A 269,318-nucleotide genomic window follows, 5' to 3' on the forward strand; every position below is an offset into this window, starting at 1 on the left:
GGCCTTTTGTTGTCCGCTGTTGTCGCCCACCTGGGATTATATGTTTTGTCTGTATTGTCTGTCCTCTCCTTGGTGTTTTCCTTTAGTGTTAGTGGTGCGGACTAGTGTCCCCACCACCCTATTCACTACTTAGGGTTCATCTTAGGGAAAGCCAGGGTTTAGGCATGTGATCGGCGTAAGGGTGACGTCAGGGCAGTCAGGTGCCAGCCTTAAGGTGAGTTAGGGGTCACCACCTTTCCCTCTCCCGTGGACAGGGCCTTCCCTTTTCCCTTCATTTGCGTCACGTATGTGATCGGCACGCCGGTCGTGATACTAGACTAATTATTCCATCACATTATACACTAATTGTTTCCATGGTTACGACCACCCTTAAATCCAGAATTGGTGGCCGTGCTTGTACATTGTAGGAAAAAGTGCCAGCCTATATTTGTTCCTATGGTACTAACCACCAGAGGAGGCCAGTACTTTTTTCTATAGTGTGCAAGCACGGCCAACGATGCTGGAATGCAGGGTAGTCTTAACCATGGAAACAAGCAGTGTATAATGCGATGGAAAAAATGAGTCTAGCCACCAAAGGAGGCAACATGGACAATCACAAGACATTAGTAAGTGCCTTGTATTAACGTTCTCTACATGATAAATGCCACTTGCTGAAGTGAGACAACTTCTTTAAGTTGTTACAATTTGTTACATACAGTATGTCTACCATTCATTGCCCGGACTACTGGATCTACTTTATACGCATGAATAAAATATTGGATGAAAATTCTGAATAATTTTGTGTGCCGTGGAATTTTGCCTAGGAGTCACTTGTAGGTGAGTCATGACACATGATAAGTTTCACTTTCATTTCTCCACTCTTGAGATCTTCGCTCTCTCCCTGCCACACCTCCTTTGTGGATATATAAATAGCTTTTTCAGTGATACCTGACCTACCACCAAAGGATACTTGTCACTTATACTTCATACGATCTTAACTCACAGGAGAACATGGCTCCTAGAATGAGAGAAGTGATAGAGGCTGGAGAGAAATTTCTACAACATCTAAATGACACAGGCAGAATGAATGTCACCAGTAAAGAAGAACTGAGAAGTATCTATGGTGAATTCAAAATACAGTAAGAACTTTTCTTATTACTGTAGCAATAAGTTATGTGCTGTGTGTGGAAGAAGCAGAAAGAACCAACTAACAGAATATTATTATTATTATTCTCATGTCGGTCAATTATTGAAAGTAGCAAGTTAATTCATTGACGAGTTCAAATCAGGTGCCCAACAAGTACACATACAAATATCTCCCTTTAATTTTTTTATTGTTAATTTTACACTCGATGCCGCAATCATATATGAACGCGGCATATAAGGGGTACAATGACGGGGGCGGCGCGATCGCAGCTCCCTGTCATTGCACCCACTACTTACAAAAAAATTGCGCTTCGTGATGAAATAATTTTTTTGTTAAATTCGGAGAATCAACCGAATCGAACTTTTAAGAAATTTGCTCATCTCTACCTATATTTTATTTTAGTCTCCCTCAAGTTGATACATTTTTCAGAGACTATCTAGTAATCTAGAATAATTAATAGTCCCACTTTTTTAAGATTCTTGCCAGATTAAAGGAATTTTACTGACCCCCCCCTCCTCTGGGTTTGTCAGGCTTCCATTATGCAGTGTCTGCCGTTTTGATGGGAAGAATGTGAACCTAAACTTAGTTTTCTTTACTGTTGGTTTTAGTATTTTTCTTTTTTTTGTAATCTGATCTGGTATTTGCCACTGACATTTTCGTTATAGAATAATTTTTTTGCGCTTAATAATTGGGATGCACGCTTGTATCCACACCCCTAAACTGACAAAATGTCAAACATGGGAACATGCAAAACACTATGTCTTTTTTTTTTTAAAAAAAGGGTTTTCGGGGGAGCACAAGAAAAGCCACAGCTAGTTGTTACATGTTGGAAATCAAGCACTGTTTTTTTTTTGTTGTTTTTTTTATAATGGCGTTTTAGGACTTTCATATAGTTTTTTGCTCTCTTGCTTTTTTTAAATTGCAGCATGACCTGAGTTTTAGATTTTTCCCATAGGCTTCTCTGCAGCCCGACAAAAGCGCTGTGTGACTAGAACACGTCAACCCAACAATGCTTGTAAAAACATGAATTTCGTGGGTTTTTTAAAGCAAAAAAAAAGGCAAGAAAAAGCCACCTATCAGTAATATTACAGTGCCATGTTTAAACGTAATCCGTCACATGAGCAGGGACCTATTATTGTATTTTATGCTTACTATTAGTATTTACTGACAACGTACTAAAGATTAAAAACCAGGAGTGGCTCATAGGAGATAATATAAAGGACAGACTTCTCCTTTTCATAATCCTCTCCTGGTTGTGGCTTTCAAGACTGCATCAGAAAACCTATACATGTGGTTGTATACCCAACCTGAAGAACAGGTTCTTACAGGTCATTTATTCCAAGGGAGTGACTATTAATGTTACCTATACATTTTTGACAGTTATAGCGTGTTACACTGCAGGTCATCTGACCTGCAAAAAATGCGGATTGGATGCGGACAGAAACCAAGGTCGTGCGCATGAGCCCTTATTGTGAGCCAAAACCATAGTGAGGCCTACTCAGAGATAAGGTACTGTATTATTGAAAGACTTGTGCCCGTTCTGTGCTTTTGACCCGCACCTGGTTTTGGCTCACAGTAAGGGCCCATGCACATAAACGTATTTTCTTTTTCGCGTCTGTTCCGTTTTGCAGAACCATGGGTCCGCAAAAAAAAAACTGAAGTTACTCCATGTGCATTCCGTTTCCATATGTCCATTCCGCAAAGGAATAGAACATGTCCTATTATTGTCTTCATTACGGACAAGGATAGGACTGTTCTATTAGGGACCAGCTGTTCTGTTCCGCAAAATACGGAATGCACACGGACGTCATCCATATTTTTTGCTGACCACTAAATACATACGGTCGTGTGCATGAGCCCTAACTTTTGGAAATAACTGACCAAATAACTGAAGTGCAAACATGGCCGTATGCACATTTAGCATCTCCATCTGAGATCCATTATTTTAGACAGATCAAAAAACTTTGTGTATTTTTTTCCCCCTCTAAAATAATGAATCTCAGAAAGAAATTACTAAGGTTTCATTCACATCCATTGTGTGCCGAATCCGTCCTTTTTGTTCTCCTGTTCCTATAACGGAGCAGGGGAACTGAAAGGCTGAACGATGATGTGAACGAAGCCTAAAACAAAAATGTGCATAACTGAGCATAACAGATGCATAAAATACAGGATCCATTTTTTTGTTGTTGTTGTTTTCTGTTCTTCTGACCGATCAGAAGAACGGGAAACGAAACAGTGATGTAAATCCAGCCTTATGCAAACACTTGCCCGCCCACGGTGCATGAAAAACATATTGCCTTCAAAATTGTCTGGCAACCATGGCATGTAAACACAGTCTAAGGCCTCACGCACATGGCCGTTGCCCGGCCTTGGCCGTATTGCGGCCTGCATACAGCGGGTCTGCAATACAAGGGCACCGGCCGTGTGCATCCCGCATCACGGATCGGAAGCACTACGGAGTGCTTCCCTGCCGTTTCTGTCCGTGCCTCCGCAACGCAAAAAAAAAAGAAACATATTCTATTTTTTTACGGTGCAAACGGTTCATGGACCGATTCAAGTAGATTGGGTCTCGATCCATCCCGGCGGCCGCACGGATGTTGCCTATGCCACATAACGGCCATGTGCATGAGGCCTTAGGGTTGGTTCACACATAGGTTTTTGAAGGCGTTTTTTGTGCATTTGGCCATTTAGTGACTTTTTTTTCTTTCTACCTGGTACCTTTTTTGTTAGCTGAAAGTCGATGGGAAATATGCCAGGCCACACAAGCATTTTTTGGCTGCTAAAGTTTTCACTACTTAGATAACTATTTTTGGCTTTTTTTTTTTTTTTAAACATATTGTATTGAAGCTTTTGGAATTTTTCTGCCATTTTGACAGCTCCTTCTCTATAGAGGAAGAAAATGCTGAAAAAAAGTACTTCAAATAGTTATTTAGAAAAAAAAATGCTGTGTGAAAACTACATGTGGCATGGAAAAAAACGCAAGCTGTCTGTATTGCATTTTTTAGTGAGCAAAAAATAGACCAACAGACCAAGTTTGTGTGTAAGAAGGGTCCCTGCACACTGTTGTGTGTTTTGCGGTCCGCAAATTGTGGATCTGTAAAACACGGATGGCGTCCGTGTGCATTCCGCAATTTGCGGAACGGCACGGACAGCCATTAATATAACTGCCTATTCTTGTCTGCAAAATGGACAAGAATAGGACAAGTTATTTTTTTTTGCGGACCACAGAACGGAGCAACGGATGCGAACAGCACACGGAGTGCTGTTCGCATCTTTTGCAACCCCATTGAAGTGAATGGGTCCGCATCCAAGCCGCAAAAACTGCGGCTCGGATGCGGACCAAAACAATGGTCGTGTGCATGAGGCCTAAGGACGTGTTCACATGACTGTGTGACTGCTGTGTCTATGCTGTTGACGCCCAACCGTGGATCTGCAAACCATGGTTGTGTGCACCCTGCATCACGGTGCAGACCTATTGACTTGGATATGTGATCCGCAAGATGTGGCCAATCTTTTGCGATGCAGAGGCACGGACCTGGAAGCATGATCCTGAATCCGTGTAGGAGATATCACAAAACATGTGCACTTTGCATTTTCATTCTGTGCGGAAAACCGCCGTGCAAATTTTGAAATCCGCAGCATGTCAGTTCTATGCGGTTCTTTTGTGCGAATTTCACCCTTTTCAAGGCAAAACCGCATCAAATCTGCACCAAGAACCACAAGTAACACTTTTATGATGCGGATTTGGTGCAGAAACACACAGATATCCACACAGAAATTCGCATGGAATTTCTGCAAAACAGCCCACACCTGTATGTAGGTAGCCAAAGGCCACCTGCCAACTTGCGGAATATGCATATTTCTTTTTTGCATTGATTCCCGTGTGGAAAAACACAGCGTAGTACACTTTGCGTATTGTTTTTGTGCAGAAATAGACCTGCAGTGCGGATTTCCAAAATCCGCAACATGTCAATTATGTTTGCGGTTTTAGCTGTGGATTTCACCCTTTTCCAATTAAGGACTCATGCACATGACAGTATGTATTTGCGGTCCGCAAAAAACGGATCCGCAAAAAATACAGATGACGTCTGTGTGCGTTCTGTGTTTTGCAGAACGAACAGGTGGCCTCTATTAGAACAGTCCTATCCTTGTAATGCGGACAATAATAGGAAACGGAATGCATATGTAGTAACTTCATTTTTTTTTGCGGACCCGTTGAAATTAATGGTTCCTCATACGGTCCACAAAAAAAAAACAGAACAGACACAGAAAGAAAATACATTTGTGTGCATGAGCTCTAAGGGTGATATCAGTGGCAAAACTGTTTCTAGTCCGCACTAAAATCTACAATTAGAAATTGTGGATTTTGGTGTGGATATGTTGCAGAAACGCACAGAAATCCACACATAAATTGGTGCGGATCTTATGTGTGATCACCTGCATCATGTGCAGGCAGCCTTAGGCCAGTGAAGTACATAAATTTGTGTTGTGCATGGCCAAAAAACACCCCCAGAACCGCCTAATTTGTGCTGTATTTTTGTAGCATTTTTTATGTGTTATTGCCCATGTAGTGAGTTTCAGCACCTGGCATTTTTTTCATGGCATTGTTTTTTTGCATGCCTTGCATTAATTTTTTTATGTGAAAGTATGTACCTCTTTGTAATAGCACTTTATCTGTAGAAAAACATGAGGAAAATGCATTGTTACAAAAAAAATGCCACGCAAAATGCTATTAAGGAACACAACACACACTGGTACTTGTTTTTTTTAAACAGGTGTAGGAAGGAACAAGGGGTCGTCATTGATGGTAGGTACATGTCACCAAGGTTTATGGCCTCAGTGAAGTAAGAGCCGGTTTATCTCAGTGTCAGTTTGCAGATTGCAGTCAGACTCTTCAGCTGTTTCAGTATTGGCTGCAAAGCTAACCCGGGACGGCTCTTATTGGGAGTAGTCAAAGTGATGGGTGGGTGCCTTCTCCCCACGTTCCAGGCTGGGTCTTGGTCTGGGATATAAAACACAGGCAGCACTGTCAGGTGGTGTGGATGACTCCTCTCTGACAGTGGAGCGCTGCCAGTCTCTGTGTTGGGGCCTGGGAGTTTTGGCTGGGATTAAGGCCTGCTACCGTGTTTGCGTGAAAGCATGTGGAATCTGCTTTATACAAGGATTTCTGCGCTACTGGCTGGTGTGAACGAACAACAGAATCATGGTGACTTTTTTCTGGAAACTGATTTTTTTTTTTACACTTAATGTGTGAATAAACACTGAATTGTTTAAGTTAAAGACTTTGTTATTGCCTCTATACTGCGTCCGCTAACCTGCCTACCAGAGCAAATCCCCACAATTGGTGGCTTGGAGCGTGCACACACAGTTAGGCTGGCCTGAAGGCCGAAAAGTTTTAGTTTTTCCGGGCACGGGTGTATGTCTTATATTAAGACAGCAAGGTTACGACCTGTGTCCCCTGACAAAACGGAGGCGGTCATGGAGGCTAGCAAGCAGCAACAGGAAACCATGCAGCTGCTATTACAGCATGTGATGGCGTTACAAGCGGCAGGAGCGTCCCAGAATGTCCACGATGCCCGGAAAGCTGTCCGCGCAGTGATCCCTAAGATGACCTACTCTGACGACGTCGAGACCTATCTGCCGGTATTTGAAAAGGTGGCCGTGAGGGAGAAGTTACCCCGAGACCAATGGGCTGAGGTCGTCACTCCGTTCCTGGCATCTGGACCCCAGCAGGTGTTTTTTGACCTACCAGATGATCAAGCGACCGACTACCCGACCGTAAAAGGCAAGATTCTGGCAAGACTGGGGGTGAATGTATTGGTCCGGGTCCAGCGGGTGCATCAGTGGGTTTTTAACCCGGGTGAACCCGCCAGACCGCAGTATTATGATCTGGTACACTGGTTGCCTAAAATGGCTGCAGCCTGATGTACTGAGTACCACTGTTATGCTGGACCGTCTGTTAGCGGATGTGTTCTGGAGGGCTTTGTCGTACCCTCTCCAGCACTGGATCGGCCAGGCGTCTCCTGGTAATGCCCTAGAGATGGTCGACCGCTATGAGGCCACCAGAAATCTACAGGGGGGTTCTGTTGGGGGAAGGGGGCAGTTGAACCCCGGAAGTCTCCACCCTTGACGAATATAAAATTGTTTGGACGGCACTCCTTTATTACTTGTTCCGGTGCTCAGCGGTAATTGTAATAACTATATAATATGAATAACCACGGCACTCGTGTTTCTATTAAATTAGTGGTGTTTCTTTATTATCCATCCAGGAAGTTAATAAATAAATACTGGCCAACGTTTCAGTCTCATCACAAGACCTTGTTCACGGCCTAAGGCAGAAATAGGAAATATGGTACATATAAGCACAAATATAAATATATAGACAAACGAAATTCCTGGATATTAGAAGTATATATCAAAGTGCATAAAGTCAATCAAAAATAAGTATATTGTACAAAACATAGAAAATCATATGCGGAGGAGAGCTATTGAGTCTCAAGGAGATTATTGGTCAGTATTTATGGCAAAAGTCATACATCTAGACGAGGTAGCAATATAACACAGGTTGCAGTATAACACAAGTGTCTGGAGATTCCTTATTGCTACATATAGTCAAACCTGTCGGATATAGGAAATGTAATTACGTCTCTGGGTTGGTAAATAGTAGTCCTAATTGCAGTAGATATTTATGTGTGTGTATATATATATATATATATATATATATATTCACATTCCATATGAAAAGGATATCCACAATACCATGATAAAAGGTTCTGTTGGCATAAGGGCATATATTCTATGCAGTACCCCAGAAAAGATTGAAACAAACATAAGGGAGAAATACATTAAGGGGAGGTCCATGTAAGACATACCTTAGTATTTGGAACATCTTGTATGCCGTCACGGACATTTGGAAAGAGCAACTAAGGGCACTGGCAGCAAGCGCTATACTGAAATAAATGGTAGCAAATGACGATTCCACAAGATAGTAGTATAAAGGGCTCTGGTAGGACATGGATCACTATATCCAGATAAGGTATAATCGGCAATATGGCACTATAACAGATAATATGGCACTATAACAGATATATGGGGGTCATGGTTAGGTGAATATATATATATATATATATATATATATACACACAGGACTAATAATCATATATATAGGATAACATAAGATCAAACTATACTATATAAAGTCACGTACTACCTGTCGTTGTTGGACTTTAGGAGTCATTTTGTCTGTGGGGAGTGAAGGGGAGAAAGGAGATATTATTAATAGTGAATACAACATGATATCATTAATAGTAAATACAAGACGTAATTTTGGCATACGGCAAATATACAAACTATCTTAAGTCAACAATAGTCAAGGTAGTATGCTAATGACCTATATGTAGCAAAGTGAGGTATAAAAAGTATAGTCTATATGATTTTATAGACACAATTTTTTATAAACCGGATTTTATGAACCGCAAAAATCCCTATTCATCCCATATGGTGACAAAGTATTTAATTCAAAAATCCAAAAAGATTCACGTTAATCCGGTTACCTCCTCTTCTTGCCATCGGCACGTGTTCCAAAACTTGATGCTTTGCGGAAATAAAATGACGTGGAATGGGAAGTTCAGTTTTTTGGCAGCGAATGTCAGACTTATGTTTCGAGATACAGTCTCGAACGTTCTGAATAGTCTCACACACATAGGCTAATCCGCACGGTTATTTAATCAAATAGACAACATAAGAAGAATTGTATGTGAAAAGGTCTCTAGAGTGGTACACTTTGCCTGAATGTGGATGTATGATTCTATTACCTTAGATCACATTAGTGCATTGGGCACAATGAAGGCAGGGGTACATGCCTTTTTTTTGGGCGCTAGAGTAGTTTGTCTAAGTCTAGGTTTAAGTGGACCTATATCAGCGCACACTAATTTGTCTTTCAAATTGGCCGGTCTCTTGTAGCACATGCGGACAGGGTGTTGGAATTCAGTAACGGTTGGATAGGATTGTTGAAGAATGGGCCAATGTTTTTTAACTATAGATTACATTTTAGCCGCAATGGGATGATAGGTAATTACCAAGGGAACATGTTGTGGAGATGCCAATTTTGATGTGGTAGATGGAATAGAATGGACAGAAGAGAGTTCCTGTTGGAGAAGTGTGGTAGGATAACCCCTCTCTTGAATTTTTTTTGCCATTTCGGTCAGACGCTGATTCTTGAGCACAGGATTTTCTACAATTCTAGCCACTTGTTTGAATTGAGAGCAGGGTAGGGAATGTTTGGTATTTTTGGGATGACAGCTGGAGTAATGTATTGCGGTCCGTAGGTTTTCTATGTAGGTCCGTGGTAAGTTTACCCGTTTGTGTTTTAATAACTACAGTGTCCAAAAAACGAATGGAGTGTAAATCGACATGAGAAGTGAAGGTTAGGTCCGGGTCTTGTCTATTAATATAATCAATGAAATCAGAAAATGAGCTTAAGTCCCCCTTCCAAATGCAAAAGACATCATCTATGTATCGATACCAGGTGTTTGCATATGTTTGAAAAAGTGGATGTGGATAGATTAGATCTTCTTCAAATTTGTCAATGTAGGATTGGCACACTCAAAACATGCGGAGCCCCACGGAGTTGAAACAATTTATTATAACTACGTTTAATAAAATATGATAAAATACAATAAAATACATAAAATAAATGAAACAATGGTAGTAGTTTTGTAATATTCAAATCAACTTATTGCAGACAAAGTATCCTGGATGTTCTCAATAGTGGATGGGTCTGCAATGACACACAATAGATGCTTAACTGCAGATCCTAACAACAGGGTGTTGTCTTGCAAATAAAACGCACTCTAGGTCACTACAGTCCATATGTATACAAGTCACAAAATATTCAGAAGGACTGTTTGAATTCCAGGAGGTTGCATCAAACTCCGGTTATATTCATATGCAAGAAAAATGCACTGAGAGACTCTACATGCAGAAAAGCGCATACAGTGATTTCCTATGCAGGCACTATATTCCTATCTCTGTATATCTACAGTTTCTGCAATCAATGCATTCCACAGAGAGTCGCATGTTTGGCTGAGTCGCATGTGAGTCCACAGAGAGTCGCATGTTTGGCTGTTTATCAGCACTGTGACTCTCTCTGGGCCACGGGCGTGCGCCCCCTAACTCTTCCCTGAACGTGTCGGATGTATCGCCATCCGACCCAATTTGAGGTCATTTTTAAGCTGCTAAAATTGCCCTACAATTTTAAATATCAATGTTATTTTAATGCAACATGGGTTATAGTACATTTCGAAGTAAAAACACAACAAATTTTCAAAAAACGCAACAAATGGTTCAAAAATGCAACAAATGGTGAAAAAACGCAATCTTAAAAAAACGCACAATAACCGCAACCAAAAACCGCATGTATGAAAAGCAACAATATCGTATGACTTAGAACTTTGAACTATCTATGAATGTTATTCTGAGAAAATATGGTTTACAGCAGATTCAGGAGTAAAGAATGTAAACAAATATAAAAAAAACAAACAAAAAAAAACGCATGCAAAAAACGCATGCATAAAAACGCATGCAAAAAAACCGCATGCAAAAAACCGCATGCATAAAAATATTTTGAAAATTAAGAAAATCATATCATTTATCAATCCTTGAATGATCATGGATGAATAAGATTGAAAAAGATTGAAAAAGAAATATGGTAGGGGAAGACTTATATTGGGAGAATCCATACTCCTTCTTTTCCAGAATACCATTTTCCCATGATCCCTTTCTTTTCCCATGATCCTTTTCCATACAAGACCGTGAGGGATATAAAAGCCCACCATTCACTCATAGGGGTGATGCCACTGAGGAAGGGGAGAGTGTCCCCGAAACGCGTCTGGTGAGAGTTTCACCCCTGAAGGATTTGAACCCCGAAATAACAGTGCACTGTTAAAAAACAGAGGATATCGAGGATTCAAACAAGACGCTCTATATTAACCTGCCTGCAACCAGCTGAAAGTCATCACTGGGGAATACTAAGCCGCTGACACAGCAAAGACCGGGACGCCGGCCTAAAGTCGGAAGCGACAATCACCCAGAAAAAAACTGCTGAATAAAAAGGCCAGGTAAGCCCACAAGTGTGGGTTATCGTTACAAACTTACATTTATAACGAAACAACAATATAGCGTTCATATGTGAATATTGCAATCGGGACTTTGTGTGGAATAACTTCTTTGAGGATCCTCTTGAATAGAATTCTTGAGAAAAATACAAATATAAATGCATGCAGAAAATTCTTATGAAAAACTCCTATAACAACCTTGGAATGCATGGATTGCAGAAACTGTAGATATACAGAGATAGGAATATAGTGCCTGCATAGGAAATCACTGTATGCGCTTATCTGCATGTAGAGTCTCTCAGTGCATTTTTCTTGCATATGAATATAACCGGAGTTTGATGCAACCTCCTGGAATTCAAACAGTCCTTCTGAATATTTTGTGACTTGTATACATATGGACTGTAGTGACCTAGAGTGCGTTTTATTTGCAAGACAACACCCTGTTGTTAGGATCTGCAGTTAAGCATCTATTGTGTGTCATTGCAGACCCATCCACTATTGAGAACATCCAGGATACTTTGTCTGCAATAAGTTGATTCGAATATTACAAAACTACTACCATTGTTTCATTTATTTTATGTATTTTATTGTATTTTATCATATTTTATCAAACGTAGTTATAATAAATTGTTTCAACTCCATGGGGCTCCGCATGTTTTGAGTGTGCCAATCCTACATTGACAGTTATACAATTTGAAGGGTGAATTCATTAGATTGTGCACCTCTTATGGTTGTGGGACTAGTGAGCTATTTCCAATATATTTACTAAGTTTTATTCCCTTCTTCTTCAAATTTGGCCATGAAAGTATTTGCATATGGCGGCGCTACATTCGCCCCCATAGCGGTACCCCGTTTCTGGATGTAATAATCATCTCCAAACATAAAATAGTTATTTTGTAGTACGTATTGTAACAGTGTCACGCAGAAAGATTGTGCATTTGGAGAATAGTTCGAGGTGGCCAGGAGTTATGAAACAGCCTGGACACCCTTGTCATGAGAGATTGAGGTATACAAGCTGTTAACATCAAGTGTGACTAGTAGATAGTCGGAGGTAATATCGTCCAAGTTAGAAATGATGGATAAAAAATGAGAGGCATTTAGTAAAAGAGTGTGTTTGTTTGACAAGTGGAGTAAGGATTTTTTCCAGAAAAATTGAGATTGGGGACAGTATGCAGTCTGTTGAGACCACAATTGGTCTACCTGGAGGATTGGTAAGATTTTTATATATTTTGGGCAGTGTGTAGAAAACTGGAGTAACTGGATTTTCGTTTATGAGAAAAGTATATGTACATAGCCTTATCAATGGTACAATCACAGAAAAATAGTGGCAAATCTGGGGGAGCTGCTCAGCCCCTAGCACTGTAGCTTGTTTTTCATTGGGGGAGCAGCCCCACCGCATGTGAACCGCAGCAAACGACTATCCCCAGCAAAAAAATGCATACAATGGAGGATGTCGGCGCGGTCCACATGCACCACAAAGGCATCCTACACAAAACGGAGCATTGTGCGGATGAAAATATAATCATATAAATCACAGAAAAAATGCACCAAACGGATATGCCACTGACTATACTGTCTAGTCATAAATGCAGATATTAAAAGCTGAGACTTTTGCCAATAGATTCCTGTCAGGAAAATATCGGAGCCCATCATGCACCATGTCACGGTCACTCAGCATGGCGAGGGGTCCTACCACTACGCTAACTATGGTGTGAACAAGGTCTAAAGGTGATGAAATCCAGCTCACAGCCAAGCTTCCACACAACCGCATAGCAGGACAACTAATGCCATGTGAACAAAGCAAGCCTGTAAGCCACACCCATATCAGACCGTGTGATGGAGGTTACAGGTGCAAAAGAGTGTTTGGATGCCAAGTAAAGGCACATACACTACATATGCCAAGTAAAGGCACAAGACACAATCACAGAAAAACAGTGGCAAATCTGGGGGAGCCTTATCAATGGTACCTAAAAGTAAATGATGATCAAGCAGGGTGCTTATTTCTTTTTTAATGTGAAAGACTTACATCTGGCTAGATTTATATGTGGCTAGGCCAGCAAAACCCACTCGGAATATACTCCCTACAGACCCAGCTCCGATAGTCTGTTGGCGGTGTCAAGAGCCTGGTCACATAAGGGCCGACTGTCCCCATCGGGGAGAACCCATGGACACTAACTATGGCTACCGGCCCTCAATGTATGTCAGGAGGTTGTGTTCAACCGGTACCCCCCGAGACAATAGTCACCTGTGCCAGGTGCAAGTGGGAGATACCCTGGCGGTGGTGCTGCTGGACTCAGGGAGCCTGGTGTCCCTGGTAAGAGCTGCCCTGGTGCAGCCCGCTGAGTATACTGGCCGAAAAGTCGGCATTGTGTGCATCCATGGAGACTTAAAGGACTCTCTCACCACCCTGGTGTCTCTATCCACAGTGGCCGGCAGGTGGACTCATGCGGTGGCCGTCGCCACAAAGTTACATTATAAACTAATAATTGGGAGAGACTTCCCCGGTTTCCCGTCACTGTGGCCTGAGGCGAGAGTCACCAATACCCATGAGACTGGGATAACCCTAGCAGAGTGGCCCGGCTCGGGGATGGGCAGAGAGAGGGGTGGGGGGAAGAGAGTGGAGGCAGCACCAGATGTGTAGTACAGTATAAAGTAATTAACGTAATACAGAAGTAATGCGCTTACCAGAGTGTGTTGTGAGGAGTCACAAACCCTTGAAGAGCCCTGCTGGTAAATAAACCCGACCAGCATCCGGGGAGTGCCTTGCTGCAGCCTTAGTTCCAGAACGCATTTAAGGGTTAAATGTGGGAGAAATGTGAAATAGATAAAAAGAGAAAAAACTGGAACTGCTTATTCCTTTTTTGGCGCTGCTAGGCTGGATATATCACTCAGGTGGTAGAGTAAAAAGTAGTATTTTATTTGTCTACGCGTTTCGAGGGAGTTGGACCCTCTTCTTCAGGAAAATACACTCGGGGATGGGAGAGAGACCAGAGCCCTTGGAACCTGAGACCGAAGGGCCAGCGGTAGGGTTGACCACCGGTAGAAGAGGGGGAGACAACCCCGCTAAGTGTGATGGTGGGAGATGTGGAGGACTTGCCGCCGGGTCTGGAGTTGGCAGACCTCAACGTCTCCGGAGCCAATTTTGGTACAGCACAGCACCAGACTATCTCGAACCTGGGAAAATGTGATAGTAGTTGAGGGTGAGCCGCAACAACCGGGGGCCGAGTCTATGTTTCCCCATTTTGAGGTTCAACAGAAGATGCTGTACTGTGTAAATCAACTATGGGGTGAGCATATTGAACAGTTGGTGGTGCCCAAGGTGTATCGCAATCTAGTGTTGGAATTAGCCCACCAACATGTTCTTGGGGGACACGTGGGCCAGCAGAAAATGCAGGACCGGATTCTACAGCGGTTTTACCGGCCCAGTGTGTTCAGAGAGGTGGAAGAGTATTGCAAGTCTTGCCCAACCTGCCAGATAACCAGCCCCCAGCCACATTTCCGTAGTCCCCTGGTCCCTCTCCTAATTATTGAGGTTTCATTCGAGCGGATCGCTATGGATCTCCTAGACCCAGTACTGAAGTCCGCTAGAGGGCACCAACACATCTTGGTAGTCCTGGACTATGCCACTCGGTACCCGGAGGCGGTGCCGCTGCGACATACCTCCACCAAACTCATAGCCAAAGAGATAATGGAGGTGTTTTCCCTAAAGAGATCTTGAATGACCAGGGGACCTCTTTTATGTCAAAAGTCATGAGGTAACTCAGTAAACTACTACAGATCAAACAGTTGCGGACGTCCGTCTATCACCCGCAAACGAACGGCCTGGTAGAAATATTTAATCAAACCTTGAAAAGTATGGTTACAGTGGGTGGTGTCTAAAGATGGAAGGGGTTGGAATCTTCTACTGCCCTATCTTATGTTCGCAGTGCGAGAGGTGCCCCAGGCCTCTACTGGGTTCTCCCCCTTCGAACTGCTGTATGGCCGACATCTGCGTGGTTTGTTGGACATAGCCAAAGAGGCATGGGAACAACAAACCTCACCGCATAAAAGTGTGATTGAGTATGTCACTCAGATGCAAGAACGTATGGAGACTGTGTTGCCGCTGGTTAAGGAACATATGGAGGCAGCCCAGCGAGCCCAGAGTAGGGTCTATAATCGCCAGGCTCGGGTTCGGAATTTTAACCCGGGGGAATTTGGATCTGGTGCCGACAGTGGACAGCAAGTTCCTGGCTAGGGGGCATTGTCCCTATGAAGTGTTTGAAAAAGTTGGCAAGATAACCTACAGGGTACACCAGCCAGGGCGGAGAAAGCCGGAGCAGGTGTACCATGTAAATTTACTGAAACCATGGAAAGACAGGGAGACCAGTGCGGACAACAGCCCCCGGCCGAGTTTTCTGGGGGTAGAGTTTCCAGTCCCACAGTCTGATACGAGTGAAGCAGTTGCCACAGTAAAGATTGCTGACAACCTTTCCTCTAAACAGACTCAGAAGGCCAGGGAGTTCGTCAGCAGAAACACGGATGCATTTTCGGACCTCCCTGGACGCACTTCTATTATCCGACATGACATTGTCACTGAGCCTCAGGCCAGAATCCGGTTGAAACCATACCGGGTGCCTAAGTCGTGGCGACAAGCCATCTCGGAAGAAGTGCAGTTGATATTACAGCTAGGTGTCATCGAGGAGTCAAAAAGTGAATGTCCGATAGTCTTGATACCCAAGCCGGACTGGACATTACGATTCTGTAATGACTTCCGCAAACTTAATGAGGTTTCCAAGTTTTGATGCATATCCCATGCCCCGAGTGGATGAGCTTATTGAGAAGTTAGGCCAAGCCCGGTATTTTTCTGTGTTGGACCTCACCAAAGGGTACTGGCAGGTACCCTTGACGGAGGCTGCCAAGGAAAAAAACGGCTTTCATTACACCAGATGGGCTGTATCAGTACAAGATATTACCCTTTGTTCTACATGGCGCTCCCACCACGTTTCAAAGGCTAATGGACATTGTACTCCGTCCACATCGTCAGTACGCTTTGGCGTATCTGGACGATATAGTTATCCACAGTACCGACTGGGAAAGTCATCTACCTAAAGTACAGGCTGTGGTGGACTCCCTTAATAAGGCTGGCTTAACCGCTAACCCAAAAAAGTGCACGATGGGGTTAGAAGAGACTAAGTACCTGGGGTATGTAATTGGGCGTGGAATTATCAAACCTCAGGTGAACAAAATTGAGGCAAGTACAGTCGTTCCTTGGAATGGTGGGATACTATATGAGATATGTCCCCTACTTTGCTACAATGGCCACACCATTGACAGGCCTTTTGAAGGGACACAAGTCAGTGATAGTCCACTGGAATGAGCAGGAGGAAAAAGCTTTCTCCGCTTTCAAGTCGGCTGGGGAGGAGCATCCCGTTGTCTTCCTCAGCCGGAAGCTTATCCCAGCCGAGACCAGGTATAGTATAGTGGAGAGAGAGTGCCTGGCTATCAAGTGGGCATTAGAGTCTCTCTGCTATTATTTGTTGGGGAGAAAGTTTCGTCTGGCGACCGACCACTCCCCTCTCAAATGGATGAGCCAGGCAAAGGACAGAAATGCTCGGGTCACCCGATGGTTTCTGTCTTTGCAAAATTTCAAGTTTTCGGTGGAACACAGGGCAGGCCGGTTACTAGGAAACGCGGATGCCCTGTCCCGAGTACACTGTTTAATGGGTGTCCACCCCCTCAGGGTTGGACTAAGGGGAAGAGGTATGTAGGAAGGAACAAGGGGTCGTCATTGATGGTCGGTACGTGTCGCCGAGGTTCCTGGCCTCAGTGAGGTAAGAGCCGGTTTTTCTCAAAGTGTCAGTTTGCAGATTGCAGTCAGACACTTCAGCTGTTTTAGTATTGGCTGCAAAGCTAACCCGGGACGGCTCTTATTGGGAGTAGTCAAAGTGATGGGTAGCTACTCCCCAAATTCCAGGCCGGGTCTTGGTTTGGGATATAAAACACAGGCAGCACTGTCAGGTGGTGTGGATGACTCCTCTCTGACAGTGGAGCGCTGCCAGTCTCTGTGTTGGGGCCTGGGAGTTTGGGCTGGGATTAAGTCCTGTGTTTGTGTGAAAGCACATGGAATCTGCTTTATACAAGAACTTCTGCATTACAGCCTGGTGTGAACGAAGAAAAGAATCATGGTGACTGTTTTTTCTGGAAACAGATTTATTTATTTTTTGTCACTTACTTAGGCCTCATGCACACTACCGTTGTTGTGGTCCGCATCCGAGCCGCATTTTTGCGGCTCGGGTGCGGACCCATTCACTTCAATGGGGCCGCAAAAGATGCGGACAGCACTCCGTGTGCTTTCCGCATCCGTTGCTCCGTTCCGTGGCCCCGCAAAAAAATATAGCATGTCCTATTCTTGTCCGTTTTGTGGACAAGAATAGGCATTTAATGGAACAAAATGGAAACCAGCGACTCTACCTCTAGACCGAATGGATCAGGGTGCACGCCTCTCGGTCCACCCAGACCGTATAAAGAGAATAAATACAGCAATAGATAATGAGGGGCACTCCACGTTTTGGGAAAAGAAAGCAGCAAGAGCTAGATATGTCAATAATCATACATATTTATTACATATTCATTACAAGGAGCCCATACCTAAAACAATAAAACCATCCATAAAATGGTGTGAAAGGGAGGAGAGCCTCCCTGTCCGTCTCTCCTCCCTTTCACACTCTGAATAGGCCCTAGATGTTATTTTGAAAATGTCCTATTGAAAAAAGTCCCATTTAGAATTTTGTGGATGTCCCGTATAGAATTGTGATGAGACAGTACACCTCTGTTTGATGCCAGGCCTTTCCAGATGTAGTATATACCATTGCCAAGGGAATCGCATGAAAAACGCAGTGAAAACGCACTCAACTGCATGTGCGTTTTTTATGCGTTTTTGGTAATTTCTATATTTGGTTATGTTTTTATACAATAAAATGTGTTTGCTATATAATTTATGCAGATTTTATGGAGTTTTTATAATAAGTCTTTTTATATTAGTTATACAATATTTATATGATGGAATCTGTCAGTGTATGACCATCTGACCCAAGGACGGGAGGTGGATCAAAATGTGGTTCTTATAGAGATATAAATGCCTTGAAAGATGTCCTGTACAGAAATGTGATGAGTCAGTACCCCTTGGTTTGATAGCAGGACCTTTGAGATGGAGTATATGGCATCGCTGTGAAAAACACATCAAAAACGCAATGAAAACGCACCAGACCGCATGTGCGATTTGATGCGTTTTTTGGGATATTTTTTATTTTTTATTTTTGGTTATGTCCCTATATGTTTTTATACATAAGGATGTGTTTGCCATGTATTGTATGCATATGCTATTAGTTTTTATATTAAGTATATAATATTGAGATGGAAGTCGTCATTATAATATCATTTGACTGGAGGTGGATCAATGTGGTTCTCATAGAGACAAAAATAGTAATAGGATTCCAGACCGGATTTCTCTAAGGTCCCCAGGCTCGGACTGGACCACAGGGGTACAGGGGAATCCCCCGGTGGGCCCCTAACCAAGGTGGGCCCCTAGTCTCCCACCCCCTGCACAAGTGGCACATAACACATTAGATTTACTGAACTACATACATATATTCAATGTACAGCACCTCAACCAGCCTATGTTTATATAAAAAACTTACATTATTTATTATATTCAAATGTATCCGTATAGTGGGCCCCCAAAATACATTTTACTGGTGGGCCCTAGGTACCCCAGTCCGACACTGAAGGTCCCAATTAGATTAGTTCCACCCACAGCTTGCCTCTGGGGAGGTATAAAAGGTTGTGAAGTGCTCACTGTCACCACCACTGAGGAAGGGGTGTATACCCTGAAACGCGTCTGCATCTGCTGGGACAGTGAGCCGTTCCCCAATAACCAGGATCTATCGATAGAAGAAGGTTACAGTCGGATGGATTTTCTCGTATGAACTATTGCCATTGTCTCGAACTAGAGGCAGGATCGTGAGGAGGGTTTGATACTTTACAGCTGCCAAGCCGAGGAGTCACGTGAGACGTCACGTTCTGAGACTCCATACCACGTGGGACGCCGCGTAGGGTAAGATCGGCTGAAGTTTCGATTGAAGTATCGATTTGGTGACGACACATGGTAAGAGATATCCCTCACGACTGTTATTATATTGAATATCCGAATAAGTCAGTGGGATCGAATCCGGACAGCGTGTGGTTTTATTGCCTTGTACACTAAGGTCCCCTATGCGATCTATTTGGAGCCTTTCATTAGGCTGGAGATAAGAATTGACATTCTAAGTTTATAACATTTCTCCTGCAAATATTCTCATAGAATCGCTCAAACGAGCACTGTGTGGACTGCCATATATTCGCCATCGCGATTTTTATGGACTGTATTTTATGAGTAACCACGATTTTTCTACTACTGATTAAGGTCCTGATTTTTTATTAGTTCATTTTATGGATGCTTTTATTGTTTTAGGTATGGGCTCCTTGTAATGAATATGTAATAAATATGTATGATTATTGACATTTCTAGCTCTTGCTGCTTTCTTTTCCCAAAACGTGGAGTGCCCCTCATTATCTATTGCTGTAAGAATAGGCATTTATACAATGGGCCGCAAAAAATGGAACGGTCGTGTGCATGAGGCCTTAATGTGTGAATAAACAGTGAACTGTTTAAGTTAAAGACTTTGTTATTGCCTCTATACTGTGTCCGCTAACCTGCCTACCAGAGCGAATCCCCACACAGGACATTATTTTTTTTTATAGTAGGCAATGATGGAAAAAAACGACAGACGAAGTGCATGCTGCTATTTAAAAAAAAAAAAAAAGCTATTGAACCTAAACACACACAAGAGTGAAAAAAATCTACTACACAAAAATGCCTGTTTTTCCTGCTTTTAATATTTCCCATAAATCTCAATGCAATTGATGCAGGTATTTTTGCCTAAAATAAGGCCTTAAAAATTCACACCAAAAATCACAAAACCCTTAAAAAATGCTAAAAAAAATCCAGGCCTAATGCAAACGACTGTTGTGTGTCTTGTGGTCCACAAACCGCAGATCTGCAAAATACGGATGGCGTCAGTGTGCCTTCCGCAATTTGCGGAACAGCACGGACAGCCATTAATATAACTGCCTATTCTTGTGCGCAAAACACGGACAAGAATAGGACAGGGAATTTATTTATTTTTTTGCGGACCACGGAACAGAGCAACGGATGCCGCATCTTTTGTGGCCCCATTGAAGTGAATGGGTCCGCATCCGAGCCGCAGTTTTGGCGGAATTTCCCTTGCAACGACCTGACTCGATCACGCTCTCATAACCGTAATCAGGTCTGACCTTACACAGGGAGGCATATACAAAATAAACCTACATAACATTTCTAAGCTAAGTCCACTATAGTCATCCTATGCTAATAAAAATGTCCACGACAGTTCCCTCCTCTTTGTAATATGTCCCCTGTGTTCTTTGAATCTCTTGCTGAATCTTCGGTTTCCTCAGCTTCCCCTCGTCGATTGTGGTGGTCCTTGGGTGTCATTGCCTCCTCGATGATGCTCCATCCGTCGGCTCCATTCTTCGGGGAGTTGACTCTGAGGGAGGTCCTGATGTGAGGAGGTGTGGCGTGGCGATGAGCGTTTAGTTGGACATCCTTTCCATCAAAGACAAAGGTTGATCCGTGGTATATTCGGGAGCTGCGATGAGGATGTGATCATCTGCACGTGCCTGGGCGATCCGATCGATCAAACAGCAGGAACATCTCACCAGGATATATAGGATAAAGAGAAAAACAACAACATGAGGATATATGCTCCTATTTCCTTCAACCAGTTACCTATGGAAAAAGGGAAATCTCCAAAACCACCCAAAGCCTTGAAAGGATTCCATCCCTCACTAGCAATAGCCCTAGTTCTGCCCTGAATTACAGTGACCTTATCCATATGGGTATCTGCGATCCAAGTACAGCAGTCCTCTCCTATAAACTCACAGAAACCCCCCCTTAGAAGCTAAAGATAATCCAGCGCCATCTTTTCCTGTAAGACGAGGGTTGGGTTGATGCACCTGTTGGCAAAGGAAACAAGAGCGAAATATCATCATAATCAATATTTAATTTCTCAATCAGTTTTGCCACATATTCCTCTGGTATCTGCCACATATTCCTCTTGTATCTGCTGCAAGTCTCCAGGCATCAGAATTAATGGATTAATTTGTCCATGGGGTTGGGAAGGGTCTCCCCATCAAAATCTCAAAGGGAGAGCTTGGTTCTTGGGTCTGGAGTCATTCTGACTTCAGCAAGAATAGCTGGCAAGTACTGGTCCCACTTATGGTAGGTACCTTCAGTTGCCTTTCTTAGTTTGTCCTTCAGTGTGCGGTTCATTCGTTCCACGGCTCCTAAACTCTGGGGATGGTATGGGTATATGGAACTTCCAATCCATAGCCAACTGGTCAGCTATGGACTGAGTGTAAAATCAATTTGCAGTTCCTGAAATGGTCCCTGTGGGGGCAGTAAATGTTCATGACGGCCTACTCTCTTCCCTTGAACATTGTTTCTAGCACAGGTTAGACATCTTGAAATCATACTTTCTGTAACTTGCTTTAAATTCTCTGCACAAAACCTTTTATTTACCTCCTCAATTGTTTGCTTGAGTCCCTTGTGGCCTAAACCATGTATTTGGAGTATAAGAATGGGGGCTGCTATTTGGGAAATCCCTACTACTCCTCCTTTTGACCATAGCGTCTTTGGTCAACCCTTGAAAAGTTATTTTCAGGTGTGAGCGGTACTAGCGGGGAATTTACAAAAACCTTGGTCGCGCAATTTTGTGTGACACGGGAGGCTGCTTTTTTGTGCTTGTCTGCTAACCTGTTCCCCTGGGCAACTAGTGTCATTGAAGTTGTGTGTGCCTGACACTTAATGACTGCAATTGCCTCTGGGAGTTGAATTGCTGCAAGGAGATTTGAAATGAGTTGTACATGGGCTTTTCTTCTGCAGTGCAGTTTAGATCATACATGGCGACGGAGTTTGGGCACCTTTATTGTGGGTTTGCTGTATTCATTCCCCACTGAATGGGATATTTAATCTGTGTTTGTCGAGTCTGTATGGGTATTTGCTGAGCCTGGTCTGGGGGAGGGTAAGGGCAATCTCTAACAAAATGCCCTGGTTGTTCACACCTAAAACATACATGTGGGGTTTGTCTAGGTCCTGTGTGCTGCTGGAAACCGTGCTTATCTGTATATCTACCCCTATTGTCATGGTGATGGCGGGGCTGGGAGAAATGTATATCACGCGCTGATGATTTGATGGTCCTCCTTTGGACCTCAAAACATCCTGCTGAGTCTTTGGCTATGGCTTGCCTCATGGTTTGTGTAGGGGTTAATGTTGGCCAATTATCAACAATCATTTTATAAGTTTTAGCGACTTCTGGCAGCAAATTGGCAACAAATGTCTGTGTATTCACTAAACCCATATCATCTGCAGTTGCCAAACCTGCCTCCTCTATCCAAATTTGTCTAAATCTCTTTGAAAAATCTGACACATTTTCTCCAGGTTTCTGTTTACACGCTGTGGCTATTCCAATATCTTTCCTATCGCCATGCATCTTTTTTAATTGTGAAAATACTTGAGTCCACATTGACTCTATCTGGACAGAAGTCCTTAAAGGATAATTGGCAGGCGTGATATCTGCACCGGGTATTGAAAGTGTGTCACATGTTTCAAAATTAAAACCACCTTCTGCTGGATCATGTTATCCTGTGACCCCTCTAAAATCAATCTATAATCCTCTACAGTATACTGTTGACCCTTACACATTCTTTTCAAGTAAGATACAGTGGCTGCAGGGTTTTTTCTGGGGTCTGGTGAATTCTTAATTATATCCTTTAAGACAGTGGATGGTAATGGCTTCATCAGCTGTGCAGACTGTACAATAGGCTGATTAGCATGCTCAGAGAAATCCTGTACTTCAGGTTCTGTAAAGCCAGAAGCTTGTGGTAGAGTCAAGTGTGCGCAGATCTCATTATCTGATTCTGTTGTTAATTTAGTTAATACAGGGTACAAAGGGCACATATGGGGGTGGGGCAGGAGTTGGAGTCACGATGGGGGTTTTACTTTGCTGCAAAAATCAGTCCAAAACGTTTGCACGGATATCCATGCTTGTCCACAAGTTTTCATATACATTTTATCCCTGTGAGGGTCTCCTTTGTACCATGGAAAAGTATCTATGTCATTCAGACATAGGCCCTTGATCATGGCCATATGAAAATCTGAAAAAGACCCTTCTTTTGGGAACGGGTCAGTACATTTCATTCCTTCTGTCCATTTACACATATTATCAACCCAAGGATCAGTATAAAATGGACCTAAACACCTCTGGACAAACATTTTTGGACTTTCCCCCAATTCATTTTTAGGAGACAGTTTTACCATAGAGTGATTCGCAGCAGACTTAGGAACATGATTTTCAGTTCTAAATTTTAAATTCAGTTTCTTTTTGGATCCTTCTTACCATAAGAATTGCCCATTTTTACTTAGCTAAAAATATACAGTGAGATCAGCTGAATTTGAAGGTTTATCTAAGGATGATTATGTTTGTGTTTAGTGCAAAAATACTTACTGACAAACCTTATGCTTATCAGTTTATGTGTTTTTCATCCTATTTTTTCTAATCCAGGCTCATACTACTCCAGAATTTATGTTTGATTTAAAACTATTCTGGATGGCCAATTTTATACCTTCAATTTCAGCATGAACTCGCATACAATCTATACATAATCTATACACAGTCTATACAGTAAAATTCAACCTTATATATATATATATATAACGACTAAAAATGCTTAAGCAACTATACAGCAATATACAGTTTTAGCAAAGGATATTCGTTGCCCACAGTACTGTTTTTCAGATTAGGGGACTCCAGACCCCTTTTTTTTTCTTTAGGAATATCAGATTCCTCGGGGACTCCAGATCCCTTTTTTTCTTTAGGAATATCAGATTCCTGGGAGACGCTTACAGAAGCGCTTACCGGGTTCAAATAATCCACTCTTATATAGTATAGGGTAGTAATAATATATAAAAAATATAGAATCACTTACCCGATACTGTTTTTTGGCGGATCCCACTTCTGACACCAAACTGTTAGCGGTTTTCCTTCAGGCAGGTTTATGATGGTTATACGATGAGGCATCAGACCTCCAACCCGTAAATATTTCCCTGTACAATGAATATCCAGTTTGCTTCTGGTCAGGAGGTAAATATTAGCCCAGACTTAACTCAGGTTGTCAAATATCTGAAATCTTTATTTCACAGCACATACTTAGGGTCCATTCACACGTCCGTTTTTTCTTTCCTGATCTGTTCCTTTTTTTGCGGAACAGATCTGGACCAGATCTGGACCCATTCATTTTCAATGGGTCCTGGAAAAAATCGGACAGCACAATGTGTGCTGTCCGTTTCCGTTGTTCCGTTCCGCATGTCCGTTTAAATATAAAACATGTCCTATTCTTTTCCGCAAAATTCGGATCCTGGTACAATACAAAGTCAATGGATCCGCAAAAAACGGCAGACATTCGGATGTCATTACGTATGTCATCCGTTTTATGCGGATTCCGTTCCTGGAAATTACATTTTTATTTTATTTATTTTTTTTCAAAGAAATCCAAACAACTTTATTTGCTTACTGAAATTTATACATGTTTCCGTTTTTTGCGGATCCGCAAAAAACGGATGACATACGGATGACATACGGAAACATTTTCAGGAACAACGGATCCGCAAAAACGGACCGAAAATCGGGATATAGAAAAATACTGACGTGTGAATGTAGCCTTATAGGGCTTTTTGGGGGGTGGGAGCATATTGTCTGGCAAGATACAACTGAAACTTTGTTAAACAATACTGGTATCTGCTATATACAATACATGAAAGGGTTATTTTACATATTGAACAGGTTTACTCTACATGCTAATAAGTTGAATGACTTGTCATAGGTTGCTTTCATTGTATGTGAGGTGTGATGTTAAATAGCCTTTTGTTAAGGGAGGAAGGTGCTATTGTGTCTAGCAACTGGCAAAGGGTGTGAGATGTGCTAATTCGGGGTACTGTATTCCACAAGAGATGAGGCCTTGTATATCTTGTATAATCTATGATGTCTAAATAGTAAAATTATGAAAAATCCCTTTCAGACATCCAGTGTATTTTTCTGTAGACGGTGTCCGCTGCGGACAGTTACATTACCTGCGTTACATCTCCTGTATAACGTTTGCGCAGCCTAAAAATATCTGTGACATCCAGTGTACTTTTTCCGTAGACACTGCAGACAGCGACATTACCTGCGCTACATCTCCTGTATAACGTTTCCGCATCCCAAATATCCGTGACATTGACTGTAATTTATTTGCTCATACACTTTTAGAAAACTGCTCTACTGTACGTGTGACATACTTGCAAGCATATATACCATTTAATATGATGAAGGCGAGCAGTAAGGGACGGGGAAGTGGCCGTGCTGCTGATGGTGCACGCAGAGGCCGTGGCCCTGGGCGCATTGAAACTTTGCCTGCTGGTAGAGCACAAGAAACACACTCATCCACGATACCTAGCTTCATGTCCCAGTTTGCAGGGCGAACTCTCAAAGTCAGACCAGTGCGAGCAGGTGGTCAGTTGGATTGTAGCAGATAATGCTTCCAGTCTGTTAAGCACCACCCTGTCTTCCACAAAGTCCAGTCTCGGTAGCCAAGAGTCTGGTCAACAGAATCCTCACCCTGATCCTCCTTCCTCCCACCATGGAGAGTCTTTGCAAACAAGTGATCCCACTCGGCTATTCCGAGCAGGCTTGGACTGGCCCACCAGGGAAATCCTCGGTGGGCTCCTGCCTAGTTACAGTATCAGATGCTGCCAGGTCCGGCACACATGAAGCCCCACCCCTCTCCTGAGAAGCCCCGCCCCTCAGGGACATCTCTCTCACCAGGAGCAGCTCCAGACTACATTGTGGTGATATCACAGTCATGTGATCAGCCATGTGTGTGGGAGGAGTTAGGGGAACACAGGCTCAGTGTAGGACTGTGCTGGTGGAGAATACAGAGGTACTTTATGTAGGGAAGGTGTATATAAAGCAGGGCTATGTCAGTGTAACCAGTCTATTGTACAGTTTTCTGTGTGTAATGTGCACACAGTAGTTCTATCTGTGTAATCGACATGTAGCAAAGCTGTGTGTGCAATGTGTATATCGTAAACTATCTGTGTAATGAACACGTGGTAGAGCGGTGTATGTAATATGTATATAGTAGTGTCAGGCTGGCCCTGTGTATGGCAGTGTTAGGCGGGCCCTGTGCATGGCAGCGTCAGGCGGGCCCTTTGTATGGCAGCGTCAGGTGTCTACATATTAATCAGCTTCAATAGGAAGAGCAGAGCTACAGACATACAGAAGGTGGCGAGATGATATTGATCATCTCGCCACTTAACTTGCCCTGCAGTGATGCTGGCGGCTGGCTCCGCCATCTTTCAGTGGGCGGCAGGACCCACCTCTTGATACATGTGGTGTGGTGCCTGCGCTTCCTTCTCACTCCATGCGCTGCACGCACGCTGCGTCTTCACAGAGCTCTGCCGCCCGCCCATATTCTAGAGTCTGCAGAGCGCGGCGGTGGGCTTTTACCGTGCTCCTGAGTGTGCAGAGGTGCTGGTGGTGCTGCTGTGTCCCCCATGAAACAGAAGCTGCCTGTGACTCAGTTGTGGACATCACAGGCTGCCGCTAGTCCCCCAAGACAATATAAATATGGGTAAATCTATAGTTTAATAAAAATATAATTTCTCATTTTACTGCATTCCCCTCTGGAAATTACAACTCCCTAGCATGCCCTGTGAGATGCAAACCTTCAGGACCTGCTGGGAGTTGTAGTTTTCCTGCCACATGCTGTCATTTAATATCACAATTATGATTGCATGCTACAAAAATGTGAGTAAACATTGCTAAAAAAAAGTCATACTCCAACATACGGTATCAATATAGTGCAGATCGGCCCAGGGGCGTAACTAAAAGTGCCTGGGCCCCACAGCAAATTTTTGTATGGGTTCCCCCAGCCCCCTGCCCAATTTTTGATATACTATTTTTACTCCCACCTGTCCTTTTTATTTTTGATAAAAATCTTTTTTATTTATATGCAAATTACCTTTCTAACGTGCCCAAAGTGCTGTCCCTCCGGCCGTTTGTGCCCACCTGCGTCCATTATCGCCAAGCCCAGCGCCGTCCCGCTAATAATTATTCACTGCTGTCCTCGTCTTTTTTTTTTTTCTAAGTGTGCCGTAGTCTCGCGCATTCGCGGATGTTACTCACGTGCGGGCCCGCGCGGTGTCCTGGGAGCAGCCTCAAGTAATGTAATCGTGCATGCGCCAGAAAGCGGAGAAAGCTGGTGCATGCGTGATTACACTACTTAAGGGCTGCTGCCAGGACACCGCATGGGCCCGGACGTGAGTAACATCAACGCATGCGCGAGACTACGGCGCATTTAGAAAAAAAAAAAGACAACAGAATTAACAGCGGGGCGGTGGTGGGCTTGGCGATAATGGGCACGGCTGGGCACAAACGGCCGGAGGGACAACCTCTTGGGCATGTTAGGAAGGTAATTTGCATATAAATAAAAAAGTTGACTGACACGCTGTCGGGCGCCGGGCCCCTTGTCAGCCCGGGCCCCGAAGCAGCCGCTTCCCCTGCTTCCCCGGTAGTTACGCCACTGGATCGGCCCCTCAAAATGAGTGCTCACACAGCTCCATAGACAAAAATGTAAAATACTGTATTTTTTAGTTTCATTTTGTGCTTTAGTTTTTTTTTTTTTTTTATCAAGTAAAAAAAACAACAACAAAAAACACAGCTTTCCCATAATAAAGTCATATAAAATTATAAAAAACAGACATATATTAGGTATCGCTGCATCTGTAACGACCTGCTCTATAAAAATGACACGATCTATCCCCTCAGGTGAATGCCATAAAAAAAAACTAAATAAAAACAGTGCCAAAACAAAGTATAAAGTAATTACATAGATAAAATTGGGCTGGGCATAACATTTTCAATAGATGGTTCCGCAAAAAACGGAACGGAAACGGAAGACATACGGATGCATTTCCGTATGTGTTCCGTTTTTTTGCGGACCCGATGACTTGAATGGAGCTACGGAACGTGATTTGCGGGCAATAATAGGACATGTTCTATCTTTAAACGGAACGGAAAAATGAAAATACGGAATGCATACGGAGTACATTCAGTTTTTTTTGCGGAACCATTGAAATAAATGGTTCCGTATATGGACCGTATACAGAACGCAAAAAACAGCCAGTAAACGGGGAAAAAAACGGTCGTGTGCAGGAGGCCTAAGGCTAGATCCCAACCGCGGATCCGCAAAAAACGGAAGCCGCTCGTGTGCTTTCTGCAATTTGCGGAATGGAACGGGCGGCCCATTGTAGAAATGCCTATTCTTGTCCGCAAAACGGACAAGAATAGGACATGTTATATTTTTTTTGCGGGGCCACGGAACGGAGCAACGGATGCGGACAGCACACGGAGTGCTGTCCGCATCTTTTGCGGCCCTATTGAAGTGAATGGGTCCGCATCCGAGCCGCCAAAACTGCAAACGTCGTTAACCCTTTAGGTGTTCCACAAGAGTTATTGGCAAATGGAGATGAAATTTCTGAATTTCAATTTTTGGGCAAATTTTCCATTTTAATCCATTTTTCCCAGTAACAAAGCAAGGGTTAACAGCCAAACAAAACTCAATATTTATGGCCCTGATTCTGTAGTTTACAGAAACACCCCATATGTGGTCGTAAACAGCTGTACGGGCACACGGCGGGGCGCAGAAGGAAAGGAATGCCATACGGTTTTTGGAAGGCAGATTTTGCTGGACTGGTTTTTTTGACACCATGTCCCATTTAAAGCCCCCCTGATGCACCCCTAGAGTAGAAACTCCAAAAAAGTGGCCCCATTTTAGAAACTACGGGATAGGGTGGCAGTATTGTTGGTACTATTTTAGGGTACATATGATTTTTGGTTGCTCTATATTACACTTTTTGTGAGGCAAGATAACAAGAAATACGGTAGCTGTTTTGGCACCCTTTTTATTTTTTGTTATTTACAACATTCATATGACAGGTTAGATCATGTGATATTTTTATAGACCAGGTTGTCACGGACGCGGCGATACCTAATATGTATATTTTTTTTTTATTTCTGTAAGTTTTACACAATGATTTCTCTCTCTCTCTCTCTCTCTCTCTCTCTCTCTCTCTCTCTCTCTCTCTCTCTCTCTCTCTCTCTCTCTCTCTCTCTCTCTCTCTCTCTCTCTCTCTCTCTCTCTCTCTCTCTCTCTCTCTCTCTCTCTCTCTCTCTCTCTCTCTCTCTCTCTCTCTCTCTCTCTCTCTCTCTCTCTCTCTCTCTCTCTCTCTCTCTCTCTCTCTCTCTCTCTCTCTCTCTCTCTCTCTCTCTCTCTCTCTCACTCTCACTCTCTCTCTCTCTCTCTCTCTCTCTCTCTCTCTCTCTCTCTCTCTCTCTCATTAGCCACAGTTACACTGAATACCTGGAGTGGCTAATTGGAGCAGGGACCCACCCAACTCTCCCTGCTCCAAGCAGCCAGGCCCTTCTAACCAGGTTTTTAACAAAACCCTTGCAAAGAGAAAACCTAGTTTTCCTTGCTGTCAATTCCCTGGCTGCTTTTTAGAACATATAGGACAGGAACCTAGGTGAAATGTAGACTCCTTCCACCACTTTCCCCCTGGTCCTGTCACAATATATATATATATATATATATGTATCTATCGGCAGACATATAAAATAAATGTATATATCATTTGGGTAGAACATGCAATGTTGATCCCGCTCCATTCCCAGTGGCTGACCGGCTATCAATGGCAAGAAAATACAGAAGGTTTCCTTTCAGCCTGGAAGGGGTTAAATAAATAAAAAATATTTAATAAAAATATAAACCTCCTTCTGGTTTTGCATATAGAACTATAGATATATTGTACATTTATAAATTAAAAATACACAGTAAGATAGGAATGGATTTAAAAATAAAAATAAGAAATAAAAAATATATCGCTAAATCCATGTGTGAGATTCTGCATTTAATAATTCATACTTCATAGAGATGTAATATATAGTCCAAGTGTCTAGCAGCCTTATCTAGCTTATTATAATAGACTTGTATGTATAGTTCCAATATAGTGTCCAATATCCAAATCTGCCAAGTCTGTATGTACAGTAGTTAATTGAGTCCCATATAGAAATACATTCCATGGATGTACTGTACGTGAAGATATAATTGCGCTTGGTCTCTAGTTAGGCTACTTTCACACTAGCGTTCGGGTGTCTATATGTATATATGTATAAATAGATATCACAGCCACAACTCCATATCTTTAAACAGCAAGTTAGATAATGCTGTAGTAGGTAATAAACACTTACTTGGAGTGAGCCTGCGGTGGAGGTGTATGGGGTTTGTGCACTTCCCCCTCTTACTGCTGCGCTGAACAAACCGCTCCTAGTAGAGGCTTTGAGTGTAGCTGATATGTATGCTGCGATAACGCTGCTTCTTTCTTTCTAGGTAGTGCGTCTTTCTCTTAGTTTTTCTTCCACACTCAGAAGCCGCGCTGGATCTATGTATAAATGGGTCATATATAAGACCCTTATATGGATCTGTCTCCATACATATTGGAGATTTTATTCCAAGTACTTCTTCACTTACTGTAGTATGATCTCAGATCTTAGATGGCACCATCTTCTTGTCTTAATTAATATTCTATATATTCTGTATTTTGCACTAAGCATTTAATGACATATCTGCAATTGAATATCAACTATATATTCTGTATATTTTTAATTTCAAATTTTTATTTTTATATTTGTTAGGAGTTAAACATATATATACTGCCACCTGTAGGCTATATAGATATGACAGTTGTTAACCTTTGTCATATTGTTTGTGTCTGAATAAAGTTTGTTGAATTACCTCACATCGCCTCAGGAAACAATATTCACTCCTATTTTACTTGTACAGTATGTGTATTTTTATCTGTATTTTTTTTATATTATATAGTAGATGTCCAATAAATCTATCGCTCTACATGCAAAACCAGAAGAACTAGAACATGGCTACAAACTGGTCTTCTCTGCATCCTATTCGTATATAGTAGAAGAGGATGAAAGGGTTAATGGGCAGTATGACAGGAGGTCAGGGGGCTCCAGAACACCCAGGGTCAATAAAAAAAAAAATATATATATACTGAAATATGAACTGTTTTTGATACCTGACATTTTTAATTTATAAATGTACAATATATCTATAGTTCTATATGCAAAACCAGAAGGAGGAGTGCATACCTATTTTTATTAAAAATTTTTTATTTAACCCCTTCTAGGCTGAAAGGAAACCTTCTGTATTTTCTTGCCATTGATAGCCGGTCAGTCACTGGGAATGGAGCTGGATCAACATTGCATGTTCTACCCAAATGATATATACATACATGATATCTATATATTAGCACCAAGGCCAGCGAGGGGAGGCTGAGTAGTATCCACATATTCCTCATGACTTCCCTTTGTAAAGCTGCACGGTGACAGCACAGGAACTTCTGCTGCTCTCCCACTTGTTGCTGTAGAAATCACCTGCACATATTGTACCACAGTGTCCGGCTCCAGACCTCACTCTGCTGCTTTGGCTGTGTGCAGAGCAGTAGTTATGATTACAATATTATGTGGCAGCTCTCTCTCCCCCCCACCCTGGTGTTTACGGCTGCTGAGAGTATCCACATAAACATATGTATATTCAGATTGTCATCGCTGCTATGCAGCTTAGTTACCGCCTCCTTGCTACTCCTGGTGAAACAACCGTGCGGTAATTAGGCTGCATAGCAGCGATAACAATCTGAATATACATATGTTTATGTGGATACTAAGCTCAGTATGAATATTGTACTATAAGCGAACAAAGGAACAACATAGAAACAAATAATCAAAGGGAGATAAAGTAAAGAAAACTAAAGATAATAAAGACACTATCACTCTTTTTATTTTATTTTTTATCATTTTTTATTATTTTGCACTAAGCATTTAATGACATATCTGCAATTGAATATCAACTATATATTCTGTATAACGCATTACTATTTCCACATGAATTACAATTTTTTCATTTTTAAATATATTTTTTTTTCATCTTTTTCCATACTTGCTTTTTTCCCTGTTTTCACTAAAATGTTTCACAAATCACTGGAATGATGAATATACCCCTATGATCATGGAAAAAAAATGTATTATTTGCAATAATCGTGATAATATCAATTTAGGCAAAACTACAGTAAATAAGGACATTATAAAAACTGATACCTTTGGACTATTTTTTTTATATTTTTTTAATATTTTTTCTTATATATTTTTAATATGTATTCATTATTGATTCATATATGTAAGGAGCCTTTAATTAGCAATTATTATTGTCCTCCTGTTATTTAAAAAATAAATAATATTTACAGAAGGAAGCTGGACCATGGCCAGCCATGCTGCAAGTTCTTGGTCATCAGTGTCTACAAGCCCTGAGCCGGACCCAGATAAATAGTGGTTATACAAGTCTTTGTCTACTGTACAGTAGTGGCCACCATCGTCTCCTCCGACACCAGGGCCAGGGAGGGGAGGCTGAGTAGTATCCACATATTCCTTATGACTTCCCACTGTAAGGCTGCACGGTGACACCACAGGAACTTCTGCCGCTCTCCCACTTGTTGCTATAGGAATTACTGGGACATACTGTACCGCATTGTCCGGCTCCACCCCTGGCTGCGTGCAGAGCAGTAGTTATGATAGCGATATTATGTCCAAGCTCCCCCCCCCCCTCCACCCTGGTGTAACAATCTGAATATAAAGCTAGGACATAATATCGCAATCATAACTACTGCTCTGCACACAGCCAAATCGGCAGAGTGAGACGTGGAGCAGGACACTGCGGTGCAGTATGTGCCAGTAGTATATAAGTCTTTGTCTGATGTTAAGAATCACTATAAGAATCGCTATAGCACTCAGTATAGCAATGGGATGAAGTGGCTCCATCACCAATACTGACTGCTGTTCCATGCGCCATCTGGTGTTCATAAATCAAAACTGCATCCTGATTTTTCTCAATAGTCTATTTACGTACTTCGGGTTTGAAAAAGGAATTGGATATCGCTCTGCGCTCACGCGATTCTAATGGGAGCGCTAGCGATGCTACATTTGTATTACTGGGGGGCAGGAGGCGGTAATAACCAGTGAGCGGAGTCCTTTGCAGTGAAGGAAAGCGTTCATTTATGAATAGGAGGCAGGATGGAAGGAAATGTTACCACCCAAAGGGGTTTTCCGCTGGACCCAGTCATTGGCTGGAGCGGTGATTTGTGACTATGCCCACAGCCAGCCAGATGTAAGCAGCATGGGGACTGGAATATGGAGACAGCGGGGCCAGCGTGGAGGACCGGAGCATTGGGGAGCAGGTAATTATAAATCTTCTATTTCAGGACTGTGCTGCGTCCACTTGTTAAAAAATCATTTTGAGGGTTCATGCACAGGGCCTTAAGTGTTTTGCGGTCCACAAATCGATGATCCCCAAAACTCAGATGCGCATGTTTTTTTAGTTTTTTTTTGTGGGGATGCGTAATGGATTTAGGAATTCGGACAGCACACGGGTGTGCTGTCCGCATCTTTTGGGGCCTCATTGAGGTGAATGGATACGCATCCGAGCCACAAAAAACGTGGATCACACAAGCGAGTTTTCCGGCCAGGTGCAATGCGTGAAGTGAACGTATAGCACCCGTACTGAATCCTGACCCATTCATTTCAAAGGGTCTGTGTACATGAGCATTTTTTTTCACACATCAGTTCTGTGTTGAGTGAGACTCACAGCATGTTCTATATTCTGTGTTTTTCACGCAGCCCCGACCCTGTAGAAGTGAAAGGCGCTTCAGTGAAAAACGCATTGCATTTGGATGCATTTGGAGCGCTCCGTACAGTATTAGAATGTATTGGCTCCGATGACCCGAAGTTATCACTAACTTCATAAATTGAGTTCTACTGTAAAAAAACATTTCCTGAACTTGGTTTCGGTTCCAAGTGTCAAATGAAAGTCAATGAAGTCTGCACATAATGATTGATGTGGGTTTTAAATCCGCAATATCCCAATTTATTCTGCGGATTACTGTCATGTATTTGACACAAAAGATTAAAAAAATATGCCAAATCCACAGCAAAATCCTCACAATCTGGTGCAGATTTGGCTGTGCCATTAGGGTTTTTTGTAGCGTTTTTAGTGTCTTTTTCATTTTGTGACATATTTTTTAAAGCATGTTTTATCTATAGAACTTGTAAAACATATTGAAATTCTAGCTAAAAATGCCAAACCTGGAGAATGCTGTGGTTTGAAAACAACTTTGTCAGAATAAAACACGTTTTAAATGTTATTAAAATGCTTGAAACGTGTGAAGTCTTATTAGTTAAGTGTGGGTAGGAGACCTAAGAACATCATATAAGCTGCAACATGAGTGTTTGCTGTTTTCTGTTGCTGTTATTGTTACAACGCTTTCAAAGTCAGTGTTTCGTAAGTGATTGTGAGACAAAATCAGATATAATGGAAAGATTTGCACCTGTTCTGTGTTATTGACTTACTCCTGGTTTGGGCTCGCAATCACTGATCAAACACTGACCAAACATAGACTTGGAGTACAGCTGCATGTAGTTGGGTGGATTTTCCTTAGCTGGAAATTTGCAGTGTATCTCACTAAAATCTGTAGTGGAGAAAATCCACACCAAGTTGTGTGGATTTTGCTGCGGCTTTCATTGTGGAAATGCTGCATATTTGCTGCGGATTGCACCCTCTGCATTTCATAAGGTGAGCACATATGCATCGACCTGGTCCGCATGGGCAACACGTGATGCCTCCCTGGGCCGGCGTGCCGTGATGGGGAAGACAGCACTAAATCCTCCGGGGCACTCTCTATTGCAAGGAACACCAGCCAGATGGAAGTTGAGGTGCCCTTGATGGTATAGGTGTTTAAGCTGCTTTGGTGGCTGGGCCACTGTGTTCGTGACACCAGTGCAATGCACCCACAGGGCCGCGTCTGGGGTATCCCTTGCCCCTTAGGAGGTTTCTACGAAATATGTCCCTCTTATAGAGCAAGTAAACGTGATGCCAGCTGCGGTTAAGCAGTGGAAGCTCAAGGCTCTCTTTGTAGATGGTAATGTTGGTACCCAGAGGTAGGAAGTTCCTCCTTGTCACTGGTGCTTGTGAAGTCCCTTGGCTTTATATTCATACATAGACTCACTTGTCTGTACTGGGCTGCTGTGACTACTTGGTCTGTCCTCTCCAGGCTTGATCAGGGCCCACAGGAAAGAAAGGAAGCTACATCTTGGACTGTGCCTGCTCTCCTCCTTCATACACTTCCTTCTCCTTTCAGTTTCCTTTCTTCCTTTCTACATTCTGAACTCGAACAAACTTTATTAACAAACCAGAGACTATATATAATATGTGGCGCCAGCACCACCTAGGGGCGACTAGATGTAATGACAATGCCAGACTGAACTTAGTAAATACAGTACACTAAATACATTAAATAAGACAGTTAGCAGCAAAAGTTTAAAGTGCCCACATGTAGCACACATTCAGATGCAAGCACTTTCTGCAGCATGTGGATGTAATTTGTGAAAATCTCATCCACTTCACTGCTGCTGTAAAAGCTATGGCTCTTCCAGACACAGTTCTGCTGTGGAAAATCAGCAGCATTTATGTGACTTGTGGTCGTACTTTTAAAAACGAGGTCTACAAACGGTCAATGTGCTGTCCCAGCATTTATTTCTTCCATTTAGATAAATCGCTGTTTGTGTTATTATATCATTACCATGTTATGTAATGCTGTCACCCTGTGGTTATTCTCGTTATAGGTTTTCTGAAATGTATTATGTAAATTCCATTGCCTTTGCTCTCTGTCTACTCCTCCCTTTCTGTGACATCACATCCTGTGCTCTGTTCCTGTGGCTTCCTTTCCTGCAGCAGACTCAGAGCTGGTGAGAGCATTTCGTTTTGACCTCTAATGTCCTCTAGTATACTCTAATTTCCTCTATGTCTTTGCTCAAGGTAAACTCAATTACCAAAGCATCTCCATTGTATTCCCCTCACTGGATTTTCACATACAAATGGTACCACGACCTAGGGATATTAGTGAGTTCAGCTATATGCCATTGCTTGTACAGAGATTACCACTCACAACCAGTCAGAGACTTCTCTAACGTATATCTGTGGCAGAATAGTCAAAACGAAGCCTAAATCTACAGTCTTTGCATGTCTACAGGCAGTCTGCAAGCAAGCTTTGAGCTGTCCGCCATCTTACATGCACGTGGCTTAATAAGCACAGTGAGTAAGCTGAAATCCTTTCTTAAAGAGAAACTATCACTTAAACAGAAATAACATGTCCACAAGAGGCTCCGTGGATTTCTCGGTCACTGAACATACGGAAACTCACCCTGCTCCCAAAAAGTCAGATATACAGGAAGCAGAGTCCATGTTCACTGAAGAACAAACTGTACGATCTAAAGTATTATCAAGCCAACACAAAAGATTAGAGAGAACTTTGAGGCAACCAATGAAGAGTTCAGTGACAATTTAAATGATTTGTGGCAAAGAATTGAACACTATATAGCAGCTCTTTCACGCTATAACAATGATGCACCAAAGTTAATTACAGTGTTGAATCGTTTAACTAACGCCTATGGTCGCTATCAGCGACTGTCTGCAAAGTACATCACCTTTCTGAACTATTCCTATTTTAACGATGCTTCAGAAGAGTTAAGAGAGAGAAAGAATTTACTCTAAGAGAAGGATGCCTTAGCACAAGGCAAAACTCTGCATCACACACTTGCTGGAGGTGGGATCTTATCGATCAACTTCAACCAAATATACACTTTCATCTTCCAAAACCTCTTGTTCCAGAAGGTCGGCGTTATATGACAAGCTTATAGAGATCTGTGCAGAAGCAGAGGAAGCTAGTGTAAGAACTTTCTTTGCTAAGAAGGAGGCTGAGATCTCAAAGAAGAGAGCAGAAATGAAGGCTGAGATTGCTAAGAAGGAGGTAGAGATGGCAAAGAAGAAAGCAGAAATGGCACAGATGGAGGCAGAGGCAGAAGCTCAACTAAAAATTCTCCAAACTGAAAGGGAAGAAGCACTGATATGTGTTAAGGCAATCATCGCCTGCTCCTCCTGCTAAATCGCATGTACCAACGCCACTTCTAAATCACCAACTGCGTGAACCCACAGAGCACCAGATGTCGTCATCCACCAATAACAAGGTAATTTCTAGGGTCAAGCCAGCTGATCCTCCAGAGACTAAACCCCAGCTTAATCTTTATGCCACATCATTTTGTCCTGATCAATCTCAGTCTTATGTGCCAGAGCCCCTACATGCCCCAGAGACACCACAATGCAATCCAGCAACAAGGAATGGGAGATCAGACTTGTCGGACTATGTCAAATACATAATGGGCAGGGAGCTGATTAACATTATCCTCTCGAAGTATGATGACCATGCTAAAAACTACAGAGCCTGGAAATCGACCTTTAAAGCTTTAATCAGCAAACTTAACCTCACTACCAAGGAAGAACTTGACTTGCTTGTCAACTGGTTAGGCCCAGAATCCTCTCAACGCGTAAAAACATTAAGAGCAGTTCATACAGGCCACTTAAAGGAAGGTCTCGGTGCAACATGGGAGAGACTTGAACAGACCTATGGCAGTTCTGAAGCTATAGAAAGCGCCTTATTCAAGAGACTTCAAGCCTTCCCTCGAAAAAACTGGCAAGGACAATCCCAAGCTCCAGAATCTGAGCGACCTACAAAAGGAATTAGAATTGGCTAAAATGGACCCACATCTGCCAAAACTGAGTTACCTTGATACTGCCCATGGTGTCAATCCAATTATGTTGAAACTACCAGATATAAAAGAGAACACAATGTGTCTTTGTAACGGACCGTTTCAGCAGACAAGGGGTTAAAATCTGTTTAGGCGATATGCCCCTTTCTGAGAGACAGGCACAGCTACTGCAGAACACCAACCTCCCGAACTGGATACAAAGTAGCACTCCAAACTGGAACCTCACGAATAGCGGCTAGCAGACGAACAGGAATCAGCTTACACTCCTGGCAATCAGTCTCTAACAGCATACAGTGGATCCCCCCAATAACGAGACAAGGCTCCGTGTTAAGGGTCAAGCAGTGGTCTGAGGTGCTGGCACACCCAGCCTGGTTTTTTATTACAGTTGTTGCAAATTACAGGTCCGCCCATAGGGAGGTATAAAACAACCAAGCCCATCTGGTGTACACGCCCCTAGGGGACCAGAATGAAGACTGTGACACAGAGACAATACATCCCCACAATGCATCATGGTTTCCTCCTCTCTGCCCTGGAGACACCCGAGGAGTAATCCAATTATCTCTCAAGACAAAGGGAAATCACCAATACACATGTGGGGACAACAGAACAGAGATCACCATTTAAACATACAATTACACAACCAGGGGCGTAGCTAGAAATGCATGGGCCCCATAGCAAAAAAAAATTATGGGCTCCCCCTGTGCCATCCACAGATCCCCCTCCCCTAAATAGTGCCATCCACAGATCCCTCTCCCCTAAACAGTGCCATCCACAGATCCCCCTCCCCTAAATAGTGCCATCAACAGATCCCCCTCCCCTAAATAGTGCCATCAACAGATCCCCTCTCCCCTAAACAGTGCCATCCACAGATCTCCTCCCCTAAACAGTGCCATCCACAGATCCCCTCCCCTAAACAGTGCCATCCACAGATCCCCCTCCCCTAAATAGTGCCATCCACAGATCCCCCTCCCCTAAATAGTGCCATCCACAGATCCCCCTCCCCTAAATAGTGCCATCCACAGATCCCCCTCCCCTAAATAGTGCCGTCCACAGATCCCCCTCCCCTAAACAGTGCCATCAACAGATCCCCCCTCCCCTAATCAGTGCCATCAACAGATCCCCTCTCCCCTAATCAGTGCCATCAACAGATCCCCTCTCCCCTAAACAGTGCCATCCACAGATCCCCCTCCCCTAAATAGTGCCATCAACAGATCCCCTCTCCCCTAAACAGTGCCATCCACAGATCCCCCTCCCCTAATCAGTGCCATCAACAGATCCCCTCTCCCCTAAACAGTGCTATCCACAGATCCCCTCCCCTAATCAGTGTCATGAACAGATCCCCTCTCCCCTAAACAGTGCCATCCACAGATCACCCTCCCCTAAATAGTGCCATCCACAGATCCCCCTCCCCTAATCAGTGAAGTAAAAAAAGGGGGTCAGTCAGCACATCCCATAGCACCGCATTATTGCAAATGCTATACCAGCAAGTTAGAGATATTTGGCAAATCATTTTGTACAAAACTATCTGAGCCCGTCTGCCGAACGTCAAGGCAATCTCTAGTTAGACGGGTTCCTAACACTATACAGGGAGTGCAGAATTATTAGGCAAGTTGTATTTTTGAGGATTAATTTTATTATTGAACAACAACCATGTTCTCAATGAACCCAAAAAACTCATTAATATCAAAGCTGAATATTTTTGGAAGTAGTTTTTAGTTTGTTTTTAGTTTTAGCTATTTTAGGGGGATATCTGTGTGTGCAGGTGACTATTACTGTGCATAATTATTAGGCAACATAACAAAAAACTAATATATACCCATTTCAATTATTTATTTTTACCAGTGAAACCAATATAACATCTCAACATTCACAAATATACATTTCTGACATTCAAAAACAAAACAAAAACAAATCATTGACCAATATTGCCACCTTTCTTTGCAAGGACACTCAAAAGCCTGCCATCCATGGATTCTGTCAGTGTTTTGATCTGTTCACCATCAACATTGCGTGCAGCAGCAACCACAGCCTCCCAGACACTGTTCAGAGAGGTGTACTGTTTTCCCTCCTTGTAAATCTCACATTTGATGATGGACCACAGGTTCTCAATGGGTTCAGATCAGGTGAACAAGGAGGCCATGTCATTAGATTTTCTTCTTTTATACCCTTTCTTGCCAGCCACGCTGTGGAGTACTTGGACGCGTGTGATGGAGCATTGTCCTGCATGAAAATCATGTTTTTCTTGAAGGATGCAGACTTCTTCCTGTACCACTGCTTGAAGAAGGTGTCTTCCAGAAACTGGCAGTAGGACTGGGAGTTGAGCTTTACTCCATCCTCAACCCGAAAAGGCCCCACAAGCTCATCTTTGATGATACCAGCCCAAACCAGTACTCCACCTCCACCTTGCTGGCGTCTGAGTCGGACTGGAGCTCTCTGCCCTTTACCAATCCAGCCACGGGCCCATCCATCTGGCCCATCAAGACTCACTCTCATTTCATCAGTCCATAAAACCTTAGAAAAATCAGTCTTGAGATATTTCTTGGCCCAGTCTTGACGTTTCAGCTTGTGTGTCTTGTTCAGTGGTGGTCGTCTTTCAGCCTTTCTTACCTTGGCCATGTCTCTGAGTATTGCACACCTTGTGCTTTTGGGCACTCCAGTGATGTTGCAGCTCTGAAATATGGCCAAACTGGTGGCAAGTGGCATCTTGGCAGCTGCACGCTTGACTTTTCTCAGTTCATGGGCAGTTATTTTGCGCCTTGGTTTTTCCACACGCTTCTTGCGACCCTGTTGACCATTTTGAATGAAACGCTTGATTGTTCGATGATCACGCTTCAGAAGCTTTGCAATTTTAAGAGTGCTGCATCCCTCTGCAAGATATCTCACTATTTTTGACTTTTCTGAGCCTGTCAAGTCCTTCTTTTGACCCATTTTGCCAAAGGAAAGGAAGTTGCCTAATAATTATGCACACCTAATATAGGGTGTTGATGTCATTAGACCACACCCCTTCTCATTACAGAGATGCACATCACCTAAAATGCTTAATTGGTAGTAGGCTTTCGAGCCTATACAGCTTGGAGTAAGACAACATGCATAAAGAGGATGATGTGGTCAAAATACTCATTTGCCTAATAATTCTGCACGCAGTGTATACCTGTCATGTGCCATGGCGGCTAACATACAATTCAGAAGGTGTAGGTTCCACTCACATGCTGGGCCCACCTGAATTTCTGTCATTTTCGGTGCCAAAATGGCCTCCATTGAATCCAGGGAAGACATGAACCAGCATGCACGCTGGGCCCACTCCACACCACCCCCGGCGCCACATGGTCACCAAGGACTGCAATGAGAGTCCACACACTATCTCTCTCCTGGTGCCATATGGTTTCAGTGAGTGAGGGGGAGTGGGCCAAGCTATATACTAACACTAATTAAAATCAACCTGTGAGACAAACGAGCTGGTCAGGAGTGCACGACTGGAGAGGCAGCCACGCCTCCAGCAAACTGTGAAGTAAAAAAAGGGGGTCAGTCAGCACATCCCATAGCACCGCATTATTGCAAATGCTATACCAGCAAGTTAGAGATATTTGGCAAATCATTTTGTACAAAACTATCTGAGCCCGTCTGCCGAACGTCAAGGCAATCTCTAGTTAGACGGGTTCCTAACACTATATACCTGTCATGTGCCATGGCGGCTAACATACAATTCAGAAGGTGTAGGTTCCACTCACATGCTGGGCCCACCTGAATTTCTGTCATTTTCGGTGCCAAAATGGCCTCCATTGAATCCAGGGAAGACATGAACCAGCATGCACGCTGGGCCCACTCCACACCACCCCCGGCGCCACATGGTCACCAAGGACTGCAATGAGAGTCCACACACTATCTCTCTCCTGGTGCCATATGGTTTCAGTGAGTGAGGGGGAGTGGGCCAAGCTATATACTAACACTAATTAAAATCAACCTGTGAGACAAACGAGCTGGTCAGGAGTGCACGACTGGAGAGGCAGCCACGCCTCCAGCAAACTGTGAAGTAAAAAAAGGGGGTCAGTCAGCACATCCCATAGCACCGCATTATTGCAAATGCTATACCAGCAAGTTAGAGATATTTGGCAAATCATTTTGTACAAAACTATCTGAGCCCGTCTGGCGAACGTCAAGGCAATCTCTCCCCTAATCAGTGCCATCAACAGATCCCCTCTCCCCTAAACAGTGCCATCCACAGATCCCCCTCACCTAAATAGTGCCATCCACAGATCCCCCTCCCCTAAATAGTGCCATCCACAGATCCCCCTCCCCTAATCAGTGCCATCAACAGATCCCCTCTCCCCTAAACAGTGCCATCCACAGATCCCCTCCCCTAATCAGTGCCATCAACAGATCCCCTCTCCCCTAAACAGTGCCATCCACAGATCCCCCTCCCCTAAACAGTGCCATCCACAGATCCCCCTCCCCTAATCAGTGCCATCAACAGATCCCCTCTCCCCTAAACAGTGCCATCCACAGATCCCCTCCCCTAAACAGTGCCATCCACAGATCCCCTCCCCTAATCAGTGCCATCAACAGATCCCCTCTCCCCTAAACAGTGCCATCCACAGACCCCCCCCCCACCTAAACAGTGCCATCCACAGATCCCCCTCCCCTAATCAGTGCCATCAACAGATCCCCTCTCCCCTAAACAGTGCCATCCACAGATCCCCTCCCCTAAACAGTGCCATCCACAGATCCTCTCCCCTAATCAGTGCCATCAACAGATCCCCTCTCCCCTAAACAGTGCCACCCACAGAGCCCCTCCCCTAAACAGTGCCATCCACAGATCCCCCTCCCCTAAATAGTGCCATCCACAGATCCCCCTCCCCTAAATAGTGCCATCCACAGATCCCCCTCCCCTAATCAGTGCCATCAACAGATCCCCTCTCCCCTAAACAGTGCCATCCACAGATCCCCTCCCCTAATCAGTGCCATCAACAGATCCCCTCTCCCTTAAATAGTGCCATCCACAGATCCCCCTCCATCCACAGATCCCCCTCCCCTAATCAGTGCCATCAACAGATCCCCTCTCTCCTAAACAGTGCTATCCACAGATCCCCCTCCCATAAACAGTGCCATCCACAGATCCCCTCCCTTAATCAGTGCCATCAACAGATCCCCTCTCCCCTAAACAGTGCCATCCACAGATCCCCTCCCCTAAACAGTGCCATCCACAGATCCCCCTCCCCTAAATAGTGCCATCAACAGATCCCCTCTCCCCTAAACAGTGCCATCCACAGATCCCCTCCCCTAATCAGTGCCATCAACAGATCTCCTCTCCCCTAAACTGTGACATCCACAGATCCCCCCCTAAACAGTGCCATCCACAGATCCCCCTCCCCTAATCAGTGCCATCAACAGATCCCCTCTCCCCTAAACAGTGCTATCCACAGATCCCCTCCCCTAAACAGTGCCATCCACAGATCCCCTCCCCTAATCAGTGCCATCAACAGATCCCCTCTCCCCTAAACAGTGCCATCCACAGATCCCCCTCCCCTAATCAGTGCCATCAACAGATCCCCTCTCCCCTAAACAGTGCCATCCACAGATCCCCTTCCCTAAACAGTGCCATCCACAGATCCCCTCCCCTAATCAGTGCCATCAACAGATCCCCTCTCCCCTAAACAGTGCCATCCACAGATCCCCCTCCCCTAAATAGTGCCATCCACAGATCCCCCTCCCCTAAATAGTGCCATCCACAGATCCCCCTCCCTAATCAGTGCCATCAACAGATCCCCTCTCCCCTAAACAGTGCCATCCACAGATCCCCCTCCCCTAAACAGTGCCATCCACAGATCCCCCTCCCCTAATCAGTGCCCTCAACAGATCCCCTCTCCCCTAAACAGTGCCATCCACAGATCCCCTCCCCTAAACAGTGCAATCCACAGATCCCCCTCCCCTAAATAGTGCCATCAACAGATCCCCTCTCCCCTAAACAGTGCCATCCACAGATCCCCTCCCCTAATCAGTGCCATCAACAGATCCCCTCTCCCCTAAACAGTGCCATCCACAGATCCCCCCCCCTAAACAGTGCCATCCACAGATCCCCCTCCCCTAATCAGTGCCATCAACAGATCCCCTCTCCCCTAAACAGTGCCATCCACAGATCCCCTCCCCTAAACAGTGCCATCCACAGATCGCCCTCCCCTAAATAGTGCCATCCACAGATCCCCCTCCCCTAAATAGTGCCATCCACAGATCCCCCTCCCTTAATCAGTGCCATCAACAGATCCCCTCTCCCCTAAACAGTGCCATCCACAGATCCCCCTCCCCTAAACAGTGCCATCCACAGTATCAGGTGCCTCTCTCCCCCCCCCCATTTGTCAGTATTAGGTGCCACCCCCCCCCCCCCCCCCAAGGTGCCAGTATCAAGTGCCCCCCCCGCTCCCCCCATGGCAGTAACAGTCGGGTATTAAAAAAAAATAAACACCTCTACTTACCTCCATGTCAGCGATGCGATGCAGCCTCTTCCTGTGTCCCGCCCTATATGTCCATATATGGAGTCAGTGCTTGTATTTCAGAAAAGGTTTCTGCTGGGATTCAAACCCACTACCTCCTGTATCAGAGGCAAAGCATCTAACCACAAGACCATAACAGCTGGCTTGCTGCTGACTGAAAAATTATGAGACTTCTACTGTTATAGCTGGCTAAGTGTACATCTATACACATGACAGCTGCTTATATATAGAGATATAGCAGAGCTGAGTGTGCTGGGATAGCTGTCATATAGAGATATAGCAGTGCTGGCTGTGTTGGGGCAGCTGTCATGTGTATAGATGTACACTTAGCCAGCTATAACAGTAGAAGTGTCATAATTTTTCAGTCAGTAGCAAGGCTTCCTTTATGGTTGTGAGGGTAAATGCTTTGCCTCTGATACACTGATACATTGGAGGTTGTGGGTTCGAATCCCAGACACATCAGGAAACTTTAGAATACAGTAAGATTAGATCACATTAGCGAGGGGGCCTGAACATTAAGACTGCAGCTGTGAAGGGGGCCCTGAACATTAAGACAAGAATCGATATTTAACTAACTTGAAAATAAACTGTCGGGCCCTGAAGCAGCTGCTTCCCCGGTAGTTACGCCACCTCCTGGCTGCCTGTGTGTAGTGTCTGTGTGTGTTAATAAAAATAAATAAATAAAAAACTGAATGCGGTCGGACGGGCCCCCCAGTGGCGTAGGGCTCCATAGCCATTGCTATGGCGATCCCTACGCCACTGGACACAACCCTTTTCAATACACAGACATTTAACATCCCAAAATGGCAGGAATTAGACCAGGAGTTCAAGTCAGTTCAAGTCCTTTGTGAACAAATGAGGCCTGGCTGATGAGAGGGCCCATAATCCTGGGGCAAGAGGCCAGCAGCCAGGCCCCTCCAAAACCCAGTGGCGAGGTTGGTTTCGCCACACATCTCCCCCTCCCCCCAGGGAAGACTAACCAGATACCTGACCTCACGGTCAGTACCTGAGTTAGTCTGGCAGTCCACCTACAACCCAATACTGGACCTGTTGAATTTGGTAGCCTGTCTCTGTCCAGTGAGTCCACCAAGGTTATGTTGGAAGCTGGTACTCCCGGTTTCTGTGTTGCTCCCTGGCTTGGAGTGGAGGTTGCTTTGTGGGCAGGTATCAGCGGTACTCTGCCCTGGTGCCAGCGTTACCATAGCCCGAAACGCGTCACAATCATTTTGTGTCTCTCCATGTGACATTTGTTGGATCTTAATACTGCAAGCCGAATAAAGAATACCTTTTTTACGTTAAAAGCTGGAATCAACCTCTTTGTTTTTTGGACTTATCAAGTGTGGCTAGGTTCAAGTCACTTTCCTTCCGTGCTTCACGCAGGTGGCTAGAGGTTTTTTCTTTGCACATTACCATGTTATGTAATGCTGCCACCCTGTGGTCATTCTCGTTATAGGTTTCCTGAAATGTATTATGTAAATTCTATTGCCTTTGCTCTCTGTTCTACTCCTCCCTTTCTGTGACATCACATCCTGTGCTCTGTTCCTGTGGCTTCCTAGCCTGCAGCAGACTCAGGGCTGGTGAGAGCATTTTGTTTTGGACCTCTAATGTCCTCTAGTATCCTCTAATTTCCTCTATGTCTTTGCTCAAGGTAAACTCAATAAATTACCAAAGCATCTCCATTTTATTCTCCTCACTGGATTTTCACATACAAATGGTACCACGACCTAGGGATATTAGTGAGTTCAGCTATATACCATTGCTTGTACAGAGATTACCACTCACAACCAGTCAGAGACTTCTCTAACATACATCTGTGGCAGAATAGACAAGCCTACAAAATGACTAAACCTGGAATCAGCTACGTTTGTGGAAAAAATACTATATGGTCACGTGCAAAAACAGACATCTGACCGCAATGAGGGAGAGTTATCAAAATTTGTGTAAAGGAAAACTGTCTCAGTTGCTCATAGCAACCAATCAGGTTCGCTCTTGCCCCCTCTGGTGTTGGTCCGGCGTCTCTCCTAAGTCAGCCAGTCCGGTTCTCCTCCGGTTATCTGATAAGCACTGCTTGGCATATTTAAAGGAGTAATGAGCGGCGCTGGAAATTAGACTGAGAGTGAGTTAGACGGAGGCAGTGTGGAAAAAGAGATGGGGCTGTGTGCTTTTATTGTCGTTGGAAGAAAGTAACGAAGAGAAAGAGGGGGGGGGGGGAAACCCAGAAGGTAGAAGAAGAGGGGGGGAAAAAAAAAAAGGAGGAGAAAAGGGGGAAAAGGGAAAAAAAAAAGAAAAAGAAAAGAAGACAAAGGGGATAAAAAAAAAAAAAAGGGGGCTGCGTGGGGAACACTCAGTTGGTTGTTTGGTTGTTTATCAAAGTGTATGATAGTTGCTTCAGCCACACTTACATTGACACTCCCAGTTTGTTTAACTGTTTGAAGCATCCCCTCTACGGTATTAACCCTTAATCCCTCTAACATCTTTACCCCCAAACCCTCTTGGACTACATAAGGACTAACGACTAACAACTTCAGCCTTTGCTTCACTCAACTGTATTCAATTGTAATTTTGATAGAGAAATGGATATTTGTTCGCTACGTATTTGGGATAATTCAGTGCTATTGGAGGAAAAAGTGGACAACGTCTTTTTTGATTAAATTGGTGTCCTTGCTGGATAGCAAGAGAATACTGACAGAATACTGACAAGCTAGTTGTGGGACTTTCTGTCTACCCATTCTAGCCCCCCCCCCCCCCCCCTCTTGCGATATCTATTTGTTTCGTGGTTACTAACAAATTGTTTTCATTTTGTGGTTTGTTTTTTAGTTTTTTCTTTGTTTTTCATATTCTGTGATTCGGCAGCGGTGGTGGTCTGAGCAAAAGAGGAGAAAGAAGGTGAAAGAAAGGGAGCCTAAAATGCCACCCAAGAAAAAGGAGGTACAGCGTGGCCCTATGGGTGGTAGTGGTAGGAGATCAGCAACAGGTTTAGAGAGTGGGCCCAAACAACAAGGTTTAAATAAATTCTTAGCTCCGAACTCGCCAGGTTTCAGGTCGCCACAAAAAGAAAAAACTATAGAGCCAGGAACCCAGGGTTTGATGCACGAGAATGGCTTTAAGGGGGGGGAGAGGGGAGCTTCAGTGACATTCACAGAAATAGATGCAAGGATGATGAAGGACATATTGTGCACCGTTTCGAGGATGGAGAATGCAATGGGGAATATAGCGACCCAGATCGGGTCAGTGCAGACGGATGTCAGTATAATACGGGATGAGATCGAGAAAATCAGGCAGCGCTTACATGAGATGGAGAAAAGGGTCCCTGGCTTGGAACACTCGGTACAGAACTTAGAGAAGGAGGTAGTTTTCCTAAAGGAAATAAGCTCTAAGATGGAACAAAAATTAATAAGCCAAGAAGACAGATCAAGAAGATCCAATATAAGATGTATAGGGATCCCAGAGCGGGCAGAGGGAGATAACTGTACTGAATATATGGAGGGATGGATAAGGGAGAATTGTAAGGCGGATACCCTCTCCCCTTTTTTTGCCATCGAAAGAGCACACAGGGTCCCAACAAAAAAGAGGGCTCCTGGGGTATATCCCAGACAGATATTGGTTAAATGTTTACTTGCTAAGAACCGTGACACAATAATATCTGACGCTAGGAACTCTGAAAAATACCATATACAGGGAGAAAAAATAAGACTATTTCCAGATTATTCTGCTTACACTAATGCTGTCACGGCTGTATGTGAGCAACAAGAGCCTACACAGTGAATTTAGCTACTGAACGGACCCAAACTAGGGAGGATAAAGGGTGACCCCTGTCAGACCCTAAACGCTCTCCCTATGCTGCTAAGCACATGTCCGGATCCAAATGGTGGATCGAGACATGCCCGCGTACCTAAGGCTGAGGACCACTGTAACCCCTACAATAGTGGAAGGGGCACGGCCACCGGTGCCCTGCTCAGTATATGGACGGAACCGGGGTTGCCTCGGATCCAGTCAGCAAACAACAGAAACACACAATGTCTGCACACTTAACTGAAGGAGCTGCAGCAGCAGTGAAAAACAGATCCAAAGTCAGCTGACAATATCCGAAGTACTTGCTTCAGCAGAACACAGGTCCAGTGAAAAGATATCACACAAGTGAAGATACTCAAGCGAGAGATACAACTCAAATGAAAAATATAATCCGCACCCTACAAAGGAGGAGGGGTGATTCAAAGGCAGAGAAATCAAACACAGGAGGGACAGCTGGGAGGAAGGAAACAGAAAGTAAAGACCTCATCACAGGGGCGGAGAAACAGAGCAGAGAGGACTCCTCCAAGCTCTAGTAGTGACATCATCACAGGGGTGGAGAAACAGAGCTGTGAGAACGTCTCAAAGCTCTGGTAGTGACAGTACCCCCCTCTACGGGTGGACTCCGGACACCCAGGACCCACCTTCTCAGGATGAGCCCTATGAAATGCCCTGATGAGGCGAGTGGCTTTAATGTCCGACACCGGAACCCACATCCTCTCCTCAGGACCATAACCCTTCCAATGAACGAGGTACTGAAGAGAACCGCGGACAATGCGAGAGTCCACAATTCTGGAAACCTCAAACTCCAGATTGCCATCAACCAAAATCGGAGGAGGAGGCAAAGAGGAGGGTACCGTGGGCTGGACATATGGTTTTAAGAGAGATCTGTGAAATACATTATGTATCTTCCAAACCCGTGGAAGATCAAGACGGAAGGCAACAGGATTGACGACTGACAAGATTTTATAAGGCCCAATAAACTTGGGACCCAATTTCCAGGAGGGAACCTTCAGTTTAATATTTCTTGTAGACAACCACACCAGATCACCCACATTCAGGTCCGGACCAGGCACACGCTTATATTTCTCACTCATCTTTCTAAGATTACTCTGAATCTTTTGCCAAATGGTAGACAAAGACGAGGAAAATCTCTCCTCCTCAGGCAAATCAGAAGGAGCCCCTCCCGAGAATGTCCCAAACTGCGGATGGAACCTGTAACGGAACGCCTAGCACCCTGACCGGTTACCTCCGTCAATAGATGCTCCTTGTAGTTCCAGAGGACTCCAAGCACTCCACTCGACACCGTCAGCACTGCAGACCCCACGAACCGCCGAAGCTTGGTGGAGGTCTCGCCGTCTCCTACCCACCCTGGACCTACGACAAGGCTCCAGCTTCCAGTGGGTGAACCTCTCCTAAATCCAGAGACAGGAACCAGGAGCAAGCTCTTACAAGAGCTTATACTCAGGGGAGTATTGTGATATAGCAATCCCCAAGAGTGTAGTTATTCCATCCCCCAAACATGAGCCAAGACTTCATGAAGGTATAAAACAGGAACTCTCTTTATTTTAACACACAAGCATTTTATACACATCTCCCAACAATGTTACCACCCACAGGGTTTTGTAAAAACAGCCAATCACATGTACCTACAGTATTCAACCTTCTCAGCAATTGTACACAAAATCCCCTGCCCTCTATCTGTAACGCAATAAACAAAATACAATAAGCATTTGTCTGAGACGCAATTAACTAACACACACATTGTCTGAGACGCAATTAACTAACACAATGAACATTGTCTGAGACGCAATCCACAAAATACCATTACCAAACATAATGGACTAACTTGACCCCTGGTCTAATTCGTGGGGGTGAGAGTTCAAGTTAGTCCAAGTCCTTTGTGAACAAATGAGGCCTGGCTGATGAGAGGGCCCATAATCCTGGGGCAAGAGGCGGGCACGCAGCACCCTCCAAAACCCAGTGGCGAGGTTGGTTTCGTCACACATCTCCCCCTCCCAGGGAAGACTAACCAGATACCTGACCTCACGGTCAGTACCTGAGTTAGTCTGGCAGTCCACCCACAACCCAATACTGGATCTGTTGAATTTTCGGGCCTGGCTCTGTTCTGTATGTCCCCAGCTGTTGAGTGGGCATCTGCGACTCCTTGCTTCCTTGTGGTTCTCTACCTTGGAGCTGTAGGTACTTGGTGGGCAGAGGCCGACTGCGCTCTGCCCAGATGCCAGCTCTTCCGCTGGGGTAGCCAGTGGGGAGTCAGTCTCTGGACACGAGGATAGGGGAGGGCAGAGGCCGACTGCGCTCTGCCCAGATGCCAGCTCTTCCGCTGGGGTAGCCTGTGGGAAGTCCGGCTCTGGAGAAGAGGATAGGGGAGGGCAGAGGCCAGCGGCGCTCTGCCCTGATGCCAGCGCTTCAGCTGGGGTGCATGGTGCCAACTCCTGCTGGGTAGTAACTGAATGGTTAGGGCAGAGGCCAGCGGCGCTCTGCTCTGATGCCAGCTCTTCTGCTGGAGAGGGGTCAGTGGGGTTTAAAGCCTTACCCACTACCCTCAGTATTGGGCTGGGAGAGAGCTGTGGAGGGGGGCTATCACTTACCCCCTCCTCTGGATACCCCATCTGGCACTGGGGAGAGAGACCAGCTGTCTCCCCTACCAGTGATTCTGGTTGTTGCAGAGATGAGGGACCGACAATCTCCTCTCCCTGTACTCCCAGTGGCAGTTGGGGATCTGGGCCGCCTGCCCAGCCACCCTGTTGGGACGGTGGAGTGACTACGGTTCCATCTCCACCTGCCGACTGAGGTTCCTCCCAGTACCAGTCTATGAAGTCCCCTACCTCCACAGTTTGTGAGGAAGTAGGGGATACCTCAGCTGTGACTTGCCAGGGGTAGGGCTGCAGGTCTGGGCCTGGTATCCAACTGTCTTGTATTTTGCACTGGGCTTGAATGGAGCGAAACAACAGTTGATAATCTTGCTCCAGCTCCCACTCCCTTTGGACCAGAAAGGTCAGATCTGCCCTCACCCCACTATTTGTAGGCCAATTGTGCAAGTCCCACCTGTAGTCAGTAATGTCCCAAAATCTAGACTCTTCTGTGCTCCCAAAGTCAATGTCTTCAAAAGACTCCCACAATAACCCAGGGCAATTATATTCCTCACCTTCGGGCTTGGTGTACTCCTCCATCCATGGAGACTGTCGTACTGTGTCCCACCATTGTAAAAACAGCCAATCACATGTACCTACAGTATTCAACCTTCTCAGCAATTGTACACAAAATCCCCTGCCCTCTATCTGTAACACAATAAACAAAATACAATGAGCATTTGTCTGAGACGCAATTAACTAACACACACATTGTCTGAGACGCAATTAACTAACACAATGAACATTGTCTGAGACGCAATCCACAAAATACCATTACCAAACATAATGGACTAACTTGACCCCTGGTCTAATTCGTGGGGGTGAGAGTTCAAGTTAGTCCAAGTCCTTTGTGAACAAATGAGGCCTGGCTGATGAGAGGGCCCATAATCCTGGGGCAAGAGGCGGGCACGCAGCCCCCTCCAAAACCCAGTGGCGAGGTTGGTTTCGTCACAGAACCCATATGCACCAAAGAATGGTGACTGATCAGAAGATTCCTGATGACGGTTGTTCAGAGCAAACTCAGTAAGAGGGAGAAATGAACACCAATCCTCCTGGTTCTCTGCCACAAAACAGCGCAAATATGTCTCCAGATTCTGATTGACGCGTTCAGTCTGACCATTCGACTGCGGGTGAAAAGCAGAAGAGAAGGACAGCCGAACCCCCAGGCGAGAACAGAAAGCCTTCCAGAATCTGGACACAAACTGCGTGCCTCTATCGGAAACAATATCAGAGGGAATGCCATGCAATTTAACAATATGGTCGACAAAAGCTTGCGCCAACGTTTTAGCATTGGGTAAACCAGGGAAAGGTACGAAATGAGCCATCTTGCTAAAACGGTCCACCACCACCAGGATCACCGACTTCCCTGAGGAACAAGGAAGACCCGTGATAAAGTCCATGGACAGGTGCGTCCAAGGACGGGAAGGTATGGGTAACGGGAGAAGGGGACCTGAAGGCCGTGAACGAGGGACCTTAGCGCACGTCTCACAAGCAGCCACAAAACCCTCCACCGACTTACGAAGAGCCGGCCACCAAAATCTCTGAGCAATGAGATCTACCGTGGCTCGACTCCCGGGGTGACCAGCAAGAACAGTATCATGATGCTCCTTGAAGAGTTTGTGACGTAACTCAGGAGGCACAAACAACTTCCCAGAAGGGCAACGGGCAGGTGCCTCAGTCTGGGCAGCCTGGACCTCGGCCTCCAAATCAGAATACAGAGCAGAAACAACTACCCCCTCCGCCAAAATGGGACCCGGGTCCTCGGAGTTTCCTACTCCCGGAAAACAGCGAGAGAGAGCATCAGCCTTCACATTTTTGATCCCAGGGCGGAATGTAACGACAAAATTGAATCTGGAGAAGAACAGAGACCATCTGGACTGTCTCGGATTCATACGCCTGGCCGACTCCAAGTACACCAGATTCTTATGGTCGGTAAAAACGGTGATAGGGTGCCTTGCCCCCTCCAACCAATGGCGCCATTCCTCGAAAGCCAACTTGATGGCCAACAACTCCCTATCTCCCACATCATAGTTTTTCTCTGCCGGGGAGAGTTTTTTAGAGAAAAAGGCACAGGGTCGCCATTTGGCAGGAGAAGGGCCCTGGGACAAAACCGCACCCACACCCACCTCGGAAGCATCCACCTCAACAATAAAAGGTAAGAAAACATCGGGATGCACCAAGACGGGAGCAGACGCAAAACTCTCTTTAATCTTAGAAAAAGCTGCAAGCGCCTCCTCCGACCAAGAGGAAAAATCCGCCCCCTTTTTTGTCATGTCAGTGAGGGGTTTGACAACAGAGGAATAATTCAAAATGAACTTTCTGTAATAGTTCGCAAAACCCAGAAAGCGCATCAATGCCTTCTGATTCTCAGGAAGCTCCCACTTAAGTACAGCACGGACCTTCTCCGGATCCATGCGAAAACCAGAAGCAGAGAGGAGAAAACCCAGAAATTGAATCTCCGATACCATAAAAACACATTTCTCCAGCTTGGCGTACAATTTATTTTCCTGCAGAATCCGCAGAACCTGAAAAAGATGATCCTGATGGGTCTGAACATCAGGGGAAAAAATCTAAATATCATCAAGATACACCAATACAAATTTCCCCATTAAATGGTATAAAATACTGTTAACAAAATGCTGAAATACGGCCGGAGCATTCATCAGGCCGAAAGGCATAACGAGATTCTCGAAATGCCCGTTAGGGGTATTAAAGGCCGTTTTCCATTCATCCCCCTCTCTGACCCTGACCAGGTTGTACGCGCCTCTCAAATCCAATTTGGAAAAAACCTTGGCCCCAACAATTTGGTTGAAGAGGTCCGGGATCAGAGGAAGGGGATATGGATCGCGAATCGTGATACGGTTCAGCTCCCTAAAATCTAGGCAAGGTCTCAGAGAGCCATCTTTTTTTTTAACAAAAAAAAACCCAGCGGCAACAGGTGATTTTGAGGGACGAATATGCCCCTTATCGAGACTCTCGGAGATATAGGTTCGCATTGCGATTCTTTCCGGTTGTGAGAGATTGTAGAGGTGTGCTTTTGGCAGCTTGGCGCCGGGAATGAGGTTAATGGGACAGTCAAACTCCCGGTGAGGAGGTAGCTCCTGAACACCGCTCTCAGAAAACACGTCCGAGAAATCAGAGAGAAATGATGGCACAGTTTTAGTAGACACCTCTGCAAAAGTCGCTGTGAGACAATTCTCTCTACAAAAGTCACTCCACTCATTTATTTACCTTCCTTGCCAATCAATAGTGGGGTTATGTTTAGTGAGCCAGGGTAACCCCAAAACTAGAGGAGAAGGCAATCCGTTAAGGACAAAACAAGATATATCCTCCACATGAGTGTCACCTACAGCTAACCGGATATTGTGAACAATGCCCTTCAGGGATCTCTGTGAGAGTGGAGCAGAGTCAATAGCAAAAACAGGTATATCCTTTTGTAATGTGCAAACCTGAAAACCATGCATGGCTACAAATTGAGTGTCAATAAGATTGACGGCCGCTCCACTATCAACAAAAATTTCACAAGATATGACTTTGCTCTCTAGCGCCACCCTGGCAGAAAGGAGAAAACGGGAACTGCAGGTCAGAGGAAAAGCATCAATTCCTACATCAACTTTGCCCAAAGTAGCAGATGAAGCAAAGTTTGATGATTTACCTTTTGAGGTTTTTTTCTTATTATCACTCTTAGTACAGTTCATGAATCTCCTAGACGGACAAACATTTGCCAAATGACCTATGCCCCCACAACAAAAACACACCATACTCCGAGGACTAAATTCTCTTTTATCAGGGGCAAGTCGACCTAGCTGCATGGGCTCCTCCTCAGAGGGGACCGAGACAGGATGAGGCCCCTGCACACTGAATGAGTCCGCACCACTGCCCCTAGACTGACAATGGCTGGACAGAGAGGTCTCATTTCTTTCTCTTAGACGCCTGTCAAGGCGTACCGCCAATGACATGGCAGACTCTAAGGACGTTGGTCTCTCATGGAAAGCAAACGCATCTTTCAATCTCTCTGAGAGACCATGATAGAACTGACTCCGGAGTGCAGCATCATTCCAACCTGAATCAGCTGCCCATCTTCGAAATTCAGAACAATAAAGCTCCGCAGACAGTTTGTTCTGGCATAAAAAACGTAAGTTAGATTCGGCCAGAGCAACACGATCCGGGTCATCATATATCTGCCCCAGGGCCACAAAAAATCTTTCCACGGATCGAAGGGAGGGATCCCCCGATGGCAGCGAAAAATCCCAAGTCTGAGCATTACCCCTGAGCAGGGAGATGACAATCCTCACCCTCTGCTCCTCACTACCAGAGGAATGGGGACACAAGCAAAAATGGAGTTTGCATGCCTCTCTGAAGCGAACAAAATTCTCACTGCCCCCGAAGCACATTTCCAGAAGTGAGACCTTTGGCTCGCAACAGACTCCATGGGCCGGAGCAGAGCCCAATGCTTGAAGCTGAGTCATAGATTGACGGAGATCCGCTACCTCCAAAGAAAGACCCTGCATGCGGTCAACCAGGCCAGAAAGCGGATCCATGTCAAAAAGGACGGTTTTGGCGGATTATAATGTCACGGCTGTATGTGAGCAACAAGAGCATACACAGTGAATTTAGCTACTGACCGGACCCAAACTAGGGAGGATAAAGGGTGACCCCTGTCAGACCCTTTACGCTCTCCCTATGCTGCTAAGCACATGTCCGGATCCAAATGGTGGATCGAGACATGCCCGCGTACCTAAGGCTGATGACCACTGTAACCCCTACAATAGTGGAAGGGGCACGGCCACCGGTGCCCTGCTCAGTATATGGACGGAACCGGGGTCGCCTCGGATCCAGTCAGCAAACAACAGAAACACACAATGTCTGCACACTTAACTGAAGGAGCTGCAGCAGCAGTGAAAAACAGATCCAAAGTCAGCTGACAATATCCGAAGTACTTGCTTCAGCAGAACACAGGTCCAGTGAAAAGATATCACACAAGTGAAGATACTCAAGCGAGAGATACAACTCAAATGAAAAATATAATCTGCACCCTACAAAGGAGGAGGGGTGATTTAAAGGCAGAGAAATCAAACACAGGAGGGACAGCTGGGAGGAAGGAAACAGAAAGTAAAGACCTCATCACAGGGGCGGAGAAACAGAGCAGAGAGGACTCCTCCAAGCTCTAGTAGTGACATCATCACAGGGGTGGAGAAACAGAGCTGTGAGAACGTCTCAAAGCTCTGGTAGTGACAAATGCTCATAGGAAAGAATATATTGCTGTTAAAAAGAGATTGAGGGAGGCAGGTCTAAAATATAGTTTTTTCGGCCAAACTAAGGGTAGAATACAAAAGTAGGACTGTCTTTTTTCAGACTCTGGAGGAGGCTAGCGAGTGGGCGGATGGGGAGGGCCTTTGAGGTTGGGGGAGGCGGAGAGGAAAGGAGTCACTATGCTAAGATATGGAGTCGCCCTGACTGCTGTTCAGCAGAGGGGGGGGGGCTATTTAGGGTGGGGGGGGGGGTATTTATGGGAGGAGGGAGAGGGGGACGTGTTTATTATTGTTTTTTTTGTTTTTGTTTTTTTTTGCTCCTCCACCTCTGCTAGATGGTTAGGATTCTCTCATTGAATGTGAGGGGTCTACGGGAGAGAGTAAAGAGATATGCTATCCTTGAGTGGATGAAGAGGTTCTTGCCAGCCATCATCTGCCTCCAAGAGACACATCTGGATAAGGAATCTTTAAGGTGGTTGGAGAAGAGATGGATAGGGGAAGGGTACCACTCAGTATACACTACCTATTCTAGAGGGGTCTCAATTTTGATACACAATAAGATTAAATTTGAGTGTCTGGCATATGAGGCGGATGACTATAGTAGGTACCTCTTTTTATATTGTAATATATAAGGTGTTAAAATGGTTATTGCAAATATATATTCCACCACCATATAAGCCAGATGTTTTGTATCAATTGTACAGATTTATGTTGAATAGACAGGAATCTAAAATGATTGCGATAGGAGACTATAATGCGTTAAATAGGTTTTTCAGAAACAGCACACCGATGTAGTTTGTTATTTAACCTTTATTTACCAGTGGTACATTCTCAAATTATTTTATGACATTTATTGCTATCTGCAACGTTTCGGGCCCATTCGGTGCCCTTTGTCAAGCTATAAATGCAAAAATAGACACAGAACAATACAATTAAAAACAGAAGGAAAAAATTCATATACACATCAATAGGAGTTCATATATATACATATATCTCAATACACATGAAACATATCATATTATTGCTCCTTGATAGATGGGAATTTCATCCGTGATTCAATAAATCATTCATAATTCATATCCTTCAAAGGATTGTAGCTCATATGTTAGTGCATATCAATTACATGCATGATTCATGCTTTGATGGTAGACACCGCTGTAAATGGTGGCTCCTCTATGCAGCAACAGATGCATGAGGCCCCGGTGTGGTTTCACATTAAATAAAGAGAAGAGCGGTGGGATCCTAGCATCAAAAGGGGACGTCAATAGGGACGCGTGTTTGACAAATATTGATCAAACATATGATTCTACATTGATTTGAATGGTCTGTTTCAAGGTGGGCATCATTGTGGACAACTGTCCTTCATGGTTAGACATATACATGAGGTGCCCGCATACATCAATTCATTAAAAACGGGGGGGGGGGGGGGGGTTATTTTGCATCAGTATCAAAACTAACATGATTAGAGTCAAATTCATGAGAAATCACAATTCACAATTCATGAGAAATAAGGCATGATTAGAAGGCGACATGATTGAAGCATAGTTTAAATAGAACATGATTAGAGCAGGGGATACACAAGGCCTAATTTGGGTGAAGGGATTCATGGAAAGCAGCAATAGTGGCAGGTTAAATTCATGATAATTGTACAGTGTAAGCTAGCCAGGGTGACCGGGGGGTCCATAGTTATGGAGAGCGCCCAGGTTGTGTGATCACACACTAAACCCTTGTAAACACCCTGGGGAGGCAGATAGCGTACACAATCCAATGCAATGTAAGAGGGCAAAAACCTGTGGCACGAGCGAGGACCGTAGAAACCTCTCAGTAGTGCCTGTCATCTATTGGTAGCGCATGGTAAGCGAACATAAGTAGTATGTAGTATGTTCCTGTAAACTTGACCTACTCTGGAACGAAGTAACGTACCTGGATAGCCGGTCTGCGTGTTTCCACGGCGTGCGGTGACTGCGGTGCACGCCGTGGTGTATTTATTCAGAAGCCAGGTAGGATATCCGGCCTGGCTTCTGAATAAATACACCACGGCGTGCACCGCAGTCACCGCACGCCGTGGAAACACGCAGACCGGCTATCCAGGTACGTTACTTCATTCCAGAGTAGGTCAAGTTTACAGGAACATACTACATACTACTTATGTTCGCTTACCATGCGCTACCAATAGATGACAGGCACTACTGAGAGGTTTCTTTGGTCCTCGCTCGTGCCACAGGTTCTTGCCCTCTTACATTGCATTGGATTGTGTACGCTATCTGCCTCCCCAGGGTGTTTACAAGGGTTTAGTGTGTGATCACACAACCTGGGCGCTCTCCATAACTATGGACCCCCCGGTCACCCTGGCTAGCTTACACTGTACAATTATCATGAATTTAACCTGCCACTATTGCTGCTTTCCATGAATCCCTTCACCCAAATTAGGCCTTGTGTATCCCCTGCTCTAATCATGTTCTATTTAAACTATGCTTCAATCATGTCGTCTTCTAATCATGCCTTATTTCTCATGAATTGTGAATTGTGATTTCTCATGAATTTGACTCTAATCATGTTAGTTTTGATACTGATGCAAAATAACCCCCCCCCGTTTTTAATGAATTGATGTATGCGGGCACCTCATGTATATGTCTAACCATGAAGGACAGTTGTCCACAATGATGCCCACCTTGAAACAGACCATTCAAATCAATGTAGAATCATATGTTTGATCAATATTTGTCAAACACGCGTCCCTATTGACGTCCCCTTTTGATGCTAGGATTCCACCGCTCTTCTCTTTATTTAATGTGAAACCACACCGGGGCCTCATGCATCTGTTGCTGCATAGAGGAGCCACCATTTACAGCGGTGTCTACCATCAAAGCATGAATCATGCATGTAATTGATATGCACTAACATATGAGCTACAATCCTTTGAAGGATATGAATTATGAATGATTTATTGAATCACGGATGAAATTCCCATCTATCAAGGAGCAATAATATGATATGTTTCATGTGTATTGAGATATATGTATATATATGAACTCCTATTGATGTGTATATGAATTTTTTCCTTCTGTTTTTAATTGTATTGTTCTGTGTCTATTTTTGCATTTATAGCTTGACAAAGGGCACCGAATGGGCCCGAAACGTTGCAGATAGCAATAAATGTCATAAAATAATTTGAGAATGTACCACTGGTAAATAAAGGTTGAATAACAAACTACATAGGTGTGCTGTTTCTGAAAAACCTATTTAAAGCTATAATCTCACTCCGCGGGTGGAAGGAGGTTAACAGGAGACGAGCACCCACAAAAGCCGTTCAATTTAGACGTGTGCTGAGGTGTCACTACAACTAAGGAGACTATAATGCGGTCATGGACCCACTCAGGGATAGAACGTGTGGCAGAGGGGGAGGAGCATTAAAAGTAGACTTTTCTAAACTAGCCCATGAATTTAATTGGGTTGATGTTTGGCGTTTCCAGAACCCGGATGAAACCATGTATTCCTGTTATTCCAAAACACACCAAACTTTGTCAAGAATAGATATGGTCCTGGGAAATAAAAATCTAATGTCCCAAAATAGGATTAGGATAAAGTATGTGCCTATGGCACTATCAGACCATAGTGCAGTGGTAATGGAACTAGATCTGACTAAAAAGAATGTTTTCCTACCATTTAAGTTTAATTCCCATTGGTTAACGATGATCCCAGATAAAGAGAATATAATAGAAGAACTAAAAAACTTTTTTCTGGAAAATAACAATATTGCTAGCAGGTTAATTGTCTGGGATACCGCTAAGGCATACCTGAGAGGATTGCTTTTTAAAAAGGTGAATTATTGGAAAAAAAAGCACTAGAGAAATAGGTAATGCACTGGAAAAAAAAGTACAAGAAGCAAGAATAACTTGTATAACAAACCCTACGGAGTATAATAGGAAAATATGGGAGGAAGAACAAGAAAAGTTAAAGGCACATCAAATGGATAGAAGTAGGAAAGAACTACTTTTCCAAGGGATCCATTTAGCTTCAGAGGGAGAAAAGGTTGGCAGAATTTTGGCAAGTATAGTAAGAAATCAAAGAGGGAAATCCTGGATAGGGGCGATTAAAGATAAAAGGGGTGAAATAGTTAGCACACCGGAAGGGATTAAAGAAGTGTTTCTGGAATATTTCCAGGAACTATATAAATCTAGGGTACAATACTCAAAGCAAGATTTGGACCTATACCTAGACAGGATATCTCTTGGAGAATTATCTCAGGCCCAAAAAGAATATCTAGAAAAAGAAATATCGACGGCGGAAATAAATGAGGTTCTGGGGAAGGTAAAATCTGATAAAGCACCAGGATGTGATGGGCTCCCTTTTGAAATATACAAAACGTTCTCTCAGGTCTTAGTACCCGAATTAAAAACAACACTGAATGAGGCCAAAAAAATAGGCGATCTACCAGACTCCATGAAAGAGGCAATTATTACCCTAATCCCAAAAAAGGGTAAAGAACAATTAGACCCTGGATCATACAGGCCAATATCTCTTCTAAATACGGACGTTAAAATTTTGGCAAAGGTCTTGGCCGATAGGTTATCGAAGGTCATTAGGGGAGTTATAAATGAAGATCAGACAGGCTTCATACCCGGTAGAACGATATATTCAAATATAAGAAGGTTGTTCCTAAATATTGAAGCTAATAGATTAGCACCGGGGGAGAAAGCGGTACTTTCACTGGACGCCCAAAAGGCATTTGACTGTATTGAATGGGAATACTTGTGGGAAGTACTAAAAAGGGTTGGTATAGGGGAGGGATTTATAAGATGGATTCAGCTAATATATTATAATCCTAGGGCTAGAGTGATGGTGGAGGGGAGCTTGTCCCTGCCCCTTGCCCTTTATTGGGGCACTAGGCAGGGATACCCTCTCTCCCCACTATTATTCGCTATCGCGATCGAGCCCCTGGCATGTATAATAAGAAATGATAGGGAGATTAAAGGCTTTCAATATGAGGGAGGAGAAGAAAAATTGCTAATGTATGCGGACGATATTTTAATATTTATGCACAATACTGGGGATCAGTTTAATAGAGTTATTGATATAATAGATAAGTTTGGTTCCTTTTCCGGATTGAATATTAATTGGGGGAAATCACATATGTTGATGTTAGGTGATGTACAACCACAGGGAGAGTTAGGGGTGCATGCGCTAGAGAAACACGAGAATTTCAAATATTTAGGCATACAAATCTCCGGAAATATAGAAGATTATGAAAAATTTAATGTACTCCCCTTACTAAAAGAACTTAGGACCAAAATACACATTTGGCGAAGACTACCAATGTCAATACAGGGTCGGGTAAATTTAATAAAAATGATTTTTCTCCCTAAAATACTTTACGTCCTCCAAAACGCCCCAATGAGGCTACCGCAGAATATTTTCAAGTTACTCGATAGTTTAATGGGAGATTTTCTCTGGAAAGGTGCCATCCCTAGGATAAAGCAAGAAGTGCTCCAGCTCCCAGTGAGAGAGGGTGGATTAGCTGTTCCGAATTGGTTTTTTTATTATTTAATATCACAATATGGTCACATAAAAGGTAGTTTAAATGGTTTAGTGGGTAAACAGGTTATAAATAGATTGGGGTGGAAGGAGGAATGGAATTACTTAGAGGTGTTGGAATCGGGTACATTGGGGAAAAAGAATACAGGAAATAGAATATTAAATTTACTGGAATATACATGGGTGGAGATTAAAAAAATACTAGATATTAAAGGGTTTTTTCACTATACACCCATTTGGAAAAACATAAATCTTAAGGAATTGCAAACGATTAAGATCTACATAGATTGGGAAAAAAAAGGGATGAAATACCTTGGCCAGATATTCGAACAGGGTAAACTGAAAGATTTTAACACAATGGTTAGAGAGTTTGGGATCCCCCAAAAAGATATGTATAAATATTTTCAGCTTAGGAACGTGTTGCGGACAGCTGTCCAGGACGATAGATATAGAATAGAAAAATCAGATATAATGTATAAATTTACTAATGAGGGCGAAAGTGGAGGAATAACCGCAAAAAGATTCAGGATATTGATGGAGGGCAAAAAGAAACGGATTATAATACTTGCAAAAAAAAAATGGGAAAATGAACTTCAATCTTTTACTGAAGAGAAATGGAAAGATGCCCTCAGAAGTTATTCTGGGGTCTCTGATAGGGGCTCACATAAGATTTCACAGTTTTTTGTAGTCCATAGGTTGCATCGATCCCCATGGATACTAAAAAAAAATGGGTGTGAGAGCTTCGGATAAATGTTCAAAATGTGGGAGAGAGAGTGCCGATTTAATACATTGTTTTTGGAGATGCCCAAGACTGTTCAGATATTGGACAGAAATAGTAGAGACTGTAAATTTAATTCTGAAGGTCCAAATATCTGAAGATCCTGTGATTTGCATACTAGGGGCAACCGAACATCTGAATTTAAATAGAGATATATACGAACGGTTCTCTGTAGGGTGTTGTTTCAAGCTAGACTTCTTGTACTTAAAAAATGGATAGGGATAGATCCCCCGACAGTGGGACAGTGGAGAAAAGCAGTGGATAATCTGATTAAGGAAGAACGGGCGATGGAGGGCCATAGTAAAAAAGCAAAAAGCATTGATGAAGTTTGGAAAAACTGGTTACTTTAGGGCTTGATTGCTGTAAAATTTTAATTTTTATACGTCCCGCCTCTCCCCCCCCCCTCATAAGGGTGGTGGGTGGGTAAAAGGGAATTAAAAATAAATTTGTATGTATAGAAAAACCAGTTGGTTTTGGATCAAATGAAAATGTAATTATTCTCTGTGGATACTGAAATATATGATTGTTGAGTTCCATTGCCTTTGCTCTCTGTTCTACTCCTCCCTTTCTGTGACATCACATCCTGTGTTCTGTTCCTGTGGCTTCCTTGCCTGCAGCAGACTCAGAGCTGGTGAGAGCATTTTGTTTTGGACCTCTAATGTCCTCTAGTATCCTCTAATTTCTTTGCTCAAGGTAAACTCAATAAATTACCAAAGCATCTCCATTGTATTCTCCTCGCTGGATTTTCACATACAAATGGTACCACGACCTAGGGATATTAGTGAGTTCAGCTATATACCATTGCTTGTACAGAGATTACCACTCACAACCAGTCAGAGACTTCTCTAACGTACATCTGTGGCAGAATAGACAAGCCTACAAAATGACTAAACCTGGAATCAGCTACGTTTGTGGAAAAAATACTATATGGTCACGTGCAAAAACAGACATCTGACCGCAATGAGGGAGAGTTATCAAAATTTGCGTAAAGGAAAACTGTCTCAGTTGCTCATAGCAACCAATCAGATTCCACTTTTCATTTTTCAGAGCTCCTTTAGAAAATGAAAGGTTGAATCTGATTGGTTGCTATGGGCACCTGAGCCAGTTTTCCTTTACACCATCTTGCTATATCTCCCCCAGTTTTTTTTAGAATAAACCCACAGAAGTAAATGCTGTATCTAGTTCCAGTTCAGTTCTTTTTCATCTTCTCCTACTGTTTATGGTAGCAGGTTGTGTGTCAGGTCCTCTGGTATTCTCTTTCTGTGCCTGACAGATTTTTGCAAAACTGACATTACTGGCTATGTGCATTTTGCACAAGAGATCGGGGCAGAGGAAGCAGCAGGTGGAAATCCTCTGTGAGCTTCCGGTAAATGTGCCTCTCACCGGACCTGGGTGAGCGTGGGCTGGGGAGTGTGTGTGGGCGGCAGCAGCACATAAAAGGATGTGAAGCAGTACAGCAGATCCACAGCAGCATCTCTGCTGACCGGCTGCCATGTCAAACGCCGAGGTAGGGGAGACCCCCCCCTGCAGGCCTGCGGATCCCTCCAAGGCCCTGAGCCCGGTAAAAGACCTCCTCCTGGAGGGGAATGGGAGAGATATTCCTTCTCACATCTGGTTCACAACACCTGAGTGTTGGTGAAGGCCCTTTTTGTTGTTACATGGGGTCCTAAAATTGTCATACTCCTCCTTTAGGTTAGAGAGACCAGCTCCTTAAAGGTCGGGGGTGCAAAGTCTTCAAAAAAGAAATGTGCAGTCTGTAAAAAAGGGTTGTCCTCTGGAGGAGTCCCCATCCTTTATGGAGAATCTGAGAACCCTAATCAGGAATGAAGTAAACTCTTCGATAGTGACGTATGACCCCAGCCTCTCCTCATCCTTCCACATCTAAGTCGTTGGACCATTCTATTGATGCATTTGAATTAGATGAAGGGGAGATTTTTTCAGAAGGAGACTCCGATTCTTCTGATGATCGATCGGATCATCCCTTATGTTTTACCAGAACAGACAGAATCTTGAAAACAGTCAGCCACTATTAAATTGGAAAACATTAAATAGCCTCAGTCGATACAAGACCAGATGTTCCAAGGTCTAGGAGGAAAAAGGAAGAGAGTTTTTCCCTATAAATGAGAATATAAAAAAACTCATTGCCAGGGAATGGCGAGCTCCAAAATGAGACCAGCAACATCTAGGGCCTTTAAGTGAAATTATTTGTTTGCTGAGTCAGATGGAATTTTGGGAAAAGACTCTGTAAATAGAGGCACTGGTAGCCAGAATTTCTAAAAAGTCCTCTCTCCCCTTTGAAGACATGGGTCTGCTAAAAGACCCTATGGACAAAAAGTGTGAAGATTTATTAAAACGTTCTTGGGAGACAGGCACGGCAATGTTTAGGCCTGCAATTACTGCAACCTGTCCTGCAAGATCCTTCTCGGTCTGGATTTCTCAGTTAGAGAATCGACTTTCCGCTGGTACCACTAGGGAAGAGATCATTTCTTCTCTCCCAGTATTAAAACAGGCATCAAACTTTCTTGCTGATGCCTCAGCAGACATGGTTAGATTGTCGGCCAGATCTACTGCCCTTTCTGTTACATGTAGGGCCATTTGGTTGAGGTCTTGGTCTGAGGATTCGGGGTCAAAGAGTTGTCTCTGTTCTATTCCTTGTGAGGGGGAAAGACTCTTTGGCTCTGCTTTAGTTGACATTCTGGACAAGGCCTCAGACAAAAAGAGTCCCGTTTATTTCACCAAAGAAGGAATTTTTGTGCCCAGAACCGGTTCAGGCAGGACCAGAGGAAAAGAGATCCCTTAGGGCTTCCTCTTCAATTCTGACGGGTCGTCATAAAAATCCCATTGACGCCAGAAGCATGGTTGGAGGCAGACTAAAGAGTTTTCAGGGGGCCTGGGATAGATATAAATGCCTGCCTTTGGATGTTAGATATAATGAGGTCCGGCTACAGAATAGAGTTTGAATCTTCCCCCAGTAAGATTCATGGATAATAGACGTCTTCTGCATCAACTCAGCGAAAGGGCCCTACAGGCAGAGATTTCTGTTCTCCTACAAAAAACAACAGGTTATTGTAAATGTCCTGGTAGCAGAGGAAGGACAAGGGTTTTATTCCCCACTATTTCTAATTAAAAAACCAAACTGGTCCTTCAGGGTAATAATAAACTTAAGAAGCTTAAACAGTTTTATTACTCACAAAAAAATTAAAAATGGAAACCATCAGATCTATGGTAAATCTTCTAGGGAGAGATTGGTTCATGGCTACCCTAGACCTAGAGGACGATTACTATCATGTTCCCATTCAATCTCGGAAGTATCTAAGATTTGCAGTTTTCATAGGAGTTTTACAAAAATAATGGCAGATGTTGTAGGGTTCTTATATCTAGGGGGTATACAGATAGTGCCCTACCTAGATGACGTACTAATCGCAGCAGATACAAGTCAAAATCTCCTTGCTTAGTTACAAGTGGTAAAAGACACCCTGTATACGCTAGATTGGTTAATAAATATAAAAAAATCAAGTTTGGTACCATGCCGGCAGAAGGTGTTTTTAGGAGTACTGCTAGACACCGTTCAGCTCTCCTCTTTTCTTCCTGCTGAAAAGCAAGAGACATTGATTACTGCAGTAAGGTCCTTCTGCTCCAGAAAAATCGTTTAGGGAGATTATGCAGTTGCTAGGTCTTCTGACTTCAACAATATCATCAGTAAGGTGGGCTCAGGCACACACAAGGATTATTTCAGCTGTCAACATGGGGCAGGCAGCAATCCTCTTTGGAAAATAAGGTAGTTAGTTCTGCCTGTCTCGGTAACAAAAACCCTTAAGTTGGTGGATGATCAAAAAACATCTCCAACTAGGAGTCCAGGGGCGGCCAGAGAATCAAAATCGCGGTCACCACCGACGTGAGCAGCAGGGGCTGGGAAGCGCACACAAGGAACAACTTAGTACAGGGGACATGGAGCATTCAGATGTCCAGAGCCTCTTCGAATCTCAGGGAACTGTCAGCAGTGTTTCAAGCCCTCCTGAGTCTAGACCAGTATCGTACCTACCATATAGGCAGACCACGCAGCTGCTATGGGGCCAGTGAGGAAGGGGGGCCCGCAGTGGAGGAGAGTCCCTGCCCCCGTCTATCTTCCTAACTGTCTCCCGTCTGCTAGGCCCGCCTCCTAGCTCCACCTCCCGCCTGCTTGCTCCACCACACCTGATTCCTCTAGCTTGCCACAACCCCACCAGTAATGAAGTAAGTGACGACTTGTAGGTGAGGACAGTGCAGAGGTGTATGTGTGGAGGGGGGGAGGGTCACTCAGCTTTCCCAGGCTATTCCTCTGCACATATGCCATTCAGAACAGGAGGAAAGCTGGTTGTCACTACATTATGTAATGTGACTCCGCTTTCCTGTTGTCCTGCATGGCACAAGTGCAGAGGCATGAGAAGATATGAGGGTAGGTGGGAGTTGTGTTACTCAGCTTTCTCAGACTATTCTCATGTCTCTCCACATGTGCCATGCAGGACAGCAGAAAAGCTGGGTGCTGTTACATCATGTAATGCCACTCAGATTTCCTGCTATCCTGCAAGGCATAAATGCAGATAATGAGAACATGGAAAGGCAGGGGGGACGGGTTCACTCAGCTTTCCCAAAGACTCATGTCTCTGCACATGTGTCATGCAGGATAGCGAGTAATGTCAGTGTTTCCCAGCTGTCCTGCATGACACAGAGGATGGGGGAAGTGGGGCACTCACTTCCTCAAACTTTTCTCATGTCTCTGTGCATGTGCCATACTGGACATCAGGAAAGTTGGGTGGTTAAACATCATGTAATGCCCCAGATTCTTGTCAAAATATGCTGAACACCGTCGGAACCTACCAGATCCCATTCACTATAATGGGTCTGTTGGGTTCCGGTGTGAGTACTGCCATTTTGTAGAACAAAATACTGCTGCATGAGGTGGGGTAGAGGAGAAGTTAGGGTCCATTCACACATCCGTGTGTGTTTTGCGGATCCACGGATCTACAAAACACGGACAGCGGCAATGTGCGTTCCGCATTTTGCGGACCGCACATTGCCGGCACTAATAGAATATGCCTATTCTTGTCCGCAATTGCGGACAAGAATAGGACATGTTCTATTTTTTGGGGAATGGAATTGCGGACCCGGAAGTGCGGACGTGTGAATGGACCCTTAGAGACGGTAGTGAGAGGAGCCAGGGTGCATAGTGGAAGGGATTAGGAACGGGCATGGGGGCCCAACCGCATTAGCTTATTTGAACCATCAGGGAGGAACAAAGAGTGGAACACTAGCATCAATGTCTGCAAAGATTTTTGCCTGGGGAGAGAGGCACTTAAACGGGTTGTCTCACTTCGGTAAGTGGCATTTATCACATAGAGAAAATTATTGCAAGGCATTTACTAATATATTGTTATTATCCACATTGCTTCCTTTGCTGACTGGATTCATTTTCACATAACATTATACACTGGTCTTTTCCATGGTTACAGACCACCCTACAATCCATCAGTGGTGGTCGTGCTTGCACAATATAGGAAAAAGCACCAGCCTATGTACGCTCCCATGGGGCCGGCCACCAGAGAGGCTGACACTTTTTACTATAGTGTGCAAGCACGACGACCGCTGATGGATTGCAGGGTGGTCTGTAACCATGGAAACGAGCAGTGTATAATGTGATGGAAAAATGAATCCAGCCAGCAAAGCAAGCAATATGGATAATAACAATACATTAGTAAGTGGCTTGTATTACCTTTCTCTTCTTGATAAATGACACTTACTGAAGTGAGACAACCCCTTTAAAATCAATTTTGGCAGTCCACCTCAGAGGAGAAGAGAACTATTTTGCGGACTTCCTCAGTAGATGAACCCTCAAAGAGGGGGAATGGGCCTTAAAATCGGAGGTGTTCCATCAGATAGCAAAAATGTGGGGTTACTGATCTGTTCGCTACCAGGGAGAACAGGAAGGTAGAACGTTTCTTTTCAGTTTGTCCACAGGAAGACCTAGGGCAGGAAGATGCTCTATCTCTAACATGGCCCCAGGGTCTTCTCTACACGTTTTCGCTAATCCCAAGAACTCTAATGAAAATTTTGGAGGAAAAAGCTCAGGTCATTCTTATCGCACCATATTGGCTCAGAAGATCCTGGTTCCCGCTACTCCAAAGATTATTAGCAGGAAGATTCTGGACCCTCCCGATTGTTCCAAATCTTCTAAATCAGGTTCCAGTTTTTCATCCAAACACCCCTTAACTGCATTTGACAGCCTGGAGGTTGAGCGCTGTCTGTTAAGACAAAGAGGCCTGTCTGAAGTTGTAGTGTCTACTCTCCTACACAGTCGGAAGAAGATCACTTAAAAAATTTACGTAAGAACATGAAATACCTTTTTGTCCTATGCTGGCAGCAGATGGGATCCACAGATTCAGCTAGATGTAGGTCTAGTTTTAGATAGTGATGGACGACCATTGTCCGGGAAGATTCGCGATAGCGCAAACGCGATCAAATGTTCGCGAACCGCAAGTTCGCGGCAGGCCCTATTCACTTTAATGGCAGGCGAACCTGAAAAACCTTCAGGTCATTATTGCAGCCACCAAATACTTACAAGAAGTGCAAAAATCATCCCACAACATGGACAGTGACATACCAGAGGGGGATCAATGGCAAAAATTCCCACAAAAAATATGTATTTTAATCAGGGGCCATTTTTATGCATCTTAAAGGGAAACTGTCAAAAATGTGGCCGGCTGGAGCCTAGAAATATTTTATTTTAGGCCACGGGAGTACAGGCCCCAATAATTAGGCATTCACCTGACAGAAAACATCAAGTGATTATGTGGCTGGAGATATATTAGACGGTCATTGGATATAAATTTTACTGCAGGCCAGTACAAATAGATGTCAAATACATATGTTTAAAAGAACAAAAAATATAAAATTGGATTAAAAACATGGCTAACGAAACCCCTCCTTTTGAAAAAAAACCAAATGATAATAGTTGAAATTCGATAACACGTGGTCGTCGTCAACAAGTGTTGAATTCCTCCGAGGTCTCAAACATTAGGCATTCACCCGACAGAAAAGAACAAGTAATTATGTGGCTGGAGGTATATTAGAAGGTCATTCAATATCAATTTTGCTGCAGGCCAGTGTAGTACAGGCCCCAAACATTGGGCATTCACCAGACAGAAAAGAACAATTGATAATGTGGCTGGAGGTACAATAGGTGGTCACCGTATACCAATTTTACTGTTGGCCCGTTAGATTACAGGCCCCAAAAATTATGCATTCAACGTACATAAATGATCAAGTGATTATGTGGCTGGAGGTATATTAGACGGCTATTCAATATCAATTTTACTGCAGGCCAATGTAGTACAGGCCCCAAACATTAGGCATTCACCGGACAGAAAAGAACAAGTAATTATGTGGCTGGATGTATATTAGACGGTCATTAGATATCAATTTTACTGCAGGCCAGTACAAATGATGTTAAATACATATGTTTAAAAGAACAAAAAATATAAAATTGGATTAAAAATATGGCTAACTAAATCCCCCCGCTTGAAAAAACCCCAAATGATAATAGTTGAAATTCGATAACATGTGGTCGTCACAGGTGTTGAATTCCTCCGAAGTCCCAAACATTAGGCATTCACCGGACAGAAAAGGCCTTTTATGCCGCTGTATTTACCTAAGAAAGGGACCATTATTTGTTCTGGGTGGTGGCGGATATTTGTGGGCTGTCATGAGGAAATTCAATTAAATGTGGTCGTAACAGGTGTTGAATTCCTCCGAGATCCATGCCTCATTAATTTTTAGAAATGTGAGGTAGTCCGCACTGTCGTGAACTAGGCGAGTGCACTTATCGGTCACGATCCCCCCCTGCTGCCCTGTACGTCCTTTCGGACAGGACAATTGATGAGAGGCAAGACAAGAGTTCCATGGCAGATTGTGCCAGGTCTGGCCACAGGTCAAGCGTGCACACCCAGTAGTCCAGGGGTTCCTCGCTTCTCAGAGCGTCCACGTCGGCCATTAACCCGATGTAGTCGGATACCTGTCGGTCTAGGCGTTCCCTGAGGCTGGATCCGGAGGGTGGCTGTCGATGGGTTGGCTGCAAGAATGATCTCATATACGAAGTGATCTTCAAACTGCCCTCTTCTTGCATGCGCTGTTGGATTGGTACTCGCAACTGTTTCTCTGTGGGTGGAAATTTCTCTGCCAGCGCCCGCAACAGCAGAATGCAGCATCTCTCACAGCAAGGCCTGGAAATGCTGCATTTTGACAGCCCTCTGTGATGCTGGTAACATGTCCGCCATTTTGTGTTTGTACCGGGGCTCTAAGTACTGTAGGAAGGCGCAAGGGTCTGTCATTGACGGAAGGTATGTGTCACCGAGGTTCCTGGCCTCAGTGAGGTAAGAGCCGGTAGTTTGAAGTGTCAGTGGAAGCTAGTGCTGATTGACACTGTTTGCTGTTTAGTATGGCTGCAAAGCCGATCCGGAACAGCTCTTACTGGGAGTATCCAAATTGCTGGGTGGGTGGCTTCTCCCCACGCTCCAGGCCGGATATAAAAGCACAGGCAGTACTGTCAGGTGGTGTGGATTATCCTCCATCTGACAGGAAAGCTGTGGAGTCTCTGTGTTTTGAGATCTAAGGATGTGTGCTGTGCTAATGGGCTGAGAGCCGCATTGCTGGGAAGCAGACCCATAAAGCCTGTTGTGGACTGCTTCTGACACAACCGCTGACAAGGTGAATGTTTTTTGTTCTGTGGACTTGCCATGGTGTGAATGAACACCAAGACGGGGAACTGTCACTTTGTTTATGGGTGAATAAACACTGAATTGTTTAAGTTAAAGACTTTGTTTTTGCCTCTGTACTGCGTCCGCTAATCTGCCTACCAGAGCAAATCCCCACAGTACGTTGCCACCCAGTACTGGTCCTTGCCCTTTATGCTTTTTAAACGGGGGTCCCTCTTCAAACACTGGAGCATGAAGGCCCCCATTTGCACTAAATTGGAAGCGGTGGAGCAGCCTGGCTCCTGCTCATCGCCCAGGAGAATGTCATCATCGGTCTCCTCCCCCCATCCACGGACAACACAAGGGATCCCAGAAAAGTTTAAAGCCTGCTCTTCTTTCTCCTCCTCCTCCTCCCCCCCAGGCACCATCCTCCTCTGACTCCTCTTCAGACTCCTGCTGACTTGTCTCAGATGGAGTAGCCCCCCCTGGGAATTCATTCACCATTGCGACTTCCTCATCTTCCTGCTCCTGCTCCTCGACGGCTTGATCAATGACACGATGCAATGCATGCTCCAGAAAGAAGGCGTAAGGTACGATGTCACTGATGGCGCCCTGGCTGTGACTGACCAGTTTGGTGATCTCATCAAATGGCCGCAGAAGTCTGCATGCGTCGCGCATGAGCAGCCACTGGCGCGGTGAAAAAAAAACAAGCTCCCCAGTGTAGTGTACGGGAACTGTAATACCCGTCACTACCAAAGTGTCACTTGGTGTGCTGTCGTCCCTCCTTAATTATGGGGAAGTTGTTATATGTCAGTTTTATAAAATGTCATGTAATGTATGTATTTTCCGGTTACTGAAACTTGCATGTACAGGCCTGCAGGGGTGTCATTCCAGCTTCTAGTCGCTAGAGGGAGCTAGGGAGCCCTAGTTTATATAAGGCCCAGTCAGGGAAGTGCAAGGCAGACGAAGTCTAGTGTCTGTAATCTACAGTTGGAGATTAGACAATGTCTGAGACAAGTCCAGGCCTGAAGCCTGCTGTCCAGGAGAAGATTCCCTCCTGAATTCCCATATGCAGAAACAGGAATATGTTAGCTCAAGAGCCTGAGGAAGTTTCCAGAAGCTGAGAGAGACAGAGGCAAAGATCAGGAAAGCCAGAGGTACTCAGAAAGACAGAGGAGGTACTTATAGAAGCCATAGCCAAGGATATAAAGCCAGAATTAGGTTAATGGGCCTTGGTGAAGAATTGCTGTATTCCAGGATCAGACAGAATTAGAGTGCAAGCTCCTGTGCTGCAAGTCCTGTGTTCAACACTCTGTAATTACCCTGCTATAACTGAATTGCCTGCATCGACCGAATTGCAAAATCGACTGTATGCTTAGGAACTGCATTTCCAATATTGTCTCTGCTTGCAAAACTACTAAAGTTGGAGTTCTGTTTTAAGACCACGTTTTCTCAATTTATTCCTGCATCCGCAAACGGCGTGCCACCGTTTACTTGGCACTGGCGTCACGAACTATTTCTACCTATACCTGCCCTTGCAGAGAGTCAGCTGTACCAGGTTAGTGTATATTGCACTACATCACCCAGAAACACCTATTGCACACAACTTGAGTACGCTGCACCCAGAACCTGTCCTGCCGCAGAGTTCGTACCGGTAGTCGTTAATGGCACGTTTCTGCTGGAGAAGCCTATCAAGCATATACAAGGTGGAGTTCCAGTGCGTAGGGCAGTCACAAATCAGATGTCTGACGGGCAAGTGGTGTCGCCGCTGAACCTCAGCAAGGCGAGCCATGGCCGTGTAAGATCTTCTAAAATGGGCAAAGATTTTCCTGGCCTGCCGCAAGACGTCCTGGACCCCGGGGTATTTGGCAAGGATTCGCTGCACGACTAAGTTCAGAACGTGTGCTATGCACGGCACGTGTGTCATTTTGCCCTGTCATTGGCACCGCTGTCGCACACCACTTTACCAACTGTCTAATTGAGCGGGGTTAGCCATTGATCGGCCTGTGACCGCAGAGCTGAAAGCAGTGCAGGACCGGTGTGGCTCTTGGCTTCCAGGCACAGCATAGCAACGTCTCACCTGGAAAGTGGAATAAGTTCTGGGGAGCTGGGGGGGTGCAGCGGAAGAGGTGGTAGCAGTGGAAAAGGAGGAGTCAGCCAAAGAGGAGACGGAGGATGGAGTAGGAGGAGAAGAAGAAGCATGCCTGCATGCAATCCGTAGAAAAAGAGATTTCTGATCAGGCGCAAAATCACAGGCTCCAATACGTCTCTTAATGGTGAATCTTCTTTAATTGCATAAAGGATGAAGATGTGTAGAACAACGCGTTTTGGGGCTCAAAATGTCCCCCTCATCAGGTTAACAGTAGTCACAGTAAAGAATAGTGGATACAGGTATGCAATCCGTGGCAGTAACACCAAATCCACACGGGTGCCATGGGTTACATGCTTGAAGGCCTTCAGAAGGTTCACCCAGTGGGCAGTAAAAGTTAAGTTATGTACCTTCCCTGCCCGTGTTTGCTAGACCACGTGTCTGTGGTTAGATGTATCTTGGCACCAACACTGTGTGCCAGAGATACATTCACTTGCCGCTGAACGTGGCCATATAGCTCTGGGATGCCATCCTGGGAGAAATATTTCCTTCCGGGGACCTTCCATTGCGGTGTGCCAATGGCCACAAATTTTCTAAAGGCCTCCGACTCCACTAATTTATATGGCATTAGTTGGCGGGCTAGCAGTTCCGACAAGCCAGCGGTCAGTCGTTGGGCAAGAGGATTATCCGGCGTCATCATTGTTTTACGCTCTAACATTTGGCCCACGGAAGCCTGCCTTGTGCCAGATGAACGTGACAACGGCACGGTGGAAGGTGGAGTGGAGGACAAATGGGAGGAGAGAGGAGAAGAGGCAGGACATGGAGCACCAGGAGTGTGGCTTCGTGGGTTCTGACGGCATTGCTTCCACTGGGCTCATGATGGGAGGCTAGGTGCCTTCTTAAGGCGGTCATCCCTAGGTGAGTGTTGGGCTTACCGCAACTTATCCGTTGACAGTGCAGGCTGCAGATGGCAACACTATTATCAGCAGCTGACAAGTTAACAAAAGTCCACACTGCAGAGCCATGTGCCGGCGTCCTGGGAGCGCAAGATGTGGCCGTGTATGATGGATGGCTTGCTCTAGAAATGTAATCGCACACACATTCTCCAACTTCCCATTTAGGCTCCAGCCTTATGCACCTTCCCAACCTCTACCACCTCTGCGGAATGGCCTGCCTCTACCTCTGCCTGTTATTTTCAAAATTACCCTGTGACAAAATCCCTATAGAAGAGCAGTATTTGTGGAAGCAGATATATAGAACCCCTTAATCAGATTTTTTTGGGGGCAACCGCACACAAATGCTATACAATACAAATGCACTATATAGAAATTATATTCTAGGTATATCACACCCCTGCCTCAATCAGTTTTTTTGGGGGGCAACTGGTATATCACACCAGTTCCATTTAGTTGTTCCAATGTCGTTTGTCCCTCTGTATAGCTACGTTATCTCAGCAGAACTGCACACAAATGCTGCACAATACAAATGCACTATATAGAATTTATATTCTAGGTATATCGCACCCCTGTGTCACCGCCGGCCCTGGGAGAGATCTTAGAAGTTCAGATAGACGGAAGACTCAGGAGTCTATCTGACAGATCTCTCTTGTTTTCATTGTTGCTGACAGGTTTCCACCCCTTCGCAGATGCTGCTCATTATTAGTCAGGTGGCTCTTTATATGTTCCACCTCTCACTTGTTTCCCTGCGGCTGATATTTCTTCTGTGGAGTGCTCTGCTTGCGTGGTGGTTCTCCTGTTCCAGTTGCTTCTCAAGCTAAGTCCTTTTCCCTTTTCTTGGTGTGTCTGACTAGGCCTCAGGGAAACACTAGCTCCTTCAGTTTGGAAGGAACCGGTTGCCTCTTTCCATGTTATTAGCAGCTTAGGGAGAGAATGACTGATTGCTAGGAGGTGACCTCATTGTTCCCTAGGTTTGGGGCCTAGTCTGTTGTTGTTTTGTTGTGGTTCCCTTTGGTTGTCTTTCTTTCTCCGTACTACCCGTGACATTATCAGCCGCTGAATACCGTTACTGTTTCCCCTGCTCTGTGTTGTCATGGATCCTTTCTCTGCACTGGTGGATCGCATGCAGGGGTTGTCGCTAGAGGTAGCAGACCTCCGTGAATCTGTTGCAAGGTGTCAGGCGTCTGTCTCTGCCAGTGGGGTCCAGACCTGCTCTGAACCTAAGATCACCCTCCCGGAACGATTTTCCAGAGGAAGTGACAACTTTGTTCGGTTCAGGGAGTCTTGTAAACTTTATTTTCGCTTACTCCCTCACTCCTCTGGTGACGAGAGTCAAAAGGTGGGGATCGTTTTTCTTTGTTGAAAGGTGACGCTCAATCCTGGGCCTTTTATTTGTCGACCGGATCCCAACCCCTCCGGTCGGTGGATGATTTTTTCAGAGCCCTGGGACTTATTTATGATGACCCAGACCAAGTTTCTCTGGCTGAATCTATGTTGCAACAGGGAAATCAGTCTACTAAGTCCTATTGCTTTGAATTCAGGAGGTGGGCAACTGATTCTGAGTGGAATGACCCTGCTCTCCGGAGTCAGTTCTGTCAGGGGCTATCTGAGAGACTAAAAGATGCCCTAGCCCTAACACTCCATGAAAATCCTGTTTTATTAGAAGCTGCCATGTCTCTTGCAGTACAAATTGATAGACGTCTGAGGGAAAGGTGCAAGACTCCGTTCTCTCGGGACATATTACCTGAAGGGAGGTCGGTCCCCTCTGACACTCGGGGTACTGAGACACCTGAGCCCATGTTTGAAGATGAACCTATGCAATTGGGACGGGTCTCTCCAGACCTGGTGATAAGAACTTCAGGGCTAGAATGAGACTCTGGGGTTTTTTTTGTGGTAAAGGGGGTCATTTTGTTAATGTTTGTCCCTATGTAAAAAGTTACCAAAAAGTTTTGTTATCTAACTCTTGGCAGAGTAGTTGGGGAATCTGAGAACATGCTCTTGTATTTTACTGGTAGTACCCATTTTCTCCTGCCTGCCAGGGTGGCGCTAGATTCCAAAAATATTGATGTAGAGGTATTTTTGGACAGCGGGGCAGGGGTTAACCTTGTGGATTACCAGTTTGTCCTGATGCATGGTTTTAAATCTAATGCACTGGACAAAGAGATCTCAATGTTCGCTATTGATTCTGCTCCCCTTTCTCAAAATCTTTAACTCACATGGTGCAGGATATCCATTTAAGGGTGGGGGATTCTCATGTTGAGGGTATTTCTTGTTTTATAATGAAGGGTCTGTGGGCTCTTCTGGTGCTAGGGTTGCCATGGTTGACCAAACATAATCCTATCATTGATTGGCAAGCGAGACAGATCAAGGGCTGGAGTGATTACTGTATGGACAACTATCTCGTCACATCTCTTGCTGGGATATCCACCAAGATGTTACCCCCTTTTCTCTCTGATTTTTCTGATGTGTTTACTGAGAGTGTGGATCAGGAGTTGCCCCCTCATAGAGAATATGATTGCCCTGTCAATCTGATTCCCAGAGCTAAGTTGCCAAAGTCTCGGTTGTATAACCTTTCTGAACCCGAAAGAGTTGCTATGCGAAAGAATATTACTGAGAGTTTGGCAAAGGCACACATCAGACCATCTAAGTCACCTATGGCGGCTCGGTTCTTTTTTGTGAAGAAAAAAGATGGGACATTTTCGAGAGTTGAATCGCATCACTATCCGTGATACTTATCCACTTCCTCTGATCCCAGATTTGTTCAACCAGATTGTTGGAGCTAAGGTGTTTTCTAAATTAGACCTAAGAGGGGCATATAATCTGGTAAGAATCAGAGAGGGGGATGAATGGAAGACATCTTTCCTCTGGGTAATTTTGAGAACTTGGTCGTGCCTTTTGGTTTGACCAATGCCCCGGCAGTATTTCAACAATTACATTTTTCATCATTTAGTGGGAAGGTTTGTTGTCGTATACCTGGATGACATATTGATTTACATGCCCGAGATGGAGAGTCATCAGGATCATTTGAGACAAGTTTTACTGATCCTCCAGGAGAATAAGTTATATGCCAAGATAGAAAAATATGTGTTTGCTGTTCAAGAGATTCCTTTTCTGGGTTACCTGCTTTCCGCTTTGGGCTTTCGCATGGGTCCCGAAAAAGTCAGTGCGGTCTTGGAATGGGATCTGCCTGAGAATCAGAAAGTGCTTTAAGGTTTTTGGGGTTTACCAATTACTACAGAAAATGTATCTTGAATTATTCCACTGTTGTCAAACCTCTGACTGACATGAATAAGAAAGGGGTGGATTTCTCTGTCTGGTCGGAAGAGGCGTTACATGCTTTTTCCACTATAAAGAAATGTTTTTCTTCTGCCCCCATTTTGGTGCAGCCTAATGTGTCTCAGCCATTTATTATTGAGGTGGACGAATTAGAAGTGGGAGTTGGTGCAGTTCTGTCGCAGGGTCCTTCTCCTGGCAAATGGTGCCCTTGTGCTTTTTTTCGAAAAAAACTTTCTTCTGCCGAGATAAATTATGATGTTGGCAATAGAGAGTTGCTGGCCATTAAGTTGGCCTTTGCGGAATGGTGTCATTGGTTAGAAGGAGCAATTCATCCCATTACTGTATTTACCAATCATAAAAATCTGGCCTACCTGGAGTCTGCTAAATGTTTGAACCCAAGGCTGGCCAGATGATCTTTTTTTACCAGATTTAATTTCATTGTCCCTTTTTGTCCTGGGGTCAAGAATGTCAAGGTGGATGCCTTGTCACGTAACTTCCCTGGGGGGAAGTTGATACTGAGGATCCTGGTCCGATTTTGGCTCATGGGGTGGTTGTACCCGCCCTCTATCCTGAACTGGAGGCGGAGGTGTTGGAAGTTCAGGGAGAGGCACCTGATTCCTGGCCCCAGGGAGGTTGTTTGTTCCTTCTGAGCTTCGTCACAAGGTGTTTAAGGAACATCATGATACTGTCCTTGCTGGACAGTCTGGGAGCAGATCCACTGTTGATCTTATTTCTCAGAGATTCTGGTGGCCGAGTTTACGTGTTGAGGGCTATGTGGCAGACCTGTGTATGTGCCAAGATGACTCATACTCGGACCTCAGGATCTCTTCTTCCTTTGTCCATCCCATCCCGTCCCTGGACGCACTTGTCCATGGACTTTATCACCGATTTGCCCAGTTCTTCGGGGATGATTGTGATTTTGGTGGTGGTCGACCGCTTCAGTAAGATGGCACACTTTATTCCATTTTCTGGTTTACCCAATGCCAAAACTCTGGCTTGGACATTTGTTGATAACATTGTGAAATTACACGGCATTCCCTCTGATGTGGTGTCTGATAGAGGGACTCAATTTATGTCCAGATTCTGGAAGGCTTTCTGTACTCGCCTGGGGATCCTTTGTCCTTCTGTTCGGCTTTTCACCCTCAGTCGAATGGACAAACTGAACGCACTAACCAGAAGAACGCACTAACCAGAATCTGGAGACATGTGTAGGAAAGCGCAAAGGGCCGTCATTGACGGAAAATATGTGTCACCGAGGTTCCTGGCCTAGGTGAGGTAAGAGTTGGTCATTTTAAGTGTCAGCGGCAGCTAGTGCTGACTGACACTATTGATTATTTAGTGTAGCTGTAAAGCCAATCCGGGCCGACTCTTACTGGGAGCAGCCAAAGTGCAGGGTGGGTGGCTGATCCCACGTTCCAGGCCGGGTTTTGGTTTGCGTTAAAAACCCAGCCAGCAGTCTCAGCTGGGTGGATTATCCTCCATCTGATACTGGAGCTTTGTCAGTCTGGGTGTTGGAGCCTGAGAGTTTGGGCCGGGACTAAGGCCTGCTATATTGTTTGGGAAAAAGCACGTGGACTTCTGCTTCACCCAAGGACTTATGTGCTGCAGCCTGGTGTGAACAAACACCAGACTCAAGGTGAATGTTTTTCCCTGAAACTACCTTTTTTGTTGTCACTTTACGTATGTGTGAATAAAACACTGCACTGTTTAAGTTAAAGATGTTGTCATTGCCTCTGTACTGCATCCGCAAGCCTGTCTACCAGAGCAAATCCCCACACATGTTTGAGGTGTTTTGTCGCTGAGAATCAGGAGGAGTAGTCCTCATCTTTGCCTTTGGCTCAATTTGCTTTGAATAACCGTTGTCAGGAGTCCACTGATAAGTCACCATTTTCCGTGCATATGGGTTTCACTCTAAGTTCGGTACGTTCTCTGGGAATAGTTCCTCTGGTATACCTGATGAGGAGAGATTTGCTTCTTCCTTGTCATCTATCTGGCGGAAAATTCAAATCAATTTTAAAAAGATGGGCGATAGGTATAAACGTATGGCTGACAAGAAATGTGTGTCTGGTCCGGACCTGAATGTGGGTGATTAGGTGTGGTTGTCCACTAAGAACATTAAGTTGAAGGTGCCATCCTGGAAGTTAGGTCCAAGATTTATTGGTCCATACAATATCACTGCCATTCTTAATTTATTTTCGTCTTGAACTTTTCGCAGGCTTGGAAAATCTTTGTTAAAGAGTTATGTGGAACCTGCTGTACCATCTTCCTTGTCACCTCCACCTGTCATGGTTGACGGGAATCTGGAGTTTCAAATTTACAGAGTTGTTGACTCTCGTGTCCTTCGGGGTTCCCTTCAATGCCTCGTTCATTGGAAGGGTTACCATCCGGATGAGAGATTGTGGGTGCCAGCGACTGATGTGAATGACAGTTGGCTTCTGAAGGACTTTCGCAGAGCCCACCCTGATAAAGTTGGTCCTGGGTGCCTGGAGGTCACCCGTAGAGGGGGGGGGGGGGGTACTGTCACCGCCGGCCCTGGGAGAGATCTTAGAAGTTCAGATAGACGGAAGACTCAGGAGTCTATCTGACAGATCTCTCTTGTTTTCATTGTTGCTGACAGGTTTCAACCCCTTCGCAGATGCTGCTCATTATCAGTCAGGTGGCTCTTTATATGTTCCGCCTCTCACTTGTTTCCCTGCGGCTATTTCTTCTGTGGAGTGCTCTGCTTGTGTGGTGGTTCTCCTGTTCCAGTTGCTTCTCAAGCTAAGTCTTTTTCCCTTTTTTTGGTGTGTCTTTTCTGACTAGGCCTCAGGGAGACACTAGCTCCTTCAGTTTGGAAGGAACCGGTTGCCTTTTTCCCTGTTCCCAAAGCTGAGGGTTTGGTGCAGTGTTTCAGCAGTCTCAGGTTCCTGTGCATGTGCATTTCTACCATTGAGATTTGCACATGTCAGCAGCTTAGGGAGAGAATCACTGATTGCTAGGAGGTGACCTCTTTGTTCCCTAGGTTTGGGGCCTAGTCTGTTGTTGTTTTGTTGTGGTTGTCTTTGGTTGTCTTTCCTTCCCCGTACTACCCGTGACACCCTGCCTCAATCAGTTTTTTAGGGGGGCAACTGGTATATCACACCAGTTGCAATTAGTTGTTCCAATGTCATTTGTCCCTCTGTATAGCTACGTTATCTCAGCAGAACTGCACTCAAATGCTGCACAATACAAATGCACTATATAGAAATTATATTCTAGGTATATCGCACCCCTGCATCAATCAGATTTTTTGTGGGCCAACAGGTATATCACACCAGTTGCGTTTAGTTGTTCCAATGTCGTTTGTCCCTCTGTATAGCTACGGTATCTCAGCAGAACCAGACACAAATGCTGCACTATACAAATGCACTATATAGAAATTATATTATAGGTATATCACACCCCTTCCTCAGATTTTTTAAGGGGCAACTTGTATATCACACCAGTTGCAGTTAGTTCTTCCAATGTCGTTTGTCCCTCTGTATAGCTACAGTATCTCAGCAGAACCACACACAAATGCTGCACAATACAAATGCACTATATAGAAATTATATTATAGGTATATCACACTCCTGCCTCAATCAGATTTTTTTTGGGGCAACTCGTATATCACACCAGTTGCAATTAGTTGTTCCAATGTCGTTTGTCCCTCTGTATAGCTACGGTATCTCAGCAGAACTGGACACAAATGCTGCACTATACGAATGCAATATATGGAAATTACATTATAGGTATATCACACCCCTGCATCAATCAGATTTTTTGGGGGCAACTGGTATATCACACCAGTTCCAATTAGTTGTTTCAATGGCGTTAGTCCCCCTGTATAGCTGCGGTATCTCAGCAGAACCGCACACAAATGCTGCACAATACAAATGCAATATATGGAAAGTACATTATAGGTATATCACACCCCTGCCTCATTCAGATTTTTTGGGGGGCAACTGGTATATCACACCAGTTCCAATTAGTTGTTCCAAAGGCGTTTGTCCCTCTGTATAGCTGCGGTATCTCAGCAGAAATATAAGTAGTAAATTTAGGACAGAACCTGGGTAAGGTATTTAATAACTAAATTAACTAATGCCACCAAGGCAATGAGACCTATCTTGACCCAGGTGTTGCTTAAGCAACACCTGGGTCAAGATAGGTCTCATTGCCTTGGTGGCATTAGTTAATTTAGTTATCTCAGCAGAAACGCACACAAATGCTGCACTATACAAATAAACTATATAGGAATTATATTCTAGGTATATCGCATGCCTGCCTCAATCATATTTTTTGGGGGGCAACTGTTTTATCACACCAGTTGCAATTAGTTGTTCCAAAGTCGTTTGTCCCTCTGTATAATTGCGGTATCTCAGGAGAACTGCACACAACTGCTGCACAATACAAATGCTCTATATAGAAATTATATTATAGGTATATCACACTCCTGCCTCAATCAGATTTTTTTGGGGGGCAACTGGTATAGCACACCAGTTGCAATTAGTTGTTCCAATAGCATTTATCCCTTTGTATAGCTGCGGTATCTCAGAAGAAACGCACACAAATGCTGCAATATAAAAAAGCACTATATAGAAATTATATTATAGGTATATCACACCCCTGAACAATGCAATGCACTATAATATACTTCTAAGTATATTATAAGTATATTACACCCATCAGTATGTCACACCTTTCGATAGCACACCTATACCAGTCCTTAAAAGGACTTTTTGTGGCCCTATTAGCTAGCATTTGTGTCTCTATACTCTCTAACAGTCTGTCCCTGCTCTACACAGCAACCTCTCCCTACACTGGCAACTGAATGTAAAATGGCGGCCAGATCGTGTTTATTTATAGGGTAGGGTGTGTGTCCATTTGCTGAAACGTCTCAATTGGCTGTCCTGTCCCACCTGATGGATGTGTCATGGGTCAAAGTTCTGCACAATGAAAAGAATATGGCGCCGGCAGACACCGCTATATGTTTGCCTGTTCGGCGAACAGCGAACTAGCAAAGTTCTCTGCGAAACGATCTCCGGGTGAACCGCAAGGCCATCTCTAGTTTTAGACTTTCTTCAGGCAAGGTTCGATAAGGGACATTAGGTTGGCAGAGGTTCCCTTAGTTAAGAAATATATTAAAGGGACAGACAGGATCCGTCCTGGCCACTTTGTCAGGGTGCCCCCGTGGGATTTAAATTTAGTTATTTGTGTTCTTGCCAGGGAACATTTTGAACTTTTGGAAGATATTTCATTAAGGTTACTAAAGACAGCCTTTTTGGTGACTATTACCACAGTAAGAAGAATTGGGGAAATACAGGCTCTTTCTTGTAGACCTCCTATTTGACAGTCCTAGATGATAGGATTATTTTGAAACATTCTCCATCCTTCCTTCCAAATGTTTTTTACCTACCTTCCTTCTGTCCCTCGCCATCTTAGGAACAGGAACAGAGATTTCATTATCTGGACGTGAGAAGATGTCTACTTGCCTACCTGGAAGCTGCTAAGAGCATAAGATCAGATAATCTCTTAGTGCAGTTTCAGGGGAAGAACAAAGGACTGGCAGCTTCTAAGGCTTCCATAGCCCGCTGGAATAATTTGACTATCCTGAGCTGTTATAAGGAAAAACAGATCTCCCCTCCCATAGGACTCAAAGCACACTCAACTAGAACTGTTTCAACATCTTGGGCTGAGAGAGGAGAGAATATTTCAAAGAAGAAAAACTGCTACAAGAGGACATAGTTTTAAATTAAAGGGGCAAAGGTTTAAAAGTAATATCAGGAAGTATTACTTTACTGAGAGAGTAGTGGATGCATGGAATAGCCTACCGGCAGAAGTGGTAGCTGCAAATACAGTGAAGGAGTTTAAGCATGCATGGGTTAGGCATAAGGCCATCCTTCATATAAGATAGGGCCAGGGGCTATCCATAGTACTCAGTATATTGGGCAGACTAGATGGGCCAAATGGTTCTTATCTGCCGACACATTCTATGTTTCTATGTTTGCTGAGAACCAACATCACAATCATTGCAGACTGGGCCTGGAAAAGAGTCATGGCCACCTGAGAAGAATCATAGTTATTGTCACGGTGGGGAGTGGGGGGGAAACTCCCCACCGAACACCGATGTGAAGCGGTAATAAAGACTAAGCCTGGACACTGGGGTATGAAGGGGCTGGTCACCTCCTAGAGCCACTCTCATCCTAACCATGACTCCTAACCATATGAGTGGACCTAGATGGTAGGACGGCTCATACACCGGAACCTCGGACCCTGAGTCGCCCTGATGATCCCTGGAAATAATGTCAGGAACTAGAGACAACCTGTTCCTCCAAGATACGGAAGAACAGGAGTCTCCCTCAGACCTAGAAACATGGAGAAATAACAGTGAGCAGCAAACTGAATCCATGCATATGTACTGGAACCCGAGCACCATACAGGACACAGTACAAACAACAAACACAGAATCCAGCACACGAGTAACTGCCTAGACCCCCATGCGGACAGGATGCATGGCTGCCCCAGGCAGAGCAGCTCACTGACTAGTTTTTCCCCCTCCAGGAAACCCAGGAGCCCTCTACCCAAAGGCAAAGACAGGGGACATGTCTAACAACCATGCAGGACTATATACACCATAGACAGACCAGACATGGAACAACAACTAGACATACAACACGAACCCATACATAACACACCACACTTAGAATAGGGAATGGAAGGGAAGGTGACATCGAGATGACATCGATGTCCCACAAGGTGGCCCTCAAGGATTGGGCAGATGGAATACCCAGCACCAGAGCCTAGCTCCAGAACCAACAGAAGCTAGAGGACAACTAACTCCAAGCTACTAGCCACAGGCTAAATAGCACCAAGCGACCACACCCATCCAGGTAGTAAACCACACACACCAGACAGAGAAAATAAACAAAACTTAAAGGAGAAGAGTACACACATGCTGACAACTACACGTTGCCCAAGGCAACCAGCATGCACGGCAAACGTGTCATTGCAAACAACAACAAAACCGTGACACAGCTGTGACAGTTATTTTTTAAATTCCTGCTCTCCCTGCCCACCTGCTGATGATTTACAGTCCTCTACCTAGTTCCCTTTCTCTCTAGGAGAGAACTGCCAATCATCAGCAAATGGGTGAGAGTGCAGGTGATTATGAATAACCTTGACTCTTCTCAAGTAGATTTTACTCTTTTCAAGGCCTGTGCTGCAATGATTATGATACCACACTAGTGGGTCAGCTTCTCCTTCTACAGGGTGGGCCATTTATATGGATACACCTTAATAAAATGGGAATGGTTGGTGATATTAACTTCCTGTTTGTGGCACATTAGTATATGTGAGGGGGGAAACTTTTCAAGATGGGTGGTGACCATGGCGGTCATTTTGAAGTCGGCCATTTTGAATCCAACTTTTGTTTTTTCAATAGGAAGAGGGTCATGTGACACATGAAACTTATTGGGAATTTCACAAGAAAAACAATGGTGTGCTTGGTTTTAACGTAACTTTATTCTTTCATGAGTTATTTACAAGTTTCTGAACACTTATAAAATGTGTTCAATGTGCTGCCCATTGTGTTGGATTGTCAATGCAACCCTCTTCTCCCACTCTTCACACGCTGATAGCAACACCGCAGGAGAAATGCTAGCACAGGCTTCCAGTATCCGTAGTTTCAGGTGCTGCACCATTGATGGTATGGTGTGGTATATGGGGTACAAAGATAGTGGGGCCATTCTTCATCAATGGAAACCTCAAGGCCACTGGATATGCAAAATTGCTACATGATGATGTGTTTCCCTCTTTATGCACTGAAGCTGGCACGTTCCCTGAGTTTTTCCAGCAAGATGGTGCACCACCACATTATGGGTGTCAGGTCCGAGCATTCCTAGATGAACAGTTTCCTGGAAAGTGGACTAGTTGGTCGTGGGCCAGTTAAATAGCCCCCAAGGTCTCCCGATCTGACCTCCTTAGACTTTTATCTTTGGGGTCATCTGAAGGCAATTGTCTATGCTGTGAAGATACGAGATGTGCAGCACCTGAAACTACGGATACTGGAAGCCTGTGCTAGCATTTCTCCTGCGGTGTTGCTATCAGTGTGTGGTCGTAAACCGCTGTACGGGCACACGGCAGGGCGCAGAAGGAAAGGAATGCCATACGGTTTTTGGAAGGCAGATTTTGCTGGACTGGTTTTTTTGACAGCATGTCCCATTTGAAGCCCCCCCTGATGCAACCCTAGAGTAGAAACTCCAAAAAAGTGACCCCATTTTAGAAACTACGGGATAGGGTGGCAGTATTGTTGGTACTAGTTTAGGGTACATATGATTTTTGGTTGCTTTATATTACAGTTTTTGTGAGGCAAGGTAACAAGAAATAGCTGTTTTGGCACCGTTTTTTATTTTTTGTTATTTACAACATTCATCTGACAGGTTAGATCATGTGATATTTTTATAGACCAGGTTGTCACGGATGCGGCAATACCTAATATGTATACTTTTTTTTTTATTTATGTAAGTTTTACACAATGATTTCTTTTTTGAAACCAAAAAAATCATGTTTTAGTGTTTCCATAGTCTGAGAGCCATAATTTTTTAGTTTTTTGTGCGATTACCTTGGGTGGGGTATTATTTTTGCGGGATGAGATGACGGTTTTATTGTCACTATTTTTGGGTGCGTGTGACTTTTTGATCGCTTGCTATTACACTTTTTGTGATGTAAGGTGACAAAAAAATGCTTTTTTTACACCGTTTTTATTTTATTTTATTTTTTTACAGTATTCACCTGAGGGGTTAGGTCATGTGATATTTTTATAGAGCTAGTTATTACGGACGCGGCGATATCTAATATGTATACTTTTTATTTTATTATGTAAGTTTTACACAATAATATTATTTTTTTTTTAAATAAATCATGTTTTAGTGTCTCCATATTCTGAGAGCCATAGTTTTTTCAGTTTTTGGGCGATTATCTTATTTAGAGTCTCATTTTTTGCGGGATGAGATTACAGTTTGATTGGCACTATTTTGGGGTGCATATGACTTTTTGATCGCTTGCTATTACACTTTTTGTGATGTAAGGTGACAATTTTTTTTTTATTTAGCACAGTTTTTATTTTTTATTTTTTACGGTGTTCATCTGAGGGATTAAGTCATGTGATATGTTTATATAGCTGGTCGATACGGACGCAGCGATACCTAATATGTATACTTTTTTTTATTTATGTAAGATTTACACAATAACAGCTTTTTTAAAACAAAAAAAATGATGTTTTAGTGTCTCCATATTCTGAGCCATATTTTTTTTTATTTTTTGGGCGATTGTCTCAGGTAGGGGCTCATTTTTTGCGGGATTATACGGACACGGCGATATATGTCAATATATGTCAACTTTTTTTTTTTCCCTATTTGTTACCAATTTTTTTTACTTTATTTGGGGAAAATGATGTTTTTGTTCATTTTTACTTGAAACTTTTAATTTTTGGGGAGGAAAACTTTATTTTTGAAACTTTTTTTTACTTTATTTTTTCAACTTTTTTTTTACTTTATTTTTTCAACTTTTTTTTTACTTTATTTTTTGTCCCACTTTGGGACTTCAACTTTTGGGGGTCTTATACCTTTTACAATGCATTCCAATACTTCTGTATTGGAATGCATTGGCTGTATGAGTAATACAGTGTGTATTACTCATACAGCTTCCGGCCTGTGAGATCCAGGGGGCTGGATCTCACAGGCTCATCACCGGAAGGCAGCGCAGATGCCTAAGGAAGGCATCGCGCTGCCTTCCATGCCATCGGGTCCCCCCTACAGCCGCATGGGGACCCGATGGGACCGCCGATCGCCGCCAGCCGGATAAGGTAAAACCGCAAACCGCAGGTCTGAACTGACCTACTGTTTGCGGCGATCGCCGATGAAGGGGTCACATGACCCCCCCGGCGTTGTGACAGGATGCCCGCTGAATGATTTCAAACATGGCGTACCGGTACTTCCTAAGTCCTTAAGGGGTTAAAAAGCTGCCCAGACTTTGTTTACTCCTCTTGGTTTCTCTCTGGGCTTCTCCAGCAGCTCCTGTGCGTGTGTGTGATGGTGGTGACTCTGTGGCAGACACAGCTTGCGTCTTTAGCAGTGCCTGAATTTCTGCTGCTGCTTTTGTCAAGATGAACTCTCTTCGGTCAGCAGCTATATATATATATATATATATATATATATATATATATATATATATATATATACATATATATATACTGTAGCTTGGGTCGACAAAGGAGGCCATATCCAGGAGGTCATCAGTTGCAGGGTCCATAGTAGTTGCATAGTGTTTTATGCTCCGGAGTTATTTCTTCACTTGCTCGCGTACTTTGTCATACAGTTTGGGCATTTTAGTTTGGCTAAAGTGTTTGCGGCTAGGTACCTCGTAACGTGGATCGAGTGTCTTAATCATGTTCTGAAAGCCGCTTTTCTCCACTGTAAGAAATGGCACCATGTCCTTACACAGGTACAGGGTAATGGCATTTATAATATAATATCAATCCACTGCCGATTCTTTTTGTCATACGGGAGTGCCTTTTGAAAATGCTTTTAAAATATCAGTGTGCTGGTGTGTAGGGGCAGGGCCCCTTTTTTTCTTTCCACTTGACTGACTGGGCGTTTGTGGAGGGCGCAGTTTTTGGCTATCTTCGTATTCCAAAACGTGCTTTGTTTTGAGGTGATAAAACAAATTAGTTGTATTCCCTGTCTTCGCTAATATTCTCGCCCGGCATAGTTTGCAGAATATATTTTTCTGCTCAACATCCGACTCCTTAAACCCAAACCAGGTCTATATGACTGACGTCGCACCGGTCTTCTTTACGAGCACCTCTTCCTCCTCCCGACGTGTAAGCTCCATGCTTTTGAGTCGACCAAAACAGGCACAACGGATGACATCTAGGGCTGCAGGAAACGATTATTTTAGCAATCAAGTACTCAATCAAGTACAATCAAAACCTTCTTAAACTAACGTATTGCTAATTGCTTTATAAAAAAAAAATATTTTTATTTCTTACAGACTGTGGTATAGCAAATTATCAGCCCCATGCTATTGGTATCATCATCCATGTCCCCCAGCCAGCGCCATCGGCCCCCTGCCATTTCCATTTGCCATCATCCATGTCCCCCAGCCAGCGCCATCAGCCCAAAGCCATTGCCATCATCATCCATGTCCCCCAGCCAGTGCCATCAGCCCCATGCCATTGCCATCATCATCCATGTTCCCCAGCCAGTGCCATCAGCCCCATGCCATTGCTATTTGCAATCATCCATGTCCCCCAGCCAGCTCCATCAGCCCCATGCCATAGTCATCCTCCAACCCAACTGCCACCCCCCCCCCCCCCCCCCCCGGGTAGATACAGGCCCCTGCTAATATACTTACCTTTCCTGCAGGATACGTGGGAGACGAACCATGTCTTCTTCCCAGCATACACTGGGAGGGACCTGATGTCACACACAGCGTCAGCCAGCGCGCTAACAATGTGTGCCCGAAAGGCCCTGGCCATGTCCCCCATCCAGCACCATCAGCCCCATACCATTGCCATTTGCCATCATCCATGTCCCCCAGCCAGCGCCATCAGCCCCATGCCATTGCCATCATCATCCATGTCCCCAGCCTGTGCTATCAGCTCCATGCCATTGCCATCATCATCCATGTCCCCCAGCCAGCACCATCAGCCCCATGCCATTGCCATCCTCCATGCCCCCCAGCCAGCGTCATCAGCCCCATACCATTGCTATTTACCATCATCCATGTCCCCCCCCAGCCAGCGCCATCAGCCCCATGCCATTGCCATTTGCCATCATCCATGTCTCCCAGCCAGCGCCATCAGCCCCATGCCATTGCCATCATCATCCATGTTCCCCAGCCAGCGCCATCAGCCCCATGCCATTTGCCATCATCCATGTCCCCCGGCCAGCACCATCAGACCCATGCCATTGCCATCATCATCCATGTCCCTCAGCCAGCGTCATCAGCCCCATGCCATTGCCATTTACCATCATCCATGTCCCCCCCAGCCAGCCCCATCAGCCCCATGCCATTGCCGTTTGCCATCATCCATGTCCCCCAGCCAGCACCATCAGCCCCATGCCATTGCCATCATCATCCATGTTCCCCAGCCAGTGCCATCAGCCCCATGCCATTGCCATCATCATCCATGTTCCCCAGCCAGTGCCATCAGCCCCATGCCATTGCTATTTGCAATCATCCATGTCCCCCAGCCAGCGCTATCAGCCCCATGCCATAGTCATCCTCCAACCCAACTGCCACCTCCCCTACCCCCCGGGTAGATACGGGCCCCTGCTAATATACTTACCTTTCCTGCAGGATACGCGGCTGGCTGATGGAGTCCGCAGGAGACAAACCATGTCTTCTTCCCAGCATGCACTGGGAGGGACCTAATGTCACACACAGCGTCAGCCAGCACGCTAACAATGTGTGCACGAAAGGCCCTGGCCAGTGCAGTGCGGTTCCGAGTCGGGAGGCCACGGAGCGGTGAGTGAGGAGCTTCTTCAATTCACTACCGCTTCGTGGTCATCTATCGCGATATGGCGATATAGACAAAATCTATATCGTTTCCCAAATTGATATTGTTTATATTGTATATCGTTTATATCGCCCACTCCTACTCTGCACCACAAAAAATTAGTGCATGCACTACTTTTTTTCATTGTAGACAGTAAATAGCTCCTGTGTCTGCATACGACGATCCTACGGTCGGTGCCCATGCATTGCGGACAGCAATTTGCGGTCCGCAGCACGGGTCCGGCCAGCACACGTTCGTATGCATGAGCCCTTAAACTGACAATTGTAACATTTTTTTCTTAAAATCTTTTCTTTCTTTAATTCAGTTGATAAATGGCAAATATAAGTGATAGGTTTTGTGACTAATAATAAATATAGTATTTAATTACATATCTTTTTATTTTATTTTTAGACATGGCCTTCTACCAAATTTTTCATCTGTTATCTATGGCCTTAAAGAGTCAGGAAAAGCTTTTGTAAGACGAAACTCTATTCATCTGAGAAAGGTATGTTTTGTTCCAGCAGATGCATTCTATCTTGGTCTCTGTTCACACATAAAGGCTATATTGCCATTTTGCCATGGTACTGAAGCCAATGTAAAGATAGAACATGGCCTCAAATTTTTCTATAGTTATTCTATTTCTACAGTGTAATGTATTATAGAACTGTACGCACTGTCCGATGAGCTCTTTCTGTAGCTTGTTAAGTCCTTTTACACTTCAAGGCTGGTTTCGCACATCTCTGAAAAATGGCACGTTTTCTGTGGCGGTTTTCATGGTGATATTACTTTCAATTCTATATTAAAATATAAAACAGCACATGCAATGCATTTTGGTTAGTGGTGTTTTGTTTTTTGTTGCAGATGTGTTTTTTTTATGTTGCAGTCTCATTTTAGATTCCTTATGGCTGGTGCAATATTCAGACTCTGCGGTCCAGCAGAACTGAATTTCACCATGCAACCGACAGTTTGGTTCAGTAGGGGCAGAGGGATTGTATGTTACCTCCAAAGTAGACTGTGGTTATTGATTTCCTCTTTTGTTTTTTGTCACTGTATAAGGCCTCATGCACACGACCGTTACGTTTTTTGCGGTCCTCAAAAAATGGAAGCCGTCCGTGTGCCTTCCACAATTTTGCGGAATGGAACGGGCGGCCCCTTGTAGAAATGCCTATTCTTGTCCGCCAAACGGACAAGAATAGGACATGCTATATATTTATTTGCAGGGCCACGGAACGGTGCAACGGATGCGGACAGCACACGGAGTGCTGTCCGCATCTTTTGCGGCCCCATTGTAGTGAATGGGTCCGCACCTGAGCCGCAAAAACTGTGGCTCGGATGCGGACCCGAAAAACGGTCGTGTGCATAAGGCCTAAAGGTAAGCCAGTGTATACCACTCTGACACTGTCGGCCGAATGGGAGGCTTGTGACTACATTTGGTGCGAGTCCCAGGAACTGTCTCAGCGCACTGACCAAACATTTCCTGCACTTATTTATTCTTCAAACGGTGGGTCCGCAATATGCGGGCATCGGCTCGGATGCGGACCCGAAAAACGGTCGTGTGCATGAGGCCTAATGGTAAGCCAGTGTATATCACTCTGACACTGTCGGCCGAATGGGAGGCTTGTGAGTCCCAAGAACTGTCTCAGCGCACAGACCAAACATTTCCTGCACTTATTTCTTGCCTTTTGCCCTACACTGTTCATTGTTTCTGAATTGACTGATCAAGTTTGTACATAGCCCATTGTAGTCTTTTGGGGGTGGAGTACAAGCTGTTGAGGCAAAAAGAGGGCAGCAGAGAAGGGACATATGGCTGCAGTGATTTATCTCACCCCAGAGCTGGTTTATCAGGTGAACAATTCCCACGCGCTCAATGTTGCAGCCACATCTAGTCTCTGTGCCCCCTGTAAGTAAGACTTCCATGAATGGATTTTATCTGTCAGATCAGAGGCAGTGATCAGGGCAGGGGTAGGAAATTTACTATGGAATTGTGAAACAAAAAAAGATAACCCCTTTAATGTAGCAGCCTAATCAAAGCCATCTGAATTGGGCCTAATTAGCATTTCCACTGTACAACTCACCAGTCAAACCCTATGTAAAGTGTACAAATAATAATAAACCTGAACCACACTCTCATCTAGCCATATGAGGGCTTATTTTTGAGGGACATGTTGTAAATTTTAATGGCACTTTAGCTTGTATTGGAAAACATTAAAAAAAATCTGTGGGCTGAAGTTGGAAAAAGGAAATGCAATTCTGCCTTTTTTATTTGAGGTTTTATTTTTAATGTTTCAGACATTTTGGACACGGCAATACAAATTATGTTTGTGTATTACTTATTGATTATTATTATTTTTTATTTTTATTTTTTCATGTAGAATTGGAAAGGTAACTTGAATTTTTAATATTCTAATGTTTAGTTTTTTTTAAACTCCATTTTTTTTCAGTAATTTTTTTTTGGCCCCGTAGGAACATGCAACCTTCTGTTCACTGTTCACTCACAAGACAGCAAGCTGTAAAAGCAACTGATTGAAGCACCACAATTTTACTGGTAAAATGACCGGAATTGGAGACCTCTCCAATCCTAATCATTGTGGCCAGGTGTACCGTAATTCATATTAGATTACACAGTCGTCACCTGCTGTATATGGAGCGGGCATAACTTGTGAGCCTGCTCCATATATTTACAGCGGAAACAATATTTACGTCATGGTGCACATAAAGGTTAAATGCAACTTTCTGTTCATTACACCTTTTTCTATAAACCTAATTTGTATATATAAAGTGTGTGATATTATTTCCTCATCACATTTTTGCTATTTCCACTTCGGTTAATACATACCGTAGAAGTAGACAGGAATCAGTTTGTAATATATATATATATTTTTTTGTCTCATTTTTATATCTTTAGGCCTCATGCACACGGCCGTTGTTTTGGTCCGCATCCGAGCCGCAGTTTTTGCGGTTCGGATGTGGACCCATTGACTTCAATGGGGCCGCATCCGTTGCTCCATTCCGTGGCCTCGCAAAAAAATTATAACCTGTCCTATTCTTGTCCGTTTTGCGGACAAGAATAGGCAGTTTTATCAATGGCTGTCCGTGCCGTTCCGCAATTTGCGGAACGCACACGGACGCCATACGTGTTCTGCGGATCCACAATTTGCGGACCACAAGACACACAAAGGTCGTGTGCATGTAGCCTTAGTCTGAGTGTACTGCTATGAATTGGGCAGTGGGCCTGTGTGGCAGACTTTGACTTTAATACCTATCCAACTAATATGGTTATTATGTTTTATGGAAACTATTTGGACTATTATTAAGCTATAGGCACATTCACTGCAGTTGATTGTGAGAGATTCAGTAACCAAACTGCTTAAAGAGAACTACTTGCATTCTCCATGTAATAACAATTCAGGAGCATCTATTCCTATGACATTGCTGTGCCATTCCTTTATTATTTCTAGTAGATGTTTATGAATGAATTGTCAGCAGTCCGCAACCAAGGTCCTCCTAGGCATTACCCGTTTGGGGAGACATTCTAAATAAAGGTGAGCTGCTCACTACTACTTTATATGGACAGGCCAACACACAGTGCTTATCCAGAGCTCCCAGTACGAAGAGCCAAGATTTAATATAAACCAGTGGTAAATAAAGTAAAATATTATAACATATACAAATAAAATATGGTACCTTACACCTCCTATATCAGCATAGATAACTATGTATCATCATAAAATACAATGATAGTATCAAATGATATAGTACAGATTCGATGCATTGTGCTGCTTGAGCTATCACATGACTTGATTGTCATGATAAACTTAGTGTCAATGTCAAATATTTGGACAGTTCATAAATTGCTGGCTGTGAATTGTGTAGTAGCAGAATACAGTTGTAGTTGTACGGTATATAGATAAGTCGTGCTGCAAATATGAGCACTGACTGTGAGTCTGCAGTATCTAGTGATGCATGCTGCACCTGTGCCATCATACACTGAGGTAAGGGAAAACTGCTGCTTGTACACCTGCCCAGGCTCTTATATATTCACAACTGGTCCAACTCCATCTCTCCTTGAGCTTGGCAGTGCCTCGGTTTTACCACTTGCTGGGTTCAGTGCTGCCATGAGATAGCTGACATCTGCTGGATACAATAGATGCGTTGGTGCGCCTGGTGAGAATGCCTTGCAGTAATGAATGTCAAAGCATCTGTGTCACAGCACAAGAAACTCTTAGTGCCTTGGCTTTACTGCTTGCTGGGTGCAATAGTGCTACAATACAGCTGACAACTGCAGGATATATAGGAAAACCGAGGGCTGGGCTCACAGGTACAGAGGGTGCCACACAGACACAGACAACAGTCCTTTCCCAGCAGTTGAGTTTACAGAACAATGTAGAGAACAAGAAGCTGAGAATATATAAAACAGATTGGAACACAGAGAATAAACCAACAGTAAATGTAACACTGTCTGTCTAACAATAAACCAGTAAATGTGATGTTTTCCCCAAAGTCCATTAAGCAGCCTAGCTGCACTTGTATGTTCCTGGACGAGTTCCTCATTGGGGTGCACCCTAAGTATTGCGCAATACTATATGTAATCCACAGGGAAATTATGTCTATCTCTTGTAACTTTAATCCTTACTCCATCTCACAGCCTATAGCACCCTATGAGCAGCCAGTGAGATAGGAAGGTGTCAGCGTATAAGTCCCTTAGGGCTATGCATTAGCTTGCAGCCCGTACACCGCAATGTAACTGTACTCGGAGCATTATTGTATGTCAAAATGCAACTTCAACAGTGTGGTGCAATGTGACACGCCAAAGCCGCACTTACAGTTCCTTCATCAGGTCCTTGGTGCTTTTTCTTAATTCCTGGTCCACTCCAGAACTGGATCCTACAGAAACGACACTCCTGGGGTCATCGCTGCAAACCTCCCCTTCGAGCTGTCGCCAGTCTCCTCCTTGAGCCAGTCCATTCCCTTCCAGATTCAGCAGAGATCTCCTGGTCTCCAGCACCCAGCACAGCCTCCGTCTGCTTACTTCCTGCTTCCCCAGGAACCTCCTCCTCTTGCACAGGGAGAGTGTGATGCAATAAGCCATTTGCTAAGTGCAGTGTCAAACCTGCATATTCAGTTTGCTATCACACTTGTAAGGGCCCAAAACAGCCCAAACATTAGCTATTTACCAACTTTGCAAAATAAATAGGTTATTAGTATTCCTCTGATAGGCAGCTCCAATGTAGACTTTTATCATCTTATCCTTTGCTGCCATCTACTGATCTTACTATATATCCAAAAAATAAATAAGGGGGTGATTCACTAACCAGAAAGAAATACACCTATATTAGGCATACTTCTAGCGCACATTGCGGCGCAAAGGTAGGAAGCTAGGAAGCTGTCTTACATTTAGAAGTGGCGATGGATCCGCCAAAGTTATGTAGAGGTGGGTGCCTATACATCACTCCGGCTGTTCCATTGCCAGCTATAGGACATATTGAAACCGGTGTCTAAATTGCTGGTCTTAATAAATGACCCCCCTCCCCCCATAAGTCTCTAGTTAAAGTGGTGAAGTGAAAATAAAAATAAAATTATTATTCAGGCTAGCTGAGTTTTGGGGTATCTGACCCCTCCTCTGTAGTATATAATTGTTATTACATGGGGAATACAAGTAGCTACCAGAACACTTGTCAGGAGAGGTGACAAGGTTCAAAGTTGAGATTACACAGTAAACACATCTTGGTAATCATATTATTCAGTAACCAGTTTTTATTTAGGTTGTAAGGAGAAGATCAAGATTGGCTGATCAGTATATAACTATTCGACAAGACCAGGTACCATTACCCACTCAGCCTGGTCAGGATGGGAACAACTATACAAGAGCAGAAGCACGAAGAATAATTCAGTGGATGAAGGAAAACCGGTACTTACTACACCATCTAAACATTCTCTTTGATTGCTAATATAAACTTTTCCAGAGTGTCTGATTTCCTTATTTTCAGCCAGGAGTTCATCCAAAGCAAGAATGGAATTGTAATTAAGTCAGGCTATGATCTCACAGATGGTCGGATAAGATTTCCCCTGCAAGTCAATGAACCTAAGACTGTGACTGTTTCTCTTGAGAATACATCCGATGAAGCGGTGACATTTGTCCAGTACAAACTTCTGCGTAAGATGCGGGTGTTTTCACTTCAGATATCCGTCGACAATACTAAAATTTTGAATCCAGGTAAAGCAAAGTTCAATAGCAAAATACACTCAAATATTAAATAATACAAGCAGAATTTTTCCCCACCTAAATAACTGGCCCTTAAAAATCTGAATTTTCCTGTAATGCAGTGGCACACACAGAAGCGTATGGGCACATACTGTACAACAGTATGGCTCAAATTTTTGCGCTATTTTTTTTTTCTTGGAAAAAATTCTTCTGTAATACAGGCACCATAGGTGAGCATAAAACAGTGGGCATTTGGAGGGCACATTTAGTAAGACCTGCGTTTTAGGCACTGGTCTTAATAAGCCTCTGCGCTAACAGTGGATCCGTCAAAGTTATGTAGAGGCGCCAGCCATGGGCAGACTGGGAGCTTAAAGATGCCCTCGAAAAAATACTAAAAGTGGCTCTGTTTTGTAGTTGGGTCCAAATTGATGGCACATTATACCACCCCGGCAGAGCCAAATACCACAGTCCATCACAAAATACTGCCAGCAGCACAAAAAACATCCCTGAAAATGTCCACTGGCCAGCCATGAGGAGGGCCCAGGCAGCCCCCTGGGCATCAGCCCACCGGGAAATTTCCCTTAAGATCTATGGCCAATCCAATCCTGGCGCCAGCTCTTCGGTATATCCACTGCCGATTGTAAATGTAAGACTGCTTCCTTGCTGTCTTTTATATTTAAACCAAGCGTACAAAATTATGAATGAGACAGCCCTTCCCCACCTACACCACTCCCCCTTTTCTTAGACCTGACGTGAGTGGGTAAGTCGCGGATTCTGCCACAACATGGCGTGCGACAGAATTTGAGCCAGATATACACCACAAAAGTGGCATATGTCTGTTCATAAATGACCCCCTTGGTTTTTACAGGTAAAATATGTTGAACACCTGCAAAATGGTGCACACAATCAAAAACTTGTGTTGCTAAAACACACACGTTTGTGGCAAAACTGCATGCTATTGTAGTTTTCTTTTCATTGGAAGGTGCACAACAGCCATGAATAAAAAAGTTAAAGGGATTGACCACTTTCTGGCTACTTTTGATCAATGCGTTTGTAAGATGACTATATGACACTTACTAATATAGCCTTTGTTGATTATCTGCATCATTTTCTGTATTTCATAAGGTATGTCCCCTTGTTCGGCAAGTCTTTTGTTCTTTTGATGTTTGAAAATTTAAATACCGGATCCGTTATTCCGTCTGAAACCGGATGATAACGGATGAGGTCCTGTCTGTGGCAGGCGCAGCACTATGAAGTGCCTTTTGCACTGTGGCATTAGAAGAATTTTGATATCTCTGACTTTTTAGTCTAACCAGACTGTCTATTACTCTGTAATTCCTCTAGTGCTGTTCTATGGAAACAGTAGGTTTAGGCTCCATTCACACGTCCGCAATTTCGTTCCGCATTTGAACGGAATTGCGGACCTATTCATTTCTATGGGGCAGCACGATGTGCTGCCTGTATCCGGAAATGCAGATCCGCACTAACGGGTCCGCAATTCCGTTCCCGAAAAAATAGAACATGTCCTACTCTTGTCCTATTCTATTAGTGCCGGCAATGTGCGGAACGCAAATTGCCGCTGTCCGTGTTTTCACACGGATGTGTGAATGGACCCTTAACCCCTTAAGGACTCAGCCCTATTTCACCTTAAGGACTTGGCCATTTTTTGCAAATCTGACCAGTGTCACTTTAAGTGCTGATAACTTTAAAACGCTTTGACTTACCCAGGCCGTTCTAATTGTTTTTTCGTCACATATTGTACTTCATGACACTGCTAAAATTGGGTCAAAAAAGTTAATTTTTTTGCACAAAAAAAATACCAAATTTCAAAGTTTCAGTTTCTCTACTTCTGTAATACATAGTAACACCCCCAAAAATGTTGATGACTTTACATTCCCCATATGTCTACTTCATGTTTGTATCATTTTGGGAATGTCATTTTATTTTTTGGGGATCTTACATAGCTTAGAAGTTTAGAAGCAAATTTTGAAATCTTTCAGAAATTTTCCAAATCCCACTTTCTATGGACTAGTCCAGGTCTGAAGTCACTTTGTGAGGCTTACGTAATAGAAACCACCCAAAAATGACCCCATTTTAGGAACTACACCCCTCAAGGTATTCAAAACTGATTTTACTAACTTTGTTAACCCTTTAGGTCTTCCACAAGACTTCATGGCAAATGGACATAAAATTTAAGAATTTCAATTTTTGGGAAAATTTTCCAATATAATAAATTTTTTCCAGGAACAAAGCAAGGGTTAACTGCCAAACAAAACTCAATATGGGTTGCCCTGATTCTGTAGTTTGCAGAAACACCCCATATGTGGTCGTAAACTACTGTTTGGCCAAACGGGAGGACATAGAAGGAGGGGAACGCCATATGGGTTTTGGAAGGCAGATTTTGCAGGACTGGTTTTGTTTATACCATGTCCCATTTCAAGCCCCCCGTTGCACCCCTAGAATAGAAATTCTAAAAAAGTGACTCCATCTAAGAAAGTACACCCCTCAAGGTATTCAAAGCTGGGTTTACAAACTTTGTTAACCCTTTAGGTGTTCCACAAGAGTTAATGGCAGATGGAGAAACAATTTTGGAATAAAAAATTTTTGGAAAATTTTCCATTTTAACCAATTTTTTCCAGTAATAAAGTAAGGGTTAACTGCCAAACAAAACTCAATATGGGTTGCCCTGATTCAGTAGTTTGCAAAAACACCCCATATGTGGTCGTAAACTACTGTTTGGCCAAATGGGAGGACATAGAAGGAGGGGAACGCCATATGGGCTTTGGAAGGCTGATTTTGCAGGACTGGTTTTATTTATACCATGTCCCATTTCAAGTCCCCCGTTGCACCCCTAGAATAGAAATTCCAAAAAAGTGACTCCATCTAAGAAAGTACACCCCTCAAGGTATTCAAAACTGGGTTTACAATCTTTGTTAACCCTTTAGATGTTCCACAAGAGTTAATGGCAGATGGAGAAACAATTTTGGAATTTCTATTTGTCGCCAGATTTTCCATTTTAACCCTTACTTTATTACTGGACAAAATGGGTTAACAGCCAAACAAAACTCAATATGGGTTGCCCTGATTCTGTAGTTTGCAGAAACAACCCATATGTGGCGTAAACTACTATTTGGCTAAACGGCAGGACATAGAAGAAGGGAAACGCCATATGGTTTTTGGAAGGCAGATTTTGCTGGACTGGTTTATTTACACCATGTACACTTTCAAGCCCCCTGATGCACCCCTAGAGTAGAAACTCCATAAAAGTGACCCCATCTAGGAAACTATGGGATAAGGTGGTTGATGTTTTGGGACTATTTTAGGGTAAATATGATTTTTGGTTGCTCTATATTACACTTTTTTGAGGCAAGGTAACAATAAATTTAAATTCTAAAATTGTTTCTACATTCGCTATTTAGTGGGTTAAATGTTATTTTTATAGAGAAGATTTTTACGGACGTGGCGATGCCCAATATGTATGGCTCTCAGACTTTGGAAACACTAAGCAGGCATCCTCAAACTGCGGCCCTCTAGATGTTGTAAAACTACCATTCCCACCATGCCCTGCTGATGGCTGTAGGTTGTCTGGGCATGCTGGGAGTTATAGTTTTACAACGTCTGAGTTTGAGGATGCCTGCACTAAAACTAATATTTTTTGAGGAAAAAAAATTGTTTCCGTGTCTCCAAAGTCTGAGAGCCATAGTTTTTATGTTCTCTAGGGGACTGTTGGGGATTATAAAAAAGTAGTACTCAATGGAAGTGTGATACTCCCTGAAGCAATCGATAACGCAGAGGCCCGGATGATCGGGGCAAGTGTCACATTGAGTGGTGGTGTCCTTCCGTATCCCCCTCTTGTGACACACTCTGCACTTTTTTGGGGTTCATCCCTTCTTTCCAGTATGGGGGACCACACCTAGAAAATGTTGGCCAGGGACGATCCGGGCGCCTCCAGTTCCCGAGGTACTCCGGCCTGCTCTTTCCCGGTCTGAAAAGATCAGGTCCTTGAGGACTGCCTCATAGAATTGGAGGAATGTCCCTGTGCTGCCAGCGCTTCGGGATAGTACAAAAGAGTTGTACAAGGCAACCTGTACCAAGTAGACCGCAACTTTTTTGTACCATGCCCGGGTTTTGTGCATGGCCTTATACAGTCCTGATCAAAAGTTTAAGACCACTTGAAAAATGGCAAAAAAATCATATTTAGCATGGCTGAATCTTAACAAGGTTCCAAGTAGAGCTTCAACATGCAACAAGAAGAAATGGGAGTGAGACAAAACATTTTTTGAGCATTCAATTTAATGAAAACAATGAATAAACTGAAACAGGCTGTTTTTCAGCTGATCAAAAGTTTAGGACCACACCTCCAAAAAAAAAATAAACCCCGCCAAAACAGAAATCCAACTTCCAAACATGAACTCAGTAATGAGTAGCTCCGCCGTTATTGTTTATCACTTTCAAAATTTGTTTCGGCATGCTTGATGCAAGCGTTTCTATGAGGTGAGTGGGAACATTTCTCCAAGTGGTGAAGACGGCCGCACGAAGGCCATCTACTACCTGGAACTGTTGTCCATTTTTGTAAACTTCCCTTGCCATCCATCCATCCCCAAAGGTTCTCAATTGGATTTAGATCAGGGGAACACGCAGGATGGGCCAAAAGAGTGATGTTATTCTCCTGAAAGAAGTCCCTTGTCCTGCGGGCATTGTGTACTGTAGCGTTGTCCTGTTGAAAAACCCAGTCGTTACCACACAGACGAGGGCCCTCCGTCATGAGGAATGCTCTCTGCAACATCTGAACATAGCCAGCGGCCGTTTGACGCCCCTGCACTTCCTGAAGCTCCATTGTTCCACTGAAGGAAAAAGCACCCTAGACCATTATGGCGCCCCCTCCACTGTGGCGTGTAGAAAACATCTCAGGTGGGATCTGCTTGTCATGCCAGTAATGTTGGAAACCATCAGGACCATCAAGGTTACATTTTTTCTCATCAGAGAATAAAACTTTCTTCCACCTTTGAATGTCCCATGTTTGGTGCTCTCTTGCAAAGTCCAAACGAGCAGTTCTGTGGCGTTCAAGGAGACTAGGTCTTTGAAGATGTTTTTTGTTTTTGAAGCCCTACAGTCTCAGATGCGGTCTGTTGGTTATGGGGCTGCAGTCAGCACCAGTAAGGGCCTTAATTTGGGTCGAGGATTGTCCAGTGTCTTGACGGACAGCCAATTGGATCCTCCGGCTCAGTGCTGAGGACATTTTTTTGGGTCTTCCACTTGACTTTTTTGTTCCATAACCCTCAGGATCATTTAAGAAATTCCAAATGACTGTCTTACTGCATCCCACCTCAGCAGCGATGACGCACTGTGAGAGATCCTGCTTATGCAGTTCAACAACCCGACCACGTTCAAAAAGGGAAAGTTTTTTTGCCTTTGCCATCACAACGTGTGACTACCTGACAGAAAATGACAATGAATCCACATCTTTGCACAGATTTGGCCTTTTAAAGGCATGTGGTCCTAAACTTTTGATCAGCTGAAAAACCGTCTGTTTCAGTTTCTTCGTTGTTTTCATTAAATTGAATGCTCAAAAAATGTTTTGTCTCACTCCCATTTCTTCTTGTTGCATGTTGAAGCTCTACTTGGAACCTTGTTAAGATCCAGCCATGCTAAATATGATTTTTTACAATTTTTTAAGTGGTCTTAAACTTTTGATCAGGACTGTATGGCTTGAGGACTTGATCAGAGAGATCAACTCCTCCCATATACCGATTGTAGTCGACGATACAATCGGGCTTGAGAACCGTTGCCGCGGTACCTCGCACAGGGACAGGGGTGGTGCTGTTTCTGTGGATTGTGGACAGTATAAGAACATCCCTCTTTCCACTGGTAAGGGCACGGGTCTCACCCCTGGGGATAGGTACCTGGAGGGGGTAGGTAGGGAGACCGCGTTGATTTTTCCGCACGGTCCCACAAGCGAACGTGGATCTGGCGGCAAGGGACCTGAACAAGGGAATGCTAGTATAAAAGTTATCCACGTACAAGTGGTAACCCTTATCTAGCAGTGGGTACATAAGGTCCCACATGAGTTTCCTGCTAACACCCAGAGTGGGGAAACATTCTGGGGCTTCAATACGGGAATCTCGCCCCTCGTACACACGAAATTTGTAAGTGTACCCTGAGGTACTCTCACAAATTTTGTACATTTTCACACCATACCTCGCCCACTTAGTGGGAATGTATTGGCGGAAACTGAGTCTCCCCTTGAATGCAACGAGAGACTCATCAACCGCGACCTCCCTTTCAGGTACGTAGGCCTGTGCAAATTTGGCCCCGAAGTGATCGATGACCGGCCGTATCTTATACAGACTGTCATGGGCAGGATCACCTCGGGGGGGGGGGGGGCATGCTGCATTATCTGAATAATGCAGACATTTCCGGATGGCCTCAAACCATGTCATGACCATACTGTAGAGTGGGGTCTGGTAGAGGACATCCCCACTCCAGTATTGCCTGACACTGGGTTTTTGCACTAGACCCATGTGCAGCACGAGGTCCCAAAATGTCCTCATCTCGGCTGCACTGACCGGCGTCCAGCCACCGGGTCTAGCCAAAAAGGAGCCCGGGTGCTGAGCAACGAACTGTTGGGCATACAGGTTCGTCTGCTCCACCATTAGATTCACAAATGGGTCACTGAAAAAAAAACTATAAAAGTCAATTTCAGTAAACCCCACTGTGGGAATCTGGATTCCTGGATTGCCAACAAAATCTGGAATGTCGGGCTCAAAATCCACTGGGGACACCAGCTGAGTTCACTGGCAGGGGGCTCCGGTGGGCTTATTTGGTGGCCGGGGGGGTCTAGGGTCTGAAAGCTAGAAAACAATAAATTCAGATAAAGTTTTTTTTTTTTTTTTCCTAACTAACTTTTCCCTTCTATCCCTGCCTAACGGTGCCTCTCCCTCACTGACCCTAACCTAACTGGAGGGTGATGGGTGCAGGAGGGTGATGGGTGCCATTGGGGGGATCGCAGGAGCCTGGTGAGTACTGTGCTGCACGGTGCAGGTGCTGAACAGGAAGAGGAGAGGAGAGAGGAGCGCTGGAAGTTTGAATCTCGCGCCTCTCTCCCTGCACCAATCAGCACCCTGAACAGCAGCATTCAGCACCGAGGACAGCACCGCCTCTCCCAAATGTTCGTACTGTGATTGGTGGTGTGTAATCACACCACCGATCACAGTCTTTTTCTGGTTCATCGGGTCACCGGAGACCCGAATGGACCGGAAACGCAGCAAACCGCGGGTCTGAATTTACCTGCAGTTTTCTGCGTTCACCGATACGGGGGGGGGGGGTCAAATGACCCCCCCGGCGTTGTGACAGGATGCCCGCTGAATGATTTCAGCGGACATCCTGTTGCGATTAACCCCCGCCGCGCCGCAATTGCAATTTAAAGTTAGGACGTACCGGTACGTCCTGAGTCCTTAAGGACTCGGGAAATATGGCGTACCGGTACGTCCTAAGTCCTTAAGGGGTTAAAGAGCACACCGAATGCTTAAAATAACTTCTTTATTAACTTAAACTTTTCTTCATATATAACACTGCCGCCTCCGCAGCAGATAGTCCATGTACAAAACACGTGTTGAATAAAGTATCACAAAATGGCGGTATGCATAAGATGGTGGTTCAACTGTTCAATCTTGTCATTCAACATAAAATGGATATATTTCTCTCTTCAGTATCTGTACTCTCACTTTAAGTTATTTAGGCACTTTATGATCTCTCTCAGGTATATCTGAGGTTAACCAATGGTTCTACTTGCTCAACTTGGTTTGCAGTTTGCTCTATACAATTGCTTATGATCTGGTATGAGCAGTTCACAGTTTGTATGCAATTTGTATGGTGGAACTGTAAGTAAACATACATATAACTAGTTCAGTATACAATTCTAATCACTACATTAACAATAGGAAATTATATAACTGTTCTAAATACCTATTTTGGCCTCTTGCTTCCATAGAACACAGCTCTTAGTGGAGTGAATGTCTGTTCAGCTCCTCTCCTCTGGTGCATAATGATTCTAGCAGGGGAATTTCCCACACAGGGAGTGTAAGATTCGCTGTGATTGGCCAAGACTCCTGCTCAGTGTGAGGCTGTCACGCCCTGCCCTGTGAGTGATCTGAGAAGATCTCTCAGACTTGCTGTACGTGAATCTATCTGACAGATTGCTTTGTTGTGGCTTTGGGCAGGATCCCACCCCCTCACAGGATCTGCTCATTAGTTTGTTAGTGATGCTATTTATACCTGCCTCTCACTATAGCCTTTGCAGTTTATATTTTCTCCTGGAGTTTTCTGCTGGTGTTTTGTGGATCTCCTGCTCCCAGTTCGTCTTCAGTTAAGTCCTCCTTCCTTCCCTTCTGTTGTTTGTACTGGCTAGGCCTTATGTAGACGCGGGTTCCTTCATCTTGTGCAAGGAACCGGTTGTCTTTTCGCCTGCTCCTTAGGTGAGGGTTTATATCAGTGGCAGCAGGGCATAGGTTCAAGTGCATGAACACTTGTGCCATCGAGATTTATTCATGTTGGTAGCAGTCAGGGAAAGGCTCAGGGATTGTCAGGAGGTGACCCTTCCCTGTTCCCTAGCTGTGGGGCCTAGCCTGTTGTTTTGTGTAATTTTGTGGTGTTTGGTTTGCTTCAGTTCCCTCAACCTTCCGTGACAGAGGCTGGCTGTGATTGGTCTTACCTCCTGCTCAGTAAAAACAGTTTAACTCTATGTTTTCTGTTGTGTCTGCTGTGTCATTGAGCTTACCTTACATTCATATACTGTAATGAATCTTAAAGGCATATAATCTTTTCTGCTTCTGTGAACACAATATATAACTGTTATATGACATCCAAAACATGAAGTCACAGTAAATAACTTTGCTTTTGTCTTTAACATATAAACATAGGAACTGTATTAAGGTTATTGGCAGGTCTAGCTGTATAAACATATAAGCTATATTAGCAACCTAGGACAGGTCTTAGCTGGCCAGCTTCACTCCAACCAAAATTACCTACAATTCTATGTTCTTAGTGGTAGGACTTAAACATGAATTTGAGGAATTTTCCATCAGGTTCTCAACTCTAAAGTGTCTTTTATCACTCTCAAGTTTTGCAAGTCTCTTTTCCAACTCTCCCACCTTGGCCTCAAATTTTCAGGTATGGACTTGGTCCCATACTAACTTCTTTCTGCATAATTCTTGTAATATTTCTCTTGCTCTGAAGATTACTGGGGCCAAGAATCCCAATGGATCATTTATAGAAGCCACTGCGGAAAGAATGGTACGTCTAGTTGCAACTTTCTCTTCAATAGATACTTCAAAGAAGAACTTGTCATTCTCTACATTCCATCCCAATCCAAGTACATTTTGAACTGAGAGATGATCATAATTAAGATCTACATTCTTCATTGTTGATGCACGTTCAGAGTCACTGATGGATTCCAGTACCTTTTTGTTGTTTGAGATGAATTTATGAAGGCACAGGTTTCCTCTTGCGCATAACTCTTGGCTTTCTTTCACTAGTTTGATTGCAGATTCTGTAGACTCTAGACTTATGAGACCATTATCTACATAAAAGTTTTTCTTCAGAAAATGTGCTGCTGATGGGCAATCCTTTTCATTCTAATTGACCAGGTACTTCATACCATAATTGGCGCAACCTGGAGATGATGCTGCTCCAAATAAGTGTACTTTCATTTTGTATTCTGCTGGCTCTGAATCTGTATCTTCGTCCTCCCACCATAGAAACCTCAGTAATTCTCTATCTCCATTCTTCACATGAAACTGGTGGACCATCTTTTCTTTCTTTCAAATTTCTTTTTATTAAGCATAATAAATCAAAATATACACTCATAAACATAAAGGACAACATGTCCTAGGATCATAAAGCAGAGCATTACATAGAAAAACTCGACATTATAGCGCGCATATGAAGTGCATTACATAAAATACCACAAATGAAAAATGTGACATTGATGTAGACACTTAGAAGGGAACAAGGGTGACCATGTTAACCTAAGAGGATTAGAGATTTTAAAAACAAGTACTCCTAGTATTTACCCAACCACTTCGCCCAGATTGTCAGATACTTGTCATGTGACAACGCCTCCCAACTAGACAGCTCCTCAAATCTACAGATCTCGTGCACTTTCTCCCTCTACATCTGCACCGTAGGAGGTTGAACCGAAAGCCATTTTAAAAAAGTTTCGCAGCTGAAATAAGGTGTGATAATAGGGAGTGTTTGCTAAGGGGGCAATTGAGATCAGACAAGTTTAGAAGAACAGCTGTGGGTGTTAGGGTTGTACTGGCCGGGCATATTTTCCTTATTTCACTAGCCACTCCATCCCAAAAAGGGCGGATTCCCGGGCAGGACCACCAAACATGCAAAGCTGTACCTTTACCCGTTAAACACCTCCAACAATTCTCAGATACCTCAGGGAACATTCTGCTTAATACATCTGGTGTGCGGTACCACCTTGTAACTATCTTGAACGCGTTCTCTTGTATGGCTATGCAGCGGGAGAAACCATGAGAGTGGCTCAGGATCCTCTTCACATCTCCATCTGAGAATTGCATATTAAGTTCAGATTCCCACTGGGTAATGTAATGAGGTCTTCCCGAATCCCCCAGGTCTAGAGTTTTGTTATATATGTTTGAGAGTAGTTTACTTCTAGGGCTAGGGGATTGGAGAATGACATCATACCAGGAGGGAATGTACTCCTTGAAGGCGATGTTTAAGTAGGCTACGCAAATTTTCTTGAAATGTAAGTAATGCAAGTGAGACCAATTGCACGCCCTGAAAGACATTTTCAAGGACTCTAAGTCCGGAACTTTATCGCCCTTCAACACATCTCCTACAGCAACGTTACCAAGGCCAGACCATATGTTAAAAACATCCACATAACCTGGATTCAGATGATATGGAATTAGGCGGATTGGTGTGAAAGGGGGAAGTCCCTTTGGAAGCGACAATAGAGACGCAAATTTCTTCCATTCCTTACAAATCCCAACAAATGAGGGACTCGTTAGGTTGTCACCCCCAACCATAGAGGGCGAGGACTCCCAGAGTTTAATCAGTTCCCCAGGTTCCCACGAAATATTAGCTATCTGGCAGCCTAGCTTGGGAGAATGAGGGTTAAGAATTTCTGAATGAAGTCTTATCAGATTGGCCGAATAATAACTTCTGATGTCTGGGAGGCCAAACCCCCCTCTGGTAATAGGCTGGGACAAACGGCTATAAGATAGTCTCGGCTTCGATCTCTTCCACACGAAGGTAGAAAAAAGTTTCTGGATCTGAGAAAGGTAGGAAGCAGGGAGGGAAATCGGAAGGGTCTGGAAGAGGTACAATAGCTTAGGGAGGACGTACGTTTTCAAAAGGTTTTTCCTACCTATCCAGGACAGAAAGGGAATTTTGAGGTTCTCTAATTGTGCTTTAATATCCGACAATAGGGGCAAATAGTTTGAATGGAACAGCTGACTAGGGGAGGGCGTTAAATTGACGCCTAAATATTTAATGTGAGTTGTAGACCAGTGAAAGGGGTAAGAGGTTGAAAGGCCAGACAAAGTCTTCCTAGGGAGATTAATGCCCATGGCTGAACATTTAGCTAAATTGACTTTGAAATTAGAGAGATGTCCAAATTCATCTAACAATCTCAAAACCTCTGGAAAAACAGTGACCGGGTCCGACATTATAAGCAGCATGTCATCTGCAAAGGCCGCCACAGAATGACTAGTGGAGCCGACTTTAAACCCCCTTAATAACGCTACTCTGCTTAATTTTCTGAATAAGGGTTTCTAGGCAGAGGATGAAGAGGGATGGGGACAATGGGCACCCCTGCCGAGTGCCATTAGAGATGTCAAAATAGGGGGACAAAACACCATTAACCCTTACACGGGCATGAGGAGCTGAGTACAGGGACAGCACAGCACCTACGAATTTAGGATGGAAACCAAATCTGATGAGAGCAGCCTCCATAAAACCCCAATCCACTCTATTGAAGGCCTTTTCGGCATCGGTACTTAATAGAGCCAGACTACTCTTAGTTCGCAGAGCATGTTGGATTAGCATCTGAACCCTAAATGCGCTGTCCCTGCACTCACGCCCACCCACGAAGCCGGACTGGTCAGAGGAGATAAGAGACTTTAAAAAGGGGGCTATTCTGTAAGCTAACAATTTGGCCCATAATTTTATGTCGGCATTTAAAAGGGATATAGGTCTGTAACTAGAAGGGATTACTGGATCTTTATTAGGTTTTGGAAGGACCACAATATGAGCCTCTACAGCCTGTCTAGCAGGGGGAGCGCCATCCAACATAGAGTTAAAATAAGACACCAGGTGGGGGCCAAGTATTCGAAAAAATTTCTTATAGTACGTAATTGGAAGGCTGTCGGGGCCAGGGCTTTTACCCGAGGGGGTGGAGGAGAGGATTTCCTGAACCTCTGAAAGGGATGTGGGGGAGGTCAGGGATTCACTGTCTGCCAATGACAATCTTGGTAAATTGAGCGAGGAAAGGAAAGAATTGGTAAGGGTGTTTCTGTCCTGGATAGTATTAGGAGACTCCTTCCCACGAAGATTATATGGGGCAGAATAGTAGGAGGTAAAAATCTTAGCTATACCTGGGGTGTCTGCAACTGTCTCATTTCTATCATTGCACATTTTGGCAATATAGGATTGATCACTTCTCTGTTTGATTTGGGCTGACAGTAATCTATTACCTCTATTCCCATGAGCATATTGCCGGTGTCGGATTTTGAGATAAGCCTTTGCAGCCTTAACATTCAAAAGGTCTTTCAGCTCCTTTCTTAAAGCTGTCAGAGCTTCCAAATCAGTATCTGATATAGATCGTTTGTGTGCCTGTTCAAGAGAAGAGATCTCGAAAAGTTGAGAATTTAGGCGACTGTCACGCTTCTTCTTCAAAAATGAACCTAATGCTATAAATTCTCCACGCACAACAGCCTTATGGGCCTCCCATACTGAAGCTGAAGCCACCCCAGCTTGGGCATTAATAGAGAAATAGTCTGTCAGCTTCCCCTCAAACGAGTTAGTGTCCGCCTGAGAATTCAGAAGTGTAGGATTCAGGGACCAAACCCACTCCCTCCCTGATACCCCGGGGGCTATAAATGAAAAAGACACCGGAGCATGATCCGAGATAGTGATATTATGAATTATAGCATTTCTGATCTGAGGCAGTAACCTGTCAGAGACAAAAAAGTAATCCAGGCGTTGGAAGGATTTATGGGGATGAGAATCTTTTTTATCGGCATTCATAGTTCTCCACACATCACACAGACCCATATTCCTGAGCTTGCTAAGAATCCCCTTCAGTACACCAACAGAGACCGCAGATTTGTTAGTAGAGGTGTCCAAAAGGGGGTTCAACGCTAAATTCAAATCGCCTGCCACTATTAATAGACCTGAGGCAAAAATGGAAATCTTGTGAAGAATCCTGGATAGCCATTTGGGAGTATGGTTATTGGGGGCATATAGGTTGCATAGGGTAACTTCAACGCCTCCTAAGGTACCCTTCAAAAGAAGAAATCTGCCTTCTGGGTCTGCTAATTCCGCTGTTACACAAAGGGGGACACTTTTATGTATTCCGATGCTAACCCCTCTAGTAGCCGCAGAAGAATTACACGCATGATACCAATGCTGAAAGGAGGAGCGTGCCAGGCTGGGAACCCGACCATTCCTGAAATGAGTCTCCTGCAGCATAGCTATCTGCGTCCTATTCGCCCTCAGCAATTGGAAGATGCGGCTCCTCTTAACAGGATTATTGCCTCCATTAACATTGAAGGTGGTCACATTAAGTTTTAGGTCAGTCATTTGTGATATTTAAACTAGATCGCGGGCTGTCTGAAGTTTGCTCTATGATCCAACATAAAATACAAACAAAAATCAACAGGAACCTACTGGAACTTAGGCCCCATTTATGCGCATACCAAGTATACACACAATTATGTGGGTTGGGGAGAACAACCATATGTAATAGCCTGATCTGCCCAAGCCTCGTGACCCAAGCCTGTGACAGAAAGTAAGGCAAATGAACCAACAACATCATTGAAATAGTGAACAAGCAAAATACCAGAACATTTAGTTTGTAGATCCTGGTGGACTACAAAAAGAAGACCGAAGCTGCAGGGTGCCAAGGAGTATGTGGAAGATAAGGAAAGAGAAAGAAAGGAGGGAGGGAGAGGGGGAGAGGGGGAGAGGGGGGGGGAACTAGCACAGCTAGAATCAGACTAACTTAAAACAAGAGCAGCCGGTCAAATTAGGTATGTGAAAACGGACACAGCTAGGTACCGCATTCAATAAAATGAAAAACATAAGATGGCTTAGAGCTAAATCAATCGTTAGCGTCCATCCTTGAGGGGCCTCCGTTTCTTCTGGTCTTCTGCTTCTTAACTGTAGACCATTTCGACGGGATCTGCAGCGGTGGTAAATCTTCCTCTAGTGCAGCAGTTCTCAACCTAGGGGTCGCGACCCCTTTGGGGGTCGATTGGCCCTTTCCGGGGGGTCGCCTGAGGCTTCCTATTGTGGGTCGCCCGCACAACGGCAGCGGCCCCTTATCCTCGCGCACAGGAAGTGATGTCCTATCACTGCCTGTGCTTGAAGGAGCCTGACGTCTGGACGGGTAAGTCGGGCCGCCTGTCTGCTGAGGTCCGAGTTTTTTCGTTAATGACACCGCCGCTGAGCACCACTGCCACCAATGATTTAATGGAGCCTGGCTAATTTTATTTTAATTATTTGGCTGAGCAAGGCTTAATTTATTTGGGGGGACATGAAGCACCGCTGATTTATTTATTTGGGGGACCCTGAGCACTTCTGATTTATTTATTTGGGGGACCCTGAGCACCATTGATTTATTTATTTGGGGGGGGACCTGAAGCACCGCTGATTTATTTATTTGGGGGACCCTGAGCACCATTGATTTATTTATTTGGGGGAAACCTGATGCACCACTGATTTATTTATTTGGGGGTACCCTGAGCACCGCTGATTTATTTATTTGGGGGAGACCTGAAGCCCCGCTGATTTATTTATTTGGGGGACCCTGAGCACCATTAATTTATTTATTTGGGGGAAACCTGATGCACCACTGATTTATTTATTTGGGGGTACCCTGAGCACCGTTGATTTATTTATTTGGGGGAGACCTGAAGCCCCGCTGATTTATTTATTTGGGGGACCCTGAGCACCATTGATTTATTTATTTGGGGGAAACCTGATGCACCACTGATTTATTTATTTGGGGGTACCCTGAGCACCGCTGATTTATTTATTTGGGGGAGACCTGAAGCCCCGCTGATTTATTTATTTAGGGGACCCTGAGCATTTCTGATTTATTTATTTGGGGGGGACTTGCAGCACCACTGAGTTATTTATTTGAGGGGTACCCTGAGCACCACTGATTTATATTTTTTTTTTTTGGGGGGGTACTGTGAGCACCACTGAGTTATTTATTTGAGGGGTACTGTGCGCACCACTGATTTATTTTTTAGGGGGTATTTGTTGTTTATTATTTATTTTAAAGTTATTTATTTGGTTTACAAATATTTTGTATTTATGCTAAAGTTCTGTGGTTATGAATGAATACTTGTGTATTTGAATTAACATTTGGTGTATTGGTGTCTGTGCGTGTTTTTGGTGGGTCATCATAACAGTAGCAAAATTAGTTATGACGTAGCAAGGAAAAAAATTTAATGGTTGGGGGTCACCACAACATGAGGAACTGTATTAAGGGGTCACGGCTTTAGAAAGGTTGAGAACCACTGCTCTAGTGGAATCGGCAACCATGAGGACAGGACCATAGGCTCCAGGTTAAGTGGCACCCAAATCTGTCGGAGATCCTCTGGCTTGCGAATCGTAAAACGCTTATTCCCATGAGTGATGAGGAGGCCAAAGGGAAATAGCCAGCGATAAGTGATTTTAGAGGAGCGCAGCGTATCCGTGAGAGGTTTTAACTGCCGCCTCTTTTGCAGAGTGGAGGAGGCAATGTCCTGATAAATCTGGACCTTTGAGCCCAAAAGCTGAATTTCTCCCATCGATCTGGCTTTCTGTAATATAGCCTCAGTATCTCTGAAGCTAAGCAGCCCGCAAATAACGTCTCTGGGGTTTTCAGAGGGTGAGGGTTTCGCGCGCAGGGCTCTGTGGACTCTCTCCACTACCACACTATTAGCCCTGTCAGAGCCGAGAAGAAGCTCAAAAAGGGACCCCATGACTTTAAATAAATCTTCAGTATCTGCAGATTCTGAAAAGTTCCTGATTCTCAGGTTTTTCCTATGGCTCCTGTTCTCCTGGTCTTCTAGGAGCAAGAGGGAGTTGTTTATTGCCGTGCGATGAGTGTCCAGAGTGACCCTAACTGCAGCATTAAATGTTAGCAGTGCATCTTGATTTTGTTCCAGGGTCTCCACTCTGTCGCCAATATGGCGGACCTCCGCCTTGATGACCGTCAGGTCGGCAGCTATAGGGGCCAGAGCCCTAGACAAAGCCTCGTCCAGGTAGCTCCTGGTAAGGGTTGCCGGATCGCTCACCTCAGGGTGTAAGAGTTCCCTTGCATCAGTGGCGCCTGAGACCGGAGATTCAGGGCGAGGAAGCGGCGCTTCTTTCAACTGGGGCGCCATATTGGCAGCGCGCCCGGTCTGCTGCTGGGACTGACGACTCACAAACTTCTCCATGCTCTGATGCGAGCTCTCCGAGGAAGGTGCCGTGTAGTCCAGAGAGTTCTTCGGCTGTATTTTCACCATACCGATGCGTTAGTGTGCAGGTAAATAGGCTTAGAAGAGGCTTGGTGGCGGGAGCTCAGCTCTCAAGCTTCCACCATCTATCGCGTTCAGGCTCCGCCCCCGGTGGACCATCTTTTCAACGTCACACATGACTGCTATGGGATACTTTATGAATCTACAAAGTACTCCAGGCAGAGTTTTTGTAAGATCTGGTCCTTTTAGTAGATGATCGTTCAATTCAACACCATCATACTTTGCTGAGCAATCAAATACTACTCTAATCTTATCTGCTTTCTTTGAGTGGTAAACACCTTGATGTGGGATGTACCACACTTCTCCTTCTTTAGGTTGGTTATTAAATATCTCTGCATGTCCTTCTTCGAGGATGCCTTCCATGAATTTCAAATAATCATTCTTGAGTTTGGGATCTCTTCCCATCCTTTTCTTCAAACATTTAAATCTTGCTAGGGCAAGGGTAAGGGTAGTTCAAGATGATCTTGTTGATTCTGCATAATACTTTCTTCTAGAGTGTGTACGAACTTTATGTCTTCTTGGTATACACTCTTTTTTTAGAGCTTATATCTGCAAAGTCAGATTCAAGGATCTTGATTACTTTTGCTGGACTTACAGTTGGTAACTCTTTGACAGATATTCGATGACACAAACCTGTCACCTGTCTTGAGTTTGCGATCTGCTGTTTTCCTCCAACACCCCATCCTAGATCAGTTTGAACAGCGTAGGGTTCACTCTTTCGTCCTGTGATTACCTTTCGTGGTACCAAGGCTTCGGGACAATCGTAGCCTATCAACAGTGCAACACCAAACTCCTTCAGCGGGGATATTTCATGAGATATGACAGATAGGTGCTCCCATTTATTGGCTGTTTCACAGGTAGGTATGCGATCTCGATCTAGAGGTATATCATCTTTTGTATAAGCTGGAGGTAGATCTAATGTGAAGTTTGAATGAAGTCCTCTAACTCTCAGTCCTTTGACCCTTTAACTGTTCACTAATGTGTCTCTCCCCGTCAATGTGGTGAGTTTGAGCTTCACTTGTTCTGTAGCCACTTGTAATTTCTTGCAGATTTCTTGATCAATGAAGGTGACGTCATTTTGGGAATCCAGTTGAACCTTTTTGTTCCTCCTTTTAGGATTTGAAATGCACACTGGTACAACCATTGATGGGCCATTGCTTTATGCTTCCCTCACTCTGCAAAAGAATACCAATACTTTATTTTCTTCCTCAGTATCTTTAGGTATTGAAGATTTATCTTTCTTTGGACGTTCTTCATGTAGTGCTATAGGATGGCGTCCTTTGCAAACGCTGCATGTGGCCTTTTTCTTACACTCCTTAGTAACATGGCCTTTTCTTAGGCATCCGAAACACAGTTGGTTCTCAAGTACAAACCTTTTCTTTTCATCTGGGGACTTCTCCTTCAATTGTTGGCACTTGTGTATTAAGTGGTTCTCTCCACAGAACATACATTTGAAGGTAGTCTGAAAATTTGTCGGTTCTGTCTCTCTAGTGATCCTAGTAGTGACTTTGAACTTGCTCTCATAGGTCTAGACCTTTAGCTGCGCTATCGCTTCGCCCTCTGAGGGTAATAGTTCCACTGGGGCAGGCGCAGCACTATGAAGTGACTTTTGCACTGTAGCATTAGAAAAATGTTGATATCTCTAACTTTTTAGTCTAACCAGACGGTCTATACTCTGTAATTCCTCTAGCGCCGTTCTATGGAAACAGTAGGTTTAAAGAGCACACTAAATGCTTGAAATAACTTCTTTATTAACTTCAACTTTTCTTCATATATAACACTGCCGTGTAAGATTGGCTGTGATTCCTGCTCAGTGTGAGGCTGGCTATGATTGGTCTTACCTCCTGCTCAGTAACAACAGTTTAGCTCTATGATTTCTGTTGTGTCTGCTGTGTCATTGAGCTTACCTTACATTCATATAATGAATCTTAAAGGCATATTATCTTTTCTGCTTCTGTGAACACAATATATAACTGTTATATGACATCCAAAACATGAAGTCACAGTAAATAACTCTGCTTTTGTCTTTAACATATAAACATAGGAACTGTATTAACCTCTTCAGGACACATGACGTACCGTTACAGCATGTTGTCCTGGTACTTAAGGACACATGACGTACCGGTACGTCATGTGTATTTCCGATGAACTTTTGGGGGTCTAATCCCTTTACAATGCATTCCAATACAGAAGTATTGGAATGCATTGTAAAAGGATTAGACCCCAAAAGTTCAAGTCCCAAAGTGGGACAAAAAATAAAGTGAAAAAAAAAGTTGAAAAATAAAGTTTTCCCCCCAAAAAATTAAAAGTTTCAAGTAAAAATAAACTAAAACGTCATTTTCCCCAAATAAAGTAAAAAAAATTGGTAAAAAATAGTGGGCAAAAAAAGTATACAAATTAGGTATCACCGCGATCAAAAAGTCATATGCACCCCAAAATAGTGCCAATCAAACCGTCATCTCATCCCGCAAAAATCATACCCTACCCAAGGTAATCGCCCAAAAACTTATAGAATTATGGCTCTCAGACTATGGAAACACTAAAACATGATTTTTTTTGTTTCAAAAAATAAATCATTGTGTAAAACTTACATAAATAAAAAAAAGTATACATATTAGGTATCGCCGCATCCGTGACAACTTGGTCTATAAAAATACCACATGATCTAACCTGTCAGATGAATGTTGTAAATAACAAAAAATAAAAACTGTGCCAAAACAGCTATTTCTTGTTACCTTGCCTCACAAAAAGTGTAATATAGAGCAACCAAAAATCATATGTACCCTAAACTAGTACCAACAAAACTTCTACCCTATCCCGTATTTTCTAAAATGGGGTCACTTTTTTGGAATTTCTACTCTAGGGGTGCATCAGGGGGGCTTCAAATGGGACATGGTGTAAAAAAAAAACAGTCCAGCAAAATGTACCTTCCAAAAACCGTATGGCATTCCTTTCCTTCTGCACCCTACCGTGTGCCTGTACAGCAGTTTACGACCACATATGAGGTGTTTCTGTAAACTACAGAATCCGGGCAATAAATATTGAGTTTTGCTTGGCTGTTAACCCTTGCTCTGTTACTGGAAAAAAATGGATTAAAATGGAAAATTTTCCAAAAAATTGACATTTTGAAATGTCATCTCCATTTGCCAATAACTCTTGTGGAACACCTAAAGGGTTAACGACGTTTGTAAAATCAGTTTTGAATACCTTGAGGGGTGTAGTTTCTTAGATGGGGTCAAAAAAGTGTAATATAGAGCAACCAAAAATCATATTTACCCTAAAATAGTCCCAAAACATCAACCACCTTATCCCATAGTTTCCTAGATGGGGTCACTTTTATGGAGTTTCTACTCTAGGGTTGCATCAGGGGGGCTTCAAATGGGACATGGTGTCCAAAAAAACAGTCTAGCAAAATCTGCCTTCCAAAAACCGTATGGCATTCCTTTCTTTCTGCGCCCTGCCGTGTGCCCATACAGTAGTTTACGACCACATATGGGGTGTTTCTGTAAACTACAGAATCAGGGCCATAAATATTGAGTTTTGTTTGGCTGTTAACCCTTGCTTTGTAAAAGTAAAAAAAATATTAAAATGGAAAATCTGCCAAAAAAGTGAAATTTTGAAATTGTATCTCTATTTTCCATGAATTCTTGTGGAACACCTAAAGGGTTAACGACGTTTGTAAAATCAGTTTTGAATACCTTGAGGGGTGTAGTTTCTAGAATGGGGTCATTTTTGGGTGGTTTCTATTATGTAAGCCTCGCAAAGTGACTTCAGACCTTAACTGGTCCCTAAAAATTGGGTTTTTGAAAATTTCTGAAAAATTTCAAGATTTGCTTCTAAACTTCTAAGCCTTGTAACATCCCCAAAAAATAAAATATCATTCCCAAAATGATCCAAACATGAAGTAGACATATAAGGAATGTAAAGTAATAACTATTTTTGGAGGTATTACTATGTATTATAGAAGTAGAGAAATTGAAACTTAGAAATTAGCAATTTTTTAAAAAAAAATTTGCAAATTTGGTATTTTTTTTTATAAATAATTTTTTATTTTTTTTTACTTCATTTTACGAGTGTCATGAAGTAAAATATGTGCCAAAAAACAATCTCAGAATGGCCTGGATAAGTCAAAGCGTTTTAAAGTTATCACCACTCAAAGTGACACTGGTCAGATTTGCAAAAAATGGCCTGGTCCTTAAGGTGAAATAAGGCTGTGTCCTAAAGGAGTTAAGGTTATTGGCAGGTCTAACTGTATAAATATATAAGCTATATTAGCAACCTAGGACAGGTCTTAGCTGGCCAGCTACACTGTCCATAAAATGGCTGCTGATGGAGGGTCTTGTGACCAGGTAAATCACTCAGTCTCCTCCATTCAAATACACTACACTTGCGCTGTTGTGAGTTTAGTGCAGACAGTGTGTTAGAATGGAGGCCGCTGAGTAATTCGAGAGGAGCGACCAGCTTATGGACAGGGCCTTTATGCCAACAGCACAGAAGATTTGCCCAAGGTAAGTGACATATAGTAAGTGCCATATAGTCATCATACGGTGGTCAACGGTAGCCAGAAAGTTGCCAGCCCCTTTAAAACTACAGGTTTCACCCTTTTTAAGAGCATTGATTTTTTTTTTTTGCTTTTCCTGTAAATTTTTTATTTTGAATAAGATGTAATAAAATTAACAATGTCAGAGTTAAAATTCACTTTGACAGTTATACAAATGACAATTAAATTTGTAATGACATTTCCATACATTGAAGGTATTAAAACTCGTCATTTGTATCACATAAAAATAATTAAATAATATGATTTTAACTGCATGTTCTTGGTCTTTCCTTCAACCTAGGAGATGTATATGATGTTACTGTGACGGCTGAAACGGCTTATTACGGCTATTTCCCTGTAACTATTGTATTTGAATTCACAAGAGGAAATGTGGAGTCCAGGCAGAAATTTCTTATTGGGAGGTTCATCTCTGCAGTTTCTAACAGTAGATTAGCTGATGACCTGGCACCAACTTCCAGATACATTCCCTATCAAAGGAATCTTACAAGGACCTTGGAAAGAATTGAGGATGATGGAATCCAACCTGACAGGTCAGATTCAGTTCCTTCCATAATAAATGCAAACTAATATTTACCTGGAGCATCTAGATGGTAATTTACTAGGGTTAATTTTTAATGGCTTGAAATGCATAATGCTGCATATATTTGGGAGCAAGTAAGGGTGATTGAATGGTTACTTTGTACAAGGGCGAGAGGTATCAATGAGGCAGCAAGCTGAGCGCTAGCTGTAGGACACTAGGGTGAGACTGGGACAGCACTGATCACCTTGCCTTCTGATGAATGCACGGGAATCCAGTGAGACCTCTCAGTTTTTTTGTTTGGAGTTTATTCCAGTTAGGGAGAGTTCACATCATCATTTAGCTTCCAGTTCTTCTGATCCACCAGAAGAACAGAAAATAAATAAATAAATAAATAAATAAATAACAGATCCTATATATGGAGCATTAGTTAGGGTACTTTCAAACTATTGTTTTTGGACTACGGCATGCAGTTCCATTGCCGGAAATGCCTGCCGGATCCGTCAAACCGCATGCAAACGGATAGTTTCCCCCCCCCCCCGGATCTGTTAGTCCGTTGCCGGAAATGCCTGCCGGATCCGGCAAACCATATGTAATTGGAAATCAATTTTTCCGGATACGTAAGCCACCTTAAATACGGCACTGATCCTGTTGTCCTCCCAATTAGGCTCAGTTGCCTCATATATTTCGTGCCAGAGGAGCCAGGTTGCTTGGTAGTCTGTGTGGTGGTGTGGTGCCACAACGGTGGACGCTCCTCCACCATCTGGATGAGCAGGTCATTGTCGATAAAAAAAACTGCCGACGTCCTCCTCATCCATTCTGCTGGAGACTCGGCGCAGGCACTCTGAGAGAAGCACTCTGAGAAAGTATGATTTTTAAAGAAATTACAGAACAGAGAGAGGTAAGAGTGATATACACTGCTCAAAAAAATGAAGGGAACACTTAAACAACACAATGTAACTCCAAGTCAATCACACTTCTGTGAAATCAAACTGTCCACTTAGGAAGCAACACTGAGTGACAATAAATTTCACATGCTGTTGTGCAAATGGGATAGACAACAGGTGGAAATTATAGGCAATTAGCAAGACACCCCCAATAAAGGAGTGGTTCTGCAGGTGGTGACCACAGACCACTTCTCAGTTCCTATGCTTCCTGGCTCATGTTTTGGTCACTTTTGAATGCTGGCGGTGCTTTCACTCTAGTGGTAGCATGAGGCGGAGTCTACAACCCACACAAGTGGCTCAGGTAGTGCAGCTTATCCAGGATGGCAGATCAATGCGAGCTGTGGCAAGAAGGTTTGCTGTGTCTGTCAGCGTAGTGTCCAGAGCATGGAGGCGCTACCAGGAGACAGGCCAGTACATCAGGAGATGTGGAGGAGGTCGTAGGAGGGCAACAACCCAGCAGCAGGACCGCTACCTCCGCATTTGTGCAAGGAGGAACAGGAGGAGCACTGCCAGAGCCCTGCAAAATGACCTCCAGCAGGCCACAAATGTGCATGTGTCTGCTCAAACGGTCAGAAACAGACTCCATGAGGGTGATATGAGGGCCCGACGTCCACAGGTCGGGGTTGTGCTTACAGCCCAACACCGTGCAGGACGTTTGGCATTAGCCAGAGAACACCAAGATTGGCAAATTCGCCACTGGCGCCCCCTGTGCTCTTCACAGATGAAAGCAGGTTCACACTGAGCACATGTGACAGACGTGACGGAGTCTGGAGACGCCGTGGAGAACGTTCTGCTGCCTGCAACATCCTCCAGCATGACCGGTTTGGCATTGGTACCGGATCCGGCATTAATACATTTAAATGGAAAATAATACCGGATCCGGCATTCCGGCAAGTGTTCCGGAATTTTAGCCGGAGAAAAAACTGCAGCATGCTGCGGTATTTTCTTTGGACAAATACCGTAAAGGGACGGAACGGAAGACATCCTGATGCATACTGAATGGATTGCTTTCCATTCAGAATGCATTAGGACAAATTGATGTGTTTTTTTTTCTGGTAGTGAGCCCCTATGACGGAACTCAATACCGGAAAACTTTAACGCTAGTGTGAAAGTACCCTCATGCTCTCAGGTAGCATCAGTTTGCACTTAAAATAACTGATCCATCTTTTTTGAGCATCAGTTATGATCAGTTTGTGTCAGTTCCGTTGGATCAGTTATTTTTGACAGGAGAAAAAGTCCTGCCTGCAAACTGATCATAACTGATGCTCAAAGTTCAGGATCCATTTTCCGCCCATCAGAACGGAGCCCCGCTCCTTCTCTTTTTCTCTCCACCTTCTAGCCTTCTGTTACCTTCTAGGGCAGTGTCTTCATTCACTGACCTGCACATCTGCCAGAAGAATATGCAGTTCAGTGGAAGAAGCCGCTGCCCAAGGGTCACAGCCGGTGCACGTATAAGGCTGGTTTCACACGGACGTTGCAGAAAAAGGTGCGGGTGCGTTGCAGGAACATGCACGATTTTTCCGCGCGAGTGCAAAACATTGTAATGCGTTTTGCACGCGCGTGAGAAAAATCGGCATGTTTGGTACCCAAACCCGAACTTCTTCACAGAAGTTCGGGTTTGGGTTAGGTTTTCTGTAGATTGTATTATTTTCCCTTATAACATGGTTATAAGGGAAAATAATAGCATTCTGAATACAGAATGCTTAGTCAAATAGGGCTTAAAAAAATTATAATAATTTAACTCACCTTAATCCACTTGATCGCGCAGCCGGCATCTCTTCTGTCTTCTTCTTTGCTGTGCACAGGAATAGGACCTTTGATGACGTCACTGTGCTCATCACATGGTCCAATCACATGGTTCATCACCACGGTGAGGGACCATGTGATTGGATCATGTGATGTGACGTCACCACAGGTCCTTATCCGGCAGCTCAACATTACAGAAGAAGACAGAGATCCGCAACTACGCAATCAAGTGGACTCGGTGAGTTAATTTTATTAATTTTTTTAACCCCTCCATCACTATTTTACTTTGCATTCTGTATTCAGAATGCTATTATTTTCCCTTATAACCATGTTATAAGGGAAAATAATACAGATCGGGTCCCCAGCCCGATCGTCACCTAGCAACCATGCGTGAAAATCGCACCGCATCCGCACTTGCTTGCGGATGCTTGCATTTTTCACGCGGCCCCATTCACTTCTATGGGGCCTGTGTTGCGTGAAAAAAACTTGCTGCGATTTTCACACAATGAAGTGATGCGTGAAAATCACAGCTCATGTGCACAGCCCCATAGAAATGAATGGGTCAGGATTCAGTGCGGGTGCAATGCGTTCAACTCACGCATTGCACCCGCTCAGAATACTCGCCCGTGTGAAAGGGGCCTAAATGAGGTGTTCTTCGGTGTGAGATTTGCAGAGGCATGATGACATCACTGAGGCTAGGAGGTGGAGAGAAGAGGAGGATCAGGGCTCCGTTCTGATGGGTGCGGCTGGGCTCCGGTAGGGATTACTACTGCTCCTTGGGCTCTTTTAACCGTATTAGCATAATTATAAAATCCCGTTTTTCAGGGGCAAAATAGGAGTGATCAGGACATAAAGGTATATTTTAAAATGGCAATAGTAGAGCTACAATGCCATGCAAATGGTTAAAAACTGTCCAGGGTGGTGACAGAGCTCCTTTAATTGGTACAGGTCTAACTGCTGCCCCCTATAGAGGTGGAGTGGCAGGTCATGCATGTGCCATGCATTTATTCTGTATGGGACAACCTGAGATAGTAGAGCACATTGCAGAGCAGTATTTTTTAGTAACCAGAATAAACCTTTAATGCTTGCTTATGAGGCGCTGGATGCATTCTTGTTGGTGTGAATTCTGTGCATGTGGTTTATCAGTTATTAATGTACTGTAATGTTCTCTGGGTTAATCTAATAATAGTTGTGGGCCATCATGAACACGATTGAATGTATTTTGCGGTCCTTAAACCACGGATCCACAAAATATGGATACTGCCCATGTGCACCCCGCAATTTCTGCGGGCCCTATTGTCAAAATGCCTATTTATGTCTGCAAAACGGACATGATTAAATTATTCGGTAATTCCTTGGGTGCTCTTGCTCTAATACCTCCCCTTTTCTCCTCCATGTCCCCACCTGCCTAAATAATAAAACACTGAAAACAGAGTCGGATTGAATCGGCCACAGCAGCCGTTTTATTAACACGTAAAAACATATCATAAATAACAATAAGTTAACCCAGACAAGGGAGGTCCTAGAAGCCCCAAAGTTTATTATTAACCCACAAACAACATGGCAAATCCACCTTGCCTCCAGCTGTAGAACACCAGCTCGGAGACACCAACTGATGGACGCCTCATCGAACCAACCAAGTGCCCAAACATGAGAGTCCAGCCCCACCATTGAGGCCCTCCCATTCTCAAGAACCAACCCATACCACCAGCTTTGAGGACCTCCCACCGCCAACAACGCGCAACTTGAGACCCTCAAGATTGCGCTTTCCTCCACAAACCTAAAGCCCTCTCGATCCCCCTTGAAGACCCAGAGACCACAAGTCGATGCCCACCGCATTAAGGTGAACCCCGTCTGACCTCCAAAATTCACCCACCCCCAACTCTAATTCAAAATGCCTGACAGCCACTGCCCCGTTCCTGGCCACAAACTTGCCTATCGCCCTGTTCACCTTAATGCGAACCTTATTAATACGTTCCACTGAACTCGCCTCCTGCCATGTTCGACGAAGTATAATGTCAGACCACACTGTAATCATGGCTGGAAACAACGACCATAACCTCAAAAGGTCAAATTTTATATCCATAATCAACTCCCTAACCGGCTTAATCACTAAATAATTTGCCCCTACACGCAGAACTAAAATGTCAGGGGACCTATCCAGACTTGTAAAACTGTGTACCTCTTTCAAAACACCCCCCCACAACATACCTCGAGACCCATGCCACCGCACGACCATGACGTCCCTCTGAAATCCCAGTTGATGCCCATCCCGAAATGCATCTATTTAATTGCGCTACTGATCAACCCTCTTCTCTAACATGCCCCTCATCTACCCGCAGCCCCATTATCTCACACCACTGTTCCCAAATACTCCAGGCTTTATTATATGCTGAACAATTAAAGTAGGTGACCTTATTAATACTTAACTCTTATTAATATTTAAATTAAAATAGACCCTAAATATACACATTCACATATAAAAAGTGGCGCACAAAAAGTGCGTAATTACCAGTGCACAAACAAAGCAAAGGGAGCCGTCTTACCAGATTGACGTCCTGAAATGTAATATATATTTTAGATAATGACAGCCAACTAGGGTGCATTTGGGGTCCTGGGGATCCTCTAACTGGGTATTTTCCCCTACAAAGCCCTATTATACCTACATATATTAAGGACCTAGTGCTCAGGGAGCAGTATCACTCACCCTCACAAGGGCGACTCCTCTGAGCCACACTCCCTTCCAGTCTAGGTGTCCCTGTCTGTCCCTATGCAGCATTGACTGCCCAGCTTTGTCAGGGAGAGCAACAGGGAGACCCTATTATTCATCAAACAAGATGTCCCAATGCGTTTCATTGGTTAGTAGGCCAAATCATCAGGGGACTTATAATACTATAACCCAAGAATTGCTTACCGACTTAGGTCTGATGGGTGAAGGCAGAGTTCGGCATTGGTCATGCGCGATACATCCTTCTACCTCCATCCGCAAATTCATGTGCTGGTAAACATGTGGCAGCGTTTGGCATCCTGCTTGTGGCAGCTGCGCTTTAGAAGCCGCCCTATGCTGTTTTTTAAACCAAGCGCGGGCGGCCTGAGAATCCGCCCCTTGGGACACATGATCTGTCACATGATCCATCATGTAATCGGATCAAGTGACGTGTCTAGCAAACACCTCTGAGTGACCGCGACTACATCGGGATTTGCGCGTATTGTCAAACTATGTAAATGGGGCACGGGAACCAATTAATTTGGGCGGAAGCGTGTAGGGCTACTCAACCACACCCCCGGATATTCCCAGCACTATCTTAGAAATAGCACCGTATGGTAGCAAATGTGCTGGACTGTAGCAAGATAACTGCAACCTGTACAGACAGAGCTTGTATAGGTACACTCTCTAAAAGATAATTTGTAAAGTACTGTCAAACTATTGATCGCCTGCACCACCCCCAGATTATCACAATGAAAACGAATCTTCCTGTTCCTGAATTTATCGCCCCATAAAACCACCACTATCGGAAAAAGCTCTAGTAGAGCCAAATTCCACAAATTCCAAATTCCGCACCCAACCCCGTATAACCCATGAATCCGGCTAATGACCAGCGCACCACTGCCTGTGACAATAAACCCTGAATCCAACCAGCCCAGCTGCATCCGAAAATAACTCAAAATCAAAACTGTCAACCGCATCACCCATAACCAACACTGTGCCATTGAAATTCTTTAGCAAACCAGCCCAAACTTCCAGATCTCTCCTCAATTCCCGACCTAACCTAATAAAATGATGCAGAGCCGATACCCCTGCAGTAGCCTCCACTAACCACCGACAAAATATCTGGCCTATTGGAATAATTCGGCACGCAAAGTTCAACTTCCCCAATAGAGACTGTAGCTCTTGCAAATAAATTTTGGGCGACTTACCAGCTTTTTTTAAATTCCACCCGTAAGTCACACACTTTCTTGTCAGTAAGCCGACACTTAATTTTTTCCATATTTATTACCATACCCAAAAAACTCAATTCCGTCGACTGATCAACTGTCTTTTCTTCTGCTAACAGCACCCCAATAAAACGCGAAAAAATCAACTGCAATGTACTTAACAGCAAAGAACAAACCCGCGAATCCGCTGGGCCTAAACAAAGAAAATCATCCAAGTAATGGATAATGGACGAACAGCCAGCCACATCCGCCACCACCCATTCCAGGAAATAAGCGCATGACAAAGAGCATCCCATTGGCAAACACCTGTCTACAAAATACCCCCCATCCCAAAAACAACCTAACATATTTAAACTATCAGGGTTAACCGGAAGGAGGCAAAAAGCAGCCTCAATGTCTGTCTTAACCAGTAAAGTACCTGGGCCCAATTTTCATACCCATGCAACTAAACAAAGTTCAGGATTGATGCCATCATTGACCAACGCCCCTTTTGGAAATGACAAATGGTGAATCAGCCAAAACATGTTCGACTCTTTCTTGGACACTACCCCCAATGGTGAAACCCTTAAATTAACTAACAGTGGTTCTGCAAACGGACCATCCATCCTACCCAACAGAACCTGCTTCTCCAATTTCTCGGACACCACTTCTGAATGCTCTAAAGCTGAACACAAATTTTTACGCAAACAAACTACCAGTACTGGATTCAACGAAATACTAAAACCCGAAGTAAAACCCTCTATTAATAGCTCAGCCGCTTCTCGATTAGGGTATCTGTTTAGATACTGCACTATCCTTTCCACCCGCACTGGAGTCAATCCCTTTTGCAGCGGCATCCGACCCTTTTTGTCTATTGCCTTTGAAGCATCGATTGGCTCCATGATTCCTCCCGCAAAATGAACACTTGTGTTTAAATTTGCATTTTACGCCGAACTTGCAGCTTTCTTCATTAAAAAGGAAGCACAACCTCTTGGCGGATGCTGCTTAGAGACTAGCCTGACCGGACCCCCCTGAATCCCCCCGAAAGGACTGCCCCTGCCTCCCCGGCGCAGTCACTCTTAACCATAAACCGATATCTTTATGGTCCCACCGTATATTAGGGCGAACCACTTTCCTCTGCCTAAATTGCTCATCATAACGGAGCCAACCTAGACCCCCATAAACCCTGTAGGCCTCCCCGATCGCATCTAAGTAACAGAAAAGGGCCGAGCAACACTCAGGTGTCTTTTCACCAATAACACTCGCTAAAATGGCGAATGCCTGTAACCAATTTGAAAAAGTGCACTGGATCAATCTATACCGGCACCTTTCCTCCTCATCCTTTTTTTCCCTCATCCATCTTTGACCTGTCTAAATTAAAACTCTCTAGTGGGAGTAATAAAAATATATCAACATACTCCCCCTTCCATATGCGCTCCCGTACGTCCTGCTTCAAATGCGCCCCTAAAGGGCCTTCAAAGCATACATACACTTCCCCTTTAGCCACATCGTCCACCCTAGGCCTGTCCTCTTCCACCCCGGCCTGAGTCTGTACTGACACTGATCCCCCAGCCCGAGATGGCAAACCCCCGACTGGCCCACTCATTCCAGAGTCCCTCTATCGGACACCACATCAGAGGGAATGCCATGTAGTTTCACAATGTTGTCGACAAACACCTGTGCAAGAGTTTTAGCATTGGGTAGACTAGGTAATGCAATAAAGTGTGCCATTTTACTAAAACGATCGACAACCACCAGAATCACGTTTTTTCCCGAAGAATTCGGTAAATCTGTGATGAAATCAATGGACAAATGGGTCCAAGGTCTGGACGGGATGGGCAATGGAAGCAGAGATCCGGAAGGCTGACTATGTGCCATCTTAACACAGGCTGACACATAGTCCTTTAACACACTTACGCAACCCTGGCAAACAGAATCTGCGAGAGATGAGATCGACAGTTGATCTGCTCCCAGGGTGCCCAGCAAGCACCGTACAGTGATGTTCCTTGAACATTTTGTTACGTAATTCGGAGGGAACAAACAATTTCCCCGGAGGACAAGAGTCCGGAGCATCATCCTGTGCCTCCAACACCTTGGCTCTGGATAATGTCACGGATGTAGTAGGGAAGAACACCAAAAGACAACAAGAAGGAAGAGGAAAGACACTAGGCCTCACTGCTAGGAAAGGAAAAGGGTCACCACTTATAAAACCCTGCTCCTGGCCCTAACTCCTATCCGTATGGGCACCTCTTGATGGTAAAGATGCCCATACACCGGAACCTGGAAAACCCTGGTAACCCTTGGATGCCCTAAAGGTAATGACAGGGCAGAGACAACCCGTTCCTTCCCTGGTGAAGGAACCAGCATCTCGCTGAGGCCTTGTAAACAACCCGGGAAGGGAGGGGGAATACAAAACACAACAAGCGGAACACTTAACTTCTGAGGATGATGGATGAACAGGACTTCAACAAGAACCACACTCCAGCTCTTCCAAAACTAAATGAAGCTATCCATAGCAAGGAGTGATTGGTAAAGTCAGACTAAATAGGGAGAGGTAAAGGTCACATGATCCACACCTGAACAGGAGGTGTGGACATACCAGCAACACACAGACAAAGTGAAACCAAAAGAGGCTGTCAGATCACTCATGTGCAGTCAGTCTTTCAGACCTTCTAACACCTGTCACAGGTGTGACAACCCTGCAGCCGATGGTCCTGGCTCCTGACATCCGTCCCGTCCAGGTGTGTCTTCCCTTCTTCCCGCTGATGACCCTCTGCTGAACGACTGCAACCCAGCTTACTCCATACTGGGTGTGCTCTGCGACAACCCCCACCCATCTTCTTCATTCAGGTGTGCAGGGCCAACTCCTTGTCTTCTGTCACTGCTATGAGGCCTGTGCACACTGCTGGCCCCATCATGCATAGCCTCAGTCCTCATATTGCCACTTCCTCTCCTATGCCGAACGGTCCTCCCCAGAGGGGGGAGAGCCCACAGTTCCCGCTCCTGCTCCCACGCTGCATTCTGGTGAAGACAGGGGGCTGACACCCCCGACCTGCTCTGGGTTCTGCTGCACAGTAAGGTTCGTCCCACGCCAGGAGGACGAGGAAATTAGCTGCCCGCCATTCCCCCTTTTGTGGAGGGTCCCTGGAGGGGCTCTCGATCTGGCGTCGAACCCTGGGGGACTCACTTGGACTAAGGCATGCTGGCGGACGTACCTGCCATGGCCGTCTCGAACTTGGCTGGGGGCCTGCCGTACCCGCCGCCTCCCCCTGCAGAAGGCTTGCCATCTGTTCCTTCAGCCACGTGGGTCTCCACTGCCGCCCGCAACCTCCTATTCAACTCCTCCACCGACTCCATCAGGTAAGCCTCTGCCTGTTAGCTTGGTTAAATAAGCACCAAGACCTCAAACTGCCCCCCATATAAAAGCCTAACCCCTCCCTTATCAACACATCCTTCTTACCAGATATCATTAACCCCTGATTCCCCGTCCCCTCGCACCAAAATAATCATGCTGGCCACCCCCTAGGCTAAAGCCACAGTACAGCCTTACTTGATTAAATTATTGGTTAATTCCTCGGGTCCTCTAGCTCTAATACCTCCCCTTTTCTCCCCCATGTCTCCACCTGCCCAAATAATAAAACACAGAAACCAGAGTCGGATTGAATCGGCCACAGCAGCCATTTAATTACCACATAAATACATATCATAAATAGCAATAAGTTAACCCAGATGAGGGAGGTCCTAGAAGCCCCAAAGTTTATTTTTAACCCACAAACTACATGGCAAATCCACCTTGCCTCCAGCGGTAGAACACCAGCTCGGAGACACCAACTGATGGACGCCCGGACCTCAAACTGCCCCCCCCCCCCCATATAAAGGCCTAACCCCTCCCCTATCGACACACCCCTCTTACCAGATATCATTAACCCCTGATTCCCCGTCCCCTCGTACCAAAATTAATCATGCTGGCTTCCCCCTAGGCTAAAGCCCCAGTATGGACTTACTAGAATGAGGAATGTTCTATTTCTTTGCGGAACGGACATGTGGACAACACACGGTCTGCTGCCTGCAGCCCCATTGAAATGAATAGGTCCTTATCAAATCCACAAAAACACTGATCACGGAAATGCATGGAAAAAACAAAACTGTTGTGTCCATGAGGCCTTAATTTTGAGCTTCTGAACCTTGCTGTCTTGCTATACATGGAGGCATAACTAATAGGGATACATTATACATTTATTCTTTCAGGTCTGTAGCCTATTCCTTAGAAAAGGAGATTCCACTTGGTAATTTTCCTGTACCTTCATACCTGAGAGATGATATAAGAAATGGACTGTTCTCCAGCAGATCTACATGGTATGCATCAAATGATAGGTAACGTATATGTAACGCCCCAGAGGTGCATTACCACCTTTGCACCTTGCTACTCTCTAATGGGCTAGTGTCATGTCATCTATATATTTATTTCCAGGTCCTGTACACTGTGCATTCATAATTTTCTTATGCAACTGTTATGTTCATGTAATGTGCCTGGTTCACCAACAGGTGGCAGCATAAATGGCAGAGCTGTAGTTACATAGAATGGAACTTTCATTCCATTCTAACCCCCCTCTGTGGTGTGGTGGGCGTGTCCCACTTGTTGCAGGGAGGGTGGAGTACTAGTTAGGAGTTAGTGGAGAGTACCCCCTGCTATGGGCAGGCAGCAGGAGCATGTCCCTGTTGGACGAGCCCTGTCCAGGCCAGCTGGAGCACCTTCAGCTCAGCTAGATGTGGAGGCAGAGGCTTGGAGCCTCTGCAACCAGGAGTAAAGTGTTCCTTGGACAAAGCTAGAGACAGACCAGATTACAGAGTGAAGTACAGCCTAAGGAAGAAGCTGAGTTCTATAGCCAGCCTGTTAGCACAGCAGAGCCAGAGAACAACAGAAGTAGCAGAGAGGAGTTTGCTTGCCACTGTTAATGCCAAAGCCTGCTGGGAACCAAGATAAAGCCTGTAAGCTGTTGGAGAAATGTTTATTCAAGTAAAGCTGTGTTCAACTTCATCACAAGGTCTGGACTCAAGTTATTTCTTCAGCCCCTACTACAACTACCTCTTTTTTCTGCTTTCGGAGGGCAACGCCTGGGGTCCAGCATATCCAGGTAGGAGCACCGTGACACATGCACAAAACATAAAGGGACATTATAGGCTACCCTACACCACTCTGGCATTCCTACACCTGGGTACTACCGTCTACTACATCACTAAAAGGGGCCCTGTGCCCTTGTTGCTTCATTGCAACTGGCGTCACAAAAAACATGACCCCAAGTAGTGCACCCGACGACTTCATATAATCCAGATGTTTGTTATTCAATGCTGTTAATCCTTGTAAAATTTTAAGGTCACCAAATGCAATTTTAGAAGATACCCTGTGAAAGACGTGGGTGCATCTGCGTTTACAAAATGCCCCCCCTCCCGAACCTCTGATTGGGAGCTGGCAGTTCTCCTGTTATTGAAACGAGGATGGCTGAGCTTTTTTAATGCTAGTTTTTTCAGCCTTCAGCTAGGTAATGGCTGGGACTCCATGGTGCCATGAAATCGCAACATCTGTAATGTTGATCTATGGGGTCGTGATGCAATGCATCTGTCGCAAATAATCCAACTATGTTGTGCAGCTTTGCGCTCATAGACCACTACGACTACTAATACCATGTACTGCTGCGACTTGCCTGCGACTTTATTTTCACTTGGCTTTTCTTTTCTTTTTTTGCAGTCAAATCATAGCTCTAAAATAGTCATGCAACAGCAAATTAGAGGACTTGTCTAGGGATTTTTTTTCTACAACTAATACCTTCATCTGTAGTCTGCCTCCAGATGCCATTGTGCTTGGTATTTATTTATTTTTGTTTGTTTTTTCTTAATATGTTATTGAGTAGCAAAGGTACCGGGAGGAGGAGAACCTCAGCTCTTCTCAGTGAGCCTATTCTTCATCCTGTCTGTGACACTGTCTAATCACTGCAGACTACTTTACAGCCAAGGAGAAGACAAGCTGTTCTCGCAAGATTTGGTAAATCTCACAATGTAATCTCAATGTAAGTGAACATAGTACTCGCTAATCTCGCGAGAGCAGCTAGTCTTCTCCTTGGCTGTGAAGTGGTCTGCAGTGATTTGACAGCATCACAGACAAGGAGAAGAAGACACCCAATGAGGGGAGCTGAGGTCTCCTCCTCCTGGTACCTTTACTAGTCATTGCATATTAGATGCCAGAGCAGAGGGCATAGCAGTACAACGGAGGGGCTAAACAGAAAAAAAAGCTCAATCGCATTTGCAGATCCATATGGGGGGGGGGGGGGGGGGATTACACGGACGTTTCAACATGGCCAATCCTGAGGAGAACAGACCCTTGTTTTTCTTCAGCAGTTGCTTCATTTTGCGTTTAGGAGGAAAATGAACACTATAATAATCACTGTAAAGCTGTAATAAAAATGTATTATTTCAGGAACTTGCTGATCTCAACCCTAGAGTTTAGCAACTATCCCGATAAATTTCACGTGCTGCTACACCTAGAAGAGATACAAATGGAGATTGACATCCGGAAATACGACAAAGAACGACAGACAATGGAAAGAGAAAGAAATCTCCTAATTCTTGATGTAAGTGAGCTTCCGCTGATTTATTTAATTTCAAAATAGCTGTGAGGTCAGTACGCTCTAATGAACCAACCTTGAGAGGGCCTCTCAACACATTCTCACCTATGATCTAAGTATCCAGGAGGATTCTGGTTCTCTAAGGGTATGTTCACACAGTGGATTTAGGTGCCAATTCCATTGCCTACTGTGTGGTGTCTACCTCCCATTGTTCACAATGAAACGCCAGGCTGCCATTCACGTGGCCAATGGCTTAAAGCTGCGACTGTACTAAGAAAGGACATGTCTTGGTGCAGTGTAAAGATGGCCGTCGCTGGAAGCCACAGCAGTTCAACACTGCAGAAACCGTGGTGGATTTTGTTGCTGAATATCCAGCGTATTTTGCAAAGGCAAAATCCGGTGTTTGAATATACCCTAAACAATGCTGTTACCGATTTTCATTTTAGAAGTTGCTCTGGAGGGGAGAACTAAGCCCTGACACATTCCTGCTGCCGCTGCAGATTAATCTACAAGGAGTTCCAGTCCACGAGGGCCTGTCGCCATTCCTGAAATGTCTGTTTTACTAAATCATTATATTCCACATGAACTGATAATTCTGGAGCACCTTGTCTTAGAAATCTTTTATAGTGCCGTTCATCTATTATTCCTATTAGTTTATTAATAAACTGCCAACTGGGTGTTACCAGTGGGGAGTGGCCCTGCACAGCCTGGCACTATCTAGTCAGGGCTGTCCATGTCAAACTGTGCAGGGACACAGCTTGTGGTAGCACCCAGTTGTACATTTATTTATAAACATCTAGTAGGTATAATAGAGGGATGGCATAGCGTTATATAGAAAGATACTCGAGAGTTTTTGTCATATGGGGAATGCAAGTAGTTACTAAAACACACATGTCAGGAGAGGTGACGGGTCCTCTGTAAAGGAAGTTGTCCAGGATTTTATTTTTATTTTTTTATTCCGCCTGCCCAGCAGTACCTGTGACATGATGAATATTTACCTGGTCCATGGATCCCGGACTGTCTTCATTGTACTCTGGTCCCTACCTGTCAACTTCGCAGGGACGTGCGCAGCTGTAGCCAATCTCTGACCTCCGTGGCGATGTGACCATGACCCAAAAGTGACGTGCTGTTTGGGAGGACCATACCACTGACACCACTCATTGGCTGCTGCAGTGCACGTGACTCCATCCATAGAGTAGACAGCCTTGGAGCCATGGAGCTGGAACAGAGTTGTGGGGAGCAGGTGAGTACAGATCTGTTCACAGGTACTGTAGGTTGGGAGGAGGGTGGTTGTTTAAAAAAAAAAATAATCCTGGACAACCCCTTTAACCACCTAACTGTTTTGCCCGGGGCCAGCTCGGGCATTGGGAAAAGTACTTAACTTAGCTGGGCTCGGGCAGAAAGTGGAGGGGGGAGGGCTGTTTTAGATGCTGCTATATCCTGAATAGTAGCAACTGGTCTTGTTTGAAAGCTGAAATTCCAGGCTTTCTTTGAAGACCAAAATGACAGCTAGTCCAAGTCCAAGCAACAGAGGATAAATCACTGTTAGAAATTGAGTCGGGAATAATCGCGAGTAAAACATACTTTCACTTTCAGCAGTATTCACGGCATTCCAATTTCTATGACTGATATCTTCCCCTGTACTGAACAGATTGCTGTCATTCTGGTATTGTCTGAAGGCTTGAAATATTTCAAACAATGCAAGGCCCATATCTCTAGCTCGTACCAACCCAGAGATATGAGCAGATAAAGCAGAGACCCCCCTTCCCCCTCCCCTTCAGTCTGGAGGAGAATGAGGGAGCACTACAGAGCTGCCAGGCTGCAGGGGGAGAGGAAAAACTGTAAAAATATATAGAAATGGGACATTATCATCATTGTAGTGACCCAGATAATAAAATCATGTTATTTTTACCACACAGTGAATGCTTTTAAATAAACATTTAGAAGAAACTGCTAAAACACAAAGGGGTTAAAATTAATTTACTGCAGACACGCATTAAGATTTACTGCAGACACGCATTAAAAATCTACAATAAAAAAGTGACATTTTTGGGAGGTTTTTCCTAATTTTAACGTGACAGTTAAGAAGTTAAGATTAATGTTGATTGAGCATGCTCGGCCGAACACTAGTTCGGCTCGAGCATCTCGATGCTCGGCACATGGCGGTACTTGGCGGAGTACTGCATGTGCTCAAGCGCAATGCTCGAGTCTCCTCCCCGCACGTTTCTTGGCTGCTACGCAGCCAATAAATGTTCAGGGAGGTGCTGGCATGCACTGTAATGCCATAGCCATGTTGGCTACTGGTATTACAGTGATTGGCTGGCCGGTATGCGTCATCGGGTGCTATAAAGCACCCGATGACACGTTTTCGGCTCAGTCTTAGTCAGGGAGAGCTGAGCATAGGAAGGGAAAGACAGTGTAGGGAGTGTTATTGGAAGATTTTTATTACAAAAACTTTTCAGAGACCCTAAAGTCCTTTTAAGGACTATTGTATGTGACAGCAGCAATATGTATTTTTTGCGCATCCTGCATTAATTGGGTCTAATAGGCCTCTGCAGACAGTTAAATTGTTCGCGCCACATCTCCTGTGTAAAGTGTGTGCATCCCTAAAATATCAGTGACATCCAGTGTACTTTTTCCGTAGACTGTGTCCGCTGCGGACAGTTGAATTATATTAGACGGTCATTGGATATTAATTTTACTGCAGACCAGTACAAATATATGTCAAATACATATATTTAAAAGAACTAAAAATATAAAATTGGATTAAAAACATAGCTAATGAAATCCCCCCTCTTGAATAAACCCCAAATAATAATAATTGAAATTCAATAACACGGGGTCGTCACAGGTGTTAAATTCCTCCAAGGCCCCAACAATTAGGCATTCACCGGACAGAAAAGATCAAGTGATTATGTGGCTGGAGGTATATTAGACGGTCAATAAATATCTGCAGGCCAGTAGACTACAGGCCCCATAAATTATTTATTCACCGTACAGAAAAGAACAATTGATAATGTGGCTGGAGGCACATTAGGCGATCACCGTATAACAATTTTACTGTTGGCCAGTTAGATTACAGGCCCCAAAAATTATGCATTCGCCATACACAAAAGATCAAGTGATTATGTGACTGGAGGTATATTAGACGGTCAATGGATATCAATTTTACTGCAGGCCAGTGGACTACAGGCCCCAAAAATGATTAATTCACTGTACAGACAAGAACAATTGATAATTTGGCTGGAGGTACATTAGGCGGTCACCGTATAACAATTTTACTGTAGGCCAGTTAGTTTACAAGCCCCAAAAAATTATGCATGCACCGGAAATAAAAGATCAAGTGATTATGTGGCTGGAGGTATATTAGACGATTAATGGATATCAAGTTTACTGAAGGCCAGTGGACTACAGGCCCCAAAAATTATTCATTCACCGGACAGAAAACATCAAGTGATTATGTGGTTGGAGGTATATTAGACGGTCATTGGATATAAATTTTACTGCAGGCCAGTACAAATACATGTTAAATACATATGTTTAAAAGAACTAAAAATATAAAATTGGATTAAAAACATGGCTAACGAAATCCCCCCTCTTGAAAAAACCCTCAAATGATAATAGTTGAAATTCAAAAACACGTGGTCGTCACAGGTGTTGAATTCCTTGGAGGTCCCAAACATTAGGCATTCACCGGACAGAAAAGGCCTTTTATGCCGCTGTATTTACATAAGACAGGAACCATTATTGTTCTGGGTGGTGGTGGGAATGTGTGGGCTGGCATAAGGAAATTCAATTAAACGTGATCGCCACAGGTGTTGAATTCATCTGAGATCCATGCCTCAATTATTTTTAGAAATGTGAGGTAGTCCACACTGTCGGGAACTAGGCGAGTGCGCTTATTGGTCACGATCTCCCTTGCTGCGCTGAACGTCCTTTCGGACAGGACACTCGATGAGGGGTAAGCCAAGAGTTTCATGGCAATTTGTGTAAGCTCTGGCCACAGGTCAAGCCTGCACACCCTCCCTTCTCAGAGCATCCACATCAGCTGTTAACCTGATGTAGTCGGACACCTATCGGTCTAGGCGCTCCCTGAGGATGGATCCGGAGGGCGGATTTCGATGGGTTGGCTGCAAGAATGATCTCATATCCGAAGTGACCAACACATCTTCAAACAGCCCTCTTCTTGCATGCGCTGTAGGATTGGTACTCGCAACTGTTTCTCTGTGGGTGGAAATTCCTCTGACAGCGCCCGCAACAGCAGAATGCAGCATGTCTTGCAGCAAGGCCTGGAAATGCTGCATTCTGACAACCCTCTGAGATGCTAGTAGCATTTCCGCCATTTTGTGTTTGTACCGGGGGTCTAAGTACGTTGCCACCCAGTACTGGTCCTTGCCCTTTATGCTTTTTATATGGGGGTCCCTCTTCAAACACAGGAGCATGAAAGCCCCCATTTGCACTAAATTGGAAGTGGTGGAGTGGCCTGGCTCCTGCTTATCGCCCAGCAGAATGTCATCCTCGGTCTCCTCCCCCCATCCACGGACAACACCCGGGATCCCAGAAAAGTTTAAAGCCTGCTCTTCTTGATCCTCCTTCCCCCCAGGCACCATCCTCCTCTGACTCCTCTTCAGACTCCTGCTGATTTGTCTCAGATGGAGTAGCCCCCCCTGGGAATTCATTCAGCATTGCAACTTCCTCATCTTCCTGCTCCTGCTCCTCGACGGCTTGATCAATGACACGATGCATTGCACGCTCAGAAAGAAGGCGTAAGGTACGATGTCACTGATGGCGCCCTGTCTGCGACTGACCAGTTTGGTGATCTCATATGTCTGCATATGTAGCGCATGAGCATCCACTGGCGCGGTGAAAAAAAAACAAGCTCCTCAGTACTTGTCCTGCCGCAGACTTCGTACAGGTAGTTAACGGCACGTTTCTGCTGGAGCAGCCTTTCAAGCATATACAAGGTGGAGTTCCAGCACGTCGGGCAGTCACAAATCAGACGTCTGACGGGCAAGTAGTGTCGCCGCAGAATGTCAACAAGGTGAGCCATGGCCATGTAAGATCTTCTAAAATGGCCAGAGATTTTCCTGGCCTGCCGCAAGATGTCCTGGACCCTGGGGTATTTGGCAATGAATCGCTGCACGACTAAGTTCGGGACGTGTGCCATGCACGGCACGAGTGTCATTTTGCCCTGTTTCAGTGTGCTCAGCAGATTGGCACCGTTGTCGCACAACACTTTACCAACTGTCAAATTGAGCACGGTAAGCCACTGATCGGCCTGTGACCGCAGAGCTGAAAAAAGTGCAGGACCGGTGTGGCTCTTGGCTTCCAGGCACAACAGCCGCAGCACAGCATGGCAACGTCTCACCTGGCACATGGAATAGGTTCTGGGGAGCTGGGGGGTGCAGCGGCAGAGGAGAAGACGGAGGATGGAGTAGAAGGAGGAGAAGAAAAGGGAGGCCTGCATGCAATCCGTGGCGGTAACAAATCCACATGGGTGCCACGGGTTGCATGCTTGACAGCCGTCAGAAGGTTTAGCCAGTGGGCAGTAAAAGTTATGTACCTTCTTTACCCGTGTTTGCTAGACCACGTGTCTGTGGTCAGATGTATCTTGGCACCAACACTGTGTGCCAGAGATACATTCACTTGCTGCTAAACATGGCCATATAGCTCTGGGATGCCCTTCTGGGAGAAATATTTCCTTCCGGGGACCTTCTATTGCGGTGTGCAAATGGCCACAAATTTTCTAAAGGCCTTTGAGTCCACCAGTTTATATGGCAGTAGTTGGCGGGCTAGCAGTTCCGACAAGCCAGAGGTCAGCCATTGGGCAAGAGGGTTATCCGGCGTCATCAACTTTTTACGTTCGAACATTTGGGCCACGGAAGCCTGCCTTTTGCCAGATGAACGCGACGACGGCACAGTGGAAGGTGGAGTGGAGGACAAATGGGAGGAGAAGGAGAAGAGGCAGGACGTAGAGTGCCGGGAGTGTGGCTTTGTGGGTTCTGATGGTGTTGCTCCCACTGGGCTCGGTGATGGGAGGCCCGGTGCCTTCTTAAGGCGGTCGTCCCTAGGTGAGTATTGGGCTTACCGTGACTTATGCGTTGACAGCACAGGCTGCAGATGGCAACACTATTGTCAGCAGCTGACACGTTAAAAAAAGCCCACACTGCGGAACCATGTGCCGGCGTCCTGTGAGTGCCAGATGTGACCGTGCATGGTGGATGGCTCGCTCCAGATACATTTGCAGTCTGCTTTTTGCCTCCTGTGCACTGAAAGTTCTGCCTGCTTCTCCTCCTTTTCCTCCCTATCTGCTGCTTTGTCTCTCCCTCTGAACTCCCCTCCTCTTCCTCTCTTGTGGGCAACCACATGACGTCCATCGTCACCTTCACCACCACTAACATTAGAGATCTCGGAGTAGACAGCAACAGCGCGGACCACCTCCTTGGGCTGATCTGGGTACTGTCGTCAGACCTCTGGGTGGCGGCCGTTGCTACCTCCTCTTCCTGATCCGATGCCAAGAATGGCTGCGCATCGGTAAGGTCTGGGAATGGATGGGAAAATAATTCCTCTGACTCGAGTGGAGGGGCTATAGTGGTGGTGGTGGTGGTGTCTTTGGTGGTGCACACAGCAGAGAATGAGGAGGGTGCTGATACAGAGGATGAGGAGCGTGTAGAAGCAGAAGGCTGAGCGAGCCGCTCAACCAACTCTGATAATCGCACGCACTTTCTCCAACTTCCCACTTAGGTGCACCTGCCGGACCCCTACCACCCCTGCAGAATGGCCTGCCTCTTCCTCTGCCTGTTATTTTCAAAATGACCCTGTGACAAAGTCCCTGTAGAAGAGCAGTATTTGTGGAAGCAGGTATATAGAACCCCTTAATGATTATTTGCTGGAAGCAGTTATATCAAACCCCTTAATCAGTTTTTTGGGGGGCAACTGTTATAGCACACCAGTTGCAATTAGTTGTTCCAATAGCGTTTGTCCCTCTGTATAGCTGCGGTATCTCAGCAGAACCGCACACAACTGCTGCACAATACAAATGCACTATATAGAAATTATATTATAGGTATATCACACCCCTGCCTAAATCACTGTTTTTTTTTTGGGGGGGGGGGCAGCTGGTATATCACACCAGTTGCAATTAGTTGTTCCAATAGCGTTTGTCCCTCTGTATAGCTGCGATATCGCAACAGAACCGCACACAACTGCTCCACAATACAAATGCACTATATAGAAAGTATATTATAGGTATATCACACCCCTGTCTCAATCAGTTTTTTTGGGGGGCAACTGGTATATCACACCAGTTGCATTTAGTTGTTCCAATAGCGTTTGTCCCTCTGTATAGCTGCAGTATTGCAGCAGAACCACACACAACTGCTGCACAATACAAATGCACTATAATATACTTTATATCTTAGAAAGTATATTATAAGTATATCACACTCCTCAGTATGTATCACCTATCGATAGCACACCTATACCAGTCCTTAAATGGACTTTTGTGGCCCTATTAGCTAGCGTTTGGTGTCCCTAACAGCCTGTCCCTGCTGCACACAGCAACCTCTCCCTAAACTGGCAAAAGACTGAATGTAAAATGGCAGCCAGATCAGGTTTATTTATAGGGTGGGGGGGGGGGGGGTGTCCATGTGCTAAAACGTCTCAATTGGCTGTCCTGTCCCACCTGATGGATGTGTCATGGGTTAAAGTTCTGCACACAGCAAAAGAATATGGTGCTGGCGGACATCCCCATCTGTTCGCCTGTTTGGCAAACCGCGAACGAGCAAAGTTCGCCACGAATTGACCGCCGGGCGAACCGCAAGGCCATTTCTACACACCACTGCCTCCTCTTCCCCTATGTTACGTGCTGGCCAATCCCCTGTCAAAGGCGCAGGCTCGGATGCCTCCCGCCCTGCACCTGGACCTTCGGAAGCACCACCACGACCACATCCACTTCCGTGTCCCAGCACTAAATGTCTTTACCCTAGGCATTTGAACGCAAACGCAAATACCCAGCCACCCACCCACAGGCGATAGCACTAAATGCACAGCTTTCCAAATTACTGGCCCTGGAAATGTTGCCATTTAGGCTTGTGGACACTGAGGCCTTCCGCAGCCTGTTGTCGGCGGCTGTCCCGCGTTACGAAGTCCCCAGCCGCCACTATTTTTTAAGGTGTGCCTTGCCTGCCTTACACCAACGTGCCCTGACCAACGCAGTTACAGGGAAGGTCCACTTAACCACGGACACATGGACATTGGACAATTGCATTCGGCCAGGGACGCTACATTTCCCTGACGGCACACTGGGTAAATGTTGTGGAGGCTGGGAGCGAGTTGTACCCTGGGATGGCACAGGTGCTACCGACTCCAAGTATTGCGGTCCCTACGTCGATCATGGTTTCCGCCAGCACGTTTGTTAGTGGCTCCAAACCCCACTTCTTCTCCTTCATTTCCACCTCTAAATTATCCGCGTGCAGCACCAGTCAGCCATCAGTCGGTAGCTTAAAGTAGTGTAGCACTGCAGTGAGGAAGCGGCAACAGGCCGTGCTGAGGCTGATATGCTTAGGTGACAAACAGCACACCGGGATGACAAACAGCACACAGGGGATAAGAAACCAGACTGAGCTGTGACTCTCGCCACTCAACCTACAACCAGGCATGGTTGTGTCTGATAATGACCGTAACTTGGTGGCGGCTTTAGAGCTCGGCAAGCTCACACACATCCCATGCCTAGCCCACGTCTTAAACTTAGTGGTTCAGCGGTTTCTCAAAACCTACCCCAATTTTCCTGAGCTACTGGTGAAGGTGCGCCGCGTGTGTGCACATTTCCGCAAGTCATCAACAGCTTCAGCCCATCTGTCAACGCTGCATCAGCGCTTGAAATTTCCAGCTCACTGGCTGTTGTGCGACGTGAGCACACGCTGGAACTCGACGTTCCACATGTTGGCCAAGCTTTGTGAGCAGCAGAGGGCGGTAGTGGAATACCAGCTTCAACATGGTTGTCGCCTTTCCAGTCAGCTTCCGCTATTCACAACCGAGGAGTGGGCATGGATGTCTGACCTCTGTGAGGTTTTAAGAAACTTTGAGGAATCAACACAGATGGTGAGCTGTGATAACACTATTATCAGCGTAACCATGTCACTTCTGTGTCTAGTCAAACGCTCGTTGCTCACAATTAAGGATGACACTTTGCATGTGCAAGAGGTGGAAATGGGGGAAGACATTACACAGGCTGATAGCCAGACCACTCTCAGTTTGTCTTCTCAGCGCGAATTGGACGAAGAAGAGGAGGAGGAGCAGGAGATGGTTGCCTCCGCTACAGAGGGTAGTACCCATGGAATTTTAATTACATCTGTTCTTCGTGGGTGGGCAGAAGAGGAGGATGAGGAGATTGAGAGTGATCCTCCTGATGATGACAGCGAAGTCTTGGCCCCCGCTACAAAGAGAACTTCTCATCTCTCATTTCTCTGGTGGAGAGGACGAGCAAAATGTTGCAATACCAGAAGGTTCTTGTTGAAAAATTGCTCCAAAAATTTTCATCTGACAACTCTGGTGGCAGAGTTCGTAGTTCCTTGGCCAACTGAGGAGGGGAGACAAGGGGAACACACAGCAGTTCCAACAGAGGCAGGGCAACACTCTCCAAAGCCTGGGACAGTTTTATGACACCCTGCCAGCACCCTCACCCTGATGTGACTAGTGTCACTAGGAGGGAAAAATTTGGGAAGATGGTGAAGGAGTACATAACAGACCATGTCAGCGTCCTTAGTGCCTTACAACTACTGGGTGTCCGAGCTGGACACGTGGAATGAACTGGCGCTCTACGCCTTGGTGGTGCTGCCCTGCCCTGCTGCCAGCGTTTTGTTTGTATTTAGTGCTGTTGATGGCATTATAACAGATAAGCGTATCTGCCTGGTAACTGAAAATGCTAACAGGTTGACTCTTGCCCCTGACTTCTCGACTCCACCAGAGGAAAGCGGTTGAACATAAAGGCTCTTTAAATGTGTTGTTTATAATGTACTGAATACACTGTATTCCCATGCACCCCTTCCAACACAAAAAGGGTATATAGTTGAATCTTCCCTTTCTCTTCCTACTCCTCCTCTTCCATCATATCAACATGCTTAGGCGTCATGCACACGACCGTTGTTGTGTTCCGTGTCCGTTGTTCCGTTTTCTGTGATTTTCTGCGGACCCATTGACTTTCAATGGGTCCGTTGAAAACTCGGATATTGCACCGTTTGTCATCCGCGTCCGTGATCCATGTTTCCAGTCCGTCCAAAAAATATGACCTGTCCTATTTTTTTCACGGACAACGGTTCGCGGACCCATTCAAGTCAATGGTTCCGTGAAAAAACATTCAAGTCAATGGTTCCGCGTCCGTTTTTTTCCTATCATTTGCAAGGCAAACTTGACTTAGTTTTTTTTTCACTTTCCTTTATCTCTGGTGATCCTCCAAAAATCAAGGAAAACACATGGAAACAAAAACTGAAACGGATCACGGAACAACGGAACCCCGTTTTGCGGACCGTGGAAAAATACTGTCGTGTGCATGAGGCTTTATTCGTCGCATTTAATGCCCTCGCATACATGCCTTCGCATCTAATGTTTTACAGGGTCAGCTCACCGGCAGGCCCTCACATATAATTTTTTGAGGGTCAGCTCACCTGCAGGCCCTTGCATATAATTTTTTAGAGGGTCAGCTCACCTGCAGGCCCTCGCATATAATTTTTTAGAGGGTCAGCTCACCAGCAGGCCCTCAACTACAATCTTTTATAGGGTCAGCTCAACTGCAGGCCCATGCATATAATGATTTACAGGGTCAGCTCACCTGCAGGCCCTTGCATATAATGTTTTACAGGGTCAGCTTACCTGCAGGCCCTCGCATATAATGTTTTTCAGGGTCAGCTCACCTGCAGGCCCCTCATATAATTTTTCTACACGGTCAGCTCGCTAGCAGGCCCTCACCTATAATCTTTTACAGGGTCAGCTCACCTGCAGGCCCATGCATATAATGTTTTATAGGGTCAGCTCACCTGCAGGCTCTCGCATATAATATTTTAAAGGTTCAACTCACCTGCAGGCCCTCGCATATAATTTTTGAGAGGGTCAGCTCACCAGCAGGCCCTCACCTATAATCTTTTTCAGGGTCAGCTCACCTGTAGGCCCACAGATATAATGTTTTACAGGATCAGCTCGCCTGCAGGCCCTCATATATAATGTATTACAGGGTCAGCTCACCTGCAGACCCTCGCATATAATTGTTTAGAGGGTCAGCTCACCAGCAGGCCCTCACCTACAATCTTTTACAGGGTCAGCTCACCTGCAGGCCCATGCATATAATGTTTTAAAGGGTTAGCTCACCTGCAGGCCCTCGCATATAATTTTTTTGAGGGTCAGCTCACCTGCAGGCCCTTGCATATAATTTTTTAGAGGGTCAGCTCACCTGCAGGCCCTCGCATATAATTTTTTAGAGGGTCAGCTCACCAGCAGGCCCTCAACTACAATCTTTTATAGGGTCAGCTAAACTGCAGGCCCATGCATATAATGATTTACAGGGTCAGCTCACCTGCAGGCCCTTGCATATAATGTTTTACAGGGTCAGCTCACCTGCAGGCCCATGCATATAATGTTTTACAGGGTCAGCTCACCTGCAGGCCCTCACCTACAAGTCCAGTCTCACTATCCAAGAGTCTGGTCAACACAATCTTTACCGCCGGGGGTCACGTAACTAGTTAGCACGGAAGAGTCTCATTCGTTATCGGAATTAAGCAAACAAATCGCTCCACATACTAAGAACGGCCATGCACCACCACCTACAGAATCGAGAAAGAGCTATCAATCTGTCAATCCTTTCTATGTCTGGGCCGGGTGAGGTTTCTCGTGTTGAGTCAAATTAAGCCGCAGGCTCCACTCCTAGTGGTGCCCTTCCGTCAATTCCTTTAAGTTTCAGCTTTGCAACCATACTCCCCCCGGAACCCAAAGACTTTGGTTTCCCGGAAGCTGCTCGGCGGGTCATGGTAATAACGCCGCCGGATCGCCGGTCGGCATTGTTTATGATCGGAACTACGACGATATCTGATCGTCTTCGAACCGCCGACTTTAGTTTTTGATTAATAAAAACATTCTTGGCAAATGCTTTCGCTTTGGTTCGTCTTGTGCCAGTCCAAGAATTTCACCTCTAGCGGCGCAATTCGGATGCCCCCGGAGTCTATTCCATTATTCCTAGCTGAAGTATTCAAGCGACCCGGCCTGCTTTGAAGACTGTACATTTTCTCAATGGTCAGCTAAGCAGCAGGCACTCTCCCATAATTTTTTAAATGGTCAGCTCATCCCGCAGGCTGAGCATCCCTGTTTTAGAGGGTCAACTCACCTGCAGGCCCTCACCTACAATCTTTTGAGGGTCAGCTCACCAACAGGCCCTCACCTACAATCTTTTAGAGGGTCAGCTCACCTGCAGGACCTCACCTAATTATACCTAATAGGAAATTTGCGCGCATGCTGCCTCGCTTGGATGTGGCAACCGTAGCCGTTTCTCAGGCTCCCTCTCCGGAATCGAACCCTGAGTCCCCGTTACCCGTGGTCACCATGGTAGGTGCAGAAAATAACATCAAAAGTTGATAGGGAAGACATCTGAATGGATCCTCGCCATTATGGGGACGTGCGATCGGCCCCAGGTTATCTAGAGTCGCCCATAATGTTTTAGATGGTCAGATCAGCAGGCCCTTGCTCCAAAATGTTTTTGAGGGTCACCAGCAGGCCATCAATCATAGTTTTTCAAGGCTGTGTATGATGCCCTCTTTTATGTGTAACAAAGGGTGTATTGGAGTGCCTCTTCCTTGTAATTTTTGGCAGCACTTACACTTTATATAGAAGTAAATATACAGGAAAGAATGTTTCCTAACAATTTTTCCTCTAAAATCGATTTTATCTTCGGTTTTGTGCGTATTATTGTCAGTCTGTAAAAGTGGCGTACTACACGGACAACATCGTTCCCAGCAGCGACCTGGGAGTTCAAGATGCATCCAGACATCCTCCCCATGCTGTTCCCGAACCATTTCCGTGGTGTTTCCATCAATTTCTGACCTTTTCCTATGAACCAGGCACCCTCCCCTCTTCAGAGCAGGGGGTGCCTGGTTTAATGCCCGGTTTTTCCCATTGACTCCCCTTATCCCGATGTGTTCGGCCAGAACACCCGAGCACTTTGGTGCTTGATCAACACTAGTTAAGATCATTTTACACTCTATATACTATAAAAGACTGCAGCCTCTCTCCACTGTACAGCTGGCTTACCCTCACCCACACTGGCTCTTGTGAAGATATCTACTAAAGACTGATGACATTTGCCCTTGATTCTACTCTACCTCAAAGTCATTTAGATGTAGCAACCACCAGGACAATGCCTGGAAATTCTCTTATAGGTGGTACCTCACCCCACACAGACTATCCAAAATATATTCCAATCCTCACCCCCGTGCGGATTGTGCTGCATTTCATGATGATGGGTTAGCTTTTACTTGCTTCTCTAGGTTAACTTTTACTTTAAATATACAACATATCTGATGTTTAGTCGATTTAACAGTTCTCACTATTTTAAACCTTATTCAGAAAGGCGCAATGTGGCCATATTTAAATGTCCGTAATATGGCCTCAATTCCCAGCCTGGCCATGGATTTAATTGCCTAAACTTCCAACATCCTATATAACTGTGGTGCTGGAGTCCTCTCCTGCATAACGGAAACGGTACGGATCCGTTATGCAGGCCATAGACTTCTATTATAACGGAATGAATAGCGGAATGCCTCTAAAGGCATTCTGTTATGCATTCTGTCATGGAATTGAGTTATGGTCTGTGGTAACGGAATCCATAACGCAATTCACTAAATACCACAAAACGAACCGCAAATGAAATTCAAAATATTAAATTCGCTCATCTCTAATAATATGGACAATAATGTACACACACTTCAGCTATCTGAATGAGGCTTTATATACTGTATATATTTTTTTCCATTATTGCCATAGGTGCCGGGGGTAGCTGAAAACCGCCCTTCAGTATTAAAGGGAGATCACCTTTTTGTCACTCTGTCAAATGAACCTGAATCCCCATCTAAAGTCAGCTACAAGGGTTATGTGCATGGTGTCGAGCTGGAGAGAGTCAGACTTGGATTTTCTCAAAAGTAAGTGTTCAGAAGTTATATGAAGGCACCACAGACCACTTCTTTTTTATGGGAACATTGTATTGAAGGCCTTCACTGGGACAGAAGCAATACCTTTTCTAAAGAAAACCAGAATTTAACCTTTATATTGGCCTAGTAAAAGTCTGTGTAGCACGGCTTTAAACATGCATATATGGATGCAGATAAGATTGGGTTATTGTCAAGATACAATTCATGCAACCGGTGAAGTTACATCCTCATTTAATGTTATGAATGATGCATAGCTCCTATGATAAGAAATAATAAATTACAGTTAAGGTATGTGTTTATATTGGTTCTTCTCATAGGATATTTTTTGTAAAGGGCATCTGTTGCATATGAGTTTGCAGCTGAAGACATCTGTGTTGGTCCCATGTTCATATGTGCCCACATTGCTGAGAAAGATGAAGTTTTAATATATGCAAATGAGCTTCTTCTACGAGCAACTTGGGCATTGTCATTACACCTAAAGAACTTTGACAGGGCAGGCAGTGAAAACATCATCGCACCTGGACCTGTCAATAAAGTGAAGAGGGCATGGCAGTTGCAGAGAGAGAGCAAAGCCTCTAAGTGTAAAGGCCATGCCCCATTGCTCCTACAGGCTCATTTGCATATATTAAAACATAATTTTTCACAGCAGACCAGGCACATGGGACCAACACAGATGCCACCAAGCGCCAGGGGTGGAATGGCCATAGATCCTACAGGGAAATTTCCTCGTGGGGCGATGCCCTCCTAACGGCCACCGGTCTGATACATATCTGGCACTTATGCGCCTGCCTGGCAGAAGAAATTTCCCTCCTGCATTCAGCTGTATTGCTGTCCACAACTCTAACTCGTTACCACCCCGCTGCAGACTGCTAGCAATTCATTTGTAACTTCTAGTTGAAATAATAAAGGCATGGCACAAGATAGAGCCATAAGAATAGATGTCCCTGAATTGTTATTACATGGGGAATGCATGAAGCTATTAAACAGGCATGTCAGGCGTGGTGAAAGGTCCTCTTCAAAGTGTAACTGTCATATATTTTTATTTCCTAGTTTATTACAGCTAGGCATATATACCTGAGTTAGTCTGTCAATGACTACAAAAACATCTGTAATTGCCTTATAATAACAGCTTTTATTATTGCCCCCTGTCCCTTTCTACTGGTCCCTTAAAAGACCGTTGCTAGGGCTTGTCTGTCTTCACTTTAGTGTAAACTGAAGACAGAGGGGCGGTCCTCCATACTGTATGCCTGCTTCAGAGTGAGGAGGTTGTGTCTCTCAGTAATCCAATCTGATTGGCTGGCAGGAAGCTGCAGGCTAAAGTAAGTGTGTATGGGAAGTTGGAGAAGGCAGTTTTGGCCTCTGGCAGATGAGCCATCTTGAGAAGATCCTCATATTGTAGGATTTAAAACAGCCGTAAGTAGGAAAAGCTCAAGGAAAACAGTGGTATGTGAAGAAACTAAAGATTGCTTTACGCATAATGCTGCAGCAGCAGTAACATATGCTAAAAAACATGTAACAGGTCAGCCAGTTTCATAGGTACAAATCTGCCCTTTAAAGACTAGAAACCATTCAGTGTAACAAATATGTAACGATATGGGACATCTGGATGAGGTGGACACTTGTCCGTTGTCAAACATGTTATATGCCATACGAAATATATTTGGCTCTATTAAAGGAAGTGTCAGCAGTTCTGACTATGCAAAACAGCTGACAGCAGTAGGTAGAGGCTGGTGAGAGCAGGACAAACATATTTTTGTGGCGCTTTTATCATTGATAGTAGTGATTGATCTTTTATACTGCGAGGTTCTCCTTCGGCAAGTGCACAGGAGGCAGATTCACTAAAGTCTTCTTTGCTTTCTGCATTGAGCTGCTTAACAGTCTCTGCTCTGACAGCTGTAGCAGCCAGATAAATTAAAGGCAGCTTCGCCTTTTATTCCGAAGCTGCCGGCAGAAGGACTCTAGTCTGTAGATTCTGTAAGAAAAATCGAGCCAACACTTCTTGCGTCTGTAGTAGCCAACCGGGAAACCACTACAGCTGTCATTCAGAGGGGAGGAGCTAGAGCCCTTCAGTGAAGCTCCGCCTCCTGGGAACTTGCAGGAGCAGAACCTGGCAAATCTAAACATCCTATTCACTTTAACCCTTTTAAAAGTTCTGCATAAGGTATATTTTTTTCTGCTCTCAATGACCCTTACATTCTTCTGCAAGGTCAAAACTGACTGACTACCTTTAAACCCTAGAGTCCCAGCAACTTGCGTGTATGGTGGAAGAAGGGATTTAAATATGGCGCCCTTATACGAGCACAGTGGGCACCATAGCCACCAGGTCTCTGCTGTTTCAAACAGCAGAAGCTTGGTCTAATGTCTGCAATCGACATAGTTGCTGGTTGCAGACATTTAAAAAGGTTTTCCAAGATTTTAATACTGATGATGTGTCCTCTGGATAGGTCATCAGTATCTGATCGGTGGTGGTCCAAAATCCGGGATCCCCGCCAAGGCAGCGGTGCTCGAAATAGCGCTGCAGTCATCTCTCCGTTTTTCCTAGGCCAGTGACCACACATTCATCAGTCACATGGCCTAGACCCGGCTCAGCCCCATAGAAGTGAATGGGCCGAGTGCTATACAATGTACGGCACTGTGCTTGGTAAGCACGGAGAAGGCAGCGGCGCTCACAGAAGCGCCGGTAACTTCTCAAACAGCTGATCGGCAGGGGTCCCGGGTGTCAGACCCCCCCACCAGTCAGGTACTTATGACCTATCCAGAGGAAAACCCCTTTAACCCTTTAGATGCTGTGGTCAAATGTGACTGCAGCATCTAAATGGTGAAAACCTTGAAGCTCTGCGCTTCTGAGCCAGGATTGGCTCTTACATGTGGCAATCAGGGAGTCGTTTCTTCACTGTGATGCAGAAAACCAGGCTTACAATGTAGTGCTATTGAACTATAATGTAAGCTAAAAAATCTCATATTCTAGCCTCCTAGGAGAGCTAAAAAAAAAACACAATTTACATAAACATCATAGACATTAGAAAATGCCTATAAAGTGTCTTGGAGTCAGATAGGTTATCAGTATGAGGAAAGCAATAAACCCATGTAGATGACTCATTTATGAAATATTACTAATGAGTCTGTATGTATGTATATATTATATAATATATTCTTTTTAATTTTTTTTTCTAGTCTTTTGCAGAAATTTATTTCAGGAATGCTGTTTGATGTCACGTTTACTTTTAACCGCATGCCGCTGAAGGTTCAACACAGGGCAGTTGACTTGGTCAAAAAGAGAAACCTACAAGAATGTCTGTTCCCAACTGAAGCACGCCAGCAATGTATTGTTAATACAGACAACCTGAGGTAATCCTTGTCTGCATTTCTTGGCTCAGTTTAGATAGTGGTTTTCCCATCAGGACAACCTATATTCTATTAAAGTGGTTCTGTCACTTCAGCAAATAGCCTTTATTATGTAGACATAGTTAATACAAGGCTCTTACTAATGTTTTGTTATTATGCATATTGCCTCCTTCACTGGCTGGATTCATTTTTCCGTCACAGTAAACGCCTCTCGTTACCATGGTTACGGTCATGCTGCAATCCATCAGCATGGCTGTGCTTGCACACTATAGAAAAAAAAATCACCAGCCTATGTGAGCTCCCAAAGTCCCGGTCACCAGAGAGGCCGGCATTTGTTTCCTACAGTGTGCAAGCACTACCACTGCAACATGCCGGGGCTCCCTATGGAGGATGTGCGCATGAGCATACTAGTGATAAAGTGCCGAGCATAGTAGTACTCACGGTTTAGTTGTCCCTTGGGGCCAGCAGTGCAGTGGATGGGAAGACAGCACAAAATCCTCCGGGGCACTCTCTGTTGCAGGGAACACCATCCAGATGTTAGATGAGGTGCCCTTGATGGTAATTGGTGTAAGGTGCTTTTGCGGCTGGGCCCCTGATTCGGGACGCCAGCACCATTAGGTGCAAATGTTGGTGGTAGTTGTTGAAATGAAGATATAGAATAAGGGAGACTAGAGCTTTTACCAAACTCCCAGTACTTTACTGAAGCAGTTCCACAGATCATCAAGGTATTCAACAGTCATTTACATAAAGGCAGCTTTTGCAGTTATTCACATTAGTTCCCAGAAGTTGCATAAGGAATCGTCCTCTATAACAATCAGTCTTTCTCTCTCTTATTTCTCCAGGTTGGAGGGAGTAACTATCTCTGTTGTACTGTATAATGCTGTACTTCTGTATCCTCTTCTAGGAATACTATACTCAGACAAATGGCCCTTTTGTCTTTAACTATGGTGGGTAACTTGTAGCTTTGAATCTCTCTGCTTGATGCAAAGGAGTCTGGAGTCTGATAAATGACAGTTACCTTCCTTTGTCAATATCTTCATTCCCTCTCTGGGTTGCCTAGAGATACTGGAATTTTTTTCCCTTTGATTGGCTGGTGCATGGAACTAACTATGGAGTTTTTATATCTCTGCAAAATGGCTGCTGAGGTTCAGCTTGTCCTCAGACATCACCACACTGACCTTCTTCTTCCTACACTTTGCTGTGAGAATGTAGGGCGGAGTTGGCCCTGGGAGGCTTGTTAGAACCTCCCCCTCCCTATGCAACTTTATGAGAACACATTTACAAGCACAGTTTACATGAAACACAATCACAACATTAAGCAGTGTGTTTCTGGACACTGCACCACCACTGATGGATTCCAGGGTGGTCATAACCATGGAAATAAACAGTGTACTGTATAATGTGATGGAAAAATTAATCTAGCCAGCAAAGGAAGCGATATGGATAATAACAATACATTAGTAAGTGCCTTGTATTTACTTTCTCTACATGATAAATCCCACTGGATGAAGTGACAAAACCCATTTAAGTCTTATAGAGGTTGTGAGGAATATGGATTAATATTTACTGTCAGCCATGTCCTCACACCCCCATTTGCTGACAGATAGCAGAGGTAGTGAACTCCACAGGAGGACCCTGCTTCAGAGCCTCAGCCTTGATTGTCATTTGATTCACCTTTTGGCAGGTTCATCAGTATGCATGCAAAATAAGTTTCCACCCCCCCTCCACCAGCCATCTGAGTGTCAGCTGGCAAGGAAGAAAGCCCCAGGGGTCCAGGCTTCAAGGAGGCCCCAGGTGGAGAAGGTCACACCTCAGTCGACCAGTTTGGAGCCAGGCTAACTCCTGCAGGAAAACCCCCAGCAGAAGGTGTCAGCCCTTGCCCAGGATCAATGAGACCTCCCAGACATGTTGGCAACCTTTCATAAGGAATTATGAATCGCTTGGCCATCGCAGGTGCAAAGCGGATACAGATTTATGTCCCGGTGGCCACGAATCTGGTGGCCACATGGTCTTTGTTTAATGGGACGAGGTCAGGGGAGGGAGATATCCATATCTCCGTATAGAAACCACATAACGGTACCAGGTTTGGACTCTACTTGTAGCCGGAACCCAGGCAGGTCCGTTGGTCCCAGAACCATCTCCCTGTGACCCTCTGGTCTGGAGCTATGAACCCTAAAGGGTTTTGTGGGTCATTTGCTGCCAGCCCAGAAGAGGGGGGGTGGACCCCTCCCTGAGGCCGGGAGGGAAGGGGCTGGCTACAGGTTAAAAGGCTTGTGCCAGCAAGCGGCCGTGTCTTTCTCTGAAGAAGGGTCACATCTTACAAATGTGTTTAGCGGACTCAGGAACTAGCTGAGATCCCGGCCCTTCATGTGGACTTCAGCAAAGAAGATCTCACAACCAAAAGGAACTTTCGTCTTACCCGGTAACTGACGTTTACACTGCTTAACCCTGTTGTACCCATCTAATCTGTATCTGTAACCTCAGACCACTGTATATATTCTCTGTGTATATTGTGTTAAATCTAGTGTGCCCTTACGGCGATTAAATATATAATTTAATCTTGTGCTATCTTGTATCTCGATCACGAATCCCCACGTCCGTGTTTTGGCCTAGTTATAAGCTACCGCGGGTTGGTTTCTGACCCTATATCATCCCGTTAGCGGACTGGGCTTATATCAAACGAGAATCTAATGGCAGATTTCCCAGGCTGAGACAGCGCTGTTTTCACTGCGGCAGTGAAAAGGCTCTCTCAGCTTGTTGCCTCTCTGTGCCCGCGTGGACAGGAGGTGTGTGTGTAAACAGTACCAAGCTGACCTTACCTGCTCCCCTGGAGGGCGTAACATCACGTTTTTGTTAAACCCGTGACCATACCGCGTCTCGTGAGCTCGACGTAAGCGACGTCAAGCGGGCACGAGGTGTGGTATTCGTCACAGAGGTCATTGGGGGAAGGGGGGGGGCAGCTCCTCATTCCCCTCTCTATGGTCCTAAATGGAAAGCTGCTAGCAAGCAGCTCTCCCAGTATACTGGACTAGGGATGTCCATGAATTACTCTATATATGTACTGTGCTGGTGCGATAAAGAAATGCATGACGTGGGGCACACTGAGTGACAGTGGTAGGCACTTGGCTCATATTACACTTATTGTGTACACAGAAAAATGTCACATGTTGAGGTGCCTGTATAATATACCATCATTCTGTTGATGTAAGCTTTACTTATCCTTTACTAGACTGTATGACCAAAATCTTGAGAATAACCAAGAACAGTACATGGCAGTAAAGCAGATTGTAAGTGGATTCTCCAGACCAGCTCCCTATCTCATATTTGGTCCACCAGGCACTGGAAAAACTGTAACTTTGGTGGAGGCCATCAAACAGGTAAGAGGGCTTTTAGAGTATTTTGTTTCTAACTGCACATTACAGCTCGGCATGAGGAGTGATCGTCTAGCGTTTGGAGAGAAGACAAGGCTGGCTGGCAGTCTGAACGTCCAAAGCTCTGTATTTTTTATTATCTAGATGATTTCCTATGCACAGTGAAACCAAAATTACTATACTAAAATATTACTTTTGCACAATCAATACACTTAAAGGCTATGTACACCTTTTTGAGAGAATATTTTTTTATTATTGCATTGTACTAAGAATTTTTTTTTCAATTGGGCTTTATTAAAAATATTGAAACCATTTTGTGTACAGAGCTGAGATGCTCTAGTAGTAGCAGCCTGTGGATTTTCTGTCTTTTCTGTCATTTGGCTAGCTGATGGGCTCCTTATCTCTGCTCTCTGGCATTACACTCCAGTCACATTCTAATCAGTAAGATAAGAACTGAGCTATACTGAGTGTTTATCACCTCTCAGTAGTTTAGAGATAAGGTTTATTAGATGACCAGCACAAAGTGAAAATTAAAGTACCAGTCACACAGTTAGAAAAACAGTTAACCCCTTGTGACAGAAAAGCCCAATATATTTAATAAAGGCCAATTGAAAATATTATTCTAGCAAAAAATGAGTAAAATGCAATCATAAACTAAATTTGCCTCCGAAGGTGTACATGGCCTTAAAAGTGTTTTTGTATCTACAAATTCTGACCGCCATAACTTAAAAAAAAAAAAAATTCTGTTGACTATGCTGTGTGAGGGCTTGTTTGGTGTAGTCTTCATAGAAATCCATTTTGGGGAGTATGACATTTTTTATGACTTTGGAGGTTAAATAAACAAAGTCTGGATTTTTCTGTTGACTGTGCAGTATAAATGATAAATACATGATGGTATGATGGGTTTTATTTGGCAGTTCTGTATGATTACAGTGATACTCCACATATATATGGGCATTGCCTTTTCATGGGGTGCCCTCACTTTTTCACATGACTATATATATTATTGTAGGTTTTTTTTTTTTTTTTTTGGGGGGTAGGGCTGAGGCCAAATTCACGCATCATTGTGCCGGCTGTATAATAGATCCATATTACTCCATGTCATGGCCTGCCTGCACTCACACCATGATAGGAATCTGTGATGTTGATAGTCTGGGTCAGTTATACCTGTAGTTTGGCCATGACGCATTTGAGTACTACAGATATATTGTACTGTAGTACATTGTTTAACTCCTGTCCTTAGGGCATATTTTTTCCCGTTGACCTATTTAATCATGTATTTCTTTATACACATGTATTGTACTATTTAAGTACCTTTTTTACTGCACCTTTGTCATTCACTTTCTAGTTTAATATTTTGTACTACATGTTTATTTTTTTTTCTAGTTTTTTTATATATGGATTGTATTTTTTACACTTGATTTTCCACATTTCTTATAGTTTTGAATATCTTTATTCATTTTCCAGCAGTACTGTGTATAACACAGTTATATCTACTTTATTTTAATTAACTATTTATATGCATGGTTTGTCTTGAGCACTACCTTTCTCTAATTGAAACAGCAATCCTAGTCTACTGAAAATTCTGTGGCTGAGTTATAACGGTATGTGTCTGTTACTCAGGATTTGGATTAGACCCTGAAATTTTTTAAGTACAGCCCATCAAACTTTGTGATACGTTTGTAGAAGGCCCTTTCCTGTTTCAACATAACTGTGTGCCTGTGCACAAAGAAAGATCCATGAAGACCTAGTTTAATGAATTTGCACCAATCCCACCTAACTCATTTGTGATTAAATGGAATGCCTATTGGGAGGCCAGACCTTCTCATCCTCACAAATGCAATATTTTAAAGACACCTCCATGATCTCATGTAAAACATTCCAAAATATTAGAGGCCTTTATAGTCACCAAAGGGGGACAAATCTTAAATACAATAAGCTGATATAGGTGTGATGTTCAGCTGACAAATGTAACAGAATTTTTTGTTACCTTTACCATACAATATCCCACTTTACAGGTACTAAAGAATATCCCTGAGTGCCGTGTCCTAGCATGTGCGCCATCGAACAGCGCGTCAGATCTGATCTGTGAGCGCTTGATGAAACACATAGATAAGAAAGATATTTACAGGATTATGGCCAGCAGCAGAGATTTCCGTTTTGTTCCAGAAATTATCAAGGTATGTTTCATATATTTAGCATGAAGTGTCTCTGATAAAATATGTTGGAGTCTAGGTCTGGATTTTGATGCTAATGTGGTAGTTGTCCATTGGTTGTAGTTGGGTTTATGCTTTATTTTCAAAAGGGCATCTGAGAAATTAGAGGTAAAATCCGATTGATTGTGCTCTGTATCCCCAAAAGTGTGATATCATTTCATTACTTTCTGTATTCAGAGAAGCAGAAAATATCTTCCCCTTGACATCTATACAAAGCCAAATTGCCTCTTGGATTAGTGGTCTTTATTAAAAGTCAAATTTTTCTGTAGCACAAAAAAATTACATGATGTAGCATGGCACTGTTTAAACAGGTTTCCTTAGGGCATTCTGGTACTCTGTTCGGGCAGAGGAGCAGAATACTGAAACTGCTGTATCCGGTGTAGCCAGACACCATCGGGGCCCACTGGATCCTTATTCTATATAATGGAATCTGTTTTTTTTTTTCCACCAAGAGTGACTGCTTTCCTCTGAAAAAGAAATGCTGCATGCATGGCAATTTTAGTATTGTCCTCCTCTGCCCAGAACAGAGTATTGGAATTCCCTAACGCAGATGTGAACATGGCCTTATGATATTGTTTTGAGTGCTATGATCTTTATGCAAGAGCGTTCTGGCGGTCTTCATCCTCACGCACATTTGGGTCGTGGTGACACTTTGCATAAGTCCCACACAATCATTGCACAGCAGAATCTTATGCATTTTCCTAGTTTCGACTTTTTGAATGCCACCCTTGCCACTTTTCCGAAAAGGGGGCTTGTAGAGTGATAGGTTTGGGGCCAGCATTTCTTAAGCAAATGAAGACAGAAATCTACTGCAGCTCCACCACCTCCGACACGCAGAAGATTAAATCTCCCCCATTGTGTAAAAAACGCAGGTCAATAACCACATCACAAAACCTTGACAATGTGCGGTAAAACGTATACTGTTTTGCTGTAGAGTAATTGTCTGCATGACACATTTCCACAAGTTGTGAACCCAGCATCCTTAGAATCCTATGAACCCATTCTGTAACTCTGTATGCCTAACACAGGTATACCCAAAGGATTTTTAACCTAGCCTTTTCTCATGTAGAATGCTCGGGCACATGCTTAGACTTGTAAATACAGCATATCATTGTTTCTGGTACTGTATATGATTTACTACACACAGATTTTCTCTTGTTGCATCCATAGCCCTGTTGTAACTGGAATGATACAACCCAGGCATATGAATATCCTTGCAAAAATAAGCTTATGGAATACAAGGTTATCATCACAACTCTTATTACAGCCGGAAGGTAAGGGATGCATTAAAACACAATTCCTCTACTGATATTTCACAATTTTCCCCGGTGCCTCCACAACGGGAGTAGTGGAGGCACTAGGATGGCCGTACGTGTCCGCTCCAAACGCGGGTCTAAATACAGAAAGCCACACCCCCATGGGAGTACGCCTCCGGCTGCTCCGCGAGTCAGGTGTATGGGCGTATCAGCCGACTATGCCCCCTGATATCGCTAGGCCGGGATACTGGCGCTGAAATCACTACAGGTAACGGGGAATACTTATTTGGCAACATATGTAAAAACTCCAGTGTATATACAAAGGCTCAACATGAATACTGTGCTACTTGCACTTCCAGATAATTATGTGTCTGGCTAGCCCAATTGGAGGAACACTTGGCGGCGGGTACCCCCAGAGAGGAAACCCTAGCCTCTATACCCATTCTGAAGCAGGCCTCCAATTTTTTGTCTGATGCCTCGGTGGATCTAGTAAAAGTCTCTGCCAGATTCTTGGCCCTCTCTAATGCCACCCGTAGAGCAATATGGCTTAGGTCATGGTCTGGAGATGCTAGCTCTAGAAGTCGCTTATGCTTCATACTGTGTGAGGGAGACAAGTTGTTCAGTCCAGTATTAGATGATATTCTGGACAAGGCATCGCACAAGAAAATAGGCTTTCCTTCAGACTCAAAATTTTACCAACAAAGTCATTCCTTTTGAAACCAAAATAGAACCAGGCCAGACCAAAGGGAAAAAAGAGGGTTCAGGGAGATGGCAGCCCTCTAGTGGAAAAGGGAGAGGTTTTCTGTTCACTACAGAAAGTTCCGCAAAGCCCTCAAAATAACGCCAGATCTCAGGTAGGAGGCAGATTAAAAATGTTCACCACTTCTCCTTGGGTGATGAGTACTATAAGCGAAGGTTACAAACTGCAATTCACTGCTCCTCCTTCAGATCACTACACAGACAACAAGTCTTTACTTAAAAGAGAGAAACTGTTGGTTCTAGAATCAGAAATACATTTTCTTCTGCAAAAGCGAGTCATAATCCCTGTTCCAGAAGATCAGGAAGGAACAGGATTTTATTCTGGACACTGAGGAAGGGGTGTAGGACCCTGAAACGCATCTGGCAATACAGAGTGAGCGTGGATTCCTGGAAAGAATAAGGAAGCTCTACATCCAAAGATACAAACATACGAGATCCTTCTTCGGCATAGAACCGGAGTACAAGTCGCACATCAGTGACGTCAGTCCAGCATTTAGCCGGTACCCTAGACAACCAGGTCACGTGGGACGCCACGCTTCGGCCGAGTACACCACGTGGGACGCTGCGAGTGTACGGCCACCTGGGAAGCCAGCGCTGCGGTTAGACAGCCAGGAGGGGTAAGACTGGAACACTACAAGCTGCGAGAGACTGTAAGTAACCGGAGTTCAGTCTCTGAGTTAATAACATTGTACATACCTCTGTACGCTCACATTACCGGACACTGGTACACAAGTATCAGTATTGCTCCATCAGGATTTGGCCATAGTGCCATCGCTATTATATTATCATCACTGCTCCAACAAAATTGGCCATAGTGCCACCTCTATACCATTACCTCATAAGAATAGGACTCCAATTGGGACATTTGGCCATAGTGCCATTATCACTACATTTGGGACATTGCTTTGCATTATTACCAACAATATTGCTGCTATATCAACCCACAATTGGAGATTGGTGTATAGGATTATAACAAGTGACGTGTTACATACGTGTGATGTATGTTTTTTTATGTATGTTTTATACAAATTTTAAGGGTGTGTTTCTAAAGTAATAAAATACTATCTTATCATCCATCTAGTGGTTCCCTTTTGAGTGTGCCCCCTCATTTTTGCACACATAGGATTTTATTCACCCATCTTTCTAATCCAGAAATCAAGCAAGTCTTTCAAGTTAATAAATCTAAAGAGGTTAAACAAAAACATAACCTACAAAAGATTCAAAATGGAGACGATCGGGTCCACAGTAAATCTTTTGACTCGCGACTGCTACCGTATATGGTAACCCTTGATCTCTCTGATGCATACTACTATGTCCCCATCCACAGAGACTTTCAGAAGTTTCTCAGGATTGCAATATGTTTGGGGTGGCAGAAGCGTCACTTCCAATTCCAAGCCCTTCCCTTCGGGTTTCCCTCAGTGACAAGAATCTTCTCAAAGATTATAGCCGAGGTGATGAGTTTTCTACATCTTCTGGGCATCTTGAATATTCCATACTTGGATGATTTTTTTTGTGGCAGCCCCGTCCCTACAAGATCTAAAGGTTAATCTGCAAATTGTACAAAAAAAATCTATTGGAATTAGGCTGATTAATAAACAGAGAAAAATCTGACCTAAATCCCAGCCGGGGAAAAAAATAATTCTGGGTGTCCTGCTCGACTCCCACAATTTATGTCCTTTCTTCCTCAAGAAAAACAGACTTTCCTCTATCAAAGAGTCTCGCTGTTTTGCGAATCCAGGATATTATCCATCAGGAACATCATGACCCTGTTAGGCCATCTAACTTCCTCCATTCCAGCAGTCAGGTGGGCTCAACACCACACAAGAACGCTACAGGCTTTTCTTCTAAAAGCCTGGGATGGAAATCAAAACACTTTAGACAAAAAAGTAAGAAAGGAAGATCAGAAGAAATCTTCAGAGAGGAGTGTTTTGACGACATACAAATCAAGTCGTTATTACCACTGACGCCAGCAGTCGGGGGTGGGGGGGCCACACCAAAGATCAAGTGGTGTAAAGAATCTGGAGTCAAAAGATGGCAGCAGCATCCTCCAACTTAAAAGAATTGATGGCAGTTTTACTTCTTTCTCCGCAGTAGGCCATAACATCCTAGCACGTAAAAATTCTGTCCGACAACTCCACCACCGTGGCCTATCTAAATCAGCAAGGAGGAACAAAGAGCAAAGCACTGTGGAAACTTTCAGGAAAAATCTTTTTCTGGGCAGAAAGAAACTTAGCTTTGTTAACTGTTGTTCATCTGAAAGGCAGAGAAAACATAGTAGCAGACTTCCTCAGCAGAGAAAGTATGAGAGAAGGAGAATGGTCACTAGATCCCAACATGTTCAAAGAAACATCAGAAAAATGGGGTACCCCAATAGTGGACCTTTTTGCAGACCGAAAGAACAGACAAGTAGAAAGGTTCTGTTCCCTCTCCATTTAAGATCAAACTCTGATGGTAGACGCTCTATCTTCCCCATGGCCAGGGGGTCTACTTTAGGCTTTTTCACTCTTCAGTTTAATTCCAAGGGTACTGATGAAGGCAATAGAGGAAAAAGCACAATTGATACTGATTGCACTCTTCTGGTGTCACGATCCCTCCTGTCAGAGAGTTGAGAAGATCGGATAGACTTGCTGCACGTTAGGCTATCTGACAGGTCTCTTTGTTTTCTTCTATGTATGTTGTTGTTTGGCAGGATCTCACCTCTCCTCAGGTGCCTCTCGTTATCAGTGATGAGGCTCTATTTAGATCTGCCTGACACTGCTGACCATGCGGTTGATAGTTTCTGCTTGGAGTTGCTAGTGCTGGTTTGTCTTGGATCTCCTGCTTCTCCATACATCTCTAAGCTAAGTACTTATTGCCTTTGCTGTTTCTTATTATCTGGTGTGTGTTGTTTCTAGGCCTCAGGGAGATGCAGGTTCCTTCATTCTGGAAAGAACCAGTTGTCTCATCCCTTTCTACCTATCCTAGGGCTTGTCAGTTTTAGCAGGTCTTTAGGTATCCGGTGTATGAGTATTTCCACCATCAGGATCTGCTCATACTGGCAGGAGTCAGGGAAAGGCCTAGGGATTACTAGGAGGTCACCATCCCTCTTCCTTAGCTTTTGAGGCCTACAGTCGTGGCCAAAAGTTTTGAGAATTACATAAATATTGGAAATTGGAAAAGTTGCCGCTTAAGTTTTTATAATAGCAATTTGCATATACTGCAGAATGTTATGAAGAGTGATCAGATGAATTGCATAGTCCTTCCTTGCCATGAAAATTAACTTAATCCCAAAAAAACATTTCCACTGCATTTCATTGCTGTCATTAAAGGACCTGCTGAGATCATTTCAGTAATCGTCTTGTTAACTCAGGTGAGAATGTTGACGAGCACAAGGCTGGAGATCATTATGTCAGGCTCATTGGGTTAAAATGGCAGACTTGACATGTTAAAAGGAGGGTGATACTTGAAATCATTGTTCTTCTATTGTTAACCATGGTGACCTGCAAAGAAACGCGTGCAGCCATCATTGAGTTGCATAAAAATGGCTTCACAGGCAAGGATATTGTGGCTACTAAGATTGCACCTCAATCAACAATTTATAGGATCATCAAGAACTTCAAGGAAAGAGGTTCAATTCTTGTTAGGAATGCTTCAGGGCGTCCAAGAAAGTCCAGCAAGCGCCAGGATCGTCTCCTAAAGAGGATTCAGCTGCAAGATCGCAGTGCCACCAGTGCAGAGCTTGCTCAGGAATGGCAGCAGGCAGGTGTGAGCGCATCTGCACGCACAGTGAGGCGAAGACTTTTGGAAGATGGCCTGGTGTCAAGAAGGGCAGCAAAGAAGCCACTTCTCTCAAAAAAAAAACATCAGGGACAGTTTGATCTTCTGCAGAAAGTATGGTGAATGGACTGCTGAGGACTGGGGCAAAGTCATATTCTCCGATGAAGCCTTTTTCCGATTGTTTGGGGCATCTGGAAAAAGGCTTGTCCGGAGAAGAAAAGGTGAGCGCTACCATCAGTCCTGTGTCATGCCAACAGTAAAGCATCCTGAGACCATTCATGTGTGGGGTTGCTTCTCATCCAAGCGAGTGGGCTCACTCACAATTTTGCCCAAAAACACAGCTATGAATAAAGAATGGTACCAAAACACCCTCCAAAAGCAACTTCTTCCAACAATCCAACAACAGTTTGGTTAAGAACAATGCATTTTCCAGCACGATGGAGCACCGTGCCATAAGGCAAAAGTGATAACTAAGTGGCTCAGGGACCAAAATGTTGACATTTTGGGTCCATGGCCTGGAAACTCCCCAGATATTAATCCCATTGAGAACTTGTGGTCAATCCTCAAGAGGCGGGTGGACAAACAAAAACCCACTAATTCTGACAAACTCCAAGAAGTGGTTATGAAAGAATGGGTTGCTATCAGTCAGGAATTGGCCCAGAAGTTGATTGAGAGCATGCCCAGTCTAATTGCAGAGGTCCTGAAAAAGAAGGACCAACACTGCAAATACTGACTCTTTGCATAAATGTCATGTAATTGTCGATAAAAGCCTTTGAAACGTATGAAGTGCGTGTAATTATATTTCACTACATCACAGAAACAACTGAAACAAAGATCTAAAAGCAGTTTAGCAGCAAACTTTGTGAAAACTAATATTTGTGTCATTCTCAAAACTTTTGGCCACGACTGTAGATTGTTGTCTATTCGTTGTGGTGTGTATTTAGTGTTTTCCCTTCCCCTTAACCTGTGACATCTGGCCGAAAAGATCTTGGTTTCCTCTCCTATTCGATCTCGTGGCAGGGGAGTTCTGGCCTCTCCCCTCGTATCCAGGTCTACTGCATCAGGGCCCAGTGTCCCATCCAAGCATATCCCCATTACATCTAACAGCTTGGAGACTGAGCAGGTTATGTTAGAACAGAAGGGTCTGTCTGAGCCAGTGATTTTTTATTTTTTTTATTGAGTAAAGACACGACTTCCAAAATCTATTTAAGAACTTTGAAAGCCTTCTTAAAATTTGCAGGGGATAGATAGTATCACAACCTGGATCCTGATATACCCCTTATTAGATTTTCTCCAGTCAGGTCTTGATAAGGGTCTCATACTAAGCACCCTCAAGGTTCAAGTATCGGCATTAACTAACTTCCTGGAAATAAAGTTGGCAGACCTTCCCCTGATAAAACGGTTCCGGCAAGACGGTTTCTGTTTTTTCATTCTACCATCCCTTTTTGAGATTTAAACCACCTGCTTGAAGTTCTAATGAATGTACCCTTTGAACCTTTACAGGACATTCCTCTGAAACGTTTAATTTACAAAACCACCTTTTTATTGGCAATCGCATCAGCCAGATAGGTGGGGGAGATCCAGGCTTTTTCCTGTAGATCTCCTTACCTCACAGTTTTGGATGACAGTATCATTCTTAGACATACCCCTATGTTTCTGCCTAAAGTCATAACCAGGTTTCATCGCCAGCAGGAGGTATCCTTACCATCTTTTTGCCTGAATCCATCTTCAGAAACAGATAAAAAAAATAGCATAGCATAGTATACTAACTTACCTGGAAGTCTCTAAAAAATTCTGGAACTCGGATCATCTCCTTCTTTAATATCAAGGCTTGGTATTCCTCCACGGTGTTATTGAAGGATGCTGTGAGATATTCCAGGGATCTAAAGTCACAAACCCTAGCCAGCAACATGGACTTAGTAGGAGGGCTAGTCTGCCTCCAGGATTTAACTTTCCCACTTTCTAAGGGTGAGATGACTTGGCCTATGTCCCAGTCCACACAGTAAAACTGAAAAATCATCTCCAGTAAACTGGTATCGGCCTAGTGTTATTGCTTACATTTTTATGTTGGCCTTTCTCATTGCATGGTATTAACCTCCAGTTCTGTAGCAACCCGTGGGGATTAAATACAGCCCTGTATGCCATGTTGCTGTTGGTAGGTCACAGAGGGGCAATGTGAGCACAGAGGCGCAGAGCCTGATTTGGGGATGTTTGTGCCACGCTCTGGGTTGAGCGTATGCCTCAGAAGCAGTGATATCATCTGTGAAATATTTACTTAAAGTATAAAAAGTGGTGTGGAGGAGGACGGTCAAGGTGATATGGCAATAGTTCTAGATCAGTGCAGTTAGCTTGGAAAAAGTAATTCGCGAACAGATTGCAGCTGAGTAAGGCCATTTTGAAAAGACAGCTCCAAGGTCTATGAGCAGGACTTTTTCATATTGCTAGTCCCTTGTGGTGCTACTGCATCGAGGCCTAATGCAGATGGGCGTGATATAGAAACCCTCCTGAAGTGGAGACCCACCCGAAGTCCGTGGCAGTGAATTGCTGTCACATGTTGGAGCTGAAACTAGGCATCCAGGATGATGCTGAGACTGAGGTGTGATTTGTACCTCTTTGTAGAACTTCTATGTTGTTGCCTTCTGAGTGACTAAAACAAAGCCACATACAAACTGAACTGTCTGTGACTGCTTCCTGTGGCTTTTCATTACATATCTTGACATATCACAGAGGATCCCCCAGAACGGAGGCACTTTGTGATCTGCCCATTGTCAAGAAATTCTTTGTACAGGTAGTTTTCCAGTGGAGAACCCGATCAATGACAGTTTGCATCTCATTATGTAACCATCTTGTATTTTCTAGGCTTGTTTCTGCGCAGTTCCCAGATGGCCATTTTACCCATGTGTTTATTGATGAATCTGGACATGCAGTAGAGCCTGAGTGTGTAACAGCTATAGCAGGTATTGAATCGCTAATCGGTTAACTCTTTCAAATCCGTAAGTGAACCTATTTTCAAGTGGGTGAGCTATAAGTGTCTGTTATCCATCCCCTTACAAACAATATTACGTTTTGCACTGTTTATTACTTTATTGGATCCTGCGCTACACTAGATGGATGTAATACAGTGCATTGAATGCATGTTTACAGTGTTAATTTCTGTCACTGGATGTCCCTGTCGGCACCACAGGCTAGGAAAAAAAGGCTCCAAGGAGAAAATTAGTCAGTGTGGCTGAGACCACATGGTGTGCCTGGGAAGTCTGTGTAGCTCAGATCATACTGTAAGGCCTCATGCACACAAACATATTTTGTTTCTGTGTCCATTCCGTTTTTGGGCGGATAGGATGCAGACCCATTCATTTTGATGGGTCCGTTCTGTAGCCCTGCAAAAAAAATATAACATGTCCTATTATTGTCCGTTTTGCGGACAAGGATAGGCATTGTTACAATAGTTCCGCAAAAAAAACGGATGCCATATGGACGTCATCCGTTTTATTTTTGCGGATCCGCAATTTGCGGACTGCAAAACACATACGGTCGTGTGCATGTAGCCTAAGGGTCCATTCACATGTCCGTATGTGTTTTGCAGATCCACAAAACACGGACACCGACAATGTGCGTTCCGCATTTTGCGGACCGCACATCGCCGGAACTCTCATAGAAAATGCCTTTTCTTGTCCGCAATTGCGGACAAGAATAGGACATGTTCTATTTTTTTGTGGAACGGTAGTGCCGATCCAGAAGTGCGGATGCAGACAGCACATTCCGGCCCCATTGAAAATGAATGGGTCCGCACCTGTTCCGCAAAATTGCAGAACAGATGCGGACCCATTTTGCGTAAGTGTGAATGGGCCCTATGGCTTCAGCTATAAAGTCAGAGCTGGAAGAGTGTGTATTGAGACCTCCTGTGAGATTGAGCAGAGGTCTGGGTCTTGTCAGCCACCAAGGAGCATTCGGATGAGCCGTTTAAAAGAGAGAGGCCACGGATTGACTGCTGCCTGAGGAGGAGTGGAGTCCCTCCGGCTGCTGATGGCGACTCTAATGGATAGACGAGTCCTGAGAGAGCTCTGAGATGTCACTTAGTGATAAGAGAGCCACAGTGGCTGGTGAGTCTTAGTAACTTGGCTCCCTTGAAACAGTTCCCTATCAAGTTATTTGTGTCCTGTTTATCTAAGGTGGTACTCTTCAGATGCATCATCCCATATAGTGACTGCATATATGGCTACGGTGTATGAATTATGTTATGTGCCACAGTAGTGATGAGCAGCATAGGCAATATTTGTTTTTGCGATATTTCATGAATTTTTCACATAATTTCAATAAATTTGCGAATTCTAGAATTCGTGATCTCCAGTCATTATTTTCGCGATTGCGCAAATCGGCACTAATGATGCGCATATTTTTTGCTCAATACATGCAACTTCAAATTTTATCAGGTCTGAGTAGATATTACTGATTGGTGCACTAAGTATTGTTGTGACATCACAGCACAATGTCTGTAGCATTTATATATGGACAGCAGAGAAACAGCAATTCCTATCACACTACCTAACACCCTGCACTGGAACTGGATCGGCTACACTATATCACGATCTAACCTACACTGACTATCTCCCACTAACTATCTGTAATATACAGGTCCTTCTCAAAAAATTAGCATATTGTGATAAAGTTCATTATTTTCTGTAATGTACTGATAAACATTAGACTTTCATATATTTTAGATTCATTACACACAACTGAAGTAGTTCAAGCCTTTTCTTGTTTTAATATTGATGATTTTGGCATACAGCTCATAAAAACCCAAAATTCCTATCTCAAAAAATTAGCATATCATGAAAAGGTTCTCTAAACGAGCTATTAACCTAATCATCTGAATCAACTAATTAACTCTAAACACCTGCAAAAGATTCCTGAGGCGTTTAAAAACTCCCAGCCTGGTTCATTACTCAAAACCGCAATCATGGGTAAGACTGCCGACCTGACTGCTGTCCAGAAGGCCATCATTGACACCCTCAAGCAAGAGGGTAAGACACAGAAAGAAATTTCTGAACGAATAGGCTGTTCCCAGAGTGCTGTATCAAGGCACCTCAGTGGGAAGTCTGTGGGAAGGAAAAAGTGTGGCACAAAACGCTGCACAACGAGAAGAGGTGACCGGACCCTGAGGAAGATTGTGGAGAAGGACCGATTCCAGACCTTGGGGGACCTGCGGAAGCAGTGGACTGAGTCTGGAGTAGAAACATCCAGAGCCACCGTGTACAGGCGTGTGCAGGAAATGGGCTACAGGTGCCGCATTCCCCAGGTCAAGCCACTTTTGAACCAGAAACAGCGGCAGAAGCGCCTGACCTGGGCTACAGAGAAGCAGCACTGGACTGTTGCTCAGTGGTCCAAAGTACTTTTTTCGGATGAAAGATCAGAGTCTGGAGGAAGACTGGGGAGAGGGAAATGCCAAAATGCCTGAAGTCCAGTGTCAAGTACCCACAGTCAGTGATGGTCTGGGGTGCCATGTCAGCTGCTGGTGTTGGTCCACTGTGTTTTATCAAGGGCAGGGTCAATGCAGCTAGCTATCAGGAGATTTTGGAGCACTTCATGCTTCCATCTGCTGAAAAGCTTTATGGAGATGAAGATTTCATTTTTCAGCACGACCTGGCACCTGCTCACAGTGCCAAAACCACTGGTAAATGGTTTACTGACCATGGTATTACTGTGCTCTCCTGAGTTGGCCTGCCAACTCTCCTGACCTGAACCCCATAGAGAATCTGTGGGATATTGGGAAGAGAAAGTTGAGAGACGCAAGACCCAACACTCTGGATAAGCTTAAGGCCGCTATCGAAGCATCCTGGGCCTCCATAACACCTCAGCAGTGCCACAGGCTGATTGCCTCCATGCCACGCCGCATTGAAGCAGTCATTTCTGCAAAAGGATTCCCGACCGAGTGCATAACTGAACTTAATTATTTGAAGGTTGACTTTTTTTGTATTAAAAACACTTTTCTTTTATTGGTGGGATGAAATATGCTAATTTTTTGAGATAGGAATTTTGGGTTTTCATGAGCTGTATGCCAAAATCATCAATATTAAAACAAGAAAAGGCTTGAACTACTTCAGTTGTGTGTAATGAATCTAAAATATATGAAAGTCTAATGTTTATCAGTACATTACAGAAAATAATGAACTTTATCACAATATGCTAATTTTTTGAGAAGGACCTGTATATATATATATATATATATATATATACACACAGTGGATATAAAAAGTCTACACACCCCTGTTAAAATGTCAGGTTTCTGTGATGTAAATAAATAAGACAAAGATAAATTATTTCAGAACTTTTCCCACCTTTAATGTGACCTATAAACTGTACTTAATTGAAAAACAAACTGAAATCTTTTAGGTGGAGGGAAGAAAACAAAAAAAAACTAAAATAATGTGGTTGCATACAGTAGGTATGCACACCTCTTATAATTGGGGATGTAGCTGTGTTCAGAATTAAGAAATCACATTCAAAATCAAGTTAAATAGGAGTTATCAATCATACACCTGCCATCATTTAAAGTGCCTCTGATTAATCCCAAATAAAGTTCAGCTGCTCTAGTTGGTCTTTCCTGAAATTTTCTTAGTCGCATCCCACAGCAAAAGCCATGGTCCACAGAGAGCTTTGCAAAGCATCAGAGGGATCTCATTGTTAAAGGGTATCAGTCAGGAGAAGGGTACAAAAGAATTTCCAAGGCATTAGATATACCATGGAACACAGTGAAGACAGTCATCATCAAGTGGAGAAAATATGTCACAACAGTGACATTACCAAGAACTGGACGTCCCTCCAAAATTGATGAAAAGACGAGAAGAAAACTGGTCTGGGAGGCTACCAAGAGGCCTACAGCAACATTAAAGGAACTGCGGGAATATCTGGCAAGTACTGGCTGTGTGGTACATGTGACAACAATCTCCCGTATTATTCATATGTCTGGGCTACGGGGTAGAGTGGCAAGACAAAAGCCTTTTCTTACGAAGAAAAACATCCAAGCCAAGCTACATTTTTCAAAAACACATCTGAAGTCTCCCAAAAGCATGTGGGAAAAGGTGTTATGGTCTGATGAAACCAAGGTTGAACTTTTTGGCCATAATTTCAAAAGATATGTTTGGCACAAAAACAACACTGCACATCACCAAAAGAACACCATACCCACAGTGAAGCATGGTGATGGCAGCATCATGCTTTGGGGCTGTTTTTCTTCAGCTGGAACTGGGGCCTTAGTTAAGCTAGAGGGAATTATGAACAGTTCCAAATACCAGTCAATATTGGCACCAAACCTTCAGGCTTCTGCTAGAAAGTTGAACATGAAGAGGAACTTTATCTTTCAGCATGACAACGACCCAAAGCATACATCCAAATCAACAAAGGAATGGCTTCACCAGAAGATTAAAGTTTTGGAATGGCCCAGCCAGAGCCCAGACCGGAATCCAATTGAAAATCTGTGGGGTGATCTGAAGAGGGCTGTGCACAGGAGATGCCCTCGCAATCTGACAGATTTGGAGTGTTTTTGCAAAGACTTGCCAAGTCAAAATGTGCCATGCTGATAGACTCCTACCCAAAAAGACTGAGTGCTGTAATAAAATACAAAGGTGCTTCAACAAAGTATTAGTTTAAAGGTGTGCACACTTATGCAACCATATTATTTTATTTTTATATTTTTTCTTCCCTCCACCTAAAAGATTTCAGTTTGTTTTTCAATTAAGTGGTACAGTTTATAGGTCACATTAAAGGTGGAAAAAGTTCTGAAATTATTTATCTTTGTCCAATTTTTTTTACATCACAGAAACCTGATATTTTAACAGGGGTTTGTAGACTTTTTATATCCACTGTATATATAAGCTAACTATCTAATGTAATTGGATAAGGAATAGGATCCAGATGAAAGCAAAGAGCACAGCAAAACAGCAGAAAATGGCTGCCGGGGAGTTTCCTATATAGTTAGTGGTAGGAAACTTTCCTATTGGTTGCTAGGGATGTTGCTAAACTCTGACAAAGATATTGCAGCCTTCTCATTGGCCCACAAGCAAGAAGGGAGGTTACCAATGAAAGAAAAATCAAAAATATTAGCAATTACGAATATATAGCACTATATTCTACATCTTCGCAAATTCTCGAAGTGCAAATATTCGTGATAAAAATTTGTGATTAGAATATTTGTGATCAACACTATGCCACAGTGAACAACCAACAATGAAATCAACATTGTCATTGTTTAGATGCCTAGGAACTAACTGGAATAATAAACCGTTTGTGTTTTTATAGGCAAATAATTTCTAAAAAATTTTTTTTTTTACTTCAACATTTTTCAATTTCAGGTGTTCTGGATGTGACAAAAGGAGGGCAGTTGGTTCTGGCTGGTGATCCACAGCAGCTAGGCCCAGTGTTAAGGTCTCCATTTGCCATTGAGCATGGATTAAGTGAGTGATTCAGATTGTCATTAGAAATTGCTCATGGACAACATTGTACAACGTTTGCTGTGCAGAGTCCTGGTGAGGTTTTATGTCTGGTGTGTTAGAGTTTAAACATATTTTTTATGCAGGTCTTTCATTGCTGGAAAGACTAATGACTCAAAATCCACTGTATGGAAAATCCAACGGAGCTTACAATCCTCAATTTGTCACCAAGTTACTGCTGAATTACAGGTCTGTAGCATGTTTTTTAGTTCAGCAAAAGTTTTATTTATTTTTTCTTGATGCCTGTCTTTCCTTACCCTTTGAGTGACTGTAACTCATTTCTATGTGTTTACGACTGTCTTCCTTTTAATGAGATATACAATTTTAATTAGGTCCCATCCTGACATTCTCTCTGTTCCAAATGAACTTTTTTATGATAATGAGCTCCAAGCCAAGGCTGATGAAATGGTCACACGTGCATACTGCAACTGGGAGAAGCTTCCAAAGAAGGTGAACTTTTTTCCCTTTGACCTTGTATCAGGAGACTTATAAGACAGGACATGGAATCCAAAAAGGAGATGAGAAATTAGAAGACACTTCTAAATAATTTAGTTAAAGCTATTTTTTGTATATTAAAAAATTCCTCCAAAGAATTTACCAAACTTCCTAAATATCTGCAATATCACAAGGCATCTCCAGAGCTTCTGTGAGGTGCAGCTTCCCCACCACTGCCAAGGAAGTGTATTAATTGTTGAGACAGCCATATTTAATGTTTAATGCTGTGGTCTAAAAGACCACATAAATGGAAATAAGAAGTTTCTTCATTTAGGGGCACAAGAAGATAAGTTGTTGTAATATCAGACCTTTCTAATTGTTTTCTTTGCAGAACTTTCCGCTCATATTCCATCATGTGCTGGGGAAAGATGAACGAGAAGGGAACAGCCCATCCTTCTTCAATGTACATGAGATAGAGGTACTGGTGTCTTATCTTCGTGACTTGCTGGAGACACAAGGAAAGAAAGGCATAGCCAGAATTTCTCCAAAAGAAATTGGCATAATTGCTCCTTATAGAAAGCAGGTACAATTTACATGAGCTTTTTAAACTATGAATGTACTGTGGTGCTTCAAAGTTTGTGAATCCTTCAAAATTTTCTTTATTTTTGCAAAAATTTGATCTATGATTTGGTTATCTTTACTTATTTTTAGAACTTAAAAATCTGATAGTTTCGGCAGTACAACTGCCTTTTTCAAGGATGCTTGAAAAAGACAGTTGTACTGCCAAAAGGTCGTATTTTTGTATGGTGGACATGACTATCTGAATAAACAGTTTGGAGCTACATTTGGAGCCTGTGATGCTGTGGTCTTTTGTTTGCTTGTACATTCTCGATGGTGATCACGGGCACAATGGGCAAGTGACTCTGGTGCAGATTTTTGTGGATTGTGTTTTGGTCACAAATTACTAATATACAGTACAGACCAAAAGTTTGGACACACCTTCTCATTCAAAGAGTTTTCTTTATTTTCATGACTATGAAGGCATCAAAATTATGAATTAACACATGTGGAATTATATACATAACAAACAAGTGTGAAACAACTGAAAATATGTCATATTCTAGGTTCTTCAAAGTAGCCACCTTTTGCTTTGATTACTGCTTTGCACACTCTTGGCATTCTCTTGATGAGCTTCAAGAGGTAGTCCCCTGAAATGGTCTTCCAACAGTCTTGAAGGAGTTCCCAGAGATGCTTAGCACTTGTTGGCCCTTTTGCCTTCACTCTGCGGTCCAGCTCACCCCAAACCATCTCGATTGGGTTCAGGTCCGGTGACTGTGGAGGCCAGGTCATCTGGGACAGCACCCCATCACTCTCCTTCATGGTCAAATAGCCCTTACTTTCAAAGTTTTCCCAATTTTTCGGCTGACTGACTGACCTTCATTTCTTAAAGTAATGATGGCCACTCGTTTTTCTTTACTTAGCTGCTTTTTTCTTGCCATAATACAAATTCTAACAGTCTTTTCAGTAGGACTATCAGCTGTGTATCCACCTGACTTCTCCTCAACACCACTGATGGTCCCAACCCCATTTATAAGGCAAGAAATCCCACTTATTAAACCTGACACGGCACACCTGTGAAGTGAAAACCATTTCAGGGGACTACCTCTTGAAGCTCATCAAGAGAATGCCAAGAGTGTGCAAAGCAGAAATCAAAGCAAAAGGTGGCTACTTTGAAGAACCTAGAATATGACATATTTTCAGTTGTTTCACACTTGTTTGTTATGTATATAATTCCACATGTGTTAATTCATGGTTTTGATGCCTTCAGTGTGAATCTACAATTTTCATAGTCATGAAAATAAAGAAAACTCTTTGAATGAGAAGGTGTGTCCAAACTTTTGGTCTGTACTATATATATATATATATATATATATATATATATATATATACACTGCTCAAAAAAATAAAGGGAACACAAAAATAACACATCCTAGATCTGAATTAATTAAATATTCTTCTGAAATACTTTGTTCTTTACATAGTTGAATGTGCTGACAACAAAATCACACAAAAATAAAAAAAATGGAAATCAAATTTTTCAACCCATGGAGGTCTGCATTTGGAGTCACACTCAAAATTAAAGTGGAAAAACACACTACAGGCTGATCCAACTTTGATGTAATGTCCTTAAAACAATTCAAAATGAGTCTCAGTAGTGTGTGTGGCCTCCACGTGCCTGTATGACCTCCCTACAATGCCTGTGCATGCTCCTGATGAGGTGGCGGATGGTCTCCTGAGTGATCTCCTCCTAGACCTGGACTAAAGCATCTGCCAACTCCTGGACAGTCTGTGGTGCAACGTGACGTTGGTGGATAGAGCGAGACATGATGTCCCAGATGTGCTCAATTGGATTCAGGTCTGGGGAACGGGCTGGCCAGTCCATAGCATCAATGCCTTCGTCTTGCAGGAACTGCTGACACACTCCAGCCACATGAGGTCTAGCATTGTCTTGCATTAGGAGGAACCCAGGTCCAACCGCACCAGCATATGGTCTCACAAGGGGTCTGAGGATCTCATCTCGGTACCTAATGGCTACCTCTGGCGAGCACATGGAGGGCTATGCGGCCCTCCAAAGAAATGCCACCCAGGGCCCGACGTCCACAGGTGTGCTTACAGCCCAACACCATGCAGGACGTTTGGCATTTGCCAGAGAACACCAAGATTGGCAAATTCGCCACTGGTGTCCTGTGCTCTTCACAGATGAAAGCAGGTTCACACTGAGCACATGTGACAGACGTGACAGAGTCTGGAGACGCCGTGGAGAACGTTCTGCTGCCTGCAACATCCTCCAGCATGACCGGTTTGGCATTGGGTCAGTAATAGTGTGGGGTGGCATTTCTTTGGAGGGCCGCACAGCCCTCCATGTGCTCGCCAGAGGTAGCCTGACTGCCATTAGGTACCGAGATGAGATCCTCAGACCCCTTGTGAGACCATATGCTGGTGCGGTTGGACCTGGGTTCCTCCTAATGCAAGACAATGCTAGACCTCATGTGGCTGGAGTGTGTCAGCAGTTCCTGCAAGACGAAGGCATTGATGCTATGGACTGGCCCGCCCGTTCCCCAGACCTGAATCCAATTGAGCACATCTGGGACATCATGTCTCGCTCTATCCACCAACGTCACGTTGCACCACAGACTGTCCAGGAGTTGGCAGATGCTTTAGTCCAGGTCTGGGAGGAGATCCCTCAGGAGACCGTCCGCCACCTCATCAGGAGCATGCACAGGCGTTGTAGGGAGGTCATACAGGCACGTGGAGGCCACACACACTACTGAGCCTCATTTTGACTTGTTTTAAGGACATTACATCAAAGTTGGATCAGCCTGTAGTGTGTTTTTCCACTTTAATTTTGAGTGTGACTCCAAATGCAGACCTCCATGGGTTGAAAAATTTGATTTCCATTTTTTTTATTTTTGTGTGATTTTGTTGTCAGCACATTCAACTATGTAAAGAACAAAGTATTTCAGAAGAATATTTAATTAACTCAGATCTAGGATGTGTTATTTTTGTGTTCCCTTTATTTTTTTGAGCAGTGTATTTAGTTTTTTCAAAGAAGAGGCAGCACTCCAGGATAAAAGTGAAAAACGACCCGCTTTATTTCCCCTGTGCAACGTTTCAACTGCTCATTGCAGTCTTTCTCAAGCATAGTAATTGGTGTCACAGCATCTACATATATACCCACAATGCCTTGTGAGTCAATTTAACAAAGTGATTAACAATAACATGATCAATTATATAAAAAACATAGGTTACATTAAAATTTTACATAGTTATATGTGAATTCAATATACATGTCATATAGCAAAGTCAGGATGTGCATACATAGTGAAAATCCATAATTAATTTTCCAGAAATCGCAAACATACATCACTTTATTCATAAAGTGCCTCGTGCTTTGATTACAGTGATCACCTTAATGTGCTAATGAAGCGGTCATTCGGCCGCGTGACTTAAAAGAAAAAAGGAAAAACACTTACACAGTGGAGTTTCATAATGGCAGCCATCTCGGCGTCCACGATCCCACATTGCGCATGCTCGGTAACCTAGCAGCTCGTGTATACAATCAATGACCACGCTCAGTTGTGACGTCGATCATGATGCACGCACCAGCCGCCCGGCCCCTCCCCTGAAGCGTGACAGTTCGGGAGGCGAAGCTCCCATGTCCGGCCTCCAGATCACATGACGAATCATGTGAGCCATCGCCTGGCAACCAGGAAGCACTCGGTCTAGTTCCATCTATGTCTATGGATGTAGGCTATGAAGATATCGGGTGTGGACAACACTCTGTGCCTTGTAGTCCTATAGGTGTGTATGGATGGCCACTTACGTGATACATCCATATATACCGCACCCTCTTGTCTCTCTTGAATACATGTAATGACCCTGATTGGGACTACAATCCTCCGGTATTTATGGCTTGACATCCTGATTTATTTATAATAATAATTATTTACAACAATCATCTGCAGCAATCTAGCTAATAGTAACTAACAACCCGATCATTCCCTATGTGGTTTTTTATTCCCTTATATGGGCCTCATTGTTGTGCTTTGACCGACCCTGGAAATGTGATACGCCGGGAGGGCGAGTGCTTCCTGGTTGCCAGGCGACGGCTCACATGATTCGTCATGTGATCTGGAGGCCGTACATGGGAGCTTCGCCTCCCGAACTGTCACACTTCAGGGGAGGGCCGGGCGGCTGGTGTGTGCATCATGATCGACGTCACAACTGAGCGCGGTCATTGATTGTATACACGAGCTGCTAGGTTACCGAGCATGCGCAATGTAGGACCGGGGACGCCGAGACGGCTGCCATTATGAAACTCCACTGTGTAAGTGTTTTTTCTTTTAAGTCACGCGGCCGAATGACCGCTTCATTAGCACATTCAGGTGATCACTGTAATCAAAGCACGAGGCACTTTATGAATGTGAAAGTGATGTATGTTTGCGATTTCTGGAAAATTAATTATGGATTTTCACTATGTATGCACATCCTGACTTTGCTATATGACATGTATATTGAATTCACATATAACTATGTAAAATTTTAATGTAACCTATGTTTTTTATATAATTGATCATGTTATTGTTAATCACTTTGTTAAATTGACTCACAAGGCATTGTGGGTATATATGTAGATGCTGTGACACCAATTACTATGCTTGAGAAAGACTGCAATGAGCAGTTGAAACGTTGCACAGGGGAAATAAAGTGGGTCGTTTTTCACTTTTATCCTGGAGTGCTGCCTCTTCTTTGAAAAAACTACAACATTTTTGACCGAATTGCCAAAGGTCAGAGGATTTTTTGCACCCGACTTCACCAACAAGTGCTGCTGTCCTTTCTTTGTGTTATATATATATATATATATATATACACTCACCTAAAGAATTATTAGGAACACCTGATCTATTTCTCATTAATGCAATTATCTAGTCAACCAATCACATGGTAGTTGCTTCAATGCATTTAGGGGGGTGGTCCTGGTCAAGACAATCTCCTGAACTCCAAACTGAATGTCAGAATGGGAAAGAAAGGTGATTTAAGCAATTTTGAGCGTGGCATGGTTGTTGGTGCCAGACGGGCCGGTCTGAGTATTTCACAATCTGCTCAGTTACTGGGATTTTCACGCACAACCATTTCTAGGGTTCACAAAGAATGGTGTGAAAAGGGAAAAACATCCAGTATGCGGCAGTCCTGTGGGCAAAAATGCCTTGTGGATGCTAGAGGTCAGAGGAGAATGGGCCGACTGATTCAAGCTGATAGAAGAGCAACGTTGACTGAAATAACCACTCGTTACAACCGAGGTATGCAGCAAAGCATTTGTGAAGCCACAACACGCACAACCTTGAGGCGGATGGGCTACAACAGCAGAAGACCCCACCGGGTACCACTCATCTCAACTACAAATAGGAAAAGGAGGCTACAATTTGCACGAGCTCACCAAAATTGGACTGTTGAAGACTGGAAAAATGTTGCCTGGTCTGATGAGTCTCGATTTCTGTTGAGACATTCAAATGGTAGAGTCCGAATTTGGCGTAAACAGAATGAGAACATGTATCCATCCTCTGATGGCTACTTCTAGCAGGATAATGCACCATGTCACAAAGCTCGAATCATTTCAAATTGGTTTCTTGAACATGACAATGAGTTCACTGTACTAAAATGGCCCCCACAGTCACCAGATCTCAACCCAATAGAGCATCTTTGGGATGTGGTGGAACGGGAGCTTCGTGCCCTGGATGTGCATCCCTCAAATCTCCATCAACTGCAAGATGCTATCCTATCAATATGGGCCAACATTTCTAAAGAATGCTATCAGCACCTTGTTGAATCAATGCCACTTAAAATTAAGGCAGTTTTGAAGGCAAAAGGGGGTCCAACACCGTATTAGTATGGTGTTCCTAATAATTCTTTAGGTGAGTGTGTGTGTATATATATATATATATATATATATATATATATATACATACAATGACGAGCGCATAAACTGTAAAAAAAAATCTATTTTGTGGTAATACTGTACCATTGCCAGAAAAAAATTACTAGTTATCAAAGGTGCAGTGTCGTTCAAAGCAATAAAACAAAGGTATGCTAAGAATTATGTGATGTGATCTTTCAGGTGGAAAAAATTCGGAAAGCCATTGATAAAGAATTCAGAGCTGTAACTGACATTAAAGATCTTAAGGTAAGGTTTTGTGCACATAGCCTGATTTCTTTAATTGCCATATCATTATTTCTTTCATATTAAATTTGGAAGCTGTGTGATCCTAACTGACAGACACACGTCTCTAAGATCTGTCAGGCGCTGAAGATAGCATGGCTATATTCTTGCTGTCAAAAACTTGACCGAAGCACTTGAAGTGTGAACAGAGCTTTAAATGGTTAATAACTTTTCAATGAACTTTGTAAGTCAGTAGTACAGATAAATATAAGAAACCCTGTAATATATCCACTTTCTCCACTTAACAGCCCCCCCCCCAAAAAAAAAAAAATATTCTAACAAAACATACTGTTAGTTACATGCTCCCTATAGAAGGATATAGAAGGGGAGGAGGAGTGAGCGAATCATTAATCTCTTTCAAGCTGGAGAATGTTGGTGTGTTTGATAAAGGAGCATTTTGTTTCTGATAAGACATATTACAAAGTTTCTTACATTTACCTGCATTGAAAAGTTAGAGACCATTTTAAAAATCTGCTAGTATTCAAGATAGATGTTAAATTGTTGCCATATCCAGCCAATTCTGTTTTTTGGATCTGCAGGTAAATATGTAATGTGTATGCTGATTAAAAGGAATCCATACCCCATAACAAAGCTGTCATTGGCACCCCGCACAGACTTTCTCCAGGCAGATGACCTGTAACTTCATTGGCACAGAAATAGAACATGCAATCTTTACTCTCCTTTTAGGCTAGGGCTACACGATGACATGTGTCGCATGACATTTTGTCGCACCAATATCACGTGCCAATTTTTATAATGATAGCCTATGGTGTCGCACTGCGACATACTGCGACACGACAGTAGCAAAAAATTCATCCAAGATGGATTTTTCTGTGACTGTCGCGTCACAGTCACAGCATGCCGCAGTGCGACACCATAGACTATCATTATAGAAATTGTCGTGCGACAAATGTTGCAGTGTAGTTTTGCCCTATGTGTCGCGCGACACATGTCGTCATGTAGCCCTAGCCTAAAGGTTTATACTAGTAATAGCAGATTATCCACCTCCAGTAGATGGGGATAACTGCTGAGAACCCACTGGTCACGAGAATAAGGGACCATAGAACTGCAAACGTTCAGCTATATCTGGGAGTCCCATAGAAAGTAAATGGAGCAGCAGCTTATTTGCTGGAAATGCTGTTCCATTGAGTTGAGGGTTTCCTATTCCCATGATTGGTAGCAGTACCAACAGTTAAACCCTCACAGAAAAAGGAATTATTCCATATCCAGTGAATAGGAGATACATTGCTATTACTGGAATACCCCTTTTAAGAAATTAAAATGATCTTGTAGTTCATAAGAGAGTTTGAACAAAGTTCAGATTGTGAACAGAAGGAACTGGGCACTCTCAGATATCTCGATCAATACTGAATTTATTTATACGATAAACCTAGTACTACCCAATTGAGGAGTAGACTAAAAACAATAAATTATCGGCTAGAACATAAAAATCGAGGACATCTACAATAGAATAAAATAGAATCGATAATAAAATCTATAAAAAAATCGCTGAATACAAAACAAAGTAGCTAGACACTTATCAAGATCGAAGACATCTACAATAGAATAAAATAACACAATAAAATCAATGATGGAATAATCGCTGAATACAAAACAAAGTGCAAATACTAATGTCTCTGACTTGAACAATAGTAGAACAGCATACACATGTAGCAGCAATCAATAGTGTGCAATGAAAGATCTCGAGGTCCTAAGGATCGATGCTTATTCGAATATAGGTATGAGTTTGATGGTAAATGTCTTAATCCAATAAGAATCGATGTTTGATCGAATAAGGTTGGTTAATAAGAACTCAATCACATAGGAAAACTTTTGTTTTGCTCTTCCCCAACAAGCAGTACTAGCGGCGTCCCGCTATGTTGAATTCTCAGTGGCGTCCTGCTGAAATAATTCACTATATAAAATAATCAGCAGGCACTCACCATCTGAATTTCACATGTCACGCAATCGAAATAATTCACTGTGTGTTCCCAGCACACATAAGCCGGCATAAAAGATCGAACGATCTTACCATTCGATGGAGCAAGTGCCCAAATATTGCTCTGGACGTTGGTCTTTGAGTATAGTCGACCGTAGTCTTGCGAACTTCTTCCGTCTAAACTCCCACGCCGGCGACTTGTTTGCACTTGGACCTCGATAATTGTACATGGTCTCTAGTTCAGCAAGATTTCAGCCACCTAACTCGCGGCAGATGGTAATAAATGGGCTTCATGACACTTAGCAAGTGGTTCTTTTGGGGGATTATAACGAGACGCGTTTCGGGGTATTGAATAACCCCTTCCTCAGTGGTTGCAAGTCCCCCCAGAATGCCCCTCTTTTATAGGGGTTCTGATGTCATACAAAGTCTGGTCTGGATCTTTTTGTTGTCAGAACCAGATAGTAGTTTTAGTATCGATCCTTTACTCGAATATGGTAAATACTGCTATATGTGAATAATAACTTAGACATCAGTATACAAATATGAATACATATAACCATCTAATTGATCTTCACCATAAAATAAAGAAATATAGAAGGAATAATAAAACCAGTCAAAAAATGCCAAAGCAATATTGTAGCTCAAAATCCCAACATACAGTTACACAGACTTAGTTGTCCTTTCAATTGGTATAAAAAACGCATCGGGTCCCATGCGGTACCAGTGCGGTATTGTTGCGATTTTGTGTATAAATTGCTAAATAGATCGATCTCAATAATCCTTCTTCCAAATAGGGGTATATTCAGTACCCCGAAACGCGTCTGGTTTTAATCCCCCAAAGGACCACTTGCTAAGTGTGATGAAGAAAACTTATACGAAAGTGCCCATTTAATACCGTCTGCCGCAAGTTAGGTGGCTGAAATCTTGCTGAACTAGAGACCATGTACAATTATCGAGGTCCACATGCAAACAAGTCGCCGGCGTGGGAGTTTAGACGGAAGAAGTTCGCAAGACTACGGTCGACTATACTCAAAGACCAACGTCCAGAGCAATATTTGGGCACTTGCTCCATCGAATGGTAAGATCGTTCGATCTTTTATGCCGGCTTATGTGTGCTGGGAACACAGTGAATTATTTCAGCGGGACGCCGCTGAGACTTCAACATAGCGGGACGCCGCTAGTACTGCTTGTTGGGGAAGAGCAAAACAAAAGATTTCCTATGTGATTGAGTTCTTATTAACCAACCTTATTCGATCAAACATCGATTCTTATTGGATTAAGACATTTACCATCAAACTCATACCTATATTCGAATAAGCATGGATCCTTAGGATCTCGAGATCTTTTATTGCACACTATTGATTGCTGCTACATGTGTATGCTGTTCTACTATTGTTCAAGTCAGAGACATTAGTATTTGCACTTTCTTTTGTATTCAGCGATTACTCCATCATTGATTTTATTGTGTTATTTTATTCTATTGTAGATGTCTTCGATCTTGATGAGCGTCTAGCTACTTTGTTTTGTATTCAGCGATTTTTTTATCGATTTTATTATCGATTCTATTTTATTTTATTGTACATGTCCTTGATTTTTATGTTCTAGCCGATAATTTATTGTTTTTAGTCTACCCCTCAATTGGGTAGTACTAGGTTTATTGTATAAATAAATTCAGTATTGGTCGAGATATCTGAGAGTGCCCAGTTCCTTCTGTTCTCATTGCTACTTAATTGAGTAGATAGGGTGAACCTACTCTACTGAGAGCACCTCATATGATCTCTGGTTCCTCCTGTGCGCCACATCATTTATATTTTCTATTCTAAAGTTCAGATTGTTCTGTATTCAGGGGCAGATTATGGGCACCATGGGTCCTGGGCTGTATGGGAGGTGTGAGCCACCCTTCAGCCCAGTACACCCACCAAAAAAATGCGCCAAACACACATTTACATGTGATAACAGACATGGATCTGAGTACAGATAATGTAGTACATGTTGCCTGCAAGCCCACTGGGTAAGATCATCAGGAGGATGTTCTGTGCAGCGCTCTCAAATCTGGCACCAGCTTTCATAGCCCAACACAGAACATGCAGGACCTCATGAGGACAGGGACGTTAGGAGTATGGCTTGTGACTGTTCAGCGTTGCAAACTTTCATGGGGCCCACTGGAGCACTGGGCCCTGGGCAGTAGCCCAGATTGCCCTCACTATAACCTGCACCTGTCTATATTACTGGTCTTCTAGCAGCTTTAAATTTTTATTATCTCATTTTGTTTATAACCATATTCAAGAGGTAGTACATTTCTTTGTGCATTGAGCGTGTTATAGTTTAGTATGACAGATGTTGAATCACTTTATCAGATTGGATCTGTGGAAGAGTTCCAGGGTCAGGAACGGAGAGTGATCCTTATATCTACAGTGCGGAGTTCTATGGATTATGTCAAACTTGACGAAGACTTCAGTCTTGGATTTTTAAAAAACCCTAAGGCAAGTAGGAAGAGGTTTGGCTCAACAATATGTGCTGTTCCCATTAATGACTTGCTAAAAACATCACTGAGCTCTGTAATAGCCTTTTTCTAGTTAGAGCTGTAAATTTGTGTACTTGGGGTACTCCAGGGGCGTTGTTAGGGCCTGAAGACATCCGGGGCACGAGCCCACGTGAAGCCACGCACTCATTGCCACCGGGAGGGGGGGGGGCTTCATAGTAGTTATTAACCCCTTTCAGCAGTCCCCCCTTCAGTGAATGGGGGACTGCTGAATGGGGTTAATAACTAAAGTGAAGGGCCTAGCCGTCTGGGCAACCCCACAGATCATCCTAACCTATGGTCAGCCTAATTTAAAATTAAGCAAACCCCCCAACTATAAACTAATCACAGAAGTTGGAACCCATCAACCCCCCTTGTACTTGTTCCGCTACTTGCAGGCTGCATGGGCATGAGTTCAGAACTTCAGTCACTACGGTCTGCAATTCTGTTCTGCGGCGCGTGATCCCGCGAGACCCGTGACCTCCTGCGGCGGGTCTCGCGGGATCACGCGCCGCAGAACAGAATTGCGGACTGAAGTGACTGAAGTTCTGAACTCATGCCCACCCAGCCTGAAAGTAGCGAAACAAGTACAAGGGGGGTTGGGGGATGATCTGTGGGATTGCCCAGGATGACACATACTGTATATAGCATCTTATGCTATATGTGTCATCAACAGATCCACCCCATGACAGTGTCATCCACAGATCCCCCTCCCTATAACAGTGTCATCCACAGATCCCCCTCCCCATAACAGTGCCATCCACAGATACCCCTCCCCGCCGCTTACAGGAGTATACATTTATAAACTGTAATCCGTATCCTGCAGTAACTTTAACTTTAAATCAGCGCTCATCTCTTTACTACCTTACACTCAGCTCTAGACAGTAACAGGCGGTGCGGGCGGCAGCACTCACTCACTGACGTTACGCGCCTGTGCCGCCTAGTGGGAAGAGCAGGTGCGTGATGTCAGTGAGTGAGCGTCGCCCTCACTGCCTGTTACCGGAGCGGAGTGTAACATAGTAAAGAGATGAGCGCTGATTTAAAGTTACTGCAGGATACGGATTACAGTTTATAAATGTTTACTCCTGTGAGTGGCGGGCCCGGTGTAGAGTAGCACAGGAGAGTCAGAGCGGAGAGCGCTGTGACTTCTATTGCGGCCAGAGCAACACCCCCGCCGGCCCTGCATTCGGGGCACTGGACAAAACATCCGGGGCTCCAGCCCTAATTGTTTTGACCTAACGACGCCCCTGGGGTACTCATGAACATACTCCTCATCCCAGCTCTCGCTACCTTTTAGATTGACCTTTCTGGATCTTAACAGTATGGACAGTAGTTCTATTTTATTTGTTGGAACTGTTTTGCACATGCACCACTGGTCACTAAGGCCTCATGCACACGACCGTATTTTTTCACGGTCCGCAAAATGGGGTTCCGTTTTTCTGTGATCCGTGACCGTTTTTCCGTCCGTGGGTCTTCCTTGATTTTTGGAGGATCCACGGACAAGAAAAAAAAGTTGTTTTGGTGTCCGCCTGGCCGTGCGGAGCCAAACGGATCGGTCCTGAATTACAATGCAAGTCAATGGGGACGGATCCGTTTGACGTTGACACAATATGGTGCAATTTCAAACGGATCCGTCCCCCATTGACTTTCAATGTAAAGTCAGGAGTTAATATACCATAGGATCTGAGTTTTCTCCAATCCGATGGTATATTTAAACTTGAAGTGTCCCCATCACCATGGGAACGCCTCTATGTTAGAATAAACCATCGGATTTGAGTTACATCGAAACTCAGATTCGACAGTATATTCTAACACAGAGGCGTTCCCATAGTGATGGGGACGCTTCTAGTTAGAATATACTACGAACTGTGTACATGACTGCCCCCTGCTGCCTGGCAGCACCCGTTCTTTTACAGGGGCTGTGATCAGCACAATTAACCCTTCAGGTGCCGCACCTGAAGGGGTTAATTGTGCGTATCATAGCCCCCTGTAAGAGATCAGGGGCTGCCAGGCAGCAGGGGGCAGACCCCCCTCCCTCCCCAGTTTGAATATCATTGGTGGCCAGTGTGCGGCCCCCCCTCTATTGTAATATCATTGGTGGCCAGTGTGCGGCCTCCCCCGCCCCCCCTCCCTCTATTGTAATATCATTAGTGGCCAGTGTGCGCCCCCCCCCCGCCCCCCCTATTGTAATATCATTGGTGGCCAGTGTGCGGCCTCCCCCGCCCCCCCTCCCTCTATTGTAATATCATTGGTGGCCAGTGTGCGGCCCCCCCGGGCCCCCCCTCTATTGTATTAATATCATTGGTGGCCAGTGTGCGGCCTCCCCTCTCCCCCCCCCCCCGATCATTGGTGGCAGCGGAGAGTTCCGATCGGAGTCCCAGTTTAATCGCTCTGGGGCTACGATCGGTAACCATGGCAACCAGGACGCTACTGCAGGCCTGGTTGCCATGGTTACTTAGCAATATTACAATATTAGAAGCATCATACTTACCTGCTGGCTGCTGCGCTGTCTGTGACCGGCCGGGAGCTCCTCCTACTGGTAAGTGACAGGTCTGTGCGGCGCATTGCTTAATGATCTGTCACTTACCAGTAGGAGGAGCTCCCGGCCGGTCACAGACAGCGCAGCAGCCAGCAGGTAAGTATGATGCTTCTAATATTGTAATATTGCTAAGTAACCATGGCAACCAGGCCTGCAGTAGCGTCCTGGTTGCCATGGTTACCGATCGGAGCCCCAGAGCGATTAAACTGGGACTCCGATCGGAACTCTCCGCTGCCACCAATGATCGGGGGGGGGGGGAGAGGGGAGGCCGCACACTGGCCACCAATGAACCAATGATATTAATACAATAGAGGGGGGGCCGGGGGGGGCCGCACACTGGCCACCAATGATATTACAATAGAGGGAGGGGGGGCGGGGGAGGCCGCACACTGGCCACCAATGATATTACAATAGGGTGGGCCGGGGGGGGCGCACACTGGCCACCAATGATATTACAATAGAGGAAGGGGGGGCGAGGGAGGCCGCACACTGGCCACCAATGATATTCAAACTGGGGAGGGAGGGGGGTCTGCCCCCTGCTGCCTGGCAGCCACTGATCTCTTATAGGGGGCTATGATATGCACAATTAACCCCTTAGGGGTTAATTGTGCGGATCACAGCCCCCTGTAAGAGATCGGGTGCTGCCAGGCAGCAGGGGGCAGTCATGTACACAGTTTGTAGTATATTCTAACTAGAAGCGTCCCCATCACTATGGGAACGCCTCTGTGTTAGAATATACTGTCGGATATGAGTTTTCACGAAGTGAAAACTCATCTCTGAAAAAGCTTTTATGCAGACGGATCTTCCAAAATCTTGTGTGCATCCGTGTTCTTTCACGGACCCATTGACTTGAATGAGTCCGTGAACCGTTGTCCGTCAAAAAAATAGGACAGGTCTTATTTTTTGGACGGACAGGAAACACGGATCACGGATGCGGCTGCAAAACTATGCATTTTCCGATTTTTCCACGGATCCATTGAAGGTCAATGGGTCCGCGAAAAAAAACGGAAAACGGCACAACGGCCACGGATGCACACAACGGTCGTGTGCATGAGGCCTTAAAGTGATTTTAAAAGTGATGGAAAATTAAAGAGTATGTACACCTTTTGGGGTTTTTATAATTATTATTGCTTTGTACTCATTTTCAGCATAACATTTTTTTTTTTTTAAATTGGTCTTTATTAAAAACTAGCCGGATAACCTGGCTTCGCATGGGTATATTTCGACTATTTCATTTAATGTTTGTGTGTGACATTAAAAGATATTGACAGTATCAACTATAACAGTGACATCTACAGTACCCCACCCCCTTAACAGTGACCTCCACAACCCCCCACCCCTTAACACTGACCCCCCCCCCCCCCACAGTGCCACGTCTCCTTTAAGATGGGACCTCCACAGCTGCCCACCCCCTTAACTTTGACCTTCACAGCAGCCTGCCCCTTTAACAGTGAGTTCCACAGCACCCCACCCCCTTAACAGTGACCTCCACAGCACCCACCACTTAACACTGACCATAGGTTACAGTCCCCTTAACTGTGACCTCCACCATTCCTGGCCCCCTTAACCCCTTAGGGGCCGGGCTCATTTTCACCTTAAGGACCAGGCCATTTTTTGCAAATCTGACCAGTGTCACTTTATGTACGAATAACTTTAAAACGCTTTGACTTATCCAGGCCATTCTGAGATAGTTTTTTTCGTCACATATTGTACTTCATGACACTGGTAAAATGGAGTAAAAAAATTCATTTTTATATACAAAAAGATACCAAATTTGCCAACAATTTGGAATAATTAGCAAATTTCCAAGTTTCAATTTCTCTACTTCTATAAGACATAGTAATACCTACAAAAATAGTTATTACTTTACATTCCCCATATGTCTACTTCATGTTTGGATAATTTTGGGAATGACATTTTATTTTTTGGGGATGTTACAAGGCTTAGTAGCAAAACTTTACATTTTTCAGAAATTTTCAAAAACCCACTTTTCAAGGAACAGTTCAGGTCTGAAGTCACTTTGTGAGGCTTACATAATAGAAACCACCCAAAAATGACCCCATTCTAGAAACTACACCCCTCGAGGTATTCAAAACTGATTTTCAAACTTTGTTAACCCTTTAGGCGTTCCACAAGAATTAATGGAAAATGAAGATACAATTTCAAAATTTCACTTTTTTGGCAGATTTTCCATTTTAATATATTTTTTTCCAGTTACAAAGCAAGGGTTAACAGCCAAGCAAAACTCAATATTTATGGCTCTGATTCTGTTGTTTACAGAAACACCCCATATGTGGCCGTAAACCGCTGTACGGCAAACGGCAGGGCGGAGAAGGAAAGGAATGCCATACGATTTTTGGAAGGCAGATTTTGCTGGACTGGTTTTTTGACACCATGTCTTATTTGAAGCCCCCCTGATGCACCCCTTGAGTAGAAACTCCAAAAAAGTGACCCCATTCTAGAAACTACACCCCTCAAGGTATTCAAAACTGATTTTACAAACTTTGTTAACCCTTTAGGTGTTCCACAAGAATTAATGGAAAATAGAGATACAATTTCAAAATTTCACTTTTTTGACAGATTTTCATTTTATACATTTTTTTTTCCAGTTACAAAGCAAGGGTTAACAGCCAAACAAAACTCAATATTTATGGCTCAGATTCTGTAGTTTACATAAACACTCTATATGTGGTCGTAAACCGCTGTATGGGCACACGGCAGGCGCAGAAGGAAAAGGAATGCCATACGGTTTTTGGAAGGCAGATTTTGCTGGACTGTTTTTTTGACACCATGTCCCATTTGAAGCCCCCCTGATGCACCCCTAGAGTAAAAACTCCAAAAAAGTGACCCCATTTTAGAAACTACGGGATAGGGTGGCAGTTTTGTTGGTACTATTTTAGGGTACATATAATTTTTTTGCTTGCTCTATATTACACTTTTTGTGAGGCAAGGTAACAAGAAATAGCTGTTTTGGCACCGTTTTTATTTTTTGTTATTTACAGCATTCATCTGACAGGTTAGATCATGTGGTATTTTTATCACGGATGCAGCGATACCTAATAGGCCTCATGCACACGACCGTTGTGTGCATCCGCGGCCGTTGTTCGGTTTTCAGTTTTTTTTCACGGACCCATTGACTTTCAATGGGTCCGTGGAAAAATCGAAAAATGCACCGTTTTGCAGCCGCATCCGTGATCCGTGTTTCCTGTCCGTCAAAAGAATATGACCAGTCCTATTTTTTTGACGGACAACGGTTCACGGACCCATTCAAGTCAATTGGTCCGTGAAAAAACACGGATGCACACAAGATTGGCATCCGCGTCTGTGGTCCGTGGCCGTAGGCTACTTTCACACAGACGGATCCGCAGATTTGTCTGCATAAAAGCTTTTTCAGAGCTGAGTTTTCACTTCGTGAAAACTCAGATCCGACAGTATATTCTAACACAGAGGCGTTCCCATAGGGATGGGGACGCTTCTAGTTAGAATATACTTTGAACTGTGTACATGACTGCCCCCTGCTGCCTGGCAGCACCCGATCTCTTACAGGGGGCTGTGATCCGCACAATTAACCCCTCAGGTGCAGCACCTAAGGGGTTAATTGTGCATATCATAGCCCCCTGTAAGAGATCAGGTGCTGCCAGGCAGGAGGGGGCACACCCCCCTCCTTCCCCAGTTTTAAATTCATTGGTGGCCAGTGCAGGCCCCCCTCCCGCCCCTGTAGTACTGTAGATTCATTGGTGGCCAGTGCGGCCCCCCTCCCTCCCCTGTAGTACTGTAGATTCATTGGTGGCCAGTGGGCCCCCCCTCCCTCCCCCTCCTAATTAAAATCTTGGTGGCAGCGGAGAGTTCCGATCGGAGTCCCAGTTTAATCGCTGGGGCTCCGATCGGTAACCATGGCAACCAGGATGCTGCTGCAGACCTGGTTGCCATGGTTACTTAGCAATTTTTAGAAGCATTATACTTACCTGCGAGGCTGCGATGTCTGTGTCCGGCCGGGCGCTCCTTCTACTGGTAAGTGACAGGTCTGTGCTATAAGCAATGCGCCGCATAGACCTTTCACTTACCAGTAGGAGGAGCGCCCGGCCGGTCACAGACATCGCAGCTTGCAGGTAAGTATAATGCTTCTAAAAATTGCCTAATATGTATACTCCCCCCCCCCCTATTTTTTACCAATTTTTTTTTAACTTTATTTGGGGAAAATGACTTTTTTGTTTATTTTTACTTGAAACGTCTAATACTTTACAATGCATTCCAATACTTCTGTATTGGAATGCATTGGCTGTATGAGTAATACAGTGAGTAATACTCATACAGCTTCCGGCCTGTGAGATCCAGGGGGCTGGATCTCACAGGCTCGTCACCGGAAGGCAGCGTGATGCCTTCCTTAGGCATCACGCTGCCTTCCATGCCATCGGGTCCCCCTACAGCCCCACGGGGACCCGATGGCACCTGCGCCCACCGCCACTGCACCATAAAAAACCGCAAACCACAGGTCTGAATTGACCTGCGGTTAGCGGCGATCACCGTCACGGGACCCCCCGCGCATTTAGCCAAGGTGCCTGCTCAATGATGTGACAAGGTGCCTGCTCAATGAAATACACATGACGTACCGGTACGTTATGTATCCTTAAGTACCGGGACAACATGCCGTACCGGTACTTTATGTGTCCCAAACAGGTTAAGAGACCTCCACAGCAACTGCTCCTTTGACAGTGACTGCCACATAACCCTGCTCCCTTAAGGCTGGTTTCACACGGCGGGAAAATGTGCGGGTGCGTTGCGGGAACACCCGCAATTTTTCCGTGCGAGTGCAAAACATTGTAATGCGTTTTGCACGCGCGTGAGAAAAATCGCGCATGTTTGGTACCCAAACCCGAACTTCTTCACAGAAGTTCGGGCTTGGGATCGGTGTTCTGTAGATTGTATTATTTTCCCTTATAACATGGTTATAAGGGAAAATAATAGCATTCTGAATACAGAATGCAAAGTAAAACAAAAAATAAAATAAAAAATTTAACTCACCTTAGTCCACTTGATCGCGTAGCCGGCATCTCCAGAATGCAAAGTAAAAAAAAAATTAACTCACCTTAGTCCACTTGATCGCGTAGCCGGCATCTCCTTCTGTCTCCTTTGTTGAATAGGACCTGTGGTGAGCATTAAGTACAGTTACAGGACCTTTGATTACGTCACTCCGGTCATCAAATGATCCATCACCATGGTAAAAGGTCATGTGACATACCATGTGATGACCGGAGTGACGTCATCAAAGGTCCTGTAACTGTACTTAATGCTCACCACAGGTCCTATTCAACAAAGGAGACAGAAGGAAATGCCGGCTACGCGATCAAGTGGACTAAGGTGAGTTAAATTATTTTTTCTTTTTTTTTAACCCCTCCAGCCCTATTTTACTTTGCATTCTGTATTCAGAATGCTATTATTTTTCCTTATAACCATGTTATAAGGGAAAATAATAATGATCGGGTCTCCATCCCAATCGTCTCCTAGCAAACGTGCGTGAAAATCGCACCGCATCCGCACTTGCTTGCGGATGCTTGCGATTTTCACGCAACCCCATTCACTTCTATGGGGCCTGCGTTGCGTGAAAAACGCAGAATATAGAGCATGCTGCGATTTTCACGCAACGCATAAGTGATGCGTGAAAATCACCGCTCATCTGAACAGCCCCATAGAAATGAATAGGTCGGTATTCAGTGCGGGTGCAATGCGTTCACCTCACGCATCGCATCCGCTCGGAATACTCGCCCGTGTTCAAGGGGCCTAACAGTGACCTCACTGTACCCTGCTGCCCCTTTAATAGTGGCCTCCACAGTCCCCTCCTCCCTTAATACTGACCTCCACAGTGCCTGCTCTTTAACATTTACCTCCACAGCGGCCGCCTCTTTATTAGTGACCTCCAAAGAGCTCCGTTCCCTTAAAATGTGACCTCCACAACACCCTGACCCTTAACACTGACCTCCATAGCGGACCGTCCCCTTAACGGTGACCTCCACAGCATCCCGCCCGCTTAAGTGACCTCCACAATGTCCCGCCCCTTTTATTAGTGACCTCCCCAGTACCACGTCTCCTTAACATTGATTTCCATCAGACCCTGTCCCCTTAACAGTAGCCTCTACAACAATCTGCCCCTTAACACTGACCTCCATAGCAGACCATCCCTTTAATTGTGACCCTCACAGCAGCCTGCCCCTAGCAAACATCCATATGCATTCAGCTTTATATCATTTATAAATATATATAATATTTAATAAATATATATATATATATATATATATAAATATTTCATAAATAATAAAAAATAAAAATAATATATATATACAGTTGCAATAAATAGTATGTGAACCCTTTGGAATGATATGGATTTCTGCACAAATTGGTCATAAAATGTGATCTGATCTTTATCTAAGTCACAACAATAGACAATCACAGTCTGCTTAAACTAATAACACACGAAGAATTAAATGTTACCATATTTTTATTAAATACACCATGTAAACATTCACAGTGCAGGTGGAAAAACTATGTTAACCCCTAGACTAATGACATCTCCAAGAGCTAATTGGAGTGAGGTGTCAGCCAACTGTAGTCCAATCAATGAGATGAGATTGGAGGTGTTGGTTACAGCTGCCTTGCCCTATAAAAAACACACACCAGTTCTGGGTTTGCTTTTCACAAGAAGCATTGCCTGATGTGAATGATGCCTTGCACAAAAGAGCTCTCAGAAGACCTACGATTAAGAATTGTTGACTTGCATAAAGCTGGAAAGAGTTATAAAAGTATCTCCAAAAGCCTTGCTGTTTATCAGTCTACGGTAAGACAAATTGTCTATAAATGGAGGAAGTTCAGCACTGCTGCTACTCTCCATAGGAATGGCCGTCCTGTAAAGATGACTGCAAGAGCACAGCGCAGTCTGCTCAATTAGGTGAAGAAGAATCCTAGAGTGTCAGCTAAAGACTTACAAAAGTATCTGGCATATGCTAACATCCCTGTTAGCGAATCTACGATACGTAAAACACTAAACAAGAATGGATTTCATGGGAGGATACCACAGAGGAAGCCACTGCTGTCCAAAAAAAACATTGCTGCACGTTTACAGTTTGCACAAGAACACCTGGATGTTCCACAGCAGTACTGGCAAAATATTCTGTGGACAGATGAAACCAAAGTTGAGTTCTTTGGAATAAACACACAACACTATGTGTGGAGAAAAAGAGGCACAGCACACCAACATCAAAGCCTCATCCCAACTGTGAAGTATGGTGGTGGGGGCATCATGGTTTGCGGCTGCTTTGCTGCAGCAGGGCCTGCACGGATTGCTATCATCGAAGGAAAAATGAATTCCCAAGTTTATCAAGACATTTTGCAGGAGAACTTAAGGCCATCTGTCCACCAGCTGAAGCTCAACAGAAGATGGGTGTTGCAACAGGACAACTAACCAAAGCATAGAAGTAAATCAACAACAGAATGACTTAAACAGAAAAAAATACGCCTTCTGGAGTGGCCCACTCAGAGTACTGACCTCAACCCGATTGAGATGCTGTGGCATGACCTCAAGAAAGCGATTCATACCAGACATCCCAAGAATATTGCTGAACTGAAACAGTTCTGTAAAGAGAAATGGTCAAGAATTACTCCTGACCGTTGTGCACGTCTGATCTGCAAATACAGGAAACGTTTGGCTGAAGTTATTGCTGCCAAAAGAGGTTCAACCAGTTATTAAATCCAAGGGTTCACATACTTTTTCCACCTGCACTGTGAATGTTTACATGGTGTGTTCAATAAAAACATGGTAACATTTAATTCTTTGTGTGTTATTAGTTTAAGCAGACTGTGATTGTCTATTGTTGTGACTTAGATGAAGATCAGATCACATTTTATGACCAATTTGTGCAGAAATCCATATCATTCCAAAGGGTTCACATACTTTTTCTTGCAACTGTATATATATATATATATATATATATATATATATACCGTATTTTTTTCTTTATAAGACGCACTTTTTTCCCCCTAAAAGTGAGGGGAAAATGTCCATGCGTCTTATAAAACGAATACTAGTGAGCGCTTCCATTATGGAAGTGCTCACTAGTATGTATTAGGACGTAGTGCGCGCACTATGACCTGACGCTGCACGCAGTCATGTGACAGTGCACTGCAGGCCGGGAAGATGGGAGCGCGACAGCTGCAGAGGAGCCGCGGCGCAGACCGGGGAGGGTAAGTATTACCTGAGCTTGCGGCGCTTCGCTCACCGCTCTGATGGGCTGATCTGAGGTCTAGGGGTACTGATGGGCTGATCTGAGGTCTGGGGGTACTGATGGGCTAAACTGAGGTCTGGGGGTACTGATGGGCTAATCTGGGGTCTGATGGGCTAATCTGAGGTCTGATGGGGTGTGATGGGCTAATTTGAGGCATGATGGGGGTCTGATGGGCTAATCTAAAGTCTGATGGGGTCTGATGGGCTAATCTGAGGACTGATGGGGGTCTGATGGGCTAATCTGAAGTCTGAAAAGGGTCTGATGGGCTAATATCAGGTCTGATAAGGCTCTGAGTAGGCTGATATGAGGTCTGATGGGAGAAAAAAAAATCTTATTTTCCTACTCTAAAATCTGGGGTGCGTCTTATAAAGCGAAAAATACTGTATATATTTAATATATATATATATATATATATATATAGAAACATAGAATGTGTTGGCAGATAAGAACCATTTGGCCCATCTAGTCTGCCCAATATACTGAATACTATGAATAGCCCCTGGCCCTATCTTATATAAAGGATGGCCTTATGCCTATCCCATGCATGCTTAAACTCCTTCACTGTATTTGCAGCTACCACTTCTGCAGGAAGGCTATTCCATGCATCCACTACTCTCTCAGTAAAGTAATACTTCCTGATATTACTTTTAAACCTTTGCCCCTCTAATTTAAAACTATGTCCTCTTGTAGCAGTTTTTCTTCTTTTAAATATTTTCTCCTCTTTTACCTTGTTCCCTTTATGTATTTAAAAGTTTCTATCATATTCCCTCTGTCTCGTCTTTCTTCCAAGCTATACATGTTAAGGCCCTTTAATCTTTCCTGGTAAGTTTTATCCTGCAATCCATGTACCAGTTTAGTAGCTCTTCTCTGAACTCTCTCCAAAGTATCAATATCCTTCTGGAGATATGGCCTCCAGTACTGAGCACAATACTACAAATGAGGTCTCACTAGTGCTCTGTAGAGCGGCATGAGCACCTCCCTCTTTCTACTGGTAATGCCTCTCCCTATACACCCAAGCATTCTGCTAGCATTTCCTGCTGCTCTATGACATTGTCTGCCTACCTTTAAGTCTTTAATAATATAATATACATTCTTTTTCTGTACAGAGCTGACATGCTCTAGAAGCACCCTTTGGATTTTCTGTCTTTCCATCAGACAGGAGCAGACGGACTCCTTATCTCTGCTCTCTGACATTATAAACACTAATTATAGCTCAGTGCTTATCTTGCTGCTAAGAATGTGACTTAAATAGTTTAAAGTGTTTATGACCTCTCACTTTGTGCTGGTTATCTAATTTCACACTAGCCGCTCAGAATGCATCAGTTTGGCACCGTTTGTCCTCCGCTCCGCTCAGCAGGCGGACCCCTGAACGCAGCTTGCAGCGTTCGGGTGTCCGCCTGGCCGTGCGGAGGCAAACGGATCCGTCCAGACTTACAATGTTAGTCAATGGGGACGGATCCGTTTGAAGTTGACACAGTATGGCTCAATTTTCAAACGGATCCATCCCCCATTAACTTTCAATGTAAAGTCAAAACGGATCAGTTTGCATTATCATGAACAAAAAAAACAAAAAAAAAAAAATATATATATTTTTTTTTTGTTCATGGTAATGCAAACGGATCCGTTCTGAACGGATCTAAGCGTTTGCATTTTAGGTGCGGATCCATCTGTGCAGATACCAGACGGATCTGCACCTAACGCAGGTGTGAAAGTAGATCTCTAAACTACTGAAAGTACGAGTTACACAATTAGAAAAACAGTTAACCTGATGTGACAGAACAGAACAATATTTTTATTAAAGGCCAATTGAAAATTATTATTTTTTTTAGCCAAAAATGAGTAACATGCAATCATTTAAAAAATTGTCTCTGAAGGTGTACATAGCCTTTAATGCTGCTCTGTAGAAATGAAATGCCAAGGTCTCTGTACCACTTGATAAGTGGTGCCCATGCATCCAAAGCTAACACTGTTAGCCAGTATGTGTTTGTCAATGTCAAGTTTAGGGTAGAGCTGTATTCGCTTTCGAGACAAATACAGTCAGTTTGATTTGCTGACGAAGTAAAGCTGTAGAAATACCAAATTATTGATGTTCATCTGTGGAAATCCACAGATGACATTATATCTACTCAGTTGTCTGTCTGTACATGTAAAGGAATTGAGTCCTGTGAATGGTGGGCGAATACCTCTTGCATATTTTCGAAAAATTCTCACTGTATATTTATTCCAGAGGCCACCTTGATATCTGAAAACCTACAAAAATGTACATATCAACATTTCATTATGTATAATGTGTAGTATTTCACATACAGTAGTTGCCGCAATTGATATACCGTACATAGTTTTAGAACAGTGTTAATTTAAATCCTTGTAAATTTCTGTGTTTATCAAAAATATTTTAACACTTCATGAACCTTACTTCTGTAATGTGACCTCCCCATCAAGTCTTCTAACCATAACTGTTCTTTTGGGCTGTTTAGAGGTTTAATGTCTCCATTACAAGGGCTAAAGCTCTCTTAATCATGATTGGCAATTCCATCATCCTACGAAAAGATCCAAATTGGTCTCGGTAAGTAACAGACAATGATGCTTATAGCCAAGTGCCATAGTCAGTTTTATTCATTATGTCCTCGTTTAGAATAAGATAATTTAAATAAAGTGACTTGTTCTAGGCTGTAATAACTGTACACTATGGTTAAAACTGCTTAGCAATATATTTAAGCACCAATTAGGCAGATTTAAAAGGACTGTGATGCTCAGCTCCTTCTAGACATTTACTGGTGTGTTTACAAACATGGTGAAGTCAAGAGTATGGTCCAGGAAGACAAGAGAAGAGGTGATTTCTCTTCACAGGAAGGGCAATGGCTATAAGAAGATTGCAAAGATGTTAAACATACCAAGAGTCACCATAGGAAGCATCATTCGCAAATTCAAGGCAAAGGGCACTGTTGAAACGCTACCTGGTCGTGGCAGAAAGAAGATGCTGACTTCGACTGCTGTGCGCTACCTGAAGCGCAAAGTGGAGAAAAGTCCCCGTGTGACTGCTGAGGAACTGAAAAAAGATTTGTCAGATGTGGGTACTGAAGTTTCAGCTCAGACAATAAGGCGCACACTGCGTAATGAAGGCCTCCATGCCAGAATTCCCAGGCGCACCCCCTTGCTGTCTCCAAAGAATAAGAAGAGTCGACTGCAGTATGCCAAAAGTCATGTGGACAAACCACAAAAGTTTTCTGTGGACTGATGAAACAAAATTAGAACTGTTTGGGCCCATGGATCAACGCTATATTTGGAGGAGGAAGAACAAGGCCTATGATGAAAAGAACACCTTGCCTACTGTGAAGCATGGCGAGGGGTCAATCATGCTTTGCGGCTGTTTTGCTTCTACAGGTACAGGGAAGCTTCAGCGTGTGCAAGGTACCATGAATTCTCTTCAGTACCAGGAGATATTGGATGAAAATGTGATGCAGTCCATCACGAACCTGAGGCTTGGGAAACGTTGGACCTTTCAACAGGACAATGATCCCAAGCATACCTCCAAGTCCACTAGAGCATAGTTGCAGATTAAAGGCTGGAACATTTTGAAGTGGCCATCGCAGTCTCCAGACTTAAATCCGATTGAGAACCTCTGGTGGGACTTAAAGAAAGCAGTTGCAGCGCGCAAGCCTAAGAATGTGACTGAACTGGAGGCTTTTGCCCATGAAGAATGGGCGAAGATACCCGTAGATCGCTGCAAGACACTTGTGTCAAGCTATGCTTCACGTTTAAAAGCTGTTATAACTGGAAAAGGATGTTGTACTAAGTACTAAGATTGAATGTCACTTGGGGGTTGAATAAAACTGATAATGATGTGAGCACAGAAAAGACATTTGTGGTTATTTCATTATAAATGTTATGTTATATTTGTCTGACTTACAAATGCCTCTTTGATTTAATTGTAAACAAGATGACTGAAATGATCAAAATCAATGTGAAACTGGCCAAAACACTCAATTTCAGTGGGGGTTGAATAATTTTGAACACAACTGTAGCTGTCCGTCACTGATAGCACCTCCCCTGTGTACAAGGAAGTCAGAAAGAGAAGAGAGATACATGTATAGATTACACATTTTACTGAAAACTGTATATCAATCTGCTCTGCCCCTCCTGCTCTAGAACATGCTGCCTATAGATTGCACTGCATTTGTGGTGACAGGTCCCCTGTAAATCATTATGAGTAGAGAATTAAAAAATTGCTTGGCAGATCCAATAAAGCCCCTTTGGGATGTGTTGGAGCAGGAGATTCACAGTTGTGATTTTTGTCAGTGTGAATCAAAGTCTCTTGAATGTGATGCGTCCGGGCTGTTCTGAGGACAAAAGTGGCCCTGCCCAGGACTAGAATGCTGTCCTTAATAAAGAGGTCATTGTGTTGACTGGAAAATGTTTGTTTCAACCTTACAAATGCCTTTTGGAAAAAACAAAACACTGGCATAAATCTGTTGGTGTTTAACGATACTGATATTAAATGGGTGGTCTTATTTAATATTACTTACCCCCTATCCACAGTATAGGAGACAAGTGTCTGATCTGGAGACCACATTTCTCTATTTAAATAGAGCGACTTGCACACTGTCACTCCATTCAGCTCTGTGGGGCTGATGGATATGTCCGAGCACTTGTACTTGGCGATCTACAGCAGTGCCCTAGAATTGAATGGGTGGGTCTGCTGCTCCATTCAAATCGGGAACACAGGCTGCTATTCTCGTGATCTCCTTGGCCCCTGGTCCCACCTATCAGACATGTATTTGTCGATTAAATTGTAATTGGACCACCCTTTTAAGACTGAACCCTATTTTATGAATTTATTATACTTTTATCTGTCATTAGATTTTTGAAGTTTTGCTGTGATAAAGGTGGTCATCGTGGCTTCCAAGCGGATGACCTTGAAGATCTGGATGACACAGAACTTGCAGACCTTTTTGGAAACCTGAAAGTTAATGAACCACAACCTTGTAAGTAAAGATTCCCAAGCATTAATTTACTGTTCCTGAATCCCTCCAGAATACTGTATGCTTCGACTGTAAGGGTATGTTCTCATGTTTAGGATTTTCCTATGGAAACTAATGTGGATTTATTTATTTTTTTAATCTGCAGTAGAAATTATAGATTGACACTAGGATTTCTGCTGGGATGGGCCAGCAGATCCCCATGGATCAGGACTAGCCCCATAGTTATTCAGTGTGGAATTAGCGCAATTAATGAGCAGATTTTAAAATCCACAGGGCCTCATGCACACAATCCATAAGGCCTCATGCACACGACCGTTGTTTTATTCCGTGTCCGTTGTTCCGTTTTTCGTGATTTTCTGCGGACCCATTGACTTTCAATGGGTCCATTGAAAACTCGGCTAATGCACCGTTTGTCATCCGCGTCCGTGATCTGTGGTTCCAGTCCGTCAAAAAAATATAACCTGTCCTATTATTTTCTTGGAAAATGGTTCATGGACCCATTCAAGTCAATGGGACCGCTAAAAAACACAGAGGCACCCAAGATTGTCATCCGCGTCCGCGTCCGTTTTTTTCCTATAATTTGCATGGCAAACCTGTCTTAGATTTTTTTTTACTTTCCAACATGTCTGGTGATCCTCCAAAAATAAAGGAAGACACACGAAAACAGAAACGAATCACGGAACAACGGAACCCCATTTTGCGGAACGGAACACAACACCGGTCGTGTGCATGAGGCCTAATGCACTCTTTTTTTTGCGGAGCAAAGGAACGGACATACTGATGCGGACAGCACACGGTGTGCTCTCCGCGTTTTTTGCGGACCCATTGAAATGAATGGGTCTGCATCCTATCCACAAAAAAAACGGAACGGACACGGAAACAAATACGGTCGTGTGCATGAGGCCTAAGAGTGAATTCACACACGGTTGATTTGTTGCAGGAAGTGCTACAACTACCCCATTCATCTGCAGCAAACACAGGAGTTGTAGTCGGCTCACCACATTCAGTCAGATTTCAGTCTGGTGCAGTGGGAATGTTGTATGCTTCCAGATTACAGCTGAATGTGATATTCTGCTTAAGCATTTTGAACTACATGTTCACAGTTGAAGGCTACATGGACACGACCGTATGTGTTTTGCGGTCCACAAATTCCGTATGCCATCTGTTTAGTTTTTTTTGCGGATCCATTGTAACAATGCCTAAAACGGACAAGAATAGGACATGTTGTATTTTTTTTGCGGGGCTACGGAACGGACATACGGATGCGGATAGCACACGGTGTGCTGTCCGCATTTTTTGCGGACCCAATGACATTCTATCTTCAAAAAGAACGGACATGGAAACAAAATACGTTCATGTGCATGAGGCCTATTTCAGATTAATCCATTCATTCATGTGTATAAATATAAAAACTGTTCTGTTACGTTGACTGTTTGTAGCGCTGCAGGTCTCAAGGTGAAGTGGGTACGTTTCTCACCACAAGTCAGCAAATCAAAATAGAAAGACCGCGCTGCTCAGAATATCCAGAAGGCATCCAAATTATAATGGAGTCAATCACAGCGTTCAAATCTAGACTAACATTGAAACGACCAGCAGAGATCTCTTTCGCCTCCAATTCGATCCTTCTTAAAGTCCCTCACCGGGACTTTAATAGAAATGCCTTTTCTTGTCCGTGTCTGCGGACAAGAATAAGACATGTTCTATTTTTTGAGGAAAATTTTTGTGCAAATACGTAACGGAAGTGCGGAAGCACTAGTACCCGGTAACTGGTCCGATAGAACCACTTGATTTAAAGAATGAATGAGAGAAGATCTGGCTATGATTGGCTGATTTAATCACGGGGTCAGGAGACTTTTATGAATGAAAGAGGAGTGCACTTCCTTATTAGCTAAACCCAACCATGTGATTGGGAAAGTTATGTCAAATAGTCATTAGTAAGTGATTTGGTGGGCGAAACGAAGAATGGAATAGTAATAATAAGGGCAGAATGTTTTAAGAGATAAGTGGAAGAAACACGTTGGTTTTAAAGTGAAATAATTATTTTTGTGTTTTATTTGGGGATAGGAATGATTTTTATGTTGTTTCTTGCCTAATGCAATTGGGAGGAATTTTCCCCACCCTAGATCTGCATAAATTAGACGCCCAGATGAGGGTGGTGTATGCACCCCTGATGAAGCAAAATAAAAACCTAGGTCGGGCAAAGATGCAACTTTATGATATGCCTATTACCTTGTTACTTCTGTGAGTATAATACATTTTTTATTTTACTTTTGTTGGTGGTTCTTCACTATTTGCGCAACCTTTGGTTCCTACAGAAGGATCGAATTGGAAGCGAAAGATCTCTGCTGGTCGTTTCAATGTTCGCCTATGTTTGAACGCTGTGCTTGACTTCATTAGAATTTGGATGCCTTCTGGATATTCTGAGCAGCGCGGTCTTTCTATTTTTATTTGCCATTCATGTGTATGGTGCATACAGAAATCAAGGTGCCAAAACAACCGCATTGTAATAAATGGAACTGATTTATTTTTAGTCACTGCTACAAATCTGCCATGTCTGAACACATCTGCAGAACAGTGGACCGTAGCTCTCTGGCAGCATGTAACATAAAGGGGTTGTCCAGGATCTATTTTCTCAAATTTCTACCCCACCTCTGAAGAGATCTATACTTGCCTGCTTCCCACCAGTCTGTTCTGGCTACATGGCTTCTGGGCTGCCTTAACCGCACTTCCAGTCCTTGTGTGTCAACTTCCACCCCAACAGGATCATATGAGCCGCTGTGTCCAGTCATTGGCTGCAGCAGCGCCCATAGCCCTGTCCAAAAATAGACAGATGGGGACTGGAAGTGTAGTGTATAAAAAGTGTTTATCGATGTAGGGTTTCCTGCACCGATGTGGTATGCAAGGCTTTTAGCAGAGCAAGAACCGGCAGGAGCTCTGCATAGACGATGCTAAAGTTTGGTATAGTACAGTAGATGTGCTATGCTGGGCTTGAGCAGAGTCTTCACAGGCAGGAGAAGCAATGTGTGCTCCTGCCTGTATAATGCTCACTGTGGCCCCACAAGTTTAATCCTTGGTATAAGAGTATACTGAGATCAAAGCCTACAGCATTACAGCATTTCATAATGATAACAAAGGTATATTACAAAAAATTCCACAATATGTAAAATAGTTTTTAATAAAGTATATTCAAAAGTCTAGGTACTGTTCGTTTTCTTTCTTTAGCTTTAGTGAACACTTTTGGTTAACACAAATTACAGAAAAAGATTTAAAAAAAAAACATCCTGCACTTTATAAAAGAATAATCACAGAAAATAACGCACTAACACAATAGATGCAAACATTATATATGGACTAAGCCCTCATTCTCATATGATTAAAATCTGAGACTAATATATTTTGGCACTGGTAGGCGGGCACAGACTGTGTTTTGATCAAAATATATTGGCTGAGAGTCTCAGATTTATTATCATATCAGAGTGAGGGGTTACTCCATATATAATGTTTGCATCTATTGTGTTGGCAGGGGTGTAACTACCATAGCGGCAGACCATGCGACTGCTATGGGACCAAGGGCAAGAGGGGTCCAGTCTTAGTTGGGATTATTTCCTACTGGAGGTAAAAACTTGGTCAGGACTCTACCCTCTAAAGGAACAACTTTTAGAAAATGAAGCGGTGGAAAAATGCCCAAGGGTCATTAAATAGGGTTTAGGCAGAAACCCTTCTGTCCTGTGTGGGGGGGCCTGGTTTGATCCTTGCTATGGGGCCCTTACTTCTCTATGTACGCCACTGTGTGTTAGTGCATTATTTTCTGTTATTTTTCTATTATAAATGTAGACATGCACATTCGCACATTTATTTATTACATTGCGCAGGATGTTTTTTTATTCTTTTCCTGTCATTTCTTGTTTAGTCTGCAGTATACACTTAAAGGAGTGGCACATTTTTAAGTGTGAATGTGCTTCTATTTTATCTTGGGAGTAGCTTTTTTGCACTTTTGCCCTGCCTATCTCACAGGCGACCTTAATTAGGTGGTATATATAGTACATATATGCGTGCTCCTCCTCTCATTGGTTGCTTGATGCAAACAGAGGAAACTAGGAGCAGCACACTATATGTACAGGGTCTGCTCTTCTGAATGTAGATGCCCAAAAGTAGGTCCTTCCTGACTGAGATCACCTTGACGCTGGTAGGCGGGCACAGATGCGCTTTGATAAAAATAAAATCTGAGACTCTCAGCCAATATATCATATCAGGGTGAGGGCTTAGTCTATATATAATGTTTGCATCTATTGTGTTATGTGTTAAGTGCGTTATTTTCTGTGACTTTTCTTTAATACTTTGGGTTAACTGTAACATTACCTTTTACAACTTGTGAGATCAGCTCTAATAATCCTCAGCCTGTTATTGGCCACTGTCAGGACTGCGACCAACTACTATATTTGTATTATTTCTATTATTTCACAGGTGAGCCGAGTGGCGAGAGCGTAGTACAGCAGCAGGGAGAGCCAGCATGGAGACATGAACATTAACTTATCCTTGCTGATGATGACACTCATAGGAGATCTGCACACAGTCCTATTTTTGCTTTCGGACTGAAGCCTGCTATAGTTTTTATATAGGTTTCAATTCAGTGATGTCTAGCCCAAGCAGTCTTTTTATTTTTTATTTTATTTTTTTTGACAATTTTTTTTTATGACTGCATTAAATTATATGTGCTTTTTCCATGTAAAATATCCTCTTGATAAGTTGATGAAAATGTTATTTGTCGTTCCAAGAACAGGTATAATTCTTATAGTAAGATCAACCAGATTTCTCAGACTCCAAAGCTGGATAGTTTATGGCTTATAGAAGCCTATTTGTCTGTAGGTTTGCTGTTTCTTATTGTAGGAAGCTGGATGAACTTATGTGGCCTGACTGGTGGTCACCAAACTTTCCATGAGTACATTTGACATATACATAAATAGTGCATCTGCAGCGTTATTCATGTTTGTAAAAAATACCAAACTTCATTAAAGTCAATGGGGTCTGTCATAATTCACCAGAATCCATTTGAAAATAGTTTTTTTGTATAACGTGTCTTAAAGGGATAGACTCTTGTAAGTAGATGGGTGTCTGGTATTACACCTGATCCCTATTCAAGTGCAATACCAAACAAAGCCAATGGACCAAGTGTGGTCCTACTTCTGAAAGCCGACCCTTTTTTTTATAATCCAGATAAACTCCATTAACAGAACCATATGACATACTTTTCACCAGTAGTAATATTTTCATTTAGTAAAAAGAAAAAATGTATTTGGCTACTCAGTCAAGTAGCCGAAGCCCATTGTTGGTGTCCCTATTAGCTAGCTGTTAGGGACACCAAACGCTAGCAAAAAGGGCCACAAAAGTCCATTTAAGGCCTGGTGTAGGTGTGCTATATTTTAGTGCATTTTAGCCCATATTTTAGCTCATTGTTGGTGTCCCTATTAGCTAGCTGTTAGGGACACCAAACACTAGCTAATAGGGCCACAAAAGTCCTTTTAAGGCCTGGTATAGGTGTGCTATTGATAGGTGTAATATACTTATAATATACTTTCTAACATAGAAAGTATATTTTAGTGCATTTAGTGCATAATAGCAGCCCAACCAACAAGCTTTCCATAGACTTGCGGTAACACTCCTTTATATCAAACTTCAGAGAATTGGCAATTTTTAACCCAACTTGATACAAATTTTACTTAATATTTATTGTATTGATCACCAGAGTGAAAGCCAATCTTGATTGATTGTAATGGTCTTATCTTTATCCTTTGGCCAACACAAACCCTGCCCTGTTCCACTGCCTGTGATGGTGCACTGGGAGAGTCTACACTGTATAACTACATTAGAATGGTTAATGTCTAGCACACGGGTATTTGCACCAGTGGCGTGCCCAGGAAGGGGGGCAGCCAGCAGGCCCAGAAGCAATGAGCGCTTCCATCAATACAGATGGAAGCGCTCATTGCTGAAGCGCTGACACCCACATACTGTGGCAGGGCAGGGAGCGAAGCGCATAGTTCCCTGCCCCGCCGCCGATCACCGCCTTAGGCTTCAGGCCTAGTAGGCCTGAAGCCTATGCGGTAGTGAAATCCTGGCGCAGGCGCGCGTGATGACATCATCGCATGTGCGCCTGTGCCGGTACTCAGCAGCACAGTGTCGGGACTCTGCGAGCAAACGCAGGTAAGTATTTAGCTTTTAGTTATTTTTTTATTTTTTTTTTATTTTATGTGCCAACTTTGGGGGACATGAGAGGGCCGGGGTGCACACAGGAGGACATGTGGGGGGAAAATATGGTGGGATACTGTGTGGGGGCAAATTTTTTAATTTTATTTTATGTGCCAACTTTGGGGGACATGAGAGGGGTGCACACAGGAGGACGAGGGGCTGAATATGGTGGGATACTGGAGATACTGTGTGGGCGCAAATTATTATGGAAGGGATTACTATGTGGGGGGAAAATTACTATATGGGCAATGTGGGGAACACTACAGTGTGGGGGACACTACAGTGTGGGGGACAGTACTGTGTGGGGGGCAGTGTGGGGGACACTACTGTGTGGGGGACACTACTGTGTGGGGGGCACTACTGTGTGGGGGGCAGTGTGGGCAGGGCTGGGACAAGGTCCACCACCAACAGAGGCTAAGCTGCCCAAGTGCGCCCCCCCCCCCTGCCTGCGCCCAGGGCCGGTGCAAGGTTTTTTACCAACACAAGCGAACCTACATTTTGGCGCCCCCTCCCCCTTCAGCTCACCTGGGGGAAGGGGGGGGGGGTGCGCCAAAATGTAGGTTCTTCCCATAAGACGCACCTAGCTTTTAGAGGAGGATAATAGGAAACAATATTTTTCATTCCACCTCAGGTCAGACCAGCCATCAGACCCCAGCTCACAGGCACAGCCCCAATGTCTCAGATCAGACCCCCATGTCAGCCATCAGCCCTCCGTGTCATATTTCTCCCCGTCCATGGCACAGACAGACTACAGACATTGTCTCCGGCCCATCATGTAACCCCATCCTCACCCATGTCACATTTCTCCCCCTCCATTTGATTGCTCTGACACCTAAAGAAATTTTTTTTTTTTTTAAAAACCTGTTTCTCCAGACGATCTTATGCTAAAAGTCATGGTAATAGAATCTCAAAGGTCTATAGAAGCAGGTACACTATTTTTACAAACCTTTGAGACTCTATTAACACTACTATCAACATCAGGTCATTTAGAGAAACAGCAGGTTTTTTTAATTATGTTTTTTTTTAGGTGTTAAAACATAACTTTCATTTGATTGCTGTAACACCTAAAGGAAAAATCTTTTTAAAAACCTGCTGTGTATCTAGATGACCTTATGTTGATAGTAGTGTTAATAGAGCCTCAAAGGTCTGTAAAAATAGGGTAACTGCTTCTATAGACCTTTCAGACTCTATTACCACTGCTATCAACATAGGGTCATCTTGAGAAACAGCAGGTTTTTAATTTGATTTCCTTTAGGTGTTCAAGCAATCAAATAAGTTATGTTTTAACACCTAAAGGGAAAAAAGAATTAAAAAAACTTGCTCTTTCTCTAGGTGACATTATGTTTATAGTAGTGTTAATAGTCTCAAGGGTCTATAAAAGCAGTTACCCTATATTTACAGACCTATAAGGTCATCTTCTAGAGAAACAGCAGGCTTCAAAAAAAAAATCCCTTTAGGTGTTAGAGTAGATTGGAATCAAATGAACGTTATGTGTTAAGATTAGGGTCAGAAGCAGACAAGCAGGGTTTTGTTTAGCCTCTTGGCTATTAGTTTTTTCATTCATAAAGCTCCACATTGAGCTTCCAGCAGCAGACAGATGCCAGGGCACTTCTGTGGTCACCTCACCTGGGCACATGGTCTTTGCTCAGCAGAGTCCTGCCATACATGCTGGGTAGACGCTAGAATGGATTTGTTAGAAGGAGGTCTGTGACGTCACTGGTCACATGCCCCTTCATGGTCACATGATCCACTGTCAGAACGCCTGCCTCCTGCTGTGTTCAGCTCCAGAGAGAAGGGGGTGTGAAAGGATGGACCAATGGCAGGGCAGCTAGCTGATACTGGCCAATCAGCAGCCTCCTGCTCCTATCTACAAGCGCAGCTTAGAGTGAACACTGGCTGGGGAGGGGAGGGGAGGGCGCCCGGCAGCAAGTAAGTGATAAAAAAAAAAAAAAGAGGTTTGTTTTTCCGCCCACCCCAGGCTGCGCCCTGAGGCTGGAGCCTCCCCAGCCTCTGTGTCGGCCCGGCCCTGAGTGTGGGGGACACTACTGTGTGGGGAACACTACTGTGTCGGGGGCAGTGTGGGGGACACTACTGTGTCGGGGGCAGTGTGGGGGACACTACTGTGTCGGGGGCAGTGTGGGGGACACTACTGTGTCGGGGGCAGTGTGGGGGACACTACTGTGTCGGGGGCAGTGTGGGGGACACTACTGTGTCGGGGGCAGTGTGGGGGACACTACTGTGTCGGGGGCAGTGTGGGGGACACTACTGTGTCGGGGGCAGTGTGGGGGACACTACTGTGTCGGGGCAGTGTGGGGGACACTACTGTGTGTGGGGCAGTGTGGGGGACACTACTGTGTGGGGGGCAGTGTGGGGGACACTACTGTGTGGGGGGCAGTGTGGGGGACACTACTGTGCGGGGGGCCGTGTGGGGGACACTACTGTGTGGGGGCCGTGTGGGGGACACTACTGTGTGGGGGCAGTGTGGGGGACACTACTGTGTTGGGGCAGTGTGGGGGACACTACTGTGTGGGGGGCACTGCAGTGTGGGGGACACTACTGTGTGGGGGCACTACTGTGTGGGGGGCAGTGTGGGGGACAGTGTGCGCAGCTTAGAGTGAACACTGGCTGGGGAGGGGAGGGCGGGGCGCCCGGCAGCAAGTAAGTGATAAAAAAAAAAAAAAGAGGTTTGTTTTTCCGCCCACCCCAGGCTGCGCCCTGAGGCTGGAGCCTCCCCAGCCTCTGTGTCGGCCCGGCCCTGAGTGTGGGGGACACTACTGTGTGGGGGACACTACTGTGTCGGGGGCAGTGTGGGGGGCACTACTATGTCGGGGGCAGTGTGGGGGACACTACTGTGTGGGGGGCCGTGTGGGGGACACTACTGTGTGGGTGGCAGTGTGGGGGACACTACTGTGTGGGGGGCAGTGTGGGGGACACTACTGTGTGGGGGGCCGTGTGGGGGACACTACTGTGTGGGGGCCGTGTGGGGGACACTACTGTGTGGGGGGCAGTGTGGGGGACACTACTGTGTGGGGGACACTACTGTGTGGGGGCAGTGTGGGGGACACTACTGTGTTGGGGCAGTGTGGGGGACACTACTGTGTGGGGGGCACTGCAGTGTGGGGGACACTACTGTGTGGGGGGCAGTGTGGGGGACACTACTGTGTGGGGGGCCGTGTGGGGGACACTACTGTGTGGGTGGCAGTGTGGGGGACACTACTGTGTGGGGGGCAGTGTGGGGGACACTACTGTGTGGGGGGCAGTGTGGGGGACACTACTGTGTGGGGGCAGTGTGGGTGACACTACTGTGTGGGGGCAGTGTGGGGGACACTACTGTGTGGGGGGCAGCGTGGGGGACGTTGCAATTGAGGAGGACACTGTAGGGGCCATTCTATTATTTCTGGGGACACTATACAGGGATTATTACCTGGTGCACAATACAGGGTGTTATTATTACTGGGGGCACTCTAGGGGACATTATAGCTGCTGTAGACACTATAGGGACATTTGGGGTAATTTATCAAACTGGTGTAAAGTAGAACTGGCTTAGTTGCCCATAGCAGCCAATCAGATTCCACCTTTCATATTTGACAGCTCTTTTGGAAATCCAGTTCTACTTTACACCAGTTTGATAAATGACCCCAATTATGTCTATTAGGGTCACTATTTTTTCAGCAGTATAGTACCTGAGGCATTGGGGAGCACAGTGGGCACAGTATTGGGGGTGGCAACAGGATGACACTTTGGGGACACCAGGATGGGGAGGTTGATGGAAAAATTGAGAAATCTAACGTGTCTGTGTTACAAACTCTGTAGAGACAAGATGTGGCTGAAAGAATTTGTCATGGTGGTCTAACAGAGCAGAAGAGGAAAGAGAAGGTCTACATGACAGGAGATGTCCCTGGATGTAAGAGGTATGTGGTCAAGTTTTGGGGGCGGGGGGGGGCGCCAGAGATTGCCACTGGGCACGCCACTGATTTGCACTAAACTTGGTCAATACATTTGTGAATTGTTATAGAAGAACCAAAACTGTAAATCACCGAATTTTATATATTAGATTCAGAAAGTGGAATGTCTTAGATGATGCTTTATTTATTTTTTTCCTTCACAATTTTATTTAAACACTATCTTTCATCTCCAATATAAATGATGGCCTTATGGCGATCCTGGTAGGATTTTATTTCCACTACTTTCTCCAGGTTTCCAACTTTTCTTATTCCATTAGTTGCACATATATAGAAGCGTCACTGACAATGAACTGACAATTAATCAGATTGGTGGAGGGGGAGGGGACAAGGTGCCTGGATCTTGATATACATGCTGTATTTTGGAACTGAGAATATTCACGTTGTCTTAGTTAGTTTTATAGATAGTAGATATTTTTATATTTGGATTTCTTGATTTCTTTGGTATTTGTACTAATAAAAGTTTAATGTGAATTATGACTTGTTTTGATTAGTGATGGACGAACATCGGCCGGGACGGTTCGCGAACAGGCGTTCGCGATCAAATGTTGGCGAAACACACGTTCGCGGCAGGCCCCATTGACTTTAATGGCAGGCAAACCTGAAAAACCTTCAGGTCATATTTTCAGCCACCAAATACTTACTAGAAGTGCAAAAATAGTCTCACAACATGGACAGTGACATACCAGAGGGGGATCATTGGCAAAATTTCCCACAAAAAATATGTATTTTAATCAGGGGCCATTTTTATGCATTTTAAAGGGAAACTCTAAAAAATGTGCCCTACTGGAGCCTAAATTTTTTTTATTTTAGGCCACGGGAGTACAGGCCCTAAAAATTAGGCATTCACCTGACAGTAAAGAGCTTGTGATGATGTGGCTGGAGGTACATTAGGCGGTCACTGGATAAAAATTTTACTGAAGGCCAGTACCGGCCCCAGAAATTAGACACGTTAAAAAAAAACACACTGCGGAGCCATGTGCCGGCATGGGAATTTTTTATCAAGTCACTTGAGGGCGTCAGGGTGGCCACATGTAAGATCTGTGGGCAGAAGGTGACGCACAGGCAGGGTGCCAGTGTTGGCACCACAGCCCTGCATCAACAAATGGAGCGTCACCATAAAGTGGCCTGGGAAAACTGTGGCACAAATGTAGTGGTACAGCCTGAGGTATCTCCCAGCAGTCCGCACCGCTTCTCCAGCAATCAAGAGAAAGGAGCTGTGTTTCCTTCCTATCGTCTACTAGTCCTGATACTCCTCTTCGTTACGCATTTCGCCAGTGATCGATCACCAAGGCCTTGCAAAGAAACAAGACCATGCGTGCACTTATCCAATGGTGCAGAAGATGAACACGTTCCTGGCCAAGTTGCTGGTACGACAGTCTCTCTCTTTCTATGTGGTTGACTTGCCGAGCCAAGGTGGAGAATCCCAAGCCGTAACTACTTCTCAAAAAAAAACAAAAAAAACTGTACCAGCTCTGCATACGTACCTACAGCAGAAGGTGGGCCAGTTCTTGATCCTGTCTGTGTCTGGTGCAGTTCATGGCAGTGCTGACTTGTGGAGCTGTAACTAGGGACAAGGACAATATATGTTCTATACAGTCCATTGGGTAAATGTGGTTCCTGCCCAGGCACACCAGCAATGCCACCTCCACATTCTCAAGCTGTGGCACCAATGTCCTCTTCTGCCTCCTCATCATCCACCTTGTCCTCAGCCTCCAAGCACAGTTCTGAGTGGTCCTCCAGCATACCACCTATGCAGAACAGGCGGTGTCACACCGGGGAGGAACTGCTCAACATCCTTTATCAAGAAATCTAATCCTGGCTGTCTCCTCACCAACTGAAGATCGGAACCATGCTTACTGATAACGGTAAGAACATTCTGTTGGTGCTGCGTCAAGGAGGGCTGACCCATGTACCCTGCATGGCGTACGTCTTTAATCTGGTTGTAATCTGGTTCCTGAAGTCTTCCGCCGAACTAAATGAAAATGGCCAGGAAACTGTGCATGGACTTCAGCCACTCTTATGGTGCAAAACACGCCCTCCATGAGCTGCAAAGACAGAATGGTGTTTCTCAAAATCGCCTCATATGTGACATTTTCACACGTTGGACCGCCATCCTCCACCTGTTGGACCGACTGTATGAGCAGAGGAAGGCCGTGAATGATTTCTTGATGATGCAGGTAGACAGGAGTACTTCATCAGGACTATGGTATGAATGATGTCATTCCACTCCTTCACGTCCTGGAGCAGATGCTGATAAATCTATCTGGACAGGAGACATGGCGCCTGCAACTCATGGCTACCTATGCCCTGTGGGGGCTGAACTGGTGGAGGAGGACATTAACGCCCAGGAATTGTATACAGAAATAAGTGGTTTATCTGCCCAAGCAAAAGCAGAGGAACAGGAGGAGCATGAGGAGCTGTAGGGTGATGAGGAAGACCAGGCAGATGACCCCAACAGACCATAGCAGTATGCAGTGGAGATGGAGGCAGGGAGTCCCTCCGATTCCCTTGTGCAAATGGACAGATGCATGCTAATTTGCTTGCATAGTGACTGCCACATTATCACCATTCACCAGAGGGATGACTACTGGCTCTTCACGATGTTAGACCCTGGCTACCGGGGTATTTTTTCCACTTTCTCAGAGGGATGATAAACTACACTTCTATTCGAGACATCCTATGTAGTCGGTTGGTTGCTGCCTATGTGCGCCATCATCTATCCTCACAAAGGTGTGACCGGGGGTACCATCTGCGCTCACAATCCACTGCCATGACTGCTGTAGGAGGGGTGGGGGCAGGAGCAGCACCAGCTCCATCAGCAAAAACTTGAGTCTCAAGTCTTTGATGAGCATGGTTCTTTACCTGTCTACTGAAGAAACCAGCCAGCAGCAGGGCAGGACTGCACCATGTCACCCCAGATCCAATGCTGGGCAGCCAAAATTGAATTCCGGCCGCAAGTGGCCGAGGTTTCCCTGGACAAGCTTTCCTGCTCTGTCAGTAGTGTGTCATCAGAGCTGGAGTTAGTGCTGCAGGAACTCACCACAAAATGTTGAGATATTAACCTTTATAAAGATAAATCAGACGTGGATCAGCCAGGATTTCCACACACTGGTGCCTGATGCATCAGAATAGATAATTCTGGCAGTAATGTTCTGACTGCAGTGTGCTGCCACACCAAAAAATTGTGAAATATGGCTTGTTACTTCTAGCCATGTGCTTCAGCCACTATTCAGATGCTGCCACCTGCCTGATGCCACACACCTGCTGCCTCTGCTTTCATCTTCTCCTACTGCCACCATCATATGCGTTTACTGCCAGCTGCTGTTGCCCCCCCCCCCCCCCCACTGTTGTGACTGAGCCACTATGTTGACTCCTCATGCAGTTGCCACCCTCACTAGTCTGTTCTGGGGGCCACTAGTGTCCATGTTTGGCCTTGTTTACATCACCGTTTATTTAACGTTCTTTTGATCTGTCAGAACTGAAAAATCAAGAAACACAACTAATTCCTGTCTTTAGAGCATCTATAAGGTCTTGATCACACAGTCAGTATTTTGCATCAGGATTTCATTATGATTTGGAAGTCTTGGATTTCCTTCACATGTCATCTCTGTTTTGGACCCACTCCTGTTTTTGCCTTACAAATATCGATAAAATACTGACCGTGTTAAGGCGGATGCTCAAAAGACAGGGTCCCTTTTTTTTCTTTTGGGGGATTTTTCTGACAAGAAGGGAAAATTAAACAGTGACGTCAACGCAAACTTACTGCTGACACCGTCGCCACTCTATCTCATGGGGTCACTACTTATATCAGTGGCTAACCAAATAGATTATCTATTAATCTATGTGAAAACAGCAGATGGTGTGAAATGAGACAGCTCTTTCCCACTATAGTAGAATCAGTGACTAACAGAACAGGTTATCGATCAATCAATGTGGACACCCCACAAACATTGAAGTGAGACAGCTTCCCATTATATTAGAATCTAGTAACACTACACGGTTACTAGAGATAAGCAAATTTTTAAAAAATTCGATTCGGCTGGTTCGCTGAATTTTTTTGAAAAAATTTGGTTCGATCCGGATTTATTTGCGGTGAATCGCGTTAAAAACTTATATTTCTTGGCTGCAGAGAGCCTTTATACTGGTGTAGAACACAGTGCCTTGCAGTAACATGCATAGGGAGTCTGCTGTGGTAGTGAAATAATACTGTGAGTCAGTATGAGATGCAGATGGCAGGTGTCGCTCTTAGAATCACTGCACACTTCACTTATTAGGGCAGTCACGGGGCCAAAACTGACCAAATAACTCAAGTCTGAAGTCAGCCTTACAGCCTTACAGTTAGCGCCAAGAAGAAGCACACTCCTTTTACACCACTAATACACACCAAAAAGTGCTGTAATTTTCTCACTTTACCACACAACGGCTAATAAGCCCCTTTTTTTTTTTCATCACTAATACACGCCAAAAAGAGGCTTTAGAACATATAACTGCACCGCTGAACGGCAAATATATTTTTTCTTTTTCCACTAACACACGCCACAAAAGGCTCTAGAACATATAACTGCACCACTGAACGGCAAATATATTTTACTTTTGCCACTAATACACAACATAAAGGGCTGTAATTTTAGCACTTCACCACACAACGTCTAATAAGCCCTTTTTTCCCACTAATACAAGCCAAAAAGTGCTTTAGAACATAACTGCACCGCACAAGGGCAAATAAGACATAGAAATATTTCCTTGTAATAAACCCTGTTAATGGCTGTATTAAACAGCACTTGCACCCCAATAACGAGAGCGGTTTTCTGGAATTACAGAGCTGTATAATGGCAATTTGGATCCCCAGTCAGTGCAGCAAGGTGTAATAGGATTGTTCCTATTATCCAGGCTGTAACCTCCCCTAATGAACCCTGTTCAACATAAATGCTGTGGAATGATTCCTCCCTATCCTTTCCATACACCTTGAATAATCTTTCCCTGCCCTTGTAAATGTTTTTTTTAGCACAATTAAGTTTGTCTAGCACTGTTACTAGCGCCTGCTGATGTCTCTCCATGGACTAAGTACACTGTAAAATGGCAGAATTCAAGATGGCTGAGGCTATATGCGATTCGTTACCACGAATCGCAAGGAAATTCGGCTTCAGTGCGAATCAAATTTTTCCTGAAATTCTGAACAAATTCAATTTCGGCAGCTTCAATTCGCTCATCTCTAACGGTTACGTACATTATACCTGACGCTAACATTGACCTGTAAGGCTGAGTTCACACTTCAGATATTTTGTCAGTTAATTGCATGGTGAGCCAAAATAAGGATCCAATCCTACTCTCAGATAAGGTATTATGAAAAGATCTACACCTGTTCTATGTTTTTTACCCGTACCTGACCAAATAAATGGTATGAACTGAGCCTAATAGTGACGCACAGTCATTTTACAGCTAACATAAGTGATTCAAAAGCATGTGTTTGCACTGCTACAACATGGCTTAATAGAATATTTTTTTCTCTACTACTTTATTGGCACCTTCTTTTGTTCCACTAAAGAGTCATTAGGACACAGGTCTTGCAGGGGGGCACAGTGTTTTTTCTTATACTAAAGACTGCTGTATGCCTTTCTTTTGGTTAAGCTAGGGGTTGGCTAGAACTGTTGGTAGTCTGCACGACAATGTGCCCGTCTATATAATGTATGAGACCTGCCTTTCATACTGACACACAGTAACTGTTTCACTACCAGAAAGGACTAGTTATGCATGTTGCTGCAATGCGCAGTAATTATACACCGAGATATACTCTGTAGGCTGGGATATAGCTGATTTAACCAGAATTTTTTTTATAAATTTATGAAGCGTCCAAAACTAATTTTTTAAAACTTTGCTCAGCTCTAGTCATCAACCTTGGCTGTGGAGGAGCTTCATTGTGACTCTTGCAGTGTTCCAGCTATGCTAAGGCCCACAGAGATTTATGGTGTCAGTCTCTTATATATGGTGTCAGTCATTTATATTTGGACCAGGTCATTCACCCTTGTCAACAGCTGCACTTACAGCTCACAAAGGCAAGGCTATTGACAAAATGCAAGTTAAATGCTATGAACACCTTTGGAGGTAATTTTTTATTATTGCATTGTACTCATTTTGAGCTAAAATAATTTTTATTTATCAAAAGATTTCAGCCCTTTTCTTTGTACAGGGTTGAGATTCTGTTAGAAGGCATCGGCAATCCAAATCTTTTGACATGTTAAAAAATGATCATTTGCAGCAGGCAGATCATGGTGTCTAATAATGATCTACCACCGTCAAATCACTATACAGCATGGGAGCGAGCGATTGCTTAGCCATTGCTCCTCCCTATGCTGTGGAGGAGATCGCTACATGTAATACCAGTGGTCCCCTTTGCTAGCGAGTAGGCAATTGCCGGGAGGAAACACTTTCCTTCCGACAATCGTCTGCCACATAAGGCTGTGTAATACAGCCTTTAGATGGCTGCTTATTTGAAGCTTATCTCTGATCTCCTGAGAGTTCATAAACACTCATTATATCTCAAATCTTTAGCCATCAGCTGACAGCTGAAAGTGAAAGTAAGATGCTCCCAGCTAGGCTAAAACCTAAACTTTTATGAAAAAAAAACCTGAACATTTTTAATAAACACCAATTAAAAAAAATATTTGTAGCCCAAAATGAGTAAAATGCAGTCAGAAAAAAACTGTCCCCAAAGGTGTTCATAGCCTTTAAGTACCCAAATGAATTTCTGTCTCCCACTTAGGGCTGGTGCAAGGATTTTTGCCACCCTAGGCAAAAGCTAATTTTGCCGCCCCATTGACTCCGCCCATTGACCACATCCTTCGACCCGCCCCTTTTTTGTCGGCCAGCCCACAGACCCCCCATCAAACCTCAGATCAGCCCAAAGACCCCCACTCAGACCCCTTCAGACCTCAGATCAGCCCAAAGAACCCCACTCAGCACCCTTCAGACCTCAGATAAGCCCAAAGACCCCCCACTCAGCCCCCAATGCCCCCCATCAAAACTTAAATCATTGCGGCAGGCAGAACTAACTACATACTACAATACTTATCTAGAACGCTGCGGCTCCTCTTCCTCGCTCTCCCATTTTCCTACCGGCGCTGCACTGTCACCTGAATACGTCCTGATATCTGTACGCACTCAGGAGGATAGTGCAGCTCCGGGGCTGCCGCTGCCAGGGAGCTGAGACAGTGTAAGTTTAAAGGGGCAGGGTTGGCTGCTCTGCACAGGCGTGCGTCTTGGGTCCGAACCGGGATCACCCCATCAGACACATCACCCGGTGCGGCCCGCACCCGCCACACCCCCCTTGCAATGCCAGACTCCAGAGCGCCGGCGCCCCCAGCAATAGTGCGCTCTACGCGGTGGCCCACTCTGCTTATGGGTGGTGCCGACCCTGCTCCCACTGATAGCTTGTAATCATTGCTGACAGTATCAGACTATATGGGAACACATGCTACTGAAAAGGGGAATAGTAACATCCAATTAGGCCTGTGCTACACGGAAACATGTGGATTGTAAGTAGAGTTGAGCGGACACCTGGATATTCGGGTTCAACGGGTTCGGCCGAACTTCACAAAAAAGTTTGAGTTCGGGACCCGAACTTGACCCCAAACCCGAACCCCATTAAAGTTAATGGGGACCCAAACTTTTGAGCACTAAAATGGCTCTAAAAATGTCATGGAAAGGGCTAGAGGGCTGCAAATGCCAGCAAAATGTGGTTAAGAGCATGGCAAGTGCTCTGCAAACAAAAGTGGATAGGGAAATTACTTTAAAAAACATAAAATATGTAAAAAAAAAATATTAATCTTGATCTAGGAGGACGAGGTCCATATGGAGTAGGAGGTTGATGAGGCAGTGGATGTGGCGGTGTAGGTGGAAGCGGCGGTGGAGGAGGTAGCCAACACTGTTTTTTTGTTTTAATTAATTTTTTTATTTTATATATTTTTTAAATTCGGGTACACCCCAAAACATTGGGAAATATAACATGTGATAACCGTCTCCAGTCGTGCTAAACACACGTTCAGACAATACACTGGCTGCAGGGCAGGCCAGCACCTCCAAGGCGTAAAGGGCAAGCTCAGGCCATGTGCCCAATTTGGAGACCCAAAAGTTGCAGGGGTCAGACCCATCAGTCAGTTCGTGTAGGCGTGTGCAAACATACTGCCCCACCATGTCGCACGTCCCCGTGATGTTCACGATCCAATTGGATATCTGCTCTATCAACTTTCCATGTTCTTTTCTGCGCCTACCATGTTGATCACGGTTATCGGCGAATCAGGGTTCCACGCCGGAGAGGGAGCGTGAGAAAGAGAGACCACATCCAAGGAAGATCAATGGATGAAATTTAAATGTGATCGAGCGGAAATGTGGGAGAAGCTATTAAAACTGAAGAATTGAAGGAAAGGAGGGGGCGCGCGGCAATTACCCACTCCCGACTCGGGGAGGTAGTGACGATAAATAATAATACAGGACTCTTAAGATGCCCTGTTATTGGAATGATTCATAAAAAAATTATAGGGAATGTCACTGGGATTTAGAATTTGGAAATGTTAGCCAGGAGAAGCCCTGCTGCCGCTTTGTTGACTCTAGATAACTTCTGCCTGATCGCACGTCCCTGTGACGTCCACCATCCATTTAGAGCTCTTCTCTATCAACTTTCGATGTTCTTTTCTGAGCCTACCATGTTGATCACAGTTATCGGCGAATCAGGGTTCCACGCCGGAGAGGGAGCGTAAAAAAGGGAGACCTCATCCAAGGGAGATCAATGGCTGCAATGGTATGGAGTAGAAATGTGGGACAAGTTATTAAAACAGAAGGATCGAATGAAAGGGCCAATTAAAGACGAATTTTAGAAATTAAAGTCCCTGTCGCCAGAAATGGGTTAATGTCACCCATCCATGGAACAGATTATTTTAAAAAATTTCGGTCCCTGTCACCTATGCAGAGCAGGGGTTTATTCACGGCAAAAATTTTAAAATGTCACCCAAGAATGTAGCAGAAAAATTAGTGAAATTTATTAACTGTGCCACATCCTCTTCCATCACCGCCAGCAGCGTTTTTTCAAGGAGGCTTAGAAGTGGGATAGTAACACTGAGAACGGCGTTATCGGCACTGGCCCTGTTGGTGGAGTACTCGAAACAGCACAACAAGGAACACAGGTCTCGCATAGAGGCCCAGTCATTGGTGGTGAAGTGGTGCTGTTCCGCAGAGTGACTCACCCGTGCGTGCTGCTGCTGAAAATCCACTATCGCCTGCTGCTGCTCTCACAGTCTGGCCAGCATGAGTTCCACCTTGTGGGCACGTCACATATGAGGCGGTAAGTGGGAAGGCCGAAGTTACGCTACAGCGCTGACAGGCGAGCAGTAGCAGGATGAGAACGCCGAAAGCGCGCACAGACGGCCCGCACTTTATGCAGCAGCTCTAACATATTGGGGTAATTTTTAAGGAATCTCTGCACCACCAAATTCAGCACATGTGCCAGGCAAGGGATGTGCATCAAACCGGCTAGTCCCAGAGCTGCTACGAGATTTCGCCCATTATCGCACACCACCAGGCCGGGCTTGAGGCTCACTGGCACCAACCACTCATCGGTCTGTTGTTCAAGGCCCGTCCACAGCTCCTGCGCGGTGTGGGGTTTGTCCCCCAAACAGATAAGTTTTAAAACTGCCTGCTGTCGTTTACCCCTGGCTGTGCTGAAGTTGGTGGTGAAGGTGTTACGCTGACCGGATGAGGAGCCGGTAGAGGATGAGGAAACGGAGTAGGAGGAGGAAGCAACAGGAGGCAAACTGAAGCACCCTGCAATCCTCGTGGTGGAAGGACATGCGCCAAACTGCTATCTGCCTCAGGCCCAGCCGCCACTGCTTTTACCCAGTGTGCCGTTATGGAGATATAACGTCCCTGACCGTGCTTATTGGTAAACGTATTCGTAGTGAGGTGCACCTTGCCACAGATGGCGTTGTGCAGTGCACACCTGATTTTGTCCCCCACTTGGTTGTGCAGGGAAGGGATGGCACGCCTGGAAAAGTAGTGGCGGCTGGGCACGACGTACTGTGGGACAGCCACCGCCATAAGGCTTTTAAAACTCTCCGCCTCCACCAGACGGAATGACAGCATTTCAAAGGCCAGTAATTTTGAAATGCTGGCATTCAGGGCCAGGGATCGTGGGTGGGTAGGGGGGTACTTCCTCTTCCGCTCCAGTGTTTGGGAGATGGAGAGCTGAACGCCTCCGTGGGACATTGTGGAGATGCTTGGTGACCCAGATGGTGGTGTTGCTGGCAGATCCTCTGTTTGCGGGGTGGCAGGTGGCACTGTCACTCCAGAGGTAGATGAAGAGGCCGAGACTGCAGCAAAAGAGGAAGCACGTTTTTGAGGTGTCTACTCTACTGCAGCTCGCGCTTTGCACTTACATGCCTGGTCATGCAGGTTGTGCTTAGGTTGAGAACGTTTATGCCTCGCTTCAGGCTCTGATTGCAGAGCGTGCAAGCTACTCGTGTCTTGTCGTCAGCACATTTTCTGAAGAACTGCCATGTCAGGGAACTCCTTGGAGCTGGCTTTGGTGTGCTCGGTCCCTTGCTGCGGTGGGCAGTAGCAGGCGTACTGTCTAGGGGACGGACGCTCCGGTTTTGCACCCTGCTGCCTCTTCCGCTGTGCTGGTGGCTCTATGCGACCACCGCCTCTTCCTCCGAACTACACAGGTCACTCGCATGACCTTGATTCCATGTGGGGTCGAGGACCTCATGGTCCTCCACATCATTTTCCACCCAGTCTTCACCCCTGCCCTCCTGTCGGTCTGCACACTTTCGAAAGCCACAGCAGTTGGCACCTGTGTTTCGTCATCATCCGAGACGTGCTGCGATGGTCCTCCCATGTACTCATCTTGAAACATAAGTGGTTGGGCATCGGTGCACTCAATCTCTTCCACTTCTGGGGCAGGGCTAGGTGGATGGCCCTGGGAAACCCTGCTAGCAAAGTCATCAAAAAGCAGAAGAGACTGCTGCATGACTTGGGGCTCAGACTGCTTGGCTGATTTGCAAGGGGGTGAGGTAAAGACTGATGGACATCGGCTGCAGGTGCCAACTCTGATCTTTTAGAAGGAGACTGGGTGGGAGACAATGTAAAGGAACTGGAGGCACTGTCAGCAACCCAATCTACTATTGCCTGTACTTGTTCTGGCCTCACCATTCGTAGAGCCGCATTAGGCTCAACCAAATACCGCGGAAGGTTCTGTCGCCTACTCGCAACTGAGGAAGGTGTTTCACTTGTGCGTGTAGCTGGCACAAATTGACCACGTCCTCTCCCTGCAACAGGAGCTTGTCACGGATGATGTTGCAGATAGATGGAACTTATAAATAAACATCCGACTGGCTTCATCCCAAACTAAGGAGCATATGGGTGAGCCCTATAAAACCCTAAGAGCTCTCCCTGACTGCTATGCCCATGCAAGGATCTGAATGGTAGACGATTGCATGCCCACGTACCTAAGACTGTGTGACACCTGAAGACCCTATAATAGTGAGGGGACACAACCACCGGCTCCCTGCACTTAATACGGACAGAGTCAGGGTCACCTAGAATCAAGCCAGCAAGGAAACACAAATAAAGAAAAAGACTTATCTTAGCAAACAGCAGCAGCAGCCTCCAGCAGTGAACACATCATCCAGGAAGTAGTATAAACCGCAAAGTGAGGCAGTATGGGAGGGAATATAAAGGGAGACATTTAGTCTAAATAGGTGACACCTGGGAGAAGGAAAGGAGATGACAAAGAACGTCATGCAAGAGGTAGAGAAGAATGTCTGCCAGACCTTCTCACAGAACTGGCGGTGACAGAGCTCCACCAGCAGCACCACGACCAGGGCCAAGTCCCTTATTTGACGCTCTGCTCATATTTCTCAAATTTAGGATCTTGCCCAAAATGGGTGTTTTTTTAATAACAGAATAGAACAACAGTATCTAACGCGTGTATCTCACAATGACAGATGCAGCAAAGGCTGAAAAATTAAGATTTTTGCCCAAAATGGGTGTTTTTTTAATACCAGAATAGCACAGCATAATCTAAAGCGTGCATCTCACACGTACAGATGCAGACAAGGCCGCAAATTAAGTATTTTGCCCTAAATGGGTGTTTATTTAATACCAGAATAGCACAGCAGTATGTAAAGGGTGTATCTCACAATGACAGATGCAGCAAAGGCTGCAAAATTAAGATTCTTGCCCTAAATGGGTGTTTTTTTAATAGCAGAATAGAACAACAGTATCTAAAGCGTGTATCTCACACTGACAGATGCAATCAAGGCCGCAAATTAAGTATTTTGCCCTAAATGGGTGTTTTTTAAAACCCAGAAAATTAAAGCTGTATTTCTAGCTTAAATTGCACACTGACTAATGCGGCAGAGGCCACAGATTATTGCAAAGATTATTGCAAAGAGGCCCCAGAGTATTGCAATAAATGGGTGTTTTTTAAAACCCAGAAAATTATTGAAGTATTTAAAGCTTGTTTTAACAATAACAGATGCAGCAAAGGCTGCAATATTAAGTACTTTGCCCAAAAAGGGTGTTTTTTTAATAACAGAATATGACATCAGTTATATAACGCTTGAATTTCACACGTACAGATGCAGACAAGGCCGCAAATTAAGTATTTTGCCCAAAATTGGTGTTTTTTGAATAACAGACTATGACAGCAGTATATAACGCTTGAATTTCACACTGACAGATGCAGCAAGGGCTGTAAAATTGAGTATTTTGCCCAAAAAGGGTGTTTTTTAAAATCCAGAAAATTATAGCTGTATTTCTAGTTTAAATTGCACACTGACTAATGTGGCAGAGGCCCCAGATTGATGGTATTGCCAAAAATGGGTGTTATTCAAACCCCAGAAAATTATTGAAGTATTTCAAGCTTCTTTTCACAATAACAGATGCAGCAAAGACTGCAATATTAAGTACTTTGCCCAAAAAGGGTGTTTTTTTAATAACAGAATATGACAGCAGTATATAACGCTTGAATTTAACACTATTTTGCCCAAAAAGGGTGTTTTTTAAAACCCAGAAAATTATTGCTGTATTTCTAGCTTAAATTGCACACTGACAAATGCTGCAAAGGCACCAGATGTAGGATATTGCCAAAAATGGGTGTTTTTTTAAACCCAGATTATTATTGCAGTATTTCAAGCTTGGATTGGAATGTCACAAAAGCACATATGCAGTGCTGGTGCACTGAGCTTGCATAAAATGGGTAAAAAGATTGTGCACTGCACCCACACAACAAAATCTATGTAGATCGCTGAGTTCAATTGCAGTTCTGATTAAAGTTTCTTTACAATTCTCTCCCTCACAGCATCAGCATCCTCTCCCTACACTACTAAGAGCAGAGTGATGCGCTACGTGACTCCAGCTTATATAGAGCTTACATTAGTAGGCATGGCTGTGATAGCTTCTAAGGGCACAGAGTTAAACGCTTGTTGATTGGCTGCTCTGCAGCCTTACAAAAAGCGCCATTAACTCACTGAACACCAAACCCGAACCCGAACTTTTACTGAAATGTTCGGGTTCGGGTCCGGGGTCCAAAAATCCTAAAGTTCGGTACGAAACAGAACTTTACAGTTCGGGTTCACTCAACCCTAATTGTAAGTACTGTTTTTAATATAACAGACATGACAGGAGAATCAACAGCTCCTCTGTGACTCACAGGCAGCATATCACTAGGAATGCTTAAAGGGGCTCTCTGGTAAAAAAATAAAAATAATTATCAAGTGCCTGCAGAATGGCCTTGAAACAGACAATTCATACATCCTGGCTCCACGTCACTTTATTCCTCTGCGCTGCCCTCTCTCTATCTTTCGTTCCTGCGTTGTATACATCTGTTTAGCTGTGGGTATGGTCACAATGACTGGTTTTAGTAGAGACATGCTGTTTGTGGCCACATCATCACTGAAGGCAGTCAGTGGCTGGAGCTGTGCACGTGACCATGTCCATGGCCAGCCAGATATAAATAACGGAAGATAGAAAGAGCGAGAGCAGCGCAGAGCAATGGAGCGGCATGGATCAGGAAAGTATAAATCTATTGTATTCCCCCCAACGGCACTAACAGGAGGGTGTCCTCACCCCCTGGACAGGAAACAACACAGAAGCTGTTTTTTTAATAACAGAATATGACATCAGTTATATAACGCTTGAATTTCACACGTACAGATGCAGACAAGGCCGCAAATTAAGTATTTTGCCCAAAATTGGTGTTTTTTGAATAACAGACTATGACAGCAGTATATAACGCTTGAATTTCACACTGACAGATGCAGCAAGGGCTGTAAAATTGAGTATTTTGCCCAAAAAGGGTGTTTTTTAAAATCCAGAAAATTATAGCTGTATTTCTAGTTTAAATTGCACACTGACTAATGTGGCAGAGGCCCCAGATTGATGGTATTGCCAAAAATGGGTGTTATTCAAACCCCAGAAAATTATTGAAGTATTTCAAGCTTCTTTTCACAATAACAGATGCAGCAAAGACTGCAATATTAAGTACTTTGCCCAAAAAGGGTGTTTTTTTAATAACAGAATATGACAGCAGTATATAACGCTTGAATTTCACACTATTTTGCCCAAAAAGGGTGTTTTTTAAAACCCAGAAAATTATTGCTGTATTTCTAGCTTAAATTGCACACTGACAAATGCTGCAAAGGCACCAGATGTAGGATATTGCCAAAAATGGGTGTTTTTTTAAACCCAGATTATTATTGCAGTATTTCAAGCTTGGATTGGAATGTCACAAAAGCACATATGCAGTGCTGGTGCACTGAGCTTGCATAAAATGGGTAAAAAGATTGTGCACTGCACCCACACAACAAAATCTATGTAGATCGCTGAGTTCAATTGCAGTTCTGATTAAAGTTTCTTTACAATTCTCTCCCTCACAGCATCAGCATCCTCTCCCTACACTACTAAGAGCAGAGTGATGCGCTACGTGACTCCAGCTTATATAGAGCTTACATTAGTAGGCATGGCTGTGATAGCTTCTAAGGGCACAGAGTTAAACGCTTGTTGATTGGCTGCTCTGCAGCCTTACAAAAAGCGCCATTAACTCACTGAACACCAAACCCGAACCCGAACTTTTACTGAAATGTTCGGGTTCGGGTCCGGGGTCCAAAAATCCTAAAGTTCGGTACGAAACAGAACTTTACAGTTCGGGTTCACTCAACCCTAATTGTAAGTACTGTTTTTAATATAACAGACATGACAGGAGAATCAACAGCTCCTCTGTGACTCACAGGCAGCATATCACTAGGAATGCTTAAAGGGGTTCTCTGGTAAAAAAATAAAAATAATTATCAAGTGCCTGCAGAATGGCCTTGAAACAGACAATTCATACATCCTGGCTCCACGTCACTTTATTCCTCTGCGCTGCCCTCTCTCTATCTTTCGTTCGTGCGTTGTATACATCTGTTTAGCTGTGGGTATGGTCACAATGACTGGTTTTAGTAGAGACATGCTGTTTGTGGCCACATCATCACTGAAGGCAGTCAGTGGCTGGAGCTGTGCACGTGACCATGTCCATGGCCAGCCAGATATAAATAACGGAAGATAGAAAGAGCGAGAGCAGCGCAGAGCAATGGAGCGGCATGGATCAGGAAAGTATAAATCTTTTTTATTCCCCCCAACGGCACTAACAGGAGGGTGTCCTCACCCCCTGGACAGGAAACAACACAGAAGCTGAAGTTTAAAAGGCTTCCTCTCCTTACCTAAATTAATGTTGTTTTCTGTCCCCGGGTCGCGTGGAAGCTCCTCCTGTGTGCTCCAGGATTCTAGATGCACGACCTGGCCTTTACCCCAGTCTCTGGGAGGGCTGTGCAGAGGATAGGGGGCCTCAGGGATGCGCTGGCATAAGTCCTTCGCCGGAAGGCAGCCCCAGTCTTTCGCTCCTGGGTCCGGGGCAAGGAAGAAATATCTTTACCTGGCGTACTGTAGGCTATCGGGAAGGTAGTCTCATTACTGGCTGCAGGCGGCGCAGGCGTGGTGCGTCACGTGACTGTGTGTGCGTCGTGATGTCAGAGTCACACCGTTAAAAGATCCGGGAACGCCGTTTTCTGCGGTGTCTCAATTGCTCCTATGATGTCAGCTCCTATGGATCTGGAAGCTGCCCGCAAGCCTATGAATTCTGCCTCAGTTGCCCTCAGCCCGGTAAGCCTCCTCTCCAAAATGTCGGTGTATAAAATTGGTGGGGTTGTGGTTCCCTTCATTCACCCTGGGTGCTTGGTGCTGGTAGGAATTTTTTGTATGCACTTTGATCCTAATAAAATTCATAAATTTGATTACTTGTAGGGTGGAGAAACCTCCACCACCAAGGCACCTGGGGCTGATTCGGACCGCAAGAAATGTGCTATTTGCTGAAAATCCTTTTGCTTTAAGGCCAATCCCTATGCCCTATGTGTACAGAGAAGATTGTGTCCGAAGAGTCTCCCTCTCTTTTGGACTCCATCCGGATCATTATTAAGGAAGAAGTCAATGCAGCAGTGGAGTCCAGGCTACCGCTTCATCCCCGCAGGCCTCTACATCCCATAGCTCTCAGTTATACAGGCTGGATTTAGATGAGGGGGAGATTGCCTATAGTGACGACTCCGACTCCTCAGAAGATGGGTCTGGCAGACCGTTATTTCTTCCGGAAGACACCCAGAGTCTCTTAAAAACTATAAGAGCCACCATGAACCTGGAAGATACCAAAGAGAGTGTATCCATTCATGACCAGATGTTCCAGGGTCTGGGGGAAAGAAATAATAAATTACTCTTACCGGTAATTGGGTTTTCCAATAGCCTCCACAATGGCACTCCAGGAGGATGAAGTCTCCGCCTTCCAGGACTGGAAACAACATAGAAGCACAAGTTTAAAAATCCCCTCCCCTTACCTGCTTCAGTTAATAAGATAGGACTCGTTTAGTAATGCAAGAACTGTATTGAAATCTTTAACAGTACAACAACATAATACATCCCAAAATAAATATATTAACATGGGTAGGGAAATCCAGTGCCATTGTGGAGGCTATTGGAAAACCCAATTACCGGTAAGAGTAATTTATTATTTTCCCGGACTCCTCCACAACGGCACTCCAGGAGGATTTACAGAGAAACAAAAATTATTAGGGCGGGACTACTGCAGACAATACTTTTCTGCCATATGATAAATCATGATTTAGAAGTACATCCAACTTATAATGTTTAAAAAAGGTATTTAGATTTACCCATGTAGCTGCTCTACATACAGTTGCAAGTAAAAGTATGTGAACCCTTTGGAATGATATGGATTTCTGCACACATTGGTCATAAAATGTGATCTGATCTTCATCTAAGTCACAACAATAGACAATCACAGTCTGCTTAAACTAATAACACACAAAGAATTAAATGTTACCATGGTTTTTTTTAACACACCATGTAAACATTCACAGTGCAGGTGGAAAAAGCATGTGAACCCCTAGACTAATGACATCTCCAAGAGCTAATTGGAGTGAGGTATCAGTCAACTGGAGTCCAATCAATGAGATGAGATTGGAGGTGTTGGTTACAGCTGCCCTATAAAAAAACATACACCAGTTCTAGGTTTGCTTTTCACAAGAAGCATTGCCTGATGTGAATGATGCCTCGCACAAAAGAGCTCTCAGAAGACCTACAATTAAGAATTGTTGACTTGCATAAAGCTGGAAAGGATTATAAAAGTATCTCCAAAAGCCTTGCTGTTCATCAGTCCACGGTAAGACAAATTGTCTATAAATGGAGAAAGTTCAGCACTGCTGCTACTCTCCCTGGGAGTGGCCGTTCTGTAAAGATGACTGCTGAGTGTCAGCTAAAGACTTACAAAAGTATCTGGTATATGCTAACATCCCTGTTAGCGAATTTACGATATGTAAAACACTAAACAAGAATGGATTTCATGGGAGGTTATCACAGAGGAAGCCCCTGCTGTCCAAAAAAAAAACATTGCTGCACGTTTACAGTTTGCACAAGAGCACCTGGATGTTCCACAGCAGTACTGACAAAATATTCTATGGACAGATGAAACCAAAGTTGAGTTGTTTGGAAGAAACACACAACATTGTGTGTAGAAAAAGAGGCACAGCACACCAACATCAAAACCTCATCCCAACTGTGAAGTATGGTTGTGGGGGAATCATGGTTTGGGGCTGCTTTGCTGCGTCAGGGCCTGGACGGATTGCTATCATGGAAGGAAAAATGAATTCCCAAGTTTATCAAGACATTTTGCAGGAGAACTTAAGGCCATCTGTCCACCAGCTGAAGCTCAACAGAAGATGGATGTTGCAACAGGACAACGACCCAAAGCATAGAAGTAAATCAACAACAGAATGGCTTAAACAGAAGAAAATACACCTTCTGGAGTGGCCCAGTCAGAGTCCTGACCTCAACCCGATTGAGATGCTGTTGCATGACCTCAAGAAAGCGATTCACACCAGACATCCCAAGAATATTGCTGAATTGAAACAGTTCTGTAAAGAGGAATGGTCAAGAATTAGTCCTGACCGTTATGCATGTCTAATCTGCAACTACAGGAAACGTTTGGTTGAAGTTATTGCTGCCAAAGGAGGTTCAACCAGTTATAAAATCCAAGGGTTCACCTACTTTTTCTACCTGCACTGTGAATGTTTACATGGTGTGTTCAATAAAAACATGGTAACATTTAATTCTTTGTGTATTATTAGTTTAAACAGACTGTGATTGTCTATTGTGACTTAGATGAAGATCAGATCACATTTTATGACCAATTTGTGCAGAAATCCATATCATTCCAAAGGGTTCACATACTTTTTCTTGCAACTGTATCTGCTCTACTGAAGCAAAGGCCTTTTCAGCCCATGAGGTTGAGACTGCTCTGGTAGAATGCGCTTTTATCCTCTTAGGGGGAGTCAGGTTCTTTTGATGATAACACAACTCGATCATGTTTCTTATCCATCCGGCGATGGTACTTTTGCTTGCTGCTGATCCTTTGTGTTGACCCTGATATTGCAGAAGGAGATTATCAGAGTTCCTGAATTCTTTGGATACCTCAAGGTAAGTCAGTAGGCTTCTTCTGACATTTAAATTATGGTATTTTCTCTCCCGATCGGATTATGGATTTTCGCAAAAAGATGGGAGAGAGACTCCCTGCTGACGATGGAATCTAGAGGCAACCTTGGGAAAAAACACAAGCGTATGTTTAAGAATAATGCTATCCTCTAACACTGTGAGGTAAGGTGCGCTACAGGAGAAGGCTTGAATTTCTCCCACCCTTCTGGCTGACGTTACTGCTAGTAAGAAGGTGGTATTAATAGTTAAGAGCTTGAGAGAGATTTAATCTATCGGTTTAAAGGGTGTGTCCATTAAGACCTCCAACAGCAGGTTTGCCAGTCTTACCTCTAAGAAGCTACTCAATGCCGAGACTTGCACTTTCAGGGTACTTGGTTTGAGCCCTTTATCAAGGCCTGCTTGTAGGGAGTCCAATATGAGCAGAATATTGGGATTTGGACTGTCGTAGCAACTGTCTCCTGCGAATTCAACAAAGGCTTTCCATGTTCTAGTATAGGTTGATTCCTTTTTACTGAATAAAAGCGTGGAGATTACCAGGCTGTTAGTTGCAATCTTGCCACATCTGAATAGAACACTGGACCCTTTCGTAGAAGTCCTGGATACATTGGGAGAGACCAGAACCGTCCCGCTGCCAGATTGAATAGGAGCGGAAACCAAGACCTCTTTGGCCAGAAAGGCGTGATTAGTATAACTTGCGCCTTTTCCGTCATTGCTTTTGTCAATACTCTCTGAATTAGATTGTAAGGGGAAAAGCATAAAGGAGATCTTTTGGCCATGGGCTTGATAAGACATCCACCATTAATAACTGGTCCTGGCTGAATAGCTCGAGCTGCTTGTTTTTTTGGCTTGCGAAAAGGTCTACCTTCGGAGTTCCCCACTTCTTTGCTATTTGTCTGAACATATCGGGGTCTAGCGACCACTCTCCTGCCTTAAAATCCCTTTTGCTGAGATAGTCTGCTACTATGTTCTCTTTGCCTTTTAAATGGACGGCTGCTAACAATGTTAAATTTTTCTCCGCCCAACGGAAAAATTCTTCCTGCCAGATCCTGTAGTCTTTTGCTTTTTGTCCCTCCTTGCCGGTTTATGTAGGCCACTGTGGTCACATTGTCGGATAGAATCTTTAATGATGGGACTTTATCGATGGATGCAGAGACAGAAGTACCCTGAACACCGCCATTAATTCTCGTACATTTGACGATGCTAAGGTCATCTCTGGCTCCCAAGTGCCCTGTACCACCTGATTTCTTGTGTGGCCTCCCCACCCGCTGCTGCTGGCGTTGGTTGTTATGACGACTTGCTCTGATGGTCGCCAAAAAACTCCTTTTTGAAGATTTTTTCTTATTTTCCACCAGAAGAGGGATAATTTTACTTTTAACTGAATTCTTACTCTTCTGTCTAAAGAGTCCTGATTCCTGTCCCAGGATTCTAAGAGGAACTTCTGTAGGATCCTCGTGGGGTGTTGGGCCCATCTGACCACAGGAATTGTGGAAGTTAGATGACCCAGTAGCGCCATGACGTCCCTGATTGACACTCTTCTGTATTCGCAGAATAGTGAGATCCTTTTACCCCGGGGCAATCTGTTTCTCTTGAGGGAGAAAAGACATGAGTTTGTGGGAATCTAGAAGGATTCCTAAAAATGTCTTCCTTTGGCTGGGAACTAGATCTAATTTCTGAATATTCATCAACCAGCCCAGCTATACTAATTTCTCCTCGATGATCTTTAGATGTATCCGAACATCCTGAAGGGATGGGGCTGATATGAAAAGATCGTCCAAATATGGTTTAATTACTATCCCTTGGAGATGAAAGAACCCGGTTACTTCGGCCATGATCTTTGAAAATATTCTTGGGGCTGATGACAGCCCGAAAGGTAGCACCTGGAACTGGAAGTGACATCTGTGACCTTTTAGAGATATCGCGATTCCGCGATTCGGAGAAACTTTTGGTATCCTCTGTGAATAGGCACATAGTAGTATGCATCTGAAAGATCCATCGTTACCATGTAACAGTCGCGAGACAGGAAATTTACTGTGGATCTGATAGTTTCCATCTTGAACATTTTGTAGCTCATATATCTGTTTAGTCTCTTCATATTGATAATTAATCTGAAGGTCCTGTTTGGTTTCTTGATTAGGAATATGGGTGAATAAAACCCCTTTCCTTCCTGATCTATAGGAACCAGGGTGATGACTTGTTTTTCTAAAAGGGATAGAATCTCTGATTCTAAGGCTTTCTGTTTTTCTACTTGTCTTAATGGTCTGTTGAAGGTAAAGTAGTCTGAAGGAGGTGTGTTGAACTCGAGCTTGTACCCCATGCTTATTGTATCTTTTACCCATGCCGAGGCTGAAATTTCTTCCCATACGGAGGAAAACATTTTTAGTCTGCCTCCCACCTGAAACCTGGGGTCATTGGGTAGGCTTTGTAGAGGATTCAGGGTTGAATAAGAACCCTCTCCCTCTTCCCCTGTAGGGTTGCCATCTTCCAAAGCTCTCTTTTCTCCTTTGCTCTGGCCTAGCCTTTCTTTAACCTCGAAAGGAATGACACTGTTGGTAGAATCTGGAATCAGAAGGAAACCCTTTCTTCCTATCTGATGCTTTGTCCAATATATCTTCAAGGACCGAACCAAACAGTTCATCCCCCTCACAAGGAATGGAGCATAGACGACTCTTTCAAGTGGCGTCTCCAGACCATGACCTGAGCCATATAGCCCTTCGTGTGGCATTCGAGAGGGCTGAGGATCTGGCTGAAAGTTTTACAAGGTCTGCTGGCATCAGAGAGAAAATTTGAAGCTTGTTTTAACATGGGGATTGAAGCTAGGATTTCCTCCCTTGGGGTCCCTGCCGCCAGGTGCTCTTCTAGTTGCGTCAACCAGACATATAGAGACCTAGAGGTACATGTGGCAGCTATACTGGGTCTTAGCATGGCCGTATTTGTCTCCCATGCACGTTTCAAAAGACCCTCACAATTTTTATCCATGGGGTCCTTTAAAAGACCCATATCTTCAAAGGGCAAGGAAGTCTTTTTTGACATACGGGTGACTGGGGCATCAATCTTAGGGGTTATAGCCCACAAGGCTGAGTCTTCATCTGCAATGGGATATTTCTGTTTAAAGGAATTCGGAATCACATTCCGCTTCTCTGGATCTTTCCATTCCTTAGTAATTAATGATTTTATGTTAGCATGAACGGGAAAGACTTTTCTCTTCCTTTCCCCTAGTGCCTGGAACATTCTGTCCTAAGTGGACAGAGGTTCCTTAACTTCCTCAATATTCATGGTGGCTCGTATGGTCTTTAATAGTCTTTCTGTATCCTCTGGGGTACAGAAGGGTCTCCCTGAGTCATCTTGAGAGGATTCTGAACCGTCATCTGATATAATCTCTCCTTCATCAGAGCCAGGTTCCTCCTGAAGATCCGACCTTTGCAATCTCTGCGAGGTAGAGGGCCGTGGAGAACTCGGTGGTAATCTTGTGTTAATTGCCGTCTTAACCTCTTCCTTTATCATACTTTTTATAGAATCAAGGAAGGAAGGTGACTCTTCTGTCACTACTTTGTCCGTACATCTTCCTGCATATCGCACACTTCTTTCGTCCTAGAGATATATCAGAGGCCTTTCTGGTGCTGGTTTCCCTGCCCTACAAGGTAATTTTTATAGTTTAGGGCTTCTCATTGAGAATGATCATGCCGACAACCAGCACCACCCAGTGGGGAATTGCTAACACTTGTGCCCCCCACCTTCACTCTGTCATCCAAGTAACATAAACATATTTGGGAGGAGGCTTGCCGGGCTCTGGGCAATAGGAGGATCCACAGACTTGCGGGACATCACCGGAGCGTCCACAGGAGCTGACATGCTGCAACAAACACCAGTAGCGCCATGCTCCCTGCTCCCGGCATCCCTGATATACGCCAGCCCTCTGACGTCATCCGAGCGCCGGAACTGACAAGGAGAGGCCTGGCCAATGGAATTCTCAGCCCTAGAGAACTTCCGGCCTGTTTGCGCTCCACGCTGGAGCGCGATCCATCGTTCCCCACGATGCCAGAAGCGGGGGAACGGAAACCCGGGGCTGCCTTCATAAAAAGGCTTATGCTAAGGTACGGGCTAGAGTAAACACCTCACTGCACCCGTCCTCTGCACGGCCCTCCCGGAACGTAGTAACAGCAGTAGCAACAGGCCGTGCGATATCCAATTAACCCCTGCACGGCAAGAGCGGCTTCCATGCGATCCCAAGGACAGGAAACAACAAAAAACTGAAGCAGGTAAGGGGAGGATGCCTTTTAAACTTGTGCTTCTACGTTGTTTCCTGTCCTGGGAGGCGGAGACTTCATCCTCCTGGAGTGCCGTTGTGGAGGAGCCGGGGAAAAGAAACGTGTTTTCCCGATTCACAATAATTTAAAATCACTTATATCTAAAGAATGGAAAGATCCTGAAAAGCGTGCTCCTATTTCAAATTCCTTTAAAAGGAAATATCAGTTTTCAGATGCTGATACTAGCCTCTGGGATAAATCACCAAAAATGTATGCACCTGTGGGGTGGATTTCAAAGAAGTCGTCACTCCCGTTCAAGGACATGGAGTTACTACGTGACCCAATGGACAAAAAGAGTGAGAGCCTACTTAAAAGAGCTTGGGAGACGAATACGGCTATGTTTAGGCATAGTATTTCTGCTACCTGTGCCGCCAGATCCTTGTCCGTATGGTTTTCCCAGCTAGAAGATCGTTTGGCAGCAGGTACTCCCAGAAAAGAGATCCTAGCATCTCTGCCAATGCTCAAACAAGCATCCAACTTCTTAGCGGACGCCTCAGCAGACTTGGTGAAGCTTTCTGCAAGGTCAGCTGCCTTATCTAACGCCACCTGCAGTGCCATATGGCTCCGGTCCTGGTCAGGGGATACAGGATCCAAAAACAGTCTTTGTTCTATCCCTTGCGAAGGCGATAGACTTTCTGGGTCAGTTTTGGACGACATATTAGAGAAGGCGTCGGACAGGAAAAAAGGATTTCCTACGGAACCCAAATATTTCCACCAAAGACGTTCCTTTCGCTCCCAAAAGAAACCTAGAGTGGACAAGAAAAAAAGGGAGTTCTCAGGAAGATGGAAGCCTTCAAGAGGAAGAGGTAAAGGATTCCTCTTCAAACCGGATAAGGCATCAAAGTCCACCCAATGATGTCAGAGGTCGGGTGGAAGCAAGATTAAAAAATGTTGCTCCAAGCTGGGAAAGAGGGGTTCAAACTGGAATTCGACTCTTAACCACCAAATCACTTTGTCGTATACAAACCACTGGCCAAAATAAAAGAGCAACTGTCTCTGGAATCCGGCCTAACCAGCCTGATTCAGAAAGAAGTCCTGCTTCCCGTTCCAAAAGACCAGCATCAGCAAGGATTCTATTCCCCAGTGTTTTTGATTCAAAAACCAGGAGGCTACTTCAGGCGATCATAAACCTGAAAAGTCTAAACAAGTGCCTAACCTATAAGAAGTTCAAAATGGAAACTATCAGGTCGACTATAAACAGTTTTGTTATACGGTGACAATGGACTTACAAGATGAATACTATCATATGCCAATTTGGGTCTGAGCTGAGGTCTGATTGGGGTCTGATCTGAGGTCTTATTAACAATGGGGGTCTTATTGGGGCTGTCAGCTGAGGTCTGATTAACATTGGTGGTCTGACCAGAAGTCTGAATAAAAAAAGATTTTTTTCTTACTATACTCCTCTAAAACCTTTTTTGGTGCGAAAAATACGGTATATATAGATATTTTTGTGTTTTAATACTGGAAAAAAGTATTCTGGCCATATTCTGACCCCCATATCTTTTTTATATCTACATCTATGGAGTTGTTTGAGGGCTAATTTTTTGTGGGGCAAACTGTAGTTTCTATTTTTACCACTTAGATGTGTGTGACATTTTAATCACTTTTTATTAACATTTTTGAGGTGAAGCGACAAAAATTATCTTTTTGATTTTTATTTTTTACATAAGGGACCATTTTCTATGGAGGGGAGGAAGTGGTTAAGAAGATTTAGCTGCTGTCTCCTAAGAAAAAGAAAGACAAAAGTTATCCAGATAATGTATAAAGAGAAAAAAGTGAAAATTACACTGGAGAGCATTTTTTTGCATTGATATAGTTAAAATTTTATTAAATTTAACTTTTTATGCATAGCAGTTACATAGTTTGAAAAAAGACATACATCCATCAAGTTCAACCAAGGGATATGTGGGACGCAAATCCCACTTTTCTCCACTAGAGGGCAACAGTACCCATTATTTTTCATTACTTGATCAGCGTTTATAGGGAACTTGTCATCTCCCTTATACTGTCTTCTCTAAGGCAGCATAGTGTAGTGGCACGTCACTCCTGTGTTAAATATGAAGATGAGCCCAACGATCTGCATGCTGCTGCTGTGCTCCCCCTGATTGATCGTTTTATTTCCTATGCACAACAGAAGGGGAAAAAAACTGTCAACCAGCATCTGGAGGGGGTGGGCGGCAGCGTACATATTATGCATATCACTGGAGGCATCTCTTACAGGACAGAAAATCAGCATGCCTATCTCTATACTATGCTGCCTTATGCACACGGTCAGTATTTGGTCAGTGGTTTACATCCATGATGGCTAGCCAAAACATGATATTAGGTATAGGGGGAAAGACCTGCACCTATTTTGTGTTTTTGACCCTGGTTTTGGCTCACAATCACAGCCCGAAGAGGGCCCATTAAGGGGAGCTGGCATTTTCGAATCTTTGAAAATCTTTTTCTATCCCTTTCCTGATTTATAAACTTGAACAACTTTTGCTCTCAGATTCTTTGGCAGCTTTCTTGATGCTTTAGGAACCAGGAAAGTCAATGCATTCATTCTAGATGAAAAGTACAAGTCTTTCTCAAGAGACAAGAAACTCATTGGCCCATATTTGCTAATGGATGTGCACTAAGATGTAAACTGTACCCAAATTTGGTGCACAGTGGCAGAATTTGGCACATTTTTGATGCAATTCGGTGCACCTAGTTTTAGATGAATCCTCTGTATCTACCTCACAAGGAGGCATGGCTTACCTGAAGAGGGGTATAGATTAGTAGAAAAAGGGCATGACGTAAGATGCATCATTTATGCTGATATTGCACCACAATTTTTGTGTAAAATTCTGTCACAAAGTAAGCCAACCAATAGGTGGCATAAAGTCAGGCTCGGACTGGCCCACAGGGGTACAGGGCAATCCCCCGGTGGGCCCCTGAGCTCTGTGGGCCCCTAGTCTCCCACCCCCTGCACAAGTAGCACATAACACAGTAGACTTACTGCACTACATACATATATTCAATGTTCAGCACCTCAACCCGCTTATGTTCATATAAAAAACGTGTTAAATTATTTATTATATTTGGATGTATCTGTATGGTGGGCCCCCAAAATAAACTTTACTGGTGGGCCCTATGTACCCCAGTCCGACACTGCATAAAGTTATACAAGAGTCTAGCTTCGCAACTTATCATCGAGCATTACTGTGCTAAATTTTGGACATGTGTAGACAGCCTAATGGTGGATTTACACAAGATTCTGCATTCTGCAGAAGAAAGCATTCCCGACAGTCAGCTGGTCGCTCAGTGAAAGAGACTGCTGCATTTACATGCAGCGACCTCCTTAATTGTATGAGGACAAGGGATCGCTATTGCAATCCCTTGTCCTCATACAGAATTATGGTTTCTGAGCAGCAGATTGCTGTTTATACCACACGATCTGCTGTCCAGAAATTATGATAGGTGGTGCAGGCACGAGCAACAGGATCACCCGATGAATGAGCGATTCGCTCATTCATCAGGTGATCGGCATCACATTTACACAGGCAGATTTTCAGGAACGATCGTTCTCAGGAATGGTCGTTCCCAATAATCTGGACGATTATTGGCTCATGTAAATGCAGCTCAAGTTTAAGCTGTCTGCAGTATTAGTAAATATGCCCCACCATTTATACATTGACACTATGTACAATCAAGCAAGAGCTAGGTGTATAGGCATCACTTCACTGCTATTTCAGTTTGTATGTGTCCACTTGACTCTCGTGGCAATTAGCATCAATGAGCTGGGCCCCCATGGATCTCACAGCTACTGGCATCAACGGTCAAAGCCCACCCATCTGGCACTCACAACAACTAGAATATCCCCATGGCTCTCACCTCAACTGGTATCAACTAAAGGGGCTGCATTGCTTTCAGATACTGACCTCAATGAGCGGGGTCCCAGTGGCTCTCATGGCAACTGGCATCAACAGCCAAGGCCTCCATGCCTCTGACAGCAACTTTCATCAATGGATGGGGCCTCCATGGCTCTCACAGCAACTAGCATCAATGGGCAAAGGTCTCATGGCAACTAGCATTAATGAACGGGTCCACATGGCTCTCACCTCAACTGGCATCAAGACAAAAACACAGAAATATAGTGGCAATTCTGGAGGAGCTGCTCAACCCCTAACACTGTAGCGTGTTTTTCATTGGGGGAGCAGCCCCACCGCATGTGGACCGCAGCAAACGACTATCCCCAGCAAAAAATGCATACGGTGGAGGATGTCGGCGCGATCCACATGCACCACAAAGGCATCCTACACAAAACGGAGCATTGTGCGAATGAAAATATAATCATATAAATCACAGAAAAAATGCACCAAACGGATATGCCACTGACTATACTGGCTAGTCATAAATGCAGATATTAAAAGCTGAGACTTTCGCCAATATATTCCTGTCAGGAAAATATCGGAGCCCATCATGCACCACGTCACGGTCACTCAGCATGGCAAGGGGTCCTACCACTAAGCTACCTATGGTGTGAACAAGGTCTGAAGGTGATGAAATCCATCTCACAGCCAAGCTTCCACACAACCGCCTAGCAGGACAACTAGTGCAATGTGAACAAAGCCAGACTGTAAGCCACACCCATATCAGACCATGTGATGGAGGTAAACAGGTGCAAAAGAGTGTTTGAATGCCAGGTAAAGGCACATTCACTACATATAAAACAAGACAAAAACACAGAAATATAGTGGTAATTCTGGAGGAGCTGCTCAACCCCTAACACTGTAGCGTGTTTTTCATTGGGGGAGCAGCCCCACCGCTAATCTATTTCTGTGATTTATATGATTATATTTTCATCCACACAATGCTCCATTTTGTGTAGGATGCCTTTGTGGTGCATGTGGACCGCGCCGACATCCTCCACCGTATGCATTTTTTGCTGGGGATAGTCGTTTGCTGCGGTCCACATGCGGTGGGGCTGCTCCCCCAATGAAAAACACGCTACAGTGTTAGGGGTTGAGCAGCTCCTCCAGAATTGCCAGTGATTATTCTTTTTGTTTTAGCACTACAGTGATCTTGTTCCGGATTCAGCGGACATTACACAGACCGCCATGAACCCTATGACAGATTTGATCAGGTGAGTGGAACTGACTAGTTATGCATTAGGCGGAGTTAGAAACATGGCTTACATGCGCCGCTGAAGTTTCCCCCCTTCATGCTAAATCCTTGCCTTGGGTGCTGAAAAGCCTAGCTACACCTCTATACTAACCACTACACATTACTGACTATAAAAAAAAAGACTATTCCTTGGGAGACGTTCCGCACTTCTGACGAGTTCCGGGATGCCTATCTGTAGCAAGCGCATTTGTCTGTACCCTGCCTCCCCTCCCCACCTCTCTCCCTCTTGTTTCTTTTCTGTTGTTTCTAATGTTTCCTGACATTTTTTGCTTCATTTTCTATACACTGTTCCTATTGTTTTAGGCGTTGCACCCCTGGTGGTTTGAACTGCTGATATTGTATTCTGATTCTCCTAAACACATTGCTTAGTATTGTAGATTTCCCTACGCATTTCTGCTATTACTAATTACAAACTAATACTTTTATTACATACTACTACTACCACTAGCACTAACTTCTACTACTAATTACTACTAATATACCACCACCAACTACAAACTACTACTACTAATTATATATTAGGACAAACTACTGTACTGCCACGACTAACTTTTATTTTTAATTACTACTACCGCCTAACTACATACTACTATCTACTAAATAAATGCTAACTGCTAACTGACTGCTAACTACAAGCTACAAACTACTACTAGCTACTAACTATAAGCTACCAGCTACTTATCGCTATCTACTAATTACTATTACTACAAACTGAAAACTACTACTATTAGCTAGCTACTAAATAACTACTAATGCTAATTACTACTAACTATTAATTACTATTAACTACAAGGTGCAAACTACCAATTCTATTAACTAATATCTACCACTAACGTCTACTATTTCTAACTAATCACTACTACTACTAACTAAAATCACCACTAACACTACTAATACCTGCTAACCAGTACTAACAACTACGACTGCTAACTACTATTACTAACCACTAGAGATGAGTAAATCGTAAATCGATTCTAACTAATCTAATTATTTCAAAAGCAGCCTCGTGAAGCACTGAGGGGCTGGCCCCACTGCTCAAAAGACTTCTCCCACTTGATTGACAGGGCCAGACATCTTGCCCAGCCCTGTCAATTTTACACCTGTGCCGTTGCTCTAAATATCAGTGCAAGCACAGAGGATCTGTTGTTGCTAGTGGCCATTAAAGATGGATATTTTTAATTTTTGTTTTCTTTAATTTAATTCTAACTCCTGCTGTGTACATAATGTTCTCCATAGTAGGCCCCCAGAAGTGAAAATGTCTACATAGTGGCCCCCAACAGTAATACTTTGCACTTTTTTTCATGCCTAAAAAAAGATTACTTATCTAATTACACACGCAGAGACAGTTGCTCCTCTCTTGATGCTGAAGGACCTGCGTTCCCAGTGTGATGATGTCATCATGCCGGGAGCGTGTGAATGTAGCCTAATGGCCGAGTTTAGTCTTAAAGACTGGGATCAGGTTCTGGTAAATAGGGGCACTGAAGATAAATGGGGATTTTTAATGAGATATTATTTTGCAAAAAAATGACATTTTTCACTTTCAGTTGTAAAATTTTGCAAAAAAAACGACATCCATATAGAAATTTTGCTCTAAATTTATAGTTCTACATGTCTTTGATAAAAAAAAAATGTTTGGGTAAAAAAAAAATGGTTTGGGTAAAAGTTATAGCGTTTACAAACTATGGTACAAAAATGTGAATTTCCGCTTTTTGAAGCAGCTCTGACTTTCTGAGCACCTGTCATGTTTCCTGAGGTTCTACAATGCCCAGACAGTACAAACACCCCACAAATGACCCCATTTATGAAAGTACACACCCTAAGGTATTCGCTGATGGGCATAGTGAGTTCATAGAACTTTTTATTTTTTGTCACAAGTTAGCGGAAAATTATGATTTTTTTTTTTTTTTTTCTTACAAAGTCTCATATTCCACTAACTTGTGACAAAAAATAAAAAGTTCTATGAACTCACTATGCCCATCAGCGAATACCTTGGGGTCTCTTCTTTCCAAAATGGGGTCACTTGTGGGGTAGTTATACTGCCCTGGCATTCTAGGGGCCCAAATGTGTGGTAAGGAGTTTGAAATCAAATTCTGTAAAAAATGACCTGTGAAATCCGAAAGGTGCTCTTTGGAATATGGGCCCCTTTGCCCACCTAGGCTGCAAAAAAGTGTCACACATCTGGTATCTCCGTACTCAGGAGAAGGTGGGGAATGTGTTTTGGGGTGTCATTTTATATATACCCATGCTGGGTGAGAGAAATATCTTGGCAAAAGACAACTTTTCCCATTTTTTTATACAAAGTTGTCATTTGACCAAGATATTTATCTCACCCAGCATGGGTATATGTAAAAAGACACCCCAAAACACATTCCTCAACTTCTCCTGAGTACGGGGATACCAGATGTGTGACACTTTTTTGCAGCCTAGGTGGGCAAAGGGGCCCATATTCCAAAGAGCACCTTTCGGATTTCACTCCTCATTTTTTCCTGAATTTGATTTCAAACTCCTTACCACACATTTGGGCCCCTAGAATACCAGGGCAGTATAACTACCCCACAAGTGACCCCATTTTGGAAAGAAGACACCCCAAGGTATTCCGTGAGGGGCATGGCGAGTTCCTAGAATTTTTTATTTTTTGTCACAAGTTAGTGGAAAATGATGATTTTATTTATTTATTTATTTTTCATACAAAGTCTCATATTCCACAAACTTGTGACAAAAAATAAAAACTTCCATGAACTCACTATGCCCATCAGCGAATACCTTGGGGTCTCTTCTTTCCAAAATGGGGTCACTTGTGGGGTAGTTATACTGCCCTGGCATTCTAGGGGCCCAAATGTGTGGTAAGTAGGTAAATGACCTGTGAAATCCGAAAGGTGCTCTTTGGAATGTGGGCCCCTTTGCCCACCTAGGCTGCAAAAAAGTGTCACACATCTGGTATCTCTGTATTCAGGAGAAGTTGAGGAATGTGTTTTGGGGTGTCTTTTTACATATACCCATGCTGGGTGAGATAAATATCTTGGTCAAATGCCAACTTTGTATAAAAAAATGGGAAAAGTTGTCTTTTGCCAAGATATTTCTCTCACCCAGCATGGGTATATGTAAAATGACACCCCAAAACACATTCCCCAACTTCTCCCGATTACGGAGATACCAGATGTGTGACACTTTTTTGCAGCCTAGGTGGGCAAAGGGGCCCATATTCAAAAGAGCACCTTTCGGATTTCACAGGTCATTTTTTACAGAATTTGATTTCAAACTCCTTACCACACATTTGGGCCCCTAGAATGCCAGGGCAGTATAACTACCCCACAAGTGACCCCATTTTGGAAAGAAGAGACCCCAAGGTATTCGCTGATGGGCATAGTGAGTTCATGGAACTTTTTATTTTTTGTCACAAGTTAGTGGAATATGAGACTTTGTATGAAAAAAAAAATAAAAAAAATAAAAAAAAAAATAATTTTCCACTAACTTGTGACAAAAAATAAAAAATTCTAGGAACTCGCCATTCCCCTCACGGAATACCTTGGGGTGTCTTCTTTCCAAAATGGGGTCACTTGTGGGGTAGTTATACTGCCCTGGCATTTTCCAGGGGCCCTAATGTGTGGTAAGTAGGTAAATGACCTGTGAAATCCTAAAGGTGCTCTTTGGAATATGGGCCCCTTTGCCCACCTAGGCTGCAAAAAAGTGTCACACATGTGGTATCGCCGTATTCAGGAGAAGTTGGGGAATGTGTTTTGGGGTGTCATTTTACATATACCCATGCTGGGTGAGAGAAATATCTTGGCAAAAGACAACTTTTCCCATTTTTTTATACAAAGTTGGCATTTGACCAAGATATTTCTCTCACCCAGCATGGGTATATGTAAAATGACACCCCAAAACACATTCCCCAACTTCTCCTGAGTACGGCGATACCAGATGTGTGACACTTTTTTGCAGCCTAGATGCGCAAAGGTGCCCAAATTCCTTTTAGGAGGGCATTTTTAGACATTTGGATACCAGACTTCTTCTCACGCTTTGGGGCCCCTAGAATGCCAGGGCAGTATAAATACCCCACATGTGACCCCATTTTGGAAAGAAGACACCCCAAGGTATTCAATGAGGGGCATGGCGAGTTCATATAATTTTTTTTTTTTTGGCACAAGTTAGCGGAAATTGATATTTTTAATTTTTTTCTCACAAAGTCTCCCGTTCCGCTAACTTGGGACAAAAATTTCAATCTTTCATGGACTCAATATGCCCCTCACGGAATACCTGGGGGTGTCTTCTTTCCGAAATGGGGTCACATGTGGGGTATTTATACTGCCCTGGCATTCTAGGGGCCCTAAAGCGTGAGAAGAAGTCTGGAATATAAATGTCTAAAAAATTTTACGCATTTGGATTCCGTGAGGGGTATGGTGAGTTCATGTGAGATTTTATTTTTTGACACAAGTTAGTGGAATATGAGACTTTGTAAGAAAAAAAAAATAAAATTCTGCTAACTTGGGCCAAAAAAATATCTGAATGGAGCCTTACAGAGGGGTGATCAATGACAGGGGGGTGATCAATGACAGGGGGGTTGATCAATGACAGGGGGGTTGATCAATGACAGGGGGGTTGATCAATGACAGGGGGGTTGATCAATGACAGGGGGGTTGATCAGGGAGTCTATATGGGGTGATCACCACAGTCATTGATCACGCCCCTGTAAGGCTTCATTCAGACGTCCGGATGCGTTTTGCGGATCCGATCCATCTATCAGTGGATCCGTAAAAATCATGCGGACGTCTGAATGGAGCTTTACAGGGGGGTAATCAATGACAGGGGGGTAATCAATGACAGGGGGGTGATCAGGGAGTCTATATGGGGTGATCACCACAGTCATTGATCACGCTCCTGTAAGGCTTCATTCAGACGTCCGGATGCGTTTTGCGGATCCGATCCATCTATCAGTGCATCCGTAAAAATCATGCGGACATCTGAATGGAGCTTTACAGGGGGGTAATCAATGACAGGGGGGTGATCAGGGAGTCTATATGGGGTGATCACCACAGTCATTGATCACTCCCCTGTAAGGCTTCATTCAGACGTCCGGATGCGTTTTGCGGATCCGATCCATCTATCAGTGCATCCGTAAAAATCATGCGGACATCTGAATGGAGCTTTACAGGGGGGTAATCAATGACAGGGGGGTGATCAGGGAGTCTATATGGGGTGATCACCACAGTCATTGATCATGCCCCTGTAAGGCTTCATTCAGACGTCCGGATGCGTTTTGCGGATCGGATCCATCTATCAGTGCATCCGTAAAAATCATGCGGACATCTGAATGGAGCTTTACAGGGGGGTGATCAATGACAGGGGGGTGATCAGGGAGTCTATATGGGGTGATCACCACAGTCATTGATCATGCCCCTGTAAGGCTTCATTCAGACGTCCGGATGCGTTTTGCGGATCGGATCCATCTATCAGTGCATCCGTAAAAATCATGCGGACATCTGAATGGAGCTTTACAGGGGGGTGATCAGGGAGTCTATATGGGGTGATCACCACAGTCATTGATCATGCCCCTGTAAGGCTTCATTCAGACGTCCGGATGCGTTTTGCGGATCGGATCCATCTATCAGTGCATCCGTAAAAATCATGCGGACATCTGAATGGAGCTTTACAGGGGGGTGATCAGGGAGTCTATATGGGGTGATCACCACAGTCATTGATCACGCCCCTGTAAGGCTTCATTCAGACGTCCGGATGCGTTTTGCGGATCCGATCTATCTATCAGTGGATCCGTAAAAATCATGCGGACGTCTGAATGGAGCTTTACAGGGGGTTGATCAATGACAGGGGTGTAATCAATGACAGGGGGGGTGATCAGGGAGTCTATATGGGGTGATAACCACAGTCATTGATCACGCCCCTGTAAGGCTTCATTCAGACGTCCGGATGCGTTTTGCGGATCCGATCCATCTATCAGTGGATCCGTAAAAATCATGCGGACATCTGAATGGAGCTTCACAGGGGGGTAATCAATGACAGGGGGGTGAAAGACTTCTGTAGTTAGTTTACATCCATAGGTAACAAAATATCTAGGGATAAAAGGAAGTCAGTGTGGATAAAAAGGGATGTATTGAACATAATAAGACAAAAACAAAGAGCATTTAAAACATTAAGGTCTGAGGGTTAAGAAAAAGTACTCCAGGGTTGCAAAGAGCTCAATAGGAAATGTAAAAAATGCAAAAACTTTTCTAAATATATAAATACCAAAAAGAGAAAAAAATATATAATTCTTGCCCTCTGAAAGTTAAAGGGGTTGGCCACCATAAGTATAAAAAACAATAAAGTGCCCCAGACAATAACTAAAGCCAAGACGAATTTGTATCATGACAGATATACTGTATATATATCATTTTTCTACTGCATTCGGCATAGTATGCTCCCATTAATGAGAGGCTGTGTGGGTGGAGCAGCTGCAAAGTGAAAGTAAAAATCCCAGCATGCATCACAGCAAAGCGTCTCCAGGGGAGCAGTCACATGACATCTCTGCCTACTTGTGATGCCATAGTGACAACAGCACATTAGGTGTCATTTCATCAGTGCTTTAGCATACTGTACCTCCCAACTTTAGAATAGAAGGAAGAGGGACACTACGTGCCCAAGGCTACTTTCACACTTGCGTTTTTTTTGCGGATCCATAATGGATCTGCAAAAACGGTTCTGTTACCATAATATAACTGCATGCATCCGTCATAAACGGATCCATTTGTATTAGGTCTTCTATAACCATAACGGATCCATCTTGAACACCATTGAAAGTGAATGGGGGACGGATCAGTTTTCTATGGTGCCAGAGAAAACTGATCCGTCCCCATTGACTTACATTGTGTGCCAGGACGGATCCGTTTGGATACACACAGGCTTGATGTTCTGCTCTGTGGTTCCTCGGACTGGGGTGGACTGATCTGCATGGATGGTAGTCAACACAAGAACATCCCGTTTGTCCTTGTATTTTAGCAGCATAAAATTTTCTGAACAAACAGCCCTGCTTTCCCCATGACGCACTGTCTGATCTATAAAGGATTTAGGCTGAGTTCAATGCGGGAGGTGAACGCATTGCACCCGCACTGAATCCGGACCCATTCATTTCTATGGGGCTGTGCACATGAGCTGTGATTTTCACGCATCACTTATGTGTTGTGTGAAAATCGCAGCATGCTCTATATTGTGCGGTTATCACGCAACGCAGGCCCCATAGAAGTGAATGGGGCTGAGTGAAAATCGCAAGCATCCGCAAGCAAGTGCGGATGCGGTGCGATTTTCACGCACGGTTGCTAGGAGACGATCGGGATGGAGACCCGATCATTATTATTTTCCCTTTCAACATGGTTATAAGGGAAAATAAGAGCATTCTTAATACAGAATGCATAGTACAATAGCGCTGGAGGGGTTAACAAAAAAATAAAAAATAATTTTACTCACCATAATCCACTTGCTCGCGCAGCCGGCATCTCTTCTGTCTTCTTCTTTGCTGTGTACAGGAAAAGGACCTGTGGTGACCTGTGGTAAAAGATCATGTGATGGACCATGTGATGACCGGAGTCACGTCACCACAGGTGCTTTTCCTGTACACAGCAAAGAAGAAGACAGAAGAGATGCCGGCTGCGCGAGCAAGTGGATTAAGGTGAGTTAAATTTTTTTTTTTTTTTTTTGTTAACCCCTCCAGCGCTATTGTGCTATGCATTCTGTATTAAGAATGCTATTATTTTCCCTTATAACCATGTTATAAGGGAAAATAATACAATCTACACAACCCTGATCCCAAACCCGAACTTCTTCTGTGAAGAAGTTCAGGTTTGGGTACCAAACATCCCGATTTTTCTCACGCGCGTGCAAAACGCATTACAATGTTTTGCACTCGCGCGGAAAAATCGTGCATGTTCCCGCACCTTTTCCCGCAACACCCGTGTGAACCCAGCCTTAGGGAGCCCTTTTTGATTTCTTCTAATTGTGCCACATATGCCCATGCCTCTGGCAGCAAGGCACTTCAGGAGAGGGACATTATTGTAAAAGTTGTCCAAATACAGATGGTATCCCTGGTCCAGCAGGGGGTGGACTAAATCCCATACTATCTTCTTACTTATACCCAGAACCGGGGGACAATCAGGTGGCTAAATTTTGGAATCTTTTCCCTCATAAATACGAAAGCACAGTGTATACCCGGATACACTTTCACAGGCCTTATACAACTTCACACCATACCTAGCCCTTTTATTGGGCAGGTACTGGCGGAAATGTAATCGGCCTTTGAAGTGGACCAATGATTCATCCACTGAGAGACATTTTTTGGGGGTATATACTTGACCAAATTTGGAATTGTAGTGGTCAACCACTGGCCTAATTTTAAAGAGTCTGTCATAACTGGGGTCGCTTTGGGGTGGGCATTCATTATTATTGCTGAAGTGTAGGAATCTTAGAAGAGCTTCGAAACGGGCCCGGGGCATTGCAAGACAGTGAAGAGGGGTGTGATATAAAATATCTTTGTTCCAATACGAACGTATTGTTGTTTTTTTTATAATGCCCATGCTTAGGAGAAGTCCCCAAAACCTTTGCATTTCAGTCGTGTTAGTAGGAATCCATTTGCGGGGCCTTGAGAGATAACTGTCTGGATGGGAGGCAATAAATTGCTCTGCATATATATTTGTTTGTTCCACCATCAAGTTAATTAGGTCTTCAGTGAAGAATAATTGGAAAAAATTAATTTCACTGAAACCTGTTGTATCTACATTGATGCCTGGAGTGGCTGTAAATTCAGGCACCTGGGGCACATGAAGAGTCACTTGTACGGGGCTGCGACTGCGCACTATCCCTAGGACGCCTACGAGGGGGTTTATCATTAGATGAATCATCTGAGGAAGATGAAACTAAAAATGTCACTTCATCTTCACTGTTGGAGTCAGTGTCCTCAAAAAGTACGGCATATGCCTCTTCGGCAGTGAAAAGCCGTATAGTCATTTTAAACTGTAAACTCACATAGATTTTTTTTGTCTTTTTTTTTTTATATATATATTTTTAAATAGAACTGCAGACTAAAATACTGTATATCCTTTAGGATAGGATAAAAACTCCCCGAGTCACTTGGAAATTATTGACAGGTGTCACAGGTAGCACAGATGGCTGGCGATGAGCCAGGGGTCTAGTATGGGGCACAGAGTAGTGCCAATATCCTTACTGGGGCAGAAAAGGGGTTAATTAATGTATTATTTTACAGTATTAGGTGGCACAAATCCACATGGGGCATAAGAGACTTATATTTTACAGAATGGTGCCACTCAAGCACAGAACACAAGTATATACACACAGGAGGATGGCACACCTATTGACGGTTATTTAAAAAAAATAATTATGTCTCTTGGGAGTGTGTGACAGGTGACTTGACGGACAGACAGGCTAGTGTGACAGGTGTCTTTATTGAACGGACAAACTGGAGTCACAGGTGTCTTGATGGACGGACAGACTAAACTGACAGGTGTCTTGATGGGCGGACAGGCTGGAATAATAGGTGTCTTTATTGAACAGACAAACTTTAGTGACAGGTGTCTTGATGGACGGACAGGCTGGAGTGACAGGTGTCTTTATTGAATGGACAAACTTTAGTGACAGGTGTCTTGATTGACGGACAGACTGGAGTCACAGGTGTCTTGATGGACGGACAGGCTGGAGGTACAGGTGTCTTTATTGAACGGACAAACTTTAGTGACAGGTGTCTTTATTGACGGACAGACTGGAGTCACAGGTGTCTTGATGGACGGACAGGCTAGTGTGACAGGTGTCTTTATTGAACAGACAAACTGGAGTGACAGGTGTCTTGATGGATGGACAGACTGGACTGACAGGTGTCTTGATGGACGGACAGGCTGGAGTGACAGGTGTCTTTATTGAACGGACAGACTGGACTGACAGGTGTCTTGATGGACGGACAAACTTTAGTGACAGGTGTCTTGATGGACGGACAGACTGGAGTGACAGGTGTCTTTATTGAACGGACAAACTGGAGTCACAGGTGTCTTGATGGACGGACAGGCTGGAGTGACAGGTGTCTTTATTGAACGGACAAACTTTAGTGACAGGTGTCTTTATTGACGGACAGACTGGAGTCACAGGTGTCTTGATGGACGGACAGGCTAGTGTGACAGGTGTCTTTATTGAACAGACAAACTGGAGTGACAGGTGTCTTGATGGATGGACAGACTGGACTGACAGGTGTCTTGATGGGCGGACAGGCTAGAGTCACAGGTGTCTTGATTGACGGACAGACTGGAGTCACAGGTGTCTTGATGGACAAACAGGCTGGAGGTACAGGTGTCTTTATTGAACGGACAAACATTAGTGACAGGTGTCTTGATGGACGGACAAACTTTAGTGATAGGTGTCTTGATGGACGGACAGACTGGAGTGACAGGTGTCTTTATTGAACGGACAAACTGGAGTCACAGGTGTCTTGATGGACAGACAGGCTGGACTGACAGGTGTCTTGATGGACGGACAAGCTGGAGCGACAGGTATCTTTATTGAACGGACAAACTGGAGCGACAGGTGTCTTGATGGATGGACAGACTGGAGTGACAGGTGTCTTGACGGACGAACAGGCTGGACTGACAGGTGTCTTGATGGACGGACAGGCTGGAGTGACAGGTGTCTTGACGGGCAGACAGTTGTCTTAACTGACGGACAGTAGTGACAGGTGTCTGGATGAGGTGATGATGGCAGGACTGGACAGGACTAATCTCACTGACTGGGGCAAATCAGGCACAGAAGAGTGGCAAATTGACAGGCTGTTGATGAGGCACAGAACTGATCTGTGTCACTGACTGGGGCACAGAAGCAGCTTTTCAGCACAAAAGGGGTCAATTCGATCTGGTAAGTATTATTGTACAGCAGCTTTTCACACTCTCTCCTTCTCTGATCGCTTCCCTGACAGGAATTGGGACGATCTGAGAAGGAGAAGCACATAGTCCCTCCCTAACCCTCCCTTACCTTCCCCGATGTGCTGCGATTGGTCCCTCTGCAATATTGGACCAATCGCAGAGATCGCAGGCGGGTCACAGCTCCGATGCAGTTCCCGCCGGCGTCTCTGGTTGCCTAGCAACCCCAGCACGCTGGCTTCACTGAACCTTTAGCGCTTCGCTCCCTGCGCTGACAGAGAAAGCCAATCAGGTACATGCACGTGGGGATGCGGTGAGGCACCACATTCCCCCACGTACATGTACGTGATGTTGCGTGAAGAGGTTAACCACTAACTCTTAACAGGTGATGGTCCTGAATATTGAAGAATGGCCAGTGTTGTACCTTTCCACAAGATGAGTAGCAGAGAGGAAGCTGGAAACTACAGACCACTGAGTTGGACACATGTAGTAGTAAAAATAATGGAAACCTTCCTAAAAACTAAAAATTCACCACATAAAAATCAATTTATTGGATTAAAAACATCATGGCTTTACTTAGGGACGATCATGTCAAACTAATCTTATTGATTTCTTTGACTATGTCACAAAAGTGTTGGATGAAGGAGGTGCTGTGGATATTGCCTGCCCCTGGATTTTGGCAAAGCCACATACAGTGCCACATAATGAGCTGATAGATAACTACTGAAGATTGCACTTAATCCCTGGATAGTTCAGTGGATCCATGGTTGGCTGTTGGATAGATATCAGTGTGTTGTTGTTAATGAGTTACATTCTGAGGAGAGACAAGTCACGTGTGGTATACCTCAAAGATGCATCCTGGGTCCTATTATTTTAAATATTTTTGTAGGCAACATGGGAGAAGGTTTGGTAGGTAAGATTTGCCTGTTTACCAATGACACAAAAGTGTGTATGGTTGATATTCCTGGAGGGGTTTGTAAAATGGAAAAAAAGATTATTGTGCTTTACTAGAAAAATAGTTCAAACTATGAAAACTGCACTTCATTGTTTTCAAATATAAAATAATGCACTTGGGGAGAAAGAGCCCTCAGCCTGAGAATTGTATTGGCAGCTCTGTGTTATTGAGGGCTTTAGAAGAGAAGGACTTAGGCATTCTGATATCAGAGAGCTTCAAATAGAGTGCACAAGGTAGAGGGGCAGCAGGGAAAGCAAGTAGGATGTTTGGCTGTAAAGCTAGAGGTATAACAAGTAGGCAGATAGAGATTGTAATCCCACTGTGTAGAACGCTAGTAAGACCACATTTGGAATACTGTGTCCAGTTTTGGAGACCCGACCTATAAAAAGACATATATGTTTTTGTGGCGAAACCAACCTCGCCACTGGGTTTTGGAGGGGCCTGGCTACTAGCCTCTTGCCCCAGGATTATGGGCCCTCTCATCAGCCAGGCCTCATTTGTTCACAAAGGACTTGGACTAACTTGAACTCCTGGTCTAATTCATGCCATTTTGGGATGTTAAATGTCTGTGTATTGAAAAGGGTGGCACTTTGTATACGTTGAGTAGGGAGGTCTGTTCCATTGTCTCTCTGTGTGTATTGGCGATGTCCTTTGTCCTGAGAGATAATTGAATTACTTCTCAGTTGTCTCCAGGACAGAGGATATTGTGTATTCGCCTGCCTGTGATGATTGCATCAACCCAGTGTGAGGTAATTCTATCACGGGCAGAGGGGAGGATTTTGTGTGGGAGTGTCTGAGTGTATTGTACGTGGTTATTGGCTGTTTTTACAAAACCCTGTGGGTGGTAACCTTGTTGGAAGATGTGTATAAAATGCTTGTGTGTTAAAATAAAGAGAGTTCCTGTTTTTATACCTTCATGAAGTTTTGGCTCATGTTTGGGGAATGGGATAACTACACTCTTGGGGATTGCTAAATCACAATACTCCCCTGAGTATAAGCTCTTGTAAGAGCTTGTTCCTGGTTCCTGTCTCTGCATTTAGGAGAGGTTCACCCACTGGAGCCTGGAGCCTTGTCGTAGGTCCAGGGTGGGTAGGAGACGGCGAGACCTCCACCAAGCTTCGGCGGTTCGTGGGGTCTGCAGTGCTGACGGTGTCAAGTGGAGTGCTTGGAGTCCTCTGGAAGCACTAGGAGCATCTATTGACGGAGGTACCCGGTTGGGGTGCTAGGCGTTCCGTTACAGTTTTATGCAACCGTGACATTTTATCTAAGGATAGGCTTAAAAACATTATCTTTATAGCCTTGAGACAAGAATGAAAAGGGGGGCATGATCTAAGCCTTTAAATATGCTAAAGGTTTAAATAATGTTGAAGAAGAAAGTGCTCTCAATATGAAGATAAACACAAGAACAAGGGGGCACAATCTGAAATTAGATGGAGGTAAGATCCGGAGCAATGTCAGGAAATATTATTTTACTGAAAGAGTGGTTGAAGCTTGGAGTAAACTTCCAGCAGATGTGGTTGGGAAATCTAAGTAAGTTAATTTAAACATGCCTGGGATAGAGAAAAAAAAAAGAAATAATACAAGGGCCGACTAGAGGAACCAGGTCGTCTTTTTCTGCCGTCAATCTTCTATGTTTTAATCTTCTATCTACTACTATGACAAATGACTAACTTACAATAATAAATATAACCCCTTAGTGACCAGCCTGTTTTGGGCCTTACTGACCAAGCGTTTTTCTTCCTTTTTTCATCTTTGCCTTCGAAGACCTATAACTTTTTTATTTTTCCATCTATATAGCTGTATGAGGGCATGTTTTTGTTGGAAAGGTTGTAGTTTTTAATGGCACCATTTTGGGGTACACATAACTTTCTGATTATCTTTTATTAACTCTTTTACGGTGTTCATTTTTCTGTATAAATAACATAATATCTTTATTCTCTGGGTCAGTACGATTACCGTGATACCAAATACATATATTATTTTTTTAAAGTTTTACTACTTTTTTGCAATAAACCCCTTTTTTTTTTAAGTAAAATTTTATTTTTGCATTGTCGCTTCCTAAGACCCATAACTTTTTATTTTTCTTTCTATGGAGTTGTGTGAGGGCTTGATTTTTGCGGGATGACTTGTATTTTTCATTAGTATCATTTTGGAGTAAATTAAGCTTTTTGATCGCTTGTTATAAAAAAAATTTCGGTGGCAACTAAGAATAAATTAGCAATACTGTCATTTTTTTTATATAAGCAAAATTTTTTAAATATATATACAGTGGAGGAAATAATTATTTGACCCCTCACTGATTTTGTAAGTTTGTCCAATGACAAAGAAATGAAAAGTCTCAGAACAGTATCATTTCAATGGTAGGTTTATTGTAACAGTGGCAGATAGCACATCAAAAGGAAAATCGAAAAAATAACTTTAAATAAAAGATAGCAACTGATTTGCATTTCATTGAGTGAAATAAGTATTTGAACCCCTACCAACCATTAAGAGTTCTGGCTCCCACAGAGTGGTTAGACACTTCTACTCAATTAGTCACCCTCATTAAGGACACCTGTCTTAACTAGTCACCTGTATAAAAGACACCTGTCCACAGAATCAATCAATCAAGCAGACTCCAAACTCTCCAACATGGGAAAGACCAAAGAGCTGTCCAAGGATGTCAGAGACAAAATTGTAGACCTGCACAAGGCTGGAATGGGCTACAAAACCATTAGCAAGAAGCTGGGAGAGAAGGTGACAACTGTTGGTGCGATTGTTCGAAAATGGAAGGAGCACAAAATGACCATCAATCGACCTCGCTCTGGGGCTCCACGCAAGATCTCACCTCGTGGGGTGTCAATGGTTCTGAGAAAGGTGAAAAAGCATCCTAGAACTACACGGGAGGAGTTAGTTAATGACCTCAAATTAGCAGGGACCACAGTCACCAAGAAAACCATTGGAAACACATTACACCGCAATGGATTAAAATCCTGCAGGGCTCGCAAGCTCCCCCTGCTCAGGAAGGCACATGTGCAGGCCCGTCTGAAGTTTGCCAATGAACACCTGAATGATTCAGAGAGTGACTGGGAGAAGGTGCTGTGGTCTGATGAGACCAAAATAGAGCTCTTTGGCATTAACTCAACTCGCTGTGTTTGGAGGAAGAAAAATGCTGCCTATGACCCCCAAAACACCGTCCCCACCGTCAAGCATGGGGGTGGAAACATTTTGCTTTGGGGGTGTTTTTCTGCTAAGGGCACAGGACAACTTATTCGCATAAACGGGAAAATGGACGGAGCCATGTATCGTGAAATCCTGAGCGACAACCTCCTTCCCTCTGCCAGGAAACTGAAAATGGGTCGTGGATGGGTGTTCCAGCACGACAATGACCCAAAAAATACAGCAAAGGCAACAAAGGAGTGGCTCAAGAAGAAGCACATTAAGGTCATGGAGTGGCCTAGTCAGTCTCCGGACCTTAATCCAATCGAAAACCTATGGAGGGAGCTCAAGCTCAGAGTTGCACAGAGACAGCCTCGAAACCTTAGGGATTTAGAGATGATCTGCAAAGAGGAGTGGACCAACATTCCTCCTAAAATGTGCGCAAACTTGGTCATCAATTACAAGAAACGTTTGACCTCTGTGCTTGCAAACAAGGGTTTTTCCACCAAGTATTAAGTCTTTTTTTGTTAGAGGGTTCAAATACTTATTTCACTCAATGAAATGCAAATCAGTTGCTATCTTTTATTTAAAGTTATTTTTTCGATTTTCCTTTTGATGTGCTATCTGCCACTGTTACAATAAACCTACCATTGAAATGATACTGTTCTGAGACTTTTCATTTCTTTGTCATTGGACAAACTTACAAAATCAGTGAGGGGTCAAATAATTATTTCCTCCACTGTATATATTTACGGCGTTTACCGTAGGAGATAATTTACATGATATTTATGTAGTCCGGGTCGTTATGGACGCGGCAATACCAAACATATAAGGGAGATTTTTTTTTGCAATTTTTTTCATTGAAAAGATTTTCAATTGAAAAAAAAAGGTTTTTTTTATAGAATTTTTTTAGTTTATTAATGTGGGGTTTTTTAATGTTTTTTTTTTACCACTTAATAGTCTCACAAGGGCACATTGAAGGTGTGGAAATGGTTCCAAACTACCCACTGTTCAATACCCTTTCCATCCCCTCTACTGTCTGTGAGAGATATCCTGGGCACAGCTCTCCCAATGATATTAGAGTGTACCCCTAGACCACTGAAAGATTCAGACATACCAATCCCCTCCCTCTTTGGCTCGGAGGGTCAGGTCTTACCCCTTTCAGAGCTCCGAAATTTGCTCACTCCTCATCACCAGCACATGTCTCCTTTATCGTATCTTCATTCATATCTATTACAACACATCTCTAGAGGGGATTTACTCCGTCCTTTGGTATGGATTGAAGCCCTTATCAAGAACTCCAATCCGACTAAAAAACTTATCTCCCAAATTTTTCACAGACTGAACTCACCCCCCTTACTTGTCAAACCCGCCCACATTTGCCATTGGGAAAAAGACTTGGGACGAATCTTTACTTTTGATAGATTACCAGACATATTTTTAACTCCCCATTCTGCATCCAGGTGCGTCCGCATTCAAGAAGACGGATATAAATTATTAACCAGATGGTATAAAACCCCAGACATCACTTGTCTCTTTTCCATCTCAGCATCAGACAGATGTTGGAGGTGTCTAAAAGACAGAGGTACATTTTTTCACATCTGGTGGGACTGCCCCTTAGTGAGGGAATGGTGGAAGGAAATATTTCGCCTAAGCAACCAAATCTGCCGAACCTCAATACCTGTGTCACCTCTCAAAGCGCTACTTAACTTCTACGACTCAACAGATTCAAGTGATCCCCATCCTCCCCCCATCTGTAACAATACAGCCTGGATCGCAGCGGCTCCCTGTGACTCCGCCCACTTACCTCCGGGCCTTAAATAGAAGACAGGTGCTAAGCAGGGTGTTCCACTAATGGAGTGCGCACCCTGCTAGCTCCATTGCATCTGAGGACTCTGTCCACATATCCAGACCTGGATCCCTAACAACATTGTGAAGGACTGCCTACCTTCTCGCCACTGGCTTCCCCACTGCTGGCTTCCTAGCCAGGACCAACTAACCGCAAGTATATGCCTGTTACCTGCTCTGATTAAGGTCCTGGAACTCAGAGTGGGGTGGTTCCTGCTGGTGTGAGGCGATATTCCCATCCCAACTCTGAACTCAGGACATGCTATACTAACTCTGAACCTGCTGCATATTATATACTAAACTGAGGACATGCTATACTAACTCTGAACCTGCTGCATATTATATACTAAACTGAGGACATGCTATACTCACTCTGAATCTACTGCATATTACATACTAAAACTGAGGACATGCTATACTAACTCTGAACCTACTGCATACTACATACTAAACTGAGGACATGCTATACTAACTCTGAACCTGCTGCATATTATATACTAAACTGAGGACATGCTATACTAACTCTGAACCTGCTGCATATTATATACTAAACTGAGGACATGCTATACTAACTCTGAACCTGCTGCATATTATATACTAAACTGAGGACATGCTATACTCACTCTGAACCTACTGCATATTATATACTAAAACTGAGGACATGCTATACTAACTCTGAACCTACTGCATACTACATACTAAACTGAGGACATGCTATATACTAACCCTGAACCTATGGCATTCTATATACTAAACTGAGGGCATACTATATACGAACTCTGAACTGTGCACAAGCTTATACTAACTTGTGACTCCTGTAATACTGGGGGACCTTCCTTTCCAGCAGTAACTAAATATATGGATAGCGGTAAAGGATTTTGTTACCCCAAACTCTCCGCCCAAGACTGAGAGAGACGCCTGGGGTACATACTGAGTAACCGCGAATCCCACAGCCAAAAACAAGGGCGGTGGGATAATAGTGGATGTCCATTGCTTCCGCAGTTGAGATCCTAACTGATCAACTAGGTGCGTTACATATTAGTGGAACCCACATGGATCCAGCGGAGGTTGCAGGTCACCTCGTCACCCTCACTAAGAGGGTGGAGACCCTCAACGTGACTGTACAACATCTCCAGCTAGAAGACCAGGCACTACGGCAACTTGTCACTCAGGGGCCAGGACACCCCCGTGATGGACCAGAACCCAAGGTCAGCCCACCTGAGATATTCTCGGGTGACCGAAGGCAGTTCAGGGATTTCCTGAACGCGTGCAAACTAATGTTTAAGCTGCAGCCCCGGACTTACCCAACTGACAGAACAAAAGTACTTACCATGATCTCTTACCTCAGGGGGGAGACCAGAGCATGGGCCAATACTTATTTAGAAAAGGAAGACCCAGTCCTGGATTCCTTCTCTCTGTTCCTTGAAAGAATGGCCCTTCTCTACGAGGACCATAGTAAACAGCTGACCGCTGAGACCGCTATACGCAGCCTTAAACAAGGGAGACGACCTGTAGAGGACTTTATTGCGGAATACACTCGCTGGGCCCGGGAGACTGAATGGAATGACCTCACCCTTAGGAATCAGTTCCGCCTAGGTCTTTCCGAGGCCCGGAAGGACGAATTAGCCCGAGGAGAATTACCACTTACACTTAATGCCTTGATGCAGAAGGCCACCACCATTGACAGACGGCTGAGGGAACGCAGAGCCGAGAGAGTCTCAGGCTTCACACCCAACCCAAGACCGTCCAGCCAGGGTCCTGCTGTAGAGATGATGGAGATTGGGGCGATCCGAGGACCTCTGACCGAGAGAGAAAAAGCCAGGAGACGTAACCTCAACCTCTGTTTATACTGTGCGTCTGCTGACCATACCATTGACGGATGCCCCGCGATACGTAAGAAGTGCGAAGGTAAGAGCGGCACGTTTTGTACCTTAGGCAGTACAAAAAATAGTACTGGTGGTTACATATACACGTCTCTCACCTTACAGTGGGACCAAAACCGGATTATCGTTGAAGCCATGGTGGACACGGGAGCTTCGGGGAATTTTATCGACATGCATCTGGTTGAGCGAAATAAAATTCCCCACATGAGAAAAAACGTTCCGATATCCGTGAGTTTCATTGACGGTACCACTTCTAGTCCTATCCACAGTCAGACTCAACCCCTCATGGTGACATGTGAAAATAACCACACAGAATTCTTATCCCTTGATATCATACACTCTCCATTGTTTCCCGTGATTCTTGGGTTGCCATGGTTGCAAATACACCAGCCAACCCTCCTATGGAAACAGGGGAGAGTTCAGTTTACGTCACCTTATTGTATGGAGACCTGCTTTCCTCTCAAATCTCTCATGCACGTGGGAGTGAACTAGGTTCCCAGCCAATACGCAGACTTTGCTGAGGTATTCAGCGCAAAGATGGCGGAATCTCTTCCGCCCCATAGACTTGCTGCCGGGTCGTGAGATACCCTCGGGTAGAATTTACCCATTGGCACAACCAGAACCTGTTCACCTCAAACAGTACCTAGAAGAGAATTTACGAAAAGGTTTTATTCAGCCTTCAACCTCCCCGGCAGCAGCAGGGATGTTCTTTGTGAGAAACAAAGACTCAAGCCTAAGGCCCATCATAGATTACAGAGCCTTGAACAAAGTAACAATCAAAAATCGGTACCCCTTGCCGCTAATATCCAAACTCATAGAAAGATTACAAACAGCAACAATCTACACCAAGCTGGATTTGAGAGGCGCATACAACTTAATTAGGATCAGAAAAGGTGATGAATGGAAGACAGCCTTCCGCACTCGGTATGGACTCTTCGAGTATACAGTGATGCCCTTCGGGTTGTGCAACGCCCCTGCCACATTCCAAAATTTTATTAACGACATCTTTAGGGATCTACTGGACGTATGTGTAATCATCTATCTTGATGATATACTAGTGTATTCCGATAACTTACACGATCACAGGAAACATGTCCGTTGGGTTCTTGCACGGTTAAGTGTTCATCGCTTATACATCAAACAGGAAAAATGTGTGTTCGAGACTACTTCTCTTCCCTTCCTCGGATACATAATTTCACCCAAGGGTATCCAGATGAATCACTCAAAAATCACTTGCATCCAAAATTGGCCGATCCCGGATTCCAGGAAAGCTCTTCAACGGTTCCTGGGGTTCTCAAACTTCTATAGGAAATGTATTAAAGATTTCTCCGCTACCACTAAACCACTAACCCGCTTAACTAGTGTCAACACGAAGTTCGTTTGGTCCAAGGACGCCCAATCAGCGTTTGAGTTATTAAAGAACAGGTTCACTACGGCACCGATACTGACTCTCCCAAATCCGAACCATCAGTACGTGCTGGAAGTAGACGCATCCCAGGCAGCCATAGGAGCCGTTCTGTCCCAGCGAAGCTCTTTTTCAACTCCGTTACATCCTATCGGGTTCTATTCCCGGACGCTAAATACCGCCGAATTCAATTACCCCATAGGCGAAAAGGAACTCCTCGCCATAAAATGCTCCCTGGAAAATTGGAGGCATTTACTTGAAGGATCAATACACCCCATCACAATTTATACGGATCACCGTAATCTACAATACCTGAAAACCAATAAAACACTATCAGGCCGCCAAGTACGGTGGAGTTTTTTTTTTGACAGGTTTAACTTCCAAATTACATACCGACCAGGCTAAAAAAATGGGAAGGCCGACGCCTTGTCATGACTGGCTGAAATTCGCACCTCAGACACGGCCCCCACATGGATCATTCCACCGAAGAAACTCGTCCTTGCCACCATAACGTTGGAAACCCAGCTCAAGGATGCTCTAATTAATGACCATGCTAATACCCCCCCTGGTCTTTCGCAGAACCAACAGGGTCTCCTTTACAAGGACAGCCAACTGTATATACCACCCTCCCTCACCAATCAGGTGATCAAACTTTGCCATGATTTACCCCTCGCGGGACATCCCGGCATTGCTAAAACCACAACCCTGATACGCAGGAACTTCTGGTGGCCAAAGATGACCAAACAAATTGAGGAATACGTTTCCACGTGCGAGACCTGTGCCTCATGTAAAACTGACAGGAACCGACCTTATGGTCTCCTAATGAGTCTTCCCATCGCCAACAGACCCTGGGAATGGGTCTCGATGGATTTCATAGTTGAACTTCCCCTTTCCAGAGGAAACAATACCATCATGGTGGTAGTGGATTTGCTGACTAAGATGGCACACTTCGTGCCCCTCAAGAAGTTACCCTCCTCCAAGGAAACGGCCGTGGTATTCCTGTCTAATATTATTAAGTTACATGGAATTCCTAGCCAGGTCATATCAGACAGGGGTTCGCAATTCGTATCCAAATTCTGGAGAGCACTTTGTTCCAGACTTCAAATCGACCACAGAATGTCTACCGCCTATCACCCCCAAACTAATGGGCAGACTGAAAGGGTGAATCAGTGTCTGGAACAGTTTCTCAGATGTCACTGCTCATTTCTCCAGGATGACTGGGAGGGCCTACTTCCTCTCGCTGAATTCGCCTATAATAATTCTACGAATTCCTCCACATTACATACTCCATTCTTTGCTAATTACGGATTTCACCCTAGGTCTCTTCCTCAAACCAGGCTTCCCACAAACGTTCCAGCCACAGACGATTATCTGACCACTTTGCAAACTACTCTTAAGACGCTAAAAGACAACCTTCAACGGGCAAAGGATAGACAGAAGTTTTACTACGACCGTCGTAGGAGAGAAAATCCTCCCTACCAGGTCGGAGACTCGGTTTGGTTATCAACAAGAAACCTTCGGTTGGGGGTACCTTCCAAGAAATTGGGAAGACAATTCCTGGGTCCTTTTCCGATAGATAGGATTATTAACCCCAACACGGTGAGACTCACCCTTCCTCCCCGATTACAGGTACATCCCACATTCCACGTGTCACTACTGAAGCCGTTTAGACCTAGGCCGTTCCCATCAAATGATCCTCGACCCTTGCCGCCGATAGAGGTCCAAGGAGAAGAAGAATTTGAAGTTGAGCAGCTCATTGATTCCAGAAGAAGACGGGGGAAGATCCAGTATCTCGTTAGATGGAAGGGGTATGGTCCCCAGGATGACTCTTGGGAAGATGTGCAAAACGTTCATGCTCCCAGACTCCAAAGATTGTTCCATAGAAGATTTCCCAACCGACCCGCTCCTAGTGGGGTACCCCGGAGGGGTCCCTTAAGGGGGGGGTACTGTAACAATACAGCCTGGATCGCAGCGGCTCCCTGTGACTCCGCCCACTTACCTCCGGGCCTTAAATAGAAGACAGGTGCTAAGCAGGGTGTTCCACTAATGGAGTGCGCACCCTGCTAGCTCCATTGCATCTGAGGACTCTGTCCACATATCCAGACCTGGATCCCTAACAACATTGTGAAGGACTGCCTACCTTCTTGCCACTGGCTTCCCCACTGCTGGCTTCCTAGCCAGGACCAACTAACCGCAAGTATATGCCTGTTACCTGCTCTGATTAAGGTCCTGGAACTCAGAGTGGGGTGATTCCTGCTGGTGTGAGGCGATATTCCCAAACCAACTCTGAACTCAGGACATGCTATACTAACTCTGAACCTGCTGCATATTATATACTAAACTGAGGACATGCTATACTCACTCTGAATCTACTGCATATTACATACTAAAACTGAGGACATGCTATACTAACTCTGAACCTACTGCATACTACATACTAAACTGAGGACATGCTATACTAACTCTGAACCTGCTGCATATTATATACTAAACTGAGGACATGCTATACTAACTCTGAACCTGCTGCATATTATATACTAAACTGTGGACATGCTATACTAACTCTGAACCTGCTGCATATTATATACTAAACTGTGGACATGCTATATACTAACCCTGAACCTATGGCATACTATATACTAAACTGAGGGCATACTATATACAAACTCTGAACTGTGCACAAGCTTATACTAACTTGTGACTCCTGTAATACTGGGGGACCTTCCTTTCCAGCAGTAACTAATTAGATGGATAGCGGTAAATGATTTTGTTACCCCAAACTCTCCGTCCAAGACTGAGAGAGATGCCTGGGGTACATACTGAGTAACCGCGAATCCCACAGCCAAAAACAAGGGCGGTGGGATAATAGTGGATGTCCATTGCTTCCGCAGTTGAGATCCTAACTGATCAACTAGGTGCGTTACACCATCTTATTTAGACAACTGCTTATTGCAGCCCGTTTACTGGTCCCAAAATACTGGTTATTAACTACTCTCCCATCTATAGAACAGTGGAAACTGAAAGTAGATCAACTTTACTGCTTTGAGGAACTTTCCGCTTGGGAGGCTAAGAACCATCAGAAATTTGTTAAACAATGGCGGGGGTGGAGGGAATTCAGATTCACTAGTAACCAATCCCATAGGACATGCTCCAATATTGGTCCAGATTAGATCAAACCATATTTTCTTTCAACTACTGGCCGGTCTGGGTATATCTCGAGAATATATAATTTCTACTTAGTTCATTTACACATGCTTAACTTACTTCAATAAGATTTAGCCCACTAAGGAATGCTTAAATCCAAACGCTCATTTACGAAAATTCCTCATTTGTATTGTCATACTCTTGGAAATGTATTGCTTCAGCTATGTACCGTATGTGCACCTTTGTTTGCGTCATGATAGACGCCTTGCTTATCAATTATGTACCGTGTTATGTTTTATGTAATTGAAAATAAAAAATTTATAAAAAATAAATAAAAAGGGGACTATAACAGACAATATTCAGATTGATTTTAAAATGCAATGAATTATCCCTATAGTGCATTGCATTTTAATGTCAGTGCTATACAGACATTGACCAGCAGGCTGCGCCAGAGAGTCACAGCCTGCTGGAAACTACTCAAGGCAGGCTTGGGGCCTTCATAAGACCGCAGCCTGCATTTACACACATCGGCACACCGTGATCGCATTTGCCGCACTTTACATGTGGTGGGCGCCATTGGCTGCGGCATGTAAAGTGTTAAACAGTCCGGATAAGCACTCCTGCCAGTCCGAGCTGTTAGAGCAGGGCTGCGGCTCTCATATAAGAGCCGGGTCCCCACTCCCCACTGCACAGGGGACCTGTGCAGCACTTAGACTAAGCCGCATTTAAAAAAATAAAATAAAATAAACGGCAGCCCAGCCTAAGTTCCCTTAGTGACTGCCGGAAAAAAGTGTATGGGTGGTCACTAAGGGCTTAATAACAATAAAAACATGATTAAGAGATTGAGACCTTTGATGAAATCAAACTAAGGTAAAAGTGCAAATGACATGTGCCAGGTGTGCAAAATGAAAGTGAGTTGGTGTGAACAAACCATATAGAAATACATTAAAAATGCATATAATTCATTATACAATTCCTAAGATCGAAAATAGTGCTACTCACCAAGGATTAGGGCGATACATAACAGGTGCTACCAGATAAAAGTCTATAAATGTTTAACTATGCATCATACACAATATACATGAAAAACATATGAAAATATTATGAAAAATGAGTTGATAAAAACGCAGCCAGAGTGCAAAATACACTGCTCAAAAAAATAAAGGGAACACTTAAACAACACAATGTAACTCCAAGTCAATCACACTTCTGTGAAATCAAACTGTCCACTTAGGAAGCAACACTGAGCGACAATCAATTTCACATGCTGTTGTGCAAATGGGATAGACAACAGGTGGAAATTATAGGCAATTAGCAATACACCCCCAATAAAGGAGTGGTTCTGCAGGTGGTGACCACAGATCACTTCTCAGTTCCTATGCTTCCTGGCTGATGTTTTGGTCACTTTTGAATGCTGGCGGTGCTTTCACTCTAGTGGTAGCATGAGACGGAGTCTACAACCCACACAAGTGGCTCAGGTAGTGCAGCTTATCCAGGATGGCACATCAATGCGAGCTGTGGCAAGAAGGTTTGCTGTGTCTGTCAGCGTAGTGTCCAGAGCATGGAGGTGCTACCAGGAGACAGGCCAGTACATCAGGAGACGTGGAGGAGGCCGTAGGAGGGCAACAACCCAGCAGCAGGACCACTACCTCCGCCTTTGTGCAAGGAGGAACAGGAGGAGCACTGCCAGAGCCCTGCAAAATGACCTCCAGCAGGCCACAAATGTTCATGTGTCTGCTCAAACGGTCAGAAACAGACTCCATGAGGGTGATATGAGGGCCCGACGTCCACAGGTGGGGGTTGTGCTTACAGCCCAACACCGTGCAGGACGTTTGGCATTTTCCAGAGAACACCAATATTGGCAAATTCGCCACTGGTGCCCTGTGCTCTTCACAGATGAAAGCAGGTTCACACTGAGCACATCTGACAGACGTGACAGAGTCTTGAGACGCTGTGGAGAACGTTCTGCTGCCTGCAACATCCTCCAGCATGACCGGTTTGGCATTGGGTCAGTAATGGTGTGGGGTGGCATTTCTTTGGAGGGCCGCACAGCCCTCCATGTGCTCGCCAGAGGTAGCCTGACTGCCATTAGGTACTGAGATGAGATCCTCAGACCCCTTGTGAGACCATATGCTTGTGGGGTTGGCCCTGGGTTCCTCCTAATGCAAGACAATGCTAGACCTCATGTGGCTGGAGTGTGTCAGCAGTTCCTGCAAGACGAAGGCATTGATGCTATGGACTGGCCAGCCTGTTCCCCAGACCTGAATCCAATTGAGCACATCTGGGACATCATGTCTCGCTCTATCCACCACGTTGCACCACAGACTGTCCAGGAGTTGGCAGATGCTTTAGTCCAGGTCTGGGAAGAGATCCCTCAGGAGACCGTCGGCCACCTCATCAGGAGCATGCACAGGCGTTGTAGGGAGGTCATACAGGCACGTGGAGGCCACACACACTACTGAGCCTCATTTTGACTTGTTTTAAGGACATTACATCAAAGATGGATCAGCCTGTAGTGTGTTTTTCCACTTTAATTTTGAGGGTGACTCCAAATCCAGACCTCCATGCGTTGAAAAATTTGATTTCCATTTTTTAATTTTTGTGTGATTTTGTTGTCAGCACATTCAACTATGTAAAGAACAAAGTATTTCAGAAGAATATTTAATTAATTCAGATCTAGGATGTGTTATTTTTGTGTTCCCTTTATTCTTTTGAGCAGTGTACAATAGAAGGACAGTAGAAAATTAGAAGGCATAAGCCATGGGAAGGAATCACACAAACGTGATTAATAATAGAATAGGAACACTCAAAAAAAGGCATTCATAAGGTAAAGATAATGTCCAAAAGTCACCAATCCTGTAGAACAAATAAAAGATCACATTGTTCAACTTCTGCAAAAAAGGGGCGCCTAGAATTAAAGAAAGACTATTAAAAAACCCTCCAAACATTTAAAAAAACAAAGCCCATATTTTCTGACATAACAAGGGTTAGGGACCCAGGAAAAAAGATAGAAAAGGGGATAAGCATAGAGAGAAGCGAGGAACCAAGAGGGAGGAACTGAACAAGAAGACCTATGTAAATGCTATAGGCACCCTCATAAGAAATGCATTAAACTATTGTACTCATTCAGCCCTGCTGGGGATAATGTACCTAATTTATGGATGCATTTGGTCTCCTTCTGTTTCCACCTCTGATTGTAGGGTGGATCTGGCCTATACCTCTCACTTTGAAGATATTGCCATTGCTCCCATGCAATTGAAAAATGTCTAGGTACAGGTTTGAGGTCAGAGACAAACTCACTGTCAACCGCTGAGAAGATATCAAGTACATGCTCCCGTACAGATCTCAAACTCCCTAGTGGTCTTTCCCACATAAATTTTGGCACATGGGCAAGTGGTAATCTTATATGTAGTTTTGACTGTGTAGTCCTGAAAAACATTACACTTCTCAATATTAGGATATGCAAAACACTTCCCACAAAGGAAGCATCCCTATTTGGGGCCTTTGGTGCCAAAGACCCTCCCTGGATGCTCACCTTGATGATGACTCTTCACCAGGATATCCTTCAGACTCTCTAATCTTCTATAGGTCAAAGATCGTCGATCCTGTATGTGCTCACATAAGTCGGTATCTGTCATTAAGATTGGCCAGAATTTTATTCCGATTTGCCCTGGGGTTTCCCTTTTCCTCTTGGTGTGTAGAAGTGTAATACGATTACAGTTTTGCACTCTCTGGAGTGCTCTCTTAATGGCCCTGTATCTGTAGCCCCGTTCCTGAAACCTCAACGCTTAAAAGTCCCCTCATCTAAACAAATGCATCTAAGGCGCAAGTATTATCCCATTGAGATGTTGTTAATCAGGTGTTGAGGGTGAGCAGAGAAAGCATGTAGTAATGTGTTAGTAGCCGTTGGCTTTCTTAATAAGTCAGTCTGGATATGTCCCATCTCATCCACTGACAATTCTACATATCCAATAAATCAATATTTGATTTGCTGTATTTATAGGTCATCTTGATATTATAAGGATTCTCGTTGAGTGCAATCATGAAGCATTCTAGATCTTGCACCGAACCCTGCCAAATCATCAGAATATCGTCAATATACCGCATCCAAAATTGGACCTTTTTTTTCGAGTTGGCAGGGTTTGTCATGAAAATCTCCCTCTCCCATTTGCCCAAGAATAGATTTGCGTACAGGGGCGTGAAAGCCGCCCCCATGGCCGTGCCATGTAATTGGAAATAAAAAGTCTCTTTAAAAACAAACAAATTGTGTGTGAGGGAAAACTTCAGTGCAGTATTGGTGAACTCACTAGGTTTGGGATCCATTTTGCTCCGACATAAGGTCTGAGCAACTGCAGCAGTTCCATCCAGGTGTCTAATTGATGTATAGATAGACTTTACATCGCATGTGATGAGAAGCATATCCAGTTGGACAAGGATGCCATCCACTTTCTTCAAGATGTCGGACGTATAGCTTGCATATGATTGTAATATTTCTACAAATGGTTTGAGATAAAAATCAATGAGTTGGCATAAGGGGTCCAGAACGCTGTTCATCCAGACCACAATTGTCCTACCTGGTGGAGTGCTAAGATCCTTGTGTAGTTTAGGATTAAGGTATAGGGTATGGATGGTCAGTTCCTCTATTATCAGGCCAGTGACTTATTAAGCATCCAAGAAGTCTTCCTCTTGCACTTGTGAGAGAATTTCTGCTAATTCCACCTTGTACTTAGAGGATTAAACGTAAATCTTCTATAACATGACATATCTCTGAGCTGGCGAAAGGCCTCCTTCTCATACAACTTTACAGGCCACACTACCACATTCTCGCCCTTATCCGAAGGTTTAAATACCACCCCTCTCATTTGTCTTAATTCAGATATCGAGTTTGCAATAATTTGGAGGGCACTCAACTATGTGATGTTGCAAGGATTCATCTTAAAGGTAGTTGTAATAAATATGTTATATACAATATATACATAGAATTAATAAACAAATCAATGATAAAGAAATGGGAATAAAAATATAACTGGGACACCTATAGGTGAGCAATAATAATAAAATAACAAATTAAAAATATAAAAAAGTATATAATTGATAGTCACAGAGATGATGATATCAATTAGGCAATAGGTTTATATTATTAAATCACAAGACCATGATTGATAATTATGTAAATTGCTAATAATTCATATGAATTGTAGTGAGATGATTCCAAAATATACCTATTTGATATCAACACGTCATTAATAACAAAAATCTATATAAATCAATATTCTTCTCAAATATAAACAAAATAGAATAAAATCCAAAAAATCAACTTGATATAGACAGTAGACAGTATCGTGAATATAAGCCACTGATTAATTAATGTTCATATATTGAACATTAGATATAATATTTGTAAGGCTCCAATTGGTCCTATATCGATCTCTCTAATGTAATTCTCATTATCCTGACGTCAGTACATTCATAGAGTTGGGGGTAATTAATGTCCCTTCTATAAAAGTAACTTGTTGTTAGTAGATTGTTAGATAGCTATCATCTGATGAAACCATTGGTAGTTGGTTGTGGTTAATATAGCATATTCGTTCAGTTACCAATTGTTTTTTGTTACAAGGTACAGTACCTTTATGTCCTGATTGTAACTATAATACAGTCAAATATAACAAGTTTGCTTCTACGTTACCAATCCCTTGGCATAGCAAGAAGACTTTATATCAGGAACCCAGCTGTGATAATGCGGCCTCTAGACTTTGCCGGCTCGGCTCTTTCAACGTCCCACGAGGCTGTAATAGTCCGGCCGCTGACCAGTGCCGGCTCGTTTGTTTCAGCATCCCATTTGTTTAGGAGGCTATAGGTCGGGCCGGCCGCTAATCACCTGTAGGTAGGAATTTGGCAGAGATTGCTCCTCCTACTACGGATAGTATAGTTGTGAATAAGTCCAGTTGTAGAGGCAAGTAAGTTACATCACCAAAGGCGACTAGAAAGTATAAGGTTATCACTTCTCTCAAATTATAGAACAAGCTTATAATATTAAGAAAATACACTGCCTGTCCCAAAAAAAAAAGTCGCCACCAAAAAAAAAAAAGGTCACACACTCTATTATTTCGTTGGACCGTCTTTAGCTTTGATTACGGCACGCATAAGCTTCTGCAAGGTCACTTTCCATTCAGTGTTGCATTAATTTTTCACCAAGATCTCGCATCGATGATAGTAGAGTCTGACTGCTGCGCAAAACCTTCTCCAGCACATACCAAAGATTCTCAATGGGGTGAAGGTCTGGACTTTGTGGTGGCCAATCCATGTGTGAAAATTATGTCTCATGCTCCCTGAACCACTCTTTCACAATTTGAGCCCGACGAATCCTGGCATTGTCATCTTGGAATATGCCTGTGCCATCAGGGAAGAAAAAAATCCATTGATGAAATAACCTGGTCATTCAGTATGTTCAGGTAGTCAGCTGACCCTCATTCTTGGAGCACATACTGTTGCTGAACCTAGACCTGACCAACTGCAGCAACCCCAGATCATAGCACTGCCCACACAGGCACTAGGCATGATGGGTGCATCACTTTATCTGCCTCTCTTCTTACCCTGATGCGCCCATTACTTTGGAACAGGGTAAATCTTGACTCATCAGACCACATGACCTTCATCCATTGCTCCAGAGTCAAATCTTTATGCTCCCTAGCAAATTGAAGCCTTTTTTTCTAGTTTGCCTCACTGATTAGTGGTTTTCTTAGGCCCCTTTCACACGGGCGAGTATTCTGCGCGGATGCGATGCGTGAGTTGAGCACATTGCACCCGCACTGAATCCCGACCCATTCATTTCTATGGGGCTGTTCACATGGGCGGTGATTTTCACGCATCACTTGTGCGTTGCGTGAAAATCGCAGCATGCTCTATATTCTGCGTTTTTCAACGCAGGCCCCATAGAAGTGAATGAGGTTGCATGAAAATCGCAAGTATCCGCAAGCAAGTGCAGATGCGATGCGATTTTCACGCACGATTGCTAGAGACGATCGGGATGGAGACCCGATCATTATTATTTCCCCTTATAACATGGTTATAAGGGAAAATAATAGCATTCTGAATACAGAATGCATAGTAGAATATCGCTGGAGGGGTTAAAAAAATATATATATTTAACTCACCTCAGTCCACTTGATCGCGCTGCCATGTTATAAGGGAAAATAATACAATCTACAGAACACCGATCCCAAGCCCGAACTTTTGTGAAGAAGTTCGGGTTTGGGTGCCAAACAGGCGTGATTTTTCTCATGCGAGTGCAAAACGCATTACAATGTTTTGCACTCGCGCGGAAAAATCACGCGTGTTCCCGCAACGCACCCGCACATTTTCCCGCAACGCCCGTGTGAAAGAGGCCTTACGGCTACACAGCTGTTGAGTCCCACTCCCTTGAGTTCCCTTTGTATTGTGCGTGTGGAAATGCTCTTACTTTCACTATTAAACATAGCCCTGAGTTCTACTGTTGTTTTTCTTCGATTTGATTTCAAACGTTTAAGTGATCGCCGATCACGATCATTCAGGATTTTTTTCCCGCCACATTTCCCCCCACTATCCTTCCAGTTTTTAATAATACGTTAAACCGTTCTTAACCTAATTTTAGCAGTTTCTGCAATCTCCTTAGATGTTTTCTCTGCTTGATGCATGCCAATGATTTGACCCTTCTCAAACAGACTAACATCTTTTCCACGACCACGAGATGTGTCTTTCGACACGGTTGTTTAAGAAATGAGAAGCAACTCATTGGACCAGTTGGGGTTAAATAACTTGTTGCCAGCTGAAAGATAATCGCACATGCAGTAATTATCCAATAGGAGGCTCATAACTATTTGCTTAGTTAAATCCAGGTGGCGACTTTTTTTTTGGACAGGCAGTGTAGAACATAACTGTGGCTTAATATAAATAAAACAAAAGTAAACCTCTAACAATAAGAAAACTTATATAGAAAGTCTATATCTATATAAAAATATAGGGTATAATCCAAATGAATGCACCAGCATTATTGATGCATTTTTACCTCAAAATGGCAAATAAACTAATAATCTCAAATAACTACAATTTATGTAGTGAAGATAGAGAAAAAAAAAGTTTGTTGTTTTTGGTGTTTTCAATGCATTTTCGATATATTTTATAATAGAAAGTATGCGTGGAATATAATGATGACTAAGTCAAATAAATATTTATTGATCTGTAATATGGTTATAGTACTGAACTCGATAGTTCTATATAATTCTATTATTCCCTTTCTTTTCTTTCTACCTTCTAGTGTTTTCCTCCCCTTATTTTCTCTTTGTATCCCCTTTCATTTTTTTCTTTTACAGATATGTTTCCCAAAAACAAAGGATGTGAAGGAAGGATATAGATGTATGGAGATGGGGGCCATCCAGGGAGGGGAGATCAAGGTGCTGGTAAACAGCCGGACCTTGATGTCCATTCCCTGACTGGTACCCATCCCATTACTACAGGAATCCGAACAGTTCCATATCCGCATTTAGACCTGCAGGAATGATAGTATTGAATTCAAAAATTCTTCTCGACTCTACCGTAGACATATTGGCTCCTCTCCATGGTCTTTTAACCTTTTTCGAAGGCCGCAAAGATAAGTTGGGTAGGATCTTTATTATGGTAGTCCTTAAAATGCTTTAAGACAGCGTGTCGTTCAAATTAGTTTTTGATATTTGTGATATGTTCTGCTACTCTTTTTTTCAATGCTCGTTTCGTTCTTCCTATATATTGTTTGTGGTATGGGCATTCTAATACATATATATATTACATCAGTTGAGTCACAAGTGAGACTATCCTTAATGTCATAGTAAAAAGAGTTACGTATTGAACGTATTTCCAAGGTTTTCTGAGGAAAATTTGTGATTTTACAATCATTGCATCTACAGCATTTATATAAGCCCTGTAAGGATAGCCAATTATTTTTTGTCCTCACAGTTTTTTCTTTATAGTTGGCACAATTTTTAAACCTAAGTTAGGAGCCTTGGTATATATAATTTGGGGAGTAGTTGTTAAAACAGATCCTATGACAGGTGATACCAATGTCTATTAATTATTTTTTCTATAGTCTTATATTGTGCGTGAAATGGTAGTATAATACGAAGGTTCTCATTCTGCTTCCTTTCCCTTTTTGTAGCTGTGAAGAAACAATTCCTGTTCATGGCTCTAACTTTGTCCATAGACCTTTCCATTGCTTATTTGGATATTCTTTTGGCAGGAACTGTTGTTCTAATTCTATAGCCTCATTCTCAAATTGTTCATTATTAGTACAGTTTTGTTTGATCCTCCTAAATTGACTAGTTAGAATATTTAGTAGCCACCTAGGAAAATGGAAGCCTGAGTATAGAATGTAGCTATTCTTCATAACTGGCTTTTGATATGTGCTACATATAAGTCTACGATTGTCAATTTTAACAATTAGATCTAAAAATTCAATTTGCGTTTTACTTATATTGGTCGTGAACTTTAGATTTTTCTCATTTATATTGATTTCCTGTAGAAAGATATTTAAGTTGTCCTCTGTGTTTTGCCAAATGAAAATATCGTTGATATAGCAACGGCAGAGTACCAGACTTTCCCCCAGTCTAGGTTTCACAACATTCTCCTCCCACTGCGCCATAAAAATGTCATAGCTGGTGACAAATCTGATACCCATTGCTGTTCCTGTTTCTTGAACATAAAATTCGGATTCATATATAAAATAATTATGGGTAAGTATGTATTAAACCCCTTCTAATACAAATCCAATTTGATCTTTCTGTAATTGGTCATTCATTTCTAGTTGTTTTCTTTGAGCCTCTATTCCCTGATTATGTTCTATATTACTGTAGTATATAGGGAATTGAGTGGGCCCAGCATGCATGTGGAACCTACACTCCCTGAATTGTATGGTAGCCGTCATGGCACATAAGAGGCAGAATTTAGTGTTAGGTTCCCGTCTTGCAGAGATCACCTTGACGTGCGGCAGACGGGCTCAAATATTTTGTACAAAATGATTTGCCAAGCATCTCTAATTTATAAGCGTAGCAGAAGTAATATAATTCACTTTTGTACTTTATTTGGTTTGCAGAGAGCTGTTGCATTGTATTTTTTGTTCTATATAGGGAATTGATATCCATTGTGCCAAGTATCCAATGATCCTGAAATTCTAATTTCTCTAATGTTGATACAATGGCAGTTGTATCTTTTATGTACGATGGTGTTTGTTTGACCACAGGCTGTAATATTTTATCTACACTGCTCAAAAAAATAAAGGGAACACAAAAATAACACATCCTAGATCTGAATTAATTAAATATTCTTCTGAAATACTTTGTTCTTTACATAGTTGAATGTGCCGACAACAAAATTACACAAAAATAAAAAAATGGAAATCAAATTTTTAAACCCAGGGAGGTCTGGATTTGGAGTCACACTCAAAATTAAAGTGGAAAAACACACTACAGGCTGATCCAACTTTGATATACTGTCCTTAAAACAAGTCAAAATGAGGCTCAGTAGTGTGTGTGGCCTCCACGTGCCTGTATGACCTCCCTACAACGCCTGTGCATGCTCCTGATGATGTGGCGGACGGTCTCCTGAGGGATCTCCTCCCAGACCTGGACTAAAGCATCTGCCAACTCCTGGACAGTCTGTGGTGGATAGAGCGAGACATAATGTCCCAGATGTGCTCAATTGGATTCAGGTCTGGGGAACGGGCGGGCCAGTCCATAGCATCAATGCCTTCGTCTTGCAGGAACTGCTGACACACTCCAGCCACATGAGGTCTAGCATTGTCTTGAATTAGGAGGAACCCAGGTCCAACTGCACCAGCATATGGTCTCACAAGGGGTCTGAGGATCTCATCTCGGTACCTAATGGCAATCAGGCTACCTCTGGCAAGCAC

General features: G+C 44.0%; 1 protein-coding gene across 2 annotated transcripts; it reads left to right on the top strand.

Moving 5' to 3' along the window:
- Positions 1-920: 920 nt before the first annotated feature.
- LOC120994971 (putative helicase MOV-10) lies at positions 921-201,667 on the top strand. Of its 2 annotated transcripts, XM_040423883.1 has the most exons (23): positions 921-1,118; positions 90,682-90,775; positions 96,033-96,178; positions 96,258-96,484; positions 118,080-118,329; positions 129,173-129,280; positions 129,970-130,059; positions 131,397-131,550; positions 145,567-145,721; positions 148,905-149,078; positions 152,305-152,452; positions 154,465-154,626; positions 155,833-155,936; positions 163,293-163,390; positions 168,782-168,883; positions 169,006-169,108; positions 169,252-169,369; positions 169,746-169,937; positions 176,031-176,096; positions 180,429-180,554; positions 193,882-193,970; positions 196,265-196,389; positions 200,851-201,667. In XM_040423883.1, exons 1-23 carry the CDS (start codon positions 991-993, stop codon positions 200,913-200,915), a joined length of 3,024 nt encoding a protein of 1,007 aa, XP_040279817.1. In that variant the 5' UTR covers positions 921-990; the 3' UTR covers positions 200,916-201,667. The 2 variants fall into 2 exon arrangements, with proteins under 2 accessions (XP_040279817.1, XP_040279818.1); XM_040423884.1 differs by lacking the exon at positions 90,682-90,775 and having other exon boundaries at positions 1,053-1,118.
- Positions 201,668-269,318: the final 67,651 nt, after the last annotated feature.

This window comes from Bufo bufo, chromosome 3, assembly GCF_905171765.1.
Source record: "Bufo bufo chromosome 3, aBufBuf1.1, whole genome shotgun sequence".
NCBI lineage: Eukaryota > Metazoa > Chordata > Amphibia > Anura > Bufonidae > Bufo > Bufo bufo.

Coding starts and splice junctions, on each gene's coding strand:
- LOC120994971 (XM_040423883.1), top strand. CDS start 991: ATGGCTCCTAGAATGAGAGAAGTGATAGAGGCTGGAGAGAAATTTCTA. Junction 1,119..90,681: donor TATGGTGAATTCAAAATACA/GTAAGAACTTTT, acceptor TTTTATTTTTAG/ACATGGCCTTCTACCAAATT. Junction 118,330..129,172: donor GATGGAATCCAACCTGACAG/GTCAGATTCAGT, acceptor TTATTCTTTCAG/GTCTGTAGCCTATTCCTTAG.